Raw genomic sequence first — 283,174 nt, forward strand, 5'->3', positions numbered from 1 at the left:
TTTAACTAATCCATTCGGCTGTTATTTATCCAGTAATTGACCTCTCCGACGAAAGTAAAAAACAAAAGCTTGTCTCGGTGGTGAGACCGTTGAACCAGTAAGCGGCGGCCCACATTTTTAATCGACTAGTACAATGATACCTTACTGGTTAAGATTTCTTATAAAACTAGTCGTTTCATAATGTTAGTGAAAGTGCTGCACGATATAGCAAGAACAACATTTTCCTTTACCAACAGCCGCACCAAGATACGTGAAAACATTCATCAACATACTACTAAATTTGACAGTGTACATGTGAATTCCTCGAGGGGCCGCATAGACCCTCAAAATATCCCCACAAGTATCCTGCAAACCACACCGAAAACGTGCCTTTCTACTAGTGCACGTTTCCTTCCTCTTATAAAAGAACTCCGCCATCCTATTACGCGCCGAGCCGAGTATTTACCGAGCAGTTTTTCCGAAGACCCGTACGACACACCGCTCCCGAGCATATTCCGAGCCTTCTCCGAAAAATCCGTCTGACCTACGCCTTGATCAATTCGAGTTTTGCTCGCCGCATATTCCACAGGTCCTAACATGCAATAACTGTGTGTCTGTATTAAGTGTGCTTCTCGTCTAACTGCTTCTGCAGCAATATTGTGGAAATATTCTCGCGCTCTAGACGATTGTCGAAACCATGTTTGATGAGGTATCAAAACACGCTCGCGTTCATCCTTTACTCAGAATAATAGATATTTTTTCGTTTTTTTGGTGCGTGTTTTGTTATTTTCATAAACCAGCTTAAAAAAAGTTTTCAGTTTTTGATACTCTTATCAAACCTTGGTGTTGTGAAATAACCTCGAGAAGCTCGAAACCACTCCTCTACGTACTCGTCGTGGTTTTCCTCTCTCCTCTCGTTTTCTCTCAACATCCCAGTGGTTTGATCAGAGTATCAAACACGGAAAACTGTTTTGATCTTGTTAAACTAAGCATGCGGATGTAGTTATGTGTGCCATTCCGACCAGGCGCTCCGACCATAACGACCAAGACCAACGTTTTACTAATCATGCTGGTGTTTTGAATAAAGAAAAGATCTATAGACCTATAGACGACCAAATAGAGATAAGGCTAATCAGTAAAAATAAAAATGCGATTGATTAAATATCTCTGTTGATATAAGCCAGCAGGCCGGTTCGAGTCTGTTACATTGTATTTATTCGTCGTGTTTATACACACGTATTGTTAGCTACCTTGGTTGTGAGGTCATCAGCTGTCTAATGACATCATTCCATGCGTGGTGTAAATATCTCATCACCATTTGACAATTGAAAAGTTATGTTGCGATGCGTGTGGTCTCTTTAGGGAAGAACGGGTGACGTAATGCGCTTGTCTCTGCATCTCACTAATGAGACACGGGTCCGACTACCGGATATGGTGTCGTAGGTTAGTAGAGTTGTTTGCTGGTTCTCTCGAGCTCCTGGGCTTGGAGGGTTTTTCGTTTTTCTTCGGGTTCTCCGGTTTGGGAAGCACGGGTGGCGTGCGCTGCTAATGCGCCGCCTCTCACCAATGCGACCCGAGTTCGAGCCCCGCCGTGCTCGGTTTCGTATGTGAGTAGAGTTGTTTGTTGGTTCTCTCCTGTGCTTCGAGGGTTTTTCTCCGGGTTCTACGGTTTTCCTCCCTCCAAAAATCAACTTCTAAAATTCCAATTCGATCTTGGGCTTTCACCTAGCATGGATCTGAGGGTTCCGTTCGTGATTGTCTCACTCTGTGATTACAGACAAAACTGGTAGATTTTTTTTTCTCCCTCAACAAAAATCAACTTTTAAATTCCAATTCGATGTGAATTCGATAACGGAACGAGGCGACAGGTATGTATGTGTCGCCTGGGATGCTTGTCAAGCAGATTATCATAATTGATGTAACTATTGCAAACGCTCAAAAATCTAAAAAAAATCCAAATCACTCACACTATTGCGCGCCAAATAAAGTCATTTTGTTTACAAAGTAGTTAGTGTCCATTCTGTGATTAGTGCGCATGTCCAGCGCAGGGCATTATGGGTAGGATATTACAAATCGCGGCAAAGGCAACGTAAAAGATAGTAGTTTCTCGTTACCTCTCAGATCCACGTCTTTTCTCATTCAAAGTTTTATCTCGGGGTATCGATCTCTTTGATTTGATAGTCTTTTTCTTATAATTTGTCAAATAAGGTTTTAAAAATCTCTTTGCAAAAACGTCTCTCGTGCTTTCGTGTTCTACAGTTGCCAAAGTCGAGACTAAAGAGAAACAAGTTTATTGAACGAGTGAGACTTGATTTAGAGAGGGGCACACTTGAAGGTTGCAACTAAATGTACTGATAAACTGGTAGCCATCATCGCCTAACGTCTTTAAATTTGCGGGTATACTGTTTAACGTAGTCAAAAGAGAATCATTTCTTGGATGAGTAAGATTGTTCTGTTTTCCTGTAGCGCTAGAAAATCGGAAATTGAAACTTAAACTTGAATTATCGAGCACTTTCACACTACACTTAAAAGGAGTGCAGAGAGTAGCAAGAGAAAATTATTGTAGAATTATTTTTAAGTGCTTATCTCGTTACATATCATTGTCTCTGTGTGGTTTTACTTCCTCTATAATGAACCAGCGGAACCTGCTTTTTGTTGGGTACTCTTACTAAGATGCGAAAATCAATCGTATTGTCAATAACTCATCTCTTTATGTAAGTTCGCAAAGCATTCAAAAAAAACAAAACTCTTAAAAATGCCAAGTAATGGGGAGTTTACACGGCTAGTGTGGCATTTCTAAATATTACTTCAAGGCCAACAAAAATATCATGGCTCTAAAGAGCATGTTAAAGTTCATTGTCAATGTGAAGAGTCCAAAGAAAAGGACCCAAGTCAGCAATGACCAAAGATTGCCAACTTAATAAGAATTGTCCATATTAAATGTGCAAACTTTGGACTTCAATGAAGTGGTTTCATCTCGTATTTGCTAAATCTAACAGCTGGATTTTTTAAGGAGTGATTGCACCTATCTTTAGAGTTGTTTAATTAACAATTTTATTGGGTGCAGATATTTTGGTATATCAAAAAGTGAGTGGAATCGATTGGGTACGATTATTCTATTGGTCTAAATGAGTTTTTCTTAATTAGCAGCAACAAACTACTTGATATGACGCTTTGAAGGTGGAGTTAATTTTAATATGTCCGGAAGAAAACTTATTCAATAAGTTGGTGAGATCAATACGCATCCTATGGCTATTTACCAAACACTTGATCAATACCAATAGCGCGAATGGGGAAAATATGATGAAATTAGGACGATTTGAAGCGCTAAAAAAAGTCGGTCAAATTTTTCATTACTGAATCTTGATCAATACCAATAGCGCGAATGGGGAAAATATGATGAAATTAGAACGATTTGAAGCGCTAAAAAAAGTCGATCAAACTTTTCATTAATAAAAAGTTATGGCAAGGAAAGATTTGTTCTATTTTCTAACTTTCGGGATTAATTACTGAGCTTGGGGCGTGCATAAGACCAACTAGTCTCTCAAGCGTTTGAGTCCAATTGGACTGCGCAGCCCACAAAATTACTCGCCTACCACCCTACAAACAGTGTTTTGTGTTATGTTCAACAGATCAATACCTAACTTTTTCTACTTGATTTGAATGTAAAGATCAAGGCATAAAAACTCATATGCCTTCTATTAACTTTTTTAATTTTATATTTTAGTTTTAGGATTAAATCTTGCCTGCATTTCGTTTCTCCTGTGTCTTTTTTAAGTTCCTTAATAAGCTTTGAATTAGTATTTAATAAAAGGAGTTATTATGTTGGCGTTGGACAGTTGGAAGAGAATTGTTGTTTTAGAGTCCTGGAGTTTGAGACTGTTGAATTGAGAACGCCAAGTCTCATACAATTATTTGTTAGCATCCACTTGACGCAACACGCCAGCTGGACACGATAACATTGCGTAATTACAGCAATGAACCTATAAAATAGGGCTCTTTTTTCTTCTTCTTCGCATTCAAACAACTGCAAGTCTCACCTCGAAAACAAGATCCTATGTGTGAAGAGTAAGACCTTACAAACCAACAAGATGAACTCAACTAAGCAAGTATTCGTCCTGGTAGCTTTGCTGCTAGTACTGTCCATGTTTCTTGACGGGAACGAAGCGTCCGTGGCTGTTCCTGGGTCTCCGTTTGGAAAGCGAGGCGGCGCAAGTAAGGTAAAGCAAACAATGTTTCATATTGTGTCTCTTTAGAAGACGCGTGGATGAGTCTATAGACCCACCGGCCACGCCCTTTTCGTGTCATAAGGCAGCAGAACGACTAAGGCACAGATTAAGTTGAACTTAAGCTCCACGCCCTCTTCTCCCGCTTTTATGTAACATCTATTAGTTCCACAATCAGTACTCACTTTGCCTCCGCTAGAGTCAAGTCAATCATGAGTTTATCGTTTCCTGCTTTAATGAGAGCACATTCAATGTTACTCCTTGACCATGGCCATTTTTACTCGTTTTTCCTCATTCGTTTAATGATATCCCTTGGAGTAGTTATACTCTTCAAACTGGCACTTGAAGTCGAATTGTTCCAATGATGGCACACGGTGCCCTGACTGTTAATGTCAGAATATCCCTTAGAGTAATCGTTAGATATACTCTTCAAACTGCCACTTGAAGTCGTATTCTTTCAATGATAAGCACAGGCTGTCGTTTTATCGCACTTGTCTCCGTATGAGGCATTCAGAAATTAAGCGACATTTAGAAGAGCTAAATTATATACACAACAAAAAAACGGCGTGAAAAAGTATAAAGTGGATTTAAAGAGCAAGTGTTGTAGATAATGCGTTTTTAGAGTTTTGTCAAACTTTTATCAGGTCGACCACCACCAGACCATCAGGTAATGTCATTATTGGAATCAGCCAATCAGCAAGCATTTTGTTCGTAGCTCAATATCGCGGTTTTTATAAATCCACGGTTTTCGACTCGGTAACAGTTTATCCTCATAAGCAAATAAAACTCACGCAAGAAAAAAGTGACCAAATACTTTCTACAAATTGTTAATGAGATATGTTTTGTGTGTGTGTGTGTGTTTTATTTTGTTTTGTTTTTTTGTTTGTTTTTGTTTTGTTTTGTTTTGTTGTTTTTTTGTTGTTGTTTTTTTTTTTTTTTGATGATGAAAAAAAAAAATGAAAAATTAGAAGTAGATATTAGGGAATTTCTTTTTGACAATTAACAATGCCATTGCACTCTTAAATTCGAAGTCACCTATTTTGTATATTTTAAGGAGGGTTGGGAGTTCGAGTATAGTTCATGAATTCTATTATTTTGAAATATCGAAAGTGTGCTTTTTTCAATCTGCTCACTCATTCTGAAACGTTAAGTACACCTATTTCAAAAAACATTGTCGGTTTGAGATCTAAAATCACCGATTAACACGCTGCAAATGTAATATATTCACAGTTGAACAACATAGTTTCCTTTTAGATTGGAATATGAAGCATTACCATTGAGTTAGGAATGTGATTTTTCGTATTTTAGCCAGAAAACATAAAAGCACAAAAATTCCGTCTCAGATCGCCCATTTCAGGAACCTCCGACCGACAACGTCTTTAAAAATAGGTGTGTACGGTTCGCAGCGAAATCTATGTTTCGCAGTTGGTAATTTGTATGGTTTATCTATTCATTGTTTCTTATTCCCCTTTCCTCTTCTTTCAGGCAGCTTCTCGTGCACATGCGCACATCTGTGAGGCAGCCAAACTCGTTCAGTGTCAACCAAACGACGAACCTGCCCGAACAGATATCGATTGATAACCTTATCAGGCCCTTGGTTGAGACCTATAAGACACAACACAAGAGAAACTCGGTTAATTGCTGGCGATTAAATAGTTAGCTGGAATCTACTAAGGCTATGTCAGCCATGATAGTTTGTCCAGTGGAGTAGCCTGCTGGTTAAATAAATATTGTCAGAAATGAAAAACGAGTAGTCGTTTGTTGAATCCCTTTAGGACAAACATCTTTTTTACCTACCGGACGGATGGACGGATTGGTGAATGGATGGACGGATAGATGGATGGATGGATGGACGGACGGACGAATAGATGGATGGATGGACGGGTGGGTGGACGGATGGAAGGACGGGTGGACGGATGGATGCCATTAGCAGAGTTTTACTTTCCTAACTTCCCCCCATTTGGTTGTTAAACTCCTGTTATTCTCTTTTTCTTTTCTTCCTTCCGTTTCCTTTACTACTTCTTAATTGCAATTCATAAATGACTCATTCTCCGCGGGCTAGATGACTTTTTAGGGCTTTTTGCGTTCATATTCCTCATATGACCTCGGGCTTGCAGCTTTTTAACTTTAATTCTAACGAAAAGTCCTTAAAAATACGTATTTACGATCTTTTAATTAAAGGGATATTTAAAGTGTAATAATAAAACTGCCTGGAAAGTTTGAGGAATATGTATATTTATAGAATTTTATTTTCGAATATCTTGAGTTCAAAATATTTGTACAGTCCTGCAGAACTGCTTAGGGTTTTTTTTTTTTTTTTTGTTTTTTTGTTTTTTTGTTTTTTTTTTTTAATATATATTTTTAATATTTATCTTAAACTCCTTCCTGAATGGCGGATCGTAAGCTTATTTCCGAGTCAATATAGAATTTAAAAAGTTACAAAGCTAAACAAAATCAGTTTACTTCAAGCTGCTTTAAAGACTTGGACCTTCCTCAAAGGGGCCCATGAATTCTATTGAAAACCCTATCTAGTGTTGATAAAACGTGGGCCAGCACAAGATGAGTAGATCTGGATTTTCGTCTCGTCTCGTAAAGGCTTTTGAAATAAATTATTTGTTCACCTGTTCATTTTAAATTTTTTAACTAGTTTTTGTTTCTATTTCTTTCCTCGTTCTTTTCTGTTATTCTTTTTATATATTTCCACTTAGTCAAAAAACGGGTGATACAATAATAATACAAGCTTTTTCTCGATCGTTGTAGCTTTTTTAAAATCTTTCCTCTACCTATGCTCTTCCTTTCCACTCAATGAAGCTGCTGTACTTTGAGAGAGTCGTAGTTTCGTCCTATTCTGCAAGTTTAGTCTTTGCCGTATTCTGCAGGTTTCAATTTATTCTTTTATTTTTAACTCACTCCACTCCACCCTTACGGATGCTTCTGACGGATGTATAACTACATTCACTCTGAAGCGAAATTACTTAGATAAGTTATAATGGTTTATTGTCAAAATAATGTGAGGAAATGGCCCATTGCACGCCTATAAAGGACAATATAGATGGATCATAAACGGTGCGTTGTGCGAGAAAGCGTGGGGAAATCCTACAACTGGCTTGGCCTTTCTTTCGTCCGCGAAGTAAAGTAGTCGGGAAATCTTCTAAAAGTATATGAAGGACCCACTGAACAATTTGTCTTCGGGCTTTGATACGCCCAGACGTTGTTTTAGGGTTCGATCAATGAAATTTAAAGTGTCCATAGTTCCACAGATATTAAAGTAATACAATTCCTTAAAAGTAACCGTTAAGAAAATGCTCGTAACGTACAAGGAAATAGCCCGTGGTATGAAATGGAAAATTTATCTTTTTTCTTTGGATTCAATATATATCCGCCCCAAACCCTATTGCTCTCTTTCGGTCAGCTTAATTACGGCCCCTACTAAACTGAAATGGCGAAGGGCTGTGTTCTGGGTCTAAAGAATTAGAGATGACAAATATTCATGTGCATTGATTTTGACTTCCAAACTTCCGTGTTTAATTTAGTTCTTTTCTAATAGCGTTCCACACATAGCTTGGTAGATCTGCTCTTATTTACCTAATTAAATACCCAAGTCGTTAAGCTAGTGTTCTCAGTGTTTTGCATTAAATCTATTTTTTCTGCTCTTTAAACGTTTTATGAGTCATAATTCTGAATGACTCTCACTGGCATTGATTACCACGAGAAATGGTATAAAAGTCAGTTCATCTGAAGATCTGAACGCGTTTACCATTAAGTATAACAAGACAGACGAGTAACATGGCCTGTGGCAAGAAAGTTCTCATCTTTGTTACTTTGATAGTTGGATTGTTGGTGTTCGTAGATAAGAGTTCTTCGACTATGCCCGTGCCCGTGCCTGGACCTCCTTATGGTAAAAGAAGCAGCATCAGTAAGGTAAGAGAGAGGAAAGTATAGCAAGCAATGTAATGTATAGGGGAATAAGCTATAGCATTGTTGTAAATGAGGTAAGAGAGAGGAAACTACAGTAAGCAAGGGAATGCATAGTGGAATAACGCATAGCATTAGTGTAAACGAGGTAAGAGAGGAAAGTATAGCAAGCCATGAAGGGAGCGTCGTAGATTAGACGTAATGCAACTACCGAATTCGTACCGGCAACACTTTAAGTCGCAGTTCTCTATTTTTATAATGAGCAATTAAGTATAATATGCATGTATGAGCCATAACAACATAAAGCTGCTCTTTATTTTACGCTGAACTGTTTAGTTCATCTTGGAGCTAACTCAGCTAAGCTGTTCGTTTGTACTGCAGTACTAAAGTTAATCATTTTAAAATCAAAAAGTTAAACTAATGTCATGTCTGATATTCTACTTCGCTTGTAAACTAGATAACCTTAAATTAAGCTTGTTAACTTTACTTCTCAATTTTTTATATCCAGGAAAGTGTAGACTAGAAACTTACGTAAGAAGCAAACGTGTCTTGTCACGCGACTGATCGAAGTCGCATGGGCTTGAGATTATGGGATTGATAAGGCTGTCCAGAGAAACCAGAGCTATTTTTCTTGGATCAATTTATTTAAAAGCATAGGGCTATTCTGTACCTGTAGTCATATAAAAATGGGTAGTTTTGAAGAATAACTTAACTTTTAGGAAATCTTTCAATTTCTTACTTTGGAAAATGTCATTATTCGTTTGATATGAAAAATATATATATATGCAAAACAGACCAAATTAAAATATGTTTCAATTTGCCGGTAAAACTTTAGACTTATTATTTATTTTTGTTTTTATAATTCAGTGTTGTTTTTTTTTTTTTTAATGTATTTTTATAGGAAGTCCGTCTTAACATCTGCAATGCAGCAAGACTCGTGCAATGTTTGGCAAGCGATGGGCTCCGAATGGATATCGATTAGCGATGACACTTCGATCTCCGATCCGATACATCACGATGTTTACCTTAAAAATTACCAGGAGTTGAGAAAAACACTTTCATCGCAACCTATTGGTTATTAGCGATATTGGATAGACATTAAGGATAACAAGGAAACATGTAAAAAATACATTATTAGTTTGTGTTGAGTAACATGGAATCCAATAAAATGTTGAAATACTTATGAATGAGTCTAGATAATGATAATGATTTATGATTTATATAGCGCCCTTTCTATATGGATGTAATCAAAGGCGCTTTACATTGAGTTGTGAATGACAGATTGCTTTTATGCAATTCACAAGCATGAGAGATGGTTAGTATGAAGTGTAGGCACTGAGAGTGGTCACTGCCAGGGTTTCTTTACGTCCTCATTGCTTTACTAAGGAATTAAAACAAAACAGCGATAATTACAGCGACACTAAATGCAATGACAAGAGACAAACTATTTTGGTGGTAGCCAAGAATTTATAATTATTCATGATTTTGTTTGCTTTTTAGGTCTGCAAATTAGCAGCACATCAATCTTCCAATGTCAAAGAAATGGATAGTATAGTGAGCCCCAAACGAATATCGATTAGCGATGACACTACTCCGTATCAAAAGTGCATGGTATCGTGGATAGATAACGATAAGAATAATAAAAAATTAAGAACATGAAATAAACCACTATTTTTAATATTAAGCTCGCGTTTAGTAACCTTGACAAGTACATGATAAATAATAAAATAAGCCTTGCAGGTCTTATGGAAGAAAAAGTTGTATTAATTGGTTAATAAGGAAAAATTTAAAAATTGACTCAAAATCCACCTACTCCTATTATGAGTGATACTCCATGTAGCGTTATATAAATCAGCCAGAAACGACTGGTCAAAAACATGAATTTCACACCAAATCAAATGTTCGATTCTTAGGATTTTTGTTGTTGTTGTTGTTGGTGGTGGTGGTGGTGGTGGTGGTGGTGGTGTGAAATACATGTTATTTAACAGGCTTTCCTCGCTTTCGAAACACTTTGAAAGCGCTTGAAAACAGCCCAGCTAACTATACGCGATAACGCCAACGTCACCTGTAACAGTCACACTTTAAGAGATGCTTTTGTGGAAACAAAAATCGAAAAAAGTAAGGAAGAAGAGAAGAAGAAGAAAAAAGAAGAGAAGAGAAGACGAAAAGAAGAGAGCCAGACGAGAAGAAAAGAGAAGGAAGAGAAAGAAAAGAAAATCAAAAATACCACTTTAATAAAGTGCTATGATCTCCACTGAAATGAAGCTACTTTTCAAAGTTTAAACGGCTAGTCTGGGTGTATATATAGTCGTGTATGGAAAGGTAATGTAATAATATATACTTGTCACGCAACATTAGGTTCTATTATGTAACAAATGTAATATGACTCTCTCTCCCCTCTCTCTACACACATTGTATCAAGTTAAGCACCAGAATAAGTATACCGAATTGATCGTCATTAAAGCAAGCAACCATAATCAAAGCCTCCACTAAATATCATGACATGGTGTCAGAAGTAAAGCACTAAACACACAAGACACTGGAAGGTCAGTAATATTAAGAAATAAGCGTTTTTTCGGCAAGAAACACATCAAGCATGGCGACAGGGTTCACGCCCCCTGTTATGAACTGGCAAGCTGGAGCCGATATCACCGACGAATTTGCTAGATTTAAACAATATTGCCAATTAATATTCACCGGTCCGTTCTCAAAGAAATCAGATGTAGAAAAATCCTCATATATATTACTTTGGATAGGCCGTCAAGGCGTAGATATATACAACAGTTTCACGTGGGCCGACGACGATGACAAAACAAAGCCCGACTTCATTTGGTCCAAATTCGAAAAGCATCTTGCACCTAAAACTAACTTTAGATTAGAAAGATATCAGCTACAACATCTAAAACAAAATAACGATGAGAGCACTGATGATTTCATGACTAGGTGCAGGAATCATGCAAATAAATGCAAGTTTAGAGATCAACAGGAGTTAGAAGAACGCCTGATTGAACAATTGATTATAGGCACTAAGCATGTTAAAGCTCAAGAGCGAATACTAGAGCACGGAAACGACTTAACGCTTGACAAAGCAATCGAATACGCCCGAACTTACGAAGCAACGATGGCGCATATAGCACAGCTATCCAACAAACCGCTTGACAACCAAAGCGTGCACGCCATAGGAAAATCCGGAACCGGGAACATGAGAAAATGTGGAAACTGCGGAAACAATCACGAATACCGAAAATGTCCCGCATATGGCTCTACATGCAATTACTGCTCCAGAGCTAACCACTGGAGTAAAATGTGCCGTCAAAAGAACAGGTCCACACAACAGCCCACAAACCAACATACGACACAAGACAAAAAACCATCATATCAAGACAGCACACAAGACGCACGTCACAAAAACAAGCGCGTCCATGAGATGGTGAACACAAATGATTTACATGAGCATTTTGACTCATTGAATTTTGAATCAATAAGTGTCGATAACGTCAATACTAAACCCAGAGATGAAGTATACGCAACACTAGGCGTTCAATTGGCCAACATGCGAAACGCACAAGCTGCAAACTTGAAGGCCAAGGTAGACACAGGAGCACAAGCCAACATCCTACCAATTCGACTTTTCAAACAGATGTTTCCGGAGAAAATTGGTCCAGACGGAAACCCGCTACCTAAAGCCCTAAAGCCATCAGCAACAAAGCTCACAGCATACGGCGGATCAGAAATCGGTCAACTAGGCATATATGATATAGAATGCACACACAACAAATTGCAAACCAAAGCACCTTTCTACATCACCAACGCGCCAGGCCGTGCAATCATAGGCTTGCCAACAGCACTAGATTTAAGGCTAATTACACTGAACTGTTCTGTGGAAACACAGGATGATGCCAAACAACCACACAGCCAAAGTCAAACAAACCACGCTACGAGCCAGAAGATAGAAAATAAAGCACAGCTATTATCCAAATACCCCACCTGCTTCGACGGCATCGGAAAATTCCAAGGCGAATACCATATTACGCTGAACCCCAACATAGCCCCTGTGATTCACCCACCAAGAAGAGTACCAATCAGCCTTAAGGATGATATCAAGCTAGAGCTAGACGAGATGATGGAACAAGGAATAATCACAAAGGTCCGAGAAGGTGAACCCACCGCATGGGTCAACAGCCTAGTCTATAGACGCAAACCCAACGGTAGAATAAGAATATGTCTGGATCCTAAAGATCTTAATGCCGCCATTCAACGTGACCACCACGTTACGCCAACACTAGAAGAAATTCTTCCCAAACTCAGCGGAGCCAAGCATTTTTCAATTCTAGATGCCAAAAGCGGATACTGGAACGTCGTCCTCGACAAAGAATCAAGTTACCTCACAACTTTCAACTCCCCGTTTGGCAGGTATCGGTTTCTGAGAATGCCATTCGGCCTCCGTATGTCACAAGACGTATTCCAATCCAAAATCGACCAGACCTTCGAAGGCTGTAAAGGAGTCATTGGAATCGTCGACGACATAGTAGTCTATGGCCAAACAGAAGAAGAACATGACCAAAACTTGCACAGCATGATCCAAAGATGTGAGAAGACTGGGTTAAAGCTCAATCCAGACAAATGTCACATAAAGCAAGATAAGATCAAATTCTATGGTATCATCTGTAGCGAAGCTGGAATACAGCCCGACCCTGCGAAGGTGTCCGCCCTGAAGCAGATGAAACAGCCGGGAGACCGCCGAGATCTTCAAACCTTCCTAGGACTAGCAACCTACATGAGTCCTTTCATACCCAACTTAAGCACACTTACAGCACCTTTAAGAGGTCTACTCAAAGATAACCAAGTCTTCACTTGGAACGCCAACTACCAAGCAGCATTTGAGCAAGTAAAGAAGTCAATCACTGATACAACCACTCTAACATATTTCGACGATAGAAAGGAAGTAACCCTACAAGTTGATGCCTCGACCAAGGGTCTTGGAGCATCCTTACTCCAAGATGGCAAACCAGTCGCTTTTGCAAGCAAGTCGCTAACTGAAACCGAAGCAAGGTACGCTAACATCGAAAGGGAACTTCTAGCAGTAGTATACGGTTGTGAGAGATTTCATACTTATCTATTCGGGCGACCATTCACAGTGTTTACCGACCACAAACCTCTAGAAAGTATTCACCTCAAGCATCTGATATCTGCACCACCCAGGTTACAGAGAATGCTACTAAGATTGCAGCCATACGACCTGAAAATCAAGTACATACCCGGCAAAGACATGTTGATAGCAGATGCACTCTCACGTCTATCACCAGAAGATCACCATCCCATTGGAAACATGGAAGTCCAAGTACATGAGGTGTACCCTCAATTTAGCAAGACCATGATTGAGAAGATTCGTGAAAACACCAGCGCAGACCAAGAATTAGCCACCCTCAAGCAAGTCATCTACGAAGGCTGGCCATCAACCATCAAAGAAATCTCAAAGAGCCTAAAGCCTTACTGGTCATTCAGAGACGAATTAGGAATAGATGACGGAATACTAACAAAAGGTCAAAGAATCATCATTCCCGTAACGCTTCAAAATGACATTCTACAAAAGCTTCACGCAGCACACCAAGGAGCTGAAAAGACAAAGCTCAGAGCCAGAACTTCTGTGTACTGGAAGAACCTTAACAACGATATTGATAAGATTACCCAATCATGCCCCATTTGCCAACAACATCAGGCATCTAATGCCAGACAACCGTTGCTGCCAACTGAGATACCTCCTCGGCCATGGCACACCATAGGAACTGATCTGTTCCACTTACACGACTCTGAATACCTTCTGATCTCTGACTTTTACTCCAAATACCCATTCGTCAGGAAGATACCCAAAGGGCAGAGTAATAGCAGAACTGTCATTAATGCGATGAAGCAAATCTTCAGCGAGCAGGGAATCCCAAAAATAGTCCGCTCAGATAACGGCCCTCAGTACGACAGTGTAGCATTCCAAGAATTTGCCAACGAATATGGTTTCCACCACGTAACCAGTTCTCCACACTACCCACAAGGAAATGGATTCATAGAAAATCAAGTTAAAACAGTCAAAGGTGTTCTCATGAAGACACTCGAGAAACGACAGGATCCCAGTATGGCCCTGCTTTGTCTACGCACCACACCCATTGACAATAAACTCCCATCGCCGTCTGAGTTACTTTTCGGAAGAAAGCTACAAGATAACCTACCCCGCACCATCAACAGGAGTGCCAACAGTGATCAAATCACCGACCGGCTAAGGGAGAAACAAGAAATCCAAAGGTTCTACCACGATCGTAATGTCAGACCTCTACCCGAGCTAGCAAGAGGTACCAACATCACCATTCAGAATCCCTCGACCAAGAAGTGGGAGCCTGCAGTCGTCAAGGAAAAGCTTGAAGCACCACGCTCATATTTAGTGACGTCACAAACTGGAAGTGAGCTTCGACGCAACAGGTGTCACATCAGAGAAGCACCCCCAGCGGCAGAGCAACCTACCAGTGAATATCAAGAACTAACAGAGACCAGAGGCAATGCAGAACCTCAGGAAAACAACGGAAGCCACGCACCTGGGACCACAGTTACCCGAAGTGGAAGAATCGTAAGACCGCCCAACAGATACGTTTAAAGACAAACAAAAAAAAAAAAAAAAAAATTAGACACTTGCAAGCATGAGCAAGTAGTATTACTGTTATTACATATGATATTTTTTCTATTAAGATAATTTTTAGCGTTTCATAAAATTAGTTTTTTTCTTTAATGAAAAGGGGGATGTAATAATATATACTTGTCACGCAACATTAGGTTCTATTATGTAACAAATGTAATATGACTCTCTCTCCCCTCTCTCTACACACATTGTATCAAGTTAAGCACCAGAATAAGTATACCGAATTAATCGTCATTAAAGCAAGCAACCATAATCAAAGCCTCCACTAAATATCATGACAGGTAATGCCCTTTTATTCTACTATTCTACGTTGTCTGGCTTAAAAGTAGATAACATCTTATAATTTCTGTCGCTTCAAAACACTTCACATCTATCGTCTACATTTAACCGTGCACTACTACATCATGCAAATATCTAGATGAAGATCTAAGAAAACTTCCCTAATCTCCAAATTAAGATATTCGTTATCAACCAGGCTTAGTTGACGTACTATCTGCATGAGGGTATTTTTGTATTCGCAGTTTTCTTTTGTCTTAGGATTGAATTATCTTCGAAAAGATCATTTTATGGATGGTTTATTTGTTGGCCTCCGAAAAGCTTGTTTGTCAAAGGCGCAACTTTGCGTAGGAAATGCAGTGAGATTTTTTTTCCTTCTTCTTCCAATAAACCTTGAATAGCCATTCATTCATTCATTCATTCATCCATCCATTCATCCATCCATCCATCCATCCATCCATCCATTCATTCATTCATTCATTCATTCATTCATTCGCCATTCATTCATCCATTCGTTGGTTCGTTCATTCGCTCGTTCCTTGTTTTTTCGTTCGTTCGTTCGCAAGTAAATTTTCGACAAAAAATAATATTAAAGAGGCGAAGAGAAGAAGTACTGTTGGGCTTGTTGCTGAAATAGATAAGTCATACTATTAAAAATAGACCTCCTCGGCTAATGTTTTCCCATTTCAGACCACGTGCCATTCCCTTGAGAATAATATTCTTTGTTTGAGTTGTATACATATTCATGTGTCTTCTCATGTGGAATGATACTCTAGGGAATGACACGTGGTCTGAAATGGGAAAGCATTACGTTAGAGCCGAGGAGATCTATTTACTCTTAATTTACCTATTGCGCATGTTCATATATTAATAATAATTCAGTTATAATAATAACTTTATTAATTTTAGAAATTTTGGCTTTGTTTTGTTCTTAATTAAGAAACAGCCGAAGATCCGAGACATGACGAGACAACAAAGAATGTAGATATTGAAGTTGCGCAGAACTGAGTGGATGCTAAAACGGGCCAATAACTTGTGCCACACCTGTGCCGAAAGCAAAGAACTGCGTCACGGACGTTAACTTATCTCGTGAGCTAACAATCGCGTGATTGAATCAGTGTTATATTATTAGTGGTTAAAATCATAGAGAGAGAGAGAGAGAATCTGTAGGAGAAAGTTTTTGGTTACACAAGACTTTTTAGATTTCGTTTGGGTAACTATCTCTTCTCTTCTCTTCTCTTCTCTTCTCTTCTCTTCTCTTCTCTTCTCTTCTTTTTCCTCTTGTTCTGTTCTTTCTTCTTCTTCTTTTTTTTTTTTTGCATGTTTCCGTTTTTCAGACAATGTCATCTCATCAGTAGTAAAGAGCTTTCGATCTTCAAGGTAAGAAAGATTGGAAGCGGATAAAAATGAAATAAAACTTAAACTGATTTAGATGTCAGCTTCAAGTAGCTATCAAACTCACTAAACAGATCACAACACTTTTTCAGGAAATAGAAGTCCATTGTACAATAAACCTTTAAGCATATTAAAGTACTATCGTATCGCTTTTATTCATTTACTATTCTTGTCGGTGAATCACGGGAATTCAAGAAATTCAAGGAAGACGAATGTATTCTTTGCCGACCACGAAACATACAATGACTGTCCAAACTCATCTTGAAATTTTGAAAATATACTAACCAATAAGCTAATTAACTAAGCTTTGGTTTTAGATTTAAAGAATTTGTTTTTTCTTCGACTGGCGAGAGATGTTTGGATGTTAAGAGGAGCATTAAATTAAGGCGAAGGAAAACAACTGTGAAAAATTTAGGCGATTGCGGGGGTCGTCGTTGTAATACACTTTCACCTAACTCTAAAATTTAACAAGTTTTAAAAATAAAATATAGTGTTTCATCTATTTTCATCGTTGTTTTGAACAATGTTTTCTATAGAGGTAGGTAGGTTATTTTGCAGAGAATTATTACAACGTAGGAAGTAAAATGAAGCTGTTAAAAAGTGCTTAACTATAGGCCGCGAATTTGTAAGTGGTCAAAGTTATTAAGTAAAGCCAATTTTGACTTGGTTTAAAATGAAAAACTAAACTAAACTAAACAATTATTCATTGTGATTGTTAAAGAATTAAAAGGACTTCTTTTCATCAAGTTAAATGCATTGCCCTTGATATGCGAAGATTAAGTAAAGTCTGGTCGAGGGGTTGTTTCTCGTCAAGTTGGTCTTCGACAACAATCGTTAGTGTGGGTTTTAAATTTGTAGGCAATATATTTTGATCACTTTGAATGACAATAAAGACTTCAAATATCCGTTTTTACTCTTGATGGTTTAAATACGTTCTTAATAGTTCATTACCGTTGGTCGTTGTTCACTCACCGAAAACCAAAAACGAATACTGGTATCAATTATAGGCGTTTTGTGGCTATAAAAGACCACGCGACAAAAGAAGTCGTTCATATAGTTGTCAGAGAAGTAAAGCAGAACCAAGCTTGAAACATGCAGAAAGCAAGGCTATCTTTTGTGCTTATCTTTGCTTTGGTGCTAGGATGTTTACTGGTGCAAGTGCAAGAGGCAAGCGGTGGAATGCCATCTCCACCGTATGGAAAAAGAAGATATAGAATGGTGAGATATTGAAAATCTATATACGTTATGATATAATATTGAATAGAATAGAACAGAACAGAGCAGAGCATCAGAGCAGAACAGAACAGAACAGAGCAGAGCAGAGCAGAGCAGAGCAGAGCAGAGCAGAGCAGAGCAGAGCAGAGCAGAGCAGAGCAGAGCAGAGCAGAACACCCTTTTAATCGATCAAACAAAACACTCTTTAATATATATATTTGAAAATAAACCAGTTTTATTATCTTTGTAGCTTTTTAATTCTCAAGGCATCAAGCACTAAAAACTTGTTAAAGGCATTTCTAAGTTCTTCTTGTATTGCTTTATTGTTAATTACATTTTTAACTCAATATCTCCGCTATAAAAATGAAATAAAAATATATATTTATATATATTACAAAAATATATTCATCATTATAAAGACACTGCTGTTCAATTGTAGATCATCATTTTGATAAGAGATTGGTCTTTTTATCTTTCTTCAGCGTGATATAGCAACCCTGAATGAACGAAGCATGGAGCAAGTCTGTGACTTAGCAAATCTACTTAATTGTTATCAAGACCACAAATGAATTTAAAATGCATTCAATTTATTCGACATGGTTTAGTATTCAAAGTGACCAAGTGAACAAATTGTAAATTCAATATTTGAGGAAAAAATAAAAGTATAGCAATAAATAAAAGAAAATGTTTTAACGCTTAGAGCTTGTGGTTTTTCTTTCGTTTTCATTTTAGTAACGTAAAATACGTGTGCTTCGCTTGTCACAAACACAAAAGTTTTAGTTCAAGGCTATGTGGGAAGTTAAATTGGATTCATCGTTTTCTCCTTTCACGAATTACTGAGCATGCACGAAGCCTCGCGTTAAAACCTTTGTGCTTGACAAGCGAAGCATACACTTATTTCAATAAAGTTATTTTATTATTTTACACGTTCTACCGCTTGTTAACTGTTCATGGACTTGCGAATCTTTTACCGGTTAGTCTTACCTCTTCTAAGCATCATCGAGCTGCGGTTTGTATTAAAAAAAGCTTTGTATATGTATGCTTTTTTGATATGAAAAGTTTCCCATGATGCTCAGTGATCTCAGCCTTCTAGGTTTATGGTGACTAGCTTTATTGAAATAAGCGTATATCTGAAGTGGGCTATTAAGAGGACCTCCTCCTTTTTGCGCAGGCTCACTCTGAGACACCGCTGACTCTTCCAAAATGTATTTCAAGTCTATAACAAGTGGTTGATCAATCTTACTAGCTAGAAGCTCATGTTAACAAAGCTTATTTTTTCAGTTTCCTTTTCTTTCCCTTATTTTCCCCTTCCCTTTCTTTGTTTACATGACTAAGTTTAAGCCTTTTAGCTTTTTCCTCTGAATTTCCATTTATGACCTTGACAACGTGCTTACTCGTGTGGCGTTACCCCTGACCATTTATCAGTGAACGACATCCTATCCTAATCAGGTTTATTTTTCATCCATTATCATTTTAGGGTGGTTTATTCATTCATTCATTCCATCAATAAAACACATCCTCATATTATCACTATTATCTTACGTACGATCTTCCTCAAATATTTTGAATATGAATATTGTGACTCTTCAAACTTTCCTTCGTCTGAAATATATAACAACATCTCGTGCGCACGTGAAGTGAAGTAAATTTTCGACGGAAAAGAAGGGAGAATATAAAGATTATGACCTTGTTACCAAAATAAATAAGTCATGCTACCGTGAATAATCACTTATATTAATAAAACAGGCGGCAAACGAATCCGTTCTAGTTTGGCTTTGTTCTCAAGAGACAGCCACAGAGCTGAGTCAAGACAAGACAAGACAAGACAAGAAAGAATGTATATATTGAGGTCGATAAAAATAATTTAGTTATAATAATAAAACAGGTGGCGAACGCTTTATTTTAGTTTTGCTCTGTTTTTAAGAAACAACCGAAGATCCGAGACATGACGAGACAACAAAGAATGTATATATTGAGGTTGCGCAGAACTGAATGGATGCTAAAACGGGCCAATATAACTTGTGCCACACCTGCGCCGAAAGCGAAGAACTGCGTGACGGACGTTAACTTATCCATAACTGAGCCATAATCCCATTTTCCAGGAAAAATCGTTCCATAAGTCCTAAGTCTCCAGTGTTTTGCTCAAATCCCATTCCTAGTTTTCTATTGTTAGGTATTTGTGATAAATTCCAAGCCCCAGTGAATGAAATCCCATTTCCCAGCCCTCTGAAAGACAACTTCCAGCTCCCATATTACCCCTTCAGGACCCCGTCAGTTTTTAAAGGAATCTCTAACCTTTTCCTTATCTTTTATTTTACTTCATTTTAATTGCATTTCTTCGTACATGATTGCTCGTATGCTTCAGTCACTCAATATCTCTATCAGCAAAATTGCAAAAAGATATTTAAAAAAAGGAAAAAATATATATCTATATATCTATATATGACGTACTGCAGTTCAAATGTAGTCGGATTGAACGTATTTATTGATTTTGTTTTATTTCCTCAGCGTGAGATTGATCCGCGGAAACCCTGAATAAACGAAGTATGAAGAAATTAAACTTTGCAACTTAGCAAGTCTACACAGTTATAATCAAGACAACAATTGAAATAAAAAAGTATCCAAATTAGTCTAATCATATTTAAACCGAACAAAATAAGAAATAAGAGTATTATCTGGCATAAATTTGTATTTGAGTGACTAATATAATAATGTAAAATATATTTGCTCATCCCGTACGTTTTTCAATATCATTTTGGCCAGGGGGGGGGGGGGGTACTACCCTATATTCGCTATACGGGTACGTGCTGCCAAACAGGGTATGGTTTTCAGCGATTCTACTCTGAAACAGGGTATATGAAATCACGCTCGCTCTGGAACAGGGTATAAATTTCAGCGATTTTTACTCTGGAACAGGGTCAAGGTTCAGAGGGCTCAGCGGCAAATCCCTACCCTAAACGGGCAAGAGTACCCCACTCCCCCCCCCCCCCGGGCATTTTGAGTGGATTTTGACCAAAAAAACATGGACTATAGCATTTGGTATAGATCGATTTTAGTCATTTACACTTTTTCTATCCTTTCCCACTTGTGTATAATTTTCACTAAGTCATACTCAGTGGTTTGGGAAAAAACAATGGTCAATTACAGTCTATTTTCAAACTTTTTTTCTCCATTCCAATGGTGATTTTTACCATTTTCACACCTCCTTCATCCAATCCTAATCAAGAACATTTTCCAAATTTTATCATTTGGGCTAATATCAATACTTAATAAAGGATGTAAAATAGGTCATTTTGGACCATTTTGGGGCAAAAATCATGAACCATAAGACAATGGCTTAGATCGATTTTGTGTCATTTTCACACCTTTTGAAAAAATATCAACAATTAATAAAGGATGCAAAATAGGTCATTTTGGACCATTTTGGGGCAAAAAGCATTGACTATAGCCCATGGTTTTGTTCGTTCTTGGGTCATTTTCACACCTTTTAAAAAATATGAATTATTCATGAAGGATGCAAAATAGGTCATTTTGGACCATTTTGGGGCTAAAAGCATGGACTATAGCCCATGGTTTTGATCGATTTTGGGTCATTTTCACACCTTTTGAAAAAATATCAATTATTTATGAAACTTGAAAAATGGGTGTTTTTGGCCAAAAAGCATGGACTATAGCCCATGGTTTTGATCAATTTTGGGTCATTTTCACACCTTTCGAAAAAATATCAATAATTAATGAAGGATGCAAAATAGGTCCTTTTAGACCATTTTGGGGCAAAAAGCATGGACTATAGCCCATGGTTTTGATCGATTTTGGGTCATTTTCACACCTTTTGAAAAAATATCAATAATTAATAAAGGATGCAAAATAGGTCCTTTTAGACCATTTTGGGGTAAAAAGCATGGACTATAGCCCATGGTTTTGATCGATTTTGGGTCATTTTCAGACCTTTTGAAAAAACATGAATTATTTATGAAACTTGAAAAATGGGTGTTTTTGGCCCAAAAGGATGGACTATAGCCCATGGTTTTGATCGATTTTGGGTCATTTTCATACCTTTTGAAAAAACATGAATTATTTATGAAGGATGTAAAATAGGTCATTTTGGACCATTTTGGGGCTAAAAGCATGGACTATAGCCCATGGTTTTGATCGATTTTGGGTCATTTTCACACCTTTTGAAAAAACATGAATTATTTATGAAGGATGTAAAATAGGTCATTTTGGACCATTTTGGGGCTAAAAGCATGGACTATAGCCCATGGTTTTGATCGATTTTGGGTCATTTTCACACCTTTTGAAAAAACATGAATTATTTATGAAACTGCCCACTAGACATGTAGAGCTTGCGACTCTTGACTCTCATCTGATGTCAGTATTGTTTCCTTATACTCTTTGTTTACTGCTGGTTCATTTTCCATTATCGTCACAAGTATTGTGCAGCTTTCCGCTGAAATTTAATATATATTATAAAGAACTGAGATGTTGGCGCTTGTTTTGACGAAGACTTCCCAGTAGGCATAAAGGCTTATATGTATACTAGAATGTAAATGCCTTGTTGGATTTTTTATGGCGCTCACTGACTCGCGCATGTTACATAATAATAATAATAATAATAATAATAATAATAATAATAATAATAAATAATAATAATAATAATACTTTATTCAAATTCAAGTTCAAAAAAAGAAAGAAAAAGAAAAAAGAAAAAGAAAAAGAGAGAATTGGAAAAGGAAGACCATGAGGCTAGCTCTATAGTAAGGTCCCTAAAATAAATTATATATATAAAATAATAAAATGTACATTAATATAGCTGCCATGTTGGTTGACGATAACAAAGCATTTCTCATTAGATTCTCTTGCTAGATCAACCAACATGGTCACATGGTTGCACGCACTGTATTACTGCATGGCATATTAGTGACCAGTCGTTACACCCAGTCTTTGCTTTATCTTAATGATGGTATGCTTCGTTTGTTTGGGTTTGTTTTTGAAACAGAAGAAAAACTGAATAAAGACAGAATGTAAGTTAGAAGTGTTAAGAAAGAATTTGGCAAATAAACAATGAGATACAGAAAAATTGTTACTCACCACTTTGCCCTTTCGTTATTTGTTGAGACTCTGGTTGAAGTACTAGGAACAAGAGGTTAGGAAGAAAAGAAAAAGAACAAACGAACAACAACAATAACGATAATAATAATAATAATAATGATAATAATAATAATAATATAATAATAATAATAATAATATAATAATAATAATAATAATATAATAATAATAATAATAATATAATAATAATATTATTATAATAATAATAATGATAATAATAATGATAATAATAATAATAATGATAATAATAATAATAATGATGATGATGATAATAATGATAATAATAATAATAATAATAACAATAATAATAGAATGGACTCAAGCTTTGATTATGCTATTATATGATCTTCTCACAACAATTTACGTATTTATGTATGTATTCAGGTAATACACATAAATAGTAAATATAGGTATTATACATATGTATATATATGTGTGTGTGTGTGTATACATATATTTATACATAAGGCTTAAGCAAAGATTTGACCCTTTTATTAACGATAACTGGATTTTAAAAACTCATTAATAATTCATGAAGGAAACACAATAGAAATCATGACCATGAAGGTGATTTTATATCTGATATAGATTCGTCTTCATTTGCATAAACTTTAACTTGGATTTTCTCTATCAAACTAGGTTCATTTCGTAAAGAATTCGGTACAATATGAGAACCTACATCATGAGTTTTTTAAGCCGTTTAATAAACTCGCAGATCGTGTTTTATTGGGTCTAAAACCACTCGGCTACTCGGCTATGTTGAGAAATTATGAGTTTCATGGCATCCGATAATTTTATAACTTTTAGTAAATTTACGAGATTTTTTTCCTCACAAAAGAGCCAAAGCTTTTGCATTATCATATCGTTTTTGCTTGCAATCCCCCAGGCAAGCAAAGTCAAATGTTTGATTGCACATTACGTCATCGCCGCCATGTTGGTGGTATTTTGAAAAAGGCTTCAGTCTCATTAGCACCAATTGTTAATACCCCTAACATGGCCGCCATTTGACAATTTTCTAATTTTCGGTGATCAAACTCTGAGTCTGCGGATTTTACATGATGTTTGCGAGTTATTGTAACCGGCGGCAAGGCGCTCAGCTATGAATCAGATTGCAAGTGGTATTGACAAAAGAATTTATTGAAAAATTCACACAACTTTACAATACATGAAAAAAAAACGGGAACGAGATTACAGGATATCTCTAATGAAAACAAGAAAAATATTTACAATGAGATAAAATAAATTTGTAGCTTATCTAAATAGCTAAAAAGTTATGAATAAAATACAGTTTTGCTAGATATAACTAGAAACGGAAATACGTAAATTACGTCACAGGTAATTTGAATATTGCATACTGATTAGCAGTGTTTACAATACGCGAGTGAAAATTACTAGGTTGCAAAGTTTAATGTACAAGTCGGTAAACCATTTAAAATGAACTAAACCAATGGAAAAAGCAATAGGAAAAATTGACTAGAGGTTAACTATGGCTTTAGGTAAGTATTTTAACCTTTGTTTATGACAAACTAAGAATTACACGGTTTACTGAACACGCGGTCGCGACAATGACCTTGAGTGTAGAGTTTAAGTAGCGAACAAATTAAAGGTTGGAAAGAAAAGGTCTTTTATCCCGCAGTTAAGGCTATTTATCGTAGTAAAAAGGTTAAACAAGCGAGTAAGGCGGTAGCGATCCTATAGTAAACGTCTTAAAGAGTTTAAAAGACAAGATACACTCAGCGTGATTACTAAATTACTACTGCGTGAATAACTTTGTACTAAATTACGCGCTAATGCGACTAGAATTACTACAACATGAAACGAATGCTTAACAAATATGTAGAAAATCTAAACTATAAAATATAACGACTAGTTAACGATATTAACATAGATTTGTCCTAAATCTATCCTAGGTATAAGTGTAAAAGGCTTCAAAGATTCATACCTTTACATCGTAGAGAATTCCTTGTCTTGATATGTGCAACGTCTTCAAGAACTTTTACTACACTGATTTAAGCTTAGTTTGGGCCTATTTTTATGGAAAAACCTGCATTCTTAAGACCTTACACATCCTACGCAATATTGCACGCCCTAGGCGCAAACAGGATGTCCCAACACGAACTTACGTAAGCAAGCGCCAAACCTAGGCATGACTCACTGTAATGTAATTACGTACGGAAATTATTTCTTGCTTACGCATTTTCCACGCAAACAGTTAACTAAAGAATTACATTCCTATGTGTACACGAGGCATTCCTAATTAAAAATATAGATTTATGACTAAATAATTACTGTCCAAAATAGTGTCTTTTGACTCTGTCACATTATGCTGATCTATTTTCGTAACCTTTTAAGCTTGAAAGTATCAAATTGTTTTTTTAATCGCTTTAAGTTACTTTGAAGTTATATAGTAAAGGGTTTATCGTGCCAAAGGCCGGGCAAATCAACTTCGAATCAGTTTTTATCAATTCGCATGTTCGGAGATTATTCGGAGATTTTGCACGGAGCTCGTGCGCCTCGTGCGTGTAGTTTTGCAAATTTGGCAATAAATAAAGATTGTTTGAAAGAAGGTGTAAACAGGAAGGATGGGTCCTAAATATGATGTCAGTGATGGGAATGAACAACATTTGCTTTGGGATGGGGAGGGAGATCTTGAGATGATCGGTTGAGGTTGCCATGGCTTGAAACCCTTCCAATTAGGCACACACGCACCAGAAAAGCAAAATCCTGTCTGAACGTGCAAATGATAACTCAAAGACATTATTCACCTCTACTGCATCCGTACTCATTGTTTGCTTGAAGATTGATCGTTCCACTTTTGCACGTGTCACACTTATTTCCCTCTACGTTCTTCTTACAGCTGGTGCACTTGCCAGTATCGACATCACAAGTATTGTCCATGCTTCCAGATCCATTACAACCACATGACTGACATCTACCACTGATGACAAAAATGATCATCAATCAATATTTAAATCAACGATCACAAAATAAGGTTTTATTTTATTACGATTTTCCCTGGTATTTCTCGGATTTATATTCAACCCATGTGAGACTCCTCAAAGATTTCCTGTTCCAACAAATGGTCAAACATGTGTACTGTCAAAGCAAATCTCAGAGACCCCAAAAAGTGCTTCTAAATCGAACTAAATCACATCCTCAGTGTCAATATAGGTTTTCCTGACAGTACAACCAACACTCTCTATTAATGTTCCATAGACGGCAAATACATTTAAAAAAAAAACAAGTTTATGAACTGCTCCAAACAATGTAAACCAGCTATCGATTGTTTAGCAGTATTTCTCAAAGAAATTAAAACAAGTAGAATGAGTATTATTTTACCTTGAAAACCCGTAATTTCCTGGTAAGCACCTGTCGCACCTTAGTCCTTCGATGTTAGGCTCACACTGACACTGTCCTGACACGTTACAGTTCGTGCCAATCGATCCCCGAGCATCGCAGTTACACAGAACACATCCTTTACCAGATGGATTCCAGTAGTACTCAGAAGCGCAGGCATCACATCGCTTTCCAAGAAAATTGCTGAGACAGTCACATTGTCCATTACTGGTACATTCAAGGATACCTTCAAGACAATATGCAGACAAGACTCATGCTCAGAGATCTATCACATTATCTGTATACTATATAAGATACACCTACTTGCAAGAACGTTGTTATACATAAATAGAACATTAGTGATTTAGTGGGATAGGAATTATATCAAAAGCAAAAGAAGATCACTGAAGCTGAACTTTTTCTTTTGTCTTTTAATGTATTCCTTTCTCACTAAATTACTAATGTTCTAATATCATATGACAACGTTCTTGCAAGTAGGTGTATATACTGCATATGAAAAAACTATCTTTCTCGATTGCAAGTCACCTTGTCTATCAAGTCATTGTCGATATATTTTAAGTCTTTCTGGTCATTAACTACTTTCGATTGCTTTTTACTTGCTTCATAAGAGTATTATGAAAACTAGAATTGTATATAGCTATCTATATACAGGTATTTGTATATATGCAGCTAACGATTTCACTTACCATTAGATTGCAGTTCTTTAGTTCCATTGGGGAAGCAGTTGCAGGGTTGGCAACCAACAGGATTACTAAGACTGATGTTGAAATACCCAGGCTGACACTGGTTACAGTTCTTGCCGATCACATAACGTTTACATGTACAGTTCCCTGACAGTAATTCACACTGACGTGACATACCGACTGTTCCCTTTGGGTCACAAGTACAGGGTGTACAACCATCATCAAGATTAGAGGAGAGGTTAGAATATCCCTTTCGGCAAATATCACATTTCTTCCCCTCGACGTACGTTTTACAGTAACACTGCCCATCGGATTTTTGACAAGTGCTTAGTAAATTGGGTTGTGTTCCTGCTGAGGAACAGTTGCACGATTTACAACCATCTCTTCCTAGACTGTGATAACCATTTGCACACTGATCACAACGACGCCCAGTTGAGCCTGCCTTACAGCTACACTGGCCAGTGGTCGTATCACAAAGGGTGTTTAAAGAGCCGAATGGGTCGCAACCACAAGCTTTACATCCCGTAGGTTCAAAAGAACTCAGTCCAAAGAAACCAGATCGACAGGTGTCACACTTTATTCCTGTGACGTTACTCTTGCAGTGACACTGACCGGTAGTTGCGTGACATGATGTATTACCACTAACAGTACCAGCTGTGTTGCACTGACATGAAACACAACCTGTTACATGGCTACTCTTCAAATCAAAGTAGCCTGGCTTACATTCATCGCATTGCCGTCCTTGTGTGTAGTTTTTGCATCCACACTGTCCTTCTTTAGCCCCAACTATCGAGTCATCCTAGAAAAGAGGATGCGATTATCATTTAAGTGTCATTCCTTTTCGCTATCAGTTAACTATCAAAATCATTTTTTTATTAGAAATTAGAAATCATGTGGAAATTGTATTGCACACTACGTGCACTTCCGATAAACTGAACGTCGTACAGGATCAGAATTAGCTGGAATGCATGTTTCCCACTAATGCGAAAGATGCTCAATGACGTCGTTGTCGTGTATCACATTTTAACTGCAAAGTCTGGCGCGGGCCTTGATTGGTTTATTGAATGTTACCTATACATGTTCAAGATCAAATATTACCTTTTGGTACAGTCAGGTAGACCGGAGCCGGTCGACGACAACACTGATTTTTAAAATTGACTGTATGTATAAATGTATACCTTTACACAGTCATTTTCGTTTGGCAAGACACCAGGCCCAGTGCATCCACATGGTGAACACACATCACGAGCACTCAAACTTTTTCCACTCTCTCTGTAAAAGTTTTCTTTACAAATGTGACAGTAGCGTCCAGTGGTGTTGTGTTGACAGTCATCACACACTCTTCCTCCTCCGTCAGTTCTTGAGTCCGGGTTGGGGTCCAGAGATTCATTGTAGTAGCATCGTGATGCATGGCCATTGCACTGGCATTTAATGCATGGAAAGATGTCTGAATTACTGCCTCTTTGGAATGCCTTGTTGTTGTACAGTGCCTGGCAGCGATCACACTGAAAATAAACAAAATTAGCAAATTAACACTAGCCACGAAATAATGCAATAGATAGACTACATCATTTTCAACTCGATATTTCAAATCGAAGTGAGTGGTAGATATTGCAAGGGATTAGATGTAGGTACAGTCAAGGGGCCGCCTAGTCGCTCCCCTGATGTCTTCAGGCTAGAACATTATTATTATTATTATTATTATTATTATTATTATTATTATTATCATTATTATTATCATTATTATCATCATCATCATCATTATTATCATTATTATTATTATTATTATTATTATTATTATTATTATTATCATATCCGTACTCTAAGGACAAATGGACCTTATTGTCGTCAGGTCCAAAGTCCATACGGTGCCTCAGTTTCTGCAAATGTCTAAGGAGTATGGCATAGTTGGAATCAAATTTTTACAGTTTTGTCATTGACTTGGGTTTTGTCAGTGAATTGGTTCGAAGAGTGAGCCTTATGCAGATGATACTTTCTTATCTAATCATCTTTTTATTTGTAAAAAAAAACCATTCCTGCCAAGGGCTGAACAATCACTGCAAGGGTGGATTTTAAATAAATTATAATTAAACATAATATAACCATGATTCAAGATACCTTTTCGCCTTCAGTGAAAGTCGATGGCTCACAATGGCAAACACATTTTTTGTGTGTTGCATTGTACGTAGCTTCTTTTGCATGACCAAAACACTCGCACCTGTAGGAGGAAAATAGCTTAAGGAATCCTTCTAGCAAATATACGAACACTCTATTTTCTTCAAAAATCTCACGTTTTACAGAGACTACTTTTAGGGCTTTTCTAAATCCTTAGAGAGGAGAAAATTACGTTCTTCAACGGGGCTCAACCTATATACCGATTCGTTTTCTGCTCGTCAGTAAAATAACACAGAAGTAATGGAAAAGAAAATGGAGAAAAACGTACACACATTAGTATCTAACCATGCGCATGGTTGTAACTGATAGCCGATGTGAGATAAATGGCAAGAAAAATTCCAAATACGTACAGGTAAAGTGTTATTTATTTATTACTTGAAAAATCAAATGGGAATTCTTTCCTCTCTAGTTTCGAAAAAGAGACGCATGCATCCTTAATTTAGGAGCATACTGTATGTAGAAGCGAACCCATGAGTTACAGAATGAGGAATCTAATGGAATCTAATGGTATAATCTAATGCGGGGATTTACCACTCTGGATCAGGGGGGGGGGGGGGGCGGTGGGAGAGCCTAACAGGTTTTACAGCCCACTTAATAAGACTATCGATTGATCGAATTTTTAAAGATGTTAAATTTTGTGAACGAAGAAAAAATCGAAGAACCCTCAAAGCACAGAAGAAAACCTATAAATAATTTTATTTAACATACGACAGCGAATCCGGGTCGCATTGGTGAGAGGCGGCACGTTAGCGGCGCACACCTTCCCTGCTTACCTGCCAGCAACAACGATCCTGTTTAAAGCAAAGTATCGGTGCTTTTCATTTTTCACCAACGTATGGTTGTAAAAAGAGAATTTCACGTGTGAAGCTTTCAGGAATTCCAACAGTTTTTTGGAACAGTAGAGATTATCACATGGGGATCCAAATGGCCATATTGGTACGTACGAGCCTGGTGTTGGTGGTTGTTCGGTCTTGAAGGACACTGAAGCACCTGATGATTTCAGAGGCCTAAAAAGTACAGATCGTAATCTGTAGCATTCATGGTTATTATGTGATTCTTCTTGCAAGTTATGGCAATGGTGATGGTCGTGGCGGTGGTGGTGGTGGTGGTGGTGATAGCAAATGCTATTGAAAGTCATATCTGTTGTCAACAGAAAATGTTGAGGTTGTTGTTCGTGATGTTGATGATACAGCATGCGTAAATGCTATTGGAAGTCAGTCATGTCTGTTGTGGCTGATAATGAACGATTATTGGATGATCAGGTTGAGCACGACATCGTAAATTATCAAAACCAAGGCCGTGTTATCTGCCAAAGCCGTTATTATACATTTTGTAAACTAAGAATAAATATTTAATTCTACTTTTAAATAAAATAGCAAACGCATCCCAATATCCATTGTGACCTTGAGTAAACTTGACATAAAAGTATAACCTGCATAAAAACCTAAAGATAATACGTTTATCATGTCAAGTTTGCACGACTTCAGGGATTGGCTGAAGTTAAGGTTCTCGGTCAATCAGAAGCTAATATAGTGTCTGAGTAAAATTGATCGATAACTAATGGTGTTATCACGTAATGCAGGAAAACTGGTCACTCTTGTGAAGATTAGGTTGTTGTTGGCAGTGATGGTGGTGGTAGTGATGATGGTGAGAATACAGCAAATATTATTGTAAATCATATCTGTTGTAGCAGATGATGGTGATTGTACGTTAATGCAGGAATGTTGGTCACTCTAGCTTTTTATGATGAGGGTTGTTGGTGGTGATGGCTATGATAAAGGCTGCATAGTTGATTTGCATTTAATGTTTTGGTGTTGATGATGCTAATGGTGGTATTGATAGTATTAATGCTAGCAATAAAGCTGCAGCATAGAAATTCACTGGTGCTCGTGTCGGTGGTGGAGATGGTGTTAGTGGTAATGGTGGTTGCTGGTAGTAATGACAAGGACACAATTAATACACTCACAGTTCATATTGAATACAGTTAACAGAGTCTGACTCCGCTAGTGGACCATTGTTTGACATATTGAATGATTTGACACAGTTCTCTGCAAAGTACTGCCAAGGCTGAAATGCATACCCATCACGTGACCTCTCTATCTTTATAGCACCTGGTTGAGGCCCATAAAACTCAAGAATGATGTAAAATATCTGTTAAAAAGAACAAATATTAGACTACAACTTTAATATTTACATATATATATTATCATCATGTCAGTATATTAACTGCCCCTTGGCAATATAGAATAGATGGCTAAGTGAATGTTACTATGAATATACCTTCCCTTTCAGGATTACGTAAGGAAGTCACTAATTTACTGACACAAAATTTTACTTCCTGTTTCTTAAACCTACTATACAGAAGATCATTCAAAATTTGATCTTGTAGCAACATACATAGTACAGTATAAACACATTGGGTTGCACATATTTACCTGCAATTCTCCATACTTCAGAGCAAGAGATATTACAGCATCATTTGTTAACTCAGACTGCCAATATGTAGTTGTATCCCCATCAGTAGCAAGTTCTATTGGGTGAGTTGTTACAGCAAGACGTGAGGTACTCTTTCCTACAGAACTAAAATCCCCATTCTTGGTACATTTTGCTCGAGAAGTCTCCATGATCTTGGGATAAGCTGGAGGACAGCGACATTCACTTGTAACATATGCTTTTGGAAGAAGGCCTGAATAGGCTTCAACAACCTCTCTGTGGAATCAATTGGATATAACTGAATTATGCATATTTCAAGGGCGGATCCGGGGGGGAGGGGGGCTGAAGCCCCCCTTTAGGAGAAAAACAAATAAACAAAACTGAATAATTAGATGCTTTTTTTATTGCTTTCCGTTGTGTTGACAGAAGAAACTCAATAAACCCCCCCCCCTTAAACTCAATTAGCCCCCCCCCCCCCCCTAAAATGTTGCCCTTGTATTTATCTTTATAGTATTAATTTGAAATAGTTCATGAATATTAAAATTAAAATTACATATTCAAATAATCAATCAATTACCTGTAATTAGTTTGGGAAATCGCATAATTTTGAGTACAATTTGAAATTTATATGTACAAGTGACGCATTGAAAGTTTTCAAGATTGGACGAGCTTTAAGCGAGCCCAATTTGAGAACTTTCAAATTACTACTGAGTATCTATAATTCCGAATTGTACAATGAGATCATGCGATTTTATGGGATTTAATTGTTCCCTTCTTGTCCAATCAGAAATGAATGAAAGTGCTAAATAGTAGTGCAAAATATTGCATGTTTTAGTGTGTTTGTACTCTAATGTAAATTAATATTGCATGATTAATTAAATATATGGCCACAGTACCTGTTTGTTAGTGAAATGCCATACACGAATATATCTTGCATCAGACCCTCATACTGACTTCCACCTTAAATATACATTAGCATCAAATATTAATCATGCTAATTAAGCTAAATTAATAAATAACATTTATTCCATCATAATAATCTCAGCTTGTATGCTTTCATTGTTTGCTGGAGTATTTTCCCAACCACCTAAAAGCATGCAGTACTAAATGATAACACTAATCATATGAACAATACAAAAAATAGAACTAGCATGATTTGGTCCTTTTAAATATACTATTTAGGTTGCATGTTTTTAGTTTGTGTACTCTCTATTTTAATATTCTTACTATTTTGAAATATTGAATTTCTCATTAATATCAATTATTAATTAAGATTTCTTGTTGAAGATCAACTGTGTTCCACTATGTACAAGAGTTATTTAATAGCTTGCATATATTTATATTCGTCCAATTAAGACCAGGGGAAAATTAGCAATAGTTTTCCCTGTCTAAAAATTTTAAATATCAATGAGATTACTCTAGTTCAATTGATTCAATGACCCTTTCCCGGCCTGTTGATAAAATAGTTTTTAATTGTTTTAATTGTTTTAATTGTTTTAATTGTTTTAATTGTTTTAATTGTTTTAATTGTTTTAATTGTTTTAATTGTTTTAATTGTTTTAATTGTTTAATTGTTTAATTGTTTTAATTGTTTTAATTGTTTTTAATTGTTTTTGATTGTCTAAAAACATTTTTCATTGTTTAAAGTAAACAACTAGAACAACTAAATATTTAAAAAATACTCTGACTTACCTCCATATTTTTGTCCAATTCTAATACGGCCACCAAGATCATTAATGGAGCCATTAAGCAATACAGTCTTAACAAATTGACCATCAATGAAATAGGATATGTCTTTGTCGATGACAGTCACTGTTATAAAGTGCCACTCATCTTCATTCGTATGTTGGCTTTGACTTTGCAGGGGATTGAGCTCAACAACAGATGTGTTTCCACCTCCGTAATGGTAGTGAAACCATATCTTGTAATTCTCAATCTCCAGTTGAAAGATAACGTTGTAAGGACTTGATGACATACTCTTAGAAAAGAGGGTTCTACGAGAAATATGGAAACAATATGCAGAAATCAGTTATGACAGTGTGACCAAGAAACGTCAACAGTGCAGTAACTTATATGTTTCTGACTTCCAACTTCAAAATATTTATCAAACTGTCTGCATGTTGATAACTTGGTCAAAGTGGAAAGAACCTTAATTTATCGAAAAACTGGATTCTCCATTAGCTACTGAAACTCAAGTGTGGCTTCATAACGAAATCTTTATCACAAATAATATACTTACCCCTTATTTTTTGGTTTTTGTTTAACCCAGACACTTAGTGTAAATCCATTGGTCACGTAGTTAACACCAGTGATATTTAACGGATCCATGTGCGAATTTGACGCAGATACAAAAGAAAAAGATGGATCGGATGAGCCGGGTCGTGATTCACCAGACACGATTCCTACTTTAGTAGTAAATTGATGTTTACCCAGATCTGAAGGAGAAGGTTTATCTTTACTGCAAGAAGGACAACAAGCGAATCTGCATGTATCCTCTGTGCATACATCGAGTGAACTGATCTGAGAGCTCGATCGACAGACTGTAAGAGAAGGTGTTCCACACGTCGAACTGCTATTGATCGGTGCATAACTAGCTAGGCCCTCCATTTTTGGAAATAAACCTAAGCTTGTTGTAGGCCTTGGACCATACACGATTAACAAGACGATCCAAATTGTTTGTATTATTTGAGAAAACATGACCAACATGATCTTTACGATCAGCAAGATGTATCTCTTGATTTGGTAGTCCAGCAACTGAAGAATTTTTGAAAGATCGAAGTACCTTAAAATGTATCAAAAGCTTATTCGTCTCTAAAGAATGAAAATTTTACGAAACGACGAATTGATGTCAAAATGACATTAGGAACGCCTTATATACATAAAGATTTTGATTTGGGACGTTCACACGTCATCCTTATTGACTTGGACCGATTATGGAATGTCGTTGCTGCCAAAAGGATTAGAGATTTTTTCAATGGGTTTGAAATTTTTTCGTTGATTCAGATTAACTTTTACATGGTCGAAAAATAAGTATTAGCTGTTCAAATTTTTATATTTTAAATATTATTATTATTATTATTATTCATAAGTCAGTAAGTGTTTTGTTATACCAAGTGTCAAAGAAAAAAAGCCGTTATTTGATTTTTTGATTATTTGATTTCGAAAAACTTAGAAAAACGTACATTTCTGGGAAAATCACTTCCGGTATTGTTATTACTGGTCAACAACATAATTGATCGAATTGTTAGTTTTTTTTTTATTTCAATTTTCGAGAGAATAAAATATCAGTGATTTTTAATAGAGATAATTTTAACAACAACAACAACTTCAATATAATTTTAACAACAAATCTTTCCCCTGGGGGACCTAGTGAAAATGCTAAATTCAACACTACTTGGTTCTGGGGGTGGAGTTTCAATTGACATTCAATATTCTCATACTCCTTAATAATTCATGAGTAAACCATCCAATCAATGGGCTATTTTTGGGTCACATGATGTTACTTGAAACCTGGTAAAGTGCTGTGAAAGGAATGCATTCAGTCTGGAGTAACTGGAACAAAATTAATGAGATGAGAAGTCATTTCAAAGCCTCCAATATCGGACTGGACGTGATTTCAAGTCCGCGCAATTAGTTCCAGTCCTAAGCTGCGCCTCGGACTGGAACTAATTGCTTAGACTTGAAATCCCGTCCAGTCCTCATTGTCGGCTTTGAAATATTACTTCAAATACACACATTTTTGTAACAAAATGACTAAGTTTTTGTGAACGTGAAAGGTTAGATACTTGAAACAAAATGAATGAGGCTGAACAAGAGCGTCACTGATTCTAAAATAGCATTAAAGAGTGCTCATGATGGGGCGCGGGGATTCCGCCTCTTAGTTCATTTTCTCTTGAGCGAAGCGAAAATGTTCGAGAAAGCGACGAAGTCACGTGAGATCGACTTTTTATCGGTTTTTAGAAAGCGAAGGCCAGTAACGGATTGCGGTTTTCGTTTATTTGGCTTTTTAGTTCTATAGCAATGCATGGTTGACAATAATAACTGATGATCTACCGAGCCCAAAGAAAAAATGCCTGGTTAGCCCTTTTCCCAAGATGCATCACGAACAATAGTGAAACCAATAAACTATTAAATATATTCATTTATCATTCATTTATTATTCCAAATCTAATAAAATACTACAATATTATTTAAGAGATTTGAATTCCTAAGAGAATTTTGATGTGAAAATAAGCCTCTTAGCTTCTTCTTTGGAACCGCTGGAGTTGGGATTGTCCGGATTACAACTGACATCCAATGGCTCTTGCTTTTTCACATACATTCTCTATGTCTTGAAACGCCTGTGAGGGTAAAAATGAAAACAAAAAGGAGTAAATCTTAGATTCTCAGCTTTCTAACCAAAAATTAAGAAGAGTCTGGGTACGGGAATGTGATATACATTGATTTAGGAGTAAAAGTGAAACTGGATGAAATGGAAGTAGTCTTTAGGGGACTATTCTTTTTTTGATATTCCGATGGGACGTGGTATTATATTTTTACGAATATATTTTTAACGGAGTTTGTGATGTCATCGATCTAATCAACACTAAACAGATGATTTTGTATTCAAACATATTCGCTGGTTTCATACTCAGTACTTTGAGCTTAATGAAAATATAATGTGTAAAGAAGTTATGTACAAAGAAATGTATGGATATATCTTAAGTTCCTCTCGAGCTAATCTACTGGTGTTGGTCGTCGTACTTAGAGTCTTAGAAGTTGATTCTATAAATAGAGGATATTACATGGGCAAGCGGAGATACGAAATTTATCTTCTCGTGTTGAAAATCTCTCACTCGTTCGCGCGTATCTCCAAGCGCCCATGTAATATTCTGTTTATTATATAATTATCAATGAAGTATGTTTTGGCTTTTTCAGGCAATTCTTTCCGTGTATTTTTGAATAGCCATCACAATGGTGTTATTTTCACGTGTGAAGATATCAATTTTTCGAAATAGAGAAAAATAGATATTTCATTGGTAATTATATAATAAGCGCAGTGTACATAATGAGAAGGCAATATTACATACCGCACTTATATAATATATTAATGAGTATTATATGAAAAGATAATGAATGTAAAGAAGATCAGATTAATTAATTCTGATCTAATGGAAGAATTAATAATTGAGTGAAACTATGCCCTCCTCCGTAAAAATGTTGAAATAAGTAAGGATATGTATAAATAGATGCTACGTCATTCTATGTTTCCAAATTTGAAAAACCGGGAGTGTTAGATGGAAAAAGTCTTGCAATATTTATAACTATTATCAACTTAGTAAAAAAGAACAACATTAACCATAGCTGGAAAGAGCATGTTAAAATCAGTAAAACTGTGAATTTTGAAGAAAATTAGTTCAATACTTAGAAGAGGACTCCAACGAAAAGTGATTTCGTAAAAATTTCGATTTTTGAAAATTCATAACTTTGCAATATTTTTAACTTACTTCGGCTTCAAAATTCACAGTTTTATTAATTTTAAAAGCATTCTCTTTCCAGCTATGTAAATTAAATCGGCTTTAATTTGCTCTGGATTAAAATTGTTTCTAGAAAGTGACGTAGCAGGTATACTCAAGCAAGAAAGCAAAACTTACAAAAAAAACATCGATAACTGAGAAATATATTGAAATAAACAACAAGGCTGAATCCAGAAGAGTTCTTGGGGCATTCTCCCAAGGAAATTCTTAAAATTTCCAGAACTACCATACTTCATTATGGCGATATTTTAGACCAAGAAAAAGGTAATGAAAAAAAAAAAAGAGTTTTCCGCAAAAGTATATGATACTGACAAGATTTCTGGAATCACGGTTAACTCTATATTTAACCAAACCGTGGAACGAAAAAGATTCCATATTCAATTCGCAAGTTTTACAAGGCTGCCTGCTGCCTATTTTTCATACAATAAATATAATGACTTACTTACCCTCTTGCGACCAATTCTAAAAGGATCAGGCTTGGTTGGAGGTCTCTCGAGGTACGAGCGTCGAAACGTATTTTCGTTGTCACGTGTGAGTTCATAGTTGGTGCATTCCGTTTGTTGAACAAGAAGCGTAAAATACAACAAAAATACAACAAAAACGGCTAGGAATTTCAGCTCCATCCTGATCATTAAACACTCTGGTTTGTTGTCAGTAGTATACTGAGAAGTCCAGCCTTGACGCCGGTCCTTTTATAACAAGATCAGAGACGCGTTCAAAGTGCCTTGACAATTATCTTTCTTTTGATATTTTGTCATTGTAATCCCATTAACCACCATCTAATGATTGGCTCTTTGTTGGCCTTAAATTACCTTTTTCCTCCTACAAACTGACGACTTGATGACTGTCACCTGCCCTTGTTCTTCACACCACCCACTATCCATTCATCTTCCATTTATTGACCCAAAATAAATCGCCAGAAACTGCTAAACCTTGTCTCAATTCAACGTCTAAGAAACTAATTTCTTGAGTTCTGAACAAATTTTTGAGAAGTATATTTAACGATCAATAATTGTGCCATCTTTTAGAGTTGATATGTGGTTAACAAAGTAATTAAAGCTAAATCTCATAAAGTTAGTTTTACAAGCGAAGCTCCTCAAAACTAGAACTATAAACTTGTTCAAATTGTAATTAACTCGAGACTCATTTGAAGAGTTCGTTTGTTATTCCCACTTAATCCTCGTCGGCTTTCAAAACTATATTTCACGTTATTAATTCAGGATTCACACCTTCGTGAAATTCAAAGAAGAAACTACCGAAAAAAGGTTCCCAACTGATAGATTACCTCCAAAGTATAATTATTATTACTACCACGACTATAAAAAAAATTCATTATAAATTCGACTTTTCTCTTCGAAACACTCGATGTCAAGCTTAGAAAGGCACTGGAGGGTGCCTCATTAAGGTGCCGTATAAAGCTGACAACCAGTTGGTTTTCTTTTTTAGGCTTGTAAATTTGAATCCAAAGAATTTTATTGGCAATGAATGGCACTGAAAAATGATAACTACTCCTCGAGCGATTCAAATCTAAAAACTGCGAATCGGACAAGAAGATTTCGATCTAAAATTCCCTATTTTCTTACTGTGATGGCTATAGTACTTAACATGTTAACTAGTTTAGTTATTTTATTTCATTAAACGGCTCATTCATATCATTATATTGACATCTATTGGCCGAGAAGTTGATTTACATGTCATTGAAAAAGACCATAAACGATTAAACATTTATAGGACTTCCTCTTTACTAGTGCGCAAAATAAATACAGTACAAACGATCGAAATAAACGGTACACCGTCCCATGGACTTTATTTAGAACATTCTAGGTTTGTATAAACCTCAGGATGTAATTGTCAACGAATGATATGTCCAGCTACCTTAACAACAAGCTTCACGCTTCAAACAGCAACAACTATGTTAAACTACATATAAGTACGATTATTTATTTTATACATACACTTTGCACATCAAATATATATATATATATATATATATATATATAAATTATACAGTATAGAGTAATTCAGAGAAGAACGTTTCACCTGTTTGAGGTAAAGTAGATCCGGTTTGCAGCTGTAAGTGTTTCCCTACCAAGAATTCAGTCAATGCGCGCGCGATGTGATTGGTAATAACATGTTGTTAAGATCAATAATTGCCATGGTGTTAAACATTTGGAAATTATTTTCAAGTATTTTCATCTTGGACTACAGTAAAATGTCTCTCTTTTTCTCTCTTTTTCTCTCTTTTTCTCTCTTTTTCTCTCTTTTTCTCTCTTTTTCTCTCTTTTTCTCTCTCTTTTGCGCTCTCTTCTTTAGGCTGGAAAAGCTTACAAAGAAGAAGAAAGGAGCATAAAGCAATAATGATGTTTAAGACTTTAAATGCACTTGCACCAAAATCTGTAAGGGAACTCTTTTATTTTCAAGAAAATACCTACGATTTTCGTGGTAGAGAGAAGTGCTTAAAGTTACCGAAACCCAGCACTGAGTTTTTAAAAAGAGCTCTCTCTTATGACGGTGCAAAAGTGTGGAACTCGTTACCCCAAAGTGTCAGACTGTCCAATAATTTAAAATCTTTTAAGAGGAATCTTTCGTCTGTTGGTCCTTAACACTTTAATTACTATAATATTTTGGGGGGGTAGATGAGAATTTATTTCATAAATCTGTCTATATATTCTTAACGTTATTATTAATTTTTTATATATATTACCTATGAACTCGGTTTTCATGAAAACCAATTTGTACATTGATGAAATTTCCCGAGATTAAATAAAAGACATCTCTCTCTCTCTCTCTCTCTCTCTCTTTGTAGTTCAGTCAACCTAAGAAGTCCGTCTTTCAGTGAGTTGTGTATTGACCTTAGTGATACCAAAACCAATTCTCAATAAATTATCACATTTAGGGTTGGTAAAATAAGTCAACTAAAAAACGAACTTTTTATGTTCTTAATTAGCTTTGTGACATACAGCGTGAGTATATCTATTCCCTAGAATTTAAGATTATATTTATCAGCATTAAAAACAAAGTTCCAAAAACCGTACAAATTATATATTCCCTCGCCAAGCTCTCGTGAGAGCTGGTCGTGTCGTATCAATACGAAAAAAATATTCATTTGAACTTACTCCATTAAAATGGTTTTTCTGAAAGTTCGGAAAAAAATCGTTGGCTAGACATCTTTGAAAATTAACGTGAATTTTTTAAGGACAATTAAACTATTTGAAAATAAAATAATTGATAAAAGTAAAAAAATGGCATAAACCATTTTATTTTTCATTTTATGAGAAAATTGTACTATGTTTTTCCTTGTTTGTGTAATTAAAATTTACCACTGAAAAGGGAAAAGTGTAAAGAAAGGGTCAGTCTTGACAAAAGATTTTTTTTCGCCTCTACGATCGATCAGTTTACTTCTGACTCGCACTAGCACTGGTCATTTTGTACTTACATTATGCTTACTACACGTTTACGGGCGATAAGATCTTCTAAGGGAAAGCGTGGACTCTTAAAGCGTATAGATTTGATTTTAAAGAACGATTATCTAAAAGTGGTAAACAAGAACTACTTGGGGCTTTAGCACACGCCGCGAGCGTCTCAAAAGCGGTCCTTAACGTCTTAACCATGCAATAGCATCCAAAACGATCGAAGTGAGAATGGAATTGAAGTGTTTTGCTTGGGGGGCTTCAAAGATTCAAAGAAATGAAAATAGAATCCTCTTAACTTCAAACGTTTTGCCGGACTTGTGTGATAGAAATAGCGTTTTCCTTAATTGTTAAACTGCAATATGCGAAAGTTCTTGAAAACCTATATTTTTGAAATATGAAATTGAGCTCGGGGCGTACCGACTTATGAAAAGGTGTTCTTTCGCGAAAATGATTTTTTTCCATGGAACAAAAATAACTGACGACAAACAGAAAATCTTAATATGCAATGTCTGCTAGTCGAATTGAGATCCCAAATGTGAGTAGGTAAAAAAAAACTTCAACAAGAAGTTAAGGAATTCCAACGTCTCAACCGGAAATTGTTTTTCAAGGAAACATGTCTTTGGAAACAAAATAAAATTAGGCACAGAAGCAGTTCTACGAATGAATAATTGACAACGCTTTAATAATTCCCCTGAATGATGAATGAGTTGCATCCTAAACCCAAGAAATGATTAATTGCAGACTTGGAAAAAAATATATCGAATAAATACATAAATAAAAAAGAATAATGAATAATGAAAAAGAAAGTGAAAGTGAAAGTGAGTCATAGTTTTTTGAAAATTTTTGGGAGTAGTAATGAATAATGAAAATGGTTTGATCGCTTCCCATTCTCTAAATTGAACCGCGTTTGCTCACCACGCTCAATCTTACCACTGACCAAACAAGGAAGTGTTTGATTCTCCTGAAGGAAGGTCATCGTCAAACGACATTAAGAAGGAGGAGGCTTTTAAGTAGGCGTTTTACAAACCAATTCGTACATACACGCAAACAATCTTAAAGATTACTGATATAAAGAGCTAATTCTAAATCATCCAAAAAAAAAAAAAGCAGCTGTAAAATTTAAGCATCATTTTAAGCCACAAATTTAGAGCTTGGTGTGCGATGAATGATTAATATCAGTATCTACTTAAGGATTGAGCAAGGCTGGGCCTTGAAGAAAAGAAAAATGAGACGGAAAAGGAGAGAAAGAAGGAAAAATAGAGAAAGGATTTAAGTAAGAAAAGGAATGAAGGAATGAAGGACGGAAGGACGGGAGGACGGGAGGACGGGAGGACGGGAGGACGGGAGGACGGGAGGACGGGAGGACGGGAGGACGGTTGGACGGGAGGACGGGAGGGAGAAGAGAATAAATGAATGAACTATCTGAGCGTACAACAATTGCAACCCTTTTTTACCATTTATCACTCTAAACCTCTCCCTCATTCTGTTATCTTTATTTGAGTTTAACTTTGCATTAGATTATAACTCGACACTTCTAAGCAGGTGAGCTTAAATGAGTTGTCTTTGGCAAACATTCTTTTTTCTCATTTTATTACGTTCTATTGAACGGTAAACAGCGAAGACATTGATACTCTTAGAGCAGGTGAGCCGTTGCTAAGGAGTTAACTTAACGGTGGGTAGAGGAAGCGTTTCTTTAATGCTTCGCTGATGATGGATAATTGAGTCCGAAGCTACTCGAAGCAATTAGATGACTAATTTGAACAAGCACAATTGATGTGTTTGAAATTTATAGCCTCAAACTACAGTCTACGTTAGTCACGGCATTGCTTTTCTTTATTTCATAAACAGTATACTTTTATTCTGTTAAAGAAACGCCTTATTTATCAGCTCTGCTTTGTCTTTTCTTTAGACCGGGCGAGAAAAGACGAAATAACACGAGAATAAATAAAGAAAGTATTTAAAATGAAGGATATCTCCCAGAAAATATTGCTAATTACAGCCATGCAATATTGATTTAAACACGTGTGAAACACTACAGGAAATTGAACTTCAACCAGTTTATATTAAGAAGCCACAGATCACAAGCGAAGTTTTCCACTTTAGACAAAAGTAATCGAGTATCATCCACTCAAATAAACAACTATTATCTGCCCACAATGTGCTCCTGAGAGATCGCCTTATTACGCTATTACAGTTTTTGGAAAAAACTTGTTTTCTTAAAGAATTGTTTATATGGATAATCGTTCGGATATCGATAAAACGGCGTGTTCCATAATGGCCTCATCTATCGAACGATAAAACAGTTTTGAAGAGAAGCAACTTTGAGTTTTTGTAAGCAAAATATCGAAGTAGTTTAAAATGAAAATGTAACTTAGATTGAAAAATATACTGAGAAGACTAATATACATAAGACAAAACGTTGCAATTGGGCTCAGGACTTGAAAATTTAGTGAATATCAGGAAAATAAAGTTGGGAGGACACTCCTTCCCAACGTCACTGCTATCCTAATCGATTTCATAGTTTTAATTATTGAGATTTTATATCTATATTTTTTCAATTTTGAAATTTTATTCGAAAATTCTAATTTTAAATATTTTCAATTTAAATGAAATTTGTGTATAAAGCATACATGAAGTGTTTGGGCTTACACTGCCAGTACAAACTGTAATTCACACAGACAAACGTTTTGACTTAAAGCATGGTTGTTATTATGATTACATATATAGTTGGTATTGTTGTGGAACTGACGACAGAAAACGCCTTTTACAACTCAACAACTTTACTTGAGACGTTGACTTCATTACAAACATGTCAGCACGAAATTCGATTCCTTAAGGGGTTACAATTTATTCCCCACCCGGGGAGGGTACTAATATCCTAGTCTCTTGGGGCTTCGTACCACTCGTCCTCCTTTCGTAACGTATTGGGCTGTAACATCTTCCCCACCTTGTCCACTCTGGGGGACAATATCAGATTCACTCTCACTTGAATTACGAGATTGTTCGCAAGCCGTTTCCCCACCATTCGGAGAAAAGTCCCTTTCCTTGTACTCCTGTTGAAGACTTGATTCAACTTCTAGCTTGTGTAAACGCTGTACTGGTCTGTGTATAATATTCTTCTCTGTTCGCACTGTCGCAGTTCTAACGAGACCATCTCGTCCGGGATGTACTTTTTCCACTCTTCCTAATGGCCACTTTAGACGACTAACGTTATCTTCAGAGACTAGCACTATGTCTCCCACTTGCACGGGGGGCTCTGTAGTCTTCCACTTGACTCTTGTCGTTAAATTATGCAGATACTCCTTCTCCCAACGCTTCCAGTAATGATTAAGCAATCTCTATAAGTACAAATATCTTGTGACTGTTCCTTTTGTTGAACTCTCGAGGTCGTCTTTCGTAGGGCTTGGCAAACTTTCAAGTGCTCTTCCAATGGTTAGATGAGCGGGAGTGATTGGCGATAGATCTCTATGGTCATCACTTACTGCTGTCATTGGCCTGGAATTGATAACTGCCTCTACTTTTATAAGCAGGGTGTTAAGTTCACTGAAGCTAAGAAGTGCTTTACCCAAAACCTTGCGAAGTGGCTCCTTAACAGCTCTGCACATCCTTTCCCACCAACCACCTCTCCATGGCGAACGTTCAGTGATATATTTCCATGTTATTCCTTTGGACGACAATTCTGACTGAATACGGTCTTGGTCGAGCTTGCTCCACATAGCGTTACTCTTCTTTGCAGGATTACCATAGAACTTTTGGATCTCCTTGCTTGCAGCCTTAAATGTCTTTGCATTATCCGACCATATCGTACTGCATAAACCTCGTCGGCTTGTCATACGGCTCAGCGCTTGTAGAAACTCGTCTGTTGTGAGACTGTTCGTCAATTCCAAATGGACCATACGCGAAGACGCACATGTAAACACGCACACGTAGGCTTTCTTGGTGCTTGTACCTTCCTTCACATACAATGGGCCTGCGAAGTCAATGCCGACATTTGTGAACGAGGGCGAGCATTGAACTCTCTCTTTGGGTAGTGGCCCCATCTTCTGTCCACAAGGTCCCACTCTAAGTTTCTGACAAGCAACACACTTTCTAATGATACCTTTCACCTCTCTTCTCCCTTGAGTGATCCAAACTTTGTTTCGTAAAGTCGACAGAACAGTCTCGGGCCCAGCATGCAACAGCTGGACGTGTAAATCTCTTACTAGTCTTTGTACAACGATATGTCCATGAGGTAAGATAATCTGATGCTTGTTCTCTTCAGGAAGGTCCGCAAACTGCAGTCGTCCTCCTACTCGTAAGACTTGATTCTTTTCGTCGTAGTATGGGTCAAGTCGAAGGAGAGGGCTGCTACTTGTCAGCTGTTTGCCTTCTTTCAGTGTCTTGTAGTCTTCTGAATACACTTCCCTTTGAACAGTTCTATAGCAATACATCTCTGCTTGTTTCAACTCCTCGCTAGACAGTTCAGTCACAGTAGAAACAGTTTTTGCTTTGAACAATCTTACAGCCTTAAGAACGTAGGCTGTAACACGAATCAACTTCAACCACGTACTATAAAGGTTTGGATCCACTATCAGTACAGGTTTTGTTAGGACAGATGTACACGAATGTGTCGCTTTTCTCTCTTTCTTGCAGTCATCGGGTTCCTCTTTGGAAAAACTCTGAGCTGGATGCTCCTCTACAGGCGAGGTTAACCACTTGGGCCCGTTCCACCACAGTTCACTAGATTCAAGGTCGCCGCACGATAAACCACGTGTCAACAAGTCTGCCGGGTTCTCCTTACTGGGACAGTACTTCCAGTTCTCGGGGTCCCATGTTGACTGTATCTCTAAGACACGATTGGCAACGAAAGGCTTCCAGCTAGAACTCGGTCCTCTTATCCAATGTAGTGTTACCATGCTATCAGTCCAACATACAACACGGTTGGTCTTCACATCAAGTGATTCTACAACAAACTTCAACAGTCTAGCGTTAACTACTGCAGCTAAGAGTTCGAGTCTTGGTAGTGAAACTGTTTTAATAGGTGCGACTCTTGTCCTTGACATAACAAGATGTGCTGTTGCCTGCTCAGACTCATCCTTTACTACCATGTACACAGCAGCTCCATATGCCTTTGGGGAAGCATCCCCAAATCCATGCAATTCGACAGTTGATCTCGAGTTAAGGCCTTCGCCGAAACATCGAGGTATGGCGATGTTCGTAACTTGCTGTAGCTCGGTTTTCCATGAGGACCACTGGCTTTCAGTGTCTGAGTCTAGAGATTCATCCCATTCTAATCCTTTTCTCCACAGTTCCTGGAAGAGGATCTTAACTCTCACTGTGAACGGTGATATCAATCCAAGAGGATCGAAAATCCTTGAAGCATGGCTAAGCAAAGTTCTTTTCGTAGCGGGGGTGCGAGATGTGGCTACTTCCTTTGGGGGAATGAATCTGAAGCAATCTGACTTTAAGTCCCATGACACGCCAAGTGCTTTGAGGGACTCTTCTGATGCAAGGTCTACCATTGGCAACGGTGCTCTGTGTTCAGGCTGAATGTTGTCCATCACTTGTTGAGAATTGCTTGCCCACTTTGTGAGATTAAAACCACCACTCTTCATGATTTCAGTTAGTTCTTGAGTCAATGTTAGTGCAGCATCATCTGTTTCTGCACCTGTCAAGCAATCATCTACGTACATGTTTTCTAAAAGTTCCTTGGCAGCTCTTGGAACAGTTTCGAGATAGCCCGTAACGTGCGCATGAATTGTTGCGATAGCAAGGAACGGACTACAGTTCACGCCGAACGTAAGTCTATTCATTCTATAGACACGTGGTAATTCATCGGAGTTAAGCTCTCTCCACAAGTAACGATGCACGTCTTGATCTGGTTTTGCAAGTTTGATCTGCAGAAACATCTTTTCTACATCTGCGAGCAGACCAATCTTGTGAGTACGAAAGCGGGTAAGAACTGATGCTAGATTTGGTTGTAAGGCAGGACCAGGAAGTATACAGTCGTTCAGAGATACGCCTTGTTCGTCCTTCGCCGAGGCGTCGAACACGATTCTACATTTGGTTGTTGTTTTATCATTACGAAATACAGCGTGATGCGGTAAGTATCTAACGTTCGTGGACTGTTTCTCTTCGACGGGAACTTCCTCTGCGAATCCTTTCTCCGTATGTTGGTCGATCGCATCAATGTAAGCCTTTGCCTTTACTGGGTCACGTTTCAGTCTTCTTTCAACTCCTTCCAATCGCTGCAGAGCTTGTTTGTAGTTGTCAGTCAGATTTGCATGGCTCGGTTTCCATGGTAGCCGCACTTCGTAGTTGGATCCATCAAACTTTAATTCGCAATTAAAGTCTTCAACTGCACATTCTTCTTCCTTGGAACGAACGGCACTCTCCTCCTTAGAAATTCCAATTGCTTCCAGCTCCCAGAATCTTTTCAAAGTCTGAGTAATTTCATTGTTCTCTAAGACTGCTATCATAGAAGTAGTATTTTTGCTTGTCCCCTCTATTGGGCCTGTAAGCACCCAACCGAAAACTGACTCCACAGCTGTTGGCGAGTATAGTGAATTTCCTCTTTCACAATTTCCAGTTACAAAGCTATAGTAGAAGTCGGCACCAATCAGCACATCTATCTCCACAGAATCACGTGGACAAGAATCTGCAAAGTTCAAGTTTTTCAGATGAACGTTCTCATGAAGATTCAAGTTTACAGGACCCAGTGGATTGCAGATCTTTGGGATCGTAAGAGCCTCCATCGTAACAGCTTCCGACGAATTTCCGTTGACCGCAGAGAGAGAAAACTTTACTCGTTGTAGTCTCTTTGCTTCACTTGTCTCACCACCCAACGTTGTGACACTTACTGACTCTGTTGGACCTTTAAGGCCGACTGCTTCTGCAATGGTCTTACGAACGTATGATCGCTGACTTCCAGAATCTAGGAGTACACGTGCTACTAAACTTTGATCATTTGCATACAACTTGGCAATCGCTGTAGGTAACAAAGTTTCTGTTGGCTTCTTGAAGTCAGTTGTAGCAAATCCATTTAATGTAGCACCTGTAGGTGTCTGTGTTGAAGTACGTTGCTCGTGAAGTAAGTTATGATGACGTCGACCACAATCAGCTACAGAACATTTAGGCTGACGACACACCTTGGAGAAATGTTTAGCATGAGAAGGCTTCAAACAGTTATAGCACAGCTTGCTTGACTTGACTAGCTTCCATCTTTCCTCGACCGATTTTTTCTTAAACTCTGGACAGTCCCCTGACTCATGATTAGATTTGCAGAATACGCAGCAAGGTGTTACACTGGTTGCGTCACTAAACAGGGTAGATGCTGTGGTTAATCTGTCTTGTTTGACGTTTGCAGCAGGTTTTCGTTCAACTTTAACTTTACCTTGACCGTGGATACCTGAAGTAGAAGTTGCTTGCTGGTTTCTTTCACCAGCTTCCTTTGAGACAAGTTGTCGGTTTAGGAACTTGAAGAATAATTCGAGATCAATCTCTTCATCTTTAATGTCTGCGAGCTCTAACTCCCATTTTTCTAGAAGCTGATGCGGAAGTTTACACTCAAACATTGGTAACAAGATACAAGCATGTGCCATTGGTTGTTCACCTAGAGCCTCTAGGGCCCTAGTCCTGTTCTTTAATGTGTCATGCAGGTCACGTAAGGCGCGTGCAGACATACTCGTCGTTGATTCCAAGTTGATAACTGACTTTATAAGCGATGAAATTACAATTCGTTTTCTACCATACCTGTGCTTTAATGCTTCTACTGCGGGCGCATAATTCGCTCCAGTGACTTCGAATCCATCAACGGTTTGCAATGCATTAGCTTTCAGTACTGAGCGTAGATAAGTGAATTTCTGTATGTCCGGTAAGTCGTCGTTGTTATGTACAGCGGCTTCAAACTGATCCCAGAAGTTCTGGAATTTCAACAAATCACCACCGTACGTAGGTAATTCTAATTTGGGTAATTTTAGGTTTTGGCGGGTTTCTTTAGACGATACACTTTCAGCTGATTTACAAATTGCTGTTTCGATATACTCTTGAGCGATATCGATAGCTCTGTCTATTGCATTCAAAATTTCGTTGCAATTACGAAGTTCAACATCATCTTCAGCAGTGAGGGATACGAACTGCTCTCTTAAATCGAGACATGAAATACGACACTCATTCAATCTTTGCAATCTCATTTGCATTTTGATCTTATTTGTTGAACTTTTACTTAATTCGGTGACAGCAAGGGTTAGAGATTCGACATCTCCTTGCAATATCTTCAATTTACGTTTAAGTTGCTCGATTTCTTCTAAATGTGGCTCAACTTTCGTTAGAGCGGCGTTTTGTTTATTTTCTTTATGTGTCGGCAAAGAGTCTGCATCATTAATGTCGAGTGTTTTGTGTTGATACGATTTCAGAGAAAATTCATGTGTTTCTAACCTTTGGATTAAAGTTTTCTTCTTTCCACTCGTCGACAAACCCTTTGATTGCAAAATGGCACGGAGTTTTTCAACAGACATGCGACTAAAATAATCTTCTTCTTGATCGGCCATCATGGCGGCGAACACGTGTGACGACTGATGAATGTTGACCTTGGAATTTCGAACTTTAGTCAACCCACAGCTTTCAATCGCTTTACAAATTACTTCCTTTTAGTTTTACGATGCAAAATCCGGCTCGAAGGACCAAATGTTGTGGAACTGACGACAGAAAACGCCTTTTACAACTCAACAACTTTACTTGAGACGTTGACTTCATTACAAACATGTCAGCACGAAATTCGATTCCTTAAGGGGTTACAATTTATTCCCCACCCGGGGAGGGTACTAATATCCTAGTCTCTTGGGGCTTCGTACCACTCGTCCTCCTTTCGTAACGTATTGGGCTGTAACAGGTATAATGGAATAGATAGATTGATAATCGATCAATCAATCAATCGAAGGCTTACACGAAACAGCACTAATAACTGATAAACTAGTGCTCCTCCAAATAGTTATAAGTTAAGAGATAATTCTTTTCGTATTCAAGCAGTGAGCGCCAAAAATTATTTTCATGAAGAAAGGTTGTTGTACAAGGCTAAAATCTTGTTATTCAGAAATTTAACTTGTTTGGAAGTGGAGATGACTGACCGATAAAAGTGGAATCAAAATGTTAACCCAAAACAAAAATTTTATTCGAAAATTATGTTTAGGCCTTCATTTGTTTATTTCCCATATATTTTCTATAAAAAAGCCTGACAAAGCAACATTCTAACACAAATACATCAAAACATCTTTGTACAATTGAAAATACCCGCTTCAAACAGGCATTTTATCATAGTACATCAGTTTCTAACTGTTTAAAAAAGGTTTTGAGCGTTAACCCAAAACGAAAATTGGAATCAAAACTCATACGAAAGTCTAGTTTTTGGCGCTTTTTGCCATTATTGCTCATTATTGAAAAACATTTCTCTTAATAGCTAATAAATAGTTAGTAACTAAGTCGATTCATAACTATCATTAAACTCTTGTCTAGTCTATAGTGTGCAGCTATCATTCTCGTTTAGTTTGAATATACTGGTCTTTTTGACATTCTATCGACAAATGGCCGAATAAAAACAATTTATGATGATCCAGCACTGAAGTAATTGATACTTAATAATAATCACTATAAACCCTTGTCTAGTCTTTAAAGTGTACAGCTATCATTCTCGTTTAGTTCGAATATATAGAGGATATTACATGGGCGCGCGGAGATACGAATTTTATCTTCGAGTGTTGAAAAGATCTCTCACGAGTGAGCGCAGCGAACTGCATTGATAATTATCAATGAAGTATGTTTTGGCTTTTTCAGGCAACTCTTTACGTGTATTTTTGAATAGCCATCGCAATGGTGTTATCTTCACACGTGAAAATAACATGTTATTTTCACGTGTGAAGATATCAATTTTTTGAAATAGATATTTCATTGGTAATTATATAATAGAATGGTCTATTTGATATCCTGTCGACCAGTAAACATTAAGACAAATGACCGATTAGAATATATATAATGATCCAGCAAGTAATTGATAATTTATTATTATTATTATAAACCCTTGTCTAGTCTATAACGTGCAGCTATCACTTCGCTTAGTTTTATTATGCGTGTCATTTTGATATTCAATATTTTCATGTCAATAGTAATTATTTTGCACGCGATCTTTTATTGCTTTTTTTTCTTTTATTGCATTTTTTTTTTTTTTTTTTTTTTTCTTTTTTTGACGTTACTTATTGTCTTGTCATTCTTTTTTCCTTAGTTCTATTTTTCCATCATGTCTTTCCTTCGTTCCCTCTTTCTTTCTTTTTGTTATGCTCTTTCACAGTTTTCCTTCTTCTATTTTCTCGCGAGGTGGTACGCAACATCCAACAAAGGAGCCGTGAGTAAGTTATTTGCAAGGAAATAATGAATCGTGCATGGTATAAGGTACACATAATCCAATAAGATCGCCATGTAGCTATGAATTTATTTGTGTAGCTATCATCCATCATCTCACTTTTTGAAGAAATGAGATTACGACTCCAATACCTCTATCGCACGCAAACACATCAAGCAATGCGGACTACGTGCTCCGTCGATACGGCGTCCATCTTATGTCGGTGGGCGAAACAAAACAAAGATGACGGAGAATATATAGAGTTTCGTGTGTTTCCTTTCTTTTATGGGTAAAAGTGATCGATATGCCATCCTAATTCATCTTTTCGTTGCATTCTTTTCGACGTTATTACTGTAACAGAGCTTTATTTTCCCCTGGACACCCCACAATGCCTTGCGATCCAAGATGGCCGCCGTATCGTCGAAGTGTCGATTAAAGATACCATGAATGACAAAGATCAGTAATTGCTTGTCTTGTATTTTTTGAAAAACATTGAAATTATATGTACAGATTTAAGATAATTGAAAAAATTATTTTACAAAAAACAGTACAGTATTGAAGTGTACTTTCAAAAAAAAGAAAAAGATTTTAGTTTTCGTTAATTATTTTTTATCGTTGTCTTTAATATTCCCCTTCGTCGAAAAAGCGTTCGAAAACCTTTCCGTTGCTATTCTCCCCAGTACCACAGGCCGAAAATGGTAGTTTTTATCCGCGTGAGGATTTGGTCGAGGGAAAACCAACCGGATGTCATCTTCTGCATTATCCTGGGAAGAAGATGTCACCTCACTTAAAAGACTTGATGCTTTTCTGGGATGATTATAAGAGGGTCTTCTACTTGCTGTGGTTGCAGATAGCGAGGTGATACTAGTGCTTCTTGAGCTATGATTTGCACATCTACTTTCTAGTTCTAGGATAAGTCTCGTGATCTGCAGATCCTCGCTTTGGACATCCATTTCAAGAGATTCCAGAAAAACGTTGATCTTCCTTATGCGTTCGTGCAAGCAAATGACATTCTCTACACTGAAATCTCTAGGAATACTGGGATCTGTGTTTTTGGAGCGTTCCTTTCGTAGTTTTTGGTAACCTGATTTTTGATTCTTTCTCTTTGGGGTGACTTGTAAAATGTCGTTGTTATTAGTTGTTGTTTCAGTGGCCTCTTCAGGGGCTATTTTTATTGTTTCAGCTGCCGCGCGCTCGTTAAGTGAACGCGATTCCTCGACCACCACTTCTGGCATTATTCTACTCGATTTGTGTCCTTCAGCACTCGATATCCTAAAAAGTGACTTGGCTTTCTTCGCAATAAAATCTAGTAGCTGCATCTCTTGCTCTAGTATTCCGAGGTTTTGTTTCTGGCTTGTTTGCACGTCGTTCAGGATTGCTACAAAAATATTCATCATTATCCAACCCATGAATATCATAAATGACATGATATACAACGGGCCTAAAACTCGATTGTTTTGTCGTAGAATCCAGATCTCTGAGTTGCCGCCGATAAACATCTGAAGCTCAGCCACGAGAGCGTTGTAAAACGTCGAGAAGGATTCAAACTCGGGCCCAAATACCAGCATGCCAAGCTGAGCGTACGCCAATAGAATGACGATAAATATTATAGATTGTGGAACGAGGTCTCGTATTGAGATGCGTATACTTGAAGAAATAACTAAGATATTTTTGTCGAGTTTCGCAAGCTTAAGTAACTTAATGGTCGAGAAAAACATTAGAAATGCCATTAATGTGTCCTCTAGATCCGTTGCCAGGACAATGTAGTCAAAGCTCAGGTCCCCGTAAGGATTCTGGTTGATTTTTTGGATGATTTCTGAGGTGTACATTCCCTTTAACAGCTGTAGGATCACTGTAGCGATACTAAAGACGATAATGAATATCTCGACCCCGTTCCATGGGTCTTTGAAGAACGATAACTTCTTTTTGAAGATTTTCACCAAGAGAAGAATAAGGTAAAACAGTACGAAGACTAAAAAGAGCAGCTGAAACGTCAAAAACAGGACGCTTGCAGGATAAAGAGGCATTGAGCTGATTTTATAAGACGCAATTCCATTTCCTGTTGGGAGTTTCTCGTAAAGGAAACTCAAGAAGCTCGCGTATTCTGTATTCACATTAAAAACGCTAAAAACAACCAAAACAGCACTCGATCTTGGCCCGACCCAATTTGAGTTCTGAAGGTCTGTGATAACTCTTTGAGCAATACCAGGTTGGTAGCCAAGATAAGCCATATACCCACCCCCACCGTACACGGTACTCCTGCCCCAGTAGGGGAGGGAGGATATTTCGCTTGCGGTGTGATACCTCCAGGGCTTGGGACAAGTTTCCGGTGTCAAAATGGTTGCATTTGATGATACGTTAACATACTTGACCGCACCCCACCCTGGTAGGTTGACCTTTGTTTTATCTTCTCTTGACATTGTATAGATTGCTACACACGTTGTGATGATGGACGTAACTTTCTCAGGAATGGTGCAATGTCCTGAAAGAGGATTAAAAAGAAAAAAAGAAAAATAGCTCATTTGGGTATTCTCATTGGATGGTTTGTAAAGTATAACGTTGCCGTGTCCTAGGTTCCTGATTGGATAAACAGAATTCCCATTATTTGATTGGCTACGTGTTTTGTCGTTCACAACTCATTTGCGCAGATTTCACATGATCGTAAAAAATGCAACGTTTCCATGTCCTAAGCCTCATTGGGTGAACAGAATCTCCGGTCTCTAATTGCCTCAGCAGATAGCACCGCTGCTGTAATCTTTTTGATTGCCCGGAGTTAACACACAAATCAACTCTCTGTACTCACCTTTTCCCACACGGTTCTGCTTCATCCGTGGCATACCAATGAGTATTGACCGCTTGTCGTTGATATACATCAAGTTATCTTCCTGTTTGTTGTTGTACCACTTCTGCGCGTACAGGTTTGGAACGAGCGTGTTGCTTAGCCATTCAAAAAAAGAGTAGTTGTCTCTGACCTGAGATAAAGGAACATTGTATAATCTTATAATGTGCATACAGTCTAGTCTTCGTCACACTATACATGTTATATTACGTTCATTATATGCAACACGCATTTCTCAACTGACATTTTGAGTTTTAACGAGTTAGGGAAATCAAATAACCCGGAGAAACTGAAACCCTCGTGGTAAGGAGAGAACTCCATAAAAAACATTGCGCTCATACATGTATTTCAAGCAGGAACATAACTCGGACTGAAAACCTCGTGGTGAGGAGGGAACCTCAAAAAAAAAAAAAAAAAAAAAAAAACAACAACAACAACAACAACATTTCGCTCGTTTATAAATCGAGCAGGAACATAACCAGAGCGATGCAAACTCGACCTAGTTGTTTCCTCAACCTCAGAGTAGCTAATATACCGCGTCGCTCGTGCAACTCATGGATGGTATTCAAGTGCGCCTTTGTTTTGTTCATAGAGAGGAATGAGAAGTTACTCAATTGTCTTCACATTTACATGTTTTTATATGGTTTGATTTCTTTGATACTAGTTTCCCTTTCCGCGAATCTTCGCCAGTATATGTACCCTTCTACAGCACATATATGTACGTGCAATACACGTAGAAAGCTGGAGCAAGGAAATTAAAAAACGTCTCCTCGATTGACGAGGTTTCGCGCAAGGAAAGACTGCCAAAGATGTCTATTGTAGCTTTACCTTATCAAATCCAGGAAAGTCGTTTTTTAACGCTGTAGTCAGTAAGTAACCATGCCTCGCTCTTGATCCGTAACACACTACGCACAAAAGAACAAGAAATACTAAGTAGAGAAGAATATCCTTGGCCACGTTGGTGAATCCTTTCTCTTTTGTTCTTAGATCTTTCTGTGTACTTCGTTTTTCTTGTGTTAAAGGCAGAAATTCCTCTGCGTCTTCTCCGACACGGTAGCAACGCGCGGTAGCTGTAATACTAGAAGAATCACTGCTTGAATTTGAACTCTCTTTTTCCTGTTTCTTTTTGTATTTTCTTCGAAGCATTGATAATATAAAAGCAATAAGTACGATTTTGCTTGGTTGTATAATGAATATATCTTGGACGAATGATACAATCATTGAAGTGAGCCACTGATTACTGATATCTGTACCCCACTGCATGGAGTAGAAAATAGTAAACACGGCGGAAACCACGACGCAAGAGAATGCCAAGAAATATGCTAGGACAGTCACAAGGGGAGAACAACGGAACGAACGTTTCCTTTTCTTCCTTAATAAAGTTTCTTGGCTGGAGCTTGTGGAAGGAAAACTGTCAAACTCCATCGTGTCTCTCTCTTCTTCTTTCAATCGTAATTTGCTTGCAACTTTGAAAAGTTGTACGATACAAAGATTTATTGGCGCAACGATAAGGCTACTCTCGATGCCAATAATAATCTGACGGAGACTGACCTGCAAAGGACCGAAGTGGAAAGTTCTTTCTGATTTGCCGCCAAGATTATAAAACATGGCGTTGGTGATCATGGCAGAAAAGAGTAATGACAGACAGCATGTGGCCCGCTGGACTCTGGTAAAGAATGTCCGCGGGCTCTTTGCCACGACTGAGATCCACAGATGGTCCTCGACAAAATCTTTAGTCGTTTGGTCTTTTAGTGAATCACTGAATGTCACAGTTTTGCTCTCACATGCCAGGGTGAGCTCAATTGCGCCGTCATCTTTGACAATGTCGAGCCAGCGGTGACAGGGAAAATTCCACTGCTCATGCGCAGTTGTGTCTCGAATGTTAATCTCGCTTAAGAACCAGGAAGGATTACTTCCGGTAGAGTCATGCCAGACACGTACGTAGAGTAACTGCCCGAAAGAACAGGGCGAGTGAATGACAAACGCGTCGACGTTTCCTCGTCCCAGAATCCTTCTGTCGGGGTAGTTCTCGTGTTTGATGGCTATGACGTCACTGGTGTTTTCCGTGCCGTGGATTGTCAAACCAATGTTAGCTGTTGTACCACTTTGATACCATAGGCCTGTTTCTATGGTTACTTCGTAGGATGAAGTCTGGTGGAATGGTTCTTGATTCAAATCAATTTGGGGACCAACCTAAAAATAAATAAATAAAAGTTTAACATTCACATTTTCAAATCATTTCTTATTGTAAACGTGGCACCTTATAAAGTGAAGCGGGATCCCATGCCCGTAAACGCTCTTTCCTGCGCAAGAATTTCCTCGAAAACGCGGGTAATAGCCAGAATGTATGGGAAAGTGGAGTGTGAAATTTCAGCTATCGCAACTTGCGCAACAGAGCTTTCCTTCTTTTCTAGGGTGAAGACTTTCCAAACTAAAATTCCTTAATCTGCTCCTATACTACTTCCCACTAAGGGGGAACTTAAGGCGCCAAACCTGGGTTTTTAAAGACCTCACGTGCACCGAACTAGGAGTACACACTCGGCACTAATTTTCCCATTCTTGAATTCCATTACAAGTAACATCCAATCTGCTTCGTTTGTTGGAACCCTTAATTATGCAATAGAGAATCTAATAAAGCAAGGGTGACAATGACAAAAGTTTTACTAGGTACATAGATTAATAGGTTGATTTACATAAATTAGATAAAACCTTAAATTAGTACCAGCTAACTGAAATAATCTCAACGGCTAAACTAATCAGTAAACAAAGGTGCTTACCTTGTCTCTATCCTTCTTGTCTGCTCTCCTGCACACGATCAGCACTATCAGATACAAAATGAACAGAGCAGCTACAAAACTAATCACGCCAAAGTTCTTGGTATCAGACAACTGGCTGAATCCGAGGATTACTACATCAAAATCAATGGGGTTTGGAGCGACAAGGAAATCGCCTCCAAATGACGTCAGACGGTTGCATAGGCATTGCAGACTGGTTGGGGAGGACTGGTTGCCAGCCTGGAATATTAATGAAGAAACTGAGATTAGCTAGCGTGTGTCGTCATTACTGAGATCGATTGTTCTATATTTAATAGACCTCTTCAGCTTGGGCGCAATTTTTTCCCATTTCAGAACATACGTCATTTTCTTGAGAATAAGATTCTTTGTTTGAGTTGTATTCATATTCATGTGTCTTCTCGTGCGCAACCGTTAAGCGAAGAAATGATGTTCTAGGAAATGACACGTGGTCTTGAGAATAAGATTCTTTGTTTGAGTTGTATCTATATTCATGTGTCTTCTCGTGCGCAACCGTTAAGCGAAGAAATGATGCTCTTGGGAATAACAAGTGGTCTTGAAATATCCCCATACCAACGCGCGACCTCGACACTTCCTCTTTAAAGCTATTTATTATTTTTGTTATCATACCTGACATCCCTCAGAAGTCCATTTCTCAAGTGTAGGAGACCAGTATAAACAGCTTGTGACGTCAACACTGATTGTTACATTGATGTCAGTCGTCGGATCATATGTGGGTACTATGGTTACATTCTCCGGGGTGGGCGTGGTCGGAGGGTCTTTGATCTCAACACATGACCTCTTTACCCTTCCACCCTGACCCCCACCCCCGCAGGATGAACGTCTAACACGCCTAACTTCGTTTTCTGATCCTTTCCTTTTTTCATATAGCAGTCCTACAATATACGCCCCCTTGTTGCTAAGCACCGAGCCAGGAATGACGACGACGTAAGGATCACGTGTGCAGTCATCTGGTGAGGACTTTAGACAACTTGAGAAATCTGGTGAGCTTGTTTGATAATCAAAAGTCTCCACGGTTGGTCTTCGTCCAAATTTGATGAAAACAGACACAGATATCGAGTCGCCTTGCGGTTTTATTCTCATCTGTAGCGATGAACCTGCGACATTTATCACTATCTTACGGTACTGCATTTGACTTCCGTCACTTGGCTTAAGAAAAGTATTCTCAGCCTCGGGATCTCTCGAAGAGTTTATTTGTTCCCGCGGGATGGTCATTGCGATTGGTGACGTCAGATTGTTAATATCAAGATCTGAACCAGTGACGTCAGTACACGTCAAGCTGATCACAGATGACGTAACGAAGGAGCTTGTGGTGTCCCAGGAGTATGGGTTGTGAGGAGTGGATACGAGCTGGGAAGAAAGAAAAAATGAAGTTATATAGGATTATTATAATCCGCTAATAAGGCAACGGTAGAAGACGTATGCCACCTTATAACACCCACCTGAGTATCAACTGTCGACAGACTGTCAAGCTTGGACCCAAACAACAAGTCAGCAGACGGCAAACTAAAGGTGGTGTTTCCTTCAGATATCTGTGACCCACCCACATCCACCGGCCTGTTCCTGCTCAACACGACTGACATGTAGACTGTTTTGACCACAGCTGGGTTCTCTCCCGCGGTCATACGGGATAATAGAGAGCTGGACACTTGCTTGACCAGGGAAGCTGACCTTTTGGCCAAGGTCTTACTCTGAATAAATAAATATGGAATTTTGGTGTAAGAGTAATGTTAGGTCGGGTGCAAATAGAGAGTGGAGCACTAATATGAATATGGAAAGATAAGAGCAAGTGAGGCGATGCAAGGTAAGAAAGATGTGTAGGGCCCGGGTGATTAGGAGTCTCCGGGTGAGTAGGAACCGGGTGAGTAGGAGCCTCCGGGTGTCATAGACTTTTGGCAAATTTGCTTGAGTGACCACGAAACAATGTCGTATTTGATAGATGTGTTCATACATTCACTGTATTTCATCAAGTCCAGCCTTGACTTGAAGCCATTGTTTTGGGTTACTCAAGCGAATTTGCAAAGGTCTACTGACTAGCGTTTTATCTTGATTCGTCTTATTATCTTTTTTCTTCCTACCTCCTCCGTTACCTCTTGATTGTTCTTTGTCTTATTTCCATCCATATTCTGGTCACTTTTAGATACTTTTGCGCCAATACTCGCGTCTTGTGAGGCAGCCTTCCATATGTTACCAATCCCGTACAACAGATTTTGCGCACCCTTGTTAATCTCGCCTGATTCTTCATCGATATCACGTGACTTAGCGCTCAATACTACAGTCAAGTCACTCAGTATCCCCAGTGAAGAGCTCTGGAAATACAGGCAAAATTCTCTAGTCTGTTTTTTGTGTATTACGCAGCACGACATGCAAAAGCATGACTTGCAATAATGTATTCAGATACTTTTATGTACGTGCTTTTGTACGTTAAAAGCCGCCACACTCTGATGTGAAGCTGGCTGGTTTTGCCAAATAATACGTGTAAAATCTCGTTTGGCAGCAAAAAGCCCATGCACAGAAGTATGTGCATACATTATTGCCGGCGACTTTTGTGCGTCGCACTGTAGGTTAGGTAGAAGCCAAAAAAAAAGTTTCAAGTCTTGCAATTTTATTAATTGTATCCAACAGGAGATTCAGGAATGAGAAGGCAGCCCTCAACGTTCAAAATCTGTAATTTTTGACTGCGTTTGCTTGCTTACAAAACTCTATAGTAAACGTATTTGTTAGTCAAAGTTAGGGTTTCGAACGCGGGGAAAAAAGCTAGTTGACGGCCATTCCAGTCAGATTTTCACGAATAGGTTTTCATCAAATCTTTCATGCTTGCCACACAAGCATATCAAGTGCGCATACCTTTAATGAGCAGTTTGCTGACAACTGAGCCTGCATTTGGTTTCTTAAGCTTACTATTTTGTTATAAGTGTGCGTCAGGCCTTGGAGGACTTCATGCAAAAGTACCCTTTATAGTTTCTGACAGGGAAGAAGGACATGAGACATTTTAATGGCTACCTTACCTGAGTCTTCAAGGACAAGACTTGGCTATTTTTGGTCGCCGAAATGACAACCGAGGAGACTTGAGTCAAAGTCCGGACATTTTGTACTTTGACAGCTGCCATTTGATCAATGATGGATGATACAATCTGTTGATGAAAACACAATAAATAATAGATAAACATCAATGACTGGGTATACTAAACTGATTAACAGATATCCTTCTAGGCTTGGCAGAGGTTTGCCTTGCAAAGAGCAAAGAAAACTTTGAACTGGTGGGGAATCTCTGAGAAACAGGACACTGTTGTCAAGTAGGGCATGGAAAAGCGGGATAAATAATAGGATAATGTCCACAAATGTAATGTAGGATTACTTCAAATATTAAAAATAATTCATTCACACTTTGCATATACTATGTTTGAAAATAATGAAAAGTGACAGTATTTAACGTTACAACCACAAGGGCTAATTAGTGAAAGAAAACCTCAGTACATAATGTCATCTTATTTTCATTTTACCCATCATAAAAGCATACCTTTTCCTGTGAAGAGGTGGACACACCAGTGCTGTCCTGATCATCTTCACCATCCAGCGCATCCAGCACAGCATTCGCCACTTGAGTAGCTCCATCCAAATTACCAGACTTAATGAGGTTCGCCATGCTGCTTGACTGTCCTACGGTCAGGTCTTCTAGGGAAGATTCGACAGTCGTGTTTGCAGAGAGTTGCTGAGGTGTAACCTGTTGGCATGGAGAATAGAATAGATTTTAACTTAGGCCTAGGGCAAATGTCGAACTTTCCATGCACTGAACTTAAAGTGCTTATGAGCCTCTGCACAATATTTTCAGAATTGATTCTTTAGATAGTGGATGGTTGATTGTGAAAATATTTCGTCATTTGAATGTCGGGTCTTTAAGATACGAAGGTTTATATTCCAAATATGTTAATGACTATGATGTAACATAAGGGATCATTTAATATACAACACTGCACTCGTTCTGGAATACAGTATTTTAAAAGCATCACCCTTTTACTAGTGACTCACGTAAAGGTTCTTACGAGTTTGTTTTCAAAAAATGTCCAGCGTTCAATATTAAAAGTTGCCACAAAATAACTCGAATCCCTTATGTTACTTTAATTACATCAAAGAATGCCGCCTCATTATCACCTGATATTCATTGTTTTTAATGAGTTCGGTGAATGGAAAGTTCGACGTTTGCCCTATGCCTTATACAATAAGAAAAGCGTTATGCATTCTGGACTACCTCGGGTGCAACAACCTTTTTGTCAACCATGCCTCATATGGTGTTGTCTATACCAAAGCTAGACCAGAATGCATCTTGCTTCTCGAACTTAGAAGAGGTCCTATAGCTTCTCAAAATTTTGATTTCATTTTCATTTTATGAATGGTTCTAATCTGTTCTGGCGAATCAATGTTGGTGTAGCGATAGTACATCCACCTCTCGCCTCTGGGGTCTCGAATTCGATTCCTGGATACAGCATCACATGTGCTTTAAATTCCTCCCAAAACAAAACCCATCACGCTAAATTCCAAATCGATCATTTGAGTTAGCCGTGCCCTGACTTAAAGATTGACTTCAGGGCATTGTTAAAAAGAAAGGTTTCAAGTGCGCTAAAATATCTTCTTACCTTAACTTGTATAGTAGTGACATTATATGCACCAAATGAATCAGACACCAAGGCTTCAATATTCATGTAGTTGTCTTGAGTTCTTGGGCCCGCGGGTAGCTGACAAGTGGTCGCACCCTCTGCGCCATGGTACAGCACCGCAAAAGCACCATCTGCCTTGCGAAACCTGAACTGGTACTTGAGTGGGGTCTCAGCATCATTCCAACCAGTACAGCTCAAACTAAACGAAGTGACCAATGCCTCGCCAATGAGTGGGAATATCGAGCACTGACCCCCTTCTGGGGGCGAGTTTGTGGTGAAGGTGTACTCGCTATAGCTGGAGGAGAACCGGGCGTACTGACAGTGACGGTGCATCGGTATGTGGTTCCTCCTTCAAGCTGATTGGCTCGCACCACGAAGCCAGGGGAGGAACGTTTACTCAATAACAGAGATTTTACGTCTTCATTTTTTTTCCAAATTGAATCACCTTTCGATCTAAATCCTGTCTGTTTGTAAAAATTCCATGTATATGTGGTGTCCAATCGGCAGCCATTTCCTTGACACGAGACCTCTAGGCCAAGTTTTGAGGAGGGATTTACGGATGTGCCACAGTTGGTATTGCACCTGACGAGAAAGTTAACAAGCTAATTATTACTTTGAAGTGTTCGTAGAAAAAGCATTCTTGGGATTCGAACAGACTTGACAGATATGATATTCTGGTATAGCTGGTGTACACAAATCAGCCATGTTGCGGTGTAGATGGTAATATAAAAAAAGAAAAAGGAAGAAAATTTGTTGTTAACTGTACAGCAATTGATGGCCCTCATGACGTCAGGTCGGCTCGACTTTGAATAGAGGAGATACAGTATGGATGTAAAATGGTGTCGATCTTTGTCTGTTCGTCTCAAACTATACCGCCAGCACCCCTCCCCTAGATCCGCCCCAAACAACTATTGTGATATTTACCTTAGAAGAATGTTTGGAGGATCCCCAGGTACAATGCCTATCATTTGAACTGCTGTAGTTGTCCTGTCATCTTTACTAACCAACACTAAAAACTGGTATTTTCGATTCACGGTAAGAACTCTAGCCCTAACTGTCAATACCATCTGGTTATCTTGTGGCCTAAGCCTACCAATCCCAGTCCCAAAGCAACCAGCTCCGCTACTAGGAGTCTGGGACACGACTGGAAGGCTGGTTAAATTATCTGAAGGCCAGTTTTCTCCTTGGACGCGGCACAGCCATGTAAACGTCATTCTGTAGTTTGAACGTCCTACATCCGGGTCATATGATCTTGACGCGTCGATTCTGATTGACTGGGAGAATCCTTTCCGCACCAGGTTCCCGCCAACGATTCTTGCAACCAACGGCGTTGCTACTATCTTAATCAACCCATAATCTGACGTCGTTAGATTAGCAGCGACATCGTCAATAGATACACCTAATCGTACGATATATACCCCATAATCTAAAGAGTTTTTTGAGAAGGTGACTCGACTTGATTGGTTATTGACAATCATATCTGAACCAATAGCGTTTCCTTGAGCGTCAGTTGGTGTGACAGTCCATTTAAAGCCGTAGATGGCGTCTTTACTAATACAGCTGATGCCTGACACTTTACCTTTGATAGAATACGAGCGAGAACGTTGAACAGAAACTAAAGTTGATATACTTTTCGTTAGTCCTGGGATTTGTACTGACGGAACGGAACAGTTTTTGTTGACATCTGAAACTTTAGAGATGAAACCACAATGAGTTTGAAGCAAAAACAACAACAAAAGCAACCTTTAACAAGTTGTAGTTCTCCTAATATTTTGGAAGGAGTACATTCCTATTGGTGAGTGTAGTGTGACGTCATTTGTTGTCTTGGCAACCAGAGTCTGATTGCTTTATTGCAGAGGTCACGTGGACATTTCCCGTCATTTTGGATCAGTGAGAACTGATGAAAATTTGGAAGGACGTTGTTTTTTTCAACAAAACAAAAAGAAAACGACACACATGGAAAATTAATCAAGTTACAATGCAAAGATAATCCAAGTTTAAGTGTTAAACAAATTGTTAGTATTTTTATATCGGTTAAATTAACTACTGGCCATAGGTATATATGTAGTGACTGTACCTTCTTTGATGACAATGAAAGATGGATCAACAGTAAAGTTACCAAGTGTGCCATTCTTGATAGTGTTGGTAAATATTTGTTTAGCTTGTTCTTTGATAGATACTTCTACCTGACCGGACACGTGGGTAATCACACTACCGGGCCTGAAATACACAGAATTACGTCATCCCATGGGTGATTACGTCATACCATGGGTGATTACGTCATACCATTGGTGATCACGTCGTACTAGAGCAGTTTTCGTATGACTGTGAGATGCTCACGGCACGAACACGGTCGTAACACGGCAAGACATACCCCAGCCCAATCATATTGCACGAGAATTTACTCTCCATCCAATCTAATGCCCGAAACACGGCTTGTGGTGGACACGGTCACGCCAATGTCACGGAACTTCCAGACCAAAAAAATCCCCAAATCAAAATTCTAGAAAACATCACGGTCGCGGCAAGGCACGCATAAGGCACCGACCTTTTCACAGTCATACAATGCAGTAGCGATGAAACTGCTCTATTGGTAATTACGTCATACCTTTGGTGATTACTTTATATCACTGGTTACTATTATTGTAACATGGTTACCAACCACTGTTTTGTACTTACTCGAATAGCTGCACTTTGAAGTTTGTTGGGCTCTGTACTTGATGCTTTTCGAATACTGAATACATCTGAAACAGTTCAATAAGAAAAAAGAAAAGAATTTACTAGAATAGTCTCCTTCATAGTTCCCTGCATCATCTTTAAAGGTTACGGTGCCTGTGCATCGAAGCGAGACGAACGGTGAGCTTGCAATGATAGAGACCTTTTATTAACGCCTTGGACAATTATTCACATGCCTATATCATTGCAAGGTCGCCACCATTCTTGCTTCGATGTACAGGCATGGTGCTAAAATATATCATAATTCATTGAAGAAACGTCTATGTAATATAACTACCTCTGTTACAACTTGTTTAGACAGAGACCGGAATTCTTCTGAGCTTTCATTCGTCAAACTTAAACTAAATTTTACAGACGTCAGCTTGAATGTACTGATAAACCGAATCTTCGGTGGCTCGTCTGGAATAATCTTGACTATCTGACTCGCAAAGCTTGTCTTCTCGCCTTTGATTATCTCAAGTCGAAATTCATAGCTTCTGTTTACAGCTAGAATACCACCGCTGATAGTCAAGACCTTTTGGTCTTTCTGTGGTGCAAGTCTACCGATCCCAGTTCCAAAGCAACCGTCTCCGCTTCCGTTAGATTGAACTACTATTGGTGCACTGCTCGCGTTAAATTCCGGCCAGCTTTCCCCTGACTTACGACAAGACCATGTAAAGTTCATTCCATCGTAATTCCTGGGCCCTACCTCCGGGTCATATGACTGAGAGGCGTCGAGTCTGATTGGCTGAGAGAATTGACTAGTTACCAGTCTCCCCCCAACTATACGAGCAACTATTTGTGGTTTTGTTATCTTGATGATTCCAAAATCTGAAACAGTTAGATTCCTGTCATCATTAGATATAGAAACTCTCAACAAAACCATGTAATATCCGTAGTCCAAGGTACCATTGCGCAAAATAAGCTGATTTGATTGGCTAGTGACATCAATCTTAGACCCAGTAATATTCCCTTGAATGTTCAATGGTGTAACGGTCCATCTAAAGGTGACGTTTCTTACTTGGCTCGTACAATTTGTCACCAATAGTTTTCCTTCGATAGTGTGTGAGTAGATTCGTTCGAAAGTTGTTGCAGTAGGAAATGTCTTGCCAAGTCCTGGGATTTGTACGGACGGCGATGAACAGTTGTTATGCTCTGAAACTGTAAGAAAGGTCTAGTTATTAAATATTTATTATGTTGTGACTGTGCAGTGGCACGGTAGCAAATAGTCTCAGATTTGGAAGCCACGCGCGCGCGTTTTGGCGCGAAAGTTCCTGCGAAATACACAGGAATTCCAATCAATTTAGTCTTACTATCCATCTTTATCTACAGGGAATTTCATGATGTAAATGCTATGGTAGTTTGATTCTCTAGCTCTTTCAGTCATTTCAAGGATATTAATATATTTTTAAACTTTGAATTTAAAAGATAAAGAAATAATATTCAAGAGAATAGCATGCTGCCTGAAATGGGAAGGTGAAATGCTCGCCTAATTGAGTATGAATGCGTCGACTCTTGCTTTGCATAAAACCCAATCTTACCGTTGGTGGTAATGGAGTATGATGATGGATCCAGAGTAAAGTTGCCAAGGCTTCCATTTTTGATGGTGTTCATGAAAATCTCTTTGGCTTGCCCAACAAGAGAAGATTGTACCTCACCAGACAAATGGGTTATAACGCTACCAGGCCTGGAATACGTGAAGCAGATAATCAATAATATTAGTTAATAATTTAGCACTCTCGTCTGTACAATGGCGCTAATAAAATGTGTGTCGTTACTTACTCAAACTTTTCAACTTCTAGATTTTTTGGAGCTCGCTGATCGCTTGTTTTGAACACTGAATACATCTATAAATATTTGAAAAGAAAAATATAACGAGTTTGGTGCATTGGTTAAGGACGAGGACAAGGACAAGGATCAATTTCCATACCTCTGCCACTACTTGTCTAGACAACGACTGAAATGCTTCTGACTTCTGGTCAGTCAAATCAAAGCTGAACTCGACTGAGGTCAACTTGAAAGTGCACATCATTTGAACGCCCGGGTCCTCATCTGCATCCATAATAACAATCATAGAGTCATCTTATTCTAATAGATTCCAATTCGATCTATGATTTAGCCCTCACCTGACTTATTCATTGTTTAAGGATTCGTTGAAATGTGAATTTGAAATTTGAAAGTAGTTTTTAAAACTTGTTGATTCATCTCTTTTACCTGGTCGTACTTCTGCACTTGATAATGATGACATGATTGTTGCAGTCGGACTCGACATGAATGTCGACGATTGCGTTACTTCCATTGCTGTTGTCACGTTGGGCGTGGTGGTCGTCTGCAGAAGCTGTGTTGATGCAGTTTGCATAGGCTGAGGTACTGACGTCGGTGAAGCTCGTAAACTAATCATACCGAAGCGAATGTTAGTAACGTTACACTAAATTATACGGCCCCTACATCGAACACCTGTTTAAAGCGACCTTTTGACCAATGATCAATACATTTGCTCTCAGAGTACAGTACGGTACAGTTACGGAAAAAGTACGGCAGAGTGGATTTGACGGGAACTTTCGTGCGCGCACGCTCGCCCTTTAGCTACCCAGAGGCTTTGCACCATCATGTGATAGATGCCATGACAGTAAACACAACAATAAAGTCTTTTTCCTCTGGGAAAACATTAATTATTTTTCATGTCAATCAGATTACACCAGATTAAATTGCTCCTACCTCGTATCATTGCTGCCAGCTGGCTGCCATCACTTGATTGTGCAAAGCCTTTATTTAGCTCTAAGACTAGTGTTACGCCGCTGCTCTTGGATTTATCTATATTCAAGATCTTCAAACATACTACTTTGATGTACTTTTCCCTGACTTAAATCAGCCCCGCCAGAGGTTATTTCAGGTACGTATATCAATAACATTTGAATGCTTGATGGTTTTAAAGGCACCTACCTTGAAATAGATGTCACATTTTTGGCTCCATGGCCAAGGTACAACTTCACGGTCTTATATATCTTTACACCATTGACGTTTGTCAGAATATCAATAAAAATGTCCTCGTTGCTTGGTAATCTGCCGCCCTCGAGGAAAATTCTAGGATCTGTGGTGTTTAGCAGTCCTGGGCCTGAACCAAAACACCCTGGAGAAGAGGCGTTGTGCGCGGGCTGCCTGGGGATAGCTAACGGTAAGTTACTTATATCCTTTTTGTAAATAAGCACAGGATCACGTGACAATCGGCAGTACCAATAGTATTTCTCCACCTCACTCGAGCTTTCTTCAGCACAGCCTTTGGGATAGTCGAGAAAACCCTTAAGCTGCAAAGTGAGATTATAGTTCCATTCTAAGCCAATCAAACTTGACGGATTGGACGATACACCAATGGATGGGTTTACGCGCTCAATCTTGAAAAACCCGTAGGAAAAGCTAACGGCACCTCGCACTTCTTTCAAGCTAGTATTGAGCTGTACCATGTAGAGGCCATAAGCTAGCATTCCTGGCTGGATCCATGGTCTAGATGAATCCCCCAAGGATCTTACGGGTCCATTGACACGATGGATTGTAGTGTTAAGAGGATAGACACTCCACCGATACAGTGTTTGATTAGAGATTGCTGGACAGGAGAGCGTGACAACTGATGTGATGGGATACGACTTGGAGCAGAGCATCGCGTTTGGTAACGTGACAGACTGAGAAAGAAATACTGACGTGATTGGAGGAAAACACGTGATGTCAGCAACTACAAATAAAAAGGGAGGTCGTTACCTTACGTTAGGAAATAAATAAAGTTCAGAAAGTCACGTCAATGTAGGGGCGTAACCAGGGATCTTGCAGGGGAGGTACACAGGCAATGAATTGCAGAACCAAAGAAAAAAAATGGTAACCAAAAAAATTTACAGAACCAAAAAAAAAAAAAAAAAGGAGAAGAAGTAGAAATAATAGAGGAGAGTGATTCTTAAGAATGCTACCATATGCAGACGGACAGAAGTGGTCTTCATTTAATCAAAAAACATTTACATGCAATTTTAAAGCAAATGGAGATAGATGAGCGGACCTTAAGCTTTTATGGGGGGGATGCACGTGCACCTTGTGCTCCCCCTGGTTACGGCCCTGCAATGATGGCAAAATCCAAATATCACTGTCATCGGATGTTGTGGTTGTAATGTCAATCCTGTTGTCACACAGTTTCTAATGCCAACTTTGAGATCACGTACATAATGTAACGCAATATATCCGTGATATCACACCCTTACTGTCACAGTAATACCTACTCTTCCCTACTTACCAACTACTTCCAAGAAACTGGCTGTAGACTGAAATATGGAGGTGGTAACATGTTGTAACGCTCTTTTCACATTAGACATTGTGTCAGTGCCATTGATATTCAGCAAAGACACTTGTGACACTACACTATAATCTCCTGAAGGCCTAACACAACAACGATCGATGTTATAGATTTGTTATGGCAAAACGAAAAAGGAAAGGGCAGGATATGGGGACAAGGTTGATAAAGCGGAAAGGAAGGAAGGAAGGAAGGAAGGAAGGAAGGAAGGAAGGAAGGAAGGAAGGAAGGAAGGAAGGAACGAACGAACGAACGAACGAACGAACGAAAGAACGAAGGAAGGAAGGAAGGAAGGAAGGAAGGAAGGAACGAACGAACGAACGAACGAACGAACGAAGGAAGGAAGGAAGGAAGGAAGGAAGGAAGGAAGGAAGGAAGGAAGGAAGGAAGGAAGGAAGGAAGGAAGGAACGAACGAACGAACGAACGAACGAACGAACGAACGAACGAACGAACGAACGAACGAACGAACGAACGAACGAAAGAGTGAAGCCAAGGAAGGAACGAAGAAGTGAAGCCAAGGAAGGAAGGAAGGAAGAAAGGAAGCTAACCTGAAGTAAACATCTTTAATCTTCCATATTCCTGTCAGGTCAGTCGTTACATTATAGATCTGCGGAAAGATATTAAAAGTTACCTGAGCTTCACCTTAGTGTTCCACACATGACGCATGTAACTCGTTTAAACCCTCCCCTACCCCCCCCCCCCCGAAAATCTGCTCAGTAAAATAACTCCTTGCGCCACGTCCCAATCAGTACGTCTCGCATTTGCAGTGCGTCTTGCAGTCGTTTTATAATCTTATCTCCTTACCCTTGTGTCGATGATGTCAGACCACGATTTGTACATGTCAGACGATTTGGACAGCAAGGCAGCATCCAATGGTTGGTTGATAACAATCGATAGGTTAAAGTTGAGTTCTGAAGAAGAAGGTAAGTAATATTGAGTGAAATGTAGCTTCTATGTAGCTCTGGGAAGTAAGATACGTTTTTATATAACTCATCTGGCCATAGACCACTTTTTAAATTTTCTTGGATGATACAAGTTTAACAGGAAACTACAGAATACTAACTTTATTTATTTCTATATCATATTTATTAATACTGTATTATGTATCTGTAAATTTGATGTGTATTTCACCAAATGTAATAAAGACTTAAAGGTTTGCCAAAAATACTCTGTGACTCGTAAAAATACACAGCCGTATCAGATGCTGGCCGACTGATAACCTCTATATACAAACACATTTACATACACACACACATATATAAGATTCCAAGATATTTAATGAGGAACAAGACGCATATCTGAGTGAACTCGGGCTTCCTAGCAGTAAATCGAAAGAATTCTTCGTGAACATTGTCACCCTTTTAGATGGTGCAAAGTCTGTGCAAAATCACGCGTGCTAAAAATGTTGAGGGTGTTAGACTCCATATTATTCATTACTGGAAACAGTGACGAGTCCTTCCTCATATCCGCCATTACTCAAGCATGTGCTCATGGCTGATTCTACGCATGCGCATAGACTTTGATTTGACGCATGCTTCTCAGGGCTTCGACAGCGATTTGTGACTGAAGAAAGAAAACAACGAAGCCCAATTTATACCTCGGGCATTTCTTGGAAATCCCGAGTAATAAAGGATGACATAGCCTCGTATTTTGTTAAACACGTACCAACAATGTAATAAATATCTTGCGCAAAATTTCCACCAGTCCCATTAGTACATTTGTTAGATGGTCCGTATTTGTTATAATTAGTAAGGGCCCCATGCCCAGAGAAGCAATAGACTCGTGAGAAGAAGATCTGTAGACCAAAAGCACGATATCCCTTAAGGCTGCTTCGATGAGCGCATCTTCGTACAGGATTAACCGGGTTGGTGTAGGATTCCAGATCTTTTTCCAAGGCGCGTATTAACTGGTCCTTGTAACATCCAAGATGACGTAATGGAATCTCTGAATGGGAAGAAATAGCACAGCCACTGATAAAGAGTTTGGTTGACAAATATAAAGAACGGTTGATGATGGTATTTTAATGTGTATGATAGTAAAATGACATGGAATATAGTGAGTATATGGAATACACGAAATATATGGGATACACTACCAAAGGTACATAAATGTATATAACGGCACTATTAGGCATAATGTGATGCACAACATATAGCTTATATGGGATGCAGTCGTCTAATGGAAGAGTGCTTGCAATAAGTTGCCTGTCGGTTCGTCTGTCTGTCCATGACATATTTTTCTACGCTCATTCCGAGTAATACCTTCAGAATTGTACGATTTGCCGTCACGACACTGACTGACGAAGGTTTCGGTATATGTCAATCAAGGCGTTTCCATGGCATTACATAGGCACGTGCTCTTGAAAACTTTGTGTTTTTCCTTTTTAATAGACCATTTCACGGATCCCGTTACTCAACCTCAGCTTCGTCAGTGTGTAATATATTCTTTAGAAATTGCCTACAACCTGTGAAATTTTTAAGTGTTTCAATTGTTCGTTGATGTGTAAATTCCTTTCATTACTGCAGACTGTAGTCAAATTCTAAAGAATAATTACGCGCTGAGATGAGGCTGAGGTTGAGTAACGGGATCCGTGAAATGGCCTATTCCCTAACGACGTCATGGAAACATTTTGATTGACGGATGGTAACGAGAACGAGCTGTCAATGAAAGTACAAACCCCCTCATTTTGAAGTCGTTTTAACAAAAAACTGAACTGAATTGAAACAGTAATTTCAACCCCCTCCTGTCATTAGATTATTGATTGCCAATTCTGCTCAGTGATAATCCTCTTTAAAGCCACTTCAATCAGGGCTCCCCGCCTCCATTTATCACTTATTTTAGTAATTCACCGTCACTATCTCATTAGGCAAGTTAGTGCAGCCCCGAAGCTCACACGTTGTCCACCTGTTTCATTCTAACAAGGTTTATATAATTGGATAAATAATTCATCATGAAATGTTCTTTTTACGTCGTTATCGGCAATCATGTGAAAGGCCACTTGACAAGCACAAAATTCTTAATAATTACTTAAAGAAAAATAATCCAAAAAATCTCCAATTGTTAGTATAGATAAATAAAAGAATAGATATCTTTGGTGAGAAGGTTTGCAAAAAGTAAAGTGAAATGCTGGGAAACGATGCAAACGTGGTCATGTCTGTCGATTACGGAAAAATAACGCGATGCTTAATCTGTCTTAAAAGATTACGTCTTAAACCATAAATGACTTTTCTACTAATCAGTATACTTATTTTTTTAATGTCAGCATTTTTTTTGAAATATTGGTGGAGGAAACTTTGTGTTTTCTTTCTATAAAAGTGATCTCATTTCATACAAGTTTTTTATTTAATTTATTTTTTTATATACAAGTTTTATTGTTAAATTTAACTTTCGTGGATTGAATTCCATGTTAGGACGAAGTGGTTGGATAGTACATCTATGCACATGACTTTCCGCTAATGTTTAACCACTTTATTAATGACCTTTTTGCTGTGCGATAGATGTCTATTGTTGTGCAACAGAACGGTTAGTAAAAAGGAGCTTAAGTTGAATAGTCATACGGAACCGTCTCTTGTGAGAGAACTAGAACTAGAACTAAAACAAAACTTACCTTCAGCAAGGCTGGAAAGCATCAAGGTCTATAAATATCGAAAACAAAAAACAAAAAAATAAGTGCAAAATAAATGAACTTTCTTTTAGTTCTAAGCGATATAGTTATAGCGCTCTATATAGTTATAGAGCGATATAGTTATAGATACTTTCTCGTTGTTCCTCGATTAAACCAGTGTTTTATTTATCCGATAGCGTTTGCAAAAACACGAAAAAGTTCGTAAAGAGAAAATACAAGCTTCAATTCCTACCTTAATGACGTAAAAACTAAAGAAAAGTGTGAGTAAACTCGACCAACACTGGCTTGCATTTGTCACATGGCTGAACTTCATGACGAAACAGGGCGAACTTGACAAACTCTTTCTCTTTTTTAGGACATTTTTTTGCTGCTCTTCGCCATTGTTTTTAAAGATTAGTCTTTAAGTCTTTGCTTTTCACGAGCAATTGGGTTATACTGATCTCTCTCTAACCGAATGGAATCTTGAAGTTTGTGTTGTTCTTGTAGCTGGACAGCCAAGCAGCTTTAATGCATATTAAACTTTTATGATCTATTTAATTCATATCTTGGAGATTATCTATTATAAAAATAACAATTGCTTTAATCGCCTCATTACAATTAAAAAGATTTGAATTTGTATTCAGGTATTTGCCATAAAAGAACAACCTCAATCAACACCACCAACAACAAAAGGGACTAAAAACAACGATTTCTTGGATGTGACAACGTCAAACATGAGGTCATTGTCGGAACTTTTTCTCGCTTGGATAAGTTCTTTAATAAAGTTTTAAGTCAATGAATTATAAATCGGTCATGGAATGTTATGGCTGATATACACTGATAATAGATCGACACCCCAGTCACATCAAAGACCATGAACCCTGAACCGACGATTGCTTTTTTTCATTTGATTTTCATATGACGTCATAGCTTGCTAATTTTCACAGTCGCCATGTTGGATGAATTTAACAAGACTTGCTATTAGTCGGTTTTGTTATATCATCCAACATGGCCGTCATATCGTTTTTTATATCATCCAACATGGCCGCCCTATCTTTTAGTTATATCATCCAACATGGTCGCCTTGTCTTTCGTTATATCAACCAACATGGCCGGCTTGTCTTTCGTTATATCAACCAAAATGGCCGTCTTGTCTTTTGTTAAATCAACCAACATGGCCGTCTTGTCTTTTGTTATATCAACCAACATGGCCGCAGTATCTTTTGTTATTTAAAGCGCTTCTCAATCACACGCGTGAAATCGTACAATAGACCTATCCCGAATTCGCTTGACTACTGACCACGAAACAATGGTTTGAAGTCGAGACTGGACTTGATTCTTTTATTCATCAAGTCCAACCTCGACTTCAAACCATTGTTTCGTTACCAGTCAAGCGAATTCGGGATAGGTCTATTTGCCATACATCGTGACGAAGTAGGTTTTGGTGGACGTCAATCAATGCGTTTCCATGACATTCCATAGGCACGTGACCTTAAAAGCTTTGTGTTCTCCGACAATGCTGGGAAACACTTTGATTGGCGTACACCAAAATTCTGTTATGTCTCAAAACTTTTTTTCACGATTTCGCGCGTGTGATGGAGAAGCGCTGTAATTTTCTCGACTGAAAATTGAACCAGCAATATATATTTTCTTGAAAAAAATTTCCAGGTGGGTTCTAGGTTTTCCAGGCGGGATATAAACAAATTTAATTTATACACTCAAATACTCACTTGTAGTTTGTTAGTTCCACCAACGGGTGGACGATACCACGCTCATTCCACGATAGGTACTCATGCCGTTTTCGTATGATCGAGTGGTAAAGATTCGAATTCGTGGTTGTAATGTAGCCGTATCTTATCTTTATAGCTTAGTCGTAGATATACGCGTTGGTTGCATTAATTACTGGGAGACGATGAAACGATTTCGAAGTTACGGCATGTCGTACTGTGCCTGTCTCACGTCTGAACCGAAAACCACCAGTCTTAGTCTTATACGGAAATATGAAAATATTTACTCCAACCGTTTGTTCTAAAAAAAGCTGGGGAATGGGGGAAGGGGAAGGGGGGAGGGGGGTAAGGCAGGAGGGGAGGGGGAGGCAAAAAAACAACAACAACATTTGAGTCGCACAGGACTTTTACATTAAACAGAAACAAACATTGGAGGGGTTAATTCTTATACGACAACGGACAGGGGGGGGGAAGAGGGGGTGGGAAGAGGGGGGGGGGGAGAGGGTTATTTAGTGCTTCCTAGCTATTTTGTCTGTGGCAACATTGCCCTTCTATCTTCTCGTACATGTATTTTGCTACAATTTTTTGGATTTTGTTATTCGGGTTGATAAGATCGAAAATGGAATTTATCATTTTCACTTAAGAGTTCAAATTGTTTGTTCGTAATCGTAAATGTGTTAATTTTAAAGCGAACCCCACCATCCCTCCTCCTCCTCCCCTTCCACCCCTTCCAATTAAAAAATGAACGGACTCCTTAAAGGGTTATCACCAGCAGATGCGAAAAGAGTTTTAAAATCCTATTGCAACGAGAGGGACTGGAACATTCGTGAATCGAATTTTAAGATATTCAAAAGTGGCGTCAGACTATATTTGACCTTCAGGACAAACTACAAAGCATGATGTCATTGGAGCCAAACAATTAGATGACGTACATAAAAATACTATCCGTTTACAGTTGGACGCCATTTGCTTGGCCGATAGTGGTCTGGGTAAAACGACATACGCACGTAAACGGTCCAGCAGGTTTATTGCGCATGCGTTTAAGGAAACTGATGTCACTGAAGTAACCTGTGGTTTAAGCGTTTTCTTTCCTTGCTATTATGCATCCCACATGTAAAAATCAGTTTGGCTTTCCTCATATAAATATTCGTTCAAGGCTATAGTATATTGTAGTGAGGTCCGGACTTGTGAGGGTTACCCCCTGATTTCCCCTCCATCCAATTTGACCTCCTACACTTTTATCAAAATTTTCTTTCAATTTCTAATATTAATTGAAAGGTCTCGATAAAATTGGAGTTTTTCTCCGTATATAGAGGACAACAAAGCACAGTTTTCATGTTAAACAAGAAGAGAATCAGATCGTAAGAAGAGAATAATGCTATTATTTTACTGTAAGTACGAGCAAAATGTAGTCTCGTACAAACATTATACAATCAAAATTAAGAAAAAACACAACGAATACTACGCTCCATTTTGGTACTGCCAGAATGAAAAAGAAAGCATATGTATTTGAAGACGCGATCCGGCAGCTACTGGTACACACTAAGACAAACACAAAGGGTTTTTCAAATGCAAACGTGGCGAAGGTAGAAGATACAAACTACATTAAAATATGAAGGCGAAATATAATTTTTTTATTCGTATATTCATTTCAGTGACAATCGACTTCGTTTTCTTTCCAGTTTTAGGAGCTTGACAAGGATCGATTATTAAGCTAGTGCGTTTGTTTTAGGTTTATGAACTGTAATGATATGCATAGACGCGGACTCGGGGAACCCCCTTTCAATCGTATCTGTCGACTCATAAACAACGTCACGCAATACTAATTGCTTGGCTAATATCGTCATTCTACTGTTGAAACCTCTAATTTAAATACTAACATCACAATATATATATATATATATATATATACGAGATCTTTTTTACTGTTTTATTCATCTTTTAGAAGAAATATAGTACAGTATAGAGAGCACCATGGCATCATGAAAATGACATATGATCGGCTTTACAAGGAATTCGCTGCAAAAGCACTTTATTGGCTTTTCGTCAATATCCATTGAAATACTAAAATCACAAATACGAGATCTTTTTTAACGTTTAGTTCATTTTTCCGGAGAGAAAAAAGATGCTATAAAGAGCTTTAATAACAGCGACATTTGAATGGCTTTATCTAAAGGAATTCACTGCAAAAGCACTTTATTGGCTTTTCACCACAATATCATCAACTTGAATATTATTACCGATTTATATTATGCTGATATGGCAGATTGTAGAGTGACGTAAAGTATGCGGAATTTTTCCTTCATTGGAAAACCTTATTTCCGGTTAAAATTTGTATCGAAACCTCTGATTTCAGTACAATTCTTCGTATAACATGAGGAAACTAGAAGTTGGTGATAATAGTGAATACATCTTCTTACTTCTCATAATAATTACACTTCAGTGGTATTGCTCAGTGACGTCATAACGGATAACAGAGTACATGCGCAAATATGAATTAACTCATGTAAGGAGGAAAAAGCACCCCACACGGAAGAATACGGTTCGGTTTTCCTTATATAAATAGTTTAACAGACCTTATATATTAGAGGTCCGGATAGGAGAGGGTTATCCATTGAGCCCTTAACCCCTCTCCTAACCATCACGACCTCATCATTACTTTTCTTTGCTTTTTCATTTTTGCTTTTTATTTTTATTTTTTCGTTAATAAGGAAATTGAGTAAACTTTGACATACCGATTTCAATAAAGGATAAATAACAAAAATAAACAAACAAAAACAAAATATCAAAAAAACAAAAAAATCAATTGAAAAACTATAAAACATTAAAAGAAAGAAAGAAAGAAATAAAAATAAATAAGTAAATAAACGAACGAACGAACGAACGAACGAAAAAATAAATAGATAAATAAATTTAAAAAAAGATAAATAAATAAATAGATAAATAAATAAATCGAGAAATAAATAAATAGATAAATAAATAAATCGAGAAATAAATAAATCGAGAAATAAATAAATCGAGAAATAAATAAATCGAGAAATAAATAAATCGAGAAATAAATAAATCGAGAAATAAATAAATAGATAAATAAATAAATCGAGAAATAAATAAATAAATAGATAAATAAATAAATCGAGAAATAAATAAATCGAGAAATAAATAAATCGAGAAATAAATAAATCGAGAAATAAATAAATCGAGAAATAAATAAATCGAGAAATAAATAAATAAATAGATAAATAAATAGATAAATAAATAAATCGAGAAATAAATAAATCGAGAAATAAATAAATCGAGAAATAAATAAATCGAGAAATAAATAAATCGAGAAATAAATAAATAAATAAATGAATAAATAAAACAGAACTCATGATCTAATGGAGAATTCCCTTCAAGAAAGAAGCTTCAACAGTGCTATTTAGTACTCAGCAGTGCTAGTTATGGATTGATTTTTTAAAATCTTATTATATACACGACAGTCGTAAAGCAAAACTTTTATAAGTTTACCAAATGACCAGCATGATTGCCGTGATTGAACGACAATTAGGGCCAAGTGACAAGTTTAAAATTTCATTAGTTTTGTGTCTATAATAGAGAGTATGCCACGGCTGTTTCAATTCAAATAAAAAGCGACATTAGGTTCCAGGAGCACGATTGACCGAAATTACGCGGTCAGCTGCACCGTAACGAGGCTTTTAAAATGGCGCCGAGAAGGATCGTTACTTATGAAAGAAAGTGGTTGTTTGCGTACCCTGGTCCCAGAGCTTTCTCGTTTTTTTTTTTTCTCTGTAAAAAGCGGCAACAACGAGCTGCGAAGCAGCGAGCCGCGAGAAACCTCTGGTCACGACCGTTGAGAATCTCACTTTCATGCCATCAACTTATGATCGTCGAATTCTGATTGGATGGCTATTTTAATCAGTGTACGAGAAATATGATTGGCTGGATTAGATATCTATGGGGGTAGGGGCTGAATGATTTTGTCACGTCAATATTTTTGTTTGGGGAGAGGGGTCAGACTTTTCGTGCCATCGGACTATATCGTCATTATAGCGTCTTGTCAGCCTGAAGTTTGATCTTTAAAATAAATCTTACAATCTTATCTAAAGTCTATAGTTTATAAATATTGCTGGTTTATAGTTTCAATGACGGTTTTGATATCCAGAGAACTATTCGAGAGTATCTTGAAGTCAATTCTCGAAAGTCGTTTTCCCGAAATAGAACAGCTATCGGCTGAGCAAAGCAACGCTTTGTTTGGTCTGTTAAACCGAGAAGATGTCTTCGCCGTTTTGCCAACCGGTCATGGCAAGTCAATCATATTCCAACTACTGGTCGACTTCTGTAAGGAACTTAATCTCAGAGGCTTTCCTTACCCAAGGAACGCCATCGTCTTGGTGATTTGTCCGCTAAATTCGCTGGTGGAGTCTCATATCCGAGTTGAATTCCCGAGGCATGACAGCAAGCAGTTTAACAGGAGATATTGATGAATCGAAAATACTGCGTGGTCAATATTCTTATCTCTTCGCAAGCCCCGAGTCTGTCCTCCAAAATGAAAAATGGAGGAAAATGCTTGAAAGTGAGGTCTATCAAAGAAATGTGTTCGCTGTTGTCACCGATGAAGCGCACGTGGTGCCAAAATGGTAAGCTCAACTGATATGACCCATCTTCGTGATGATAAACTTTGACAATCGATTACATGTAACTGTGACATTAGTACTTAGGGACCTAAAATTACGGCTTTCGTATATTTAATCTTGAGAACACAGGGGAGGATAGTTCTGATCATAGAGTAACAGTCACAAAGAAGAAGCAATGATTCGATAAAAGGTTTCTTGGCGTAAACCTTGTAAAAGATAGAGCTAAAATATTCCTACATGACGTTGTAACCACAGTTCCGAAACATTTGTGAATTATAAAAATTGAAAAAAGCTTTAGATCCCAACAAGAAATCAGCTCAAACTGAAGTGTTTTTAGATCGGTCACTTGTTGCACAAATTGTAAATGTCTGCATTTATGCTCAATCATTGGTTATATTTTTTCCAGGGGATTCAGCAGCCAAAAACAGAAATCGAGTAAAAAGGAGTATGTTGCTGCTTTCCGTGAGTGTTTCTCAAGACTTGGGGAACTTAGATCTCTGCTCAGCCAGAAGCCACTGGTCCCCGTCCTTGCGCTGACAGCCACAGCAAACACAAAGACAAGGAAGGACATAAAAGAATCCCTCTGTATTCGAAAAAATTGCATTGAAATTTTTCTTAGTCCAAATAGAGAGAATATCTACCTCAACATTGCTAAGGTGAATTCAAACATTGGAAATTCTTTCGAATTGCTTCTAAAGGAGATTCATGAGAAAAATGTAACACTGGACAAAACTATTGTTTACTGCAAATCGATAAAGGACTGTGGCCGCTTGTTCATGCATTTTAAACAGGAACTTGGAAAGGATGCTTACGCTCATGATTGTGAAGCTTTGCCACAACATTTGATTATTTCCATGTTTCACCATTCTACACTGGCAAAGAACCAGATAAGAACATTAGAGTCCTTCCATGATGAGAATGGCACATGTAGACTGGTGTTTGCTACTAATGCCCTTGGGATGGGAGTCAACTTTCCCAACATAAGGAGAATAATTCATTATGGCCCACCAAGGGAAATGGAGGAACTCGTTCAGCAGATTGGTCGTGGAGGTAGAGATGGTAAGCCTGCTGTTGCTTTAATTATGTACACTGGGCATCATCTGAAAAACTGTGATCAGTCAGTTAAAGACATGTGCAAATCCACATCAGGATGTTTGAGGAAACTTTTACTGGCTGATTTTGGGGTTGAAGAGTTCCCCAACTACCAAAGCCATGAATGCTGTATCAACTGTCACAAAACATGTTTATGTTTAGAGGAATTGTGTAGTATCCCTTTGCCTGAAGTGTCACTTCCAGATTGTAAATCCAAAGCACCACAGAAGACCAGGAACATTACAGCACAACAAGAAGAGCTGTTGCGAGAACTCCTAAAAGACAATGTCTTGGAACTTTCTTTGGGTCTCATTGACTTCTTAGGCATAGATGGCACTGCTTTATTCACCGATATATTGGTGAAGAAAGTTCTAAAACATGCAAAATTTATTTTCAATAAAGCCTACATACTTGAAAATCTTCCTGTGTTCAAGAACCAACATGCCATGGACATATTATGTATGGTGAATGATGTGTTTGAAGACATCAATGAACAGGAAATTGATATTAGCCAGTGTTCTTCATCAGAGGTTGACTTTACCTGTTCTGATGTGGAACTTTACATCTGTGAAGAGTTACTTGAAGAATACAGTGAAAGTGAGGCTGATTGTACAGATGATGAAGAACTGTCTAGCAACTGGTGAGCGATAATAAACACATGTAAGCATTTAAAAGTATGTATGTACTGAGACTGGTACCTGTTCCACCAAAAAATGGAATAAATGATGTGCAATGAGCCCTGATCACATAATATTGTTTTTGACACAACAGCATGTTTGACTGTTTATTGGATTTTTCACATTTGTTTTTATATTTTGAACATGTACTAGTAACTACCGGTAATAATATTGATGTATAGTTCCTCCACCTTTAGAGACCTTTGACATTCGATCTAAAGGTGGAGGGACCATACATCAATATTATTAACTATTGGTTATGCATTCCTTTCTTTTCATGTTGGTATATCTTTTCTGATATTTCCCCCACAAATATCAAAAAGCTGCTTGCTTAAAATAATGGCTAGACATCAGACAATACTCAGCAGTGGAATTTGTCTGGTCAGATCTTTGCCTTGCGAATTATCTTGAGCAGTAAAGAAACAAGGCGACATACTAGCCATTATTTTATGCCCTAAGTGAAAAAAAGAATTTTGCAAATGTTTACCAAGAAAATTAAAGGTACTTTGCAGTATTTTGAACTTAACACAAATGTCATTTGACATATTTAACTAAAACCTAGCTTTATAAAGTTTTCTTTGACACTTTGCTGCACAAAGTAAAAGTTAAAGTTCACATATCAAATTTATTCAACCAAAAATTTATCAATTGAAAGTAAACTGCTATCTTGTATGTCTGGATTCTCTTTAGTCCTTTTTCTTTGGGAAGGGGGGTGGGGGGTTGAGATTGCATAAATATTGAGTCATGAAAAATATGCAAAAAAGTGAAACCAGACTCCCCTGAAAATTTTCGAATAATTCCTCAAAAAAATAACAAGCAAGACTGCTATTTTCATTTTTCCTGCATTAAAGCTGGAGTTTAGAATCCTTGTTTGGCCCATTTTTTCTTGTGCTGATTAAACCATGAATTCAGCTTGTCATATTCCAAAGTTGAGAGTATACTTCTTTTAAAGTGCGGAAAGGCTGCATGTTGTCTTCCTTCTTCAGCTTTATCAACAAAGACCTCTGCTCTTGTGTGCAACTCATTCACAATTGTTTGAAAGTCTGATTGAGAGCGTGTCACAGTGTGCTTCCCAGATGGTCTTCTAACAGTTAGCTCTGCATCTATAGAAGACAGCAAATCCTCAACAGGCTTAACTGCTCTGCTGCAGCGTAAGGCAGGAGTTTGGTTGAGGTTGGCACCAAGATTACTCAGCATTTCTTTCTGGAGATGTACAATATGTTCCATCCTCAGATCCATAGAAATATTGTTACCAGCTCCACCTTTGTTGTTCACAGTCCTATTCCATATAAGACTGTGTGCCTTTTCTGAAGATAGCAGAGATTTAGTATTTGCAATCAGTTGTAATGCTGCCAAAGCATACTTTGTGTGGCCATGACCTTTATACAACAGCAACATGTACTTCCAACATCTCACTATTCTTGCACCATCTCCTTCTTTTACTGCATCATTGAAATTAAAAATTAGCATTCCAAGACTTAAACGCACACAAGCATAGTTGTATACATAATCTTCTTTGACTTCTACTTGCTTAGGAGATTCAGCTATTGTCTCAGCAATGTCCACTCCATGTTTGAGTTTCAAATGACTATCTCTTGCTTTCTTATAAACATATGTCTTCCCGCACTTACTGCATGGGAACACTGTTCTTTGTTTTGGCTGGTTTAAAGTGTTTACATGATCAACAATTTTGCTGTATTCTTCTGATTGTTTCTTCATCACATATTTCTCAAGTATGGTTTTTACATGATTGTAGAACCAAAGTTGTTTGTCTTTCGTAGATGCTGTTCTTACAGAATGTGGAACAGCTTCGTCATGTATTGACTTCATGCCAAAGTGAGACATTGTTGCTGCAACTATGTAAGCATTTGTTTCATTGTGAACAAAGTCTTTACAGTAATTAAAGTTATCTTCCACATTATTTGTCTTTGCATTAACATTGTTGGTCACATTCATGTTAGAGCACATTGTTCCTTGATCACTTGCTGATGATTGCTTGTAAAGGATGTCATACAAAATCTGAAAATATAATAACAATTATTGTAATTCTAATTACTGTGATACTAAAACAGACTATTGTTTAAGCCCTAAAGAAAAATAAGATTGGATTTACAAAATGGAGACGGGGGAATGTTAACAATACCATTACCACTCCTTTAACTTTCACGCGCCCATCAAAACAACAGTAGCAAAGGGGAAATAGGGCAATACGCTGCCTCCACCAATCAGAGAATATAAAGGTACCGACCAATTTATTTGATTGACGCAAGTGTATTGCCTAATTTTCTGCTGTTCAATGAGCAAAAAGTTATATAGTTTGAACAATTTTTCTAGAAAGTCAAAGTTTATACTTGCCATGTGCTAATGACTGTGATGTCAAGTCTTAGCGTGAATATTTTTAGTTAAATTATGCATTTAATTTTACTTAGTATTTTAGAAGTAATGGATAAAAAACATACCTGGTATATTAAACGAATCCCATGCCAATCTTCGTGTTTAGTTTCAACACCTTCAAGTCTGTCGTAATTTGTGTCTCCATCCCCTCTAGCATCCTTAGCATTTCTTCCTCTCTCTTCTGTAAGTTGATCTCCTCCAAAGAATATACTTTCAATGGCTTCAGTCACTTGTTCTCCACTTTCTGTTGTTGTTACCATGGTAGGTACATATTTCGATTGTATATGTTCCAAGATTTCAATCATCTCATCATTCAGATTTTCATTCTTGAATAAGATTCCAAGAGGAACCTGAAATGCATCAATTATTGTTAAGTATGTATTAATCATGTCATATAACACAGGAATTTCAATCTTGGAAAATACTTGGTATCTTGAAATTACCTAATTAAACCAATAATTTACCAATCTGAATTGTCAAGATATTGGGAGTGCTCTATTTTATTACCAACAATGTGATTTTGTTGATAAAATCAAGCAACAAGATCCTAACCATTGTTATTCTGTTCTATCAATTAAAACCCCAACTAAATGTATTGGAATTTAGTGATTTTTCCTGTGTCATGTGTATGGAAATGTATATGCTTTGGTTGGTTTGGTTTGCAGCCTCTGTATCCCCACTGTAAATGTATTTTTCATATGAAATAATTTGTACTTTATAGCTATTTACTAACCTGGACTGACTTCTTCTTCATCTCCTGTGAAAACTGATGTGGAATGTGTTTGATGATAGTTCCACTGAAGCACTTGAAGTCAGGGACTTTATCAACTAGTACTCTTGCAGCCAATGGGATGAAATCTTGTAGTAGTTTATTGTTGTCTTCAGGTGAGGGAAGGAACTCTGAATTTTCAACCTCTAAAATAGGTTTAATCTGTGTGGCATTGTCAGGGCACTTGGAAGACACCCGATCTTGAATGGCATTCATGGCAAACCAATGTATGCTTCTGTTCTGTTTATCACTAGACATATGTTTCACCTTAACATACATATCTAAATTGTCACCTATAATTTGGTATTTTGGAGGCTCATTGGAATTCTGATGAGATTTGAGAATGCCGACATCTATTTTGTCCAATTTGTTTAATTCATCCACAGTTTCATGATCAAAGACAAAGTCATTGAATGTCTTTAGATCACCTTCAGAAAATCCACTTGTTATCAGATGGTCAGAGACAGGGCAATTCCCAGCATTAGATAGTGCTTTAATGCTCTCACTTTGGCTGTATTGCTTGTAATCATCAAGGAAGTCTTCCATATTTGCTAGATCACTGTTTGTTGATTGGCTGTTCTCATTACAACATCCTATCGATGAATCAGCTGTAGGGAATGATAGATCCAGACTACTAATATTTATTGTCTGAAACCCCTCTGGAATTTGCTCTTGCTTTTGAACTTCTTGTGTAGTTAAATACTCATCGACATGGTCAAGCATCTCATTTATCAGGTGATGGTCCTCTAGCTCACGTTTCCAGGTCTTTACCTCAGAATCAAAATTCTTTCCCATTTCATCTAGTTTCTTTAAGGTGCTGTTATGGCTTACAGATATCCCCCAACGGTTTGCACGAACAAAACCCTAAGATTAAAAAAATGAATTTAACCTAAGTAATCCTATGAGCAACGTGAAGTTAAGGTATATATCCTTTATCATTCCCTCCCCACTCCACATTCCCAACGTTTTGGATTGCATCCTTTTTCTTGAACTCCGTTAATTAATAGCACTCTGTTACATAGTATCTGTTACATTACAAGCACAACTGGAATATAGACATTACACATGTAAAGGAAAAATATATTTGACTGTGTGCCAAACTTTAAATGTACCTGTTTTTTAGCTCCACCATGCCATAAGACACCCAATGAAAACCTGAAAGCAAGAGCAGACATCTGGGGACATCTCTGCTTCAAAAGAATAGAAGCTGCAAAGACGATAGGTGCTGCACTGCCACTCATCTCATCACCATTTCCATCTCCTTTTGTTTTCCTCTTTTTTCTAAGGCTTAAACTGGAACTGCACATGCATCCATACAATGTAGGTGCTCTTGTTGCTAATTCTTCTTCGCATTTTCTTTCAGAAAATGCGACCAAATCTTCTGCCTTCGTTTTTTTCAAAATGGATGGTTGTTTGTCGCTGCATAAGGAGTTGCATTCTTTATCGATATCACAGTATAGCTTCTGTAATATTTCATCTTTTAGGGATGAGTGTTTCCAAAGAGAATTTGCTACTCCACGGTATTCTTGGTGAGCAACCTGTCTTATAATGGTGGCATCTAACTCTTCTTTAATAACGTTTTTTACTCTGCCGGATGGGTAATCAATGTGGACCTAGTTAATGAATTCAAAAGAGGATATGTCAATACTTTAAATTGAGCCTCCTTTTGTTATGATTGTGGAAACGATCGAGACAACAATCGACAAAAAACTTATCGCGAATAGGAATTTATCGCTAATTTCCCTATTCTTTCTTTCGAAAATATATTCTTTAAATAAATCTTAGAGAGAGGTAAAACGTAACCATAGAAAAAAATATTAAAGAACAATCTAAGATATTAAAATATCTCACCTCCGTGCGAGCATTGCCTTTAGCTTTCCGGTCTCTCGGGTCCAACAAAACTTCACTGTCCAAACCTTGGAAAGGGTTATCCGCAAAAGAGTCTCGATGATCTGAAAGTAGTTTTCTTTTGCTTCTTAACTGGCTGTTAGCGCAGGCCTTTTTCCGGACATGGCAGTCGTTAAATTTCTGTGAATGAGGATCAGCTGTTGTAGTGGGGGAATCCTTAGCACATCTCTTCTTGCGAACTAAATCCAAGCGGTTTATTGTTTCCTTGTAGTTTTCCCTAAATGTTAGTATATCATTTTCTTGTTCTAAAATCTTGTGGTATTTCAAAACAGTCCTGTAGCATTTTTGGCACAAAACTTGCGATATACCATCGATGTCCACCACTTTCGCGCCAGCGACTGTCTCAAAACGGCGAAGAAATTCTCGATTATTTGCTCCAAAAATATTAATTTGCGAGCGCCCACTGATTTTTAAACTTTCTCTGCAAGCTCTACAAAAGTTGTTTGGACGCTGTATAAATACCTTTACCGGTGTATTATAATCTTTCTGCATAATCCCATAACTATTGAGTCGAAGTAAGAAGAGTCGCACGTGTAGTACACTATTTTGACAGCTCGTAAATATACAAAGTCTCCTCTCCCACCCCTACTTGAAAAAAATAGTGTTGGTATATAGCATTAAGCCTCCACACCCTAATGACAATTTGTAACGCGATCATCCTTTTGTGATTGGTCGACTAGAAGTGATGGATTTGACAGCTATGATGGCATGAAAGTGAGATTCTCAACGGTCGTGACCAGAGGTTTCTCGCGGCTCGCTGCTTCGCAGCTCGTTGTTGCCGCTTTTTACAGAGAGAAAAAAAAACGAGAAAGCTCTGGGACCAGGGTATTGTTTGCGGCGTTTTTATTTATTTCATGGTTAAGAAATAATAATTTTGCTTTAAGTAGCTTCAGAAAAAGAACATTATCTCTTAGCTGAGAGTCGTTCAAGTTACGAGGATACGCCGAAGACTTTGTTTTTTGATGTTTACCTTCCATCTGGGGAATGATCGAGAAATCGTGCACGTGCAGTTTATCGCAGAGTTGTGGTATTTTCGAGGAGTGTTTCTCAATACAGGAGCAATTGATGACTCAGGTAAGCAAATAATTTGATGTATAAGCAATGTATTTATTGTCATATCGTGTTTTCTTTTTATGAATTATTTTTTGTGGATGCAAAGTGGACCATGTTTTCGCGTTGGTTTCGATGTTGGAATACTTGATCAATCGATTGCTTTCATCGTTTACTCGACTTCCGGTGTAATTTCCCGCTTTTTTTTACACGCGTCTAAAAGTGTTACCCCCAAAATCAAGTGTGGCTTCTTGTCCAGGTTGTTTACTTTCTTGGAGCCAATGATGGGGACATTTTAATTTTAGTTTCATGTAAATTCATTTCTATTTTTATATACAATCTATTTACATGTAAATCTGATATTGTGTAAACCTTATTATTATGTTTATCCTCAGATTGATATATTATAATTATAGTATCTCTCGATCAATTTACAGTAGCTTTTGAAACTTGGTAAAGCAAAAATATAAATTTTTCTTTATTCTTCGCAGACTTTTCGCTTCTTTACTTTTGGTGTTTTTGTCATGTTTGCTGGATAGCAACGTCTGTGATGCTCCAACATGACTTTTTCAAGCTTGTCGCAGCCTCGTCTTATGCAGGAGTGGGAGCGTAAGAGGTCATTAATCTCATGATGAATTGATTCGACCCCTTGCTCACCAAGCAGCCCCATACCAGTTCCATACCTACAAAGTTATTACATGTAGTTAAATTGGTCAATAAGGATCACAAGTTTATTATTTCATGACACTCTTTACAATCAACTTCATCATCATTGTTATTACCATTATTGTTATATTACTACTGTATATTATTATTATGACAGTTATAGTTATTATTTTATAATAGTTACTACATAACTGATACCTCTTAACCCATGTGATCATGTGATCCTCTAAGAAATGCATTTTTGGCAAAACAGTTGCACGAGGAAAGTTTTGCCTGTACACTTTCATGAAACTTTCAATTTCTTTCTCTGAAAGGGAAGACAACCTTATCAAGGGGATCTGGCATGACTCAAAGCGATCTGGCGTAACAAATCACGCCATATCTCTTTGTTCACAACTCAAGCCTCACATCAGTGCAAGTTTTGAATTTGGTCTATAATATATATTTTGAATGTACTGTAGATCTGTTTATTTATGTGTCTGTCCTCTTTTGCCACGAATCGTCATTAATTAATACTGGTACTTTAAAAAATGTCAAAATAACTTAAATTTTTTGCCATTAAGAGGACAGACAATATAGACCTGATGTAAATGTGCTTTTTTATCTTTTTGGAGTGACAATACTTATGAAAAATTCTTATTTTTATTTATCAAAGCAACCAATGGGAATAGCACATACTCTTTGAAAACATTCCTTTGCCCTCACTGTTTCTGAAAATTAGTTAACCAGTGTGTATAAAATGTTATTATTGTTAAATATACATATCTTACCAAGGATTATGATTTGGCTATTGCATAGCTTTTCTTTCGTAGTATATATCCTGTGGTATTTCCCAAATGATTCCAGTGTTTCTTTAAATTTCTGCTTCATATCATTGGCCTCTTGTATTAAATTGGGCATTACTTTACTAGAGACAACAACTGGTACCTCAACTAACAACTTGATATTTGTTTCCTACAGGTAATGAATAAGGGATAAGAGAAGGAACAAAACCATCTATTTATTAAAAAAACCTATATTTAATTTTTTTTTCTTTTCCCACTTAGATTATATGTAGCTTACAATTATTTATAGTATTATATAGAGGAAATGAAAGCCTCCAAAAACATAATTTAATACCTTAAGGCATTTGTGTGTGTGGTTGCCATTGAATGTCCCACCATGATAAGCCTGGCGTTCAGCACCAATCTGCTTTAATTGCTTGTCAAGTTCTTCCTTACATGGCCCTTTTCCACACCACGACTTTGACCGAATGTCTTGAACTTTCTTTTCCTGACACAAATGAAGATGTGGTTATTCCACTGCCTATAGGATAGATACTTGTAAGGGCTGCAAAGAATAAAGTTGCGCCCTCTACGAAAATGGTTTTAACTCATACCATTAAGCAAACGCTATCAAACTGATATGCCAACGCTGCAAGTGATTGTTTTCTTTAACCTTTCAAATGATGTTTAAGACTCATGGCCGTTGCAAAGGGAGAGGCTGGGCTGGCAGTGTGGGGAAGGAGGGAGGCTTGGGTGCGTACAGTTTTCGGCCACAAAAAAGTACAATCTATGGAATGTATTTAATTTATGAAGTGACTCCCCCCCCCCCCCCCCCATCATTTTTCGAGGCTTGCTTCATCCACTCACGTCATTGCGTGCAGCAAAACTCGGTGTTTAGCTTTCAAAATCTATTCGCTACTGAGATTCTAATCATATACTTTACTATACTTACAGTTCCGCCAGTTCGTAAAACAACGGTAGGGGAATCGGAAGCGGTCAACTTTCGTTTCATTAAATGAGTTGTCAGGGACTCTTCTACCTGCGACAATGGAGCCGATAACGGGGTTTTCAGAACTTCGCTAACAAGCGTGGTGCATCGACCAGTCGTGTAAGAGGTGCAGCTAGACTCGTGTTGTGCAAGCTGTTCGAGTTTTACAAGGGACTTACAGATAGCACATTCTAGACAGGATGCTGACAGGAGGTTTAATAGTAGTCTGGGCGGCTTTCGAAGCTCTTGAATCTTAATTATCCTCTTGCATACGGGACACCCAGCACCGTCTCCGACGTAATGAATCCAATTCTCGATGCAAGAGTAACAAAAAAAAATGGTCGCAACTTGCTTGTAATGGCCTGTCCAGTACTTCACGACAAATAGGGCAGATCAGCTCCTTACTAATATTGGAAAATCTCTCGATGCTTGGCATGGGATTCATAAGCGCCGCCGGAACTATTTCTGAAGGAATATATATTGCCTTTTGAGAAGGGTTAATGCCATCGCTTCTTAAACCTTGTTTGGGGCGTCCTCTTCCCTTTCTCGCCTTTGGTTTTTTGCCTCCCCGGTTTCTTCTTGCAAAACTCTCGCATGTTTCACAGTCTTCTTTTTCATGCGGGTGCCAAACAACTGGTTGAGTGCTGCACTTGTAATTCAAATTTTTGCATGCGTTAAAGCTTTTCACGTAACAGTTGACACACACATTTTGTGGATGAACATTTTCGTCGTCGTCTTGGACAGAAACCATATGCGACTTGTAATTTGTCTGCAACATGGTTTGTAGACGTTTTGTAAACATATCCTTGCGAGTTTCCCGCCTTAAATCCACAAACACGACAAGATACCTTCAGTTCACGCAAGTGAAACTCCATTACTAAATGAGAATCGAAAATATGTTTTAGTTGTCGATGTTATTTAGTTGTAGTTCACGTAAGTGAAACTCCATTACTATAAACTTGCTACGCTTTCAGGGAAGCCATTCATCTGTCAATAAAAAAGCTTTTAGACTAAACCAAAAAAAACTTCATTAACCTGTATTCTAAATTTTAAGATGCGTATCAAATGAGAATCGAAAATTTGTTTTAGTTGTCGATGTTGTTTGCTCGTGGAAGCCGTAAACACGTATTGAATATCTTTATTTTTCAGGATTACGTGCTCAGCCACGAAACTTAACTCGGTAGAAAAACCCTGATTTTTGCGAAGAAAAACGTTTTTACTTCCATAAATAAAATGAATTTCGATAAAAGATTAGATTAACTTACCTGTATTTCGTGTTTGGAATCTTAACTTGAAAGAAAAGGTTTTTTAAACCGGTTTTAATTTTGCTGAATGAGGAAAACAAAGTTTCAAAATTGCCGCCATTTTCGTTGTCAAGGAAGAGAAGCAGCTTAGCAACGCGATTTGGCCGCGCGCGCGCCTGGAACCTAATGTCGTAATTCAAACAGCCGTGATGCGTACATGGGGTGTAGGACGTTTGTCTGTCTTTGATTCTAGTTTGACTTGACTTTCAGCTTGGCGCCAGTATCTCCGTCGTCTTTCAGTATGTTGACTTGATGTTTGACTGGGCTGAGTGTGTTCGTGGAGAAGGAACTTAGAAATCGTCTTCGTTGTTGCTTTATGAGAGTTGCTAATAAGCCTGTGGCCCTTGTTCCATGATTGAATTGCAATTTGAGAAGTTGTTATTTTTTTCTTCTGAGAAGGGAGAAGACTTTTGCTTCCCCTTGGGATTCCCCTTTTTACAGAGTGAATAACTCTACCGAGATTCCATATCTGTCAAGCGAACACAGCTCAAAACTTGACTTCGAACTCTCAAGACTTCAACTGCTTGTACGCGAAACTTGCGATACAACAGTATATAGATAAGTGGATTCATGGCATGAGTGACGAAGTAAAGACCAGCGAAGACAGAAAACAACCAAGGCCACTCGATGTAAAGACTGAGCCAATACTGATAGAAAAAGACCCGGATAAGCTGCAAGAAATGGACAGGAAAGACGCAGAGCGCAAATACGACTACAATCACCACAAAGACACTAGCGATCTTCAGGACGCTGGTTCAGGACGTTTCTCCTGATTGCCCTGCGCAGCATGGAAATAATTTTGACATAGAGTACAGCGATGAATACTAAAGGACATAGGTAAAAGACTGCGAACTCGATGGGGTGGAGAAGCCTTTCGTATGACGGGTCGGGCCATACGATCTCGCACACATAGACAGGACTAGAGCCTTCTTCACTATCACCTTCTATTTCCAGAAGTTGTAAGTAAATCATCTGGGGGATGACGAGGATCAAGGCGGTTGCCCACACAAAAATAGTACCAATTACTTCCAAGGTCTTCGATACATGCAAATGGTATGTCACACGGTATCTTTCTACAGCGATCGCTACCATACTGCCGAGCGACGCGTAAACGCACAAATGCGTAAAGCTGAACACGAACTTGCACATCACCAAACCAAACGGCCATACCGACCCTAACAAATCGTAGACCATATAAAATGGAATGTAAAATAAAAGACTTCCTAAATCTGCTGTTGCCAGGCTAAGTACTAAACAGTTTGCCACATTGAAAGGGTTCTCAACGGTATTACGACTGCGACCAAACAACACTAGCACTAAAATATTTCCAGGAATTCCCGTAAGGAACAACACCGCGTAAGTAACTGCCAGGAATGTCAAGGTACCTGTACCGTAATTAGCGGTGTCCTCCATTACGTCCCAGTTACTGTGGTTCCAATCATCGAATCCATCACTCGAATTCTCGTCAGAAAACATCTGGAAATTAAGTTCTTGTTAACACCTCTAAGCTTCGCCGGAATCGTTTGTTTTCTCCGGATTCTCTTGGTCGAAATCTTCCTTACTGACAACTTTCGTCAACCAGGGTTACGTATTTGCACTCACTCATAGGACAAGCGCTTGGAAGCACATGCTGAAACGACGTTGAAAGATGACTCTTTATATTTCGTGTCACTGTGTTTTCGTTGATGGTATGTGTGTAGGAGGCTTTTATTTCCAAGGACTCAACAAAACGTGGATTTATAGCTGATAATATGAAAGCTGATAATTTGAAAGCATTTTACAATAGAGCCATTATTGCTAACCAAATGATTCTTAATTTATCCTACATTAGAATAAATTACACAATTAGACTAGGTTATTCGCTTTACTGCACCTAAGGAAAAAATGAAAGAAATAAATTAAAAAAAAAAAAAAAAAAAAGAAAGAAAAAAGAAAAAGAAAAAAACCTGAACGAAGTGAATAACCTATGGCCCTACCAAACGTGCTAATATTCCAGATATATACAAACCAGATATATATAGTTTCCATAATATACAGGAGACAGGAATGGATTTTGCAGCTGTAAAACTAGATTATGAACCGCCTCGTAAAGACTGATTTTTAATCGTTTTATTTAGAGGTATTAACACCTTAACATAACGGAACTGGATTCACAATCATCTACAATAGATAACTTAATAGAATTCGCTTTTCCAGACTATCATAATCCTCGGTTTCCTTCAGAGCCTAATGATTTGAATGATGGAGAAAGAAGCACGTACATCAAGAAAAAGCATGCAACGATAGATATAAAGGTTTGCGTAGATTGATTTAAAAAGTCGTAGTTTTCGCTTCTTTGCGTGGGATCCAGAGTCGACAAATGAGCGCGAAAACACCGACTTATTGAATCAGTCTAATTTTACAGCTGTAAAACGAGATTATGAACAGCCTCGTAAAGGCTGTTTTTTATTCCTTTTTATTTAAAGGTATTAAAACCTTAACATAAAGGAACTGGGCACACAATCTATACCATTGACAACATTAAACAACTACTTTTGCCAGACTATCGTTAATCCTCCATTTCCTCCAGAGCTGAAGCTTTAGATGATTTGAATGATGGAAAAAGAAGCACGTATTTCAAGAAAAATCATGCAATGAAGGAAATAACATATATTAAAATATGCGGTATTTGTAACGTAATTTCGGTTGTGACGAGAGGTAGTGATCTCATTTTTTCGCTGTTTTTTTTTATAATTTTATTTTTTTATTATCCCGCTGCCATAATTAAGATTTCTGTTTAAAAGACATTTCATTGAAGCATTTTTAAATACACGAATCATTTTCTAAACATAACAAAATTTTGCTTCGTGTTTTTGATACAAAAGACGCATTTTATTAAGACATTTTCCCGTTTTAATAGTGGGTACCGTCTTCAATGAATAAAGTTTAAAATGAAAGAAAAATCCTTCTCATTTCCGACATCTTTGGACGTGGTTATTCTAATAAAGACAAACAATCAAACCTTCAATCTCGAAAAGTCTATGCGGAAATATGTAGAAATTTTTGCATTTCTAGAAAAAAGTTCAAACTCACGCACGTTTTTTCCTAGTAATATCACTTACGATCTTTCAAGCCGTCATATTTTTGCAATGTTTGGCTGAGATAGAAATAGTGAAATTTAATCTTTACAAAAGATATATACAAAGATATGCAGTCAATGTCATTAATGTTGTCCACCGAAAAAAGATATTTACACATTTAGACTAAAAGATATATCGCGTGTTTCATTATGTACTCTTTGGCTTGTATGCGTCAGCCTGAACTTTAAATGTAAAATTCAACTCGTGAATCGAAAATCCAGAATGCCCTGACCATTTAGTGAGGATTTAAGATGGAGAATGGTATTTCAGCGTTTGTTTTATGCCAGAACCTTCGAGGAAACACGTGATATTTCTTTTAGTCTAAATGTATAAATGTGTAAATGTCTTTTTTTGGTGGACAACGTTAATGACATCGACTGTATATCGGTTCAAGTAGACAAATCAGAAAACATTTTAACGTTCATTTTCTAAACGAGGACTAGTCAGCGACTTACGTTTTTTAAACGAATATTCCAATTTCCATAGTAAATGAAAGGAAAAAAACTTAACCCAAATTAAAAATAAATATCAATCATCCGCTTTATTTGAAAACCAGGTGAACTCACGCTGTAAACAATTCAAGACTAGAAGGTGGGAAAAACATTCCGGGCAACGAAAAACGATGAGTCAATATTTTCCTTCAAGTTTTCAACCTCATATAATGAATGATTCATGATTCAACAAAGTATATCCCTTCTATGGTATTGGTTGGGATGCGTGATACTTTTAATGTCTTGCTTTGTTTTTCTTCGAGAAGTAATGAAGGAGTATCATCCTCGATCCGAAACAAATCGAAGTTGGTTAAGAGTACTTAACAACGCCTCGTTTTTTCAACTCGCTTCACTGGCCGGTTCTTGACTACAGCGCCTCACTACTATTGTACTTTTATCTCTAAACTATCTACTTCCAGGGAATAACGATGATGGCTGATTTTGAGGTTTCACAGTTTATTTGCTAATGAGCTTCAGCCCACGGGCTTAACATAGTTGGGATTTCTCCTTTCTGATGTGGTTTTGTTCAAACCCACATCCCTCCCCCTGTCGGGAAGCGATCAAGGAAAGTCTTGTGTACATTTACATACATAGTATGGCTATTTATATCTACAATATATGGATTGGATGACAGATGTAATCATTTGGCTTTTTTCCCCCTTTGAGAAACGAAAGAAACTTGTAAAAACCCATGACAGACAACCATGGAGTTAATAGAAGTCGTTTCTCAAGTAAAACATTTCTAGTCGATCTACCACGAAGTTCGTAGTCAGTATTTTTATCAGTCAATCTTTTATTTTGGGGTGAAATGAAATCTTTACGCTAGTCAAAATGTTTTCCCATTTCAAATCTAATGAGAATACTAGTAAGATTCGTTGTTAGCGTAACATCAATATTGATGTATATTCCCGGGTGATTCTGGAAACAAATGATCTTATTGTTTGAGAGAATGACGGGGTCTACACTAGATCGCTTTACCTTGGGTGTAAGGTTTTCCCATTCCACGCCACGCGTCATTCCCTAGAGTATCATTTCTTTGTTTAACGGCTGAGCATCAGAAGACATATGAATATGGATACAACTCTAACAAAGAATATTATTCTCAAAAGAATGACACTAGATCTAAAATGGGAAAAGATTACACACGCGGTAAAGAGATCTATAGGACAACCTCAAACCCAAAGTAAAAGGGAATATTATTTCAGATGGAATAGTGAGACTGAATGTAGGGATATGCATTGAGTCTCGTGGTATGTCAGGTTTGTTATAAGGTACAACCTCCCTCTAATATTCAGAAGAATGGATGTAGCTTTTGAATAAATTATGGTTAGTGTGAGGCCGACAAGAAAAGACAGACAGAGATAGAAACAGAGAGACAACCACATAGCTGGACAGACAGACAAGTATATAGAGACAGACACTGAGACAGATAGAAAAACAAGCCAACAAACAAAAAGTCTTACAAAAGAAAAACATTCTCACTTTTGCTTTTCCCATTTGCCTCCTTTTCAAAATAACTTATTATTTCAAAGTTGCCACCGAGTTTGGAAAATTCTACACCACAAATAGATTGTCCCATTTTTTTAAATATGACATAATATCGGTGATACTATCGAGTGAAATGATCTCTCATTTCTCATATTCATTGCAGATGATTTTAGGACATTAGCCTCTAAAGATGTCAACAGGAAATAATAACGAATTATTACAAGGACCAGTAATATTCTGCTATTTGGTGAAACTATTCGTACCTACCCTCCCCTCCCTTGGTAATTTAAGAATCTGTCCCATCCAATTTAATTAACCCATGAAAACAACAAATATGACAAAGAATATGATCAGAACAAGGAAGATCTTAATAATGAGCCAGCGATTGGAACTAACTGACTGGAAGTACTTGAGGATTTCTCCATGTGCTGCTTCAACGTTCATCTCTGTTGTTTCCACATTTGCATCAATTCTAGTTAAAACACAAATGAATGAATGAACAAATGGGGGAATTTTCTCCTGTCATGAAATCACTTAGAATTAGAATTTGCGTGTGAAAAGCAAAGCACATCTCTGAAATCTCTATTAAAAGAATATAATATATTGTGAGAAAATCAGTCCTCACCTTTGTATCTGTTCTTCTTGTTCTTTGACCATGTTAGCAAGTTGAGAGAATATACTTCCAAGTTCAACAATGGTTGATTCTATACTTTGCATAGCATTTGCTCTACTGCTTATGTAAGTATCCTGTTAAATGATGGTGACATTATACAATTTAACTTGAAGTACACTTGCCCCTTATCTCTGGGGTCTTGGATTTTATTTGTGGATTCATCAGGTATGTAAAGTTTGTTAATCTCTCCCTTAGTGTTTTTCTCTGGGTTATCTGGCTAACAAACTTGTAGCCCTCATGACAGTATTTGGAATTTAAAAGTTGATTATTGCAGGAGGAAAACTGTTGAACCCAGAGAAAAACCCTTGAATCAAGGGAGAGACCTAACAAACTCTACTCACATTTAATACAGAGTCTGGGAATCCAACCTGGGTTGCATTGGTAAGAGATACCCATACTTTGCTATTTGTGAGTTAGCCATACCCTTTCAACTCCCAGAGCTTGTTTCAATACAATTTGGGTATCAATACAATTTGAGTGTTAAATAGAAAGAAGGATTCAAGGTTAACATCATAGTACATGCAACCACCACTCCCTGTAGTAACTGGCCCATCTGTGGGGTTTGATCCATGCACACTACTACTACAATCACTATTTACAATGCTCAACTCACATTTTAATAAAACAATTTTAATAAAATATTATATAAAGCTGTATAGATGACAGACAAGACCAACCTGTTCTTCAAAAGCTTGCATCTGGTTCATTTCATTCATTAGTGGGGAGTGTTCACTGCCACCCATGTCAATTGCTACATGATCTGCCCCTCCCTTCATAACTCCATTGCCTCGTGCATTGGATCGTTGTAGAACTAAAAATATGAAATTTTGAAATATTCATTGGCTTAGTAGTACAAAAGTCAGCATAATCTTTTGAGATTCGATGTACAGTATGCATTGGTAGATGGAAATGTGGATGGAGGAATGGGCAGATAGATAGGTGTATAAATGGGTGGATGGAGCATCTAATTGGTGTATAGGTATGACAGCTTATTGGTTGATGGATGAATGAATGGATGGATGAATGAATGGGTGGATAAGAGGATGAATGGAAGAATGGATGGATGCATGAATGGATGAAAGGATGGATACATGAATGGATGGATGGATGGATGGATGAAGGTAAGAATGGAGGGAAAGATGAATGGGATGGTAGATAGATGGGTTGGTGGATGGATGGATGGATGGGTGGGTGGTGGATAAATGGGATGGTAGATAGTGGGTTGGTAGATAGATGGGTTGGTGGATGGATGGATGGATGGGTGGTGGATAAATGGGATGGTAGATAGTGGGTTGGTAGATAGATGGGTTGGTGGATGGATGGATGGATGGGTGGTGGATAAATGGGATGGTAGATAGTGGGTTGGTAGATAGATGGGTTGGTGGATGGATGGATGGATAGATGAAGGTAAGAGCGGAGGGATAGATGTATAGATAGATATATGGATGGGTGAATGTATAGGTGGGTAAATGGACAAATGTACAAATGAAGTGATGTATTACTAACCTGATGTGCCTGGCATTGATGCCGTTGTAATGCTCTCTGATACTCCACCTTGTGAGAACTGGTCCCTTCTTTCTTTCTGTTGCTTAAGATTCTAGTTTGAAAAGGAACGCATTATAAAAATATGCCAATATAACAGTAGCCATGAAAATTTTCTGAGAGTGTAAGAGGCTGCACTCCATTGCCCTATTTCACTATGACGTCACTGCTTGTTTATGTGAGGGATAGAATTGCCAAATCCAATAGAAAATTCAACAAAACTTGTCTTAGTGAAACAGTTTAATCTATTATAGTACACTCAACAAAATTACTCGACTCTGATTGGTCGAGAGGAGTACAATTATAGCGTTAATTGTACTCCATAGGAGTACCGAATTAAGTCGCTATGGCAACACGGCCAAAACAATGTCAAAACAATTATTTTCTATCATTTTGTACTTAAAAAGCATAAATAAAATTTTAAAGCCGTAAGAACTAATCTTTTTTATGCATTTCAGTTGCACGATGGACTGGAAATCGGCTGCCAAATAGACAAAGATGAACAGCGTCACTTCGCATTTGTTACTGAAATTTTGTTGAGTGAACTATAAACAAAAAATCGCACGATCGTCTCGTACAATTTGGAATTAATAGACACTCGTAATGTTTTGAAAGTTCTTTAATTGTACTCGCCTAAAGGCTCGTGCAATTACAAGAACTTTCAAAACATTACTCGCGACTATTAATTTCCAAATTGTACTCAAGATCGTGCGATTTCCTATACAAATGGCCTGATTTTCAGATATAATATGTGTTAATATGTACTAAAAATGTTCTCAGCATTTGCTGGCTATTCTACTTCTCTTCGTGGATTGATATGGGTTTTAGAACAGCTTTAGGTGAATTTGCGTTGATTTGGCCCCGTCCGACAACCATGATCCTTTGCATTTAGACCATAGATTGTTTTGATGTGACGTCATAGTGAAATAGGGCAATTGATCTCCAACCTCCGGAGGCAAGGATTCATTATGCTTATGGCCTCTACCAATGACTATCCAGTTGAGAAAAGGTGACTTACTGGGACAACTGCGCTTCAACAACAAGTGATCCAGCATTAAAACATTATATTGTATTTACCTCTGTCCTGACTTCTAAAACTGACTTAAAATCTTTTGACATTGTTGCCAGTTTTGACTGAAAAAAGAAAAAAAAGAGTTAATAAAAAAATATTGATGCAGAGTGGAATGAGTGTGGAGTAAACTGTTACATGTTAGTAAAGATGTCTATTTTTATTTAAATAGCAGTGTCATATCATAGCAGCCCCCACTCCCAAAGTTTCATTAACATGTGAATATAACTGAAAAAACTCTAAAGATGAAATGCATAGTATTGGTTAAAAAAATGGTATATTGCCCCCTCCCCTAGGACTGAGACTTTGTTACTGTATGCCCCTGTTCAAGAATACTCAACAATAAAGATTTGAATTGTGTTTCGTCAAGCAATTTTTTCTCAGAAAAAATAATGTATTACCTGTAGGGTAAGTACCACAGTATTAGAATGTGTCTGTTGGTGTTTTCCTTCTGTGTGACTTTTAGACTTGACAAGCTATAAAAAGACAATTTAAATCAGTCTATATGTGACATATACAATAGCAGTCATGGTCGTTCATGATTCATGGTCTTCCCGTTAACCAATCAGGGATGAAAAGTAGAAAACTTAACAAGCAAGATTAACACTTCTCTTGTGCTCTGTAGCTCCCAGCATGTTTGTACGCATGCAATATTAACGTATATGACCCAAATCCACCGTTTTCCATTTCAGACCATGTGCCATTTCCTAGAGTATCGTTTCTTTGTTTAATGTTTATGCATCAGAAGGCACATTTTTATGAATACAACTCAAACACAGAATTATATTTTCAAGAGACTGGCGTTATATAAAATTACGCAGGAATCCAAGGAAGACAAGTTACAGTACCTCTTGGAGCTGTGCAATTTGCTGGTTTAATCCATTGATATCCTGTTTTATTATGTAAGTTAGTTCTTGTATTTCCATTGGCCTATCATCAAATAAGGACTTCTTCTTTGCCACTAAACAACAATGACAACCAAAAGGTGAGTATATTGTTCAATTACTCAATAAGCAATGCAAATATGGCTAGAGGATTTATAATTACTGCCAGGCTTTACACATGCTTTGGAATCTAATGGGTTATATATATAAGCTTAAGAATGACTAAATATATGGTATGGACCATTCTCGTGTGACAGCAATGTTGACTAGAGCAATCGTTCCCCCCTCCCTCTCTCCCCAGTGTAGCCTCTGATTCAAGTGCTTTAGAATGAGGTTATGAAGGGTTAAACTAAGGTTTTTATTTTCATGAGAATAAACATTGTGCTGTGCGATCATGGTCTGTACAAGTGGTATAGTGAATTGACATGGGCATTCTTGTCTCCTCACCCTCCCCTCCCTACACTTGTATTACACCAATTTTTGTTTTTGACTGCAAGACATATTTATGGAAATTTTAATAATAATAATAATAATGGTTTAATCAATAGAATCTACGAGGTGGCTCTTCACCTTGATAAACTATCTAATATACAATAACACACACACGAGATAAACTTACAATAATAAACTATGAAACTATAAAACAGACAAATTTTAGACAAAGATAAAAAATAAGATTGAAAATTATTGGAAATTTCTTATTGATTAATTCTAAAGCGATGTTATAATTATATATGAAAGAAAAGGATGAAATATTTGCAGATATTGGGGGTACGCTCCAACTGCCCCTAAGCAACCACCTCAGGCCGAGATATCCGGGGCAGCAGACAAAAGAAACTGACCCCAATTCATGATATACAATTTATATGCATGATATATAATTCCATGATATACTTACAAATGGCTAGTTTTTCCAACTTGTGGAATGTATTACTTATGTCTTTGCCAATGTGCCTGGAGTAAAAATCAATCAAAGAACTGTGAATAAACATGTACATGCAACATAAAATTATGTAGCATTAATTATGGTAATTATAGTGAGAAAACAGTATAGTGCATGGAAAGATGAGAATATGTGGACCTTGTAGCACTTATGAAATACATGAAGATATAGAAATATATCATTCGTTTCCCAGCAAGGTCGGAAATTATTTTTTTCAAATTTAATTCTAAGGGCTTTTGCCCAGAATAACCTCGTTCCCAAGCACTTTAACTTCTCTATATTCCTATATCTTCATATGATGCATGGATATGAATATAAAATAGATAATCCAATAATCCATATTATAATATTATAATAAGAACTAATTTATATTTGATGTGAATTTTTTTGTATGTTCTTTAAACAATATTAACAGGTGAATATGTATTAATATTCAAAAGAAAAAGCATTATCAATAGACAAACAAATGACACTGGACTATGTTAGATTGTTTTGCTACCTAATGAAAAAACATGCTGTAATAATAATAGCTTTAAAATTATACCAGTTCTTTCTGGTCTGATTGGAAACTGGTTTATTAACCAATAGGCATTCAGAATTTCAATAACATAAACGATGTCTTAGAGCTGTACTTTGAAAAGTGAAACAACCGTTTCTTCATCATTTACAAACATTCTCTCTCTCTGGGTGACTGAGTACAATATATTTAAAGTTTTAGTCCTGAATTCAAAGGAAACTTTATACTGGACATATCAGCTGTTTATATTTTGATGTAAACAAAAATCAATGCAACCAAATTTAAAGATTAAAACTTCCAAATTGATCAGGGGAGATTGAGGGGGAGATTGAGGGGGAGAATGAGGGCCAAAGGTTTTTGCCACAGCTAATGTAGATCATCAGTAATACAGTGCCCACAAAAAAAAAAACAAGGATATTATTTTAATATATATTTTTTAAGGAGGAATGGAACTTTGATCACCGAGCAGCATGGTAAAGGCCAGTAATATATAGGTACAGTTGTACCTGTTGATCAAATGATGGCATACCAGAACACATCGGGCATGACCGCAATGGTAGGGTAAGTATTGAATGAATGAGTAAAAATTAAAATAGGGTTTACGTACACCTTTGGCTTTTCCTACAGTAGGTTTAAATAGCCTATCAGTTGCTATTAACACATAAAAATCGAATATTTTCAGAGTAGAAAATCAACAAATACCGCTCAAAAACCATCGATATATATGTAGATGGTGTAACTTTGGTAAACATGCCTTCTAGCATATTGTATTAAGTGTTTGTTTGCGACACAAAACAAACAAACAAATACTCACTTGGCAATAACGAAGAACTGGCTCTTTTGATGGTGAACTCCATTCATTCCTTGAAGCTTCTGGTTGGTAAACGGGGATCCCTGTAGTACATCGTAATGGAATTAGAAATTCTTGTTTTATAAATTCATGTTTACATATGATGGTATTCATGTATGTATTTACATATTTGTTTTTAACGTCTAAAAACTACTTATACGTGTCTAATTTCCATTAAAATGCAGTTTTTAAACAATAAATGTCTGATAAATCTTATAGGAGATATATTTTGATACAGGGAGTCGCTAAAAAAACATATTTGGGAATCAACTTCATCCACGTAGTCAGACATCCTTCCCCGACGACCTTAGACGTCCAAAATTATTCAAAATTTTCTAAATCTGTATGAACCAACCTGACGAGTCTTTATAGACTTTACAGCGGAGAGAAACTCCGGTGTCCTTTCCCTGCATGATGTCATGTCCAAAGCTGAGTTATCAGCGTTTCTTGTGGAAGAAAAAGTGACGGTTGTCGAGTTGTGTTCTTGGTCTTCTCCACTAGACCTGGTTCGTCGGCGTCGTGTAGTCATTGGAGCAATTGCCCATTTTTAACAGCAAAAATCGGATAAGAAGTGACTCATGTCAAATGGTTTGGTTAAGACGAGATCCTTTTAGGCTTTGATAAGTTTTTTATAGTAATTTCGAGTTGTTATAATGGAGAAATTAGCCTTGAAAGTCAAGCAATTATTATTTCGACATACGAAACTCATAGAGGCAAATATTGAGAGGAAGTCTTGATGACGATGACGTAGTCCTTACGCGCATTTCCGCTGTACACATGACATAAAGGCTCCTATTACACAGGAATACCAACAAGGTCGAATATCAATAACATGCGCTTGTTGCTTGCCTCACTTCAAATAGACTAATTTATCAAAGAAAATTCTATCTTATCCCTTTTTATGTGTCATCTAACTCTTCTTCATACTTTGATATAACTTTTTCAATTTTGGTCATTCATATGTCTAACCTTTTTACGGCGCAATTTTATGTTAAAATAAAGTATAGAAAGATACATTGTTAACATCATACTTTGCATGAATAAGAAAGAAAAATAAAAAGAAGGAAAGAGAGAGGAAAAAATAAAGAAAAAGAAAACGAAAATGACGTTTTTGGGTCGTGCCAGTCCCCCTCGTCCTTCAAGATATTGCTCACTTCGATTGATAAACAATGGTCAATGTCCAACATTCTCTGTTATTTTGGAACAAAAATTGTCCTTAAATCACACGAGTTTTCACAGTAACCTAAAGAAGCTTTATATGGAAGGACTGGCTACCTTGGAGGGAGTTTTCATTCCTTTTTGCTACGTAGATATGACCGCTGTCGTCGTTTCTTGATATATTCTAGGACCAAAACTTGACAACTTCAAAATGATTAACGTTCTCAAATCTTTGCTCAGTCTTCCTCGAGTTCATCCAACCACTATTCCTGCTACTAATGTCGAGCCACCATTACCTGTTGGAGTTCTTCTGATTGTTACTATCGTATTCATGTCGATCTACGCCATCTTATTTATCTTTACCATATCACAACTTGTACTGATTTTGGTTTACAAACACAGGAGATTGTCTTACCAGACCTTCTTTCTCTTTACATGCCTGATCTGGGCAGGAATAAGAACTACACTTTTTTCGTTTTACTTTAGTGACTGTAAAGTTGTAAACAATCTGCAGGCATTTCCGAGGTGGTTCTTGTTTGCATTTCCTATATATCTTCAGTTCGTAATGCTTGGTCTTCTTACTTTATACTTGGTCAAGGTACTGTTTGTATTTCCGGCTTCCATTTAATATTCTTGTTTCGTTTACTCTATTTGTATTGGCTCAGGCAATGCTATTGTTGGATAACATATGATTATCCTTCTTAGACGGGGTTTGAATTACCTCCAAGAGCTTCAGCGTTGTTTATTTTTAAAACCGAAAATTTTTCAAATGAAAGTGTAATTTCAAAACTAAGTTTAGTTAAAAGAACACTAAATTTGATATTTGTTTTAGACAAAATTCAAAAATTTCAAATCTTATTTCAGCATTTTTAATTTCCTGTGGCAAGAGTATAGTGTGAAATGAATTCTCTGAGAGGGTCCTGGAGAATGTAATATGGAGTATGAGTAGGTTTTGTTGTTGAGCCCTTAAACCCACATGTAACTTATTGATTCCTATCTGATATTCACTGCAATTTGTTTTTTTTTGTTTAACTATTTTCAGCTGTTAGTGAAATCAGGAAGAACATCTATTGAACCTGCAAAACACAAGTAAGAAAAAATTAATGAGTGTTTAGCCATCATGCAATTCGTTTTGAGGGGGGTGAACTTGGGAAAGGGACTAATGCCAGAGACATCAGATAGATGGTGGGGTATCAATGACATCTATTCCTACCAGTGACATTTCTCTCTACATATTCAGTATATCCTCTACTGTAACTATCAAAAGTTGCCAAATTTGTAATATTGGATTTTATAGGATTTAAGAATATGCATAATGCACTAGAGTGCATACCATATATCTGTGAAAAAATTTGTAAGAAATTGCACAAATTAGTAAAGCTCAGTAGAACTCAGTGAACTGTAGACCTACAAAACTTTGCACTAATTTGTGACAGTGACCCTAATTTAAAGGAAACTGTACTGGATAGAAAGCTCTTTAATTCATTCAGCACATATACCTATTCAAATGCAGTTTTTAACCAATGGAGGTTTTGCACCATTCTGTGCTCAAGCCCATAATACAGCTTGGGCTGCCTGTGGTTAGATGGCAGAACAATAAAGTCCCTTTGCTCTCGGGAATTGAATTCTTTCTCATGTAAAACGATCGTATTGTTCCTGCCATCTAACATGGCTGCAGTCACGTGATGGTGCAAAACCTCTATTAAAATTTTTTATTTATTTTTTCTTTTTCTCAGAAATGTGCCAAATATCGTATTTGTCATATGCAATGTCATCTTTCTGGCCTTGAACATCAGTAGTTCCATACTGTGTCCTGAACAGAGCTACACTCAGAAACTTGTAATTGTTAGAGTTGTGGTTAATGAATTGCTGTTTATACTGGTGGGAATACTTCTGTGCATATCTATGAGAAAGGTGATGGTTATTGTGTACAATAGTTACAAAACATATTAATGCCTTTTCAGTTGCCAATCCAGGGGGGTTTAAAATTTTAAACCAAACCAAAGGGGTGCTATGGTTTGGCAAGCCATAAAAAAGCTTAAAGCTTTTAATTAGGGGGTTTCTACTCGTCCTTTAGGGGGTTCGATAAAATCAAGATAATTTAAGTAGGGAGTTTGTAGTTTTCATTTAAGTGGTTCGGTCAGAGGTTTGGACGAATCCCCCTAGATCAGCCCCTGCCTTTTAAAGAGAGAGTGAATATTGCGATACTCTTTTCTGAGGAAATCACATAAAGATTCCTAGAACTGGAATTAAGTACATGCATGATGTATTTAGCTCCTTAGGTCTTGGGTATTCCTCTTTCATTAGCTAAATTCCTTCATGCATGGGCAGGAATGAGATAGTAGTTTTAGTGAAGTTCCTTAAGCTAGTACGTAGGTGTGGTTTGCAATCTAGGGAGTGAATGTTGCACCATGGCTTTATCCCCTCCCTCTGTGCTACATGTTAAGGGAATGCAACACAGATTAGACAGAAGTTCAAATATCAGTATTCCAATGTCTTGTTCTTTTGTTAAATTTAGCTCACCAAAACACCCAACTCCAACCTCTTCTTGGAAGGACAGGTATAATTGCATTACTTGCATTTTGCATGATATTATTTGTTAGTGCAATGTATCCTTTATATCATTTGCTGTCTGTCTGCAAGTCATCATGTCTCTTGGTCTGTCCGTCTGTTTGTGTTGGTCATTCTATCAATATTATCGTAGAAGTTCAGAAAAATGCTTAAAAATCAATATGGTAATATTCCTCTTCCTACATTTGCATTTTGTTGCCTGAAGGCTTGGTGCATCATGGTATATTACATGATACATTACATGGTATATGCCACGTAAAACTATCATATACTATGTGCTTGGGTCATTTATTCAATCCTTTATTAACTGCTCATGTAATTGGTTCGTAGGGCACTACGACCTGTCAAGCTACAGCAATATGCATCATTGTTGTGCTGTTATACATGTCAAGAGCTGTTTACAACATGATAGCAGTGACTGTGCAGCATGACTTATCAAACTTTGGATTTGGATGGATTAATGTCTCTGATGAGGTCTCTCTCTTTCACCTTCCCAAGGGCGGATCCAAGGGGAGGGTCGGGGGGGGGGGGCGCGACCCCCCTGTCATTCCTGAGGTCAAATGGGCTTCCTGTGGTAAAAATGCGACTGTGATTCCTTTGCCCACAAAATTTACCCCTGAGACCCCCCCCCCCCCTTCAAAAAACCCTGGATCTGCCCTTGCTTCCATAGATAAATAATGTATTAATTATTTATTAAATTAGCATTCAATTACAGTTCTCCTAATGCTGGCGAGCACATGAAAATGAGGTCACCCAGTCGTCTTGCAAGGCTGAGCAAGGCAGCTCAATTTCTATACTTTTCTTCTATAAACACATTTCATGTTCTTTTATATCTTTTATTGTAAAATAATGACTGAGTGACCTCGTTTTTGTGCACTTGTCAGTCATTATGAGAAGGGTGTATAAACTTGGCTACTTTTTAGTTCCCTTAGAGATGGGAGATTGGGTCTGAGTGGGACTTTGTCCCTATATTTTGAGAAAAATCCATATTTAAATGTAGCATACTTTTAGGGGCAATAGACATTGAGCATTTGACATTGGGCACATTCTCTCTTCAGGCGATGTGCCATTATTTTGAGTATTATTTCGTTTTGCTGCAAGTGCTTGAGATGATACATACATGGAGTTTCGGGACTGGGATTCAAAAAAAAGAAAAAGGAAAAAAAACAATCAAAAATCGGGAATGGGATTGAGTTTTGATCAAAACATAGGCTAGGACTGTGGGATTTAATCAAAATGGGGGCTGTGAAATGGGCGGATTAGGACCCTCTTCAGGACCCTTGTAGTTGGATGACGGAAGCGCTTTTTCGATTTAAGACCCACCAAGCATTTGAAATCCAATTCATTTGCAAATATTTTGTTCTAAAGGGAGAGATTGAACACAACCACAAACTACAGATGAACGTCAATAATCACAGATTCCTCTCGTTTGGTATCGTCCTGATCGTCTGGGAAGTTCTCCCAACCTTCATGGTCATCTGGTTTTTCAGGGTACGCCGTCCTCAAGCGGCTAACTTGGTAAGTACATATCTTGCAATCATTGCATTAGCTTTCTTATGATATGAAAGTTTCGCGAGGCTTTAACTTCGCGATTGCGACAATTTAAGCGGAAAGTGCCGAGAAAATGTAATGATCCTTTTCAGTCTTTTTGTCTTAGAGCACGATCTTTGGGAATGGAAAAATCCAAGTCAAATTGTTCTCTCCGACAAGAAGGCATTTTGGATTCTCATCAAACCTCGCAAAAAAAGAAAAGAAAAAAAAAAAAGAAAAGAAAAACAACTCACGCCACTTCCCTTTAAAATAGGCTTGGAACCTTGAGAACGTTTTTGGCTAAGAAATATATACGTTTTCACGTGTATATTTTCTTGAGTTATGAGAGACGTGGGTGGCAAGGTGCTTGAATTAAAAGTATATGTAAGCTTATGATAAGGAATGAAGATGAACACCATCACCATCATGATCATCAGCGTGGATGGTAGAATAATGCTTGTGTTCTTGTTTACCTTAGTTACAGGGACCAAGTATCATAGCGTCAAATAGTTTTGACCAGAGGTCGTATTTCTTCGATAATCCACGGCGCTATGATTCTGATGAGGATATCCACACTGCTGGGTCTGGTAAAAGGTAATGAATTCAGTGATCATCGAAATTATGACCATCATGGTCATCATCATTATCATCATCATCACCACCATCGTTATCATCATCACATCATCGCGGCAGAAGCCTCATTTGATTTGCCTGTACTGCTCCAACTCGTGCTTTCCTCATGTTTTGTCCACTGTTCAACATATCCTTGCATCACCACCATCATCATCATCATGTAGAGTCATCATGTTTTGATGCAACATCATCATCTCTGCTATTAACAATGTTGTCGTCATTATCAAAATGCATCACTATCATAAATATTTACATCATCAGATGCATCATCATCATGGTCATCATCAGAATCATGTCATTGTATTGATGCATCATCATCATCTCTTCCACCAACGACGTCTTCATCAAAGTGTATCACTATCACTAATCATCATTATCATCCATGCATCATCATCATCATCATCGGTATCATGTCATCATTGTTTTGATGCAACATCGTCATCTCTGCCACCAACGTTGTCATCATAATCATAATGTATCACTTTCATAATTATCATCATCATCATCATCATCTGATCATCATCATCAACTGAGTTCCAGAATCCCACCATTAAATTCAAACTAACTATACCCCCCTTTGAATTCATCACAGTAATTATGACATCCCTGGAGTACTCAGTCCCTCGTCCAACTCCAACTCCATCAACACAGGCCACCCAAAGTCATACGGGTCGATACCTGTTAGCAAGAGTGGAAGCTTCAACCGCAGTAGTAGCTACCCCAGTGCTTACATCCCAGGTACCACCCCTCCCATGCTCTTTACGTCTGGCAACCAGGGAGGGTATCAGAGAAGCCAATTAGAACCAGTCAAGGATAAGGATTAGTATCTCACTAGGATAGTTTTAATAGGAATATTCATGGTGTATTTTACCATGAACCGAGTTTCTACAAGGTAGTGAACTTGCGTCGCCACAGGTAGCCCGAGCTCTGCTTTTGTGCCGTTATATTACAGACCAATTATATTGTGACGATTCATATCTGTCCCTGTTCCACCGAGCTTTTGCGTCATTTTCTTGTTATTTTCGCTAAATTAGCAAAGAACAATGCCCAAAAATTGAGCTTGGGCTGGTCGATCAGCTACCTTCGAGAATATAAAACAAAACGCAGGGATTATAATGAATTTTAGCAGGAAAAATCTGCTCGTACTAAGTTCAAATCTACTCGTACTAAGTTCAAATCTAGCGCGGCTTGTGTTAACTGCGTAGTCCTATTCTATTGGATGAAATTTCAAAGTACATCGAGACAACGTAACACCTTAAGGTTTTGCTTCTTTTAGTTTTACTCGAGTTTGTCTGAATTTGTTGCTGCATCTTTTGAGTACGATTGTACTGGTCGTGTTATAGATATATTGGAAGATATAGGTTTGATATCCAAGTTAGCTAGACTTTCATCTAAATATTTCTAAAGAAAAATAGTACGGTAAATAATGGCCTTAACGCAAAGCTACAGAGTTAGAATTAATCAGAAAGAAGAAATATGACCAATGATTGGTCGAACCGCGACACTCCTGATCCGATCTAAGTTAGGCAATCTCTCTTCGTTTAATAAGTTGCGGTATACGACAACAAATACTTTTTGCGTAGCAAATTTTAGAAAAATAGTTGCTCGTATTTTAAAATACTTCGCGCGCAACAAATTTTCGTAGAGGCCATCAGAAAAATACTTCCACGAGGCATGTAGCGAGATGTTGTCGCGTATAACAGATTTACCCGAAGAATACTCGACGTTTTACCGAACATGCTGCGCGAATGCCGAGGGGCGGTCTAACCTGGTTTTCGTTCTCCAGGCTCTTTTGCTGACCCACGACCACTATAAGGAAAAGGGCCTGGAAACAGGATTTGCTGTGTAGATGTGTTTGTCACATGGCGTTAGTTTCAAGGAGAGCTTAATTCTTTAGTTAGTTTTCACAAGACCTTCTTGTAAATCACTATTGTGAAGAGACATCCCGTTGAAATATTATTGTTAATGAAACATTTTGTAATAAATCAGTGTAAAAATAGTCCAAACACGCGGAAATTCCAGCAGTTGGTCATTCCCAGGCGTTAGGAATTAAACTGCTAGATTTTGGAGCTCGTTAGTCAAGACAAATCGAAAAATAAAAAGGAAATAGCAAAAAGATATATCGTCAAAGGAAATTTAAAAAATAGTTTATAGAGAAGATTTTAAATGAACAAAGAGATTTAGTAAAAAAATAAAGATTACATATGAAAAAGAAACTGCTTTAGATTTGTACGAACTTTTCACGTAGATATTTATGAAAATAGACCTCTTTACCTAGGCGTAATGTTTCACACAACTCAAAGAACCTTATTCACAAGAGAATGACACGTGGTGTGAAATGGAAAATTATTACGCCCAAAAGTAAAGATTGTATTTTCTTGGATGCGAAGCTTACAGGAAAATAAGAAAGAAATCCTACTTTTTTTGAGAAAAACGTTGGTGAAGGTTTTGTTACAATTGCATGCATACCAATTCCAAAATGCGCTATGTGTGATGTGAATGAAATTTAGCGAACGGTCACAACAATAAGTCGTTATCAATATAACTTTGTCTGCACATTTTTTCCTGCAGTTTTTTTTCAAGTTTGATATGCAACGAAACCTTCACTAACCTTTTTTGAAATAGCCGTTTTTTTTTCGTAAGCTCTCTCCATTCGCCTTGTTTTTTTCTGCACGACTTGTGCGTACTGTACCTATGACGAGTCCAGTTATACCTCGCCTGTATAAGGAAACATCATTTAACAACAACAACAGTTACTAAATAAATAAATAAATAATAATAAAAACAACATTAAAAAAAGAAAAAAGAAGAAAAAAAAAAAAAAAAAAAAAACGATTCTACTCCTTTACTTTATCAATCATGGTATTTTTTTATTTCCATGCCGTTCAGAATTATTAATTATTATTCTTTTATGTACAATTTTTAATTTTCTTGTCTGCGTCGTAGTTGTGTGCTTGTATTGCAGAGGAGAAGTTTGAAGTTTCGAAGATTTTAAAAAGTCGTTTTAAAAATCGGCGCGCGGAATCGTAGGTTTTGATGGACGTCAATCAAGGCGTTTCCAAGGCATTCCATAGGTACGTGCTCTTGAAAACTTTGTATTTTCCAACAATGTCGTGGAAACAATATTGATTGTCTTCCACCAAAAATCCTATTATTTTGCTTTGACGACAAATTGACAATTTCGCGCGTGCGATGAAATGTTTCTCAATGTTATTTTCCATAAAACTGCTGAAGGCGAAGGTGTTGAAGTGCATTAGAAGGCATGAAAGAGAAAACTTCCTGAAGATGTTGAGCACGCGAGCACAAAATGATGTCTTACGCGCGCCACTTTACGTCTGAGGATCATGTCTAAGCACCACCTACTGAAGATTTTTCAGTTTGAGATTGATGCCTGTGAAAACAAAGAGAGGAAAGAAACTTGCTTAGTAGAATGCATACCATATATCCATGAAAACCTTTGTAAGAAATTGCACATATTTGCACAAATTAGTAAGTTAAGTAGACCTCAGTAGACCGTAGACCTACAAAACTTTGCACTAATTTGTACTATTTTGTTAGTTAACTTTTTCATGGTTATATGGTATGCACTCTAGCTTATATGTCTGTGGAAGTCTTCGCGATATACCTACTGCCACTAACGAAATGTTCTGTCAAGGTAAATCTGTATTGTACGATGGTATGCACTCTAGCTTATATGTCTGTGGAAGTCTTCGCGATATACCTACTGCCACTAACGAAATGTTATGTCAAGGTAAATCTGTATTGTACGATGGTATGCACTCTAGCTTATATGTCTGTGGAAGTCTTCGCGATATACCTACTGCCATTAACGAAATGTTCTGTCAAGGTATATCTGTATTGTACAATTTTCAGGATTTTTTATCGGACATTTTTAAGACCCTAAAACAGAGGTTAGTTTTCTCCGCAGATTTAACCTATGATCTCCTGCACGCTCACAGGCATGTGGAACACTAATCTTATCTTTGTAGTCATTGATGTATGCTTGCAAGTCGTGCCTTGAACACAACTTACCCGTGGTCCATATTCTTGAACTTCGTCAAGTAGTTAATACTGCTTGATAACCTGTGCGAATAAATCAATGACAAATTATTAAATATTGAAGTATTCATAGATAACTATAACGAAACTCGAGTTCTGATTGCTTGGGGGCGCGTGCTTTCCTCATTTTCTGCCAAGATCCCGAGTGCCTTATCTGCACACGGCATGTGCGCGTTTTCTTCTATAGCGCATGAGGCGCAACCAATCAGAAAGCACGATTTTCGGCCTTTCTTTCTTTCTCCAATTTTTAAATTTTTATATTGTAGTTTTTTCTTGGCGAGGTTAGACAGTGAGATTCTGAAGATAATTGGCATTTTTCTTACCTTGCAAACCCATTAAATAAAGAAACGATTTCAGTTCTCTTTAGGTTAAAACTTTGTGATTTTAAAACATTGTCTCCTTCAAATTCATGTCCAGAAAACAGGATTTTCAAGGCGGTACCAAGACCTTGTGTCTGTAGAACAGAAAGATGGTTGAAGTTAGATCATGCTTTTGTACAGGAATGTGAAATTTTCTGCTTCATGAGTATCTGAATAAAGCTTTACATTGACAAAACGCGAACCGTTAATACTTCGAAGTTTTTTGCAACCTTTTTTAAATGCATACTTTAAACCATTCCTTGAGCCAACCGATTGAAAATAAGATTTATTTTGAGCACTCGGTGTATTTGAACTTAATGCTTCATTATAGAGGGCACTAGCGTAGAGAGGGGGCACGCCCCAAAAGTTTGCTTTAATTCGGCACCAACATTTGATTAAATCATGCGGAATTCCTGTGGAATTGGCGGGAAAATGGTACATTGTCCCCCCCCCCCCTCCCCCCTCTCCGCGAGACGTCGTTACGCCCTGATAGAGGGTTTGAAACAGTAGGAAGTTAAGAAAACACTGAATAACCTAAAAAAAACGTCCAGGGTTCGAGTGTCTCAACTGAGCTGGTCAATATTTTACCTGTAGTTTTCCCCAAAGTCTACATTTTTCACAACCAACGCAGTCCATTATACGAGATACATTTAAGAAATGCTGCCTGAATTCCTCCTACAAAGAACAGAAATACTTTCAGTATGTCTAAACCAAAGTTAGGGTTAGTCCAGATCATAGTGCCTATTATATAGATAGTGGAATGATTATATAGATACGTCTGTGTGTAGCTTAGGCATCTCCTGTCGTGGTTTTTGTACACACACTGTTTTCCCGAAGCAATTGTACTTAAACTAACCCGTGAAATAGATGGTGAATCTCCTTTCTATCGTTTCTATCGTTTTCTTTTGCGTATATTTGACTATTACAAGCAATCTCTTGGTAAAGTAAAATCCCTCTTTTCGAGAGGCGAACATTACCTTGAGGATTTTAGCAGTTGCTGGGTTTTTAAACATGACCTTTTCATCAAACGTACTGGGACAAGTCCTGAAAAAAAAACACATCAGAACTAATTTCAAACATACTTCAGCGATGCTACTAGTAACAATAGCGTTGACCATTACGATGATGAAGCATTTAGGTATAGACGAGAATCGAGAACAGTGTTGCAGTGCGTATTTTGATATTGGAATCAAGCAAAGTTAATGTCGATGCAGACCAAGCATGCGCATAGCGTTTTTCTCTCTGGTGCCAAAAGTAGCTACATCTTGGAACACTAGCTTCTCACCTACCTCTGGGAACTAGGGTTCGATACCTGGACTCGCATCACGTGCTTAGAGTTTGTTATGTCGTTCCCTTAATGGGAGGTTTTTCTCCGGCTTCTCCCATTTTTCTTCCTCTACATTCCGACCACGCTAAATTTCTGTAAGCTAGCCGTGCTCTGACTTTGATCCGTCCAGAGGTTGTTTCCGGGAGTTAGCAGGGAGTTAGTTTCAGAGTTCAATCTGTGATTTTGCCATGCCCTGACTTTGTATTGGTCCAGAGATTGTTTCAGGATTCGATTTGTGAGTTAGCTTCGCCCTAACTTTGAGTTAGCCGTACCCTGACTTTAAACAGTCCAGAGGTTGTTTCAGGGATCTATCTGTGAGTTAGCCGTGCCCTGACTTAGATCGGCTCAGAGGTTGTTTCAGGGTAGCGATAAAGGGTTTTTTCTTACCTAGAGTGCGCAATTAGTTTCTGCACCAATTCGTGCACGTATTCATCTTCTTCATAGTCGCCGGTATAAAACTGTTCGGATTCCCAGAACGAGGCGGCTTTTGTTACTGCCCTAAGTACCATAGTATAGGTGAAATATAGATTCTTGAGCCAAACTGGACCTAAAAAGAAAGAAAAGTGGTTAAGCCTTCGTCGAAAATAGAGAGAAAATTTATTATGTTTATTTATGGCGCATGGCACGGTCATGGCACAAAAATGAACCAATCACAGCGATTGAAATAATTACTTATGCGATTGTACAATGCTTTGATAATAAGCCACCAGTTTAGGCTCGATCACAATTGTTTTTCATTTCAGACCACGTGACATTCTCTTGAGAACAATATTCTTTGTTTGAGTTGCATCTGTATTCATGTGTCTTCTAATGAGCAACCATTAAACAAAGAAATTATATTCTAAAGAATGATACGTGGTCTGAAATGGGAAAACATTACGCCCAAGGTAAAGAGGTCTATTCATAGAAATATGCCATCATATGGAGAGCCATCATAGCTAGGAATGATGCCAATACTCTCTCACCAATATGGTCGCGGGTTCGATGCAGCATGATGCAGTGCCAAATAAAGCTGAATTAGCAAATATTCTTCCCTTCTCGGAGAGGTTTTGTCGCTTTTTCCCAACCCTCAAAATCCGAACCCTGTTCTCCTTCTGCGTCAATGAAGAACGATAAGCTGCAACTAATATTTTGAATTCTTATACCTTGAGGCTGAATTAGCAAATATTCTTTAATTCTTGGAGAGGATTAGTCGCTTTTTCCCAACCCTCAAAATCCGAACCCTGTTCTCCTTCTGCGTCAATGAAGAACGATTAGCTTTAACTAATATTTTGAATTCTTATACCTCGATCATCAGTAAGTTCAGAGCTGAACCTCTTTGTAAACTCTTCTAAGTTCATTCCCCATTGGGGCTTCTGTAATCCAACTCCTAACGGAAAAGAAAGAAAAAACAAAATTGCATGAGAATTGCAGTTCTAGTTATGGAATTCTGCTAAAAACCATGGTTAAATAGATTAAGAGAGCAGAAGGTCGGTTCTACTTACCTGGAAATAAATAAAGTGCTGATAAATGGATATTAATGCTTGCATGTAGTCCTGATATAGCTCTGTAAAACACTCTTTTTTCAAGACACATACCTGGAATAATAAAATACCACAACAATATTAAGTGCTTAAAGTAACATCCCTTGTTCTACTTATTCTTTTTCCCACTCAATTTACCTCTTTTTATCATTTTCTCTTCCCTTCTCTACCCTGCTTACTTCTTGCCCTTCTCTCGTCACTCATGCATCGAGCTATTTGTTCCTTACCCTACGCCTTTCCCTTCTTGCCCTAATTATCCATGTTTCCCCTCCGATCCCCCTTCCACAGCTAATTTCCCGTCTGACCCTCCCCCCTTCGGTTTTAAGCCCAGCTGTCTATAAGCCTGTCTATAAGCCCACCCAAAATCCTCTGTGAAGTTGTACAAGCCCAGGGCTAATAACTGGGATTATACGGTACTTACTATCAAAATTCTTTGTCATGAGTTTTCTGTAGCCTTTTCCTTTAGGTTTTTCTGGCCTGTGGACCAAATTTCCAGCATACATATAAGTCAATATTGATACAATAACTTCTTAAATTTGATGTAGATTAATGTTATACCCTAGTGACCACTAGCTGGGTGATCTCATGCCTCAACACTGAACAACAGTGAGTACAACAGAGGCATTAATAGACCTCATCCATTTGAACACAGTATTTTCCAATTTCAGATCATGTGTCATCCCATTGGAAAAAGATTTGTTGAACAAGTTTCTTTGATAATACTAACTTATCTGGTATTAATGGTAAATAATACTCAAGGGAATGACAGATGACCTAAAATGAAAGTCTATTAGGTAGACCTATGATATAAATTTAATGTCCTTTTATAAAACTGGTAGGTCCTTTCTTTTCAAACTTAATGTCTAGAAATATTCATGCATGAAAAACATTTGGCCGCTGTTAAAATGCTTACTTAAAACAGTTTTCTTGATAAATACTATTCCATATTCTATGGGCAGAAGGACCTTTGTAGCCAGTATATCTCTCTGGGTTCCTTAGAAGATCTACATAAGCCATTCCTTCTGTTGATTCATCTAGGAATTAAAGAAAAATAATAAGAAAGAAGGAATGGAAGGAAGGAATAGGGAAGAAAGTAATAAAAGAAGAAAGAAAAAATGGAAGTAAAAAATGGAAGAACAGCAGGAACATAGGAAACAAGGAAGAAAGGAAGGAAGGAAGGAAGGAAGGAAGGAAGGAAGGATGGATGGATGGATGGAAGGAAGGAAGGAAGGAAGGAAGGAAGGAAGGAAGGATGGATGGATGGATGGATGGAAGGAAGGATGGAAGGAAGGAAGGAAGGATGGAAGGAAGGAAAGAAGGAAGGAAAGAAGGAATGAAGGAAGGAAAGAAGGAATGAAGGAAACTCAAAGAGAAAGAAAGAACAAATGAATGAGTGAATGAAAAAAGAAAGAAAAGAGACAGAATGGAAAGGAATGACAGAATGTTTGTTCTTGTTATTCTAAATAAGTTCCAGCCAAGACATTTCATACTTACCATCCAGTTGACAGAATTCTTCTTCATCTTCATCATGCTCATCCCATGACTCCAGAGCAAGTTTATCTTGGTAACTGAAATAATAGAGACACTGGTCTAAGTAGAGCAGTTTTCATATCCCTGTGAAAAACTTGGTGCTGCATGCGTGCATTGCTACCAACTTCATGTTCTCTAGAATTTTGATTGGCTTGTCTAATATGATTGGTCTAGCAGTGCAGTGACTTCAACGTGCCTAGGTTTGCACCATGCTCATGCAGTGTTTCAAGTACATGATTGAATTAACAGATCAAAAACAGTTTTCCGTGTTTGATTTGTTTTATAAAATAACAAACGCGCGAAAAGATCGAAAAAAAGCAAAGTCTAAGTAAATTCTCCCTACGTGCTGTCTTATTCAAACTGACCAATGAGCGCGCGCGATAGATTAAAAATGACGATAATGTGTTTTGATACTCTCATCAAACATGGTTTTCGACCAATCATAGTGCGCATTGTATCCCAATTATTTTATAATTGACATTAAACTCTTGACATATTGTGATTGGTCTGGCATATTCCTTGCCATGCCAGGACAACATTTTTACTGTGAGGTTTTCACAGTCATACAACTGCTCTAACAGAAAAGATACCATGCACCATTAAAAAAATCAAAGTATGCTATGAGACGAATTTTAAGAAAAAAATACCTTATTGTGTTGTCAATGTTGCCAAGAGTTGTGTTATCTGGTTCAGAGCATCTTTCATTTTCTTTTTCTCCCTGGAATGATTAATATAAACATAAATAAAAAATATAGGAATGAAGGTAAGAAGACAGGGAGGGAGGGGTGGTAAGGTGAATGAATGAATGGATGGATGGACGGACAGACGGACAGATGGAGCGATGGATGGTGGTTAGACAAATGGATGGATGGATAGATGGATGGATGGATGGATGAAGAAGTGAATGGATGGATAAATGAATGGATGGATAAATGAATGGATGGATAGATGAATGGATGGATGGGTGAATGGATGAACGAATGGACAAACGGATGGATGGATAAATAGAGCTATCAATCACTTACACTTTGGAAACCAACCTTTAATTTAGTATGTGAATTTCTTGATTTACTGTATTTACTAAAACTCTTAGAACTTCTACTTTGATGTCGCTTGGACTGTAAGAAGAAGAGATGGTATTACTGCCGTCATTCAGCATGTTAGTTTACCACAGGCTATTGAATGCCACCAATACCCTTGGGCATGTGGTTCTATTTCAGACCATGTGTCATTCACTAGAGCGTCATTTCTTTGTTCAATGGTTGCGCATGAGAAATCACAATATGGATACATCTAATATGGAGAAAATATTATGCCCAAGCCGAAGAGGTCTACTGAGCAACTGGTAGCTTGCTAATTATCATAATATGTATAATATAAAATTTTTAATTTACCTCAGACTTCACTCCTTCAGGAATGTCGTCCTGCAAAGGAAATGTTAAGAGAACTGTTTTTAAGCATTTCCCTTGTTAGGGGCTGTTAATAATGTAGTCAATAGACCGTTTTCTCAAGATTGCATGAGCATCCAACTTGATGGGCCACAAAAATGAAAAATGCAAATTCAATTAAATTGAGAAGCCAGTTTTATATTTAAAGAGGAGAATAATCAATTTATGAATTCTTAGCGAAAAAAATTCATAGAAATGTATGATAATTCTCATTATGAGCTCCTGTTCTGGTGTCGTGGCCCGTCAAGTTCCTTAAATTTGGATGTGCACGCAATCTTAAAAAAGAAGTCTACTGAGGAATGTAGTGCATCTGATAATTCCTTGTGCCGCTGAGGGGGCCTGCTATGGCAAAATTGACATGGCCATCATTTACAGTAGTTAAGTATGCTTAGCTTTCAGAAATGCATGGGTGTTACTATGACTGCAGTTCTTTATTGTCATAACTATTAATGTTGTAATATGTTGTTACCACAGAACACTTTTCCTCAGTTGAGTGAGATCTCTGGCAATCATAGAGCTAACATATACTAAAATATAAAGTACATGTGGTCTAACTATAATGGTTTGTAATATAAGTTATTTATTGCTTTACCTCTTTGCATGGAGACACGCTACAATGTTTCATTGTGCATTGCCCATCACTGGCCCAGAATGGGCATGGTCTGTCTAGCTTTACCTTTGATAAAAAATAAAAATAAAAATATTTACCAATTTATTTAAAGTTAGGATTTTTGATGTCGAAATCATCTACAACAATGTTATGTGTAATAGTCCAGAAATTATTATACCCCTCCTCCCTCCCCAACAGAGGAAATTAGAATTTCTGAGGGGTAGGGAGGTCAGAGAAAGAACAAAATTACAGAGTCTGCATGGAAGAAAATTGGAAATTGTATGAAAATTTCTGGGGATAGGGGTAGGGTTTTTTTAAAAATATTCCTCCATGGGAAGTAGCCAGGTATGAGTAATAATTTCTGGAACTTCACAATAATATTACAATATTAACTAGTGTGCCAATTTAGTACTTACCCTGAAGAATTTGAAATAATTTCTTTGTACAATTTCATTGATGATAGGATAAATATCTTTGTTAATTTTGTCCACTGTTTCTATGTCACAACAACATTCTTCAACTTTCCCTTTCAACTGCATAAAAAAAAAGAAAAAGTGAAATGAAATTATCAAAAAATATTGTTGTATGTGGAAGAAAATTTATTCCAAGTAGGCTGAGGAGCACTTCCTTCATATATATTTATACTCCTGAAGAAAACAGGAAAAAACCTTTATCGTTGAGAGATGTACTATATTAGCCACTCTGAGGTTGAAGAAAACACTGGATTCAGTTGGCATGGCAGTGCTTTACAGGACTGGTTTTTTCTTTACAATGCATTGCCATGCCAACTATGGCCAGTCTTTCCTTAGATTTGGAAGTGCTGATAACTTGGATTCATTATCACTGCAAGGAAGTTCTACTTCTACATTACTGTAACCTATCCTTGCTCCAATACATCAATCACCTTGGAAAAGCAATCCAAAAGTGTTTTCCACATACAGTTAAATAAAAAAACACATAAAAGTGTTTATTCACACAACTTTATCATCTATTTATTTCCCTCTTTAAATCCGTTTTCCACATACAGTTAAATAAAAAAACACATAAAAGTGTTTATTCACACAACTTTCTCATCTATTTATTTCCCCTTTTTAAATCCCTTTAAGATCCCTCTTTAGGAGTATAATAAAAAACACATTAATTTGAAAAGAATGCCTGTTCACATTTAGAGTCCAAATCCATTACCAGACTTAGATCAGCCCAGAGGCTTTTTTGGGGGGTTGGATACATTTTGAAGGTTTTTTTGTCGTTGAGACAACAAATTGTCTTTTAGCCTAGCTTTGCATAAACAATGCCATAAAAGGCAACAAAGTAGCTTGTTTGGTTAAAGTTAAACCAATAGGCTGACATGAATTAAGATAATGTCTAGCCCTCAGTATATAACACAAGAAAGCAATTATCTATCTTATGGCAAATTCCACACTCTGCAATGAATAAAATCTTCAAAAATACTGAAAATTACGGCAGGTGGGCTTTAGAGAGTCAGTGCAGTCTGTCAAAAATGAACTGAATAAATTTACAGCCAATTTTCAAAATTTCTAATTCATTTTTTATAGTCAAAATGAAATACATGGTCTTCACAGGTTTTACAATGTTATCTAACTAATGTTATTTCTAATGCTGAGTGGAAATTTGTTTTTTGTTATTATATGAGATGTTTTTTTTTAAATTAGAAAAAATTTTTTTTTAATTTTTAAGAATAAAAATGGCAAGAATACCATCTGCTGCTTGTAAGTACCCTGAAGTCAAAATAAAAAGGATTATTAATGTAAAAATATATAGAGAATAATATTATTTCATTTCTCATACCTATTATTATTTTCGATGCAAGCAAAAAAATTTATTTCTAGTGTAGAACATGTTTTACAAGATGGTAATATTTTGTGCAAGTTTTTGAAGTTTATTTTATTTATTTTTCATTCCTCTCAGCTTGAGGCTAGAAGGGTCGATAATATGTAAAACTACATGCATAATAGCTGGTTAAATGTAGAAGTCACCAGCTGGAGAAAAAACATTGAATATTCTCAAAATTATACCCATAACTTTTTGAAACATTTAAGTTAAAACCATGAACCGTTCTAGGAATTTTAGTTAGAGTATTTCATACATGGGTTTTATCGAAAACTTAAATTTTCTGATGTGTCCAATTAAGTTTATAGTTATACTCGATGTGTGAATCATCACTTTTAGCTTATATTATTTTAAGCTTTTAGAACGAAGTTTGATCTAAAAAATACACTTAAAGCTTTATTTAGATTTAAGTTAAACTGATATTTACCTGGAAAACAATTTTATTAACAACGAATGAGGCTGATAATATTTTTGGTACCTGAGAAGGCGAACCTCTTCGATGTCATAACAGCTGACAGCTACAATATTACATCTTGTACAAAGATAAAAAGCAAATGACGAATTCGTACATCGAATCAGATTTTTTTAAAGGAAAAATATCTTGGTTTCAATATTTGGTCACTTTTTCTTATCTTGAATATACTTTACAGTCAAAACATTTGAACGATCCAATGGTATGACGCTGGTAAAATTACTAGTATCTGATATCAATCGACAGTAACAAGACGAAAGAGTGTAAAAAACACGTCAACATACAATAAAAACCTAAGATCCCACTTATACAATAAATAATATACTGTCAAGCATCAGGTGAATACTTTGACAATGTTTATAATTTCATTCAAAAAATATTTTTACCAAAACAAGTTCGAACGACGTACCTGACAGAAACACTGATCTTTGAACGATAAAACTCTACTACCAAATACACACACGAAGTAGATAAGCTCTGGAGCTATTCGTATCCTCATATTGGGATTCAAAACTCTCAGCAGTCCTTAAATGAAGGCTAATCGCTGACAAATAACTCTAGTAGTTCATTTCACATACTTATGGCCCGGTGAAATAAACATTAGTTGTACGCATGTGTAATGTGATTTACCGCTGGCCAAGGGTCGTGGACTAGTTTGATTGGATACGAAGTTTGAAAGTAGTCTCTTCTTGGCACTTGTCCCGAGAGCCCCGGGAAAAATAATGATGCAACGATTATGCTTTGCTGCACGATTTCATTGATATTGGTGAAGTTTTTTAAGTGATAATTAGCTTACACTGATGCGAGCAGGAACAAAGGAACTTCCGGTTTTTCCTTCGGAAGGGTTCATGTGGGGGCGTTTCGGCAGTTTCCGTTGTTTCATCTTGAAGAAATTTCAATCGTACGCTACCAAAGCCTTTTTTGTTAATTTTTTAGCGCTTCAAAAGAACAGTAGGGTTGCTGACTAACAAAATTTGCAGTTGATTTGGCAAGTTTTGTACAAAACGGAAAGGCGTTGCCTTGACAACGGAATTACCCCTGTTGCTTGAAGAGGCGTCCATTCAATCAGACTGAAGACGCTAGATATATTTTTGGCTTTTTGGAAAGTGGGCTGTTTAAATATCAATAGTGTCTAAATTGAATAGAATTGGCCAACTTGGCAATAGTTCTAAATTAATCTGATCTGTCAACTGCAAAAGTTGTTTCATTTAAAATTGGCATGCATTGCTGCAATATTACCTCTTTTTTTGGTAATCCAAGAAACTTGAGAGAAGAATATAATTGTCAACTTTTGACACTTTCCATGACAATATATTTTTACCTTCTCTTTCGTGTCTTTGCAAACCGAATTAAGTCCGTGCCACGCATTTGAATAACTGACTTAAAAAACAAAAAGCCCGACAACTTTTGGATATAAATTAGTCGCCTGAGGGCCGGGTTGTTCAAAGCTGGATTAGCGCTTATAGGTCTTATTAAGAGTCAACCCAGGATTAGCAATAATCGGGCTTTGAACAACTGGGCCCTGTTTAGAAAAGAATTTAGGATAATTTGCACAATAATTTTGCACCAAGAGAAAATAAACAAAGAAAAGGAATAGCTGCGCCCCATTACGAGCACTCTTTGGTGCTATTTCTAGTTCATTTCTCAGTTAGTACCCCTTTGTCAGGTTTGGTGTGTTCCTTCAGGTTTGGATCCACACCTTACCAGATCCACAGGGAACCCAATTTGAATAAAAATAAAAATGCCTTTTTTGAATCATGTATTCAAGAAAGAGATAACCGCGTTCTCCTTAGCAAAAGCAATCAAGAAAATTAAGTTAGAAGTGCAGCGAAAGTAGATACAGCGTATTTTCTCGCGCTTTGTTTTTCCCATGGTCCTCGTTAACTATCTTGCCTTGAAGTAAACAAATTCATGAAATAAAATAAAAAAGTTTTTATCTTCACTTTACAATTTTATTTAAACTAGTCGCCCTGTACACAGCAGGAAAATCTACGTCTACAGGGAAAATGTTACATCCTTGAAGTGTGAAACTAAGGCAAAAGTACCTGTTTCAGCGATCCAATCGTAGACAGGTGACCATGTAATGTCAATCAGAACTGATAGACCTCAATATCCTGATAGTAATAGCAAAATGAACGATAATGTAAAGTAAAATGACTCAAATTAACAAATATATGGAAAAAATTTTTTTTAAAATTATAATAAATTACAGATTTACTTGGCATATTTTGCCATAACTGGAAAACATATTTTTGATAGAAATACGTACTTTTATATCACAGTTACGTCCACCTACTAATATAGATCTGATGATCTGCAAGACACTGAATAACCTTTCACAGATCACGGTAAATATAAAGGCCTGACGGACGGAAAAACAAACAGCGAGATGGCCAAAGAAGGACAGTGATCTCATGGGCTCGAGCTGGGCTTCTTTGACCTTGAAGTTTGAGAAGAAGAAAAATGCAATACTATTTCTTTTAATGAGGAATTTTCGTCAATTGGAATAAAAGTATGCGTGAAGTACTGCGAAGGCTTTCACATAAACGCCAACTACGCTTTGGAAAATAATTCAGGACTTCTAAGAAGGCGAAAAGATTTCAAATTGGATCTTTCGCACTGTGTTTCTTCTATACTCAGCCAACTTTTCTTCGTGAGATACATTTACTTTTTTGAAGAGTGAATAATTTTTTCTACATGCTGGAAGTGGAGAAGAAAGGAAACGATGTACAGATGGCTTCTGAGGACAAAAACAGAAAGACAGATGTAGATAAACAAGAATCGACGTCTGGAGATGAAAGTAAAAGCAGATCGCTGTACAGTTTGGTGATACCGTGGAAACCCAGCAATGGCGACCTCACCGGGACACACATCGTTTATCTCGTAGTACTTTTATTTTGTGTAACCTCAGCTAGTCTTCTATCGATACCTGTTATAGAAAACATACTAGTGGACAAATCCTTTGTATGTAATGATGGAAAAGCAGATTGCCTTGTGAAGTTGTCGCATCTTGTAACATTCAGGATTGGTATCGGATCTGCGGATTTCTTCTTTATCATGATGGTCGTGCTATTCAAGGCTGGCTTAACATCATGTCGTAGTGGCCTCCACACTGGAGTATGGATTCCAAAGAGTATTTTATTCATTCTTATTGGATATATTATGTATATGGTGCCACACAACATCATAGATACGATCTGGGGATATCAGGTTATTGCTGCGTGGTTCATCTTCTCTATCATCCAACTTGCCTTCCTAGTCGACTTTTCGCGCGCATTTAGTAAAGTTCTCAGACTTCAAAACTCATCAGAAAACCCCAGTTTTATCCTACTCAAAGTATTTACAGCGTCTTTGATTGCTCTTCTCTTCTCCGTGGTGGGATTAATTTATATTCTCTTTGGATTCAAAAACAATTGTAGAACAAATTGGATCCTGACAACTATAAATGTCATTATTTGTATCACCCTATTTGTGATTTCATTCGTTATATCCAAGAACAAAGGAACATCAAATATTTACCAAAGCCTTGCCCAGACAGGTCTAGTTGCTGGATATGTATTGTTCCTGACGTACTCGGCTGTGTCCCACGAGCATAGTCTGTGCACTCCTGATATCTTTCGGTTTTTCGATAGTGCATCAAGACTTGGCCAGTACATTCATTCACTGATTGGAACACTTGTGACGTGCATGTTGCTAAGTTACGTTACATTAAGGAGCAGTGAGCCCAATCATTTTAAGTTCAACAGAATAACTATAACAAACCAATTAGAGAGTGACCCACAACTGGACGATTTAGAAAAACCAAAAGAGTTGTACAGTTTTTCATTCTTTCACTTTGTTTTGATGTTGGCTTCTCTTCATGCAAGTTCGACGTTCATCGCTCCACATGAAGTTGATACCGTTACTAAGGCAACAATGTCCTGGATATTTCTCGTTGCTAAGAGCCTCGCGAGTGTTCTGGTCGCGTTGATTTACTTATGGATTCTTGTAGCTCCGACAGTGTACCCCGAAGAAAACACCGCCGAATTTTTCACTCTTTTAAAATCGCTTTTCAAATTCATCGGGAAATCTTTGTATACGCTTTTCTTCAACGGGTGCTCGGGAATCAACCGATCGATATCCACTCGCTTCATCTACACATTTTTCTTCATCTGTGGAACAATAACATGTACCTTAATGTACCTCCCTGGAGTCAGGCATTCTTTACAAACGAACTCATTCTTCTGTAAGAAGATCAGCAAGCTAGGTAACTGCATGAGTCATGATCCAGGATACCTTGCTGTCTACCGAATCTGCTTCTCCATGGCAACATTCTACCTGTTGTTCGCTATTGTACTATACGCCGTTAGGACGTACGCTGACCCGCGAGCTATGATTCACAACGGCTTATGGTTCGTTAAGTTTGTTTTATTTTTCGGTCTACTCGTTTGTACTTTCTTCATTCCACTCGAGTTCAGCCGGGTGTGGACCTACACTTGTCCTATAGGAACGTTCTTCTTTATTGTTGTCCAAATGATCCTTACTGTAGACTTCACACGTTTCCTAAACACTGTTATGTCGAATAGATTCGAAGCCACTGGTAACAAGGTGTGGTTTAGATCCATACTCGTAGCTACTATCAGTCTATACGTCGTTTCCTTTGTCTCTGTCGTGTGCTTCTATATCTATTTTGTTGGAGATGCAGGACATTGTAAAACGAATAAAACTTTCATCACCATGAACTTTATTCTTTGTGGTATCGCTTCGGTAATATCAATCCACCCGGTTATTACAGACACTGGTTTGTTCCAAGCAGCTGCTGTCACCTTTTTCACCATGTACCTGACTCTCTCAGGCCTGTCATACAACCCTAATGAAAGATGTAATCCACTGGCTTCATATGTTTCCGAAGTTGACATGCGACCAAGTATCAACGTGCAGGCAATCATAGATCTGGTTCTCACTGTATTATTACTGGTATATTTTACCCTTCGAATCGTTCCTATATCAAGCAATCTCCGTAAGATAGCAGTTATGTCTTTACATCTTATATGTGGACAAAGAGGACAGTTAAAAACGAATGACTCGGAGAAAAATGACGAAATGAAACCACAGGCTTCCCATAACAGGAATGCAGATGACGAGAGATTTTCGGAGAATGAAGCAGGTGATCCTGTGCCTTACAGTTATTCCTTCTACCACTTCGTCTATTTCTTAGCCAGTCTTCACGTTACCATGGTGCTAACGAATTGGTACACTCCCAAGAATGGCACGCAGTTCAAGCTGTATATTAACTGGGCTGCAATGTGTATTAAGATGACTGCCAGTTCCTTGTGTATTTTATTGTACATCTGGAGTCTTGTGGTACCAATATTAGCATCCCATAAATCCGAGCCTACAACAAACGAGACATAACAACACAACTACGTCTTGCTTTGAAATAGCATACACTTGGCTACCACGCATTTCACGAATACCGCGCGAGAGAGATGGGACTCTAATACACGTATCCCAAACTATCTAATATTTTACGAAATTTGTAACAACATATAACAAAGTTTTACGTTTAATTTTTGGCGGGAAATGATGTTTCACTATTTTGCAGTCCCTTTAGTCCCATCCCTTAGCGGTAATGACCAGAGGCAATGTCCCAAGTTGCTATAGAATTCAATATTCAAATATTAACAATAAACAAAGAATCCGTAACCAGTGATGATTGATAACTGGAATCCATTACCAGTATTTTGGTAAGAGGTATTGGAATTCTTTCCACAAATGGAGATGGAACTCAATAAAACAACTTGATACTGATTGGACAAGAGGAGTACAATTAAATCCCAAATTGTACTCTGTAGAGTCCCAATTACGTTGCTCAATTTTGTTTAAGTGTATTATAAACAAAACGAATTGCACGATCTTCTCGTACAGTTTGAATTTTATAGATGCTCGTGTTGTTTTGAAAGTTATCAAATTAGACTCGCCTAAAAGCTCGTCCAATTTTTAAAAAATTCAAAACATCACTCGTACTTATAAATTCCGAATTGTACTCGAGATCGTGCGATTTCCTATACAAATCAAATTAAGTCACAATCGTCCAACGCAACGCCCCCCCCCCCAAAAAAAACCCCCCCAAAAAAACCCCGTGTAATGAAAAAAAGGAATATTCACTTATAATCACAGTGAAGATGACGTGACGCACACGTCGAAACATGTATGTGTAGCGAACATTAAAATTATCGCAATCATCAAAAAATAGTACTTATATACTTATATAGCTTATCTCATTCTATTGCTATTTCGCGTAGCTTTAGTTAGTTGATCGAGTGTCAATCCCCCAATCTACGTCCTGTCAAAACTTGTGGACGTCAATAATTGTGGTCGTAAATGCGGCCTTACAGATACGACGTCCAAGCTAAAATGTCCCTTCGTTCTGTCTACCGAGACAACTGACACATCCACGATGTCCCCTATGGACATTTCGCTGTGGTTTCGTAGCCGTGATTGGTGTATAAGACCGTCACGCCCAACACCACAGTCAACAAAGGCGCCAAATGTGGTGACATTGCAGACGCGTCCTGTCAGCTGCGTTCCCGTATGAAGGTCTTCGAACAGCATGATACCTTTGCGGAATAGAGGCTTCTCGAAAGCTGAAAAAGAAGGTTGCGCGCAATTTTGAATACCTTCAATCTCTGTTATGATTGTCCCACGCTGTGAAAAAGCTCTTAAACATTAAATAAATAGAAAACGCGCGCGTGTGCTGTGTGCAGTTATAAAGCACGCAGGGGTCGGTAAAGCACGAGAGAAGTCTAACGGAGTGCTCCTGGAAAGGGCTCTACTGAAAGTGCGCACGCTTGCTGTGTGGTTTCATAAAGCACGCACTCCTAACTAATCAGAACGCGAGATTTACAAAAGTTATTTCATAAAAAAATTTAAAACTTACTTGCTCGTATATCGTGGTCTGTTGGTTGTCTGAGGCCATCGATTATGAGGTGTAGGGTGGGTTCACCGACACCAAAACTTTCAGCCAAGTTTCTAACAGCTATTTAACAAGAACAATAGAGCTGATAAAAATGGAACTATATCACATCGCGGCCATCTTTATAGAGGCTTTGCACCATCACGTGATGGCAGCCATAACAGGAGGCAGGAATAACTGATCAGGTTTTATCTGATTTACATGAGAAAGAATTAATTTTCCCCCAGGAGAACGACTTCTATTGCTGTGCCTCCTGTCATGGCTGCCATCACGTGATGGTGCAAAGCCAATATTCCGTATGAATTAATTTTTCAGCAAGTACTTGAATGCAAGATGACGCGTGGTGGAATCTGTTGTTCAAACCAATATGGCTGCAGGATGAGAAAGACCCATAAACCTTTGTCAAGTGTCTGAGGTATAGTAGGGGTTTGTCAACTTGTTTTCAGTTATATTATCAACACCAGCGGTGGGACTATTTATCCAATGTACTTACTTCGTTTGGTAAGAAGTGCATCGATAGCAGTCTTCATACTTGGCTTGCCGATGTCCTTTCCTTGAGTTTTTGCAAGAGTCATTAACCTGGAAATGAAGCAAAGTATGAAGTTAGTGTTGTTAAAAAAAGAACAAACCAAAGACAGAGTGAATGAATGAATGAACAAGTAAATAGAAGGAACAAATAGACTGATGAAGGCAAGAAGGGGCACAAAGACAGGAAGACACGAAGGTGCAAAGGCATGAAGGCACGAATGGATGGATGGATGGAGGGAGGGAGGGAGGGAGGGAGGGAGGGAGGGATGGATGGATGGAAGAATGAATGGATGGATGGATGGATGAAAAAATGAATAATTAATAGAACGGTTGCCAAGTTACCAACAATATAATAACCTTACCTCTCGGCAACACCATACGATTCTGGATGAATGAACGTCATGTCAAGAGGGTTGTACTCTGCTCCACCATCTTTGCTCGATCTTCTCGCTTTTTTTCTTTTGCTATCTTTTGTTTTACTATTTTTACGTTTCTTCCCTACTTCTTCCACTTCATTATCGCTCTCTGTCACCTCAATCACCTCGACAGGTCTCTCGTAACCACCACTGCCATCACTTTGGTCAGCGGATGGTAAAACCCGCAGAAACCCAACACACTGTTCATAGGACTTTTTACCAATCCCCTTACACTGCAAGATTTCTTCACGATTTTGGAATCTCTTATTTCGGTTCCGCCATTCAATGATACTTTTAGCCTTGTTTTTGTTAAGTCCCGCCAGACGCCTGTCGACCGATAGAAATAACACTCAATACATCCGGTATTTGGATATGTAAAAGTAAGTTAATGTTTTCTTTTGAAAACACAATATACTTTCCGATGCCTTTTGGTCCTGCGTCCATACTAAACGATTAAAAACGCATACATTTCATAACGCTCTCCAGAGGGACATTTAAAAACGGAGGCCTATCGTATTTTTTTGCGCATACACAGATGATGATATTTCATCCTTCCCAATCGTATCTGCGTTTTGGATAATGTGGATGCTATGACAATGCTAATGTAGACGAGAAGCTTTTGTTGCGTTTTTCGGTGAAACGAAAACGGAGCGTTTTGAAAACGTATTACAGTGTAGACGTGGCCTGATTTTTTGGGTCGTTTAGTAAACATTTCACACCACAGGGATCCCATTTAACCTACTTTAGAGTATTGACACCTGCAGCATTGATATCAACTCCCACGAAGCTAACACAGTCCGTCAGAACACCTTCCACCGCACCTCGTAATAAACTCTCGGGAATATCGTGCTGTCGCGTAACAAACAAACAAACGTTTAAACATTTGGCTCCTTGAAAGAAAGCCGGTATGCGCAAGAAGAATAGCGCAGCGCAGCCGTGACGTCATAAAAACGAAGACAAAGACGAAATTCGGACAAACAAACTTACAAGTTTACTTTCAGCAAATAATTTTCACAGCCGATCGCAGTTGATCTTAGTTTACATAGGTTATTATTGTAACTTTGAGTAAAAATAATAAAATCGGTTCGTATAATCCTCGTAGCGGCTAAACAGAATGCAATGTTTGTCCGAATCTTTAAGCTATTTTTAGAATCAGCGCGCTGCGCTATTGTTCTGGGGGACAAAACAATAGGCCGTCTTTTCGTGTGCTATCGTCTTGTCCTCCAGAATAATTTCTCTCGGGACTCAGTGCAAGGAGCCATTTAGTTGTTTGTGTACCATTAAAAAGAGTGCGTGAACAGAATAAAGGTTTAATACGTGGAATACTGACCTGATACATTCCAATCCCAAGATGTTTGGGTTCTATTTTGACCAGCTCTAAAAGCGGATCTTGGAATCTCCTCCCTATGGATACTGACATAAAATACAAGAAGGTTCAAATGAGCATGGATAAGCAAATAAAAATAGCTCAGTAGAGAAGACGATATTATGGAAATGTTATTCACAATTCATGGTTCCGAATCAGAAACAAACGAACCATGCAGTGACCGTGGTTGAGCTAGCATGCGTGCAGTCGGACTTTTTCTCGTATAGTACAAAGACCACTTGCAGCACTTCGGAATGCTGCTCAATTTAGAGGACAAAACAATAGGTTTCCAATTCTCATGAGATTGAAGTTCTATTTTTTTTGTCTTCTAAATTGAGCTGCTTTGACGTCACACTATGCAAGGGCTCTATACGAAACTATACGAGAGAAAAGTCCGGCTGTACGCCGGCTACGGTTGAGGTTGTCCCAGTGAAATTAAAACGTTGTCTCACAAACAACTAGAAAAATATCAGTCCTCAAGGATACTATGAAAGACACTATTGTTAAATTCATAAGAAACTTCCGTCTTGTTTTCTCCTAGGAAAGTAAACCTTGTTTTCTCCTAGGAAAGTAAACCTATATTTCAGCAATCAGAGTTTTAAATTCTGAGATGTTCTCTAGATATAATCTTAAGCTTGTGGGACATAGCAACGGTAACTAAGGGAGACAGGACCATGAATGATCGAATAACAAGAAAATGTTATAAAGTTAAAGAAAACAAGGTCTAGTTACCAGCTCCTCTCATGCTAACGTCAAGGTCTGGCAGCTCAGCCTTTGCTTCTTCAGAGGCGCTATAAATAGACGCACCGTTCTCACTAACAATACTGCAACCAAAAGAAAAAGGAATAAATAACTCCCTTATCTTTTATCGAAATCACTTCTGGGCTAATCTAAGTCAGGGCACGGCTAACTCACAGATCGATCCCTGAAACAACCTCTGGGCTGATCTAAGTCAGGGCACGGCTAACTCACAGATCCAACCCTAGCCTGAAACAACCTCTGGGCTAATCTAAGTCAGGGCACGGCTAACTCACAGATCGATCCCTGAAACAACCTCTGGGCTGATCTAAGTCAGGGCACGGCTAACTCACAGATCCAACCCTAGCCTGAAACAACCTCTGGGCTAATCTAAGTCAGGGCACGGCTAACTCACAGATCGATCCCTGAAACAACCTCTGGGCTGATCTAAGTCAGGGCACGGCTAACTCACAGATCCAACCCTAGCCTGAAACAACCTCTGGGCTGATCTAAGTCAGGGCACGGCTAACTCACAGATCCAACCCTAGCCTGAAACAACCTCTGGGCTGATCTAAGTCAGGGCACGGCTAACTCACAGATCCAACCCTAGCCTGAAACAACCTCTGGGCTGATCTAAGTCAGGGCATGGCTAACTCACAGATCCAACCCTAGCCTGAAACAACCTCTGGGCTGATCTAAGTCAGGGCATGGCTAACTCACAGATAGAACCCTGAAACACCTTCTGGGCTGATCTTACAGGTAGAAGGGAAAGACCCAACAAAATATATGATACATTCAGTGTCTAGCTCACTCAACATTGGTTGTCACGTGGGATCAAATCCCTTACAAAACGTTACTGAATGTTATCAACTAACCAGTAAACAAGATCCAAAGGCTGAAACGCTTCTTTACGGATGAGCCTTGCGACAAATTGTTCAGTCTCCCGACACGCAGTTCCGTTACCAATAGCAATTGTCTCGCAGCTGAAAATAGGATAACAATTGACAGTAATTCAAATGATAAACTCGTGGTCCTCTTTTAATGTCTCTAGTGGATAAGGGACGGAACCGACATTATTAACGCGGTCATCCAAGCCACGTGAAGGTCTTAAGAACCATTTGCTGATGAAATGCAGAACCTAGAAAGTGACCATTTTCGAGTGTAGGTGCGGCCGGGATTCAAACCCCGCCCTCCCGCACTACATACTAACACTCTTACTAAATCAGCTAACCGGGCGTTAAAACCGTTGGTACACGCACATTTCAAATGACATTGTAAAATTTGAGATACGGACGTGGCGTGCCGTGACCTTAAAGTTTCCCATAATTTTTATTGGATAAGCAGTGATCTTGCGCCTTGTGATTGGCTCATAGGATGTCGTCCGTGACAGCTATACCGCGTGAAATCACGCTCCGAGTCCGAGTTTGTTGCATATAAAAAAACAGTAAGATCTGTGTCTATTTTCAGCTCACTACTTTCACCCGCTATCTTGTTGTCTTTCAAACTTTCAAAAATACATATTGTTAATCAAATCAAAATAAAATAGCCACATTTCATATATGAACGACGTTGGAGCACTGGGGTTCATTCACACAGGGTAAGTGAGCGCGAAAACTCTGAGGGGCCGGCAAGCGCGTTTTGGCGCCTAAAAACTTCACGGAGGTATATTGAGATCTACCTGTATTTTTTGATCAAAGAAACAATTTTTTCTGCTGCATCTCTAGAATTGGCTCTTCTTCCAGTGGGGAAAATCAATGATGTTTCCAACACTAAACCTGTAAAGAGAAAAGACGAAATCACTGAGTTGGGATGGATTGAGGGTTTCTTACATCCTTCAATCTTAAACTTTTATTAAACCCTCAAACAACCTCTGGGCTGATCTAAGTCGGGGTTGCTCAAGTACCTGTTGGGCTCAGCATAGCCATCTTACAGCCATGAGTATATCCTGGATCCAATGCGAGGACAACCTTGCCTTTCACTGGAGGGCTGAGCAGTAAATTGTACAGGTTCTGTTCAAAGACATCTGTGCTTTCTTTGTCTGCTTGTTGCTTGAGAGCAGCCCTGAAATCATCATCATCATCACCATCATCATCATCACTATCATCATAATAATCATCACAATCAGGTTCACCATCATTGTAGTCGTTATCCTCACCCATCACCATCACAATCATAATCATCACAAATCATCACAATCATCAAAATCATCAACTTCAACACTATCACCACCATCATCATCATCATCACCACCATCATCATCCCCACCATCATCATGTTTACCTCGCACGTCTTGCTATCATTTGTTCCATCAGCCTATTGTATGCATCCTCCAGTGAGGGCAATAGTAACTTTTTGTTATCAGCTGTTTGGTATAAGGCAAAAATGCACAAATGAATTAACCAAGGATAAATAAGTTGTGTGCATCCTTCAGTGTGGACAATACTAACTTCTTGTTATCAGCGTTATATATGAAGGAAGAATGCACAAATGAATTAACCAAGGATAAATAAGTTGTGTGCATTCTTCAGTGTGGACAATAGTAACTTCTTGTTATCAGTGTTATATATAAGGGTAGAATGCACAAATGAATTGTGCATTTGAAGTACACATATACATACCTGTGGCATTTCCAGGTATCCAATAACTCTTTGCAAAGCTGAAAAACTTGTCTTTCGCCAGAGGATTAATTGCAACTTTCACAGTCAGAATCTTTAACTGCTCTGCACGGTTTATTGCTAAAGTCTAAAAAAATGATAATAATACAACGCATATCATTAGTAAGTTAAGATTGGCTGTAAACTATGTTTTCATATATTAGAAGTACCGTAAATCCCGGGGGGCTTATTTATTTCAGGCACGTTTGAGGGGGGGCTTATTGGAGAGGGGGGGGCTAAATTGAGAGGGGGGGCTTATTGATTTAGTCGAAACACAGTAAATTGTACGCTGTCAGGATGTAATATGATTCAGGATTAAACGGAAGCATTACTATTGACCGTCTCGCATAATCTGTAGTTCTTCACAAAGAACTAGAGCGCAGAGTAGAAAAACTTAAGCATATGAATTGGAGGTCATACAACTGAAAATGAGGAACAAACTGTTGCGATTATGTTAGTGAACTACCGCATCATGACTAATAAATCACCTTTAATTAGTACATGTGATTCTTTAGTTGTGAAAGGGGGAAGGGGGTAGACTAAAAAGAGAGGGGGGCTTAACAAATTTCTTCCTTTAAAAAGGGGGGGCTTATTTGAGAGAGGGGGGCTAAATAGAGGATTTACGGTATATTCCAAAAAGGTCCATGATAGGTTCATTTTGATGGAAGAATTTGGGATGCAAGCTAAAGACAGAGCGGCAATTGGGATTCTCAATTATGAGTGGACGTTCATGTTTTTGATGTGTCAGGATTCTGTGAGGGATTGCAGTTGGATATGGAATTACCCTTTCATCATTTAAATTTCTAAAATGCTGAAATACTGCAATCTCCTTAACAGTGTATTTGATATCGACTTGCCTTGCAAATGGTCTCTAGTTTGTGAATGTCCATGTTATAGATAATAGTATATTTACTTATTTCAATTTATTTTATTTTATCTCAAGGCGCATTCTCAAGGGAAGTGCCTAGCATGGGACTTAGAGTCCCATTCATGCTCTCCCTATTGGGTAGTCTTTCACATTTATTTTTCTAATTATTTATACTTGTACCTTAGTTATAGCTATTACCCAATAAAGTTGTAAAATAAAAGTATATTTACCTGATGTGCCTTAAATTCCCTGACACTCTTGTGTAAATTCTGATATATTTCATACTTTTTTTCTTCACCATTAGGAATTGCTTTTCTTTTTTTTGTTGTTGTGAGGTACGGTGGGTATTGCTCACACCTCAAAACAGAACAAAGGAAAGGTATGAATCCCAAATTGGGATGAGCTTCTGGCAGCTTTATTCAGTGCATCAACATTTTGCAACAACTAATAGTTGGCAGAATGACAGTTTAAACATTACTTTTTATGGATTAAGTGATTTGACTCAAACAAAGAATATAGTTTTGTTGTGGCTTATAGGGATGCTACATTGATTGTTTAAGTTTTTTGATGTTAACGCAGTCCTTAGGCCAACTTCTTCAGGCTGGTTTTCTTTGTGCATGGTGAACATTTTGCACAGGGAACAAGGAAACCAGCCTCAAACCTCAAACCAGTTTGTATCAAGAAGCTTTACTCAAGTTGGATATAAAATGTTCCCTATGATATTCTTACAATGACTTCAGGCTCTCCACAGTCTTGGGATCTTTAGAGATTATATCAGCCAGAATATGCTGAACTCCAAGGGACACTTCTTTTACATTTCTTAACCCTAAAATGAATAATGCTAATATACATTCAAGAAAAAAATAATATATGACATAATACAATATGCGAAAGGCCTTATTGGACTCATGGTGTTGTGAGAACTGATTATGATAGAGCAGTCTTCATGACTGTGAAAAGCTCACGGAGCGAACATTGCTCAAGAGTTTAGTCTCAGTCCAATCAAATATCCAGAACATGGCATAAACATGGTGCAGACAAGGTCACTCCAAGGTAACCAAACTGCCAGACCAATCATATTGCATGTAAAAAAAAAAAACAAATAAAATTCTAGGAAGCATCACAGTCATGGAACGGCAGGCGTATATGGCACTAAGCTTTTCACAGTCATGTGAAAACTGATCTAATGAAGATTACCACTGTTTTCATTGCAATGCACTGATGGAGACAACAGTCCTGACAGGGAAATTGGGCAATACACTGCCGTCAATCAGAGAATGTAAAGGTACCAAACAATTTACTTGATTGACGGAACTGTGTTGCTCAATTTCCCTGTTGTGACTGTTGTCTCGATCAGCACATGGCAATGAAAACAGTGGTAATGTAGGATCAGAAATAGTAGTAATAAATTATGCGTTCGGTGTATACATAATGAAGTAGAGAGAATAAGAGAAAAATATCAAATGCCCTTGGCAGGATTCGAACCCATGTCTTCGGTATTCTAGTCCGATGTGTTAATCACTACACTACAAAAAATATGCTTGCTTAAAAAAAAATTGTATACCTTCAGTGCTATAGTCAATATATTGGAATAAATTTGTGTCTTTTCCAATTTGGTTGAGAATTGACTCTGCAACTTTTTCAAGCCCCAGCTCTCTTGCTCTTTCTGCTAAGGAACCTTTGTGTCCCTTTTTGAATGGAGCATACTAAAATAAAACAAAAGACAATATTAGAAACAGTTAATTTTTCATGAGGAAGGGGCATTGTTGGGATTCACTTGCTATCCCATACCACAAATTTGACACCCTCTTCGTTGTTGCATGAAAAAATCCAAATGTGTTAGTTTAATGTACAAAAGTATATATGGAATTACATTATCGCCAGTCATACTTCTGCACATCGTGCTGTAATTAGAACAATACTGTTATTCGTTTCCATAAATATACAAAAATAAAGCAATGCCCTTCCTTCAGTACAACTTTAGAATACCCCACAAATCATATGCACATACTTAATGACCATGACTTCTATTGTCGTATGCCTTGTTCTTCAAAGAGTTCCGACAATTGCATATCATTTGTGGGGTATTCTAAAATTACTCCGTGCCCTTCATATGACATACTATTTCATCCACTTCTTCTAGTGACCGTGAATCATCTAAAGATTTCTTTATCTTGTTGGTAAGTTTGTCACCTATCTTCTTCTTAACTGTTTCTGCTTTGTTTCTGACTGTCCTGGAAGAGTTTTATTAAGTCACATTAAATACAATATAATATAATACATATATATTCAATCCATTCCCAAAAGAGTAATTAAATGACAATGATATATGGTGGCCATGTTGATAGTATTTATAAACAAAATGAATAGCTGCGATGATGTAAGGTCCTGCAACCAAAGAACATATATAGTACTTGTATGTGATATTTGAACTTTAAAACCTGCAAATCATACTGCAATTTCAACTTATACTGCAAATTTCAATATTTTACACCTATATTTTTTGCTCTGCTTATAATTATCAAAACATTGAAATTTATCTTTGTTTGAGTATTTGTTTTCCCATCTCAGAGACCGTCAAAATTTTCTAAGTTGATGTGTATGCAGATGTATTCTAGCCACTGTATAAAGCTAGCTTCAATACGTTATACCTTTGTTGGTGAAGTAAACTTTCAATACTTCTAAGTTTGGTACTATCAAGTCCTTTCGTATCCTCTTTCCTATAACGTGCTATAAACGGTACTGTATTGTCATTATCTAGCAAATCTATAACTTTTTCCACTACTTGTAGGTCGATAAGCAGGTTTTCTGATATTACACAAGCAAGTCTTCCCTGACCATGGTCAGCCATGGTCGCGCGCCGCCGCTGATCAAATTTAGCGCTCGAAGGATTGTGCCCGGTAGCAAGGCCTGGGTTCTAGAATACTAATGACTTCCGCTTTTTTGATTTCCTTCAGTCTTTTCTCGTGGGATTTATTTAATTTGCTCTTTGAGATTTTGCGAGAAGGAAGATGATTAGAGAATAAGGCCGTGTTTTGGTGGCAGTGGTCGCCCTTTAACTGCCATCTTTGTTGTTGGGAAGAACACAGGGAGCCCGCGCTCGAAAGTCCAACCAAACATCCAAAATTAACCGGATGTCTCGATCATATATTTTTTCTAAGTTCACTTTTCGTTCCTTTAGTTTTTTTCCTTTTCATATCATTTAGTGTTCTCCACGAACAGCTAGCAGTTGTATTTTAAAATTTGCTTCCCAAATAAATAGCTCAATAGCATCTTCATGTAGTAGACAACCATACATCTATCTTATTTTATTATTAACAAATAAATATTAGTTAAATTCCATTAAACGTGATGTGTATGTACAATTTTGGTTTACTGTGCAAATAACAAACCCATTGTTTTTCCATGGACACTTCAGACCTCGTATAATTCCCTAGAGTGTTATTTCTTTGTTTACCGGTTGAACATCAGAAAACAGATAAATATGGATATGAATCAAACAAAAAATCTTATTCTCGAGAGAATGACATGTGGTCTGAAAAGGGAAAACATTACACTCAAGTGGATTTTGTACGTTACGGAGAAATTCAATAAACTTTTAGGATCTCAGCTTTAATCCCTGTGTACCATGTTTTGGAAGATGCACTTCCGGAGTTTTTATTTCTTCATTTACCCAAAGCGTACGTCTTTTACGACTCTAGTTTGACAACCTCTTCAATGTTTTCATAATTCCAGAACTAATGAAATGTTCTCTAGAATTTTCTAGGTTATGAAACGCAACGCTGAGTTATTTCCGTAGCACTTTCCTTGCCCCACCCCTATCAGAAAACATTTTGTTTGATAAATACAATAAATCTTAATAATAATTAGCCCTGAACCACAGGTATCCCGCCAAAGGTATAGACCAAGTCTTAACAGGATTAATAGCAAAAGCCATGCTCCCATAAGCCTTCCATATACCATAACAAGATGATGATTGGAAGATTATTATGCCAATGAATACCACGTGGGTAAAATATCGAATGCAACTGGCAGTACAAAAGGAGGAGGGAGGGATGGAAGGTGACGATCGACCAGAGCTGGGCCTTGACCGAGGTGGGTTTCTCCTAAGACCAATGTAGTTCGTCAGACATACGGTAAGGGGAAGGTTAAAGGTCAGAAACTGGAAAAAAAGGATGAAAATTAGTGTCTCTGTTCTGGAGTGCAATGTTTTTACATTGTTGCAATAAACTGTTACCAGTGAAGAGAAAAAGTAAAAGATGGCACTAGGCTCAGATTTCTCAGCAAGAGAGGAGAGTATCGCGGGCGCACGAGATCCCGACGGTTTGAAATTTGAGCCTAAGATGGTACCCATGCACGCCTCTAACGCTGACATTTGACATTCATGATAATTTCTCGCCAGGAGATGTTCACACAACGACGGTCAAATGCAAATGAAGCGTAATGCAACGTTTAACCCACAATGCTTCATGCGACTTGATCACCCTCCTCTGGGTTCAATCAGATCCCTAGATCCACAGTCACTTTGAGTAAAGCTTAGATTTCTTTAGCAGCAGTCATTGGGGTCGAAGGAACTTCTACCGACACTAACGAGGGCTGCAAAGTAGACTAGGCTTACCTGTACAATACCATAATAGAACGTCAAGCTGCCTGGAATAAATTGTCCATTGACGTATAACCCAAAGACAAACACGCATCCCACGTGATCAGTGATGAGCTCCCCAACATACCAAGGACCTGTAGAAAGAAACAGCCATCTTGGAAAACTACGATAATTTACGTAACCTATGTGCGCAGAAGCGTTTCTCGATCCTGCAACCTTTGTAACCGGGTAGCGGGAAAGAAAGTGCAGTCTTATTTTACATCTTAAGGTCGTAAAAATTGTGAAATTGTAACGTCTCCTCTGCAACAGTTGCGCTCAACGTTACAATAAAGCTGCAGATGCAGAGTAAAGTTATATTTCTGCAACAATGCGCGCAACAAACTTCGATATGTAAGCACGACTGCAACTACTGTTGGAAATGATTTGATTTTCTCTGTCAAAACGCGGCACCTTTTCAGGGTAATGTTACTTGATTTATAGTTGTGTTGCAGTAAAAGTTGCTAGACGTGATATCCTTAGGGAACTCTGTCGCCCGAACAACAATGAGCCGTGTGCATGTCCGAGTCTTTGCATCTTCATATAGTGACATCGAAGGTGGATTATCATAATGTATTTAGTGTCTCTGTTCCAAATCGTGGCAAGTATAAGCCTGGCATGTAGTAAAAACGGGTAAAGGAGATTTTTAAACCAACACTCATTCACTACCCCATCACATGTACAAGCCAATATTTGATCGTATATCGCGTTTAAACAAAAGTTATCTATCTAATGATATATCTACTCATAAAAATGCAGCAGTGAAGGCACGAAGACAAGACCAGTTGTTGAAGCTTACCTACAACTACGTAGACGCCATAAACAAAGAGAGGATAATACAAGTGATTGTTCTTGGTGAGCTTGCTGAGATTGTAAAACCATCTATTAATCAATCCTCGTAGATATCCTAGAAAATAGAGAAAATTATATGATTGGTTGGCTGTCAGAGCATAAAACAATGTTTCACTTTTTCCCCGATTTTACTGACTTTGAAGTTTCGAGGTGGTGTAACGCTAGAGCTTCCACAAAAGAAACAAGAGTTTTTTCAAAAGTCTACAGCATAATGCTTAAAGAAGTGTAAACTAAAATGCTGTGAAGGAGTCGCTATTTACAAAAAACAACAACAACAAAAAACAAACAAAACAAAAACGAAACAACATACGCAATCCATGGCACGGTCACGGAGCACTCAGCATGACCAATCACAGCATAGCGCGCAACATTACAGTGTTGTTTTCCATACCTGAGGAATCAGATTCATTACTTGAACACTGGCGTATCGCCCAAAGACCTAATACGATGATGATGGCTGATAAATAGAATGAAACTCGACCCTGAAACACAAAGGACAACACAGAGGTCTAGATAACTATTGGATAGAATAGTTGCTCAAACCCTGGATTAAATTGTACTTGGAGACTTTGGTTGTCTGGGAAACCATGTCTAAGTCAATTGAAACCAGATTCATTCCAATCCTACAAAGAAAAGATCCATGGCAGCTATGTTTTGAAACAGGAATAATGCAATACTTTTGCATGACAAGAGGTTTAATTTCCTAAAGAAGAAAATTTTCAATTGTTTTTCTCTACGACATGGCTGCCGCACAAGGATACATCCAGAGGTATTGGCGTACTTGTTCCCGGTGTAAACACACTGTAAACAACGATGTTTAGCCATAGTACAAAATTGTTCAAATATTTATACAATTTACCAGTGTACAAAAATCTGTGAGTAAAATAATTGCTGGAAGAAGATCAAGAAGAGGTCGAGTGCCATCGATCGAAAATTGCTGGCTTTGAGTACTCTGTTTTCCTTCAGCATCCTGTATAATAAAAAATAGAAGAACGATATAAAGAAAAAGGGCGGTTTTCTATCAAAATTAAATGCAATACTTGCAACTAATACACATTACTGCATGCTGTAACATTGAAATGGCTTACACAAATATTCAAGTAAATCATCCTATTATAACACAGTTCAGATTAAGATAAGATACGGCATGGCCAAGTTCTTCACTATTTTTTCCACAGTCATACACACAGTGATTTTTTCAATGCTCAATATCATATGTCCCATTCTTAAGATGATTACCTTAGCTTTCACAGTCAGAGTGTGAACACCATTGAAGTACTTTTGAGGATCCCACTTGCAGACATGTAGAGGTCCCTTCACATGTTGTACAGAAGATTCCAAGGGAACTCCATCAATGGATACAGTGACTAACTCAATGGGTGAGGTTGAAAATATTAACATCCTATAAAGGAATAATAGGACAGTTAGTCAGTCAGATGGTCTGGTCAGTCCTTCAGTTAGTCAGTTAGTCTGTCTGTCAGTGAGTAAGTAAGTTGGTCGGTCAGTTGGTCAGTCGCAGTAACTTGGTCTGCTACAGTCAGTCAGTCGGTTGTTTAATTAGCTGGTTATAATTAGTTGGTCAGTCAGTCGGTCAGTCAGTCAGTCTTTTGGTCAGTCAGTCGTTCGGTCAGTTGATCAGTCAGTCAGTTGGTTTGGTCTGTCAGTCAGTCGGTCAGTTATTTAGTCTGTCAGTGAGTCAGTCAGTTGGTCGTTCAGTTGGTCAGTCACAGTCACTTGGTCTGCCACAGTCAGTCAGCCGGTTGTTTAATAATCTGGTCAGTCGGTCAGTCAGTCATTCGGTCAGTCAGTTGGTGTGGCAGTCTTACCTAATGTGAGTTGATTTATTTATTCTTCCAATAGGTTCAAATGCTGGCATCAAGTAATGAGAATCTTTAGGGTTGGTAATAAGAATGATTGGCCACTTATCCAGTCGTACATCAACAAAAGAGAATATATCATGGTCAACTGCTGCAACTCTAAAGCTGTTGAGGAAACCAAGAAAAAAAAATTAAGCAAAGTAAAGTACAAATTACATAACAAAAAGTGAATAAATAGAGCATTTGAGGTGTTAGAGAATCCCAGTGCAAGTGCTATTTAGCAATATAACATGTTCGAATATTATGCTTTAGTTGGCTGACAAGGAGCCACTCTGTGGAAATGCCACTGTTAAATCCCAATTGATATTTTATTTTTATATCATGTAATATCAGGGCAAACTTCAAGGTAAAGAAAGCATGCTGTTTAGTCTAATATGTCCCAGAAGGTTTTAAAAGTGCATGTCACAGGAAAGCGTCCCATTTCCTTTTATATTGCTTGTACAATTTTTTTGACAACTTTAGCATAAGCATGTCACTATCGAGGACTACACATGGCAGCCAGCCAATTAGAGCATCCCTCATATCTCCATATGCCTCAAATATTTCATAACACAGTTTACATGGTTTATAAACCTGAACTCACTTTCGATACCACTTCCAGTCACCAAGTTCCAGCTCAAGATGTCCATTTCTATGTACAGCATGCATTACAGGAACAACTTCTCCAAGCGTGTGTAGATGTCCGCAGAGATAGACTGTACCATGCCTTCAAGGATTTGATATAAAATTGGTCTTAAATTTCTTAAATTAAAAATCAAGAGTTCTTCTAATCGATAGCCTCTTTAAGGGTAGAGCAAGAACAGAGGTCTACTAGTATTTTTGAAATTCCATATTATTTTGATAACAGAAAAGCATACTTAAAAAAAGATTTATTCCTTGCTCTGGAGACATATTATTAATATATAAATTCTAGGACTCATCTAAGTCTTCATCAGTCGATGAGTGTGGATTCCACTTATCATCAAATAATTTATTATAAGATTGTTGTAAACCCTAAAGCCTGTAAACGTTTATTATCATTTTTGCTCTGAGTCCCATAATTTATATATTGATAACAGAAGCACTTTTCTTCTTCTAGCCATTTCTATTTATTTCCTATTATTTCTATTATTTCTAACTTTACTATCACCCTTATTATGTCTTCCCTTTATTATAATCGTTGTTATTATTATTTCCCAAGTTTTTCCATGTATTTTAATTTTGTTAGCAACAATTAAATATTGCTTTGTAAATATTTTAGTTGCTCAGCTAGATTAGTTCATACCACTCTGAGTGACTATGCCACCATCATTATTACTATTAATCAAGGGCATAACTAGGGGGGCCAAGGGGGCCCTGCATGGCTAATCCTGGGTCCGGTTGTATGAAGGGTGGATAGCGCTATCCAATGGATAAATCCTTATTCAGTGGATAAAGTTGATGCTGTTATCCAATAAATTTATCCACTGAATAAGAATTATCCGTGGGATAGCACTATTCACCCTTTGTACAACCAGGCCCTGATGGCCAGAATTCTGTGAATATGGCAGAATAGTTTTAACCAAAAACTTGATCCCCCCCCCCCCCCCCCACCCCTCAACAACTCTTTGACAGCCAATAGTGGGTTTAATAAGTTGTCTTCTCCTACCTAAGAATCTGTCGCAAGGAGCTTGAAGTTAAAACAGAGAAAGGATAGTGACCAAACCAGAATGTCATATTTACTGTTTTGCTCTTCTCAGCAAGTTGGTTCATTTCATTAATACGAGACTAGAAATGTAAAGAACAGCATGACAATGTATGATTTAGCAATATAATACGTACTATACAGATAAATGAGTATGTGGATGTATGGACAGATGAATGAATAGATGGAATGGATGGATAAATGGATGGATAAATGGAGCTATCAATCATGGATTGATGGATGGATGGGTAGGTGGATGAGATGAATAGGATGGATGTGTGATAGAATGAGATGAATGGATAGATGGACAGATTGGATTGATGGATGGATGGGATGAATGGATGAGATGAATAGGATGGATGTGTGATAGAATGGGATGAATGGATAGATGGACAGATTGGATTTGATGGATGGATGGGATGAATGGATGAGATGAATAGGATGGATGTGTGATAGAATGGGATGAATGGATAGATGGACAGATTGGATTTGATGGATGGATGGGATGAATGGATGAGATGAATAGGATAGATGTGTGATAGAATGGGATGAATGGATAGATGGACAGATTGGATTTGATGGATGGATGGGATGAATGGATGAGATGAATAGGATGGATGTGTGATAGAATGGGATGAATGGATAGATAGACAGATTGGATTGATGGATGGATGGGATGAATGGATGAGATGAATAGGATGGATGTATGATAGAATGGGATGAATGGATAGATGGACAGATTGGATTTGATGGATGGATGGGATGAATGGATGAGATGAATAGGATGGATGTGTTATAGAATGGGATAAATGGATAGATGGACACACTGTATTTTATAGATGGATAGGATGAATAGATGTGATGAAAGGATGGGATGAATAAATTGACTGATTGGATGGAATACATGGACAGTATAGATGACTTAATGTACATATATGGTCGGACGTCATAATACATAAACTAATTATTAATACATAGCAAACATCACTGGATTCACCTTTGATATGTATCCAAAGAAGTTAAATGGCCTTTTTGGTCCTGGATCAGGGCAGCTATCTATTGCATTAAATAAATATTTGCCATAGCTGGTCTGATGGACATACTGATAAGAAGTAGCACCTCTTGTAATGTCCTTCCCACTAGATGAATAATATCTATAAAATAATGGTTCATATTAACTTCTTTTACTATCAAACCTGGTGTAGCTCTTTAGGTTTCTGCTGTCTGTTTTCCTAACCAGGGCTAAACATAACAGCTTATCATCACTACAATGTCTAGCCAGAATTGAAACTTGTCCCATCAAATCTTGGCCGTTTTGAGCCAGATCGAGAAACAAGGAGATTGAGCTTATAAAATTAATTTGGCTGGTCATTATGATTGGCAATTAACTAGCCATTCAGTTGATGACTGTCTGTCTTTTGCTGACTGTGTGGGTATATGTCTGTCTGTCTGGGTGTGCATCTGTCTGTATAACACAAACCTGTAGTAGTTTCTTTTACTGTGCACTGAATTGACATCAAAAGCATCTGAAAAATCAATATATTTTTATATCATAAAACATTCCTGCATATATAAAATATGATGATGATGATTCAGTATATCTATCCATCACATTGGTAGTCTTAGGGTCATCACAACACATTTGCAGGATGATGACACTAGGGACATCTAAATAGAGGCTTTAACAATATGATGGCTATAACAATGATTTTTATAGGATTCTTAGACACCCAACTCAAAATCTACATATATGGACATCCTTAGTACCATCACACAAGGCTTCAAGCGTTGCAGATACCAAGGGTTTCAGGGGGAGGGGGTTCTAGGATGCCTGTGACCCCCCTTGTAGAAATAAAGGGAAAAATAACAAAGGCTGTAACCAGTTTTTAATCCTTCTGATGTATCATACCTTTGCTCCCCACTATCGAATAAGTATTTGTTGAGCATCCTATATGGTGAAGCGTATGTAAAAAGTTTGGCTTTCGTATGTTAAACCAACTCATTTTGATGCAAACCTGCTTAGTAGAAGCTCATTTGGGCCCCGCCCACACTATGCCGGATTAAATTTGAATCCGATATTTTATTTATTCGGTTCCATTTCGGAAATTCGTTTTCAGTGAAGAATTGTTCTGGATTTGCCCGGACTAGTATGGACAGTAGGCCTAACCAAATAAATAAAAATCCGGAATCAAATTTGTCGGGCATAGTGAGGACGGGGCCTTGGTAGCCAAACGCCCATGCATAGGAGTACACAATTACATTAAATGTGGTCATACGGTTTCTTTTAGTCACTTTCACTATACTGACAAACAATGAAAATTCCTTAGAACCATGGATTTTTCATACCATGATTGCCTCTGAGATCCAGCCACTTTGTCTTGAACTCAACACCAGTCTCTCTCAACACAGAGGCATAGGTTTCCCATTCCTCTTCAAACTGTTCTGATCCTAGATGATTTGAGTGTTTAGCATCTGTCAGATCTCCTAAAAAATACATTATCTAATTGAGATTGAATAACATTAGTTGGTGTTAACAAAAGTTAGCATTGTGCATGTTCATTTGCCAACCATTATCACAACAGACAACAGATCTCTGTTTGGCATAGTGATGACACACAGATCGATGAAAGACACACCTTTTGAGCAATGCTACCATGTAGATTGAGATGTATATACATGCATTAATTCATGTAGGATGCCAATTAGTACTTACCTGTTGCTAAAACAACAGCTGGTCTTATAGAATCAATAACATCTTTACAAAAGTATTTCAAATCCTTTGCACGGCTTGGTTGATAAAATTTACTTATATGCAAATCAGATATCTGAAATACAAACAGAAAAATAGAATACTGAGTTTTAATTCAAATATTTCATAAACACATGCATTGAGATTACAGGCAGCCAGCTGTTTCACTCAACAATTTGCTTTCAAACTTGCTTCAGTCGTTTCTTGTACCTTGCTAATTGCTGTGGCAAATCGTTGAGTGAAAGATTTTATTGCCATATCTTCATCATAACTCCCATACATTCCCTTATAAACCATGCATGTGGTACCTATGTATGCATAAGCTTACATAACTGGAGAAAACTTCAGGTTTGAACCTTATATTTTCTCTGCATTTTCGCGATTTTGCATGCGACTTAAGTCAGGGAAGCACTTTCGCCTGTCTTTTCATACCTATGATAGCGTAAGTAATATAAACTATACAAAAAATAAATTGGAATTCTTTGTGATGATCGATCGTCCTATACCTGAATAAACCAAAATATATTTTCCATTTTGCTTCCAGGATAAGGCCCCGAGTCTGAGTTCTTATGGAGAGATAATTCTTTTCCTTTCCCAGCGTAATAATCAATCAAAATAGCGATTAACCAAGAGCTAGCTAGAATTAATACGATGATACAAATGGACACCAAACCCTTCACTGCGGCCGCCATTTTGAAATGATGATCAAATGGACTACAGCGCACTTCCGGTCTAACGTGAATAGAATAATAACTCGTTCTGCAAGATTGTTTCACTTCCGGTAACATAGTCTTCAGTATTCCCATTTTTCTTTCTTTCTTTCTTTCTTTCTTTCTTTCTTTCTTTCTTTCTTTCTTTCTTTCTTTCTTTCTTTCTTTCTTTCTTTCTTTCTTTCATTCTTTCTTTCTTTCTCTCTTTCTGTTTTTTTCTTCAGATTTCCCTTCAGCTAGTGAAATATGTAAAATCACCCTATACTTCCTTCCTAGCTTATAAACATAATCTTATTCTTAATTTATCAAGATTAATATTTTTTAATTTATCAAAATTAATATTTTTCTATTAATAAAAAGAATTTTATACGGAAACAAAACAAAAATGCTAACAAAAAAGTATATAATCTAGATACGGTGGGATTTCAACCAAACCTCCAAAAGAAATTTCAAAAATCGATCCCACTGTGCCATACCCCCGAGACATCCGCAGAGCTGAGGCGGCGTATGGACTTCGGACCTGACGGCAATTAAATCCTTCTGCCCTTGGGTGTACGAATTACGCAAGAAAATGTTCTAGCCGGAGCTTCAGGGGAGAGACCAGCCGGCCCCCAGACCATATCGGCTAATCCCTTGCATCTCTGCCACGCACGGAATCGGTTGTAAATATAATGTTAAAAAGTCTAGTCTTTCTGGTGCTTTGTTTCCACGTTGATTATAATGCTAATTTTCTTGAAACCATAGTCCAGTGGATAAAAACTTGGGCATTTAAGATTCTGAGTCAAGCCCGTCTTAGGAGGGTTATCACCTGGATGGGTGGCTGAAATGTTATACCTACTCGAGCGTTTACTCCTATTGTTTTTCTACGTTTGTCTTTTTCTTTCTTTCTTTCTTTCTTTTTTTTTTTCTTTTTTTTTTTTTTTTGAAATTTCTTTTTTTCTTTCTTTTTGAAATTTCTTTCTTTCTTTTTGAAATTTCTTTATCGCACTGGGACTGTATATAACTGTAATTTTTGCAGGTTTGCAGAACTCCACCGAGATTCAATCATAACAACTTTACGTATTTTCTATTTTTACATTTGCTTTCGCGCCATTCCCTTTAATTGTTCACGTGGCTTTTATTGCATTTTCTTCACGAAACCTTGCACGATGTACGTCGTCGACATCGATAGATAACTGGAGATTTTCATTCCCAAGAGGTTTGGAATAGTAAAACATCATCACGCCCAATGATAGATTGTAAAATGATCTATATGATTATCTGTACGTGGAATTCCTGCATAATGGTTGGCATGGAAGGGGATATTGTTCAGGAACTGGGTAATCTATTCAATAGCCTTTTAATATGCGCAGACCTTCTTTATATGGGGTCGTTAAGTTGTTATGAAATGTTTCGTGTAGTGACGACTCCAGGAACGTCTGTGTAGGAAGCTATCTTCGTAAACTAGGTGAACAGTACAGTACTTTGTCATGCGGTATTTTCCCATTCTATCGATACCCTGAAAGAAACCTCTGTGCTGAAAGTCAGGGCATGGCTAACTGAAAAATCGGCCTGGAATTTAGCGTGCCGGTTCATGAGTCTTGTGAAGCGAGGAAAAAACGCGGAGAACCCGAAAAAGAAAATCTCAAATCGATGGAAAGACCTAACCAGCTCAGTCTACCCGCATGTGGTACTGAGTCCAGGAATCAAACCCGAAGGCCAGAGGTGAGAGACACGGGCCGACTATCGCACGCCACCCTTAATTGATTCATTTTCTCGCAGTTTAGCATGAACCTGCTGCAGTCGTGTAATTTATATTCCAAAGATACCACATGATTTTGTTCATGATCTTCTTGAGAGATCGCGCAACTAAGCGTTCAGCTGTAACAACTAGATTATTGATTGAGGCATAACTAGCCAGTGGAACTTGGGCATGACCGTAGTAGTTCCTTCTGGTGTTCAGTTAGATAGCGACCGTAATCGCTCTCACTATCTAACTGAACACCAGAGGGAACTAATTTCCAAAGGATCGCTTTCGTAGCCAAAACCGTAGTGTAGCATATAGCTTGGGTAATCAGTTTTGGTTTCTTGGAATAAAGAGGTTGTGCATTTCTTTTATTAATTATAAATTTATAACCGACTTAACTCTTCTAATTTCATCACGGTAAAGCCAAGACTATTAACTATGATTTTATGCAGCAGGTGTTTTGTTTCTTGTTGTTGTTGTTCTAGGTGTTTGTTTGTTTGTTTGTTTTTCTCGTAGATATCACTGATAGATATCAGTACTTTGCCATACGACGGCAGCTTCCCTCCCACTCAACAAAAAAAGTGTTGTAGATGAGTAATCTCTTTGGCACTCCCAAACCAATTTCTACTATAAATTACATAAAGAGAAATTTAAGCGTTTATTGGTGCATCGTACAGCTTAGCCGTACCTTTAAAATTTGTCTGATTAAGTGTTCGGCAACTTTTTCTTCTTTTCTTATTCCTAGATATCGCCCATTTGTGTTACCGGTAATTGAACTCTGAGACTCCTCATCTGATTAGTCGGTTGAGTTCTCTTTCTAACTTTCATTATACATACTGTTTACATAGCGGGAAATGTTTCTGACTCATTGTTCGATTGATTTGATTGCGTTATAGACTCAAATCGTTGACCGAATTTGACTCAAACATTGCGAAAATTTCAGGAGGAAACTATGTCAGAGACGTCGTTTCCGTTTCGCTCAATAAAACGCGCCGCTCATGGTATCCGTACCTATGGTCACTCAACCAGAATTTATTCAAATCAAATTGCGTTACACTTTGATGTACGCGTGAACGAACTGTGAACGAATGCGCTAATTTTTCCACTGATACGTGTGTTATAACGACATGAGGTCATGATTCCATCTTCTTTTACCGCGCGCTAACTACGTTTTCATACACCCTTTTTCCGTTGGTTCAAAACAGTATACCCTCAAAACCATCTAACGACAACCACGCTATCCTGCCAACAGGCGGCAACATCTGACTCATCAAAATTTTAATAACAATTTCTTTTCAGTTAATCGGTAATATAAATATGTCTGAGATAATTTTGTGTAAGGGAGAGGGGATTTTAGTTGGTCTTTCATCGAGATGAGAAGGCGTCTGTGATTGGTCAATCCGTAACCGGAAGCGGCTTATGGCTAATAAAGAGTGACAGCACGTGATTTGAGAAGGCAGCAAGCGTTCTATCGATCAGTACCTTGGCTTGAGATCTTCCATGGTGGTGTGAAAGAGTCTTTAATTTTTACACCAATTTACCAGCGATTGCACTCTACTTGAAAGCATCAATTGACATGGAATCGGTGGCGTTATCTCGGCTTTGGCCGCAACAAATCTCTATTTTCTTCTTCTGCTTTTGTTTAGTTTTGTTAGGTGAGTATAACATAGCTCTTCTTATCATTGCCCGGCATTTTTTGTTTTCCGTCTCTTTGAAAAATTCAGACCGTTTTGTCCCTTTTAAAATATTAACCCTATTTAGAAAACTGTTCTTCCCTTAAACTCATCCTTAAAGTTGATGAATGTGCCCTATTTTGATGGTAGATACTGCGAGATGACAGAATAAATTCTGTATGTTGTTGTTGTGTGGTTAAAAAAACAAGAGGCTGGTAGCTTGTCTTTATCAAGCCTTCGAAGTGCAGGGCTTTGACCAAACTCCCTCACTTTAACCTCAAATCTCGTTTCTGATCGAACTGATTACTCTATTTACTATACTCGATTCCTCTTCTGATTAAACACTTTATATTTTTATTTATCTTTAACGTTCTGTATATTTTCTTCGGCGATTGTGTTGCCGTGATACCTGTTGACTGGGTATTCCTGTCTTCTTCGCAGGCTCACTAAAGGAATCTCAAGCTCAAATATCATTTACCGAAGAACCCAAAGCCACGAAAGCTATTGCTGGAAAACCAGTAGATCTAAACTGTAAAGCTACAGCTCCCAGGAAAATAAGATACGTTTGGTTTTTCGAAGGCAGTAAAATTGCTCCCGATGGTTCACGACTGATCATACGAGCCGATGGGACTTTGCATATAGCTAATGTCGACATAGCAGACGCCGGGAATTACCAATGTAGGGCATCATATCGCGATTTGACCGCCGGTAAAAGAATAACCAAAAAAAGCCAGATTGTCGACTTAACAGTATACGGTAAGTAAATCCATGAAGATGTTATATTATACTTTGGATTCAATGTTATTTAGCTTGGTGTCATGCATTGTTGAGGGTGCAGTTTTATTCTTTTGAAGTACGTATCGAGCTTGCCTGACCCTAGAGCAAACCAAGGCAGACTTGTGTTTGCTCACTAGCCCACCAAAAGAAATTTAATCACAAAGTGTTCTTTTTAAGCATTGCGCAGCCGATGATTGTGTATGCCGCGATCTAGAAACATCATAAATTATGTTACAATTCAATTAATTTGAAAGGTATTTTTTGGTATACATGAAGTTTTGATTATTCTTTTCACGGGTCATGCTCGTCGAATTATTCCATTCTTACCAAAGAACTCGGCTTAAAAGACACTTAAGTAAAGACCCTAGGTTCTGATTCATCCTCACACGATTAGAAGATAATAGAAGGAAAGCGCTAATCATAAAGTTGCGGTGAAGCTTTCTTAGTTACGCCCTAGCAGGCTCCGCTCGTGTGTTAAATCAGAAGTGCTTCGATATTACAATTTGGCTACCGTCTCAATATCATCGTTTCTTAACATTTAACCTTATTTATTTATACAAAGCTATGAGAATTTATTGTCTTGCGATTTATGGCCTAAATTAACTCAGTGAAAGCTTTTTGGGATTTTTGTTACAGCTGATAAATATATAACAGTGTGATCCTTTAGCAACGTTAACTAAAGCTCAATTATTCAAAACCTCCCTTCCTGGAGTTTTGTCTGTTAGGGCTTTTTTAAATGCATATGGCCATAAGCTTTGTCTAGCCAGCTTGGTTTGTTTGATATTCACAGTTCACAGTTTTTTTTTTTCTTTTGAAGATTTAGTCATAAAGAATATCTTTTTGATGGCACCTTTAGGGTTTTGTGAAATAGATTGATCATGCTGTGGTTACTATGCTGTGATTTCACATTGTTCATATGTTAATTAAATAAAAGTTTTATGGCTATTGAGTCTGAGACAGCAAGACCAGTCTTTATCTAAGGTTCATTAGCATTGCAAAATAAATGAAATCACATGTTTAGGTACAATGTTATCAGCTGACACCAATTCACATTTGGTCATAAAATAATGGTCTGTTCGTGAATGGAAAATTGCTCTCTCAAATGTTAGGCTATTCCTCGTGCCAAGACGCAAACAGTATTATCGAGAAAACCTACTTATCATTTTGGTCGGGAATCGAATTTGAGTTATATTAGCCCCATTTTTCATTCATAACCTGATTTTCTTGGCCATGATTCCAAGGGCTAGTAATCTATTTAGCGGTAATATAATAATTAGTGACATTAGGTATTGACAAACAAGGATAAAATTAACTGTTTTGTGAAGTATTTCATTTTGAAATAACTATACTTGATTTCTTGAAGCAAAGATATCAATTACAATCTGTGTGGAAAAAGTTTCCAAGAAGAGTTTGTGGATTTTTAAATTGAAACATAGGATATTTAAATAAAGACCTTGTTTGCCAATCAAGTAACTCTGTTGGCTACTAGGTACATCTATGGGCTTAAAACACATCTGCCCAAGGACATCATATGTCTGTATAAACAAAGTGGTCTATGAAAGGAAACATCAACTGTCTTACTTTCTGATTTGCTTTTATTTAATAGAAGAAGGCTGACACTTTGGTTTTATTTCAAAACAATCTTTTTTATTTATATCAATATAGATTCGATTTTTATGATTTAAGAACAAAAATTACAAGTATTAAAAATAGAGATTAGGGAAAACAAGAAAAATAACTTTATGTGTTGCAAATTCTAAATGCTTTTTGGTGAGAAACGTTTGCACTAGAACTCTGAAAAGCTGTTACTTATTGAAAAGTATGGCTTCTACGTAACACTCTAGCTAGTACTGAACTTCACATATTGGATATTTACAGTATCTTTTAATCTATCTCAAGGTAGCAAGAAGCATATTGTACATGAAAAAAATATGAATTTTTCAATTTAGTTACCTCAAAATAATTAATGATAAAAATAAAATCATGCAAAACAGATATTATAATGAATTATATTCTCAAACGCTCTATTACAAAGGTTTTTTGTTATTGCTATTATTGCTTGTTAGTGAAATATTCAGACCTCTTGGATTGCTTGTTGTATTATTCATGCTGGGAAGGGATTTGTGAGTCATGACTTTTGAAATTTTTTTGCTTTAGAGAAAAATGACTCCAAAGAGGTCACTTATCAAATGACATAGTTTAAGTGTTTTGTGGTGGGATTAATACCAACACTTATCAAAAACCAAAAAAACCTTAAGTTAATTCTGGAACAAAGTGCAAGTTCATGCAATCTTAATGATTTTCTTATGAATGTTTATCCAGCTTTTTTGGCTCTTAGTAATCATTTTTCATGGACACTCCAAGACTCCACATAATACCTTAACTTGTTTTGAGATCAAATAAGTGTATTTTCTGAGACTATACAATCACCGAGCTTTAGAGACTGAAATTCCATTGATAACTTTTCACCCTTGCAGGGTATCAATAATCTATAGACATAAATTTGTCTTTATTAATCAGATTATTGCTCTAGGTAGATTGAAACCTTTTGAAATGAAAAATATATATCTGTCAGTTTTTCTTGGTTGTTATCCTATGCTTATACTCCTTACCCTTGACCTGAGTTTGTTGATTCGTGGAGAATGCTTGAGCTAAGCTGGTAATGATGACAAACAGCCTTGCCAAGTATGCAACTCAAGGACTACCAAGAAATTAGATATAGCAATATTTCTACCACAGTGGGCCACTCTTCGAGATGCGTTACCATGATTAGGTAACCTTTAGTGGTATCTCAGGCATTTAATCCTTGAATGAATTCTCCATTCTCCATTCTCCATTCTCCATTCTCCATTCTCCTTGATTTGAGATGTATGGTATTCTTTTTTATTTCTTTGATCAGAATTTGTCCCTCAAAGCATTTTGACCTGACAGCTAGCTATATTTCAAATTAAATTTTCGTAACAATGCTGTATATAAACTGAAAACTAGTTTTTGTCAACTTAGATTATATAATGTTTCCTCGGCCAACAGGAGTCCCTTGAATACAAATCTAAAATTGACCTTTATTTTACACACTTCTAAAATTTAAAATTTATTTTCATTGTGGGATTATAATAAATGATAGCTGTTATTAATTTGTCACGCCATTGAGGTAGAAGGATCTTGTCATTTCGACTGCAATTTGCTTGTCTCTATCAATGGCATAGACTGGATGGTCCTGGTTAAATAAAAGTTATGTTACACACTTGTATATAAAATGATACTAGCAGCAGCATACAGTAACCTTTATAATATTTGACCAAAAGAGAAATGCATGGATCATTAACTATTTGAAGCCATGTTATATGAATTAATAAATGATATCTTAACTCTAATTAAAAGTGTAAAATGATATGGCATTCTTTTCATATATTTTTTGTTATATTGTGTTTCGAACTTGTGCAAAAACATGACTTTTAAGAATGAGGAAATGTATAAGGACATCGATCATAAGGATATTGTCTTGGTTATTTAAGAATTATGTCAATAAAAACTAAATCTTGAATACTTGTGCTGGGTCATAAACTTAAACTGCTGTGTTAAGTTAATGTGGAATTAGCATACAGTTTAAATTCATTTTCAAATTAAGAACTGGCTCCTAAAGTTTATTGCTTATAGCTAGAGTTCTAGCTTTGTTTTGAATAGAAGCAATATATTTCTTGTAATTGGCCTTGATTAGAATCTCTTCAGCTTATCAACTTGAAAGTATTAATTTGCTCCTTTGTAAGGTCTGCTTGTAGAGTTGCAGCAACACTTTCACTTATCTAGAGACATTATACTTTATATTGGCTGCATTCAATAGCTACAGTTTGAATACATTAATTGTCAAATCATGGGGCTAAAACCGTTAGACTTGATAACATTTATAGAGTAAATTCATGTGTAAAAATTTGTTACATTGATTGCTGACTTCTTGCAATAAATTGACGTAGTATACAAACAAAAAGAAAAGAAATTAAAAGCAGTTATATTGAATTGAGAGCAAACGAGATAAATTTATGTAATAATATATTTATATTTCATGGTCAAAGTGCAACTTGCAAGAGTAAGACCACATTTAGGTATTTGTGTACTTCTGTGCACTGCTTTTTTGTTGCCAAACAAGCTTTAAAAATTAACACATCTTTGGTAAAACCAGCCAGCTTTGCATTGGAGTTTAATAGTTAAGCATACAAAAGCTTGTGCATAAAAGTACATGTGAATACTTTATCGTCGGAAATACGTTAGGATCTTTTTTCTGTAATATAAAGTTGGCAGGGTGAATGTTACATATAGGTCAGCCATGTTGGTTGAAGATAACAAAGAATTCTTCTTATCTTTGCTTGTTAGGTAAACCAACATGACGGCACTGTTTCATGAATCGTTATTTATATCTCATGGGATATTTGATTGATGTAGTTGCTCCCTAAAAATGGATAATCAAGCGGTTAACGTTCTCCTTGTTTTTTTCCTTTAGATTTATGTTCCTCCATAATGTTAACAAGTTCTCCATCAGGGCCAGTATTTCCCACTGGATCTACTTTTACCCTCAAATGTAAATGTCCCTCAACTCCCAGTGCTACAACTGTGTGGACTAAAGACAGCACTCCAGTAACATCCGGAGGCCAAATTACTTTAAATGGCAACAAACTCATTATAAAAAATCCAACCACTTCAGATTCAGGAAAATATGAATGCAGTGTTTCTAATAATGCTGGGACGAGAAACAGTTCTGCAATTGATGTACAATTTATGAGTAAGTATTGAGTAATTGCGAAATTAATTTTATGAAGGTAAAGAAAGGAGCCAGCTGTACAATGCCTCAATAAGTTAGTAATACACCAGGGCCCAGTTAGACAAAGGGTGGGCAGAGCTATCTGATGGATAAATCTTATCCAGTGGATAAATTTATTGGATAATAGCATCACTTTATCCACTGAATAAGGATTGATCAATAGGATAGCACTATCCAACATATTAACCGTTATCCAGTGGATAAGTTGATGCTGTTATACAATAAATTTATCCACTGGATAAGAGTTATCCGTTGAATAGCATTATGTTGGCTAGCCACCCCATTCAATTCACGTCCTGGATTTGCCCCTGGGTTATTATATCAAATAAAGTACTGAAAATATTTTTGTTCAATTTTCAGAACTGGTGGAACCGACATTTGATGTAAAGCCTAAAGGCGTTACTGAAGCAGTAGATCAGTCTGTGTTACTAGACTGCAAAGCATCTGGGAAACCACAGCCTACTATACAGTGGTACTTTGAAACCCAAAACACAGCTCTGTCCAACACTTCAATATACACTGTCTTTAGTAATGGCTCCTTATTAATCAAGAAGATTGGAAATGATGAATTTGGGAATTATAAGTGTGAAGCTAAGAACATAGCTAACAGTAAAACAGTTGTTGCAGCTGTTTTAAAAGCATGTAAGTATCAGAGTAATACATTTGTATTAGTATTCAAGAGTAGATTTTGAATGACTGCAACAAAGGCAAACACAAAGCACTTTCCTTGCAGAATTGATGACATTATTTAAACTACAGTAGCAATGGTTCATGCATTCACCATATTATTTTACACAAGAGAGGACCAATATTCAATGTATCTACTAATATTCTTCTAACATAAATTGATTGGCAAAAAAGAAACAATGCTCAGGGGAATGACATGTACATGTGGTGTAAGATGTCTAAAAGTTTGACTATAAAATTCCCTGTACTGTTTGATTGACAAGATTTCAATTTTCTATCACTTCTAGACATCAAGAACATTCGTTTCCGAAGAGATATAGAGTATGCCGAAGTAGGCAAAGAGTTCCTATTGGATTGCAAGGCACCTGGTGACCCTAAGCCATCAGTGACATGGCTAAATGCAGATGGAGGACCACTTCCAGCAAGTTATGATGTCAAAGATGCTATGACTTTAAGAAATAAGATGGTTAAGGTGACTGATAGTGCAAACTTTACTTGTACTGCTAAGAATGTGGCTGGCAATCGATCTTCTGATGTGCAAGTGATTGCCTCAGGTAAGATTAATTAATTGCTCACACTCAGTGGGAGGCCAAACCTTGATACAGCCAAACAGCAGATGGATTCTACCGAAATGCTCTCAAGGGGAGGATTTAAGATATGATCACTTGGGGATTTGTAATATATATATATATACATACATGTATACGTATATATGTGTGTATATATAGATCTCCATATGTATATATATATATGTATGTGTATAATTTATAATTATTATTATTTATTATCATATATATATACATATAGGGGCTTTTTTGTGATAGAAGGTAAGTAAACGCACTAAATAATGATAAAAATCCCTTTTTCTTGCAAGAAATATATTCTTAGTAGATATCTAAAGTAGATTTCTGCTATTAACTAGCCAAGAAGAGAAAAAATATGGTATTTTTTTGCACAACGATGTGAAGACCTACGAAGTGTTTGGTCTTGTTTTGCTGTCTTCATGACCTCAAAACATACAATATTTTTCCTCTTCCTGGTGAATGAATAGCAAAAATCTACTTAAAATATCTTCTTTTTAAAGTATAGTTCTTGCAAGAAAAATGCACTTTTAAAGAATGAAGTTGAAAAATACTTGAAAAGTTTTGAAAAAAAAGTCGTCTTGAGGGCATGACGCATATAGGCGCATAGTCATTTTAGAATAAATCAAATTCTTTTTAGTTTAGTTTAGTTTAGTTTAGTTTAGTTTAGTTTAGTTTATTTGTCACAATATAAACATATACATTTTATAAAACTTGAGACATACAAATTTTGTGACTGGCGAAGAAAACAGAACTTTCGTCCCAATTGATATTCCCTCTCCATACAATTTACATACAGTACAAACATGATTAACATTAAAATTGATGAGGAAAAACACAATAATAAAAGAAAAACATAAAAATTTATCAAAATTCAAATTCAAAAGACTTTAAGGTGGTAAGTAATGTTTCATTTTGGAAGCAAAATGGGTGGTCCCAAGTTCCCTTAATTAATGTAATTCCTGTTTGCAGTGTACCCAAAATTTACCACAAATCCCCAAGACATGTTAGTGGAAGAGAATAAAAAAGTGGTACTCAAGTGTGCTGCAAAGAGTCGACCCCCATCACGTATTTCTTGGAGAAAATATAATGAGAGAGTTCTAGCTGATGGAAGTAATACCATTATTAACGAGGGAACGCTGACTATCAACAAAGTAGAACACATGGACTCTGGAATGTACCAGTGTGTGGCAAGACATCCTAGCTCCAAGTCAGAGAGTAGTCGTAGAGCAAACTTAACAGTTTTAGGTAAGATTTCAACTACTGTATCAGTAGAGCTCTTTACCTTGGGTGTAATATTTTCCCATTTCAGACCACTTGTCATTCCTTAGATTATTATTTTTTTGTTTAACGGTTGCGCTACCTTGGGTTCCAGAGGGATTTTTCCCACGGATTTATTGAGATCGGCGAAGCCGCGAATCGGAGTGCAATTCAAACGAATAATCTTATGTATACCCGAAGCAAAACCAAGACCTTCTCACTTTTTTTGTTATTTTTTATCTTTTTCGCCAGCTGCTGTAAGATTAGCAGATTTTCACAAAATTGATCACAAATTTAAAATGGGAACAAACGACTCCAAGATCTACTGTTTCTTCACGGGACATCCACCCATCTCGGTCACCTGGAAGAAAATCGGCTCCAAAAAGTTCCCCAAGACAACCGTTCCTAATGGAGAACAGATATCATTTAAAGATATGAAGATGTCTGATGGAGGAATCTATTCGTGTACTGGCTCCAATGCGTTTAGTAGCGTCACGGCGCTAGTTAACGTCTCAGTATACAGTAAGTAACAATGCAATGATTTGTTTATCTATTTCTAACGTCTCAGTATACAGTAAGTAAGAATGCAATGATCTATTTATGTTTCCGATCAAAGTCCGTGTTTGATCCATCTGCCTGCAGGTTAGACATGATAGAATGTTTGTTTATTGATTAGCGTTTTTATCAGGTACTGTATGTTTAGTCTTGAGAAACCGAGTCAAACAAATCCCAGGCGCGAGCTCCACAAACGTGATACGAGATTCTTTTGGGTTTATTTCAGTTTACCCTGAATTCGTGCTTAAACCCAAGAACACCACTGCCATCATCGAAGAATCCGTCTGGCTTCACTGCAACGCGTCCGGTTACCCCAAACCAAAGATCAGCTGGGGAAGAGAAAAACATGGTGGAGACAAGCTAAACAAAGAGCGATTCCATAAGTTCGAGAATGGTACCCTCCACATCGAGAATATACAGCCCGGTGATCAAGGCAGATATTATTGTATAGCAGCCAATAAAGCAAGCTTCAGGCAGATAACTATCTCACTTTGGGTGATCAAACCTCCTGCTGCTGTGGCTTATACGACGAATACGATGGGCCGTACGATTGGGATAGCTGTTGGTTGTGCTGTTGCTTATATAGTACTGGTTGTTGGGCTTATGATATACTGTAAGAGTCGCCGAGCGAGGCAACAGAAGAGAGAACAACGTAAGTAATTGTCTCATGGTAATAAAACAAACTGAGAATGCCGTGTCCCGTGGCCTCGTCTCTCACCTCTGGGGGATCCCCTCCGTAGGAGTTTTCTCCTGTTTTACTCCCTCCTCAAAAGACATGCTGAATTTTAAATCAAGCTGAGCTGGTTAGCCGTGCCCTCACATAGATCAGTCCAGAGGTTGTTTCAGGGTTTGATCTGTGAGATAGCCATGCTCTGACTTAGATCAGCCCAGAGGTTGTTTCAGGGTTCAATCTGTGAGTTAGCCTTGCCCTGACTTAGATCAGCCCAGAGGTTGTTTCATGGTTCGTCTGAGAGTTAACCGTGCCCTGACTTAGATCAGTCCAGGGATTGTTTCAGGGTTTGATAAAATGTTTTCTTGTGCCAAAATCAAATGATTGTAATATCTTATTGTACATAATATCTTATATATCTTTTCTTATATTTTTCTTATGGTTTGGTTTTCCAGTGACTGTAGTTGCAGCTCACGATCTTGAAAACTGCGATGAAAATCCAGAGATGGCTCTCCAGCCAATCAACGGCAAACTTGGCAGCTACCATAAAATGGAATTCCCGCGTCACGATCTGGAAGCGCTGCGCACCCTGGGTAACGGTTCGTACGGGCGCGCATTCCTGGCACGAGCCAGTGGAATCAAAGACGGTGAAAGAGAGACCATGGTTGTGGTCAAGTCTTTGATAGCGAAGGATGATATCATCAAGGAAGACTTTCGGCGAGAGATGAGTGCGTTGGTAGATATGGACAACCCACATGTTCTGTCGTTATTGGGTGTGTGTAGGGAGATGGATCCGCTGTATATGATCTTTGAATCCTTGGAAAAGGTATGTGTCTTATTTATTTATTCATTCATTCATTCATTCATTCATCCATTCATTCATTTATTTTATTTATTTGTTTATTTATTTATGTATTTGTTTATTTATTTATTTATTTTTTGCAAAATCAATTTCGGGTTTCAAAAACAGAACATAGAAGCTGAGAGCGAAATGGTACACAGGAATAGTACGTTAACGAGAGATATCAATAGGGATAGAAATGAAAAAACAAAATAAAATGACTGTGTATCTCATTAAATCAATACATCAATAGTTATCATGTGGTTAAGACATGCAAAATGTATCTACCCATAATCCCTGCCGGTCTTAGTTATGTTTGGGATTTTTAAGTGACTATGATATAAACCGCTATGCGCTATACTTTTCTTCTTTCATGCCGACCTGTATTTACCTAACCGCACTTTGTGCTTATCTGCGTTTTCGTTCTCACCACAGGGTGACCTTAAGCAGTATCTTCTCTCATGTTACGACAATGGTCGCAGTACCATCAACTCAAGCCAGAAACTCTCCATGTGTTCAGACATCGTCTCCGGCATGGCATACCTCGCCGCAAACAACTTCATCCACAAAGATGTTGCTGCAAGAAACTGTATGGTCACTAAAGACTTGCAAGTCAAGATCGGATTCCTGAGCCTTAGCTACGACCTGTACAGCAGCGAGTATTACAGATTTAATAATATTCTTATTCCTTTGCGGTGGATGGCACCTGAAGCCATCTTCAACGACGACTTCACAGAGAAAAGCGATGTCTGGTCATTTGGGGTAGTTTCCTGGGAAATTTACACGTTGGGACGGACACCATACGAAAACCGTTCGGATGAGGAAGTTCTTAAATGCGTCAAAGGTGACCTTCGCCTCTCTAAGCCGGATAATTGTCCTGACAGCGTCGCCAGTGTTATGACCAAATGCTGGGAAGATGATCCTGATAATAGACCGACATTCGAGAAAATATACGCTGAAATATCTGAAGTAGCAGTCGACAGCCACGTATGATTACCAAGCTAAAACCAAACAATTTATGTGGACTCCAAATATATAGAAGATAACAAGTCCTGGCCTGGTTATATTCTTAGTATTTGACTATACGTAACAGAGGTGTGGACGATTGCTAAAAGCTGCATCTCGTGAGATAACAACGCGAGAGATTGGCAAGATAATCCACTTACAAACTTTGCAGTCAGTACACTTGAAGTGTAAGAGGGGTTTAGATATAGCTCGGAAGTTGTAAAGCTAAACCTCAGATTCCAGTACTCCGGTACCAAGTCAAGTCGACTAGATGACATGGGTTGGTAAACAAGGAGAAAAAGAACTCGTAATAAGGACAGAAACAAAACAAGATGGTCTGTTCTAGTATTATTATTATTATTTTATTTTTGAATCAATGCTTTTAACTATATATTTTTTAGTGGGTTCTACTGGTTTTGACCTTGCACACTTAGCGTAACATTCAATTCCTATTCACTTCTTTCGCATACCCATAATACTTTGCGGCTTGGGGGAGGGGACTGGGAAAACTGAAGGCTGATCAGACAATGTTGAAAATACCTCGTTTGATATCCAAATATTAAACAAGAAACAGAAAGAGATAGAAGGAGTTTAAATATTTCTAGGTAAGATAATACACTTTTTGTAACACCATGGCTTTTGATGTACTGGACGCTTAAGATTAACTCAGAATGAAATGCTAATCAATATTGTACAGACAAAAGCAGGAATAGTGTGCATTCAGTGGAAAAGCGTTTCATTTTGGGACACTGTTTTGATAGGTTACCCCAAGCCGCAAAGCATTGTGTGCATGTGAGAGATGCGCATGCGCGAAAAGTTAACTTAACACCACAACAAATTACCACGAAAAATTTGCTACGGAGTACACCTGTAGCCCTTTTTAGTTTTAGATTAAAGATTTGTTTTATATGTTTATTCTTAGTTGTAGTTTTTTGCGCTCCTTAACATGCCTTGGATTTAGAAGCTTATGAAGAGGCCTACGCATAGATTGAAGGATGTAGCGAAGATATTTTCTTTAATTATGAATATTTTAATAGCAGAATAAAATAACATTAAGTGAAATTTCATTCTTAGATAGCCAAAATTAGAATAAATCATTCAATGCTTAGTGAGTCGAGAAGTGAAAATGTTAGTACTGTACAAACTGCCGTTCTATGGCTCTCAGATGATTAACTGGCTTCCGTTTTCTAGTGAATTTGATTGGCTGAGATCGAATACCATTTGAAAGTCAAAGAACCGCACGTTTCCCGCTCGAAAAAAATGCTGTTGTCAATGTATTGTTATCCTACACTGGCTGGTGTCTGAAACAACCCCAAGGGTCTGTCTGTCTGTCTGTATATTTAGTGAAGTTCGTGGCTAGTCATGTGTAGAACAAGGTTCGACTTTTTGATTAATTACCTTACTTTTGAATGTGCCTGCTCTTGGTCGAAATAGAGGCTACGCTCCGTAACGTGGTGGCAATCATGTGGGGAGGCACGGCAGTGGAGCCTTTTTCCCTGGATTCCTGGATCTTTCGTAAATCAGAGTATACCAGACTGATTCTATATTGTTCCTGCTCCCTGTCATGGCTGCCATCACGTGACGGTGCAAAGCCTCTGTGGATACTAATAAATAATACTAAAGAAGGTCGACTGGGGTGCCTGTGTCATTGGCAATCTAATTGTTAAGTGTATGTTAGGGGAGGGGAGGGATGATTTGTAAATATTGGTAGGAATTAAAGTGTGCTACCATTTGGCATTTCTAGAGACCACACCCATGTCATTAGAGTGCGTTGACTTGGAAACTAAATATTAACGGCATGTTTAAGTTTTTATTCACTGAATAAAGTAGATCAAAATTCCGGCTGTCGGTGCATGAAATATTGAAGTCTAATTATGGCCTTAAAATAACTAAAAAGATCTTTATTTTTTTGCTCTTACATGTATTTAACTTGAGTCTTATTATTATAAACTGCAGTTTTTATCTAGTATCGATTCCAAAATATCAGGAATTCTTGTGTACATCGTTGGCGGAGATACGTGTAGAAAACTCACTGCGCATGCCCGGAAGTTCGGCGGGGAAACTCGTACGAAAAATGGAAAATTTTTCTAGTTTCCTTGGGGGGTGGAAAGTATGCGAAAAAGGAGCGGCTAATATAACTTACTACTGTTCATCTGTGCTCTCATTCTTGAACTAGGTTCAAATTATTGATCTTATTTTGAATATTACTCTGGACGCTCACTTCGAACTTTTAAGATCACTTCAAATACAAAGCTAAAGATTATCATTTAAGGAATTTAAAACTATATAGGTTAATATATCTTTTCTATCACTAATACGCCGGTATACAGCTAAATATTCTACTACTTCTACTGAGAAATAAGTGGGAGTTAAGTTCATAGGGATTGCGTTGTTAAGTTTATGGGAGAATTCGGTCTTAACAATGTTAGAAGAAGAAAAGAGTTTTATCAGAAAGCGCAATAGCTTCTTATTGTATAATTAGCTTGAAAAAGAGGTTTTAAGGATTCCACTAACAGCCTAGTTTTCAAGCTAGATCCAGTATTCACGTCCTAGGATAGGTGCGCAAAAGGTCTGGGGCGCTAATCCATCTTGTATATAAAGTGCATGTTAGTTAATGATTTAGTTTTGTACCAAACTAATCCGATCAAACGAACTGTAAAATTCTTCACTATGAATAGTCCCTTTCACAGATTCCAGCACCATCTTGAAAGGTAGTCGTGCCTTTGCACCCACGTGATACGAACGGTGAGCTCCCAATGATAGTAGAGACTTCTTTCTATTAACACCTTGAACAATTATTCACGTCTCTATCATTGCAAGCAGACCGTTCGTCTCGCTTCGATGCAAGGCACGGCTACCTTTCAAGATGGCGCAGGGAACTGTGAAGGGAACTATTAAAATGATATATATCGAATTAAAGGCTTTAGGACTCATTAAATTCGCCCAAAGGCGCTTTTTACCGTGGAACCTTTGCTGAACCTTGTGCGCAGCGCGCGGCTCGCGAGAGGTGATGCACGGTACAACGTAGTTGCTTCCAGATTCACGATGCCGCTCCACATAAATTTCAGCAATATGTTTCGCTGTGTTGCAGACTCTTAAAGATACTAGCTAGCCGAAGTCGGTGTAGTTTCATCGTTGGGACATGCCATCATCGTTCAAATAGAAATACTATATCTAGTTTTGTAAAAGATATGTATGATACTTAGGACTAAAAGAATTTAGAAGTGCATGCGTGGTAATGCTAATAAAAATATTCCACACAGCTGTTGAAATTGTCTTGATCTTTTTTCTTTTGATATATCAAGATAATTCTTATATTTGCGCATCCGAGTGCTGAATCGTGGCGGCCATGTTGACTCGAAGTCAATAGGTTTTTCTAGACGAGTTGCTGCATTTTAGCAGAATGCTCCAGTTTCGAGTTCTCTTTGCTCAGCCTTAGTATCGGTTGTGTGTTAAAATATTCAGCTATTCAACTAAAGTATTGTGACATAGAACACATTTGTACACAATCGAGGCTAATATTGAGCCAAGGCGCACTCGAAATGAGAGTATTGGCTTGCAAATAAATAACAAGTTGCTGCATGTTAGGCAAATGTATTCTTTCTTTTTTTCCCCGCGCACATTTTTAAAGTTCCTAACCCCCACTCGTTTCTGTTCACCGTATTCCTCGACATTCAATACAAACGGCGTCACTCCGTGGCGCAGTTTTTAATTTTTTCAACCGAATTGTAATCGTTTTAGAGTATTCGATTTTTGAATCCGACACTGACTAAAAGGACAGCACTGGATGCTTTGGGATGAAGTGAACCGCATGTAGGAGACGGCGCAGATGAATTACAATATAATGAAGATGAAAGATTTGCACCTGGAAATTCAGTATTGGACTAAAACCAATAAGTTTCGTTTACTTTGGGTTTAAATACTGATAACCCTTCGTTTCTAACGTTTGCTGTTTTATACAACATTTATATTGTTATCTAAAAGAGAATAGTTCAAGTTTCTTAAAGTACGCTTGTTTAAAACCGGTTTGTAACCGAGTTTTTCTATAACATGTGCGCAGTGCTGGTCTATCATAGCTACAACTCTCATGTCCATCGCAAGTCTCCAACTGCTATCATCATCATTATTAATACCAGGTTTTTGACGTTTAACATACTCATTCACCTCTGCGGTTCTATCAATGCCAGCAAATTTGAAGGCAATGTCTGCTGTTTTAACGAGATTTCTACCAACATCTTCGTATCTTATAATCTGGTATTGTTGTGCCAGATCGCTAGGTAGTGATCGAAGGAAATCAGAATCCGTGTTCAACTGGACACAGCGCTTCATGATTTTATTCTCGAGCGTGGTGAGTTGGTGTGAGTTTTTCTCCGAGTGCCTGTCTTTGGAGACCATTTCCCAGACAACTGCTCGAGGATCCCGCACAAAGTGTAAAACCCTGGTAGCCATAGACTGCGACGTCATTAGAGGGAGCAATCCCGCGAGTACCCCTCCAGGAGCTCTCTTGGCATATAATGATAAAACAATATGCATTTTTCTTGCGCAAACGATAGAAACCCACTTGGCGTTCAGCAACGGACAGTCCTTCAAGAAATCACTCTCGTTTGTGTAAGTGCTCACCTCTTTTCTACACAAGGGAGGAGAGGATAGGGCTTTGCTTGACAATCGAAAACGAGGCGACGAAAGCCTTGGATGCGACAGAAACGTCAGGTAATCCCTATATCCATTTAATCTACAGTGAAATAAGTTGTCCAGGAATGCTCTGACTTGACCATTATATTCGCTTTTGCGCGTGTAGTTTAGATTCTTGAACATCTCAAATGGATAAAGAGGCTGTTCAACGTAGAAGACTTTTGGGTGTTGGTTGAACAGATCTCCAATGATGTTGGGATCATTAGGTGAGTCAGTGACTATTATAACATTCCTATGATCAGCTCTGTCCCATTGAAAAGTAGGTGGTCGTAGATAGACAACCCGAGGTCGACCCAGTAGAGGGGAAAATCGCAGAACGGTCACGTAGAAATACATGGAAAAGCTTCCAATGACTGCGAGAATCATCATGGCCCGTGCCACGAACATGGCCAACAGCGGCATGGTGATCTACTACGTTATCAAGGGGCGGAAAGCGTCAGTGAAGAAGTAAACTGTAAAAAACCGTTTAGTCGTGTAATTTCATTGTCTAATTGCCTGGAAATAAAAAAACAATTTGATGCTGTCATTAATTCTCTATCAGTTACCTCTCCTCACGGTCAACTTCGTTAGTAGAATTGCGTCTCAAAGAAAGGGATTTTTATAATTTCGTCGTCTGTCTTGAGACTAGCTACTGGTTAAAAACAAAAACACTTATTTAAAGTCTTTTCATAGTCTGTTGATTTACTCAGTCCAGCCACCAGACACGTGTTGATCAAGTAGTACAAAGCGGCAGTCAAACAAAAAATTTACTTCAGACCGACGACCCAAAACCTCAAAGCCGCAGAGCGCGAACAAAATCAAGTTGTCAACGAATCGTGAGGAGGAGCTTCGAATACAAGAAGCAATGAACTGGTGAAATATTTTGCTTCAAGAATAAATTCATCTTACACATTTTACATACTGTTCTCTTCTTTTCGAAAAATAATAACAGTTTTAAAATGAAAAATATTTATTATCTTACCGTTGTATTTTATCTATCGACAACCAAGCTCTCTGGCGTCTTTAATTTCTTTTAAATTAGACGTCTCAGATCATACCTCCTCAGCTAATTTCGTCTTCAAAAAGGTTTTTTTAAATAATCACCTTTAGTTTTTTGAGAAGTCTCCTCTTGATGTCTGTGTATTTGACCAGGGTTGTTGATTTGTAAGCAATTTCATAAGTAAAAGCGATTAAGTCGGCAGCAGCAGGTTGATTAAACTTAATAAGAAAGAGCAGTCACTCAGTCGCGGGTACCAGCTTGGTTCAATGAGGTGTGACTACCAGAAATAGTGCGTCCATGACTGATCATCAGACATGAAGCGTAAAAACGATCCAGGTATAACATAAAATCGATAGGTTATGATGTCTCAAGACAAAAGATACTGACGACCGATTACTGGACCTGTAAAAGGATACTTCTGGGAATTTACTCACGTATGAAATACTCCATTTTACAGTCCCGTTCAGTGACCACAAATAATAGTTCCAAGTCGAGACTGGAGTTTCCGCACATAGAAAAACTATACTTTTTATCATGCCCGGTAACGTAACTCCAACCTCAGCTTGAGAGTATTATTCGTGGTCACTGAACGGAACTGTAAAACGGAGTATTGGATACACCCTGCATGGGTGCAACGTACTCCAAGCTCGTTCGCCGCTAGCTGATGATTTGGGTACTTTTAAATCTCCTTAAGATCGCAAATGGCATTCCATTCGGCATAGGTTTACGTACTCAACTCACTTATCTTTATTTTGAGTTAGACTCGGGGACAATAGACTTTCGAGTTTAAGTGAGAGTTAAAACCGGGACTGGCCTGCCCAATGCACCGGCGGGAAAATTAAAATGAGGTACGTGATCGGACAGCTTGTCTAGTGATGATATGTCTAATAATTCTGTCATAGATTTCCTATACTATGTTGCTTTAGAACTATTCAATTGCCTACATAACTTTTAATTAAGTAAAGTGTGATATATAAGTGAAGGGTTTTTAACTGGTTTAGATTATATCTAAAGTGCAAACATCTAATTCAATAAACGTTGCCATCGCCCAAGGCGAAAAGGAATATATTAGTGAAGGGTTAGAGTCAATCAAATGGACACAGTAGAAGGCAAGGGAAGACAGCTTGTCAACGAGATGCAAGAAGTGATCTCACCATGGTACTTTATCTTTAATCAGGTCAGCACTAGTCTGATATAATTAAAGATTATACCAGTATGAGGAAAATGAATTTAATTTTTGCACGACTTTTGCTCTAAGGATCACACCTGTCTGGGTGACGACCTTAAAATTTTCTCGGGAAATGGGAAGAGCTAGCCAGAAAAACGGAGAGAGTCTACAAAAACACTGAGAATAGACTGTGAAAGAAACACTAAATACCAGAGAGAATTTTTGGTAGTTCTCTTGATCGCGTAATTAAAAAAAAAAACTGCTTACTGTGTCCCGCTTCTGACACCAAAAGTACTTCTCGAGCCGAGTCTTTCCTTCCCTCGTCCCGATTAAAGCACTGGTACTTCATGTGCTTTACAGGTAGCCCATGCTGTAACATTCTCATAATATGAACTAATTTGGATAAAACTAAGAAAAACAAACTTACCTTGGGTTGAATAGCCAAGATAAAAAGGTGAAAATCTAACCCATTGAGCCTTTTTTCGATGGCCTTATTCTGCCTAGTTCACATATTTTCCTCCAAAAGCTACTCAGACGGTTTACTTTGGGTTGGGCTGCCTGTGGCTTTTATTCAAGATGGCGGCTCGTGGAGTGGCAGTACGAGAATCTAAACAACCAAAGTAGGTATTATTTAGCCTTCTTTCCATCAAGAAACACTCAGAAATAAACTAAGAATTATTAATTCTCTTTACATTTATCTCTTCAGGGAAATTTATCAAGATGCTTTAGACAACGTCTCTGCTTTCAATGCACGTCTTTGTTTCGAGCGCAAGATGCGAGCTCCCTTTCTGGACGCCCAGACTGGAATAGCCATGAATAACTGTAGTTTGTGGCTTAGTAGATTCATGAGGAGAGAGCCCAAGACACCTCAGTATATTTATACATACCCAGAGAAACGCTGGAGGAAGAGAAAACGAATCTACCATCCCGAGAATGATGAAGAAGAGGGCAGCCATGTTGAAAATGAAGGTGGGTTTAGCCTCGTTTAAGAGCAAATCATTTGCAAAAGTCAACTGTAATGTAAAGAATGTGCAAGTTGAACAATACCAATGTTTTGAAATCCCACGGACTTTTTATGGTATCTGTGAATAGCTGACTTATAAATGAGGCTAAGCCTATGCTATTGAGTCTGTGGTCTTCAAAAACAGCGGTATGCATCGAATGCGAAACAAGTTTATTTTCGCGAAACGCGAAGTGATTATCGGTGAATATTGATTATTAAATATTCACCATATTCACTGAGGGGAATGATTGTTTAATTTAAAAATTTGAAAAATAAAATAGAATAAAAATTCCTATTTTTCCACTTTTTTTTCAATCTAACTTTCTTTTGCTACAATAATGCTGTTACCTTCCAGTAGAGGGTAGTTCTTGCCCAGGTGAGCCAGACAGTGAACAGACAAGTGAAGTCCCAGAAAGTTCTGCCCAAGATGTCGTTAAAGATGATGTAATAGAGCAAGAAGTTGTGCCATTAGATTCTAGTGATCTGGAAGAAGACATTGAAGAGTCAACTGTGGTTTCTGATGACGAAGAATATGAAGCATACAAGAGAAAAAAACCTGGAAGACCAGGAAGAAAAAAGGGAGTAGCTGTTGGTGCCTCTGCCATTAAACATTTTCCAGTAAGCTTTACAAGAAGCATTCATTCATTCATTCATTCAATCATTTGCTCTTTCTCTTATGTATTTATTTGCTCATTCATTCCTAAATTTGTTCAATCCTTTATTCATTTATTTATTTCTTTAATTCATTTACCCATTCATTCATTTTTCAATTCCCTCATTCATTTATTTAATAAATCATTCATACCTTTATATTCACATGTTACTTTTGTTAGCGTGCTGCAATGATGTCTAGTTCAGGATCCTTGACTGTCAGAAATATAACCAAGGAAGAACTGGCCAGAATGAACCCAGATGATCGCAAGAAACCTTATGTTTGTGAAAGTATGTTGCAGGAGCTTGAGTCTCGTGTTCTAGTTTTCTTCTTGCATTGTATTGAGTATTAAATATTAGCCATTTGGAAGTTGAGGGAAAAATAGATTTGAGTATTGCAGTGCTTTATGAGGCTTTTTCAGCAGACATACTTCCAAGATCAAGGGCGGATCCAGGGGGGTGCAAAGGGGGGCAAGCCCCCCTTCAGCAGAAAAACAAAACAAAACAAAACTGAAGGATTAGATGCTTTTTTTTATTGTTTTCTGTTGTGTTGACGGAAGAAACTCAATTAGCCCCCCCCATAAACTCAATTAGTCCCTCCCCTAAAATTTTGGCTGGATCTGCCCTTGAAGATGGCATCCATTTTGTCCCCTAAACAGTCACACAATACACTCTTTCACTCACTATTTATTTTTAAATTCATGCACTCATTATATTTTTCCAGTATGTGGAAGACGTTACAAGAATGGCCCAGGCCTCAAGTATCACTACACCCATTATAACCATGATCTTGATAACAACCCCTCGCAAGAGGAATCTCACCCCTCCATGCCGACAACTCCAGCTTCAAGCATGATTGCGGTGGAGTCACCAAATCCCCCTTCACCTGCAGTAAAGGTGGCACGCAAGATGGATGGACCACGACTGCATACTGCCACACCTAATAGTTACTGTGACTTCTGTTTGGGCGATAGACTTCACAACAAGAAGACAGGAGCATCAGAGGAACTGCTGTCATGTGCTGACTGTGGTAGATCAGGTAGGACATTTATAGAATTGTATTGGATAATCTGGCAGCCAGAGGGGAGAATATCAGTGACCAAAGTGCAGTCAAATGTTTATCACATGGTGTAAAAAACCTGTCCATGTGGTACAATATTGGCATCATGTGGACGATTTGAAATGCACTTGCAGTTAAAGGACAACTGACCCCAAAAATTGCCGTTTTTCATATAAAACTACAACGTACATAGATCACATAAATTCAACTTTGAACTCTGATACAGCTTCTATGTCGCCGAAAAGAAATAATCAATTCGCGAAAAATAGCAATAGAAGAGCGCCATATTTGAGCCCGCAATAAATTACCGCATTAATGCCGTGACGTCACAACGTGAAGCTTGCATTCCAAACTTGTTGAGTTTGTATATTTCGAGTGCTAGTCGATCTTTTAATAGTCTAAGTTAGAGTAAGTTTCTTAATCCAGATGGTCCATTGTTGTGTGCCAGAATGCACCAACCATTCTTCCAAAACTGAGTCTGTTAGCTACCACAAAATTCCTAACAAAATAGCTCTTCAGAAGGCATGGATAGCGCGGATAAAGAGAGAGAACCTGCCGCCTTTGAAGAACTGCTACGTTTGCAGCGATCACTTCGAGGATTCATGCTTTGAAGTGGATCTGATGGAGCAGTTAACCGGGATAAAAAGGAAGAGGAGATTAAAGAGCGATGCTGTTCCGTCAGTATTCAATTTTTGCAAGCCAGCTAAAAGAAGAGCTACATCAGAGAACCGGCTCAAACGCAAACAAAACGAAGAGGTGAGATAACATGTCATTTATACATAACATAGTTTACATTGTTTTTCGAAATAATCACTCATGAAAAAGACTTATTAATGCATACCGAAGCGAGTCATCAATCATTAGCTATTTATGCTTTCATAGATGAAATGTTGCTTAAAATCATAAGTATAGCTAGTAATATTTGATCGATACTTGAAATTTTCAAAATGGTTATTTGCACGTGTTTAGTTTACATTTGATATCTATTCGTAAACCATAACAATGTTGCCGTAATATTCCAAATTTGCTTGGATAAATGACCACGGAAGAATAATTTATAGCATTGTTGGTTAATATGTTTATTTTGTATTATTTAAGGTAAAGTAGGCCTCGAAGAATGGTTTATAGTATTGTTGAAAACATTGTTTATTTTTGTATTTTCAAAGAATGTGGAGCAGCTATGTGCCACAATAAATCCCTCGTGTGAAGATCCACCAAGTATGGAAACACCAGAGTTCTCTCCTGAACCACTTTGTAAGGAGATTGGTGTTCAGTGTTGCCTTGGTTGTAGATATGTTGTAACATCCACTGTATCAACTCAGACAGAGCCTGGATACTATAAAGATGCCGACACAACAACAGTTTACAATCCCTCCCCTTCACCAAACATCAGTAGAGATGAAATACTCAGTGTGAGCTTCCACGACCACAGCTACAGTACTAGCTATCACCCCTCACCAGTAAAGTCAATGCCAACAGTGTCTCCACAAAAGTCAGAAAAGTCTTTGTTTTCAGAGGAAGAGGGACTCCCACTAAGTGACGATGATCATGGTTTCATTGTTTCATCGCAAGAGACAGTTTCAACAGCGGACAGTGAATTAGAGCCAGAAAACAAAGACTGCAATAAAACTCTTGAAAACCATATCAAAGAACCTAAATATTTGGTATTTAACTCTTGTTTGCAGCAGTTATTCAAGTTTTGTAGAAGCTGTGGAGCACCTGTCGCTGATGTCAACTTTGTATGTCAAGGCAGCCTACTTATTGTGACAACTATATGTATGAAACATCATGCTTTGACATGGTACTCACAGCCAATGTTAAATCGCTTAGCTATTGGGAACTTGTTGATTTCCTCATCAATATTATTTACTGGTAATACTTTTACCAGACTTCAAAACTTTGCATCCTGTCTTGGCCTAAAATTTCTGAGTGAGAGGGTCTTTTACAGACATCAGGAACGTTACCTATTTCCTGTTGTTAATGATGCTTGGAAGAGAGAGGAGGCTGCTGTAATTGAAGAGCTGTCAAATAAGGACATAGTAAATCTCAATGGTGATGGCCGAAGTGACAGTCCTGGCCATAGTGCTAAATATGGCACATATACTATGATGGAGACAAGCACAGGGAAAATTGCCACCTTCAGCATTGTTCAAGTCTCTGAAGTAACCAGCTCCAATGCTATGGAGAAAGAGGGGTTTCTAAGGTGTTTGAACACTTTAGAAGACACGGTCAGTATAAAATGTATCACAACTGACAGACACACATCCATCACCAGCACTATGGCAAAAGATTTTAGCCACATCAAACACCAGTATGATATGTGGCATCTTTCCAAGTCAATTGTAAAAAAGCTGAACAAGAAAGCAAAATTGAAGAAAAACCAAGAGCTGGCACCCTGGATACAATCCATTTCAAACCATCTTTGGTGGTGTGCTGCTACATGTAATGGGGATGTACAACTTTTGAGAGAGTAGTGGAAATCTGTTGTTCACCATTGCGTGAACAAGCATTCCTGGAAGGATGCAGAGGTATTCAAAAAGTGTGCCCATCCTCCCCTAACCCGCAGACAAGTGCGCACCACACACTGGATCAAGCCGGGGTCACCAGCTCATGTGGCCCTAGAAGAGGTTGTCCTTCAACCAAAGTTACTTAATGACTTGGCAAGATTGACCGACTTTTGTCACACAGGAGGGCTTGAAGTTTATCATTCGATGATGCTGAAGTATTGCTCAAAAAGAGAGCACTTCTCTTACAAGGGAATGGTTGCTCGTACTCAACTTGCTGCCATTGACAACAATTTCAATACAGCTAGAATTCAAGCAATTGTTCAAAAAGGCCCAAGGAGTGGAGAAGCTCGTTATCGCAAGTGCTTCCCTAAGATGCACAAGCGCTGGGTTGTTAAGCCAGTCTTACAAAGAAAAAGCTATGCTTTCCTCCCTGAGCTACAACTGAAAGTACTTGAAATTTGTGAGGGTGGCATGGAGGCTGCAGGGGTTGACCCAATTGAAGAGGTTGAATTACCAAGAAACATTGCTAGTGTTCCTGCCCCAGACAAACAGGAATTGATTGAACGACACCGGTCAAGATTTTCTAGGTAATTAATTTAAATGGAATGTAGTAGAGACTAAAAACACTAAAATGTGTAGTGTTAAGTGATGCTAATTCTAACCATTTCCTATTTTTAATTAACACTATTTAGTAGAAAATAATGCAAAGCATCATTGGCACTCTTTTAGTGATTGTACTCTAGTGAATAGCTGTTTTGAAAGAACTGTCAAGTAAGCCTGTCGTCCCAATCCCCCTCATCTTTGAACAGTTGTGTTCATTACTGGTAATAATTACAATGCTTCTACAAATGGGAAGGTACATGACAGACCCAAGTAAAACTGCTATAAACAAAATATGTAATTAATGTGAAGGGGACCTGATTAAAGTGGTAGATAAGTTTGCAGTTTTTAGATGTTCAGATGGAAATTTTATTAAAATATCATTACCACTTAGGAAACGATTGACTTTTAAATGAAATCTTAAAAGAGGTCTTTTCTTTAACTATCTACGCTCCATTATATATGGGGTCTCTCCCAGTATGAATGTAGTATAGAAAAAATTCCAGCTGAATAGTGACTTTCGCTTTCACTCATGGGAATCAAGATGTTCATTCATTTGCTCTCAGTGAATTAATCAGCACATGATTACTGAGCTGCAAAGGGCCTATTTGCCTGGAAAAAAAATATATGAGCCATAAATGGCTGACAAGCCCGGATGCCAAGATTTCCTAGTGCCAATTTGTCTGACAATGAGACTAGTCAGTACCGAGATTCTAAGATGGGGTGGGATTCTATCACCAAGAGAATATTTTTTTCATTTAGCACAATTTTTGAATCCATTATAGCATGCTACTTCAAGGCAAATTCTTTATAAACAATACTGACTAGCCTTGTTTTCAGACAAATTGGTGCCCAGGAAATATTGGTTATCCATGTCTAGTATAACTGCAAAATTTGCTTGGTTAGCTCATGATTTTGTCCACTAGTGCTTTGTACACTAGGTTCTCTATTCAGCTGGATATTTTGTCTAGGTGTAGTTGTTTTTAAATAATAAAATATGCAAAACCTAGAAAACATTTATATAAACAACTTTCTATATGTACTTCATCTAAAAATAAATTCATGACTAATCTTATACATTTTGGTCTCAGCCTTTCCATGTTTTCCTTTTCAATTTATCAATTCAGAAATCCTGATAGAAAAAAATCCACTCTGTGTATATGAAATGAAGTAAGGAATAAATAAAATGTATATAATAACTCCATGTAACTTTAGGCCAAGCTAATCATCTGCATAGTGAAAACCTTCAAATTCAAAGTCCTCCTCTAGTCCAGGGGGAGGGAAGTGTGCTCTGATGCACATGACAGCACAAGAGGGCAGAACAACCCGAACTTCCTTTCCAAGAACTCCCCAGCACCATCTTGCTAGTTGCCTATATGCAATGTGTCTGTACTGCTTGTGCTCTGGGCCTTCATACGCATTACTGTACTGCTGTTTGTACTGAGCCCATGCGGTTCGAAGAACATACTTATTGGCACAAACAGGTAAGAATCCAGGATGTTGAGTAATGCATGGTGGTGGTTCATCAGCATCTCCATCTTCAACAACAGACTGGCATGTTGCAACCACTTTTTCGATTTCTTGGCAACAAATGCATTCAGATATTGAATCCATAATTTGGCAGCTACCACAGGTACACCTATTTAACAGAAATAAAACAATTCTTAGTATCTTTGAACATTATCAACGATTGTCCCAAGTGAGAATATACATACACAACTTGTGACACAACTATATCCCTGTATCTATATCCTGCAGTATATGACTTATTGACTATCAAGCGATGTTTTTAAACATGTTTTTAATTAAAATTGTGAAAGTTGGTATTGCTTTTGGTCGCAAACTGGATTCATGCATACCAATATCTAAAGAACATATTGCAAGAACACGAGTGGCAAGATACGATTTTATATAAAATGGATATGTAGTTCAGTTTTGTGATAAGACAGAAGTACGACTTACCAATCTGAATTTGTAAGTCGATTGTTCTCTTGTTCATCGTCTTCAATAATGTCACTGTCAGATCCTTCTCTGAACTCTTCATCTGAGGAGATTTCTATTTCTGGTTCAAACTGATATGGCCGTAAACCAAATTCGTCGTCCATTCCGAAAAATTCTTGAGCGAAATCGTCTCCCGAGCTGTCCGAGCCTTCGGAAGAAGAATTAGATTCTGACATGCCTTTAATTTGATGACCAAGTTGTATTTTTTCGCAAAATATTGAGTAAAACGTATAAGAAACTGAGGAAGAAGTCAGGCAAACAACTGGAAGCTTGAACTCTTGTGACGTTGTGACGTCATTACGCTATTTTTCTGAGCCCGCGATAAAAGCGCAAGATGGCGGCCACCAGAGCGATATATGCGATGTTTTCAAAAAATTGTTTTAGAAAAATGGATGCTCTATCCCCTTTAAAAACTGGATTTTTGGACTTCTCAAATGATGTAGTTCCTCTTAAAAATGGGTCATTTTGGAGGGTCAGTTGTCCTTTAACATAGCAGTAACTACAAAAGGGATAAAAAATCAAGGCTGCCTTGGTTTACTGGGAAGAATAATATTCTCATTACAAAAATTAAAAATTGTACAAGAAATAACATTTATAAAGCATTCTGGTAGTAGTAGTAAAATAGTGCACTTATTATTTAGTTGATGAAAGGCAAAACATTATGGGTGGCGTAGTGGTTTGCCGCTAGCCTCTCACCACTATGGTTCAGGTTCAAGCCCCAGCTCAGACTGGTTTATATGTGAGTTGAGTTTGTTTGATGTGTTGTTCTCTCCTGTGCCACGAGGGTTTTCTCCGGGTTCTCCAGTTTTCTCCCTTTGTAAAAATCAACGACGTGCAAGTTGAGTGTTGTATGTTGTAAAATGTAGAATGTAGTGGTAGTGCGTGTGGAGGGAACCTCACGGAAGAGCCCTGTGCGGGGAGCAGTGGTTGTAAAAATGTTTGTTTTTTAAACATCTTGCTAGAACTGTAGATGCTTTTCTAACTATAATTATGTTTTCCACACAGGGCATCCATCCTGTCTGCAGTTTACTGCAAGACTAACTGAAAATGTCAAGAAATATCATTGGCAGTGCATAGAGTGCAAGTCATGTAGCCTTTGTGGCACTTCTGACAATGATGTAAGCATGATTAGTAAATTCTCAAAAACATCCATTCCATGTTGGAACAAATTTGTCATGCCTCTAGAAATGGAAAGTAGGTGTTAGCCATTCAGAGTTTGAGGGGGAAAACTGGGTCAAGTTGAGATTGAAATGCATTGTGGGACTGTTTGAGGGGATGAAATAGACAACATCTTGGAGATGTGTCGTATTTTACTCACAGAGGAGTATTGGAATTTCCAAGGTGGAATGGTCTGTGGGTGGCTTTATTTTCATCCGCATGGGGTCTCTGGAAGACTGGTTGCTTTCTGGTGGCAGCAGAATTTCCCTGTGTAGGGAGATGTGAATACATCTATAGTTGCTTGGTCAGATGGTACTTTTAATGTTTCATGGCCAGCACTTTGTATGCTACATATATATAGCTTTTTTTTCATTCTTCAAGATCCTTATTTCATGTTTCGATTTCTTCCTCAGGATCAGCTGTTGTTCTGTGATGACTGTGATAGAGGGTACCATATGTATTGCTTAAAACCACCAATGTCCAAACCCCCAGAAGGTACAGAAAATACTATACCTGTCTTCTAACATTTTGTCCATCTGTTGTTTTTCTTTCTTTTTCTCTCTTTCTATATGTTAGTCTACTCCTACGCAGCCCCTGTTAGTCGTGTGACGACACTAAAAACAACTGTGTGGGAGAATATATATATTAATGCCTCAGCATTTGTCAAGCTGGCCGTTTTGCTGGCTCAGTTATATACTACCTGTTTATAAACTGAATTTCTAACTGATCAACCTTTTAGTTACCAAAAGAGGCTTTCATATCTTAAAAAGCACTGACCAACAATTATTTATGTATTTATTGATGTATGTTTTAGGTCACTGGATGTGTAACCTATGCAGAGCATCTCTGGTTATTCAACCAATGGCTACCGTTCAACTTCAACAACCATCTTAAAGGGCAGTGGTGTTGTAGGGACACACTCAAAAGGCATGACACGCTCCTCCTCTAGAAGTGTTGTATGGATATTATATAGTAGATTTCTAGTACCCAGTGACATCATGAACAATCTCTCTCTCCTTAGCCTGCATACAGCCACTTACCACCCCACCCCCCTTTTCCCCATAGGCTATTCCTCCTGCTCTTGACCCCTATTAAAATATCATTATACCCATATCTTACTGTAATCCATCACTAACATACTAACATATATTCCAAGATGGGTGCAATGTAGGTAAAGAAAACATCCATGATTACAATGGGGAGGGGAGGGTGGGGAAATCAAAATTTTCCTTTAATCAATAGTTAGTATTGTAAAAAGTTCTTGTATAGGAAGTAATATAATACACTATGTTTTCAAGTTTCCAGGCAGCTGAAATCTTAAATTTGGAATTACTAGTACTAAATCCTTTCTTATAGTAGAGTGACCACAGTAAATCCGTAAAACTTTAGTAATACTAAATAGCACAATTTCATGCAAATTCCATTGTTTTCTATCGTTTAACTAGTACTATTTTGTACTATTTAGTCATTAGTGTTTCATGGATTTACTGTGGTCACTATGATTTTAGTATGATACAAAAATGTAATAAAAAACACACACAGGTAAATAAAGAAAATCTTATTAATGTAGTGATTGATGTTAGTGTTTGAGTAACCTATCTAAACAGCTACTGATTATATGGATACTTGCTTCGTTGTTGGATTAGGTCATGAATCAGTTGTTTACATGCAAAGTGCACACAAAACTGAAAGCATATATAAATATTGGTGCTAAACACTACTATTTAAACAACAGAAAACAAAGGTTCCAATATTCACTAAATTTCATACATACTTTTTCATTGTTTTATCATGTATACTATATACGAAACTTATTTGACAAAATTGAATTGAATCAGAAGGAACTATGTCAACTTGGTTGACAGATTGGCTGTGAATGTGAAGAAAATAGACTGGAAAAGGTTTTTGAAATTAGGCAGGATGAAAACAATTCTATTAATTTGAATCCATCAGAATAATTGCAATTACTTGAAACCATTATAAATTAGCATTTTAATAGTAAAAGAAGAGATGACAGTTGAGTTTAGTTTCAGTATGAAGCTGTTTATTCAAATTAGTTTGTTAAAAATATAATTCAAATTTAAAATAAATGTGTTACATCTTATTCAAACAACTTGAAAAGCAGTTACTTGTTTGTTAAACGAGAAAAGAAGGAAACAAAATAACACTGAGCTTTCTTTTGTTAATGATGGACTCCAGTAAAAATAAAAAATAAATATATATTGAGTGTTTTTCTATAATTATCACGTTAGACTTTTTACCACTACCAAAATCTCTTTTTTTTCTTTTAATTTTTTCATAATATATTCGACACATCCTTGACAAAACCTGATGGTTTAAAATATAAATCTCTTAACTAACAATCTTAGTTGCGATTTCAAAACAAAAGACATCTTGTTTTTTCGGGTCTTGCATCTCCCACTTGACAGCGACCTTGATCTGCAAGAGTAACAGCAGCAACACAGGTTGTCATTTTCGTTGTTCGTTAGTCTTTCTTCAAATTTTATTGATATCCTGGAACAACTTCTGGGCAGCTGATTAAAGTCAGCGCATGACTACTTCACAGATTGAACAATGAAACATAATCAGGGCTGCCATAAGTCAGGGCATGCTTAACTCACAGATTGAACCATGAAACAACCTATAGATTGGCTGCATAAAGTCCTGCTAATATAAGAACATGACTAATTTACAGGCAGAACCCTGAAACAACCTCAAGCCTTCTGTTGATCTGAGTTATTACAGTTGGTTTCAAAAAAATTTGGCCACTTGTTGTGTCTTATTACTTGGCTGAGTTTGAAGACATTTGGACCCATTTTCACTGGGTTATCGAATTTCCCCCCCTCTACTATAAATAATCGATAACCCAGTGAAAATGCGTCCAAATGTCTTCAAACTCGGCCAAGTAATAAAAGACACAACAAGTTATCAAGTTATGTCATTTTTATTCAAATAAACTGCAATTTAAATGATTCGAATTTTGACCGTTAATCGCTCACATTCAAAGCTTGTTATAAGCACTTTATTGCAGTGCTTGGGCTGCCTGTGCTTTAATTCTGAAGATTAAGTTCCCAAGTTCTCCAAGTTGGTCTCGAACTTGCGAATTTTTTGTAGAATTGGTTCAATCAACCATGACTTGTTTATGTCTAGAATTCAAATATTTACTGGGATTGCTTCTTTAAACCATATACTTTTTGAAAATCATATTCCAGACAACGTACGGAGTCAAATTCCTTTTGTCGCAATAAAATTTACTTTGAAAATTGAATTTGAACGGTAGATTTGATGAGTTTTAGAAGCTACTGTATTATCAGTTTGAAAGGTCGCCGACAACTGTCGGAACTTCATAGTGAAATTGATTACAAAGTTGTGAATTTGCGAACGACCATGCTTGTAACCAACTGGTTTGCCTCCTTGCCAGTCGGGATTCTTAAAACACTTTATGTTTCTTTGATCATTTCATTTCAGGTTATTAATAGTAGGAGGGCCATAATGGAAACTACTGGGTTATCAGTAATGTATGTCACCCTCGTTAAATAAAGTCAATTTATTTATTTATGACACATAGATATACTTACAGCTGGGTATGCAGATTTGATTTCCAGGGCACTTGAGTATACATATTTCTGACCAGCCTTCAATGGACATTTCAGTCCACTATCCTTACAGCAATCAGGATTCGGCAATGGGAAAGGAACTGGGAAGCCTCCAATTTCTCCATGGACAACAGATACTGCACTCGTCAGGTCTTCATCTATCATAAACAAGTTTAATTTAAAAATCAGTTCAAAGATAAACATGTATAGAATGAATAGCATGTATTGAATATACTATACAGCATATATGTCCCACATACTGCATATATCAATTACCATGAAAATTACTATTCAATATACCATTGTCTAAATGTCCAACCACACCTTGAGAGCGGCATACATCAGCATAAAAAACCATATACTAACATCCTGTACATTGTATGTTGTCAACCATACCATAGCCTAACTCACCCTATACCACTCACCCGTATTCTGCAAGTGACATACTGGTACATCAAAATGTAAAATACCACATATTTACTGCAACATACATACATACATGCATACCAATACTAATACCAATCCAATGGATACCAAATGTATTACTCAACATACCATATATAGCCTTATACCCACTGCTTCAACTCACACATTTATTTGCAAAGGATACATTACCTACATCAGAGCTTCCATTTTCATAGAAAAATAAGACTACTTTAGGTCAAAAATATGTATCAAGCTTACGTGGTACAAAAGTGACCTTGACTTGGACTTTAGTGCCCTTCTTGAGTTCACAAGGTTGTTTTGGGCATGGAATAACCTCAAGCTGGGTGATTTCTCCCTTGCCTTCACCTCCAGCTAATAAAAAGCAAAACGAAAGCATAGAGTCTATATCAAAACATGTGAAAATAATACAGTCAAATTTATAGTCTCTCGTAATATCTGCTTATCTATCAGGAGTTAGAGTGCTCAAATGCACTCCTAAAGAGTGATTTTACTTGGCAGAGAAAGAAATGATATTAAAGTACAGCGTATAGTAATGTTTTACAGAAAAAAGTAGTGTTCAAAGTACAATTAATTCATTTTCAGTCTTAATAAAGTGCCTTTTCAAAATCTTTTATATTTATCAATCTCAAGAATTTGTAATGTTCAACTACATATTGCAGAAAAAGAAATTTGTAAGAGTTTTAAAAGATTAAGTTTTAGATTGTTTCTTCCTCTGAACTGGGCTGCGTTAGGAATAAGGGGAGGAAAAACAGCCACATCCTGCTTCAGCTACACCAGCATGTTCCTAATATGAAAATCTATCTAGTAAGTAGCGTGTTACTTGTGATATAGGTTTACGAGGAAAGTAATTCCAATCTTGAAACCAGAAAATTTTATTGAAATCACATGATTGTCAAGAAGAAAAGTTTCTTGACATCACATGATTGTCAAGAAGAAAACTTTGATATTCTATGCTTACGGTATATTAAATCAGATTACTTACTACAGTCATCAAATTTGACCACTTCGGCGTTGGCAAGATACAAAACGTACAGGATACAAGCGATGAGGAAAACTTTAGCCATTATTCCAGAGAAGCTTGATCAAGTTCTCTCTTCAGCTGAGTTCGGTTTGAAAGATGAACGCAATTTATATGCAGTGATGTGAAATGCAAAATAACAGATGATCAAGACTTCTGATTGGTTGTTTGATCATGATATACCACGTGCGCTTGGCGCATGACATCGTATGATTCCCAAGCTGTGTGAACCAAATCGCGAGAGGGGTGCAGGCTTGACCTTTGTAACAATATATAACTTAGTGTAATAGAAGATTTCGTGAAAAGAACTTATTGTTCTGGAAAAAAGTAATTGAATCTTTTGTTAGTGGTGAATTGTAGCAGCTGAAACCTGTGAAAATATTAGCACAGTTGAAAGTAATAATGAGAAATCGGCATTGCGCGGTATCCACGTTTTCGCAATGCCGATGAGAAATGGGATTATAAAAAGTTGAAGTCCATGGATTAGTGCCTGTCGTATTTCACTCAACTTATTACTAAAACTTCAAATGTCATATCTATTTTTAGCACTCATAGTATAGATTTTGTTTCTTTGGGTGATTTTGCTTCGTAGAATATCAACACCAAAATGGTGTTACTTAATTTTTATCATAAGATTTTTCCCAAAAAAAATGTGTCTGAACACATGAGCTGGGCTTGACGCTGTTCTTAGATATATTGCCCGTCAGGTGATAAACCAAAGCACACGGACAATGAACTAGTATTATCCAAGGATCAAATCATAAACTATTATGTAAGATGGTCATATACAATGTGTCCAGAAGCAGGAGAGAGGGAAGAGCTCTTTCTTTTGTTGCAGGGCACCTGAGCCATGAAGAAAAGAAAACAATAGCTGAGAACAATGCGTTTGCAGCTAAACAATATCCTACAATACAAAAACCCGAACGTAACCCAGAATACAATAAAGCTTGCTACACCAAGAAAGACCCGATAAGTAATGGGAGTGTTGCCATGTAACATACTTCATGTTAAACTGTAAGAAACTAGAAAGAGCTAGTCTGGCCAACATCAAACTTTGACATCTAAAAACAAAGATTGATAGATCCAGGAGTAGTAGATATGAAAATTAAAAAAAGAAGAAACAAAAAGAAAAAATGGAAAAGGAAGGGAGAAAGGGAAGGGGAGAATGTTCTCTTTTTCCACGAGAAACCTGTTCACACTGGTGCTAAAGTTGATATATATAAATAACAATGGACTTATTAAATAACTAAAAATTGGGATCAAAATGCCCAAAATATTTTCCTAGAAGGCCGAGTGCGACAAGGGAGGGGTGCCGTGGGATGAACACTTGAAAAGTACACATGCGCAGTTTGCTCAATATTTATAACCACAACAAAAATGGCGACCAGCAGTAAAGTAGCAACGGATACACAGAAAAAACAATCAAATAAAGACAGAGATTCGTCCTCAGAGGAAGATGACGAGGATGGATTAGATCTAGGGACGTCTTCCATACCTTCTGTTGGCATGAAAAGCCCAAACAAAGAATTTGAAATGATAAATCTGGACGCTGACGAGGAAGACGAAGAAGAAGATGACTTAAGTCAACGTTCAGACGACCGTCGAAAAAAACGCTACAGAAAAAAGAAAAGAAAGAAAGAGGAGATAAGTGAGAGCAGCTCTGAAGATGAATCCAGTAAACTAACTTCTAAAAAGGATGACATAAACCCGGTAAAGAAAAACTAGAGTTATATCTTTTGAAATAAGCTTATATTGAAATCGTCTAAACTTTTTTGTACAAAGCTTTTGAAAAGCTTTAGAAATTTCTAATCCCAATCGATAGTTGTGTCAATGAAGCTGCTATTCTTATTTTAAGACTATCTTATTTCAACTTATCTTTATTTTTCTATTGACTTATTTCCTTTAAATGACACTATGTACTTTTATAACGTCAACAAGCAAGTCAGATAACAAGGCAGGCATGACCTTTAATAAGTTGAATACTTTCACTTCTGTCATTAATCTAATTATAAGTACCAAAAATTATGGACTGCCGTGCTTTAGAGCAGATTTACTTCGCCATTAGCTTAGCCTCCCTCGCAAATCTTTTGAGAGGTTAGAGAGGGAGGAAAAACCTCCAAAAAATGATCTGTGAGGGAGACTACTATTAGCTGTGCTCTGAATAATAAGGTGGCTTCTCGCTAAGATCATGGGTACGAGAGTGTTTCCACTAAAGGAGTAAATATATTTGTGACGAAATTAATACTGAACTACATAGACTTATTTTTGTCTGATAATGTCAAATCATTTCTGTACTTGTATTTGACACAGTCAAAACTTCTTTCATTTTGCAGCTAGGCTCAAACACCAGACATCAAATCATGTTCTAACTAGCTCCTTAAACTCATATGATTGTCACCTTAACCTAGAAGTTTCAGCTAACAAACATTCAAGTTTCAGCATGGATGATGTTTTAGAAGCCAGTTAGAACATGTCTTGATCTCTGGTACTTGCACCTAGATGTAAATAATGGTATACCTTGGAAAGATATAAGTTTGTTTTTTTGGTTAATTTTATCCTGTGCACTTAGGATTTTTCTCCAGCTTTTTTTTTTGTCTTCCCTCTAAGATCACATGTAATGCCAGGCTGGTCCTTGAATCAAACCTATGACACACCACCCATGCTTCCCATTATTCTGGTCCCAAAGGCTTGATGAATTTTTCCCTGCCTAGTATTTCAAGGTATGAAGCATTCATCCAGCCTCTGGGACCAGGGTAGCTCCCTATTTAACATGAGGGTAAAACTATTGTTTCTTTTTCAGTCTGATCTGAACTGGCCACTATACTTTTGGTATTATATTGTAGCTGTATCAACTGGGGCTTTGAGAGGTAGAGTACTTCTAGCAACATGATTGGACAAATTATCGATGTATTAAAGACTATTATTATGGCAGTTGTATACTTAAGGATGCCTAGGCATAATTATATTCAGTCGGGCAGGTTAGCTGTGACCGACTAAACAAAACCTATCTAGATATATTTACAATATTAAAACTGTAAATTAAACTCTATCTACATTCATTAATAATAATTGTCGCTTAGAACTATTTACTATTGTCACTATTTATTATTATTATTAATATTATTATTATCATCATCGTTATCATTACTAGAAACTATGAAATGCCATTTCAACAACATGTCATACCGTGCTGTAAGTCAGTACCATGTTTCAAATTCATATTTTCAATTCAATTTTTTTAATTCAATTTTTTAACATTTTGGTTTACCTTTGTTTTTTTTTAACCACAGGCATCCCATTTATAATTGTCTTGACTTGATATGGACATTCTTTTTTTCAACATATTCTTGAAGATATTTTTAATGCCATGATGTTGATTGCAGTTGCAGAATGCTTAGGAGAAAAACTTGCATATGTTTTTGGCATAACGTCACCCAAGTATCAATATGTCATTGATGAATACTACAGATTAAAGGAAATTGTAAGTTATGCCTCTGTAGTTATTGGGTATTAAATATAAATTCTATTCCATCCATTTATAAATATCATTCATTCGTCCATTCATTGGTCTCATTGAACCATCCATTCATCCTGCCAGCCAACACATTCATTCAAAAGCTTCTGTTCTTGATTATTTATCTGTTCATTTCATTTCTTTGTTAATCTTTTTCAAAGGAAGAAGAAGAAGAAGAAAGAGAAAAAAGAGAGAGAGAATATGTAGAGAAAAAGCAAGCAGAGAGAATCGCACAGCTGGAGGGTGGTGAAAAAGCTTCTGAAATCTTAACCATACCAGAGGAGGATGTTAGCAATACTGCCAAATAGACCAGCAAACTTAAACAATTGAAAACAAAAAATGGCAAGAGAAATGCGTAGGTATTTTTCTTGGTCAAATGGTGTTCTCGGTAAAAGGGGACCAAAGATTCTACTGGTTCTACACCCATGCATTTTTGTAATATATAGACACAGACTCAGACCTTTGGGGTTTTGATATCTGTCAATCAAAAAACATCCCAGACAATTGGAAATTTGATTGACAAAAGCCAAAAACCCAGACATCTATGGCTGTGTAAGTCATGTTATTGTGAAAACAGGCATTATTGACCTGTGTGCAGATTTGCCCCACCCCCTTGGGAAAAATGGGGTGAGGAAAGTTCTTTTCAGCCTTTACCCCAAGGGGGGAGGGGATAGTAACCAGGTTTTAAAATAATGGCCAGTCATTGCACAATGTCTGTTGGGGGGTACTCCCCTACATTCGCTATACGGGTACATGCCACCAAACAGGGTATGGTTTTCAGCGATTCTACTCTGGAACAGGGTATATAAAATCACGCTTGCTCTGAGACAGGGTATATGAAAAATCACGCTCTCTCCCCTCTGGAACAGGGTATCTATTTTCACAATACCAGAACAGGGTAAGGTTTTCAGCAATCTTGTTCTGGAATAGGGTATGAATTTCAGCAATTTTATCTGGAACAGGGTCAGGGTTCAGAGGGCTCAGCGGCACATCCCTACCTTAAAGAGTAAGAGTACCCCCCTCCCCCCCGAAATGTCTGGTCAGAATTGAAACTGGTCTGGTCAAATCTTTGTCTTACAGGTTATTTTGACCAGTAAAGTTGAGCCAGAAATGAGGTGTGACTGAGCTAAAACTAATTTGGCCAGTCAAAATGACCTGCAACTGACCAGCCCTCATTTTTAGCCGTTGTGGATAAAACAAACAGGAATCGTGATGTTCCTTCATTTCTATTCAAATACATTAACAATCATTGCTTGAGTGATTTGTTTCACCCTATAGTAATCTTCCTGCTTCATACATAATGTACAATTCTAAAAACAATTTGCAATCAGTACCTTTGAGGTTACTGAATTTGGCAATTTTTGTAAAAGTCTTACTCTATAGAATAGAAGATTTTTTGTTTGACACTGTGAAACACTTGCAGATTGTATATAATCCATGCATGAAATAGATTCTGTTTTTCATTGAAAAACTAGAGTGTTGTTGATGTTAGACTTCCCTCAATAACCTCCCCTCCCCACTTAGTGGGATTGATCTTTCCAACATAAAGATAACAGTATATATTATCTCGATATGCACTCTATTCCTTGGAATTCCTTGTTATTTAATTTCTAATAACTAGGAAATAATTATTGAAGATGAAGACTTTTTTTTAAAAACCTTAATTAAAAAAGTCTAAAACCCTAGACGTCTTGGACTTTGACTTATTCACCACCTTACATACATGTCTTCTCTGGTCAAACACAAAGCATTCAACCAAGGTGGAACTAGGGGAGGGGGGCAGGGTTTGTCCAAACCCCCAAAATAAGAAAGGCAAGCCCCCTTTTTAGGCCATCTTGATCATACAGACCTCTTAGCTTCGTTGTTTGTTGTGCACATTTCAGACCATGTGATGCCACTCTTGGGAGTTGATTTTTTCATGTGTAAATATTTTTAACAATTTCGTCATAAAAGAACAATTCTCAAGGGAATGTCATGTGATCTGAAATGGGCAATTTGCATACTATGGTAAATGGATCTATCGAAGCCCCTAAAAGGCAATAACAGGACGTCCCCTGGCAATATTGAATTATGTGTCTGAGAAAGAAGATAGGAAAGCCAATCCATAGAGTTTTTTTTTTTGGTTGGTCAAATCTGTTTTCTGAACCTCCTTCCCCAAAATCCTTGATCCACCCCTGAATGGCTAGTATTTGCATTTAGATGTAATTCGTTTTTGTAAAAACCCTTAAAGTAATAAAGTATTTGTAGCAAATGTGGTTAAGCAATGTATGGTATTGCACTGTGCCCACCACTACGACTATTGTGCACTGTAGCAAAATTATCCCAAGTAGCTTACCAAACAAAAAATCGTTTGCAATCTTTTATAGTATTTATTCTCTTTGCAAATGACATATCTACATTGTTTAGCAGTGGGAAAAGCAAAGGTTTTTTTCAAACTTAAAAAGTCAAAATCACTTTTACAAAGAGATGCATTAATCCATCAAACAAAAATAGGTTTCTGTGTTCAATTTTCAACGACCAACACACTTGATTCCTCTCTGATGAATGCTTGCCATGAAAACTGAATGATATCGATCTGTTCCTTGGTCTTTACTGGCTAATGGTTCTTTCTTCCCATCGTGTCCAATCGAAATATTCCTCTCCTTTGTTTGTAGTAGGACTCTATGATTGTTCTACATTCTGCTTCACTCATATCTGATGCACATAGCTTCCGAGCCAGTAGGGTTGCCTAAAGGAAAAAGAATCGCTACTGAGTTTTTTGCTTTAATAATATAAGTTTAACTTATAACGTACCAAGGAAATTTTATGACAGGGGGGGAGATCACGATTGGGTGCATATTCCTTTTCCCTTAAAATCCCACCCATTTTTGCTATCTTTCTTCTCTCTCTCTCTCTCTCTCTCTCTCTCTCTCTCTCTCTCTCTCTCTCTCTCTCTCTCTCTCTCTCTCTCTCTCTCTCTCTCTCTCTCTCTCTCTCTCTCTCTGCCTTTCTTTCTTTTTTCTCTTTCTTTCTTTTTCTTTCTTTCTTTCATTCATTCTTCCTTTCTTTCTCTCTTTCTTTGACCTATGATCTATGATAATTGTCTTTACTAAGAAAATGCTGATTGCTAGTCCTCCCTTATAGAATTGAGTAAATGTGTTATATCAGCGTCCTTACATATGTTACGCACTTGAGAATTTAAAAAAATGAACCATGAAACAACCTCTGGGCTGATCTAAGTCAGGGCATGGCTAACTCACAGACCAAACCCTGAAACAACCTCTGGCCTGATCTAAGTCAGGGCATGGCTAACTCACAGATCGAACCCTGAAACAACTTCTGGGCTGATCTAAGTCAGGGCATGGCTAACTCACAGATCGAACCCTGAAACAACCTCTGGACTAATCTAATTAAGTCAGGGTATGGCTAAGTCACTATGTGATCTGAGATCAAAATGGGATTTAGCTTGTTAAGTTTTGCGGAGGGAGGAAAACTGGAGAACCCGGAGAAAACCCCTCGAAACAGAACAGTCTATGATAGCTCTAAGTCGTGAAACACTAGGCGTTTTCATATTCATTACCTACCTACAGAGAAAAGTTTATCGTTTTTGATTAATAGGGCCATCGAGGACGGATGGTTTTCACCCTTAATATTTAATAATTCGATGCAAAATAACTTGCTCGCGTGCGCGCTACAGCAGATTGGAATTTTGATAAAGAGAAGTTTCCTCCCTACGTGATAAATTAAAGAGTAATTCTATTATTCGTTACAAAGTATTCAAAAATAAAAATAAACTTAACTCATTCGGCGCAGGTTGTTTTACGAAAGATAAGAATAGAATTTACGCCAGAGGTTTTCCGTTGTCAATCCCTGAAAAAAGTTGCATCTGTTCTACTATTAAGAAAACCTCGTTTACATAACTAACCCTCAGATCAAAGGAAAATTGTAGGTGACAATAATCCTCTTAAAAAATCATAAAATTCCTAATGACATTATTGAGATCTACAAAAGTGCTAAAATATACTCCATTATATAATCAAAAAAACTTATGGCCGTCTCAATAATGTAGTTTTAATTTGAGAAATCTCCTGCTAACATCGACACTAGGGCTAGCGCTGTTTCTTAGCGTCAGTTGTTCTGAATACCGATAACAGAAACATGGTGTGATAGTATAGCCGGGAGTCGTGTTTAAATACTTCCTAATAAACAGCCCCTTTTCTCATTCGGTAATCACGCTGTGCTGGATTAATTTATAATAACTTTATTTGCAAACAAATAATAATTAATAGAAAATAGTTGCAAAAAGGGAGCTGCCAAGGAAGAATTGAATCCTCTTATACGGATTGACTGACCTAAATACTTGTTATCATCTAAGATAGTAAAGCTAACTGGCCTAGTATAGCCCACATAGGTTAATTCCAGTTAGCTTGCACCTAAATATATGGCAATTTATCTCTTTGTCCTAACTTATCTTATGTGATATTTATGGTGCTAAATAAGAGATTGTCATTGTCATTGACTGAAGACTCATCTTCCTTTTTTTTTTTTTTTTTTTTTTTTTTTTTCATTACTTTTTTCCAAGAAAGAATAAAGCTTTTCATGTAGTGTGTCACACCATGTCATACCGAGTTGATCATATTTGCTCATGCGCTGATCAAACTCCTAGCTCATGTACATGATTTGTTGCTACAAACGAACAAGGTTAACTACATCAAGAATGATTCATTTATCGCGATCGTAAAAACTTAAAACGCATGCAGTATTAAAAGATCAGAGTTAGGATTTTTAACAAATTAAGATGTGAAAAAACTTGTTCTAATCCCAATCGTTGAGCATGGTTCTCTAGTGGGTGGACCTATCACCTAGCTTGTCTTATCTTTCGTCCCGTAATCAGCCATCTTGTAGTTGCAAGCAAATCAATCAAAAATCTACAATTTTGACATAGTGACACCAACGAATATCTTTCCTTAAGGTTTGAGTTTTGATGGAACATTTGTGGGGAATTCCGAGGGCGGCTTTCGAAATTTGATTCAATTCAGTTAAGACACGCCGTCACCGATATCGCTGCTCAAAACGCTACATAGTTGCTGCGCATTTTCACGAAAGCAGTGGCCAGAAATCCCTACCAAACGTGTTAGTGACCGTTCTTTTACCTTGGCTCTTTTTGCGAGGCTTCGCTTACCACTTTTTCCTTGGAGCTGCCAAATAGCACAACCCATCTGAGCCATGCACAGCCCAACGATCACGATTACAACAAGAGTAGACGTTTTCATTGCGATCGCGGTTAGCTTTAGTATAATAAAGACCTCAACATTCTCCAATACTCTTTATAAGGGTACGTTATAACTCATTTCCAGCGCTAAAAAATCGTTAGCTACAATTTGCTTTGTTCTTACGCAGCGAGAGGTCTCGCGTTAGTCATAGAACCCACAGGAAAAAAGAAATACGTACAAAACAGCGGAAATAAAGCCTACGAGAAAATGAGACGATACCAAGACGAGTAATCGGGGAAAATATACCTATGTGCATCAGTTATGTGCTACAGCAATTTGCAGCCCCAAAACAGCACGAATCATTCGTTACCTGAGTGTTTGTACATACTATGTCCTCTCGCTTGCCGATTCCTGCTCCCATACCCACAATACCGCTTCTAACACAACCTACAAGAAGTAGGACTACAAACGCCAACAGAAGGCTACACAGCTCGAATTTCATCGAAGGATTTTGGTGTACGCCGCCGGGTAGAAAAGCAAGGGAAATCAATTCTAGATAAAAAGTGGAGCGGCCTTATGTATACAACCGGTGAAGTCGAACAGTTTTCGTAGTAAAAAACGAACTAAAGTAGTCATTATCTAAATGGAAAATAAAAAGGGAATATTGACCTAAGTACATCATTCGATGTTGGCGGTAGAGCAGTTCAATCTGTACCGCAGTTATTTCGATTAAATATTTACCTTGATATTTTGTGTGAAGGTTCTTTTCCCGCTGGCGCCATCTAAACCCCATATGGCATGGGTCTGTCCGACTAATTGTAGAGTTAAAACTAACCCAATACACACTACAACTCTCAGATGGTTCATTCTGATCAAACTTCTTCTTACAAAATGCTCAGAAATACGGGATTTTCACCTCTTTATACTTGTACGTTGTGATTGTTAAGTTGATGGAAAGCCTATCAGGATAAATAGACTATGGTTATCACAGCAAGGAACTGGATTTGCAAGACCATCTGTTTCTATAAGCCTGCTAATTCCAGATCAGATGCAACTGTATTTTTTATTGATTTTCAATATTATTTTACAACACTAGAAACATTTGGCGGTTAATGGCAAATAACTCCTGAATGCTAATCAAGTCACTTGCTCTTTTCATTTTTCATTGCCCAGTGGGGCACTTGGTTAATTTGTCAGGCTGTTGTTAAGTGGTTTGCTACAAGGATGATGACTGAGCGCAATTTTAATCTTACACGTTTTTATGAGTCTTAATCAGTTGGTAAAAAAGTCAGATATCCATCCAGTTGATATATTTATAAAATATTGTCTGTAAATGAGCCTCTCAAAAACACGAGAAAAATATTTATGGGAGCTTTTTAGTGGGTCTTTGAGCTTAACAAATTGCTCAGTCGCACAAATTGGTAGGCAACAAAATAACTATATTGAACTATATTGATAGCAGTACCGTTTGATCAAACACATGAAAACAAGCACCAGTTGAACGTACGTTCAGATCAGGTGATTTTGAGTTACAAAACGTATCCTCTAAACAAAATCTTGAAATTAAACAAGTTGAATAAGGCAATAAGCTCTAGTTTTTAAGGTTGGTTTGACGTTAGGGGGGGAAAAGCGTAGGAGTTAGAGAAACATGATGTGAAATGGCTTGGATATTTTATGATGAAAATGAGTTGGGGGTGTGAGAGGGAGGCTTGCTGAGATGCGGTACATATCATGATTCTATATATTTCGCCCAATATGCTACAGTAGAAACGAAGATTCTCTTGTGCAGGAAATAATAACGAGTATTTTAGCATGTTTTAACATGCTTTACCTACTGCAACCAATACAAAGAATGACTTATTGAACATGGCAACCCACGAAAGGGGAGCGACCACCCTTCCAAAAAACGTTTGAAAAAAAAGACTAAAAATTGTATACTTTTTTTTATGAAAGAAAGATTATAATTTTAATTTCTATTTATTCGATAGTTTTCTTTGGATATCATGAAAAGTAACTGTTTTGCACCTTGTGTGATCTCAATCGGCACCTATCGAAGTTTTAATAATTCATGCGGGATTCCTGTGGATATGGCGGGAAACTTGAAACCTTCTTCCCTCCTCCTCCCCCTTTGTGTTCAAGACTTCCTCACCGATATTCACTATGCTATATTTTCAGTTTATAGAAACAGCCTTTTGACATTGTTGTAATATTGAGCGCGAGTTTACTAAGGTTCTTTTTATTAGCAATTTACTGATACATTTGGTGGTTAACGACTTGAAAAGATGTTTGTTAAGGAAGCGGCGAATGACGCTTAACTAGTCTGATACTGTCTACTATTAGTAATATCCCTTCATTTGAAACTGGGCTAGAAAACTATTCACGGAAACTGCTCACGAATCGATAGGATGTTGAGTTAAGACTAAAGATAGATTGCAGTCCGCGTTGTTTAGTTATACAAAACTAGATAGTTACTTCGCTAGATTATTTAGAGCAGGATACTAGCAAGTTTAATTGCTCCAAATTTCAAAGTATGCCAGAATCTGCTTCCGAAGGAACGAGGGAAAATATTTATAAATAGAAGAGAAATATTTTGGAAGTGAATATTTTATCGTTTTTTATTAGCCGCCATCTTGTTTTTTCTCTTTCTTTCGTTTGATTACTTTATCGACTCAACAAACATGGCGGTCATGTTTACTCTTCGCTGTTTCATTTTCTTGGAAATTTTCAAACTCTGTAGAAACCTATGATGAAATACCGAATGTCTTGCCTACGATAGCTTTATTTGTAAAGCTTGGTTTCATTTCGTCTTATAATCAACTTCTAAATTCCAATTGGAATCTAAATGGGAGAAGAGCCATTCTATGGAATCCACTGTTAATCCCAATATTTACTTATTATAAAGGTTTTGTTATATTTTACTGCGAAGATACTGTAGCTTATAGAGGAATGGGATTCTTTTGGTGATTCTGAGATATTGATAATCAATAAAAAAAAAGAAATGACTAAAGAAATGGGAATAACTTCTGTTCATAGTATTGAACCTCCTTTACTCGTTAACTACACTATGCCTCTCGAGCCTGAACAAGGAAGTTACAGAGAGCATAACAGTGCGAGCGCATTGAATGCAAAGAAACGCTTGAAAAAAGTCGAGCACTTATTAGTCGTGCAGGAGTGAGTAAGTAAGTGAGTAAAGCGTTTGAGTGGGGACAATAATAATAATACAACACATCAATAGAGACAAATTGAATTGAATCAGTACAGCTAAACCGAGTAGTGCTTTTACCGCATTTCAAACACAATTCGATTTTTGATGAAATTAAAACCGGATTATGAATTTAAAAGTAGTATGAATTGATGACGCGATCGTTATCCTCAAGAATCTCACGACTTCTTGTCCCCGCTGCTGTGGAATCAAGCTGATCAACCCTGCCAGCTATAAATTGTAACATAACCTTTTCTAATTAGGGACGCTTTCTTTTTGTATTTCGTTAGCCGCACGGCTATTAAGTTGCCAACAAGTTGGCTTGTCAATAATTCAAGGCATCCATCAATGCAAAGCCACTAAGGCACCTCCCAGGGATTTCAGTGAATTCGCAAAAATAAAAGGGAGTAAGAAAAAAATGAGGAAAAGCTATAGCCTGAGAGAAATAACGGAATGACTTTTCGTTATGAGTGCAGGAAGCTAGTAATAGTTTATTCTACCATCCATGGGGTCATGATGAAGGCGTTCGACACCAAATCCAATTGGAATTTAGAAGTTAATTTTAATGAGAACATAAAGAAAAAGCAAAGAACTAGGCCCAGAAAAACCGAAGCATAAGACATATTATAAAATATGGGTGATATTACCATTAGTTAATAAAAAAATAATTTTATTTCAAAATAAACTGACTTTTTCATTTTCTTGAATTTAGATTAAAAAGGTTGTAAAATCTACCTTAATGGAAGTCAAGCAGTAACAAATATATTTAAAAAAGAGCTAAAAAATCATTGTCTCCTAAGTCGTTCTCTTTTCTTGGTTAAAAAAACGCATCTTAGAATTTGTAATTAAATTTGTATTTGGATTAAATAAAATAAAGGGAGTCGAATTTTGTATAACCAAACGAGTTGTCAGTAAGATTGAGGAAGTATTATCCAGCTTAAAAGTAACCTGCTCAAAGTTAATGGCTCGAATACTCGCCAATTAACGTTTAAAATAGATAGTCCATACTGTGTAGTATAGACTTGGACTAATAATATGAAGTGGTATATGAATCATATATTTTGTCGTTTATCAATCATATTAATTGGTCGTGTACAAGAAGCTGTTGGCAGATACGAATGAAGTGAGGCTTAAACGTTGAGGTAAAACATTCCTTCGTTTCAAAAGAAAGTCATTTCATTAAATAAATTATTCGGTCAACTGAAAATGTTTTACGATAAGAACGACGTGGTTTGAAGAAACATTGCATAATTCGTAGATAAAAATGCATAAGAAGTAGAATTTTGCCGTGTGCGACACATAAAAATAATGCCCGAATCTCAGCCTTTTTGGCGCGAAAGTTCCCCGTTTTTGGCGCGAAAGTTCCCGGTCTAAAATGTGAAGAGAACCATTTAAGGTATTGTCATACGTGCTAGTCTTCGTTACGATTGAATGAATTTTAATTTAAAAAAATAAAATAAAAAACATCGATCGTTAAAGCAATAAGCCAGTTCGTAGTTTAAGAATTGTAATTAAACGAAAGAAGGTGAAAAATTCGGGATAAAATTGCATGCGCACTGGATTAAACGATCCCTAAACTAAGAACTTGCTTATTGAAGGCAGCATAAAGGGTAGAGAAACAAACGTATGAAGCAAACTGAAACAGCGAAGGGAAAAATGCAAGGAAAAACAGGTTTCCGAAACGGTATAAGTCTTGGCATGAGTCAGTAAATGTTAGCAAACGAGCGCGGGGTTGCCTAAACGTGTCATACAGCGTATGATATTCAGAACAAAACAAAGGAATTAATTCAGTGCCTTTCAGCTTTAAGCAGGGGCGGATCCAGGGGTAATATAGGTGACTAGTCTCCCCCCTCTTGCTCAACTTTTTCTCGGTATATCGTTAGTAACAGTCACCCCCCCTTTTTCTCGAATTCCTTGTAAAACCTTTGCAATGGTCTTGGGTTTGGCACCCGAAACGTGTTTGTTAGGTCTCTCCTTTGAATGGGGGCTTATTCTCCGGGTTTTCCGGTTTTCCCCTCTCTCTCTTTAAATTCCAATTTGATTTTTGAGTTAGCCGTGCCCTGACTTAGATCAGCCCAGAGGTTGTTTCAGGGATCAATCTGTGAGTTAGTCGTGCCCTGACTTAGATCAGCCCAGAGGTTGTTTCAGGGATCGATCTGTGAATTAGCCGTGCCCTGACTTAGATCATCCATGAAGCTGTTTCAGGGTATGTGTGAAATTTGATCACGAAGTTTCAATCGATACTTTCGCGCTATATGCATTTACCTTACCTTAAATCCGAAAAATTTTTTTTTTAACACTAAACATTTACAGCCTGCTGTGTTTTACAACATAACTCTCTGTGAACATTTCTTTTGCTATCTCAAAAACCAGTAATAACATTTAAGACCTATCGTGTTTCTGAATACCGGGCAATTACTTGGCGTTAATGGCGTCTAAACGTCTCTTGGTATAGGAGTAAAGGCTATTGATTCTATAGGTAATTAAATTTGAATGAGAAAGAGATGCTTCTGCAGTGTTAGTATTTTGATGTTCATACCCTCGTGTGAATCAATAGATTTTTAACAACAAGAAAGAGCACTGTTTACTTTCTTCACAAAGATGAAGAATATACTTGTAAAACACGAGGGTTTTCATTAATATATTCAATGTTATATTTTTCTTCCTTCTTTTGTTACGTTACTTTTTTTCCTTCTTCCTTTTCTTCGTTCCTTTTTCTTCCTTCTCACGCTTCCTTCCTTGCTCGTTACGTTTGCATCCGTCCGTCTGTCATTTTTCTTTCCTTCTCTTTAATACAGAAGCCAATCCGAAAAATCCTAGATTCGAGGGAGTGACCATCTCAAGCAGGCACAGTCATTTGTAAAACAATTTTGACCAAACAAAGCCCCTCACTAAGTTTCAATGTTCTTTCACTGGTAAAGTCTAAATCCTTCACAGGCAACGAGCCTATCAGCGTGAAGTGAACATCACACAACTTGTTAGCGTTACCCCGTGGGGAAAAAATTAGCGCCTCACAGCTGGTCTGACTGGCGTAGGATAGTGTCTGTTTTTTCTATCCAAAAAAATAAAAACTTATAATAATAATATGTGGAACAAGTCTTTTAGAAATAATTTGGCATTGAATATGACTTCAAACTTAATTAAAAGATTTGATGGCTACAATATATATATAGTTTTTTAAAACTTCAAGTGAGGCTTAAACACAAGTAAGTATAAAATTTAAGGTACCCACCCCTCCCTGTTACAATTTTTGTTCAAATAGGGGATGATGTGGGGTTTACTTTGCCGAGTTAAGTCTCTCGTTATCATTTTTACAGTGACTCCGTTCTTTCGAAGTTAGCTTTCGCCTCTCCTAGAAGTGCAATTGGAGCAATTTGAGCTGCTCTGACAAGTTTGGGGTGTTTTATATTCAGAAACCACTTGCCTGGATTTGCTTTGGTTTTGGTTGACGTGATGGGTAGCTAGGTTTTAGATCGCGCTTTAGAGCTTGGTGTCTTTGCAGAACCGACTCAAATGAGACAGAATGTGATTTAGGATTTAGTTTAAAACTGGAATAACAATTGGGATTTTAAATTCAGGCTTGTTTGCATGGCATTGGACATTAGTTGAAGAAGATATGCAAAACTGTTATTCCCGTGAATATTGGTCTTTAAGCTTACCATCACATGCAGTACATTCACATGTGAAGTTATCACCTTTTATTTTCCCCTCGTGAATCCTATAGTTTGATTGCGAAAATTTCCATACTCCCTTTAGGCCCCGTCCGCACGTATCCGGAAATTTTTGTATCCGCAAATAATTGTTTGCGGATACGAAAATGTTTGCGTCCACACGCAGCGTATTCGAATCGTTTTCACCGTCCACACGTATCCGTTTTCATAAAATTTGCGGATACGGACACAAAAATTTGCGGATACGTGTGGACGGGGCCTTTGCCAAATGCAAGGTTTTCTCTACAGTCTGTTTATATTTTCGTGCGACGCCGCATTGCAGATATGCACGGGCTCAATGCTAACAAGTTCTGAGCTTTGTCCATGCAAGCCTGGTTACAAAAAAATAGCTAGGAAAACATGCACGCGCATAACATATTCGTCTATTAAGAGACACTTGTCCCTTTTGACCAATCAGATCGCGCGTAACATCTGTTTTATAATCCCATGATATGCCATCATTTGACTTACATGCAACCATTTCACAACTCTTTATGTGGAATTTACGTACTTTCGCTTTAAGATCAACAAACTCTAGCTTCAAAACGCAACGTCCTAAAAATTCGAGCCAACGACTAAGAAATGAATATCCGGCGCAGGGTTTCATGCCGGGTACGGCATAAAACAGACCAAATACCCGGTAATCCAATATTTTACAAGAATATAAATGACATTATGGGAGTTACGGGTAACTAGCTACAGGGAAGTATGCCGGATACTGTTGCATGTCGTTTTGATATACACTCAAATGAAAAATCATTATCACGTTCAAAACATAGATGCTGAGACTGAAAGGTATTCAGGGAAATAACATGATTATCCTCTGATGTATTCATTTGAGATACACAGTAGATATGAAAAGTGTTAAAAGCCTTCATGTTATCTGTCAGTGAAACAATATATGAACATTCCACGAGGTGTATCACTAGATATCTCTCGTTAACGTACTTCCCATGTACCGTTTTGAAGTTTTTCAAACTCTAAAATAAGATCTTGCAATTGAGTGTATACAAATATGATTATATTTTCTAGACTTATTCAATCCTACTCATTTTGCTGGGTAGCAATTATTTCTTGTAAATGAAAGATATTAAATAGTAACTAGTATTCCACTTACCCGATGATAAAATAATATATATAGCATGCTGCATCTATGAAAAGCCAGCGAGCTCTCACACGGTTCTTACTGATTTATCCTGGTTTGCCAATGTTTTAGGAACTACATTTCTTCATATTCATCAATGAATGCATTCCTTCAAACGATACTAAAATTTGTCTGGTTCTGTATTCAGAAAAGAGGTTCAAAATACGATAAATTTAACTGTTAGCTGCCCAACATTTATCTCCATCTTTTCGTCTTCACATCAACTAATTATGCTAATCAAGTATATGTCTAAATATAGCAGTTTGAAACTGGCGCCTGTGCTATGTGACATTCTCGTACCCAGAGCTCCTCGGTATCAAGGTGATTGTTATCCCTAGGGGGGTCACCTGGGGATTATTTCGTCTGAGAAGGAGAGAGGGGCTGGAGATTGTTCTTCTATTGTTCTAAGAACCCTTTGAAGAAGTAAAAGGTATAAAATCGGGGATATAAAACATAAATTTCTTATAATAATCAGATAAATTGCTATTTTTATGCGTATTTGAAAGAAATGTTCCGGCCACTAAGTCAAGTGAATTTGGTTTATAAATATTTGGACAGTACGGGATACTTTCCAAGTGTAATTAGTAAACAAAGAAATAATACTCAATGAGAAGTCATGCACATGATGAAAAAGTGACGGGAAAAAGATCTGGCACTAACGTGGTTTTGACGTCATAATAGGAATATGAAGCTCACATGAAGACATATTTCACAGCCAGTGTTAATTCATGTACTAAGAAGCCGTGAAACTCGCAAAACAAAAGCCAACTTCTTAAGAGTTTATAAAAGGGAGCTCGTGGTCCTAGCCTCCGATTCCCATTATGACGTCACTCGACCCAATCTATCAATCCGCGGTACTGACAAAATGCGCGTTTTCATGACCAAATGGCATGTAAAATAATCGGGTACAAACCCAAATGCTCAAAATTAAAAAGTGGTGCTCCAAACTCGAAAAAGTACTCAAAACTTGCACAGCGCAATGGGGACAGGCCTACCAGTGCTCACTTTCACATTCTTGTGTAACTATTCGAATTTCTTTTACATAATGTACTTGCAAACATAACGCTCCAAGTTATGACAGCCAAAGTCATACCACGCCCCACCCGCTATTCCAAAATCAACACAGTTTTCTGTTGCGCCGGGGTCGTTCGGCTGACCTTCCATCCAGCTTGAAAAAATGAATGCCGAGCCATCAACCCACGTGTACTTTCCTTCCTGGTCAATATCGTTAAGTCCAATCCAAACAAACTTATCCGTTATAGCATTCTTGACCAGAGTTATCAAGAAGTTGGTCTCCTCGAGGCTTGTGACCGAGGTGAGGTGGGAACCTTGTGCTTTGCAAGTCGATACAGCATCGTTCCATTTCATGGCAACAGGGAATACTTTGTAGCATTTTCCATGCAATTCTGTCCATTCTGGCTTACAGACTGAAATTTGAGAATAGAAGTGCATGCTACATTATTCGCGAGGCTATGAGGGACTGTGCAATAATTATCGGGGGGGGGGGGGGGGGGGGTTGGGGCTCTAAAATTAATAGGGGGGTTAAAAAATAAATTGCAGTGGAGGGTAGGGGGTGTTAGAAGCTAATTGCTTAAATATGGAGAGGGGAGATCATAAGTCAATTTGGGATTTTGTTCACTATGAAATTGAAAAGACGCATATGAATAAATTTAAAATAAACATTCATTGTTATATATTTTTTATTGTATAAAGAACACAACTTGTCACAGGTGCAACCTCAAAACCAAGAGAGTTGCTGGAATAAGGTCAAAATATATATTGACATCTTATAGGAGTCGATTTAGGGAGGGGAGGGGTGAGGTTTACCGGTACCCACCGTACCTCTGGAGGTAAAATATACTAGAATTTTCCTCAAATATCTGCAAAACTAAAAGTCAAATTGTTGAAATGAATGTAGTTTTTTATTTGAAGTATACTAAGCAACTTACTTTTGAGTATAGTAAAACTGAAAAGTCACTACAGAAATTCAGTATATCGAGCATTCTAAACTCACCCATGAGAGGGGATGGGGACATTAATCAATAAAACCGTATACCAACCAGGAACCAATCTTTTACTTTGTCCCTTAATGGACCTCTTTACCTTTGATATTTTGCCATTTCAAACCACGTATCATTCCCTAGAGTATTACTTCTTTGTTTAACGCTTTAGAGACACAGGAATGACGACTCTTAATTATTGACGACTCCAGTGTATTCGCACTTAGACTCGAATAGCGCAGCGCGATGATTCTAAAAATAGCTTAAAGATTCGGACAAACATTGCATTCTGTTTAACCGCTACGAGGATTATACCAACCGATTTTATTATTTTTACTTCAAGTTACAATAATAACCCATGTAAACTAAGATCAACTGCGATCGACTGTGAAAATCATCTGCTGAAAGTAAACTTAAAAGTTTGTTTGTCCGAATTTCGCTGCGCTATCCAGGAGTTTCGTATTTCGTTATTCTAATTTCTGGTTATTTACAGACCTCAGTGAAGCTAAGCCCGCTTACACTGGAGTTTTAAGAGTCGTCAAAATGAATACAACTGAAACAAAGAATCCTTATTCTCAAGAGAATGACACGTGGAGTCTGAAAAGGGAAAAAAACATGTCCAAGGTAGAGGTCCAGTTTATCCAGTGTACTTTGCTGAAATAATTATAACATTACCTTTAGTCTCGCATCTGACCCCTGCGTACTCCACCGCACAACTGCATGAGAATCCCCCATGTTGGTTAACGCACGTACCGTGGTTAAGACAAGGGTTGCTGGAACAATGATCTGGAACAAATAAATAATAGAAAATTGCTTCAAACTTTACAAAACCCTGATTTCCAAATACGGGAAGGTATTATAAAACACGTGAGGGAAGCGTAGGAAACCACGCCGACGCTATCTATTATTCTTAAAAAATCAACCACACCCTAAATCCATTGTTTGATGTAGGTTCTTAAATTCGGCGTAAAACCCAGATTCGTAAAGCCGGGAGCGGAATGGATATCAACAGGGGAGAGCGGGGCTGAATTATAAACCCGAGATAGGCTTTTAATTACTTTTCCTTATACTTGTCCGAGAGAACGCAAGGTATAAAAACAGTACTATCTTTATTTTTATCGGAACAATAGAGTGCAAACGCGGATATATTGTACTCTATTTCCAAAAGAACAAAGCAACAGTAATCTATCTCTCTGAATTCATTATAATTTAGTATTTCGTGTTTTGCATCGAAACAATGGAATTTAGGGCTTAGTTGATATTTTAAACCAGTTCAAACGCACGTGCTTGGTTTTGCATTAGAATTCAAGACAGAGGGCCTGCGGCCCTCTGTCTTGAATTCTAATGCAAACCCTCGTCCTAGCGTTTGAACCTTTATTTAAAGTACTACTCCATCGAATCTCCTGTTTTTTGCTGTTCAGCCTTAACCTCGATTTTGTCTAGTATGTTCACGAGTTCCATTGAAGGTCCGTGGACGTTCAAAGTTGTTGTATTGTTGAAGCTGTGCGTTCAACACTTTACCATTGGTATTTAGGAATATTTAATAATGATAATAATATCTTTATTTATCCTGATTTAAAACAATCGATCAGCTGGACACGATAGAAAAGCTCTTATGAACCAGTGATCAGCAGGAATATAAAATCTATGAAAATCTAAATAAAATCTATACTAAAATCTGCGATTAAGAACCTAAAAGAATAAATATAAGAAATGAGAAAATTAAGTATAATTTATACATATATACACAGAAACACACACACACAAAAAACGCGCCCACAAAACATATATATCCATTGTATATACGGGACGCTGACATTTAGACACTGATAAAAGGCTAATAACATGCTGAATAACATGATGATTCCATGATCAAGGAACACAGCGGTAAGTCCGACTAAAAAGGTCTATTCTCTTCCACTAGATACATTGTTGTGTTATTGTTATTACCTTTCATCTCGCACGTATTCCCAACATACTCAGCCGTACAGTTACACAAGAAACTTCCATGCAAGTTGACGCAGGTACCATTGTTAAGACAAGGGTTACTGACGCATTCATCAATGTCTATGGATTAAAAAACATGCACTATTACAAGTTTTATAAGTTGTTTAGTTTCAGGGGAAACTGTGTAATACATAGCATTCCTTATCAAAGCCACTCAGATTGATCAAATTCAGTTGAGTTTACAGTGTCGAGGTTTGGAAGAGACCCAACAAACGAGGTCAACGCCAATTTAAAAAAATCGTCTTACTTTCTCTCATTTTCTTCCCTCCTCTCCTCACCTCTCCTCTCCCTTCCCTCCCCTCCCTCCCTTTCCTTCCCTTCCCTTTTCTTCCCTTCCCTTTTCTTCCCTTTCCTTCCCTTTCCTTCCCTACTTCCCTTCATAGGCAGCTGCGATTATATTTTGAGTTTGGAGGTATAAAAGAGCAAGAAGTTGTTTACGAGAGACATGATCTGTACCTTTTTACATGGTGATGAAATTGTGCAACATGAAATTTGAACAACACAATTATGCTATCAAATTCCATCTGTCCCTTTTGAAACATTTTCTCTTTTCAATAATTCAACGCACGTACTTGGGTTTTACCTTGATGTGGTATGCTTCCTCTAACTTCTCTTTTTTTCTATGCTTTCTGATGTGCACTGAATTATTTAACCATAGCGTTCCCTTCCCTTCCCTTCCCTTCCCTTCTCTTCTCTCCCCTTGCCTATTCGTTCCCTCATTCTTTTCTTGTTATTTTTGAGTTGTTTCCATCCCGTACGACGAATATCGTCAAACAAGTAACATTTCCACTTTACCCTTTTCACAGTTCTTTCCTTCTAATCCACTGCCACAGTTACATTTGTAATCGTCGCTTGTGTATAGAGCCACACAAGACCCGCCATTTAGACAAGGATTTTTCGCACACAGAGACTTGAAAAGTCATGGGGGAAAAAGAAAAATTAATACTATAAGTTACTGGACCAGAATTTTTTTTGAATGAATAAATCACACACATTTTAGAAAGAAATATCATTATAACTTATTAATGCGTTAGGGACCGATCAAAAAGTCGCCCTAGCAACTTCGATCATAATTCGTCAGCAGAATTACGTATGTTTTTCAAAAGTTTATTCAACTTTTCTTTTGGTAAGTTCGTGTTACATCGGCGTCGCTATGTTACCCTGCGATGGGCTGGCCAATGTGATCATGATTACGTACACATTATTTTAAACATCTCTATTCGACTCATAAAATGCTGCGATAATTGATGATGCTATTTTTGATATAAACTTGTGATGACGTCAGGTCGTGGAACATGTTGAACAGCTGGATTTGAATCAGCCAAATTTCGCTATTGAAGTATGGCTGTTCCTTATCAATTTGAGTCGGAAATTGCTTTATAGGGAGAAGAATTATTATGCACCAGATGAAAGCGTGAGCGAGGAAAGTGAGCTAGAAGAACTACTGGCGAACGAGGAAAGGCTCCAAGGAATCGATATTAAGTGGTGCACGGTCAGCAATGTGTCGTGATGGAAACAGTTGATGTGTTTTTATGATGTAATGAGCTTGAAACACGAAAATAAGTAATTAAATTCAACATTTTATTTCACGCAGGATTTCAATATTTCCTGTCGTTGAACTTAACTTGACACGACATGTACCATCCTTAAATTAAACGTAATTAGATAATACCGAAAAAAACTCACTTATTTGGAATATTTGTTGGAGTTGGAAGAGATGAGCCTTCTCTGTCATGAAGAGAAACTATTTAAATGCAGTCCAAAGCACATCTCGACTCAGACACACATACTGGAAGCATGTCGTGTCTATAAACTTAAAATAAAACTCAAAATCTATTTAGTTTAAACTAAGTTAAACATGTTTAGAAAAACATACCCCAATACTGTAGTGATTGTACGCCGAGTTGTTCGTCGTCAGTTTGTCTGTGTTGTTGAACAAATCCGTGTCCAGTAATTCACATTGATGCAGACCGTGTACATTGGGATGGACAGCAAAGTTGAATGAAAAGGCTGAATGATGCATTGCTGTCAAAACCACACACTCTTTAACGTTATTCACGAATACAGCACATATTGGAGTGACGATCAGGTAGCTATGTTCGTGTTTTTTAAAAGCGGCAAAGCCAACTCCACGTTCCTTGTCCCGCAGAAGCACTGAACTGTTAAGTTTGATCTTAATTTCCTGTGCACCACTAGAAATTATCACGAAAAATTGAAAAATGGCGAAAAAGGTAAAGCACGAAGTTGGTAGATTCATTATCAATTCTTGATTCACACTCTCCGTAATTAAAAATGCGATCAATATAATGCGATGAACATCTCTACGAATGGGAGAAACTTCAGCTCGCATCGTATTTCTAAAGATTATTTGCCTGTGGAGATCAAACACAAAGGTCACTAAGGTCGGTAATGAAGTGGTTTAGACAAAAATAAAATGTTTTCAAATGTCGACAGAAAAGGAAAATTTCTAGAAAAAGCTTAATCAAAATAACCGAGGAAGACCTGTGGTTAAAAACCTTGGACTCGAAAAATATTTTTAAAGTTTCATGTCCGAGAGATAATCGTAAAAAAAATCCTGACTCGAAAAATAAACGCAGTTCCATAACAAAAAACACAAGTTTCAAGAGTAAAGTTAACAAAAGTTTCAAGTTAAAGTTTCAAGTCAGAGATTATCGTAACTTATAGTACACTCAACAAAATTACTCGACTCTGATTGGTCGAGAGGAGTACAATTATAGCGTTAATTGTACTCCGTAGGAGTACCGAATTAAGAGGGCGTCTCTGTAACAGCGTGCCACTCGATCTGTACCCTGGTCCCAGAGATTTCTCGTATTTTTTTTTCTCTGTAAAATCGCCGCGAAGCGGCATCAACGAGCTGCGAAGCAGCGAGCCGCGAGAAACCTCTGGTCACGACCGTTGAGAACCTCACTTTCATGCCATCATAGCTGTCAAATCCATCATTTCTAGTCGACCAATCACAAAAGGATGATCGTGTTACAAATTATAATTAGGGTGTGGAGGCTTAATGCTATATACCAACACTATTTTTTTCAAGTAGGGGTGGGAGAAGAGACTTTGTATATTTACGAGCTGTCAAAATAGTATGCTACACGTGCGACTCTTCTTACTTCGACTCAATAGTTATGTTATGCAGAAAGATTATAATACACCGGTAAAGGTATTTATACAGTGTCCAAACGACTTCTGTAGAGCTTGCAGAGAAAGTATAAAAATCAGTGGGCGCTCGCAAATTAATATTTTTGGAGCAAATAAACAAGAATTTCTTCGCCGTATTTTCGATTCATCAATATCTCCTGTTAAACTGCTTGCTGTCATGCCTCGGGAATTCAACTCTCGGATATGAGACTCCACCAGCGAATTTAGCGGACAAATCACCAAGACGATGGCGTTCCTTGGGTAAGGAAAGCCTCTGAGATTAAGTTCCTTACAGAAGTCGACCAGTAGTTGGAATATGATTGACTTGCCATGACCGGTTGGCAAAACGGCGAAGACATCTTCTCGGTTTAACAGACCAAACAAAGCGTTGTTTTGCTCAGCCGATAGCTGTTCTATTTCGGGAAAACGACTTTCGAGACTTGATTTCAAGATACTCTCGAATAGTTCTCTGGATATCAAAACCATGATTGAAACTATAAACTAGCAATATTTATAAACTATAGACTTTAGATAAGATTGTAAGATGTGTTAAAGATCAAACTTCAGGCTGACAAGACGCTATAATGACAATATAGTCCGATGGCACGAAAAGCCTGACCCCTCCCCCCAAACAAAAATATTGACGTGACAAGCTCATTCAGCCCCTACCCCCATAGATATCTAATCCAGCCAATCATATTTCTCGTACAGTGATTAAAATAGCCATCCAATCAGAATTCGACGATCATAAGTTGATGGCATGAAAGTGAGGTTCTCAACGGTCGTGACCAGAGGTTTCTCGCGGCTCGCTGCTTCGCAGCTCGTTGTTGCCGCTTCGCGGCGATTTTACAGAGAAAAAAAAATACGAGAAAGCTCTGGGACCAGGGTACTCGATCTGGGCTCGAAAAATAGATTTCTTTTATATTCCTACCATCGAAAGTACTATCTATCCTCACTACAAAATTGCAGTTAGAATTGTTCTAAATTCTTTTTTCCACCCGCTATGCGAATTTTTGTCCATCGACCCCAAATCAGTGAAAGACGCCGATTTTCGAGGTCGGCCGAGGGCTACTTTCAAAGTCTGTTTTCTCGGGTTTCTCTGCACATGAAAGCTAATTTTTCTATCCAGAACTTTAGTCTAGTGTAACTTCTGCATAAAAACAGTAATAGTTTTTTTTGGAATGCTCGAATTCTGAAAAATAATCCTAACTAATCGAGACTACTGAAAGCGTGACGTGGAAAGCTAAGATTATGAGACCTCGAATATTGCAAATTTCTCATTTGTGGCACCTAACCCAGCCCTAAAATATCATTCAACCTTGAGATAAGAAGCTATTTTATAGATGTGTGCAATAAAATTTGCGGCACATTGCGTTTCTACGAAATAAGCTAAGTTTCAAATTGTTCTATTTTCAGTTATTTCCTTGCGTGACACGACAGGCCGTTGGGTCTGTGACAGCTACTTCTTTGCTCATTATCCTCAATACCATTACCTAAAATATAATATGATGAATTAAACCTTAACTTTACAATATTTGTTCCAATATAAAAGATTTAAATGATCTACGGCTTCATTTAATAGTGTTTCTATAAGCTGTCTTGAAATTTCACCGCACAGTAATTTTTTTTATTTGAATATCTCGAGGTCGGGAGGTCAATCGCTATTTGTTTATTTAATTGCAGTAAAGAAATCCTCGCTTTATCTCGAAACATACTAAAGAGATCTAAAAATGAGAAGTGTTCTTGTTTGTAGAGCTGAATATTTCTAGTTTTTTTAGTTGAGGGTAACATATTATTTATATCATTGTAAGTGAAGGATGTACTCGCCCGCGTTAGCAGCGTTATTGATCAACTCTATACTTATATTAGTAGTACTTGAAATACTGAATCTATATGTCTTTGTACTGAATACTAGTGAGTTAGACTAGGACGTCTAAATTGAAGACTCTTGCAAAAAAATAAAATAATATAAAACAATATAGCAATGCATGATATATTTTTTTAAATATACATCTTTAATATAATACAAATAACCTTAATTACAAATACGAATATATATCTAAGAGCTAAATTATCAGAGAGAAATGAAACTTTATACGATGGGCTCCGCCGAGAACCAGACGAAGCTTCTTATACAGTATATCACTTGTTCAAGAGACATCCTCAACACTTAGCATGGGCTGGGCTCTAAAACCAAGAGCCGGAGCTGCTCTACAGAAAATGTGCGGTCGTATTTGACAGTGAAGTTTGACCTGGGTGAGAGGACTGGTTGAAAAGCAGACCCTGAACAAGTTGCCGCGGAAATGCGGTGCGCGAAAAATGAGAACAATGAAAGGCGCTTTGAAAGAGTAGAATCGGGCTATCGAAGACCCAGATTGCAGGATTCTTTTCGCGTCTTTCCACTTCGCGGAAAAAATCCACAGTACGAGATATTTCCGTGACCAGTCCTCAACAAAATGTACGATCTTTGGTAGACGAGGAAGACATTCAGGATGTAATACGAGAGTCAGAACGTAAATCTGTTACAAGAAATTGAGGATAGCATTGGCCTGCAACACCCCATTATGCACTAGTCAATTGAAACCCCCACCCCCGACCCCCGCGAAAGAAGGATAATAAGAACCTATAAGGCTACAATTTTAAGAAAGGTTCCGATCTGTGGAGTTCATTGTAAAAGTGTATAGGTAGAAACTACTAAGTTTGTTTGAGCATGTGTTTTGTGTAGAACATACTGCTATGCACTAGGCTACGGGCTGCCTGTGCTTGGAATCACAACGCCCTCTTTAGTATTTTTCAAGATGGCCGACCTCTTGTTTCCAGGCTATTACATATTCAAACGAGCGTTAAAATCCCCGCTCGATTCCCCGCTGAGAAAACCATTCGTTAAATCCCCGAGCCCCGGGTGCAATCATGCTCTTAAAAGCACATCAAAAACGCGTCACGCCCCCGTTTAGTGCCCGGCTAGCCGCGGGGGTTTCAATTGACTAGTGCATTATGACACGTACGATCTATGCGACTACTATATCAAAGAAACAAGATCTCTGCCTTCGATGGCGGAAGCTGAACATTAGAGAGTTTTAGATTGACTTTTTTCCCCCGCAAACGGCAAACGCGACCACGTTTTCATAGTTTCCCTGTATTTTGCTTTACCTTTTGCAAACCTTCTCACCAGGCGCAAATATTATTTTGATGATCGATGATAATGACACTGACACTGACACTGACACTGACACTGACACTGACACTGACACTGACACTGACACTGACACTGACACTGACACTGACACTGACACTGACACTGACACTGACACTGACAATGACAATGATAATGATTGTAGCTGCATACCGCGACAGTCGTGACGTCATCACCGGCGGACGGCGTGGTTAGAAGCCAACGTCGTTCGACGGTGAGAAACACGGTTTTTCTCATCTGTAGTTTAGAACGAAGTTTGGCTCTAATAAAGAACAATGTAAAACGTAAAACGCTTGAATTCAATTATTACAATAATGATAATGATAATGATAATGATAATGATAATGATAATGATAATGATAATGATAATGATAATGAAAATGAAAATGAAAATGATAATGATAATGATAATGATAATGATAATGATAATGATAATGATAATGATAATGATAATGATAATGATAATAATAATAATAATAATAATAATAATAATACAGCAAAACAACAATAAAAGAAAAGGCCGTCCAATAAAAACATCAATAAGAACAATCTACCAAAGATTTCAGGAATATCAACCATCACAGATTTTGAAAGAATGCTTTAGACGCAACCATAATAGCTTGGCTTCAAAGTAGTTGAACTTACTCGGGTAGAGTGAGAGCTGAATGTTTCTCTAAGAAAAATGAGCAATTTACAGAGTAGCTCTATATCTTCAAAATTATTAAATTGGAGGAGCCAGTACCCGCAACCTCCACTTCCGAACCGCCGCCCCTATATGATCATAATTTTCACAATCACTCGTTCTGTAGTTATAAATGAATTCATAGGTTTGTTTGCACCTGTTGCAAAAATCGTCGTCTCAGCCGAAGAACAGTCAAGACTGCAAAGTATTTTTTCGAAAACATGATAGTATATGGAGTTCGAAAATATCGGAAGGACGAAATACCTTTTCACAATAAAAAATGATGGATAACTTATAAAGGAAATAAACGTTGAGAATGTTAAATGACTAGTGACAAAGATATCAATGATATATTACCTTCAACTAAAAAAACTAGAAATATTCAGCTCTACAAACAAGAACACTTCTCAGTTTTGGATCTATTTAGGATGTTTCGACATATTACTAAGCGAGTATTTCTTTACTAAATTTACTATAATTAATTAGAAAACTCATTAATAATTCATGAAGAAAACACAATAGAAATCATGACCATGAAGGTGATTTTAAATCTGATAAAGATTCGTCTTCATTTGCATAAACTTTAACTTGGATTTTCTCTATCAAACTTGGTTCATTTCGTAAAAAAATCGGTACACAATGAGAACAAACATCATAAGTTTTCTAAGCCGTTCAATAATCTCGCAGATCGTGTTTTATCGGGTCTAAAACCACTCGGCTGCGCCTCGTGTTTTATACCCGATAAAACACTCCTGCTCGTTTATTAAACATTACATAAACAAATAACGATTGACCTCCCGCGGAGCTCGAAATAAAAAAAATACTGTGCGGTGAAATTTCAAAACAGCTTATAGAAACACTATTAAATGAAGCCGTAGATCATTTAAATCTTTTATATTGGAACAAATATTGTAAAGTTAAGGTTTAATTCATCATATTATATTTTAGGTAATGGTATTGAGGATAATGAGCAAAGAAGTAGCTGTCACAGACCCAACGGCCTGTCGTGTCACGCAAGGAAATAACTGAAAATAGAACAATTTGAAACTTAGCTTATTTCGTAGAAACGCAATGTGCCGCAAATTTTATTGCACACATCTATAAAATAGCTTCTTATCTCAAGGTTGAATGATATTTTAGGGCTGGGTTAGGTGCCACAAATGAGAAATTTGCAATATTCGAGGTCTCATAATCTTAGCTTTCCACGTCACGCTTTCAGTAGTCTCGATTAGTTAGGATTATTTTTCAGAATTCGAGCATTCCAAAAAAAACTATTACTGTTTTTATGCAGAAGTTACACTAGACTAAAGTTCTGGATAGAAAAATTAGCTTTCATGTGCAGAGAAACCCGAGAAAACAGACTTTGAAAGTAGCCCTCGGCCGACCTCGAAAATCGGCGTCTTTCACTGATTTGGGGTCGATGGACAAAAATTCGCATAGCGGGTGGAAAAAAGAATTTAGAATAATTCTAACTGCAATTTTGTAGTGAGGATAGATAGTACTTTCGATGGTAGGAATATAAAAGAAATCTATTTTTCGAGCCCAGATCGAGTGGCACGCTGTTACAGAGACGCCCTCTTAAGTCGCTATAGCAACACGGCCAAAACAATGTCAAAACAATTATTTTCTATCATTTTGTACTTAAAAAGCATAAATAAAATTTTAAAGCCGTAAGAACTAATCTTTTTTATGCATTTCAGTTGCGCGATGGACTGAAAATCGGCCGCCAAATAGACAAAGATGAACGGCGTCGCTTTGCATTTTTTACTGAAATTTTGTTGAGTGAACTATAAACAAAAAATCACACGATCTTCTCGTACAATTTCTCGTACATGAACTTTCAAAACATTACTCGTGTCTATTAATTTCCAAATTGTACTCGAGATCGTGCGATTTCCTATACAAATTTTGACTCGAAAAATAAACGCAGTTCCATAACAAAAACATATCATTAAAACTTTCGAGTGGGATACAACAAGTATCGTAAAAAATCTGTAGTTAAAATTTTGATTTTGTTGAGCCAACATCGAAAACATGCGATATAATTGATAGGCGTTTGAGTGGTTTGTTCTCGCCTGCTGGCATCCTTGTGTTCGGATTACAATTTGGCGACGCAGTGATTTGAAAATGGAATCCTAAAGGCCCCGTTTAATTAAACGACTACGTTTTCATTAGCTCCTTCGACGAGAAATCAAAAATTATCAGGAATAAAAGAATTGTCGCCTTTCGTTTAGGGCGAACGAAAGAAAAATTCAACCACAATATTTCAAAAGCACGGATTTTACGTCTTTGCGTAGAACTTTTATAACAGTCCTTGATAGGAAAGGATAATAACTTAACGTCATGGCTATTTTTATTGGCACTCGACCCTATGCTGGGATCCAGAAGTTATTTGTTCACGCTCCGGCGTTAGCTGTTTTGAAGACAATTCGCGAAGAGAAATAAACCTCAGAAACTTTTCGCTCCCTCGCTGGTTATAACAAGCGAAATAGAACCTCTGAAGCCAAGGGTAACACGACCCAGACAACTAGGTGAGATTTAGGGGAAAACTGGGTCGTTAGAATTAAAGTGAATTGTGGAAATGCTTTGGGGGAGTATTTCAGTTATAATTTATGTCCAAGTGAAATACAACACATTAATTAGCATTGCAGTGTTGTTCTATTTGTAAAGCCGATAATAATAAAGCCTCACATTAGCTTTATATTTCCGTCCTGGACGCCCTATTATGCATTGCAATCCAAGCTGGCCGCTGAATGATCGAAGTAGATGACTGGATTTTTGGCTTCCGTCAATCAAATTCCCAACGGTTTAATTTTAGTATTTCTGGCTGATTTTTCGACGGAAGACAAAGACCCAGAAGTCTGGGGTTGCGTTGGTCACGTGATTATGGAAATGGGTGTAAAATACAGTGAAGAGAACAACATATCATCTATTTGTGTCTTTTTTTCAGATGCTGGTAGATTATTATACAAACTGGATGGATGGATGGGAATAAATAAGAATCCCACACGAGTATTAACATTTGCCTGTATTAAGAACGATCCTAGTTCCCCTCATACCTTACATTATTAGTTATATTTTAATTACTGTCCATAAGAAAAGTTGGCTTGAAGTTTATCAATCCCAGACTGCCCCAGGCTCTCGGTGGCAGCAATGCATTACTGGGAACATTCGACCGAGTTTCCTTCGTCATTAAATCACCCCGAGAGCCTGGGTCAGGCAAGTTTAATGAACCAGGTGGCAGTGGTATTCGCATAGGATATTTTAGCCACCATTTTTTGTCTCATCGAACGGTTTCTTAATCAACTAGATTCTAATTTACTTATCGAGTAAAAATGTGCCTTAATTCATTAAAAAGGTGATGATTACATTAAAACTAAATTTTTTCTTTACAACTTAAAGCTGTGAATGATGATCACAATTCATTTGGATTGGCAATGCATTGCTTCAAAGGTCTAGATTAAGTCTGTCTATGTTCCTATTCTCCTCTTCCTATAACCATTCCCATACCCCAGGCCGTGGGGCTGGCAACTCTCATTGCATGGGCGTACGACGGATTACGTGGACGCAGCCTTGTAATGTAATCCATTCTAAAAAGCGTTGCAGAAAAATAATAGTTTATAAAACAAAGTAGGGTGCAGAATTTATATTGACTTTAATTGGCAAAGCGCTATTAATGGAATTACATCATCAAGACTACATCCACCTATAAGAGTTACTAATAACCCATTTCTTTCAATTTTGGCCTGCCAAAAAATTCTGTTTTATGATTCCAACGAACGAAAAAAAAAATTTTTTTAATCTTAACTCCTGCTGGCGTTGTTTCACTGTGGTCGCAAGTAAAACCAACACTCGCAAGTCTTGAATCAGAGAGTTTTGGCATACTACTGACTTATGCCTCAGCTACAGTCGCCAGATATTCTGACTTCGAAATATTTACTTCCACAATTATGGTGGTTGTTAGGTTATCAAAGGATATTGAATACTAACATTATGCATGAACATTAGATATTTGATGTCGTACGCCTATACAGGTGTATACTTCATGTGTCATACACAAAATTTCCCTTGAAATAATAATCATTAAGCCCCCTGTAATATTAAATCATGTACAAGCGAAGGAACATAGAATATACGACAAATGAAGTATACACGTATACAAGTCAATAGAGGTACCACCCCTAGGCCTGACCCCATAACCCCTCCCCATAAAGCCACTTAAGTGGTGTACTATCTAGTCATCCCTATAAAACTAAAATCTGTAGAGAGTAAAGATATCGTGGGGTAGCTCCTACCCATTAAAAGAGGAATGATGTGCAATACCGAGTTGGTCTGGTTGTCGAAACAAGACAGCGACATCTGACTGGCTCTTGGCTCGACAGTAAAGCCCATAGATAGAACGCCAATAAAAATTAAATAATAGTTCCTAAAGCTATGTACACTTATACACTGTACAGAGAGATAAAGCACGGGCATTGATCCACCATATGTTTGCGAAGACGTTCGCATTAAGTCACGTGACATCTTCCATGGCTTCTCGTGTTTGTCGATGCACATGCGTGAAATTCATAATCCGTAGAGTGAGAGATGTGACCCTGGTTTTGGCACATCAACGTGATATCTTTGACTTTGGTTCCATATGATTTTTTTCTCTTTCGGCCACAAATAATAATCTGACGCGTTCGTGTCACGATTGAAGTAACGCAATACTGTAACATCCTGAACGTCACGCAGAAAAACAGTCCTTGGCTGTTGCATAGTAATCCCTTACTTGAATATTGAGTTGTTTGCATCACAGTTTCAATTCATTGGCAACTTTAGATGCGATGTTCTTGAAGTTGATGGCTGTGCCGGAAATCCTCTTGAAGCGGACGCCGTTGAGTGACAGGCGAGGTAGTTTACACACCTCCATCTCCCACTGCACATGGTTATTCTCAGGCGGGCTGCCATGACAACAAAGCATGAGATATTTTTCTTTTTGTTCATAGTTACAGTCATTGGCCTCCAGGACCTTGACTATTTCTTTCATCATGTCATAAGGGTCCAAAGTGCTTGTAGTCTTCATGCTCCAGGTAAATCGAAGCGAGCGTGGTTTATCGTTCGAGTCTCCAACGGACCTGAGTACGAGAAACGGTACATTTACATGACTCAGTGCTCGTACACAACTAGCCAACCAAATCAAGAGACAACCTCACACATGCTCAGACAATCGCCGGCCAAAAGGTGGAATTTTACACCTGAATTTTACACCTGCCTTTTTCTCTGCTTTCTGAATGAGAGTCTAGCAAGCGTTCCTCGAAGAGACCTAGACCTCGTCCGCCCACTGGCCCCTGGATCGGGTGAGGACTTTGAGCCTGTTCCCCCGCTTCCACGCGCCCTTGAATGCAAAAAATCAGCGCGTCAAACCCCTGTTGGCCGCGCCTCAAGACCTCTGACATATTGGTCGAAGGTCAAGTGGTTTGGCGGCGGCACACACGGGTACCTCCTTGCAACACATGCACAATCATGAACACATTAACACATTTTATAAACAAACAAGGTACAAAGTCTGAATAATAAAAAAAGACTAAAAATACAAGAGCCGTGGAGAGAAGGGGAGTGGCCGTCGATCACCCCTAAAAACAAATGCGCCATACACTAGAGTCTTATCATTAGGGTTTATAAGTCAGTGCAAAAAGAAATCCTAACCAGTGCAAAGCTAAGAGAGGTGCCTCGCATACATGAACCTGCTGCAGTGATTACCTACAGAGATAGGTGTGGTTTAAGTGACTTGACTCGAGCTACCTTGCTCTATTTTACCGTTATTAACTTTAAGTGCTTTTATAAGGTGGTTTAAATGTTTAAGTACTTTATAATGATGATCGAGAAAGTGGGTTGTACCACTGCTTTTATTGCTACGCACTATTCGGGACAAACGTCGCGATAGGTAAATCGCCAGTAGACTTCTGTCAATCAAACATATAAGTCGAGTTGGATTCTAACGAGTTATTGAATCACTGTCTTTTTAACAGTGTTCCCTGCGCCATCTTGAAAGGCAACGTTGCAATGATAGAGACATTGAATAATTGTCCAAGGTGCGAAAAAAGATCTCTATCATCGTAAGCTCATCGTCGTTCTCGCTTCGATGCATAGGCACCTTTCAAGATGGCTTAGGGAACTCTGAAGGAGACTATTGGCAGTAGTCCACTGCCTATAAACCTGTTGCGACATTTATCTCGATCAGCGAGTAGCAATAAACTGAACAGTGATAATAGACCTGGTTACCTTTGTATATGTATTGCCCATTGCAAACCATGTGATGTTTACATGAGGTTCTCTGGAGAAATGTTTCTGTCAAATGTTTCATATCCACATGAATATGAATGAATAAATTTCATTAAGATAACGAAACAATTATCAAGAGAACATCATGTAATCATGGTTTGAATTGGGCCATTAACTTAGGACGATAATTAGGTTAATTGGTTGAAAGTTTACTAGATAAGTGAGAGTGACGATTAATTAGTTCAACACCATTAATTATAAACAAACACAGAAGTGGCGTTGCAAAAACAATGACTTAGTTAACTTTAGCTCGTTATAATGAAAGATCAGACTGGGAGTTAACGGGTAAGGCACGTGGTCGGACAGGTCATGCACGCGAGTCTACTCTCTTGGCTGGTTTGTTTTGAGCAGGCAGTGAAATATTCCGCTGTTTGACCGGCTTTTTGCAGTCCGAGGAAGGACAACGAGTTTTCAACGATACCTAAAAAGATGCCAGGTGGTCGGCCGAGGTCTGATGACCACTCCCGCTATCATCTCTTCCTATTTAGACAAAGGAAACATTCAAACACGCCGCTCCACACAGGGCATGTGTGTGTTTGATATTTTAAGAATGGTGATGATGGTAAAGATCTGACGGCATGCAGATGGTCGTGCGTGTTTACTGTTGAGTATATCTCTACAAGAATTATGCTACTGGCAAAGATAAAGAACATGAGCAACACGGACACACGGACGGACAGACAGACAGACGAGTACAGAAATAAATAAGAGTTTGGAATCATGATTGCTCTTTTCTTCATGAAGGGCAAATGAGAACAAAACTCCCTTTCTCGTTGTTCCTTGAGCATTAAGCAATAACTGAAGTAGCTGATTCTATAGGTAAGTATCTGTCTCAAGTTTACAACTACCAGCAAGTCAAATCATGACAAAAAGACCTGCAATCCCAAACTAGTACACACTACAAAGATGACTAATACACCACGTACAGATACAAATAGACAATCACCACTGGGCGACTCTGCCACCGTTAGGGATGAAATGTTTTCGTTCCGTGACCAGGGGTGTGGCAGAGACACCAAGAGGTAGGAGGACCCCGTGTGTGTATAAAGCAACACATAACATTACAGCTAGTCAGTTTCAAAAATGATAGATGGATAAACATTACTAGGATATTTATAATAGTGTTTGGTCTAAAATACATTGGTGTCTGTGTGGATTTGTCTGTAGGGATGTCTACTGAATGCACGTGGGTGTCCAAACATACAAGTGTGTAAGCACAGGAAACCCAATTCAGATAAAATCGAGGGGAAAAAAACAAAAACATAATATGTATAAATAAAAATACAAGACCAAGATAGAGTGCTATATATTACAAGTGAAACCACAAGATATCTATTTTCAAGCACCTATGTGTTGCTGTGTATACTTTTTCCTATATAATTTCTCTATTCTTTTGCTCAATGCTATGTAGGAATAGATCTCTTTACCTTAGGCGTAATGTTTACCATTTCAGACCATGTCACTTTTTTTTGAGATCCAGATTTTTTGTTTGAGTTGTATCCATATTCATGTGTCTTTACAGTAAAAGCACAGACGTTTGTCTTTTTAAACAAAGAAATGATACTCTAGGGAATGACACGTGGTCTGAAATGGGAAAATATTACGCTAAATAGTAAAGAGGTCCATTCTTTCGTTTTTATCTAAAGTGGGATCCTTGTTCGTTTTGTTTGTGTGTTAACAATGCACTACATGTGGTCAAGATGTGCACTGAACGTGTCCTCATATTTGTTACATACACGTGGATTAATTATATTGTGTGAGTTGTAGCATATTAATGTAGGTAAGGTGCGTTGTGTGTATAAGAGTGATTGCCCACATACTATAAGTGAATGATCACTGACAATCAGAACAGAAAGAAGGGGTAAATCGTCTCCATACTTGATTCAATCTTATGTTGTCATTCCTCAACACAAATATCAATGAGGGCGTTAAGATTGTAAATAAAAAAAAAAAGATTTTCCAGTACAAAAGTAATGATGTTCAAGCATGCGTACAACACGTTAAAGAGAGAGAAAAAGAAACAATGTCTTGTTAGCGGGTTAGCTGGATGGACGGACAGACGAGTACGGAGTTACAGCCCTATATAAACAAGTGAGTATCAAGACAATATCATTCAACTATTACCACATTACGTGTAAAATAGGAAAATACATTAAACATACTATACAAACACCACTATGACAATGAACCTAACAACATGACTGTATATGCTGCAAGGAAGTATGGCACGTTGATTGGTCAAGATCTGTCCAATCAGCATTGAAAATTCAGATCGTGGGACACTGATGGATTGGAAATCTGTCCAATCAGCAGCGAGAATGTTATATTGACGGCCATGATCAATGTCAGAGCGGTTTTGTAGCTTGTGCAAGTGTCAAAAACAAACCGAAGAAGCGTGCAGAGAACGCTGTGGTTAAATAATTCAGTGCACATCAGAAAGCATAGAAAAAAAGAGGAGTTAGAGGAAGCATACCACATCAAGGTAAAACCCAAGTACGTGCGTTGAATTATTGAAAAGAGAAAATGTTTCAAAAGGGACAGATGGAATTTGATAGCATAATTGTGTTGTTCAAATTTCATGTTGCACAATTTCATCACACTTTAATAAGGTACAGATCATGTCTCTCGTAAACAACTTCTTGCTCTTTTATACCCTCAAACTCAAAATATAATCGCAGCTGCCTATGAAGGGAAGTAGGGAAGGAAAGGGAAGGAAAGGGAAGGAAAGGGGAGGAAAGGGAAGGAAAGCGAAGCCAAGGGAAGGGGGAGTTCTGTTAACGCAGGCACTGAAGTTTTGTCCTTGAAGTGGCGTTATACACTGGTGCGGTGAACTCAAAACGTCTCTTTAGAATAACATTCAAGGAAGAGTAACACTAAATTACGAAGTGAAAGACTAGTAACACCAATAATTATCAGTTCCATTATCAATAACAGCAGTAGGATTTCTCTTTACCTTCATCACTTGAACTCAACTAGGTTAATTTAACGTTAAGTGGGTTATCATTATTTCATAGTTGGTTAAATAATATAATGCTAATATCGAGGCAGATTTGAGAGTTACCACACGTTTGCACACGGGCAAGTGTGCTATACATAATAAGCATGGGAAGCCTGTGTCGAAAATCCTAATAAGGGAAAGAAAAACCCATTTGGGATCACTTGGTATCTCGAGTTGGCGCAGACGTTTGGTTACTTCTTAAAATAGCCCCCTCGCTAATATGATTACAAAATAAAAAATAAAATAACAAAAATTATAAAGATTGAGTAAGAAATTAAAAAAATGAACTGGTGTTCGTATATTGAGAATTATGGAATAAAAGATCAAAGATGTGGAAATAGATTTGTTTATGCATGCATGCTTGTGCAGTGATGATGAAAGACGTTAAATGCAACAATTATAAGTGCAGATCAGATACCAAGTGGAGAAACGTACTGCGCATGTCAATTCTTCGGCATAAGACACCAATGGCTTGTATTAGCCGATTACTTCCGTTTATCCCAAGATCCCTTCGTGTGAAAAATTTGTAGGAAAAATTAACCTAGACTTCCGTTAAGGCATGTCCAGTACGTTTGTCCGCTGTGCAGATGTGATACAACCTGCATAGCGTTGGTCTGTAGCTCTCCTACCTCTTACTGAACCGAGATGTCAGTTTACTAAGTATAGAAGGTCTACCAGCCGATACACCAGCACTGTTGGTGTCATGTGCTCGAGACATCCCATCATCTCGTTGCCGCTCTCTCTGGGTACCACTGTGAAATGTACTACGTGCAGGCATGTTACGAGTGCCTAATCTTGAAGGGACAGGGATGTTGGAGTTTGGAGTAGAACTGTAAAAAGCGACAATATTAATGTTATCTGCCGAGTTAAAACTCTCTAAGGTCATAATAATAATAATAATAATAATAATAATTACAGTAATAAAAGAAGAATCTAGAGATTGACTGTGGTTGTCGATATTCTGCGAACTTGGTAGTTACAAGCTGCTTGCTAAAATATGTTTTCTTTTCGTTGCCGTTAATCAAAAATAATATCAGTCGGTACCTTTTATGTTCTTAACTAGCAGCCTTAAAAAAACAATTTCACAACAAGCCGATGAATGTCTGAGTTCGCAGATTATCGAAAATCTCACTAAATGCAGCGCACGAGAACCTCGTTTGGTGTACCATATTCTATTGCAATATGCATTATCTTTTTATGAAATGATCACGTTAGTACCACATAGGATAAGGTGCAAAGAATAGTTAATGAAGAAGAATGGTTCGAAAATTCCATAGAACAAAGCTATTGTTTTGCGTTTGAGGTTGAGCCGTACAATCAGTAGTCTCCCCCACAGCCGCTTTCAGTGTCGTCACGCAACGCTTTCTCCCCTGACTAGCTAGTCAGGGGAGAAAGCGTTGCGTGACGACACTGAAAGCGGCTGTGGGGGAGACTATACAATCAGGTGATACTGACCGTGCACAACGAACAAAAGCGAGTGTGGCTAAAAATACTGATTTACTTATCATTTTCATGTGTGAACATTTCGAAAGTGAAAACTTTCATTTGATGACCAAAAACCATGCGGAGAAATATTTCCGCGCAGATAAGTTGTTACTAGATGATAAACAAGAAAAATAATAACTATTTTAGGACGATTTTTTAGGGGGAAAATTTCTATATTCCGTAATACTATGAACAAACGGAACGACTTTTCCTTCTCTGTACACGGTCAACGTCATATATCAATGGATAAAGTCAAACAAAAACCTAGAACAATAGGTTTCCCAACTATTCTGCTCCATTATTTATGTGCAAAGTCATGCCTGCCATCAATATCTTCCCATTTCAGACCACCTGTTATTCTCTTGAGAATAAGATTCTTCGTTTGAGTCGTATTCATATTCATTTGTCTTTTCATGCGCAACCGTTAATCAAAGAAATTATACTCTAGGAGATTACACGTGGTTTAAAATGGGGAAAACATTACACCTTAGCTAAAGAGGTGGATTTAATATTGCCCACTCAGGATCTATGAAGTGGCTTAATACCCATCAAGTCAAACTCTATGGAGGTAATTCTCCATAATCAGTACTTTGGTCATAGAGTTGCAGCTTTCATAAATGAGTAAATTGCAAAAAAACGTAATAAAATATGCCGGTTGTGCAAAAAGAAAGTCAAAAAAAAGTATAAACCAAATATATTCAAAGAAATTAAAGAAAATACAATAAAGGTAGCAATAGTTTTTATTTTACATTACAAATTTATCATATTATGACCTTAAACAAATCTTTATAAATGTTAAAAATTTAATAAAAGTTTATTTAAGATTACAACAGCAAACATTATCCATTAGAAATTGCTGATTCTAATTTATATTAACGCACAATATTGTGCATTGTGCATTTTGATTATTTATTTAATATTTGAAGAAATCTTACTGCCAACATAAAGTGATAAGTCTGGTATTAAAGTGCTTTATTTATCAGCTTCGAAAGTAGAAATTTGACTAGAGTTTGATTTAGAGAACATATGGTGAGTAAAGGAAGCCTGCGAGATTTAAAAAGAAAGTTGAAAAAAATTTAAAGGAAGCCTGCGAGATTTAAAAAGAAAGTTGAAAAAAATTTTAAAGGAAGACTGCGAGATTTAAAAAGAAAGTTGAAAAAAACATTAAGGTGAGAATTTAACTGTTTTAGGTTTTCTGATTTGAAGAGTTAGCTTTGGTATATTATTAAAATGAAAAAACAATAAAGGCGTGATTACAATGAGCAATTTTCTCTGCAACTTGTCTCACAACAGTGTTGTGACAAAGTTGCCGGAGTGTTTACACGGTGCAATGGAGACGCAATCATTGCCAAAAGTAGAAACCAATTCTACTTTTCACAACAATTGCCTCAACATTTTTTCAAACTGAGCTGTAGGTTACACCATTGTGAGACAAGTTGAAGAGAAAATTGCTCCATGTCATTATGCCTTAAGTGCAGACAGTTTTTTCCCAAACTTAATAATTGGAATAATCTGCCCATATTCCAATACTTTTCTGAGGATTGATACTGTATTGTTTGTTCTCAAAACTGAGCTACTTTGGCAATTAATGCAAGTGTTGAAAAGAGAATAGTATGCAAATGGCAAAAGTTTCCCCATGGCCTTGACTTTGATCGTTTTGTGCTGAATCCGATTACCCGGACAGCAAAACTTGGCTATTAAAACAGTTCCAACAGCTAACTCTTAACAACACAGGGAACCTAAAACTCTTCTTAACATGCAGTTTAAAACAGTTATAAGGGAGGGGCATGCCGACACTCACCCTGGTCTATATCTATCTTCCTGATGTGAAGATACAGGGGGTAGGGATCTACGGACTGGTTCTAGACGATTTGTTAGGCCCGCTTTAGATGATGGTGGAGGTCTAGGCTTTACACTACTTGGTCCAGCCTCCGGGGGCGTGGAGCTATGAAAACCAGAAATATATTATACAACAATCACAACCTGATCAAATGGAATGTTAGCATATTATTTAAAACAGATTAATTACTTGTCTCATAATGAATGGAACTGTTGAAGGTTAAAACGATTATACATGAGAATCATATTTATGCCAAATATAAAAGAAAACTTTAAAAAACTTTTTGAAAAAGAATAGCCAATTTCTGAGAAGTTGTGCCCAAGTGCAACATAGAATATGTGCAAGATACGCTTGTAAAGCAAATTATAAGAGTCTGTGAGAAGTTTTGTCTTTGATATTTTGTTTATAAAATGGTGTATTGTCCTGTCTGACACATGTCAAGTACAACTTTATCTTTTCAATAACGTTTTTATATTTCTCACCACCAAATGTACCTTCACACGTATTCACTTAATTCAAAAACGTTTATAACTGCCAAAGGCAAAGGCAAAAGAAAATAGGCAAAAAGCAATAGGAGATAGGTCATTCTAAGATCCAAGAATAGCTGGAATGTCTTGTGTTTCTGCTTCTTATTCTCGTCAAGAACATAGACCTTAGTGTTGATATTGATTTAATGTTCTTTGTATTCAACAAAACCATTTCCATGTAGGAATGACCGATAACCTATTGCCTTTGGTGATGACCATGTTGTTTGAATTAGGTGTATGTAGTTCTGCTATGAGGCACTTGTCAGGACATCGCACAAATAGGCTATTCTTTTTTGGGTCCAGCCCCCTTAAATAACAAAGATTCAGAAAGCACATTCTGAGCAGGTTCACAACCTCTCCTGTGTGTCCAAAAGACAATAGCTGGTTTGCCAAATTTCCTTCATCACTTACCGAATAATCTTTTAAAACAGCTTGTTTAACACCAGTATTACAGAGCACTTATTGTTATTTTATCTATTTTAACCTGCTTTACTTTAAGGTAGCGTTATTTTCCCCAAAATCTTACTGTTTCTAGGAACATAATTTTGGGCTTAGTTTTTATCTAGGTAATTTTAACTATTATCAAATTTTAATTTTTACTTTTTCAATTACTTTTTGAAATGAAATAATTATTGTTACGATGAGAATTATTCTCCAAGAAAATCACTGGATTAAAACTTCTAGATATCCAGATTACTTTTACAAGTCATTTCGTTAGCATTTTTTGGAGTAAAATATAAGTTTTTTATTTTTAAGGAAGGGCATACAAATTTAAAGTCAGAGTGATATGCAAAAAAAGTAAGAATGCCAAAAACATCAAGAATGCCAAAAACATCAGGCACGTAGTAATGTCAATATATGTTGCATAATGAACATTTTTGAGTTCAAATTACCACTGTGTTCCTTGATCACAGACTCATTTACTCAGGCTTGGCCTCATTGGAGAGGAAACTGGAGTATTGTAAACTGCCCCTCCCCCTGCTACTGGCCCTTGATGACTTTACTTTCTACCTAGTAACAAAGCATCAATAAAAATGGGAGGGGTACCCCTTCACCCACCCCACCATACACCCTAAGAATTGTAATACCTTGCATCAATACAACTTGACCATGATAATAATAATCATTAGCAATATTTGTTAACTTATTATAAATCTGAAGACCTTACCTTGGTTCTTTACCATCTATTTGGGTTGAACCAGTTTGTGTTGAATTATTTTTTTCATCTCCTTTCCCTTCTGCTCGTCGATCACATACAAATGTGTTGCGACGAGACATCCCAGGTGGCATACTATGTTGCTGCAAATAAAATAACGGGGGAAACATCAATCAGTTGTAACGTGACATAAAGATAAATACAATTTATTACAGTGCTATAGATCTTGTAATAAACAAGGGATATTCTTACAATACCAAATTATCACTGTCATGGTATTGATGGTGTTTTAGGAAAGGCAGGCAGAGCTAGAGAGCATAGCTCTTTGCCCACTCTCCCACCCTCACGCTATAATGTCAAAAATTTTCGGTGACCATAACACAATCTAACATTATTCATACCACATGACACCTAGCGTCAAAAAATTGAATTGATAGGCAAAATAAGGTCACTATAAGATATATGGAGTGTCCAACATACCCGTTGTGCTCTTCCTCTACTTCTTGTATTATCCTCCCGTTCAGGGATTTCAGCTTTGTTAGGATTCGCAGCTCTTCCTACTGTAGTTGGGAGACGTTCCTCTTGTGCTGGTCCTGTCTGTCTGTCTGCTCCTGGTCTTGTTGATGTCCGAACTTGAGGTGTCGGAATACTGCTATCAGCAGTGGCACTTGGTCTGGAAGGATACAATATATTTAGTGAGATTAATTATGGAATTGCACCAGTTAGTTCATCAATGAAGGAGGTTTAGGATCAGAAACCATGGAACAGAGGTATGATGGGAAGAGTTGGGTGACATGTCATGGCAGGTCTTGACATAATATTCAAATATCAGTGGCCTAAAGTCAATACAGTCACGTCCCCTGGGGTCCCTAGCCATGCGTAATTGTCTGACTAAGCTATCACTGTTGTAACCAAAGAGCCCAAAGCTCAAGTTCAATTTTTTAGTATGGTCAACTCTTGTTACAGTGGATACCCTCAGGACCTTCACTTGGTGTCTATAATAGTGAGTGATAATAGCGAAGGTTATTATGGCCAATTCTTTGTCAGTATTCTTCACCGCAGATTTTGCTCCTGTCTGTAATAGTGTAATAGTGGTCCTCAAAGCAAGAGTTGACTGTATAACATGATTGTAATAATAACAATAACATACATTTCCCCTTATTGCAAATCCATGGATACATACCTGTGTGCTCTTTGAGTTGGTTGTCTTCCCTCCCCAGCTGTTCTACCAGCCCGTTCATGAGGACCGTGTGAATACCTTCTGGGTATTTCCCTATCACCACGCTCCCGTGCTCTTGAGCTAGTTGTTCTGGCTGGTCGTACAGGTCTTGAACTTGACCCAGATGATGAGTCAGATTGTCTTACTGATGCCGTACTATTCATTAGTGGATCATTTGGACCATTAACCTATTGGTGTGCACAAAAAAGTAAAGCACTTACAATGTGATAGATTTAAGGAAATCTCAGCAATTGGCTTGCGTAAATAGACCCTTTTCACACTAGCATGGCATTATGAGATATTTGATTAATTGGAAAAAGTAGTTTACAAGTAAATTTGTCTCACTGATACCATGATAGTAAAAATGGTAAGTTTCATTGTGATTGCTCTTACATTGATAAAGATATGAATTTTTGAATCCATTTTTGTGAAATTTTTGTGAAATACATGAAAACAAGGCACGCCGGGCATGAAACACCTGCTAGCATAAATTTGTTGGTTTCAAAAATTCATATATTTGTCTATTTATGGGCAATCTCTACGAAACTTGTTACTTACATTTCGTAATGAAAGAGACTGGCTTCTTTCATCCAGTAATAAGTATGTTGCCATGACTTCGTCATATCGATTATTTGTTAGACTATCGTGGATTTCGTCTTTTGAGAAACCCATTTGAAGCATAATATCTAGAGAGAAACAACAAACCAAGAAAGAATTAACTTCCAAACCCTTCACACAACAAATAATAGTGAAATAAGGGTTTATATGAATGAAAGAATCAGAGATGTAGTAAAAAATATTTTTTTAAAACCTTCAAATTTGACCGACTCCCTGAAACAGCCTTTTTGCTGATCAAAGTCAGGGCACAGTTAACTCACAGCTCAAACCCATCAGACTGTGCCTAGACATTGTTTCAGGGTATCCATAAAACTGAATATAAAGTAATAAGCTAGAATCTTGAAGACTTACCCATTCGTTTTTCATCCTTAAAATCAGGAAGAGGCTCTAAGTAAGGTTTCAACTCATTTAATTCACATCCTATATTCATCCATTTGTCTGACATTATTTGCTGATAAAAGAAGCAATACAATACTTATTAAATTATTATCAAATTTGGACACATTTTTCAATGACTAATAATCAGTAAAAATTTGAAGAACTGATTCATGTTATATCAAACATAATTAAAACAAAAATTAATCGGCAATTATCATGACCCTTATCTGCCTGGGCGCAGCTCTTAAAAACACCTTTGGGTAAATGGCATGAGCAAGCAGGGCTGTACGAATCCGTATGGCCCTGCTTGAAGCCTGTGACTGTATTTACATAATTTGCAACTTTTTAAATATATTTTTTTTGGTCATGATAAAATGCTTATTGACTGAGTTAGGTCGGGCCGTATGGGAAAATATTTGGCTTTCGGTTATTTGTACAGATATTTTCCCATACAGCCCTCCCACTCAGTCAATAAGTACATGTTATTAGTCTCTACATGTGTGAATACAGGCAAGAGTCTGCTAAAAACAAGAGTGCATGAATCATGAGGTGAAGCCATCGAGTTAGAAACAGCTCTGATATTCATGCGCAACTATTCTTAGCTGTATTAAGATGTTGTAGGCCAGGGAACAGAAATTTTTTTCTTCTCTTTTCCTGCCTGCAACACAGCTGATACGAAACTATTTATTTGTTTGCTTTTCTGTTATTGATGTTTTTGTGTGGATGGATGAAACACTGTTTAAATACGCAAAAATTAATGGATGTTTTCACAGTTCAGGCTACAGTTTTAAAATCATCTTAAGCAAAACCAAAAAGTGAGGGCCATGTTTTAGGAAACTGTAAATGGTATATTTATATCAACCCAATAAAGTATTAATAAAGATAAATATATAATATAAATAAAGTTATCGCATTGTAAGTTCAAACAATGTAAGGTTATCTGATATTCTTACCTCTAATTTAGCTCTTTTTGTTGGGTTAATTATTAAAAATCTTTTAAGGAGATTTTCACAATCTGTTAATGAAAAAAAGGCTAATTTTTATTCTCAATTCAATACATGCAATGACTGTGTAAATAAGATTATGCAATACTATAAAAATAAATATTAAGGTGTTTTTGTGCTTGGATAGTTATTAAAGTAATGAAAATTGCAGTAAGTGATGTTGCTCATACCTGTAGACATGTAAAATGGTATTCTATATTTTCCTCTAAGTACTCTTTCTCGTAATTCCTGAAACAAAGAAAATTTGGGAAACAATCAGTACACCATGTTCTATAACGAGTAGCTCAAAATATACTCAAGATTTTTATGCAAGTGCTTTCTTATTTAAGAAGTTAAGGGTGAGAGGCTGTATTACATTGTACAGTAAGATCAATGACTAAATTTATCTTATGAGAATTACTATCAAATTAATCTTTATAAGAGCATTATGCTATACTGTGTCTGTAACAGTGCCAGGACTAGTCACTCTAACCCCTTACCCCATTCTACTGGGCCGGGTTGTTCAAAGCTAGATTAGTGTTAATCCAGGATTAACTCTATAGGTCTTATTAAGAGTTAACCCAGGATTAGCACTAATCGGGCTTTGAACAACTGGGCCCTGGGTTTTACAGCCCAAGATTACAAATCCAGATTGTGAAAACTAGATGTGTGCCACTTCTTTAGCTTTCTAGTAAAAGAAGCATGAAAAAAGCTGTAGTTTTGAAGCTGAACCTTAGGGAACCCAGCTTCCTAGCATGAATATTGTACATAAAGTAACAATCTTTCCTGAAGCCAGTTTCTGTGTGTGAATCACTTTATATTAATTACAAGTCACGCCCTAGCAAGTAATGCTCAAAAAACACATACCTTTAAATTCTGGCCATCAAAAGGTAGAGAACCACTAACTAGTGTGTAAAGGATGACTCCCAAACTCCAGACGTCAACTTCCGGACCATCATACTTTTTGCCCTGGAAGAGCTCTGGAGCAGCATATGGTGGACTGCCACAGAATGTATCCAATTTATTCCCTGGCGTGAACTCATTACTAAAACCAAAATCTGCTATCTTGATGTTCATATCAGAATCCAGTAAAAGATTCTCAGCCTAAGGAAATGTTGAATTTGAAATTAATAAAGTTCAAAATTAAAATTAATTAAGTTTGATTGGGTTACCTTTAAGTCCCTATGAATGACATGTTTTTGATGACAATATTGGACGGCAGACACAATCTGAAAGAGAAAAAAAGTTCAAGAGAAGATGACAAAAGGCTCAAACATTGATGAAATAGCTTTGGTATGACTTTGTACCCAGGTCTGACCACAATGCATCCTGTTTTTCAAATTCAGAAAAGGCTTATATCATTATAGGCGTTATTTACTGCACAAAAATAATGCCAACTACTCGTAGATATTAGATCTAAACTTGTAGCAAGAAATAGCTTCAAACAAAATGAAAGCTCATGCATGAGATAAAGCCACATATTCTGATTTAAGAATATGTATGACCACATACTTGTCACTTGTAAAAATCTGTTTTGTCTAGTACAAGTAGAATATGTAAATAGAGGTATGTAACAACCATAACACCACTAAATACTCATTACATATTAAAATAGGACCTGTAAATTATAAATACCTATTATACCTATATAAACTAATAATATAAATACCTATTACTTTTTAGACTCAATTCAATGGAGCCAGCCTGTACTGCTCAGAATGAGTTACATTCAATGAAGAGACCTTTTTAACTTGAACTTAATACATTCTCATTGAGAATAAGATTGTTTGTTTGAGTTGCATCTGTATTCATATGTCTTCTTATGTGCAACCATTAAACAAAGAAATAATACTCATGGGAATGCAGTGGCCTAAAGAGGTTTTCTCTAAAGCTTGCATGGAGGGATTTTATAAAATCAAAAATTCCTTCTCTTTTATTATGCTTCAAACATTCTTTTTACTGTATTCAGCTGTCATAGAGATACCACATGTACCTTATGACAAATGACAATGTCTTGCAATTACCTGTCTGAACTTAGCCCTAGCTTCCTTCTCCTTCATTCTGCCGTGGGCTACGAGGTAGTCAAAGACCTCACCTAAAACAATAGAAGATATTAATCAAATTAGAAACAAACAGATCTAAATTCACTAATGAATTACTATTTTTAAACTCTATGCTAATGCAATTTTATTTTATTTTATCTTATCTTTTTTAAAAATATAAAGGTTGTTAACAGTAGCTATTGCACTGGTGTGTAAATTAATTATCTTTACACCAGCGATGGATGAGAATAAAAATAAAACCAAGATTGAAAGGTATTTTTTAAATCTCATGGTTCAAATTCTACAAGTTTCAACTAGATTTTACATCTCTTATAATTCAAAAATTTGATCAAGAGTTTTATACTAAATGAATCTATATGTCACCAACCTCCACTTGCATATTCCATTATTAGGTACAGCGTTTTATCAGTCTCTATCACTTCATAAAGTTTAACTATAAGAAAAAAAGCAATATTGTAGAATTAAATGTAGGTGCTTCCAAAATTCTGTAGTAAATTATTCTTAGATTAGAAAACACAGTGCCTGATATAAATGATGGATTTAACAGAACATCTTTTTATCTATTGGATAAATGAAGAGAACTTAGAGAAAAAGAGAAACCATTAGGGGAATATATAATGGGCGGATCCAGGAATCAAAAAAGGGGTGTGTCAGACCGTAAGCAAAGACCATATGCAAATACTATTTATTATATATTGTTTCCAAAAGAGATGGGGCTGACCCTGTTGGTCCAACCCTAAATCCACCCCTGGATATTGTTAATGTCTAAATGTTGACGATGGTATTGATGTTTAAGTCAAATGACAATGATAATGATGAAGTTGATAATGATAATATTGAAGATAATGGTCATTATGATGATGACACAGATGGTAATAAGAATGGTGTTAATAATGAAAAATGTCATAATGAGGATTCTTATGATAATTAAAACAATTTTTGGCTTCATTTTCATTAAGGATTTAGAACTCAAAAAACAACTGAAAAATATTGACAAAAATCACAAATGCACTTACCTATATTTGGATGATCAAGAAACTTCATTATTCGAACTTCTCTAAACAACTGAAAAATACAGACATACAGTGGTAAGTAAGAAAAGATAAAAACAGAACAAAAAAAGAAAGAAAAGAAAAGGGGAAGACAAGTAAAGTAATAAATTTACAAATTTGAAATCTCTAGCATAATGGTCCTATCAAATGAATAACAAAATTCATAAAACTGCTAGAAGAAATAATAGTCATAATGTAAATTATTTCAATATACAAGTTCAGTATTTATGTGGTACTTTTAAATGAAAAAGGAAATATTGTTATACCAAGATTATGAGATAAAGTTGCTATAATCAATAATCTGAAAACAGTAGATACACAAAGTGGTGAAACATGGTAGAATTTAATAGCCATTTTTTAAAGTGAAACGTAAGCTTTTTCATTACTAATATTAGAAAAATTACTTCAATATAATGCTAATGGATTAATAAAGTTCACTATTTCAATATCCTGATATTCAATATATACACAAATATTAGCCAATCACTGTATATTTATGAAAACACAATTAACAGCTAACCCAAATAACTTAACTGAGGGTTTTATACAGAATAAAATTTCATGCTAAATTTTTAAGCTCCTTTTGATAAAATCTAAGTGAATGAAAACTATTTCTGGTGTCACCTCTGATATTACTTTCACAAATCCTGCAATCCTATTAAGCATGTAAAATCTTCGTTAAGCACTCATAGAACATGCTAGAAGTTAGATATTAGAAAAGCCTACACTCTTCACAGATCTTTACCAAAGATCTTTAATTGATAAAAACATGCTGTGAATTGAAGACCTTAACTCACAGAACAAAACCAAGGACAGCACTAATGACAACAGACAAAATACTCAAGGCAATTTGTGTAGTTTTTGTTGCCTTGTCAGAGATATGAGAAGAGCCTACACTCTTTACAGATCTTTACCAAAGATCTTAAAATAATAAAAACATGATGTGAAGATCTTAACGCACAGAGTAAGCCAAGGATAGCACTAATAATGACAGACACAATACTCAAGGCATCTGTCATCACTTCTGTGGTCTTTTCAGGGGCTATTGGGAATGAACAATGAAAACTTTTTAAGTGACTTGTTCTTCGTAATTTTCAGATCATTTGATTTAGTAAAGAACAATGAGTTGTCATGGCCTGTTTGACTTGCCTTCATAATTCAAATCACTCAAGCAATTTATTTGCTTATAGATAAAGGGACATTAAACGTTAAAATTAAGCTAGCCTTAAACAAATCCTTATTTTTAGAGAAAAGATAGTACTCTTACTTCAGTACTAGATTCCAAATTAATAATTATGAGAAATTTATTTTTTTGAAACAAATTGTTTTCTACCAACTTAGTCAAATTTCATTGGCAATCAAGAACAGTAGATCATGGCTTGAAATACCATACCCAACTGGATGGCAAAAATGTAAAGCTTGTCAAATTTTACTACTGGCATGCTAAATTAATTTTGAACTGTCAAATGAAAAATAAAGCGACAGGGGTAATTTTGCTCCACCAAAAGTTTTTTACCTATCTTACAAATATAAAAATAAACTGTCCGGTTTTTTAGTTTGCATTTTGAGTCCTGGTAGAAGTACGCTGTATTAATGATTCACACTGCAAACAAACTTTGCAATTTGTGATTCAAAGTTCAGCTGGGAGAATCATTATTTTTTCTTGTCTGAATGAGTTAATCAAGCATTTTTTGAGTGAACTGCAAGAGGTGTGACATAAATTTCCCTGCTGAGACTAAACAAAACCATCCTTTGGGAATATACAAGCTAGAAGTTGAAAGTATAAAATTATATTTAATTAAATGCTTAACCGAGAAATTAGGAACTGAATAAAAGATAAGAGCAATAATGGCAGTCGATATTTTGTCTAACATTTGATACATTCAGCATAATAAATGAGTTTGTTAATTCAAGCTATGCTTTTATAATAAAAAAAAGCTGCTTATTTTAAGAAAGGTTGTTCTATTGGATACCGACAATTTGCACAGAAAAGCTGTTTTCAAATTGTACACTAAGAAATTTTAAGGCTACAATATAAAATAACTAATTTTATTAAATTCTGAACCATCCTTACGTGCTGATCTAATCATTCAGTTAAAAAAAAGAACAGTAATTTCACTTTGCATTAAATAACTCAGAAATCTGGAAATACCCAGTTAAATCCAGTAATTATTTAATTTCCATTTTAGTATTCATTTATTATCAATTAGAGAAAGACATTGTTTGGTTTGTAAATCATTGACAACAGTATCAAGACTGTAAAGCAGATGAAAAATAGCAAGAACGAAACTGCACATGGTCATAGATACAAGATAACAATGTCCAGATAATGCCTGATCAAACAAACAAGCTTTTTAGATAACAAATACAGGGGTCAGATTTCCTGGAAAAATGCATTCAAGTTTGAAACATGTTTATGTTTGCTATATCAATAAAATGATAAAGGAAAATAATTTGTTCCAAAACACTTTGTTAGAGAAACAGAAGCAATGATAATGAATCATTGAATGTATTATTCAACGTATCTAATATGTGCATGTAAGATAATACAGAATACGAATTACAGTCAGGATACTGGAATCCTGAGCAGTTTGAGTTTTTCCAGCTTGTAGTATTTCCTGAACTTTTTACTATTTCAATTAACCCTCCAAAATGAAGCATTGAGTTTAAATACAATGGTTGATAAAAATAAATCTTATTTCCAATCAATTGGCTTTATAAACATGCGAACTCTGTGTTTCCAAGTTGCATGCTGAAATTTGGTTTTTTGCTGCCGTCAATCAAACCTAATCAGTCAGTATTTTTCATATTTCTGACTGGCGGCAGCAAAAAACCAAATTGCAGTGTGCAACTAAAAAAAAAATGTTTGCATGTTCATGAAAATCACAGTAAAATAAATGACAAAAAAACTCATTGTAAAGTGAAGGTAAACATAATGTTCAAAATATCTGTTAAGACAAGAGTAGATTCTTAAAACTATTTAATTGATAAATAAGGTAAAATTTTTCAAGTATTTGAAAAGTAAAGTGTGCAATTAAGTTTATTGATTGATGAGTACTTTTTGTCTAGTACACTGCTCTCAAAATTACATAATAGAGAAAATATGTCACTGACCACTTCCTGCTATAAGAACAATAATTGCAAAAATCATTAGGCCGTAAACCCTACAAGAGGATATACAGAATGGTCACAGTTTGTAAAACTGTACCCTCAATTAAAAAAAAAACATTGTCATGTTCGAAACATAGAACATAGCACGTAAGAGAGAAAGGTATGCTGGGGAATAACATAATTATCCTCTGATGTATCCATTGGAGATACACAGTCGATATTAAACGTGTTGAAAGCCTCCATGTTATCTGTCAGGGAAACAATTTATGAACATTCCACGAGGTGTATCACTAGATACATCTAATTAACGTACTTTCCATGTACCATTTTTGTCTCAGCTTCTACTGTATGTTCTAATTTTCACATCCAATAATGGTTTTGCAATTGATTTTGTACTGAAATTGTGATCCACGATGATACTGAGGTGTTTTGTGGATAACTTACACAGGTACATACACCACAGTTTTAAGATAACTAAATTTTAATGAGTACAAAATGGTTAATACTTTATTTATAATCTCTAAGATGTCTTATCTATCCTATAAAATAAATGATACATTTGTAAACATTCTTAGTCGTTTTGTACACATATTTTATGTTATTATAAAATGAAGATAATATTATACAGCATCTAAAATGATACTGTTATATCACATGACATTGACACCTCTACAGGTGGGTGTATATACATGCATATATATGCTAATGAAAGATATAGTTTAAAAAATATGTTATATTTATATGATATATTCAAAAATCTCATTCTAGAAGAAACAGAAGAGAATGAAGGAATAAAACTACGAAATTACACCACTGTATCAGATCTTACTAGATAGATTATATTTTCACAGGAAGAAATTATATAACTAGCCAAATAAAATATTTCATAAAATTAATTCAATAATTTGTCCGAGACAGCATTAAAATTAACAAAATGCAAGAATTAAGATCTCATTAAAATCTGGATAGCTGTGGAAGCACTGAAAATTTATAAAAATGTTTTAGAGTTGGGTATTAAAAGAATATCATAAACTAAAAGTCAAAACGCAGTAATTTTGAATTGATTACTTTCACAGGAATCATTAACTGTACTAAATAAAATTGTTTTTTTGGGGCTGCGATTCCTCTATACACACTCTTTACTTCATTCAAATATCCTATCAACTCAAATATAATATAGTATAATAATTATCAGACAACAGATGATGCAATAATGATATTCGTTTGCAAATAAAAAAGAAATTAGAAAGCGTTTATGACAGTTTGTAAGCTCGACAATAAAAAGGCTGTTTGCTGATTGACTTATAAGATGTTGTACAAGACAAAATTTATGCCATGGTATTGAAATATCTAGGTGACATTGTCAGTAACAAATGTCAATAGATGTTGTAGAACCAACATATCAATTTTTGTCCCATATTCTCAATTATAATTCATGAAATTCTTATCTTGGAAGGCTATGCTACTAACCTTCAAGGTGCTCAATTCTATCTTAAAACACTGCGTATAGTTTCTGAATATGCAATCAAGCATACGAATTGTAGATAAATTTTGTATCCCTTTGATTTGTGTACATCAGTTCATGATTTACTGTACTCCATCATATGACAAAAGCATTAAATCCAAATTTATAAAGCACTAAAAACCTTAATAATAATATTCAGAATCTTATAATACTTAGAAAACAATGGTTTAGGGCACAATCTAAACAGAAGAGTGACTACATGCTGAAGTAACAATTTCTAAATTCTTATTGTTCAAGCGCATGACATTATTAGGAATGGACAGGGGATAGATAGGTTAGTTCTGAAGCTAGTGTGTGGGAAAAATGAGCTTGGCATTTCAGGTTGTTCTATACAGTATTTGAGCTGTGGATGGGACTCTAGAGGGTTGTACGAGGAACACAACCTGTCACTAGCAGGTCTAGTGGCTGAACCTAACTAACCACCAACCAAAGCTTTGCTTACATAAAAACAAAAGCCTTCAAAACCAAAGCACATTTAAACATGTATTTTATGGAGCTCAAAAACATATAACAACAGGAGAAGACTGTTTGAAAATCAAATGCATGAAATTCCTAAGAATTTACAGCGTCCAGCTAAACAAAAACTTCAATCAATTTTATTGGCATGGCATATTTGATTTTCTTCGTCTTGCAGGAGAAAAAAATCAACATGAATTATAAAATTAATTGAAGAAAAAGGTGTTTATTAGAAATATAGATGGATTTTCTTTTAATCAAAGTGAATTTTACTTAGTGAAATAGGGTAAAAATATAGCATTTTGGATATTAATAAATTACTAGTTGTGTGCCCTAGGACATCATCAAATCATATACATATACAAAAATTCTCAAATTGATCTCAACAACAACGATCCAAGGATTGAAAATAACTCCCGAAAACTTGTTCAAAACCTATTACATTATATTTAATAGGGAGAAACATAAGATTAAAGCCCTGTCCATGTTGAGATTCTTCGAGAGCATACAACTCGTGTTGTGGAAGTTTTAGTAAAATATTTATTTGACTAAGATTTATGATCTCGCTGGAATTTTTTGCATTACTTTTTGTGTTCTTACATGTAATGTTCGATATCTGCAACGCTATATATATAATACTCTGAGGTTAATGAAGAAAATAGAGAAAATAAAATAAAATAAATGTTGCTAACATAATTTTCCAAGAATGGAAAAGAAATGTCCATCATTGACGTACACAATGTTTCGAAATTCCGGAAGCTAGAGCAAACATTTCCTTCGAATTATCGGGTTCTATCCAAAAACAAGGCGAAAACAAGGCACTGGCTTTCTTCCTCGTTATAAAAGGAATATTACTGAAGGCAGGAATTGGTTTGACGACAGAGATTATTAAAAACATATGAAAATCTTTCAAGCATGTAGGACAAGCGATGGTTTAGGAATATATAATGCGCCAGTAAAAAACACCAACGCTAGCGATTCGAACAGAGTTCGCTAGAATTATTATTATCGCTTTTATGAAGCATGGCCTACCTTTTGCAAGCTGCTTGGATTAAGCTGGGTTTTGTCGATGATTTTGATGGCGACCTAAAAAAGACAAGAAAAACGAGGTTTTTAGTGAGTAGAATTTTGTGGAAGCAACCCGGCGTGATGCTCTGGTTTTGATGCTAATCAAATCGTAAACGTTTTCATTTTTGGGAAGTCGTGTATTGAGATTCTTTCGTTCTCGGACAAGTCAACTAACCTCCTTTCCAGTGGGAATATGTTTGGCCAGTTTTACTTTAGCAAAGTTGCCCTTTCCGATAGTTTTCATGAGTCTATATCGGCCGATGTGGACCTCTTCAGAGTTGCCCGAGGAACGACTTCGCGAGGTCCTCGAGCTGGAAGAGTTGTGCCCATCTTGGACCTAGAAAGCAAAAACGTCGGTCAAAATTCCCTTATTTACAAACACATACATTCAATGTACTGTGGTGATCTTCAAGGAAGGATCTTTAGCAATATGTCGATGAAAAATAAAACGAAATCGCGCTGTAGGTTCGGGAGTTGGCTCCCAAAATGGTGGACATTGAACATCAAAAACGCTCAGATGAATTGTTCCCTTCAAATTCGCTCGAGCTGCCTGTTTTGAAGGTCTGAATCGCTCCACAAATCGATCTTGATACCCTATTCCATCAAAAACTACTTGAATTATCATTGGGTTAGCCTCTTAAATCCAACGACGACGTGAAAAAAAGTCGAATTTAAAAAACAGGGCAAACGATCCCTAAACGTCTTGTACATACAGCGTCCCCATTAACAAAGCATAAAAATCCAGCCATTCACCTTGGCTGCCCTCGTCCTACTACGTTCTTGGCCACTGCTATCCATGGGCAGAAGTTGGGTACAGCCCGTTCGTAGCCGTGTTTACTTCTAGTCAAAACAGAACGAAATTTTTTGCTCCAACTAACAGAACTCAAATGCTGGTCTTGGATTAAAAATGGAGGCCAGTGTGAACTGCCACTGCCACTGCCTCGATCCAACGCAGTCCCAGCTCACCACACGCCCCACGGACACACCACACGGAACGCCTGGCTAATACAACAGCCCAGCAGTAAACCTCAGTATTGTCCACTAAAAATACCCCATTTTCCTAGATTCCATAAATCACTACTGAACGATCCGGGATTGAGTCGAGATTCATTATTCTAGGGTGAAAAATGGCCTATGAGAGGTGTGATGTTAAATTTACTTGTTCATGCTGGGCACCAGTCTCTAACGCGTTCGCTTACCGGCGAATGAAATGTATAATTGTATTATCGGGTGAAAAATAAAGTCCCTTAATGCCTGCTTTCCGGTATCAATTGTGGTTCGACAGAGTATATGACGACAATGAATTATTGGAATATTCTTTTAATTGTGAATTTTATTGCTAGTAATATCTTAGAGGGGTTTCTTGAGAGCGAATTTCGCGGGAAATTGAACGCCCCGTTTTTTGTTTTTTTTTGGACGACCTTCTAAAAATATAGATTTAAAAAAACCCCAAAAATAATATCTTAAAAAGGCATATTTTGATTAGGAGGTAGCCTTTCTGTGCAAAGAAAAAGCAGCTATTTATAAATACAAGATGGGATACCACGAATATTTAAAACTTGATTCAATTTATCATATTAATAAACAAATAATATAATAATATGATACCCATGGAACACACGCCGCGCAAGGTTTAAAACGCATGTGCAAGACGGAAAGCTTTAAGATTGGGATCTCAAAAGACTGCTTATTTGAAGTGACCAGGCCACGTAAAGGAGAGGTTGCCGCCGGACGCTTAGAGCCTTACGTGTGTATTAAGTGTTCGGAAGGAAGTCCCGTGTGGGAGTCATTGACCACATCGCCAGCTAACAATAACATTCGGGTAGAAAATTAAGAATTAACCGAAAAAATAAATTAGCATTTTTCGAAAAAAAAGTTAATTAAGGATCATCCATAATTATCTGAGGTTTAAGGTTCGTTTAAATTGTAGTTTTTGGTACCAACAGTGGCTCACTGTCAGTCATTAACCCCTTTTGTTAATCCATTTAATGTTTGGAATTTCTTTCGCCGAACGTCGGACCGTTTTTTTTTTTTTTTTGGAGAGTGCAGGAAAACGGACGCGCTTTTCAATGACGTTGAAATGACCTTCTTCCTAACGAGGAAGAAGGCAAGGAAGACGGCAAGGAAAACTGGAAGCTGGTAGTCCAGGATGTCTGGAGTCGTCACGTGACTACAACAATAAATTGTGGAGTGTTTTTGTTGGGCAGTTATGGGGGTGGGTCTGGGGGACGGGGGCGTTGGCCTCCACTTGACATCCATTCCGTCAACTGGGAACCAAAGACTTCAAAATAAGGGGCACTTCACCCTCTTGGAATGAGCAAGATAGAGAACACTGATGTTTTAATGGCATCAATGATAATAGCCAGATTCGACCCACTGACTTAAAAAAAACATGCGGCCGTTGATTGTAAAACCACAACTCGTGTACCACAGTAATGCTGATAGGCAACTGAAAGTCAAACAAAAAACGTTTTCTTTGTTCCGACCTAAAAATTCGCCGGAAACTCGTAATTATCTATATTTGTGTCTATTATCTAATATCGAGAGGAAAAGTTCTGAACCCTTTAAATTGATATATCTGCGGACCAACTGATTCCGCAAATTTCCGGCAGCAAAGCAAATTAACATCCCTGTAAAAACTAAAAGTTAATGATAAAAACTTGGGAAACGTCATTAAGAGTATCGAGATATTAACGCAAGTTGTGATTGGCTGGCTGGGGGACTAGCTTTGTTGACGAAGACGTTGCTAGTGCAGTTTTTGGCGAGTAAGAATGTTAGCACACTGTTACATAAAAGCCCAGTGACAAGTTATGAGACAGCGTGATTATTAGAAATTATGTTACGTCGATTGGCGGGAAAAACCGGTTCAGCGCGAGCAAAAAAACGTGGTCGGGCTTAAAAAACATCAGAAATGTCACTCAAAGGAAAGCTCAGAAAGAGAAAATGGTGAAGAAGGGAAGGGATACTTAGTAGGAAAAGTATTAAAAGAAAAAGATGGTTAAGATACATTAAGATCGAATTGAATGGGAGAGCCGTCAGATTGAAAATTCCCAAAGATCCGTGGCGTTAGTTGTCAGTGTTTGGTCATTCGTTTTAGATAAAACTGAAAGTAATTATCATGACAATTACACTCTTGAGTCTTAGAAAAGGTATGGCAGATCATCTAGATACACTATCTTTACATATAACGTACAAATTTGCGTCAATGAACTTCGGCACGACTGAGTTAACCGGGTTGGGTTTTGCCGATCTCAAGTTTGATAGCTAGATAACAAAAAACATTCCTACAGGCATATCACTGGGGAAAAACGTGCTTTTGCTCCAGATATACTGGTTTTTCTTTGAAGTATTTTCTGATAAAACGTAATCTAGTTCCTGAATATTAATCGTACACCAACGCGACAAAAAGCAGCTCCCTCCCTTAGGAGTGATCCTCATACCAGTCAGTTGATCTCTGAGCCATTAAAAACGAACTGAACATGACAATCTGCAAACGTTGTCACTGACCTTTGAGGGTGTGCAAGAGGTGTGCAAGTTGTCACAGCCGAGAACAAACAATAGCCAAACATATATTATTCTCCCAAGTAAATATTTACTAGATTTGATGAATGGGTAGTGAAAGGGGAGAACGATGTTGGAGTGGCAGACTTTGTTGCATAGCAACGAAGTATGTGACGACATACTTTGTAAAGCAAGAGAATATGATAAACTTCATTTTTCTGGGGGGATTACGTTGTAACAAATTTTGACAATTCATTAGATATGCATCATGAAAAGAAACGTGGATTTATAAAGATGAAAATAATAAATAATTCGTCAAAGTGTCTAGGCATCGATGCCCCCTTCTAAGTCCAAGGCAAAGCCTAACGTTTACAAACGAAATGCAAATATACTTCATAATTAATCGTATCAATTAATGGCCACATGGGCATTAAGCCTACTGTGGTCACCCTTTTTGATCCGAAAAATCATCAAAAGGCTCTTAAAAGCGGTTTCATGGTCTGGTAGGTTCTACTGTTTGAATTTCACGCAAGAATCGGTTGTTTTGTGCCCTTAGTTGGTCGAGGTCAAACACGCGAAGAATAAGCCAGGAGATCAGGTGATCGGATGATGAATCAATGTCTGTTATGACTATCACAATGACGAATGACCTTAGAATAGTTTTAATCGCTCAAAACCAACTCGTGTGTATAATTATATTAACGAGTATCGGTCTGTCACTGCTACAGGATCCACCTATTTTTCTCACCATTTCATTTTCAAGTTCAGTTTAGAAAATCAGGGAGGCGGGAGGGGAAAATGCAAAGCGTTTATACAAGCGCGAGGGAGTGTTCGTTCCTTCAGCGCTCGATACCAAGACAAAAATATAGTAATAGCTGATTTGAATGCATTGGAATAATATTTTCGACTGATTCAATGGAAAAAAGCAACGGACAACAGAAAAGAAAGAAAGAAAAGATAGATACTTATATGGCAATAATATGATGACAGATTTGTGCATGGATAGACAACAATTTCGACTCGGCATGAATTTAACAAAGGCACATATTGATAATATTTAATTCCTTACAATTTTGAAATATTTATGGATTTAAAAGAGAAAACTAGTAATGAATTTGAAATTGTTCGTGTGGTGCTTTCGAAACGACTTGAGTCAGAAAACCCAGGCAGTCATAAAGGTGTTCCAAAAAAGTATCATAGCACTTTGCTTGAGTTTACTTCTAAACAAGTAAGGGTTAACTGGTACAATATAGGTCATTTTGTGAATCAGAAAATACCTTGTATCTTGTGTAGTTTTCGCGTTTGGGGTCGGTAGCTGCTCTGTAACTGCTTCGTGTGGTCGTTCGTCGAGATCCTGCGCCATCCTGAGCCGATGAAGTCCGGGTATTTTGACGAAAATTGTCGTTTTCGCCGAGCGCCATAACTAAATGTTCGCGTGAATACACGCTTCACTTCTCAAACCTTGTCATCACTGACCAACACACTACATTTCGTAACGCAACGGGCACGATCACGCCTCCACTAGCATATAATACCTAACCCTCCCCTCCCATACTTTTTTGAAATGACCTCATATGGCTTCTCGTGGGATGATCAAACGGGCGGCGAAACAGCGTGATAAAGATGAGTAAAGTTTGTGAAAACTACTCGATGCGAGAGATCAATTTGTTTAATTTTCAACTGTGTTTGATGCGAGACAAAATAAGCAGACGGCCAAAGCAAAAGAAAAAAGAAAACACGCATCATTTCTATGAACTGAGATCATCGGCTTCTTCCCGTTAATTGTTATCGCCAATAAGTAATCATTCTGGTTATCAGATCTAGAAAAATATATTTCCTCCTATTTCTTTAATTTTTCTCCTCTCCAATGTTTTCATAGAATTGCCACAAATCAATCATCCACCATTATTTTAACGAGAAAGCAACAAGTCAATGCAAATTATTTTTAGTGATTAACAGGGTCGCAGGTACTCAGTCCCACCAGCACATAAAAATCATGACGGATATCAGTTCTAAGGTGATGGTAGTTCTTCTTTTTGTAAAGCCTGTATTATTGTTACTTACAGCATTTTTTCTGTTCTGTTCTTATATCGTTTTTAATCCAAATTGTACTCGAGATCGTGCGATTTCCTATACAAATTCTCGCGGGTTTAGGCCAAGTGACTCTTAAAATTCGAACCTTTGCGCAAAGGTGGATCATGATCACATGAATGGCTAATTTGGTTCCAATAACCGAGAGGTTTAAGATTAGTAGAAGAACATTTCACCAACCAGCAAAATTCAGAAGTCCAGCCTTGGGGCTGATCCAAGCCGTAGGCGAGAGTAATGCAGGGAAAATATATCATAATAAATTTTAAATACGATCGCTGTCTTATTAGCGTTCGCAGCAAGTCTTAATACAAACTGAGACAGTGTATGCGTCACTAAAAACGATAATTTGCGAGGGAGACTAGTGTATGCGCAAATTATTGTTATTTAAACACGATCAAGCGACGTAGTAAAATGCGCACTGAAAGATTTGACGTCAAACGCTGACAATAAGGCAGCATGCACTGTGGAATCTATTATGAGGGTCTATAGCTAGTATTGTTATGAAATATTACGAAATACCGTATTTTTGTGCTAGGTAAATTATCATTGAGATCAGTAAATTATTGTCAAGCTAATTTTTTTTTCTCGGGAAAAAAGAGCTCCAATGTCGGGGTATGGAATAGACGCTATCTCTCGAGTCAATCAGTGCGTAGCGCGCAATATTACTCTAATCATTAATATTTCTAATATTACACACACAAAGTACACGTTACCCCAAGACATGTCCGGATGGCTTCACAGCTATGAGCCGTGTTTTGGTTTGTCTGAGTCACTTAGTTTTTGTTCTCGTCTACCGGACCGGTGCGGTGCTATCCGTCACTGACCGATCTTCTAGCGGCGAACAGGTTTAATCTCAAGTAAATATCCGTTTACTGGGCAGCTTGCCCCCGCAGAATCTTTTGTCGAGGTTGGCGCGCAATGCGTGAGAAAAGTGCGTTGGTATCATGAGCGAATGTGGTGTCCCAAATATTCCCAGATGAACTGAACAAAAGAAAAACAAATTGAATGAGGATTACCTTCGTAGGAGAGAAGAACAAAGTCCGGTTATAGGTCTGTAAAGAGGCGATTCTTTATTTGCTGTTGAACTAACTAGGTACTACATTTCCCGGGATGCAATAACGACCGAATTACACTTTATAGAGGCTTTGCACCATCACGTGATGGTAGCCATGACAGGAGGCAGGAACAATTGAATCTGGTCGAATCTGATTTAAGTAAGAAAGATTTTGATTTCCCAGGAGGAAAAGACTATTGCTGTGTCTCCTGTTTAATATTTCCAATTTTTCGCGAGAGAAATTATATTATGCTTTACAACATGGCTGTCGTAAAACAGCAAACCCGTTCCGCATAAAATGAAAGTCTTCAAGTACTACATCCTCCAGGATGCACTGCGAACCGCACTTGGTACTACAGTAAAAAAGGTAACTATTATTAACGTCGGTGGTTCCTTTTAATACTGGAGGTAATAATAAGCCTAAATTGGTTGGTCATTATTTATATGTGTCGAAAAGAGAGCAAACATGGAGCATTACAACGCAGCTGAAAAGTTAAGCTACAGTTTTTTTGGGAAATTCTTTGTTGTTGTTGAAAGTACGACCTAGCTTTTCTTGAGGACTTTTTTGTATGCATTTGGGAATGAATGTGGTCTTTTTGATTGATTTACTGTTTCTTTTCGAAGCTGGTCCAATAGCGTGTTGTTTAATAACAATTGATAAGTTAGCAAAGTGCAGATTACACGACTAGTGTCTGTGCATTAGATTAGCGTCTAGATAAAGATATCATCCTAGCACGCACATGTAACAGTATGACCTAACGTTTAAATGGCTTTGCTTTCTTTTCATTTACCCAATGACAACATGCAGATAATGAAAATTAAGTTACGGCATCCCAGCACGCACATGTAACATGCAGTATGACCTAACGCTTAAATGGCTTTGCTTTCTTTTCATTTACCCAATGACAACATGCAGATAATGAAAATTAAGTTACGGCATCCCAGCACGCACATGTTACAATATGACCCAACACTGAAATCGCTTTTACTTCTTCAGAAGGGTGGGATCCATGTTAGAGTGACGTCATTATCACCGTGACGTCATACAATACTCCTTACATAGTTTGTGGGACCTTCGCCAGAAAATCAATATTGGTGACTTAGACATAATTGTACACACTTTTATTGAAGCTAACATATACATCTTGTTATAATATTTCCAAGAAACCTTTACGTCCCGAGCCCTCACGTTCAATAACGAAGGACCGGGTGGAACTATCACCAAATCATTAGCTTATTTGTGATTGGATTACCAATTAAAAACCCTTTAAAAAATCTACCTTAGTACTGAGCGGTAGACTGGGGTGCATACCATTTACATCCAACCATCCGGTTGGAAATTCATTTGCCAACAGTAAAAAAAAGAGCGCGAAACTTTGACTTTCGAAAGATGGTACACGCGTCTACCGAAAAAAACGAAGAGCGGGAAAAGTGAGTTACTTCTTTCGGAAAACCGATTTTTCCGGAACTTTCCAATGGGAAAGATACATAACATTGGTCTTACCGTCTTAGCGTCTACCGAAAGGACCAAAAAGAGCGGGAAAAATGAATTACTTCTTTCGGAAGACCGAGTTTTCCGGAACTTTCCAATGGGAAAGATACATAACGTTTGTCTTTCCAACCGGAATTTGCGGGTAAATGGTGAGTGCCCCCTGGTCTCCCCCTACCTAAAGGAATAACGGATGGCAGAAAATGAACCTCTGCAAGCAGGGTAGCCATTCTATTACAAAGTTATTTATTCTTGTTTCTTTTCGACAAGGAAAGAAATAACACTCATTACAAATTTAAAACAAAGCAGCTCTAACGAACCTCGTGCATCCTAACAGGTGAGTCCACAAGTGAGTGAGTTACATAGCACTAGCATGCATCATTAAAGACACAGAACCTGCAAGCACACAAATACAGACACACCTCCAGTTAGATTAGAAAGAAAATAACAGTTTGAGTCAGACAAGAAGCAATGCTAGTTTAAGACTACGGGGGCGGCAGCATCTAGGGGAGGGGTGCAGGGATGCATAACCCACCGAGATGAAATTTTTACTGGGTTATTGATGCTTGAGTTTGTGAATGTCAGGAGTGGAGGGGAATTCATACACCACCTAGATGAAATGATGTCTACTGTATTACTGTTGCTTTAGTTTGTGAATGTCAGGGGTGAGGGGTTGTGAACCACACCTAGATGAAATGATGTCTACTGTATTACTGTTGCTTTAGTTTGTGAATGTCAGGGGTGAGGGGTTGTGAGCCACACCTAGATGAAATGATGTCTACTGTATTACTGTTGCTTTAGTTTGTGAATGTCAGGGGTGAGGGGTTGTGAGCCACACCTAGATGAAATGATATCTACTGTATTACTGTTGCTTTAGTTTGTGAATGTCAGGGGTGAGGGGTTGTGATCCACACCTAGATGAAATGATGTCTACTGTATTACTGTTGCTTTAGTTTGTGAATGTCAGGGGTGAGGGGTTGTGAACCACACCTAGATGAAATGATATCTACTGTATTACTGTTGCTTTAGTTTGTGAATGTCAGGGGTGAGGGGTTGTGAACCACACCTAGATGAAATGATGTCTACTGTATTACTGTTGCTTTAGTTTGTGAATGTCAGGGGTGAGGGGTTGTGAACCACACCTAGATGAAATGATATCTACTGTATTACTGTTGCTTTAGTTTGTGAATGTCAGGGGTGAGGGGTTGTGAACCACACCTAGATGAAATGATATCTACTGTATTACTGTTGCTTTAGTTTGTGAATGTCAGGGGTACAGGGATTGTGAACCACACCTAGATGAAATGATATCTACTGTATTACTGTTGCTTTAGTTTGTGAATGTCAGGGGTGAGGGGTTGTGAACCACACCTAGATGAAATGATATCTACCGAATTATTGTTGCTTTAGTTGGGAAAGCCGGTCCTGTTCATGAATGGTGCACCCCTCTAAAGAATCCTGGATCGGCCACATCTTTACTGCAATTTCTCATACTCATGACACATGAACAGTAGAAATACGTTGAATTACGGGGCATTGTAAAAGAAGAGTATTGGGTTAGGTACATTCAGCTATGTATTGTCATCCCACTCATTCTAATGATACTATAGCCGAGTTGTGGAAATGCATTTGATTTAGGGGCTATTAGGAGGGACACTTCATCTGCCAGTTGAAGCTTCAGCGCTTCTAGACTAATGTTTATCAACAATGAAAGAACAAAACCTCTAACATCATAGTCAAAATTCATTCATGAAGCATGGCAAGAATTTTTTTATGGAAGGTGATACCATTTATTAGGATGGTTTTTTGTCTTATTATCTTATTATAACTTAGTCTAGAGCGAGAACTGTTATTGTGCATTAACAAGTGATTAAAGAGTATATGACTAGACGAATAAGCACATGTTTTAAAGGTTTTAACGTGTTGGCAAAGTGGTAAGATCAAAGTGATTAAAGCACGTGTTTAAAGAGACGTACAGTGAGCCGTCAGAGCTTTTGATTTATGAAAATTAAAGTTCTACTTTAAAAAAATATATATATATATATTCTTAAACTCATTAATAATTCATGAAGGAAACACAAGGAATTATGGCCATGAAGTAGGTTTTGTATCTGATATAGATTCGTCTTCATTTGCATAAACTTTAACTTGGATTTTCTCTATCAAACTTGGTTCATTTCGTAAAGAATTCTGTACCATATGAGAACCTACATCATGAGTTTTTTAAGCCGTTTAATAAACGAGCAGGAGTGTTTTATTGGGTCTAAAACCACTCGGCTGCGCCGATAAAACACTCCTGCTCGTTGGCCTCGTTTATTAAACATTACATATATACAGCCATTTCCAAAGTTATGGCCGTTTCAAATATAGATACAAGTATATCAATAGTATAACAGACACGGTAGGATATATTTCTTGATACTTCTTTCAGAAAGCCCTAGTGATAGGCAACCCGAAAAAAATATCAGGGATGATATACAATAATTTTTGATATGCTTTTGATATACTTGTTTATATATTGGTAGCGGCCATAATTTTTGCATATATGTATCGCTACCACAATCACAAACAAACATCGGCACACATAAAAAAGCCACATTAAAAGAAAAATATATACGTCGACCGCGAACACAAACAAAAATTGCATACATAGTAAAACGATAAGCAAAAAGCGTGCTTCCTCTCCATCTTCTCGTTGTTTTAAGTAAAAAACTATTATTTTTAAAACTCGTGGCAGAGTTGATTTGTTTCATCTGCTACGTGGTTTCCCCACGTTAATTCATTGGTAGCTTTCTTTGTGGCTTAGTTTCGTGTCACTATAGATTTGCATCTTAAAGGGTCACGTGATTGTTTCCCGCCATTTTAGGTCGACGTGTTCGCCTAAACACTTTCAGTCAGTTTTGCTACATTTGTTACACGACACCACGTGACCTGCCAACTGTTCCCAGTTCTTTGTTCAAATTGTGTCTAACACTCTACGTGCTAAAACTAAAACAATTCTCCCACTAAAATTGGCAAAACATCTTACAGGTTATAATGTATAACCTTGACCGTGGAAGCGACTCGGATCAATTATGATCAATAGAAAAACATCTCAGCATATTTTATACTCAAAACGATTTGTAATCACTGCGCATGACTGTAGAAGCGAGAATGGTCAACTATGGTCGCTAGAAACACATCTAAACGTGTGGCGAGATATCAGTACAGACGAAAGACACAATGGATGGTCAAGTGATAATGTTTCACGCAAAAGTTTGACGCTTCTTTTAACCTGGTGGTGAAAAGTGATGTTGAAGTATTATTAATTACGTATTATTAGAAGAATGGGGTTTTAGCATGGTATTGGCTGGCTTGTCAGGCATGCATGTCGTAAAATATTACTAGGTATAGTTATTAACATACCGTAAGTAGGATAAAGTCATATGTAGTATAGTATTGGTTAGGTATCCATTATTAGTAGGATAGAGTATGATATTAACTGGCTTGTTAGTGGTATAGTATTGGTGAGGTATGGTTAGCAATCTACTATTAGTAGGATAGAGTATGATATTAACTGGCTTGTTATGTCGTATAGTATTGGTTAGGTATAGTAGCATTCTACTATTAGTAGGATAGAGTATGATATTAACTGGCTTGTTATGTCGTATAGTATTAGTGAGGTATGGTTAGCAATCTACTATTAGTAGGATAGAGTATGATATTTTAATATCATAAAACTGGCTTGTTATGTCGTATAGTATTAGTAAGGTATGGTTAGCAATCTACTATTAGTAGGATAGAGTATGATATTAACTGAGTATGATATTAACTGGCTTGTTATGTCGTATAGTATTAGTGAGGTATGGTTAGCAATCTACTATTAGTAGGATAGAGTATGATATTGTGGTATTAAGTGTTTGCTATGTAAAGTATTTTGATTGCTATTAGTCACTGATTTAGTGAATTGCACGTTACACACTACCACTATACCAAAAACACAGACAAAAAAGAAGCGCACACAGGACTGGACACCTAAGAGGCATCCTTACAAAATTAAACAATCACGAAGAACAATGAAAATTAGAGCCAATCAGGAAGGAACCATAATAATTAGCATTCTAACCTCATCCAATCAGATCATTTCCCACCCTGCCAGTCAATTCATTTCAATCCCCATTTTCACCTTTCATCACGAAGTACAATGAAAATTAGAGCCAATCAGGAAGGAACCATAATAATTAGCATTCTAACCCCATCCAATCAGATCATTTCCCCCCCTGCCAATCAAATCATTTCAATCCCGAGGCTGTCCTTGGCCAATCAAATTATTTTACCATTTTGTCCTTTTAGTCTACAGCAATATAGGGGTATCATCTTCACGTGGTACCAAGCCATCTATAAAACAATTAAAACAATACTAAACACAGTCACAAACATACATTTTACAATAACTTACAAATTTCTCGCGCGCTACGCCTCGTGGATCCACACTACTTTGACAATGTGATGACGTAATTTATTAATTTGTCAATTTGTTGATTTTAAATTTTTTTATAATTATTCATGCATTACTGAATGATGTATTGAACAAAGTAATGAATTACCTGTGTTACATTGATATAAACAACTTACTAGAACATAAAAAAATACAAAGAATTTATGACAAATATAAAAAATTTAAATATGAGCCAAATATTATTAAAATACAAAAAACTTTAAATCAATGTTAGGTGTATCATAGTTACATTATGTAAAATGTCTTTTAAAATATTATTATTACTTTACAGGTCATCTTAATGATACTACTATTTACTACTATTTATTTACTATTATTTACTATTACTACTATCATTTATTTGTATGCTTTGGTTCTAAATTATAAAGTTTAATATTATGGGTAAGATATTTATAAGCGACGATAGTGAATCAGCAGTTTATGCGAGCTTTACTTCGTTACTTTAAGACCATTTCAGGATAACAGACCTCTTCACCTTCGTATGCAAATTACCCATTTCAGACCACGTGACATTCCCCTGAGAATTGTGAGAATTTTATGACGAACTTGTTGAAATATTTACACATGAAAGAATCAACTCCCAAGAGTGGCATCACATGGTCTGAAATTTGCACAACAAACAACGAATGTAAAGAAGTTTTTTCAATTTGCTAATTCAGTATATATTAATGTTCCGATCACGTTTAACTGTCTTGGCGGCAAGCACACTATACGAGAGATTCCACTCTAGAATGCTTTCTTGAAGTTCGTTTACTGAAATTATCGCGAACTGTGCTGGTTTGGTTGTCTTTCCTTAGGCTAATCTTACCTTCGTCCGCTGCAGGCGGTGCGCCATTCTCAGAACGCCGATCATCCATCTCGATGTTTTCACGCCCTTCCATGTCCAGGGACCGAGTGCTCACATTTTGGTTGACTGTGATTTTACTCTGGTCTTTCATCTTGTTGTACCAGTAATTGGCATCTACCCAGAAGTACCTCTCCACGCTCCTGGTGATGTAGATCAGCAAGAAGGCGCTCATGAGAAGAGCCACAGAGGACAACATGTGCCAGATGTCATGGTAATCGAAGAATTCCCACAAAGCGCACTCGTCGTTGTGGGTGCGGGATTCGCTAGGCGACGCTGTCTTCTTTGCGGTAGGCTTCAGCTTGAAGAAATACATAGCAAAGACCCAGAAAAGAAAAAGAACCACGATGAAAAAAATGCGGTGAAGGTTTCTGACGAGCGCAAGACACATTCCTTTAATATCGCACAAGGGCTGAGCAGAGTTGTTGAGAGAGTGGTAGGTAGACTGGTACTTGAGATGCCTTAACGAGATGACCAAATTAAAAGAGATCAGACCACCGATGGTAAGGACTACTGCTGCCACACATGAGAACAAGAAGAACTGTGACCAGTCACTCCACTTGGAAATCCCAATAATGAGCAAGCAGATTGGTACCAAGATCATCCATAACCACTTTACTCTGTCTTCAGCGGTGGCACAACCTAACCGGTTCATCAAACCTGGACCACTCGTACAAGATATCCCCACTTTTCTAAAGGCCCACAAGTAGATGACAACCAACCAAATTACCAGGACAAGCCAGTAACACACTTCGACAAACTTAGGAAGGCCCTCAGTGTCGCGAATGGAGCCAATGTAGTTCAGGACTAACAAAGGCGCAACGAAGAAGAGGAAGTACTTCGGTGCTTGGACAATGGTTTCGCTTGGATCTCGTTCTTTGTTGCTGCAGATCTTGTCGATCCGCGCGTTGAACAGCGCAATGACCACGAGGCCTGAAATGATAAACATGAAGGCAGAATCGAACTGGAATGTCAACCTGGAGGGACATATGTGGTAGGTTGCAGAGAAAAGCCCTTGGAAGACCAAGGCCCACGCTAATGCATAAGCCAGGGAGAAGTCGTACGGTACGAACAGGTTGCCTTGGCTATTGAAGCTTGCTTGGTTATTCCGGTAGTTAAGGTTCACGGCTTCGCGGAATGAAAACGAAAGTGCAAGGATGACACCGTGCAAGCAGTAAGGTACGTTACTGATAAGAAAATTAGAAGGCAGGTCGGCCACCGCGATAGGGCGATAACAAAGCTCGTTGTAGTAACATTTGTCGCGGTCGCCTGTCTCGATCATGTTTGCCCAGCGACCAATAACAAACTGAGCTGATCCAACCAGAAAGCTTACAGCCAATACGACCGTTAAGTAGGAATAGGTCTTGGTGCCTCGCCCAAACCAATGAACAACGACTACCTTGACCCAAGTCTTAAAAGGAAAGCTCCCGCGGGGAATAGGCGGAGGAATGAAATTCAGTATTGTCTTGTCTGGAAACTTGCGTAAATTAGAGGAAGTCTCCTTATCGTGCTCTAACACCTCGTCTTCCACGTAAAACGGACGCGACATTTCCTCAAAGTCAGAATTCAAGAAAAAATGCGCGAACACGGCGACTAGCAGTCCAAGGATTCCAGTGATTAAACACATGTAAAGGACTGGCAAACCTTTGCCAATTGTATCATAACTGTAGGTTTGAGTGATACTGACATTAACTGCCTTCTCCTCGATGGCATCGACAGAGCCCTCTTTCACCACTACGCCAATATACCAACGACCCTTCTCGATTTTGGGCGAGGAATACTGCGATAGAGTTATTCTACCAGACTTGGTGAACGACAACTTCAGATCTTTCCTCGTCATCATGGACTGTGTAGTGATCCCTAGGCCGACTTGCTGGACGTCGGAGCAGCTTTTCGACACGAGGAGATACGATACAGTATCATCGTCCGAAGTTACAGTGATTTGAAACAGTTTGAACAAGTCTTTCTCCAAAACATCGAACGCCAAAACCTCGCTTAGACCATTCTTTAGCAAATTAATGGATTTGGTCTCCCCGGGGCTCATATAAGTGTTGTCTAAATTAACTTCCAACTTAAAGGTCACATTTTGAGGAGCACCGAACATTAACAGGTCCAATTCAGTGTTTCGTATTTGTACCCGGTCGGTTCTCAGTTCCGGGCAGGAATGGAAATGATAGCCTTGGCCAAGCATCAGGTCGACGTAGCGGGCAGTACCTACGAACGTTATCTCCTTCTTCTCCATCACCATAGCGTATATCACGCTGATATTTTGGTTGTGTCTGGACAATCGCACACGTAGAATGCCCGAAGAAGCATCATGTTCAATGTGACAACTCCGAGCATCACCAAAATGAGACGTCAAGTTACCGATAGCTGTGTAACTTAGGTTATCCTGGCTTGCCGAGCCGAAGTCACAGTCGACTTGAAAGCTTCCTTGAACCATCCCTTTAGTAGCTATCATTACTATGATAGTTAGGACTATCACTGTAAGACATGTGCGCTTCATGGCGAAAAGGAAACTTTATGAACCTCACCTGATGGGAAAACATGAAGGAATTTAATTTACAGAATAACTGACACGTTTATTAATCACACCAAAATCCCTAAAGCCATCTGAATCTCAAATGCATATTTTAGACTGAAAGGTTGAAAGGTTATCACCAAGTTTTTAATCTTTTTGATATTTCTTATAATTGTATGAATACATAGTGTTAAAACATGCCAACCGCCTGTCATAAACCTGTCTTATAATGTCATCGATACAAGTTTCCGGTAATGTTCTAACCACACTGTGTTGATGAGGGTGTTCAGTGATGATGATATTGCTATTTGGTGCGATGCCCCAAGTATCTTGTTATTTTTCAAAATTATAATTATCATAAATAACAATAATAATAATTAATAATAATAATAATTATTATTATTATTCAATTCAATTATTTTCTTAATTGGACAGGTCTTGTTGATGTGGGACTAATTAGGCAGCTATATAATTAATAGTTAATGGGATTTCATGCTCCCCAATCAAGAAACAATTAGACTTGAAAAATTCCTCTGACTGCCAAATTGGACTCGGCCTACGGCCTCATCCAATTTTGGAAGTCCTCGGAATTTTCCTCGTCCAATTATTTCTTAATTGGACAGCATGGAGTCCTATTACATATACTAATAATAATAATAATAAGTATAATAAGTATAGTAATAGTAATAATAATGATAATAATAAATAATAATAATAATAAAAGTAATAGTAATAACGCTATATGACCATATGTCTTGATGGCACAAAAAGTCTAACCCCTACCCCCGAATAAAAATGTTGATGTGACAAAATCATTCAGCCCCTACCCCCATAGATATCTAATCCAGCCAATCATATTCCTCCTACAGTGATTGAAATATCCATCCAATCAGAATTCGACGATCATAAGTTGATGGCATGAAAGTGAAGTTCTCAACGGTCGTGACCAGAGGTTTCTCTCCGTGACCATTCCAATTACGAATGCCAATTTATATTATACAAAATTTACTTCAGCTTATGGATTTTAAAAAACAATATCCAAAAAAAAAAAACAACCTCAAAAAGAGGTTTTTTTTACCTGTCACTGCTGGTTAAATTTTTAAGGTATATTTGAGTATACTGAGCTAACGTAGATGCCAAAATTCATGTATATATACTTAAAATAGCATTGAATTAAACCAGAAAATAAAGTCATGTATTTCAATACATTGTATATATACATTTTCAAGAAAAATCTAATGTAATGATGCAATCAAAATAAAAGCCAATTCCAGAAGCCTACATGGTATTGTCATGGCTTTCTTGATTAATGATAAATAGCACCCAATTTGTTTTGTTTTCTTTCAAGATGTACAGTATTTTGATTCAAGTTAATTAAGTTTGAAAGGTTCATTACAGTTAAAGTTGAAAACAATAAAAGAAAGAACAAATATCTTGGTTGTGCATGGAAGTCCAGGAACATATTCATATATATATCTTCTAAAATGTATTAATAATTCATGCGAAAATCACTAGACAAGTGTGAAGGTGGTTTGTAAATGTGATCATAGTTAGCATAACATTTGGGCAACTTAAGCTTTGAATTTCTCCAAGAGTTATTAATAGTTTGAGAAGCCATATCAAGCACTTGAAAGAGTGTTTCATCCTCTATCCAAAGTTGGTGAAAAAACTTGGCTCAACCTCATTTTTTCAGCTCAATTCTTGGTGTTTGGAAATCAGATTAGACACTCTTTCACGTGTTTGAGATATTACTTAAATGGGATTGCAAAAGTTACGGCTTGCAGTATATAAGTTGGCATCTGACTCTCCTCATTTTCCATTAAAATAGACTTTATCACCCTTGCATGTAAATTGCCCATTTCAAACCATGTGATGTTGACACAATGTTCTCTGGAGAAATGTTTCTTTATGTTTTCATATTCACATGAATTTGAATGAATACATTTCAGAAAGATAACAAAACATTTCTCCAGGAAACATCACGTGGCTTGAAATGGGCAATTTACTTACGGGGGCAACATTTCACATTACATTACATATATGGGATCAAATAAAAAGGTAGTGAATAAGAAGGAGGTGGCCTCTAAAATAAATATTTGGTTTTTATCAATACCTTTTTACATGTTTAGTGTAAGTGTTAATTACTGGTATCTGGACTTATATTCAATAATTCAATTATTATATTCAATTCATGTCTATATTCGTGTTCAAGGATGGCGCTTTTAGAAATATTAGACTAAGATACACAACACTTCTCCTCAAAAAAATATGATACTAAGAAGCTGAGGCTATATTGCCTACCCTATCCCTATCCTAACCATCTGCTTTATCTCGCTTTACCATGAGGGATTTTGCTGGAAAAACATCATTTTTTAAAAAACTTTTGACATGTTCTTCCAATGAGCACAATAATAATTAAACACTATATTGTTTTTTGTAACAAAAGCATTTTGCATTGCAATTTTCCACCTTGTTCATTTTTTCAGTATAGTTACACCAAGAAAAAATACTTATACATTTCTACAGGGTTGCACATGCAGGAGCTACACATGATGCATCATTCTGGCTAAAATTGTTGTGTGATATGTGAAAAAAGCAAAATGTAGAGTGTGACTCATGAATAGATGACTTGCTTTAAAAGGTCACATGACCCCATCCCCCTTAAAATGAGCAAATTAGTCAAAATGAACTCCAGAAATGAAAAGATTACCTCAAATTTAGTGAAAGGGCCAAGTTTCAGCTCAAAATGTTGACTAATAGAAGAAATGACATCAAATATAAAATCAAATATTTTACAAGGATTCATATGGAAAAAGGGTCGGCTGGCAAGCTTTTGTCATCCAGTGCATCTTACCATACAAATCCTCATAAAACACCCAATTCCTTATCTGTCATTTCTCCTGTTTCACTTATTATGTGCTGAAACTCTACCTCCCTACTAATGCCGAAATGCTCTTTTTATTTCTGTTTCTAATTTGTAGGTGTGATTCTTCTCTTGAAATGTGCGAGAATATTGTGAATGATTGATTTTTGTGTCCTCATTGAACTCCACTGTCTAATAACCCAGGCCCAGTTGTAAGTTGCTCAAACAATTACAATCACTTAAAAAAATAAACTAAAGCAAATTATTTATTTTAATACAATATGTTAGGTTTTGGGCAAATATAAGTAAGTCTTTCTTGAGTACTTAATTTGGGATGGGTGGCTTATTTATTTATAGTTTTAATGCAAGGGCAGTGACAAGCCTGTTAGCTTGTGCTATGGAGACTTCAGTTTACTTGTGAATGAGGTTGTAAACGAAATGTTTGAAGCTATTTGGTTCAGCTTTTGTCACAAAAGAATAGGACCTGATATACAAACAGCATAAATAAGCTCTGTAATAACATTTAGACAAAAGCTTAGCTAGTGAAGACAAGTGAGTCGCTGCATCGCGGCAATTTTACTTATTAGGACGCCAATTTTGTATTAATCAAACTCAATTGAATTTCTATCGATGGTATCGAGATTCTTAATCAAGAATATACCTTATTGTGCAGCTTAAATGAATAGTTTTAAGACCTACCTTGGATTTCTAGCAGTAAATAATCCTGCTGGAGTTTGACTCGATCGAAATATCAAGTGCAGACACACAGGTGAATTACTCTTCAAAATGCTTATTAATAATTCAACATTTCTGCATGACTGCTGCGGCCAATGAAGTTGATTGATTTTTAACAATGGTCTAGGTAAGCTCGGATAAACTGAACTCACGCGATCGAGATAATAACTATAACTTTCAGGACAACTTTCAGGACAACTTTCAGGACAACTTTCAGGAGGATAAAATTTGAATTTCTTAGAAAAGTGAATTCTGTTAAACGCTCGCGTTGGTATAGCCTGGGTCCAGTTATAAAAATCGCAGGCGCAGACGTGGAAACGAGGCATTTTCGGGCATACTCAGTGTGGGGAGCGTCTAAAAAAGATTTTTACTGAAAACATCCTTTTTTTCAAAAGTCATAATCCTGCTCCCAAACTAAAAGAAGCCTCAAATTATTCCTTTATTAACATGATTTCAAAATTTTGTATCTGTTTGTCAAAGTGCGCGTAAAATCTTGCCCGAAAATGCCTCGTCTTCATCTTTTGTCCGCGCTCGCGCATCTCGGAAAATATCTATTATCGTGTGTTTAATTAACGCGTGAGGGGTACCGCGTTAACTGAAAGGTGCTGTCTTGAATCTTTTAAGTAAAATTGTTAGTACAACAAGTGAATAAAGCGATTGGTAAAAAAGAGTAGTGCAACGTAAAGATAAAGAAGCTACAGATTCTCCTCCGTTTTCATTGCTACGAGCCCACGACAAACAGAAGTCAAATGTTTCACGCTGACAATAGTACATCTTCAATCATAGATATCGAACATACCAAACGCCGCGTCTTTGATGTATGAAAACAAGTACAAAATGCAAGACGGGCGCGTTAAAGCGCGCTAAGGCTCAGGTCAATCGTCGAACTTCACATGTGCCATTGGGTTCGGTTCATATGAAGCTCGACGTTTGAATATTAGTCTAACTTGATCATCTATGGCCATGGATGTTCGATTTACAAAAATGTATAAAAGGATATCAAACTAAATGACACATTTATATAGAATCGCTACCCTTTATTTCAAGGGAAAAAATAAAGCGAAATTAAAAACATAAACGGGTAGCGAAAGAGAGATTTTGTTTAAAAGCTTTGATTTTCAAAGATCATGTCTCAGAAGAGCCCACTCCATTTCAGGTTTAACTCGATAACCACTCGTTTCTTAGAAACTATTTACTAGTAAACTCGCCTGTTTAAATCATTAAGTCTTTCAAGTGGTGATAGTGCTTTAAGGGGTTCAGTCTATACTCTAATTTACAGATTACTAAGTGGAGCGATAGAGAAGGTTTGTACGAGTAGCCAGGAAACGTACCACTCTTTACTCTCAAATGGATTTTCGTGGATTAAAGTTCTGTGATTGGACAGTGGTAATCTTCGTGGAGTTGTCTGATTGGTTAAGGTGACTGCCTACTTTTGGAAATTGATTTAAGCTTTTTTTAAAACTTCGATTTTCCAAATTGAAATTTAATGCTGATTCCAAATCTGGAAAGAAAAATAGGGTGTCCCGAGCTCGTTTTCGAGACAATCAGTATTTAATGGAAGCCTACGCACGAGCTTTTGGAGTAAAAATTGCGCCACCGGAAGTGTTTAGAAAAAAATTAAGATTAATAAGATAATAGTTATTTGCAGACTATATGATTGCACGAACGAAGGCTAGTCAATCCTTCTACAATAATACATGGATATTTTCGACAAAAAGACAGAGAGATACATTGATTTGTCATATTTTGTAGTTTCGGTGTTCTTAATAAATCTCATAAAGTCGAACAAAAATCCCTACAAAAATCTATTTTTTCACGTGTTCCTGATTTCAACTTTTCCTAAAATGTTGATATAACCTAGATTTTTAGGAGTTTTTTCGAATGAGCTATTAAAAAATATAGAGTCCTGTGCAAAATTCGAGGGTTTTGCCCTGTTGAAGCTCAAAACGCGTATGGTTCTTCAATAAAATCTTGTAGATTTTTCAGCGGTTTTTGAGCACGCGCACATCGTGGGCTCAAATCGAACGTTCAAAAGTACGCAGCCACCTTAAGGAAGGCATTTAATTGTAGTTTGCTGTTCGAAAAGATATATATCGATTGGCTTATCTGTTTCTCAATAAGAACCTCTTGCTGTAGATTATTGGTTGGTACGCACGTAGTATATATAGTTCTAGGCTACTCGAGATAATGACACACATAACCCAGGTAGATGAACTGAGATTTTTGGGTTGAAGAAGATTCAACGTAAATGCGATTGAGATTTGAGCAAAACATACAGGCTAAGACTATGGGATTTGGTCAAAAAGGAGGGGGGTGGTGCTGGGAAACGATGGGATCAGGGCCCGCCCTCAGGACCCTCTAAACGATAAAACATAATAGTAGCCAACTGAAGGTGTAAATGGACGGAGTCTTGAAGGAAAGATAAGACAAGAAGGACAAGGAATAGCAGAAGGAGGCAGGACAGGAATGCCGGGGTGTAATTATTACGATATTTTTTTAGAGCCAGATAAAGTTGTGCCTAACTTAGATCAGTGGCAGAGGTTGTTTCAGGGTTAGATTTAATGTGAGTAAGGCGTGCCCTGTTCAATACAGGTTAAATCTGCGAGTTAGACGTGCCTTGAATTAGATCAGCTCAGAGGTTGTTTCAGGGTTCAATCTGTGAGTTAGCCGTGCCCTAACTTAGATCAGAGGTTGTTTCAGGGATCTATCTGTGAGCTAGCCGTGCCCTGACTTACATCAGCCCAGAGGTTGTTTCAGGGTTCTATCCTGTGAGTTAGCCGTGCCCTGACTTAGATCAGCCCAGAGGTTGTTTCAGGGATCTATCTGTGAGTTAGCCGTGTCCTGACTTAGATCAGCCCAGAGGTTGTTTCAGGGATCTATCTGTGAGTTAGCCATGCCCTGACTTAGATCAGCCCAGAGGTTGTTTCAGGGTTCAATCTGTGAGTTAGCCGTGCCCTGATTTAGATCAGCCCAGAGGTTGTTTCAGGGTTACTGAGTAAAACGGAAAGGTTTTTAGTTAAGTATTATCAGATTGTATTCTGAGTAAAAAGAAGCATTAAAAAATAGCGATAAAAATTTCTTTCTTGGCTCGTTTACTTCCTTATCAAAAAATCGTATTTATAAAGATTGATAATGGGCCATTCTGGTAACTCAAACCAAATATATCCGCTTTCTGTATAGTTCCGTTTTAATTCCAGCTATTATTTTCCCCATCACAAACAGCATCTAAAGTAAGAGAAGCTAGTCTTGTTCCTCCCTCGTTGATCATGGAATCCGTATTAGTTTTTATGATTTTCCCCCAAAAATCTTCCATACTTAAAATCAATTATTTTTGGAAACTAAGAAACATCACGATGAATTAAAACGACAAATAAAGCGGGCTTGAGAAAACTGGCTAGCGAGGAAACCAAAGGAAAACATCTGTAAACTCAGGCAATAAGAAAATTAAGCGGGGAGTGCATTGCGATTTGTTGGTCCAATTTGTCGGCTCGACAAAATCGAGAGGCAAATCTGCGGTAGTTTTAGAGACAGACTGAAGCCCGATTCCAAAAAAATTGAATCGGCCCGATCCCCAAAGTATTTAGCACTTTCGCAGATTTTCTAACGGCCCGATTTTTTAATCGGGCTCCAGTAAAACGGAAACGAATCGGATGATACATTCTGGCGAAAAGTCGCGCAGACAAATCGCAGCGTGTAGACTGGCCTTTAACAGCAAGAAAAGGAATGTTTTTTTCCGAGGAAATAGCACACGATCAAAAGAAGAAGGAAAAAGTATTTAGAAAGTCACATTTACAGCCATTCTAAATCACACGCGCCACTCTAGCGATTGTTTCTGTCGCGACGAAGAAGCTTTTGTGGATGTCAATCAAGGCGTTTCCATGACACTCTGTAGTCACGTTCCCTTTTAGCTTGGTTTTTTCCGACAATGTTATGGAAACACCTTGTGATTGACGTCCACCAAAACCTTCTTCGTCGCGACAGAAACAATCGCTAGAGGGTGCGTGTAATTGAGAATGGCTGTAAAGCAAGCAATTCATTAGTTTTATTTCGTCAAAATGATTCAAACATACCCCATTCAAGACGAAGTTTTTTATTTCAAAACATTTCAAATTTCAAATTTGAAATAAGTTTTTAGTTAATAGTTGTGCCCTATTTTGAAGGTCGGCACGATTCCCAAATAGCTCAATCAGGTAATAATCGACACACAAAATCCACTTTACGTATACAGTCCACTGTGATACCTTATCTCTTTAGTATGATAATTCGAATAATTTAAGGCACTCAAAGTATATAGAGAGATATTCTTGTCTGACTCAGCTTCAACAAGAGTGGATAATGAAAAGCTGATGAGTGGGATAGAGCTGGAAGGAAGCGTGATAACGTAACGAAATAAGAGGGATACTCCTTTCTCAATTTTTCTATTCTTAAATCTTTAATACGTGTTCTGAGCCGGCAACCCTATTCTGTACTCAATGTCCTACGTGTTATCTCGGCTCATAGTCTTTATGTATTAACAAACTTAGTGCGATTATGAAATTTCCAAACTTCAAGACTGAATTGAGACCTTAGTTAACTTTGATAAACAGCTTAATTAGAGAGCATGAAGCACAACTTGAGATTTTTATCTATAATTGCTGGAAAGGGGGAAATCAGAAAGATACGGAGCTTGGCAAACCGTCGTTGTAACATAGCAACCTTTTTTGCCGTTATAATAAAACCAACTCCAAGACTAAACGGATCAGATTTTGATGAAGAACCCTGTGACAGTTTAGTTTTTCTCGGCTTTCGTTCACTGGTTTTGCTAAAAGAGTAAAACGACGATAGTGTTGTCCTGGTGTTTTTCTAATCCAATTCAGTGCTTCAAAGACTCGACTCTTTACGCACAACTGTCCCTTGAAACAAAAAGATAAGTCTTCCTACCGTTTGAGATTAAGGACCAAAACTGCTAAGTGACTCTTGATTGGTTCACCTTAAGCCTCGCTTTCCATATATGTGAATTTACCTGTTCAAAACCAAAAGATCAAGCACTGTTGACGAAAAATGAAGGCAAAAAACACAGGAAGAAAAAATGGAAAGGAGTACAAAGCAAAAAAAAAAGCAAGAAGAAAGTCTTTTTTTCTTTAAACAAAGTAGTAAATCAACTTAAGCCCGCAATATGGAAGCAGGGAATTAGAGAGTTATCCCTCTTGACCAATGGTGAGTAGAATTAATCGAGCGCTCTAAAAAAACCGACAAAAAAGTATTTAAGGCCACTCTGTAGAGAGGTTTTTCACACACACCAAGTTCCGTCAATCTTTAATTTTTCTACGAGTGGTGAAGCTGCTAGACCGACAATGAACAACAAATCTGCCATTCTTGTTTTCTGTTTCGTTGTTTTCATGGCACTGGCTAGCCAAAGTGATGCAGCATTCGGATATATTCCTTCGGGAAACGGAAAGAAGAGAGATGTGAAGGAACTAAGTGATTCGGCCAAGTTTCAAGTAAGTGGTCATAGATCAGTAAAACACACGCTTGAGTTTTAAATCAAGGCTGACGTTGCATTTATGTACTTGCCTCTCGCCTCTGGAGGTCTATAGGGTTAGATTTTCGATTTCTAGACATCACATGCGAGATAGGGTTTGTTAGTTCTCTCTCCCTTGATCCAAGGGTTTTTCTCCGGGGTAATTTGGTTTTCCTCCTTCACTGAGTTCGCAAACAAACCTAAGCTTACCTACATGATAGCATGTTTCAAATTCGATCTGCGAGTTAGTTTCAGCGTTCGATAGAAAAATAAAGGTTATTGCATGATTTTTTAAAGATATTCATCCAATATTTCAGTAATGATCTTTCTCAAAGGCAATAAATTGCTTATGTGCCAATCTTCTTTGAGAAGAGTACACGGTGAATTTTAGAGCTAGTCTTGGCCGGTTAGTTAGAATCGAGCGGCGATCATGATAATTCGAATAAGTGCAGTCATTGTTCGAACTATAGGAAGAACTTCATTTTCCATTATGTTCAGCTTCACTCTTTCTTCTCAGATTTTGTCGAAGCCATGTATTCTCGAACCTAGCTGTTGTACATCCTCAGGACTTTATCTTTCAATATGAAACCTAATCTCTATAAGATTATGGACTTCTCTTATATATAGTTGTATTTTTTCCATCTGTTTTACAGGAAGACTATGCAAGATACATTTGTACCGCAGCGAGAAACATCGGCTGCTGCAGCAAGCGAGCGACGAACGATGAAGCATAGGGAAATGACATGCACTAGAAATTGAATTTGGCCTTCATGTTAAATGCTATGATAGAAAAATATCATTTTAATAGGATGCAATTAATAAACCTAATTTAAACGTGTTTTGTACGTGGTTTTTTTTTTTGTATTTCATCTTTCCATTTCCCGCCTTGAACCGAAGTTCAAAGAAAAGCTCATATCAGTGGTAGTGCTTGACGTGAAATGGAAGAACATTTGTTCTTGTTCCAATAACATTCATCTCTACAATTCTAGACGTGAATGCACGAGGCCGTTACCGGCCTTACCCGCTTTAACCGTTAGAAAGGTTTAGAAAGTACTGTTGAACCTGCTACCCCCTATCTAGCGGCCAGTTGTCAAAGTCCCAAAGTGGATTTTTGTATTAGTTTATGTTTCATAAGCAGCTGCTAACCTCTATTTAGCGGTCACTTCACAATTCCCCGAGCGGTTGGTGCTTGCGTATTGACCCCCTGCATCTCAATAACAGTTCGTAATCACTAGCTACAAACCCATGCATTTACAAATTACACTTGCAAAGACGAGTCACGAGAGATGGGGAAACATCTGACAGACAGGAACATCCTGAATATATTAAATAAAAAAAATAAAAAATGATTTTAAAAAAACACATGCCACGTTCCGCCTCTGATATTACATTTCAAAGGTTCAAGCATTCACTACGCTCCGTCGCTTAGCTAGATATTATATAATGCATCTACCTCAGAAAAAAGCACGAGAGACGTGTTAGGAGAAGCACGACACGTAGTGTTCTGCCAATCCCCAAGTGCTTTATAACTCCACACAGCACAGCAAAGAAGTTTTTTATTTCTTTCATAAAATACAAATGACAATAACCGTCATTTTGGATAGGAATGACGCTACTTAACGTGTGCGCGTGCTGTGTATTCTCATAAAGCACACGCTCCCAACCAATCAGAACGCGAGATTTATAACAGTTATTTTATATAATGCTTTTTTTTTTGAAATACCAATACATCAATTATGTGTGTCAGTTTTAGATGTCGTAGTGATTTTTAGGTAACAGAAAATTCAACCATATTTTGATTTGTTTGTTTTTGTACACCACTACCAGTATCACGACAGTCATGCATGGTACATGAAGAAATAACATTAAGATTATCAAAGATCATCAAACAAGCCCCATAAGACAAGCCAGAAATAAATGCAACTTGATTGTCGAACTAAGAATAGATCTACTAAGCTTACCTGATAGTATCATGGCGGTCCTGAATTCTTCACGAAGCATCTCCAGTACTTTCAGCACACCTTCTTCTCCCTGACAACAAAACAAATGAGAAGCACAAACAAAGTTCATTAAAAGACAACACAGCAAAACCAAAGACAATTCACCAACTGACCTGATAGGCAAGTCCCCATACCACAGGACGACCAACGAATACAGCACGTGCACCCAATGCTAATGCTTTCAGTACATCAGCACCAAGCCTTACTCCACCATCCATATACACTTCAATTTGTCCATTGACAGCTGACACAACTTCTGGTAGAGCATCAATCTGTCACAAACAGTAAAGTACACAATTACATCTCAATACAGGCACAGTGGTAGTTGACATGGATCAAGGGGTTACCGACTCACCCCTGCCAAGACTCCATCCAACTGTCTTCCTCCATGATTAGACACAATAATGGCATCAGCACCATGCTGGACAGCAAGTTTAGCATCTTCTGCTGTTAGAATGCCTTTTAATATTACTGGAAGCTTGGTGATGGACTTGATCCATACAACCATGTCCCATGTAATGGCCTTTTCACACAGTTTGTCAGGCCAAACTTTCCTGCAACATTTAAATATCTTTTTTACTTGCCGAGAAAGGGAGGTCTGCACTTCAAATTATCTACTGATGACTTCCTCGTTTATCTCTTTGATCTACTGGATCCTATCAGGAATTTTCGCCTCGTTCTGTACTTTTTTTTATTAATAATGCCATCACAAAGTCGGGTTGTCGTTGGCTCCCTGTGTTGTGTGACAGAGTCAAAAGACACTATTTTGGACAGTAATTATTTAGTCATAAATCTATATTTTTAATTAGGAATGCCTCGTGTACACATAGGAATGTAATTCTTTAGTTAACTGTTTGCGTGGAAAATGCGTAAGCAAGAAATAATTTCCGTACGTAATTACATTACAGTGAGTCATGCCTAGGTTTGGCGCTTGTTTACGTAAGTTCGTGTTTGGGACATCCTGTTTGCGCCTAGGGCGTGCAACATTGCGTAGGATGTGTAAGGTCTTAAGAATGCAGGTTTTTCCATAAAAATAGGCCCAAACTAAGCTTAAATCAGTGTAGTAAAAGTTCTTGAAGACGTTGCACATATCAAGACAAGGAATTCTCTACGATGTAAAGGTATGAATCTTTGAAGCCTTTTACACTTATACCTAGGATAAATGTTAATATCGTTAACTAGTCGTTATATTTTATAGCTTAGATTTTCTACATATTTGTTAAGCATTCGTTTCATGTTGTAGTAATTCTAGTCGCATTAGCGCGTAATTTAGTACAAAGTTATTCACGCAGTAGTAATTTAGTAATCACGCTGAGTGTATCTTGTCTTTTAAACTCTTTAAAACGTTTACTATAGGATCGCTACCGCCTTACTCGCTTGTTTAACCTTTTTACTACGATAAATAGCCTTAACTGCGGGATAAAAGACCTTTTCTTTCCAACCTTTAATTTGTTCGCTACTTAAACTCTACACTCAAGGTCATTGTCGCGACCGCGTGTTCAGTAAACCGTGTAATTCTTAGTTTGTCATAAACAAAGGTTAAAATACTTACCTAAAGCCATAGTTAACCTCTAGTCAATTTTTCCTATTGCTTTTTCCATTGGTTTAGTTCATTTTAAACGGTTTACCGACTTGTACATTAAACTTTGCAACCTAGTAATTTTCACTCGCGTATTGTAAACACTGCTAATCAGTATGCAATATTCAAATTACCTGAGACGTAATTTACGTATTTCCATTTCTAGTTATATCTAGCAAAACTGTATTTTATTCATGACTTTTTAGCTATTTAGATAAGCTACAAATTTATTTTATCTCATTGTAAATATTTTTCTTGTTTTCATTAGAGATATCCTGTAATCTCGTTCCCGTTTTTTTTCCATGTATTGTAAAGTTGTGTGAATTTTTCAATAAATTCTTTTGTCAAAACCACTTGCAATCTGATTCATAGCTGAGCGCCTTGCCGCCGGTTACATTTTTGGTGTCAGAAGTGGGATTGCAAGAAAGTTGACATTAGTAGTTACTGATTATTTACCAACGGGAACGAGACTGAAATCATGGCAGAAGAAGCTGTGGCTGCACTCACAGAGCAATTGGCTGCACTCAAGGCACAGCTGGATGGCATGCAGGCTGAAGGAGGACCCCCTGCCCAACCTGTTCCTGCACCAGTGGTACAAGTGACAGTGCCAAGGGAGAAGAAGCTGAGAAAGTATGCTGGTGGCAGAGACGACAAGGTGCTTGAAGACTGGATAGCGGATGCACAGAGGTCTGTGGCTGCCCAGAAGTTAACTGATCAAGAGGCGGTGGATTTCCTGTACCATAGCTTAGAAGGAGTGGCTCGAGATGAAGTTCGACTAAGGCCTGCGGATGACTGGACAGACCCGGAGGGTTTCTTCAGGATTCTGAGAGACGTCTTCGGAGAGAAGCTCACCAAGACCCAGCTTCTCCAGAGGTTTTTCGCCAGAAAACAAGGTGACAGGGAGCCCATCCAGGACTTTGCCCATGCCCTGATGTCGATGGCGGAGCACATAACCAGAGTACACGTAGGAGCCCTGGAAAACAAGGACCAGAACCTCAGAGACACATTCGTTGAGAACTTGCGTGACAACCTGTTGCGCAGGGATCTCAAGCGCTATATCAGAGAACATCCCGAGAAGACCTTCAACGAGGTGAGGCAAGAGGCCTATCGTAGCTCGGAAGACACAGATAGAGGAGCACATCGCCATGCAGCAGCCAAGGAGGTGTTGGTGGAGAGCAACCAAGTAAATGCCATCCAAGAGCTTACAGCAGGACAGAAGGCCCTGGTGGAGAGGCTCATGCAGCAACAAAAATTGCTGGATGAGCAGCAGAAGCTGCTAACCCAACTTACCATGAAGTTAGCAAGCCCATCACCACCACGAAGTCCCCCACGTGGTCCGAGGAGATGTTACAACTGCCACGAGCTTGGACATCTTCGGCCGAACTGCCCAAAGCCCCTGAAAGACAAGGCACCAGCAGCACCACAGAAGGAGTCAAACTCCAGCTCTCCACGGCAGTGAGCCACGCCGTGGAGAGGAACTGTAGTGGCTCTAATTCTCTTTTTCAGAACGAAAAGTTTGTCGGGACAAGTCCCACAGTGGTGGCGAGGATTGGCGGAGTACCTGTGAAAAGCTTAGTGGATACGGGCTCCATGGTTACCCTCATCACCGAGTCGTTCTACAGGGAAAAGCTACAGCCAACCCTAGGGGACCTACACCCTGAAACAAGATTACTGCAGCTGCGAGGAGCTAACGGTTTGGACATCCCTTACATTGGATATATCGTCGCTGCAGTAGAGATCGGAGGAGTGGTGGTCCCTGGGTGCGGCATCTTCATCACGAAGGACACAGCAGCCACTACAGTCATGCAGAGGAGGGTACCTGGCCTACTGGGAACCAACGTTCTTGGGCAGGTGCCCCAATACCAACAGATCCTGCAAGATGAAGAGAAGAAGAGTAAACGTAAAACTGGGTTCGTGAAAGTAGCCGGCTCAGACAAAGTCTGGGTCCCTGCTTTCACAGAATCTGATATCTTGGTCACAGGCCCATCATGGGGCACTGATGCTGTGATCGAACCCCTTGGTGTACCAGTAGAAGGAAACCTCACCGTGGCCAGTACTCTCGTGGATACTACCAAGACGTGTTACTATGTCAGAGTTGCCAACCAGACGGCAAAGGACATATGGCTAAAGCCGAGGACGCGGATTGGAATTGTGCGAGAGGGAGAGATGGTCAAGAGAGGAGAGCAGTTGGAGTTCCTACACGAGAATAACATGGTGACAGTGTGCTGTAACCTTAGTGCTGACCCTCAGATGCCACCCCAACGGGAAGCTGTGGGCAAAGTACGTTGGCAAAGGATACAGACACCCCCTCACGGGATTACCCTGGAACATTTCCCCGGAACGGAACTTCAGAGGGAGAAAGCTCTCCAGATGTTCGAAAGAAATGAAGAGGTGTTCGCTTCATGTAAGGAGGACCTTGGCTGTACAAAGACAACATATCATCGCATCTACACAGACGATGATGTGCCTGTCACAGAGCGTTACAGAAGGATTCCTCCAAACCAATACCAGGAGGTGCAACAGCATCTACAAGACTTGCTAGAAAAAGGAGTGATATGTCCAAGTGAGAGTAACTATGCCTCCCCAATAGTGCTTGTACGAAAGAAGTCTGGAGCCTTGAGGATGTGCGTCGACTACCGGAAGCTGAACCAGAAAACCAAGCGTGATCAGTACCCCCTACCAAGGATAGAGGAATCACTGGAGGCACTGCGTGGCGCAAAGTACTTTTCCACCATAGATCTGGCATCAGCCTACAATCAAGTTGAAGTCCATCCTGATGATCAGCACAAGACTGCGTTCACAACGCCCATGGGTTTGTTTCAGTACACTCGGATGCCGTTTGGACTACAGAATGCCCCAGCGACCTTCCAAAGGTTGATGCAAGGAGTCTTCCGAGAGGACATACTTCGCACCCTGATGGTCTACCTGGACGACATCATAGTCTTCTCATCCACCATTGAAGAACATCTTGAGCGGTTGGAAACGGTATTCAGTAAGCTGAAGCATCATGGATTAAAGGTTGAACCAACCAAGTGTCAACTCTTCAGAGATCGGGTGTCCTACCTGGGGCACGTGGTCTCTGCTGACGGTGTCGAGACAGACCCTGAAAAGACAAAGGCAGTTAACGAGTGGCCAGTCCCCCAGACAGTGCGCGATCTGCGATCATTCCTTGGTTTCGCGTCATACTACAGAAGATTTGTCCCCAAGTTCGCTCAAATGGCAGGCCCGCTGCACAAGTTAGTTGCTGAGCTCGGGAGCGGAGGAAGTAACAAGACCACCCGGAAGCAGATTGGCGTACTGTGGACAGAAGAGTGCCAAAAGAGCTTCAACAAGTTAAAGAATCTACTAACCTCAGCACCAGTGCTGGCCTACCCGGACTACACCAAGCCCTTCATCCTAGAGACGGATGCGTCCAACGAAGGATTGGGAGCCGTGCTGTCCCAAGAACAGGACGGAAGAGTCAAAGTGATCGCTTATGCCAGCCGAGGCCTGAGAGGTGGAGAGCGAAACATGGAGAACTACTCATCGAGGAAGCTGGAACTACTAGCCTTGAAGTGGGCTGTATGTGAGAAGTTCAGGGAGTACCTGCTGGGATCGAAGTTTGTCGTCTACACAGACAACAACCCGCTGACATACCTACAGTCAAAGAGTAAGCTGAAAGCTGTGGAGCAGAGGTGGGCTGCAGAGTTAGCAAACTTCAACTTCACCATCAAGTATCGCCCTGGACGTCACAATCAGAATGCAGATGCTCTAAGTCGCATCAACCGAGATGAAGAACCAACCACAGTTGAAGTAAGAAGCACCCTAGCCTACTCTACCAATACTACAGACCTACCAGAAGAGGTACGTCAACATTTGATGGTATCAGCAGCGTTCATAAGCAACACAGAGACAAGTGCGCTGGAGGAGCAAGCAACCTCATTCCCAACCACACCTCTCACAGAGATCCAACGACTACAGCAGGAGGACCCATGTATCAGTCGTCTCCTCCACTACCGAAACCTTGGACGTCGGCCAAGTAAAAGGCAAAGCCAACAAGAGACAAGGGATACAAGGAAGTTGCTTAGTCACTGGAACAGGATTGAGGAAAGCCATGGAGTTCTCTACCGCCGTACAGGAGTCGGACAGGGAAGTGAGCTTCGGTTACTGCTACTCCCCACATCAATGAAATCACAAGTACTGAAGGGTGCGCACGATCAATGTGGACATCAAGGACAAGACAGGACAGAACAGCTCTTGAGGAAAAGATGTTGGTGGCCCGGTATGCAAGGAGATGTGAAGCAATGGATCTCAAATTGTGAAAGATGTGTCATTGCCAAAGGATCCTACCTTCCAGTCAAGACACCGATGGGCAGCCTACTAGCTACTAGGCCATTGGAAGTGCTAGCGATGGATTTTACCTTGCTTGAGCCTGCAACAGATGGAAGAGAAAATGTCCTCGTGTTAACAGACGTGTTCACAAAGTTTACAATTGCTGTACCTACCCGTGATCAGAAAGCTACAACCGTAGTCAAGACCCTGATTAAAGAATGGTTCCTTGTGTATGGAATCCCCCAAAGAATACACTCTGACCAAGGCAAGTCATTTGAGGCAGAACTAGTCAAGGAGTTGTGTGCAGTGTATGGAATTAAGAAGTCAAGGACAACCCCCTATCATCCTCAAGGAAATGGGCAGTGCGAAAGATTCAACCGTACACTACATGAGCTTCTAAGAACTCTACCAGCAGAAAAGAAAAGAAGGTGGCCTGAACACCTGAAAGAGTTATGTTACGCCTATAATGCTACGCCTCATGCAATGACTAGATACTCACCCTTCTACCTGATGTTTGGTAGAGATGCAAAGCTATCTTTGGACATTCTACTTCCTGATGATGACAGACAAGTGACAGTAGACAACCAGCAATGGATTACCAAGCACCAGACTCGTCTACGAGAAGCTTATACCACTGTGACACAAAACTTGAAGGAAGCTGCTACCATCAGAAAGAAGATCCATGACCAGAAGAGCAGAGCACTGGCCGAACCACTACAAGTTGGAGAGCGAGTACTCCTTCGCAACCGTAAAGTCAGAGGAAGAAACAAGATTCAAGATAAATGGGACAACCAAGTGTACAAAATCGTCGAACGAAGAGACAACAATACATATGTCGTTGAAAGAGCTGATGGACATGGAGGAGATAAAGTTGTTAGTCAAGGAGAAATGCAAGTGTGTCCAAGACCAATGCTGGAGATACGAGGACGACACAAGCAAGCTGACAGGTCTAGACAAACATGTACTGCATCGCCAGAATCATCAGATGAAGAAGATGACATTGGAGGAATGACAATCGCCTTTCAACCAGTGACAGAACCAGCTGAACCTGATGATGATGATGATAGTGATGATGCGTCTGAGGAAGAACTGGCTGCACCTGTACTCCGACGTTCCACAAGGACAACGGCAGGCCAACACAGCAACCTCTATAACCTTCCAAGATCCGCACTTCAGCACTGACGAGTCCACCTGCGTATCATTGTTCCTGAATTTGCTCGAGGACGAAGCAAACAAAAAGGAGGGGCAAGTGTGACAGAGTCAAAAGACACTATTTTGGACAGTAATTATTTAGTCATAAATCTATATTTTTAATTAGGAATGCCTCGTGTACACATAGGAATGTAATTCTTTAGTTAACTGTTTGCGTGGAAAATGCGTAAGCAAGAAATAATTTCCGTACGTAATTACATTACAGTGAGTCATGCCTAGGTTTGGCGCTTGTTTACGTAAGTTCGTGTTTGGGACATCCTGTTTGCGCCTAGGGCGTGCAACATTGCGTAGGATGTGTAAGGTCTTAAGAATGCAGGTTTTTCCATAAAAATAGGCCCAAACTAAGCTTAAATCAGTGTAGTAAAAGTTCTTGAAGACGTTGCACATATCAAGACAAGGAATTCTCTACGATGTAAAGGTATGAATCTTTGAAGCCTTTTACACTTATACCTAGGATAAATGTTAATATCGTTAACTAGTCGTTATATTTTATAGCTTAGATTTTCTACATATTTGTTAAGCATTCGTTTCATGTTGTAGTAATTCTAGTCGCATTAGCGCGTAATTTAGTACAAAGTTATTCACGCAGTAGTAATTTAGTAATCACGCTGAGTGTATCTTGTCTTTTAAACTCTTTAAAACGTTTACTATAGGATCGCTACCGCCTTACTCGCTTGTTTAACCTTTTTACTACGATAAATAGCCTTAACTGCGGGATAAAAGACCTTTTCTTTCCAACCTTTAATTTGTTCGCTACTTAAACTCTACACTCAAGGTCATTGTCGCGACCGCGTGTTCAGTAAACCGTGTAATTCTTAGTTTGTCATAAACAAAGGTTAAAATACTTACCTAAAGCCATAGTTAACCTCTAGTCAATTTTTCCTATTGCTTTTTCCATTGGTTTAGTTCATTTTAAACGGTTTACCGACTTGTACATTAAACTTTGCAACCTAGTAATTTTCACTCGCGTATTGTAAACACTGCTAATCAGTATGCAATATTCAAATTACCTGAGACGTAATTTACGTATTTCCATTTCTAGTTATATCTAGCAAAACTGTATTTTATTCATGACTTTTTAGCTATTTAGATAAGCTACAAATTTATTTTATCTCATTGTAAATATTTTTCTTGTTTTCATTAGAGATATCCTGTAATCTCGTTCCCGTTTTTTTTCCATGTATTGTAAAGTTGTGTGAATTTTTCAATAAATTCTTTTGTCAAAACCACTTGCAATCTGATTCATAGCTGAGCGCCTTGCCGCCGGTTACAGTTGCTTAAACTGAAGGGCATTCTTTGCATCAAAAAGATTACCCCGGACCACAAAATCCGACAAGCTTTGATATTCACGGAAACCTGCACTATCAACCTAAAAAAAAACCCTAATTCATTGTTTATCGAAGAGCAAGACTTAATTGCGAAGGTCTCGTGTTTAAGTTTTTCACGTCAGATGGAACACTCCATTTTACAGCTCCATTCAGTGACCACGAATAATAGCTCCACTGAGTCGATGTTGGAGTTTCCGCGCATGATAAACTATAGTTTTGCTATGCGCGGAAACTCAAACCTTGACTTGACTATTATTTGTGGTCAATGAACGGAACTGTTAAAATAGAGTATTGCTGGTTTTCAATCATTCCCACGAGAATAAAATAAAAAAAGACATGGCAACCATGTTGGATGACATAAAAGAGACTAATGACGAATCTTTTGCTAAATTCATCCAACATGGCGGCTGTGAAAACCAACACTTGGAATTTCAGTTAGAAGTCATATCAGAAGTAAATCTAAGTTGCAGAGACGAAAATTGGAGAATCTGAAGAAAATCCTCAAAGTACAGCTGAGAAACAACTAGCATCTCTACTCATATGATAGCGTGTCTAAGAATAGAACTCATGACCACAGCGATGAGAGATGGTGCATTAGCAGAGCAAACAGAAACTATCAGGAGCTTCCAAGGACAAAGTGCATGGTAAAATAAAGTGATGATAACAGTGACATAAATGTATAAAAAAATTGTAAAAAAAAAAGTACAATACCCATCCTTAGATTTAAAATGAACAGCTACAACCCCAGGATCATTGTAAGTTCCCGATTTTAAGAAAGAACGCCGTTTCGCAATAACAGTTGCATCGACTGTTAAGACCAAAGCCTTGTATCCTGCCTGCTCTGCTCGGCAAATTAGTTCCTTGGTAAGTTCTCTATCTTTGAGTATGTAGAACTGAAACCATCTGAGTCCAGCAGGTGCAGCAAGTGTTACATCTTCCATCTTGGTGGTGGATATCATACTAAGGATCATGCAGGTCATGGCACTAGCTGCAGCTGCAAGTTGAAGGGTTGAGGTAGATAAGTATAACATCCTGTTTATAATCATACAATCGCACCACAACTACCATGCAATGTCACACTATGTCACACCACAACTACCATGCAATGTCACACTATGCCACACCACAACTACCATGCAATGTCACACTATGCCACACCACAACTACCATGCAATGTCACACTATATCACACCACAACTACCATGCAATGTCACACTAAGCCACACCACAACACCCATGCAAAGTCACACTATGTCACACCATCAATACCATACACTTTGATTACTATTATGGGTTTCTCTGGGAAAATGCTACAACATACCCTTTGCAGTAGCTTGTTCACCATCTGCATGTGCAAGCTTTTGATACCCAGATGGTGCAACACATATCGGCATGCTGACCCTCTGTCCCAGCAGAGTGGTAGACATGTCTACTTCTGATATCCCAGAAAGCATTCTGGGTCTCAGTCGTAATCTTCATTCATACAATACACACAATATGCAAGTCATATTTCATGATCTTTGACAATCAATTTTTGAATTTGCTTATTAAATTGTTTCAACACCTCAAGGAATTTTGGGGGAAGTGGGTGTGGAAGTATGGGAAAGGACAGGAAAATGTTAAAAAAAGGATGAGAAAATGTATTCATCATGCAGTCGTACTCTTTATAGTGAATGGCATGTCAGGAAACAAAGAGTTCTTCAATTTTGAATATAGTTTACCCTAATATTATAAGCAACAATATATGTCTTGGGTGTCCTAATTTATAAATAAGGTTGTTTGCAGGTCTTTCATGATATAGCAAGCAATGTTTAGGGCATGAAACAAATTAGTTCTTTGTAGATCGCCATTTATCCAAAGTTTTACATAATATCAAACCATAAGGACCCTTCATGGTGAATAGCTGAAGGACTGCCTCATGCCACACAATAAAATTCCCAATGTAAGGGGCTGTTCACACTAGACATCTAGATCGAATTGAGATCATTCTAAAGACAAACTGGCCAAATCTGAATGTTTCGAATAAATTTGTTTGAGACTTATTTAAACTAGATGACCTTGAGAAGTGATCTCGGATCGATCCAAAGTAGCTTGCATGTAAGTGTGAGTGCTAATCTTAAAGGCACTTCCATCAAGAATAGACACAAATAGACACTAGACAGTTAATAGACACCTATTGTGACCTATCTATAGACAATAGACACAATAGAGGCTTGCATCTATGTTTTTTTGGTCCATAGAAAGAACACAATATTAAACTTATTATTAATATATATTCTAATATAATATATTTTCCAATCTCAATTCTCCACTTTTCCCTTTTGCATACTACTCTCTCATTATTTTCAATCTAAATCCTCCATTTTTCGCTTTTGCATACTACTCTCTCATAATTTCAAATCCAAATCTTCCACTTTTCGCTTTTGCAATATACTAGTCTACTCTATAAAGTTCACTTTTGCATACTATTCTCTTATATTTTTCAATCTAAGAACCCCACTTTTTTTAGTTTTAGGGTGCTTTCGGTCCTTGAAGCAGCTTTTTTACATGCAAATATTCAAAGTTAAACATACATGTCCCTGAACTCACCTTCTGAATGAATCAATGTTGTCTTTGAGCGTCTGTTCTTCGTCTGCTCCTCCTTCAAAATAGCTCAAAATCTTCCCAGATACATTCTTTTTCGCCTCTTCCTCGATGTCTGCCAAGCAAACAGGCTCTGGACGAGGAGAAGAGTCTTTAGACATGGCTGTTTTTCGAGATGTTTAAACGAAAATTCAAATTGCTAGTTTGTGATACAATTTTATTTGGCATCTTCTGTGGAAAAACATTGGAACTCCACAGGGACCCCGCTTCGGAAGAAAATAATCAACAAAGCTAAAAATCAAGAAAATCGATCTTTTATTGAATGTATTAAAAAAAAAATTTTTATATTAGATTAAAACCCAGATAAATAAAGAAAATCAACCTCTTTTATTATTTATTTTGACGGTATAATTTTTTTCTAAAATGGGGTTCCTTTGTTATTTTGGAAATCGGCTGCATTCTTTCGCAACTTATATAGGGATTTAAAAAATGTCTAAGAACGATTTAACACATTCAAAGCCTGTTTGCTTGGCAGATATTGAACATGAAGGTAAAAAGAAGCTATGTAGGATGTCATTGAACTACTACGAAGGAGGAGCAGATGAAGAAGTTAGTTTGAAAGACAATATTGATGCTTTCAGAAGGTGATTATATAGCAATGGAGCAATGTTTAAGCTTACTTATCATCGCTCATAAAGGTATAATTCCATGGATTCTAGCCATAAAGGAGAAAGCATTTTATTGTTCTCTTGGTGTGTTGATGCAGGTTAAGACTTAGGCCCAGAATGCTTCGTGGGATATCAGAAGTAGACATGTCTACCACTCTGCTGGGACAGACAGTCAGTATGCCAATATGCATTGCACCAACTGGGTACTCCATACTTGCACATCCAGAGAGCGAACGAGCCATTGCAAAGGGTGAGGGATGTGTATATTGAAGTGTAATAAATCAGTTTTTGTTTGTTTGTCCATCAATCCATTCACCATCCTTCAACAGACTGCTTTACCTTGGGTATGTTTTCCCATTTCAGACCATGTGTCATTTCCTAGAGTATCATTTCTTTGTTTAACAATTGTAAACGAGAAGGTACATGAATATGGATGCAAAAGATCTTAATTGCAAGAGAAATGGGAAAGAAATGGGAAAATATTAATACAACCAAGAATAAGAGGTGATTGTTTAACTGTCAATCCCTCTATCCACCCATCTACACATCCATCCATCCTTCCATCCATCAGCCCATCCATCCATCTGCCCATCCATCCATCTGCCCATCCATTCATCTGCCCATCTATCCATCCATCCACCTTTTATTCCATACTTTCATTCTTCCTTTCTTTTATTGATTCTTGGATTGATCCCTTCATCTATCAAACCATTCTCCTGTCCAACTATCCATCCAGTACCATTTATCCATTTTTCATAATTTCATACATTTATATAACTTAATTGATATATATATATATATTCCTTCATTCCTTATAATTACCATGTAAATGAGTCAATACCCATCATCAACTTTGCATATTGAATCAAGTAGTGCCAAATCATATAGTGCCAAATCACAGAAATTAATGGACTGTGTGTCTGCATGTATGCTAGAAAACGTATTTGTGAATAGAAATTGCCACTACAGACCCCCAGTATCGAGCATTTGAAGAGGCCTCTGAGGGGGAGGGGGTATGTACCGCTACCCACCACCTTAATTCATAAAATCGGGTCCCTATCTTGGAACATTGTTTTGATTTCGCCCCTTACAGGGTTTTTTCTCAGGGTTCTCTGGCTTTTCCTCCTTTCACAAAAATAAAACTCCTAAATCCTAATTTGATCTATCGGTAGCCTTATGACCAATTAGATCGAAATTAGAGTGATTTAGAGAATATATGTTTGCATCTTTTACCAAACAGCGGCAGCTAGTGCTAAGACATGCATGATCCTTAGCATGATTAACACAAGCAGAAACGAAGATATAGCACTTGCAGCACCAAGTGGTCTTCGATGGTTTCATCTGTACATCTTAAAAGATAGAAAGCAAATGAAGTCAAGAATCCAAAAAGCAGAAGAAACAGGATTCAAAGCCTTAGTTTTTACAGTTGATGCAACAGTTCTTGGAATAAGACGTGGTATTAGGAGATCAGGCTTCTCTCTTCCTCCTGGTGTTCAAGTTGCAAATCTTGGAGACAAATTGTATGTATTTGAATAAATTGATTGTTCACGGTATATAGAATCCCTTATGTTCTTTATACAAGACATTTTCCTTTATTTCTGTAGTTATAGGGAAATATAATGAGTATAATGAGTGTAATAAACAACAACCAAGGGATGCATGCATCCTTCTATTTTACTTATTTAGGTAATATACTTGTATATTAAGTGACTGATTTACTTACTTTTTATTAGAACTATTTGGCAGGTTGAAGCAATCTTTGACAAAACAATTTCATGGGACACCATAAAATGGATCAAGTCCATCACCAAGCTTCCAGTAATATTAAAAGGCATTCTAACAGCAGAAGATGCTAAGCTTGCTGTCCAGCACGGTGCTGATGCCATTATCGTGTCTAATCATGGAGGAAGACAGTTGGATGGGGTCTTGGCAGGGGTGAGTCGGTAACCCCTTGATCCATGTCGACTACCGCTGTGACTGCATTGAGCTGTAACTGTGTACTTTACTGTTTGTGACAGATTGATGCTCTACCAGAAGTTGTATCAGCTGTCAATGGACAAATTGAAGTGTATATGGATGGTGGAGTAAGGCTTGGTACTGATGTACTAAAGGCATTAGCATTGGGTGCACGTGCTGTATTCATTGGTCGTCCTGTGGTATGGGGACTTGCCTATCAGGTCAGTTGGTGAATTGTCTTTGGTTTTGCTGTGCTGTCTTTTTATGAACTTTGTTTGTGCTTCTCATTTGTTTGTTGTCAGGGAGAAGAAGGTGTGCTGAAAGTACTGGAGATGCTTCGTGAAGAATTCAGGACCGCCATGATACTATCAGGTAGGGAAGTGTGAATGGTCTTTTCTCAGTTTGACAATCAAAATGCATTTTATATGCCAATAACTGCATTGACAAAGATTGTATACCAGAACTGTTGTAGGACATTTTGTACGGGATTTCTCAATAATATCGTATCAAAAGGAAACCACTGCCATAGTTGAGTACGCAAATCCTTTTTATTCTTGCACTATTGAATCTGGTAATGATCTGGTCAACAACGTTGGCGGGTCAGTTAAAACAATTACATAAAGATATTAATCCCGAAAGTTCGTCTTACTTCAAACGAGTGTTACACTATACTGAATTAAAAGGGGTAGAACGCTAAGAGATTAAGTTAATCTCTTGTCAATCAAATAATTGCTGAATACGCTGATTACTATGGAAACAGCTACATGGCTCCCCTAAATTGGTAACAATTTACAAAAATACCTAAATCATCAAAGTTCTTTAAACATATAAACCGTAACCAATTATAATATGTAAATGAAAGAAAGAAAAGAAAAGAAAACATGAGTCCTCTATGAAGTCCCTATCCTATACTATGATGTCGGCTTTGTGGACACCACCGTGGCTTGCGCTGGTTACTTGGTTGGCTCCTCGACGGGATTCCCGGTCTGCTGTTTTCTTGTTTCTGAAGCAATAGCACTAACTTCTGGATAGGTCTTTCCAAGACAGATAGCTGTCCATTTCTTTTGCCGCGTGGTGATAGGTTGGGGCTACCAACGAGCAGCTTCACCTTTCTCACAAGCCCGTCGTCGTCACGGATTACTTCTGTTATTCTGGATAGGCGCCATTGGTTGCGGGGACTATCGTCGTCCTTGATCAGAACGATGTCATCAGGTTCCATGTTGCGTCGTTGACGCGTCCACTTTTGCCGTTCCTGGAGAGACAGTAAATATTCTTTCCTCCATCGAGTCCAGAATTCGTTGGTTAGATGCTGGACTCGTCGCCACCACTTCCTGGAGTAGAGGTCAGCCTCTTGGAAATTCCCTGGGGGTGGTAGTATGACCTTGCTCTTCATCGTTAGGAAGTGGTTCGGTGTGAGTAAGCTTCTATCGGCGTGGTTCTACCGTCTACCGTCAGGGGCCGTCCGTTGACTACGGGCTTCGGCCTCACACATGAATGTGCGAAGAGCTTCATCATTTTAGCTGACTGCCACAGTTGGAGAGTAAGGCTGATAGAACCGCTTCGCACCGTTCTTATCTGACGTTCCCAGACGCCGCCCATGTGGCTTGCGGATGGGACATTGAACTTCATTTCAATCCAATCGCAATTGGACTTCAGCAGTTCTTTCTTCACAGCCTCATGATCCATCTCAGTCAAGGTTTCTTGTAGCTCTCTGCGCGCGCCAATAAAATTAGTCCCTCTATCACTGCGGAGTTGTCGGACTGGACCACGGCGGCATATAAATCGTCTTAGAGCGTTGATGAATGAGCTGGTGTCTAGACTGTTGGCTGTCTCGAGGTGGATCGCTCTGGAGAAAAGACAGGTAAACAGTACGCCGTAACGCTTAAGTTCTTTGCGGCCCTTCTTTAATGATCCAGGGACCAAAATAGTCCACAGCACAATAGGTGAATGGGGGGTGTCGGCTCCAGTCTATCGCTCGGCAGGTTAGCCATCTTCTGTTCTTGCCCTGATGCTCTCAGCTTTCTGCAGGTAACGCAATCGTGGATCAGCTTTGAGACCATCGGGCCACCAGTGACTATCCAGTAGCCGGAGGAACGTATCTCGTTCAGGGTTAGGCCTCTTCCTTGGTGTTTGGTTGACTCGTGGCAGTTCTTAGCGATAAGGTATGAAATATGATTGTCCTTGGGAACTATAACAGGATGTTGAGCCCGAAGTCGATACTCGCGTTTTTGATTCTGCCACCGACTCTCAGAATGCCATGTTGATCGATAAAGGGATCGAGGCGATACAGGTCTGACTTTCTTTTCAGTTCGCGCTGTCAGCTCTGCTGCCGTTGGTGGGGTTCTCCCTACCAGTTGATAGCTCTTTCATCTCTGTGACATAGGCATCCTGCTGAACTTCTCTCAAGATAATACGCTCTGCTTCCTGGAGCTCTACAATTGTAGGGGTTGTGCCTATTGGTTGCATAGTACTCGTTGGAGTGGACTTCTTCTGAACTCGGTACCTCAGAATCCTCAAGTATTTCAGGCAGTTGGCCACGGCTCGTTTGGCTCGAAACCAGTCCGAGAAGTAGCCAAGTCTCTTCGTTAGTGTTGAACAGTCCTTCACGACTGTGGAAAATTGCGGGACGACTTCTTAACCTCTTTATCATCTTGCTGATATCTCGTACGTGTCGTTGGTGAAGTCTTGCCATTTCTCTTGGAGCTCCCATAGAAAGGAAGGTCCTTGCAACCGATCTTGAAGTCCGTAAAAGACTCTTGGACTCAGGCCGCGGGAGGCTGTCGTCCGCTGGGTTGTGCTCCTACCTTCCACGTACTTCCATTGGGTAGGGTCTGTGTGGTCTCTTATTTGCTGCACGCGGTTCGCTACGTACGTGTGGAAACGACGCGCTTCGTTATTAATGTAGGCCTTGACTACTTGGCTGTCTGTCCAAATACCTCCTTGTCGACTGGTAACGGTCAGTTCCTTGTGAAGCATTTGGCTGACCTTTACGACGTTACTACTGCTAGCAGCAAGCTCCATACGAGGTATCGTTACTGGTTTTTTCAGAGTGGCGATACGCGAGCTTTCCCCACGACGAATGAACAATGAACTTCGTCCTTCTCGTTCACCAGACGTTAAGTAGGAACACTGGCCCCGTAGCCGTCAACGCTGGCCGTCAGAGAAGTGGTGCAGCTCAACTATCTTGGAGATTCAAATCCATCCGACTTGTGGCATCGGGGATATTCATCTTCTCTAGTAAGGGCAGTTCTCTTCCCTCCACAGCTGCCATTCATGTCGCAACGAGCCTGGTATGTCATCGTCCCATCCCACGCCTTCCTTGCACAATAACTGGAGTATCTTCTTCTTGCCTCGAAGCATGAATGGCCGGCGGCGAAACCTAGAGGGTCGTAGATGGGAACTAACGTAGACAGGATTCCTCTTCTTGGTTAGGGTCTTATCCTTCAATGAACTCTAAACTGAAAAGTGTCATTTTCTACGCACCATTCCACACCAAGTACTCTCTCGATGGGTATAGCATCTTGATCCAAGTTGAGTTCTTAACTCCTTTCGCCCTGTCATCGACTGGCACGACTCTAGAACTTCTTTACTATTGGATACAAACTTGTGAAGTTTGAAGCCTCCCTTTGCGCACATCTCACGGGCATCTTTGATGAACGTGACACGGCTTCGGCGGCCGTTTCTAGCGGTGGACATGAGTCCGTCATCTACATAGAAGTTTGTCTTCAACTTAGCGGCGTTCTCGTTGCCTTGTGCATTGGTCGTCAGCTGTCTTCTTTAAGGCTAGGTTGGCACTCCAGGCGAAGACTTCCGTCACCGAAGAGATGGACTCTCATGCTTTACTGGTACTACTCCTTCGGAGTGGAACTCGTGGTTTTTCCCTTATCCCAGAATAGGAATCGAAGGAGGTTCGCGCTGTTCTTCATTTACGCGAACTTGACAGAACATACCTTCGATTATCGCAGGCGAAGCATACTGACTCTTGACGGAACCGACGATGTACGCCCGCAAGAGTGTTCGTTAAGTCGGGGCCTTGGAGTAGATGTTGATTCAGAGAGTGGCCCTCGTACCTGGGAGCAGGGGGGAGAACGGTAGTGGGTGAGGAGGGTGAACGGGAGAGGGGGGGGAGGGGGGGCGGGGGGGGGGGAGTTTGAGAGAGGTTAATGGGGGAGAGGTGGGTCGAAACGACTCTTATTTTGTCTGGCTTCTTCGCATTGTAGACACACCGTGATGAGGTACGTACCATACCCTTTCGTAGTGGTTCGGTTGCCTCTTCTGCATAGCCCTTTGCTAACATGTCCTCGACGAAAGGTGACGTAATCTGCTTATGACTTTGATCCTTGTCGAAACGGGTCAGCAGTTGATTCAAGCGTACCTCTGCGAGCCTTTCCGGTTGCAGGGAAGACTCAGGCCGTCTTCTAGTAATGGTAGCGGCATCTCATAGTGGCCGTCCTCGGTTTTGTGGATCTGCATCGGTCCATCATCTTCATAAACCTTATATCTTCTGTGATAATGACTTGTCGGAGCATTGCATTTTCAGGGAACTCGTGCTCGAACATTCCTTTTCACGGCAAGAGGGGTCATAACCTCCTTGTGAGATGGGGGCTGCGGGATCCGGAAAGACGTCCCGTGGTCCGTATCCATCCTCTTAGTCGCGCGACATAGTGGACATCTAACGCTGCCATTCTCTTCGCAATCACTTCCTACACCACCTCTGCGCCGTTATGACCCCCAGCCGAACTGTGCGCATAGCGTACGTGTCATTGCATTCCAGGGACAACTTGTCTTGGCTTTATAGCGCGAACACAGTTGTTGCCAACAGGGAGGCCGATCTTTTAGTTCTTCGTTCTCTGTATGGTTGTATCTGTTTCCCGCTATTGGTTCGAGGGGTTTCCCACCCCCCTTTGAGATCTCCGGCTTGGTATCTGTCGCGTCTAACAATGGTATCGTGGATCCTGAGTACGCTCGTGGAAGAGGTATGGTAACTTCTCACCCACCCCCCCACCACCCCCACCCCCCCCCCCCCCCACACCCCACCCCACCCACCACCCCACACAACTTCTCCCCCCCCCCACCACACCCACCGCCCCGCACCCCCCCCCCCCCCCACCGACTCTTCTACGTTCTCCCCCCCCCCCCCCCAACCCCCCCCCCCCCCACCCCACCCTCCCCGAACACACCCCACCCCAACCCCCCCTGGGGGCTCCTGGCCGAGATACAACCAGTCCTTCGCTTTTTCTTGTGTCAAGAATTTTCGGACGGAATCGCATTGGTTCCTAGCCCAATGTTTATTTCCGGACAACGGAAGTTTAGAGCAGGCGTCCGTCTGTGATGAAACATGTGTGCTCCTGGTCCATCCAAAACGTCATACATTTCTACTTACGATCCTCGTTATCTGGGTGATATACCCAAACGGGGATTCAGGAGGTCCTGCGTTGTTGCAAAGTCCATTCATGTGACAGACCTTTAATACAGTGGTTGGTTGCTTTAATCGCTAGCTGCCTCTTGAGCTAGGTTTAACTTTCATCAACTTTAGTGACAAGTGGATCAGGTTTGCCAGGTGTGAGTTCTTCGCAAACACCTGCATTCGGCCTTCTTCCTGCATCGTCTTGCCATGTGTCCCTTTCGTGTAAGCATGCGAACAACGCTTTCGACTTTCGACCTCCACTCTTTCCTTTGGCGGACTTTCAAGAAAGATTTTTAACAAGCCTCGAGTTCGTGAGGCTTAATCGCAGAGGGGGCACATGCGCACATACTAGTTGTCGATGAGGTTGTTTGCCCTTTGCTTTTGTGATCTCGTGTCTGAAACGGAAGTCGCGAAAGTCCATCCTTGTGAACGTTTGGTTTCATTCCTTTAGGGCATGGGGCGTTTTCTTCCTGCTAGGTAACCGCCCCTGCGTCCTTTTCGCGTTCGGAGTGTCTGTTTTCTCTCATCAACTGCCTCGGGTTCGGAGCTGCATAGTAGTCTAAAGAGAACGCGGGTTGTTGCATCCGAGGCTGCATCCTGAACGAACTCTCCACAAGGTCTTGATGTA

General features: G+C 37.9%; 24 protein-coding genes, 7 long non-coding RNA genes and 1 pseudogene across 40 annotated transcripts in view; 13 read left to right on the forward strand and 19 right to left on the reverse strand.

The window, feature by feature from the left end:
* The window catches only part of LOC116295004 (usherin-like), a 64,563-nt gene extending 30,292 nt beyond the window's left edge, over positions 1–34,271 (reverse strand). The window contains exons 1-9 of the mRNA XM_089024274.1: positions 33,685–34,271; positions 33,138–33,439; positions 32,342–32,405; positions 31,448–31,721; positions 30,979–31,163; positions 29,786–30,019; positions 28,956–29,055; positions 28,016–28,342; positions 26,841–27,636 (exon numbers count right to left, since the gene is read on the reverse strand). Coding sequence (XP_088880400.1) covers positions 26,841–27,636; positions 28,016–28,342; positions 28,956–29,055; positions 29,786–30,019; positions 30,979–31,163; positions 31,448–31,721; positions 32,342–32,405; positions 33,138–33,439; positions 33,685–34,151 — 2,749 coding nt within the window. The 5' untranslated portion in view covers positions 34,152–34,271. The remainder of the gene's footprint in view (positions 1–26,840; positions 27,637–28,015; positions 28,343–28,955; positions 29,056–29,785; positions 30,020–30,978; positions 31,164–31,447; positions 31,722–32,341; positions 32,406–33,137; positions 33,440–33,684) is intronic.
* On the forward strand, positions 3,983–5,952 carry LOC116295023 (uncharacterized). Its single transcript, XR_004196975.2, has 2 exons — positions 3,983–4,199; positions 5,691–5,952. It is a non-coding gene; the product is annotated as an uncharacterized LOC116295023 (long non-coding RNA).
* On the forward strand, positions 7,939–9,307 carry LOC148905066 (uncharacterized). The gene is made up of 2 exons (XR_016118737.1): positions 7,939–8,126; positions 9,022–9,307. It is a non-coding gene; the product is annotated as an uncharacterized LOC148905066 (long non-coding RNA).
* Positions 17,474–18,387, forward strand: LOC148905067 (uncharacterized). Its single transcript, XR_016118738.1, has 2 exons — positions 17,474–17,691; positions 18,171–18,387. It is a non-coding gene; the product is annotated as an uncharacterized LOC148905067 (long non-coding RNA).
* Positions 34,272–35,582: 1,311 nt separating the features above from the next.
* LOC116295020 (uncharacterized) lies at positions 35,583–37,845 on the reverse strand. Its single transcript, XM_089024026.1, has 3 exons — positions 37,774–37,845; positions 37,408–37,650; positions 35,583–35,785 (listed from the first exon to the last, which is right to left on the reverse strand). The coding sequence occupies exons 1-3, from the start codon at positions 37,843–37,845 to the stop codon at positions 35,726–35,728; spliced, it is 375 nt and encodes a 124-aa protein (XP_088880152.1). The 3' UTR covers positions 35,583–35,725.
* Positions 37,846–43,136: 5,291 nt separating this feature from the next.
* Positions 43,137–49,237, reverse strand: LOC148905068 (uncharacterized). The gene has a single exon (XM_089024276.1). The coding sequence runs from the start codon at positions 48,903–48,905 to the stop codon at positions 43,713–43,715; it is 5,193 nt and encodes a 1,730-aa protein (XP_088880402.1). The 5' UTR covers positions 48,906–49,237; the 3' UTR covers positions 43,137–43,712.
* Positions 49,238–51,345: 2,108 nt separating this feature from the next.
* On the reverse strand, positions 51,346–60,041 carry LOC116295006 (polycystin-1-like protein 2). The gene is made up of 9 exons (XM_031702704.2): positions 59,916–60,041; positions 59,404–59,529; positions 58,474–58,704; positions 57,838–58,086; positions 57,005–57,745; positions 56,360–56,596; positions 54,411–55,775; positions 53,547–53,715; positions 51,346–53,225 (listed from the first exon to the last, which is right to left on the reverse strand). The coding sequence occupies exons 1-9, from the start codon at positions 60,039–60,041 to the stop codon at positions 51,346–51,348; spliced, it is 5,124 nt and encodes a 1,707-aa protein (XP_031558564.2).
* Positions 60,042–77,797: 17,756 nt separating this feature from the next.
* LOC148905069 (uncharacterized) lies at positions 77,798–80,502 on the forward strand. Its single transcript, XM_089024283.1, has 2 exons — positions 77,798–78,064; positions 78,468–80,502. Exons 1-2 carry the CDS (start codon positions 77,877–77,879, stop codon positions 79,795–79,797), a joined length of 1,518 nt encoding a protein of 505 aa, XP_088880409.1. The 5' UTR covers positions 77,798–77,876; the 3' UTR covers positions 79,798–80,502.
* LOC116295548 (uncharacterized) lies at positions 80,490–85,393 on the reverse strand. The gene is made up of 5 exons (XM_089024027.1): positions 84,845–85,393; positions 84,106–84,606; positions 82,958–83,857; positions 82,290–82,574; positions 80,490–81,849 (listed from the first exon to the last, which is right to left on the reverse strand). Exons 1-5 carry the CDS (start codon positions 85,391–85,393, stop codon positions 80,689–80,691), a joined length of 3,396 nt encoding a protein of 1,131 aa, XP_088880153.1. The 3' UTR covers positions 80,490–80,688.
* Positions 85,394–85,559: 166 nt separating this feature from the next.
* LOC148905070 (uncharacterized) lies at positions 85,560–87,393 on the forward strand. The gene is made up of 2 exons (XR_016118740.1): positions 85,560–85,975; positions 86,443–87,393. It is a non-coding gene; the product is annotated as an uncharacterized LOC148905070 (long non-coding RNA).
* LOC148905071 (uncharacterized) lies at positions 85,988–87,549 on the reverse strand. The gene is made up of 2 exons (XR_016118741.1): positions 87,388–87,549; positions 85,988–86,634 (listed from the first exon to the last, which is right to left on the reverse strand). It is a non-coding gene; the product is annotated as an uncharacterized LOC148905071 (long non-coding RNA).
* An 89-nt stretch (positions 87,550–87,638) lies between these two features.
* On the reverse strand, positions 87,639–91,576 carry LOC116295024 (substance-K receptor-like; annotated as a pseudogene). Its single transcript, XR_016118734.1, has 2 exons — positions 88,334–91,576; positions 87,639–87,889 (listed from the first exon to the last, which is right to left on the reverse strand). The product of XR_016118734.1 is annotated as a substance-K receptor-like (transcript).
* Positions 91,577–93,722: 2,146 nt separating this feature from the next.
* Positions 93,723–101,982, reverse strand: LOC116295014 (syntaxin-5). Its single transcript, XM_089024300.1, has 10 exons — positions 101,605–101,982; positions 101,214–101,293; positions 99,838–99,893; positions 98,904–99,016; positions 98,457–98,531; positions 98,064–98,120; positions 96,951–97,041; positions 96,122–96,255; positions 95,397–95,518; positions 93,723–95,243 (listed from the first exon to the last, which is right to left on the reverse strand). The coding sequence occupies exons 1-10, from the start codon at positions 101,776–101,778 to the stop codon at positions 95,084–95,086; spliced, it is 1,062 nt and encodes a 353-aa protein (XP_088880426.1). The 5' UTR covers positions 101,779–101,982; the 3' UTR covers positions 93,723–95,083.
* Positions 101,983–102,385: 403 nt separating this feature from the next.
* Positions 102,386–111,755, forward strand: LOC116295013 (G protein-coupled receptor 137Ba). The gene is made up of 8 exons (XM_031702711.2): positions 102,386–103,005; positions 103,450–103,496; positions 104,144–104,321; positions 104,926–104,967; positions 105,309–105,452; positions 106,347–106,496; positions 106,987–107,102; positions 107,734–111,755. Exons 1-8 carry the CDS (start codon positions 102,619–102,621, stop codon positions 107,963–107,965), a joined length of 1,296 nt encoding a protein of 431 aa, XP_031558571.1. The 5' UTR covers positions 102,386–102,618; the 3' UTR covers positions 107,966–111,755.
* LOC116295012 (ERO1-like protein beta) lies at positions 109,986–122,522 on the reverse strand. 2 transcript variants are annotated; one of them, XM_089024288.1, is made up of 17 exons: positions 122,366–122,522; positions 118,414–118,530; positions 117,980–118,063; positions 117,334–117,363; positions 116,980–117,057; positions 116,587–116,657; positions 115,904–115,977; positions 115,323–115,443; positions 114,831–114,886; positions 114,371–114,463; positions 114,172–114,255; positions 113,274–113,433; positions 112,537–112,603; positions 112,148–112,234; positions 111,524–111,654; positions 111,174–111,224; positions 109,986–110,532 (listed from the first exon to the last, which is right to left on the reverse strand). In XM_089024288.1, the coding sequence occupies exons 3-17, from the start codon at positions 118,010–118,012 to the stop codon at positions 110,490–110,492; spliced, it is 1,179 nt and encodes a 392-aa protein (XP_088880414.1). In that variant the 5' UTR covers positions 118,013–118,063; positions 118,414–118,530; positions 122,366–122,522; the 3' UTR covers positions 109,986–110,489. The 2 variants fall into 2 exon arrangements, with proteins under 2 accessions (XP_088880414.1, XP_031558570.1); XM_031702710.2 differs by lacking the exon at positions 122,366–122,522 and adding an exon at positions 120,730–120,922.
* Positions 122,523–122,747: 225 nt separating this feature from the next.
* On the forward strand, positions 122,748–126,420 carry LOC116295007 (uncharacterized). The gene has a single exon (XM_031702705.2). The coding sequence runs from the start codon at positions 123,018–123,020 to the stop codon at positions 125,712–125,714; it is 2,697 nt and encodes an 898-aa protein (XP_031558565.2). The 5' UTR covers positions 122,748–123,017; the 3' UTR covers positions 125,715–126,420.
* Positions 126,421–126,429: 9 nt separating this feature from the next.
* LOC116295011 (S1 RNA-binding domain-containing protein 1) lies at positions 126,430–136,705 on the reverse strand. The gene is made up of 17 exons (XM_089024279.1): positions 136,497–136,705; positions 135,968–136,079; positions 135,410–135,551; positions 134,575–134,671; positions 134,076–134,202; positions 132,942–133,065; positions 132,604–132,685; positions 132,227–132,384; positions 132,002–132,098; positions 131,199–131,306; positions 130,318–130,409; positions 129,550–129,632; positions 128,962–129,068; positions 128,166–128,546; positions 127,769–127,854; positions 127,240–127,338; positions 126,430–126,946 (listed from the first exon to the last, which is right to left on the reverse strand). Exons 1-17 carry the CDS (start codon positions 136,694–136,696, stop codon positions 126,639–126,641), a joined length of 2,403 nt encoding a protein of 800 aa, XP_088880405.1. The 5' UTR covers positions 136,697–136,705; the 3' UTR covers positions 126,430–126,638.
* A 433-nt stretch (positions 136,706–137,138) lies between these two features.
* On the reverse strand, positions 137,139–146,401 carry LOC116295016 (transmembrane protein 62). The gene is made up of 14 exons (XM_031702714.2): positions 146,132–146,401; positions 145,590–145,701; positions 145,223–145,360; positions 144,357–144,402; positions 143,874–144,030; positions 142,841–142,959; positions 141,797–141,919; positions 141,163–141,318; positions 140,576–140,738; positions 140,196–140,306; positions 139,728–139,818; positions 139,284–139,391; positions 138,464–138,582; positions 137,139–138,007 (listed from the first exon to the last, which is right to left on the reverse strand). Exons 1-14 carry the CDS (start codon positions 146,315–146,317, stop codon positions 137,702–137,704), a joined length of 1,935 nt encoding a protein of 644 aa, XP_031558574.2. The 5' UTR covers positions 146,318–146,401; the 3' UTR covers positions 137,139–137,701.
* A 3,108-nt stretch (positions 146,402–149,509) lies between these two features.
* LOC116295015 (inactive tyrosine-protein kinase 7) lies at positions 149,510–164,185 on the forward strand. The gene is made up of 10 exons (XM_031702713.2): positions 149,510–149,716; positions 150,176–150,490; positions 155,007–155,285; positions 155,685–155,966; positions 156,299–156,565; positions 157,565–157,840; positions 158,105–158,374; positions 158,634–159,059; positions 159,533–159,903; positions 160,354–164,185. The coding sequence occupies exons 1-10, from the start codon at positions 149,638–149,640 to the stop codon at positions 160,909–160,911; spliced, it is 3,123 nt and encodes a 1,040-aa protein (XP_031558573.2). The 5' UTR covers positions 149,510–149,637; the 3' UTR covers positions 160,912–164,185.
* Positions 164,186–164,191: 6 nt separating this feature from the next.
* On the reverse strand, positions 164,192–168,317 carry LOC116295018 (carbohydrate sulfotransferase 1). Its single transcript, XM_089024292.1, has 2 exons — positions 168,190–168,317; positions 164,192–166,110 (listed from the first exon to the last, which is right to left on the reverse strand). Exon 2 carries the CDS (start codon positions 166,015–166,017, stop codon positions 164,878–164,880), a length of 1,140 nt encoding a protein of 379 aa, XP_088880418.1. The 5' UTR covers positions 166,018–166,110; positions 168,190–168,317; the 3' UTR covers positions 164,192–164,877.
* Positions 168,300–178,184, forward strand: LOC116295017 (zinc finger protein ubi-d4 B). 3 transcript variants are annotated; one of them, XR_004196973.2, is made up of 8 exons: positions 168,300–168,382; positions 168,469–168,731; positions 169,121–169,383; positions 169,599–169,707; positions 170,141–170,455; positions 176,226–176,323; positions 176,590–176,702; positions 177,156–177,174. XR_004196973.2 is itself a non-coding variant. In XM_031702715.2 (8 exons), exons 1-8 carry the CDS (start codon positions 168,339–168,341, stop codon positions 177,634–177,636), a joined length of 1,269 nt encoding a protein of 422 aa, XP_031558575.1. In that variant the 5' UTR covers positions 168,300–168,338; the 3' UTR covers positions 177,637–178,184. The 3 variants fall into 3 exon arrangements, 2 of the variants coding, with proteins under 2 accessions (XP_031558575.1, XP_031558576.1); XM_031702715.2 differs by lacking the exon at positions 176,226–176,323 and adding an exon at positions 177,557–178,184 and having other exon boundaries at positions 177,156–177,237; XM_031702716.2 differs by lacking the exon at positions 176,226–176,323 and adding an exon at positions 177,557–178,184 and having other exon boundaries at positions 169,124–169,383; positions 177,156–177,237.
* On the forward strand, positions 170,514–174,660 carry LOC148905072 (uncharacterized). Its single transcript, XM_089024282.1, has 2 exons — positions 170,514–171,232; positions 171,643–174,660. The coding sequence occupies exons 1-2, from the start codon at positions 170,903–170,905 to the stop codon at positions 172,948–172,950; spliced, it is 1,638 nt and encodes a 545-aa protein (XP_088880408.1). The 5' UTR covers positions 170,514–170,902; the 3' UTR covers positions 172,951–174,660.
* LOC148905073 (uncharacterized) lies at positions 173,559–176,036 on the reverse strand. The gene is made up of 2 exons (XM_089024309.1): positions 175,546–176,036; positions 173,559–175,222 (listed from the first exon to the last, which is right to left on the reverse strand). The coding sequence occupies exons 1-2, from the start codon at positions 175,758–175,760 to the stop codon at positions 174,805–174,807; spliced, it is 633 nt and encodes a 210-aa protein (XP_088880435.1). The 5' UTR covers positions 175,761–176,036; the 3' UTR covers positions 173,559–174,804.
* Positions 178,185–178,996: 812 nt separating the features above from the next.
* Positions 178,997–181,929, reverse strand: LOC116295019 (NPC intracellular cholesterol transporter 2). Its single transcript, XM_031702719.2, has 4 exons — positions 181,768–181,929; positions 181,023–181,136; positions 180,321–180,496; positions 178,997–179,181 (listed from the first exon to the last, which is right to left on the reverse strand). The coding sequence occupies exons 1-4, from the start codon at positions 181,847–181,849 to the stop codon at positions 179,095–179,097; spliced, it is 459 nt and encodes a 152-aa protein (XP_031558579.1). The 5' UTR covers positions 181,850–181,929; the 3' UTR covers positions 178,997–179,094.
* A 1,239-nt stretch (positions 181,930–183,168) lies between these two features.
* Positions 183,169–187,002, forward strand: LOC116295022 (uncharacterized). Its single transcript, XM_031702721.2, has 4 exons — positions 183,169–183,513; positions 184,604–184,670; positions 185,187–185,284; positions 185,479–187,002. Exons 1-4 carry the CDS (start codon positions 183,181–183,183, stop codon positions 185,623–185,625), a joined length of 645 nt encoding a protein of 214 aa, XP_031558581.1. The 5' UTR covers positions 183,169–183,180; the 3' UTR covers positions 185,626–187,002.
* A 664-nt stretch (positions 187,003–187,666) lies between these two features.
* LOC116295025 (uncharacterized) lies at positions 187,667–191,551 on the reverse strand. The gene is made up of 2 exons (XR_004196976.2): positions 191,251–191,551; positions 187,667–188,045 (listed from the first exon to the last, which is right to left on the reverse strand). It is a non-coding gene; the product is annotated as an uncharacterized LOC116295025 (long non-coding RNA).
* A 5,684-nt stretch (positions 191,552–197,235) lies between these two features.
* Positions 197,236–204,883, reverse strand: LOC116295002 (versican core protein). Its single transcript, XM_031702701.1, has 5 exons — positions 204,449–204,883; positions 203,368–203,482; positions 202,516–202,632; positions 201,241–201,351; positions 197,236–199,992 (listed from the first exon to the last, which is right to left on the reverse strand). Exons 1-5 carry the CDS (start codon positions 204,827–204,829, stop codon positions 199,604–199,606), a joined length of 1,113 nt encoding a protein of 370 aa, XP_031558561.1. The 5' UTR covers positions 204,830–204,883; the 3' UTR covers positions 197,236–199,603.
* Positions 204,884–212,528: 7,645 nt separating this feature from the next.
* LOC116299598 (serine/threonine-protein kinase MARK2) lies at positions 212,529–241,740 on the reverse strand. Of its 5 annotated transcripts, none has more exons than XM_031708268.2 (19): positions 241,185–241,738; positions 236,582–236,743; positions 236,371–236,424; positions 230,211–230,259; positions 229,562–229,627; positions 229,156–229,226; positions 228,304–228,360; positions 227,999–228,235; positions 227,323–227,380; positions 227,102–227,163; positions 226,122–226,221; positions 225,711–225,838; positions 225,117–225,340; positions 224,414–224,606; positions 223,946–224,076; positions 222,212–222,355; positions 219,555–219,755; positions 214,858–214,980; positions 212,529–214,720 (listed from the first exon to the last, which is right to left on the reverse strand). In XM_031708268.2, the coding sequence occupies exons 1-19, from the start codon at positions 241,326–241,328 to the stop codon at positions 214,396–214,398; spliced, it is 2,529 nt and encodes an 842-aa protein (XP_031564128.2). In that variant the 5' UTR covers positions 241,329–241,738; the 3' UTR covers positions 212,529–214,395. The 5 variants fall into 5 exon arrangements, with proteins under 5 accessions (XP_031564128.2, XP_031564129.1, XP_031564130.2 ...); XM_031708269.2 differs by lacking the exon at positions 241,185–241,738 and adding an exon at positions 237,160–237,737; XM_031708273.2 differs by lacking the exon at positions 214,858–214,980 and adding an exon at positions 216,349–216,407 and having other exon boundaries at positions 214,630–214,720; positions 241,185–241,740.
* A 2,419-nt stretch (positions 241,741–244,159) lies between these two features.
* Positions 244,160–256,253, reverse strand: LOC116299586 (uncharacterized). 2 transcript variants are annotated; one of them, XM_031708258.2, is made up of 4 exons: positions 255,967–256,253; positions 249,848–252,417; positions 248,858–248,918; positions 244,160–244,937 (listed from the first exon to the last, which is right to left on the reverse strand). In XM_031708258.2, exons 2-3 carry the CDS (start codon positions 252,387–252,389, stop codon positions 248,875–248,877), a joined length of 2,586 nt encoding a protein of 861 aa, XP_031564118.2. In that variant the 5' UTR covers positions 252,390–252,417; positions 255,967–256,253; the 3' UTR covers positions 244,160–244,937; positions 248,858–248,874. The 2 variants fall into 2 exon arrangements, with proteins under 2 accessions (XP_031564118.2, XP_031564119.2); XM_031708259.2 differs by lacking the exon at positions 248,858–248,918.
* A 3,823-nt stretch (positions 256,254–260,076) lies between these two features.
* LOC148905074 (2-Hydroxyacid oxidase 1-like) lies at positions 260,077–274,746 on the reverse strand. Its single transcript, XM_089024299.1, has 7 exons — positions 274,522–274,746; positions 273,254–273,405; positions 272,644–272,926; positions 263,858–264,056; positions 263,616–263,774; positions 263,464–263,533; positions 260,077–262,818 (listed from the first exon to the last, which is right to left on the reverse strand). Exons 1-7 carry the CDS (start codon positions 274,674–274,676, stop codon positions 262,754–262,756), a joined length of 1,083 nt encoding a protein of 360 aa, XP_088880425.1. The 5' UTR covers positions 274,677–274,746; the 3' UTR covers positions 260,077–262,753.
* Positions 261,336–262,340, forward strand: LOC116299583 (uncharacterized). Its single transcript, XR_004197481.2, has 2 exons — positions 261,336–261,482; positions 262,156–262,340. It is a non-coding gene; the product is annotated as an uncharacterized LOC116299583 (long non-coding RNA).
* Positions 274,747–274,980: 234 nt separating the features above from the next.
* Positions 274,981–277,525, forward strand: LOC148905075 (2-Hydroxyacid oxidase 1-like). The gene is made up of 6 exons (XM_089024028.1): positions 274,981–275,159; positions 275,282–275,433; positions 276,424–276,703; positions 276,917–277,118; positions 277,202–277,360; positions 277,442–277,525. Exons 1-6 carry the CDS (start codon positions 275,005–275,007, stop codon positions 277,523–277,525), a joined length of 1,032 nt encoding a protein of 343 aa, XP_088880154.1. The 5' UTR covers positions 274,981–275,004.
* Positions 277,526–283,174: the final 5,649 nt, after the last annotated feature.

Source organism: Actinia tenebrosa, unplaced genomic scaffold, assembly GCF_029948245.1.
Source record: "Actinia tenebrosa isolate PJP-AT-01 unplaced genomic scaffold, QUT_ActTen_1.0 PGA_scaffold8__29_contigs__length_14323225, whole genome shotgun sequence".
Lineage (NCBI taxonomy): Eukaryota > Metazoa > Cnidaria > Anthozoa > Actiniaria > Actiniidae > Actinia > Actinia tenebrosa.

Excerpts from the sequence above, each read along its gene's own strand:
- LOC116295013 (XM_031702711.2), top strand. The coding sequence starts at position 102,619 with ATGATTAACGTTCTCAAATCTTTGCTCAGTCTTCCTCGAGTTCATCCA. Across the intron at positions 103,006-103,449 it reads TTACTTTATACTTGGTCAAG|CTGTTAGTGAAATCAGGAAG; the intron begins GTACTGTTTGTA and ends AACTATTTTCAG. Across the intron at positions 103,497-104,143 it reads ATTGAACCTGCAAAACACAA|AAATGTGCCAAATATCGTAT; the intron begins GTAAGAAAAAAT and ends TCTTTTTCTCAG.
- LOC116299598 (XM_031708268.2), bottom strand. The coding sequence starts at position 241,328 with ATGGCGCTCGGCGAAAACGACAATTTTCGTCAAAATACCCGGACTTCA. Across the intron at positions 236,425-236,581 it reads ATATTCCCACTGGAAAGGAG|GTCGCCATCAAAATCATCGA; the intron begins GTTAGTTGACTT and ends TGTCTTTTTTAG. Across the intron at positions 222,356-223,945 it reads ATAGATGGTAAAGAACCAAG|CTCCACGCCCCCGGAGGCTG; the intron begins GTAAGGTCTTCA and ends TGGTTTTCATAG.
- LOC116295016 (XM_031702714.2), bottom strand. The coding sequence starts at position 146,317 with ATGGCGGCCGCAGTGAAGGGTTTGGTGTCCATTTGTATCATCGTATTA. Across the intron at positions 142,960-143,873 it reads TCTTTGGATACATATCAAAG|TCTCGTATTAATGAAATGAA; the intron begins GTGAATCCAGTG and ends TTACATTTCTAG. Across the intron at positions 138,583-139,283 it reads TGGCGTCTACGTAGTTGTAG|GTCCTTGGTATGTTGGGGAG; the intron begins GTAAGCTTCAAC and ends TTCTTTCTACAG.
- LOC116295017 (XM_031702715.2), top strand. The coding sequence starts at position 168,339 with ATGGCGGCTCGTGGAGTGGCAGTACGAGAATCTAAACAACCAAA. Across the intron at positions 169,384-169,598 it reads CTGCCATTAAACATTTTCCA|CGTGCTGCAATGATGTCTAG; the intron begins GTAAGCTTTACA and ends TACTTTTGTTAG. Across the intron at positions 176,703-177,155 it reads GTGGCACTTCTGACAATGAT|GATCAGCTGTTGTTCTGTGA; the intron begins GTAAGCATGATT and ends TTTCTTCCTCAG.
- LOC148905068 (XM_089024276.1), bottom strand. The coding sequence starts at position 48,905 with ATGATGGCCGATCAAGAAGAAGATTATTTTAGTCGCATGTCTGTTGAA.
- LOC116295007 (XM_031702705.2), top strand. The coding sequence starts at position 123,018 with ATGCTGGAAGTGGAGAAGAAAGGAAACGATGTACAGATGGCTTCTGAG.
- LOC116295022 (XM_031702721.2), top strand. The coding sequence starts at position 183,181 with ATGGCGACCAGCAGTAAAGTAGCAACGGATACACAGAAAAAACAATCA. Across the intron at positions 184,671-185,186 it reads ATCAACTGGGGCTTTGAGAG|TTGCAGAATGCTTAGGAGAA; the intron begins GTAGAGTACTTC and ends TGTTGATTGCAG. Across the intron at positions 185,285-185,478 it reads ACTACAGATTAAAGGAAATT|GAAGAAGAAGAAGAAGAAAG; the intron begins GTAAGTTATGCC and ends TCTTTTTCAAAG.
- LOC116295012 (XM_031702710.2), bottom strand. The coding sequence starts at position 120,819 with ATGAGGATACGAATAGCTCCAGAGCTTATCTACTTCGTGTGTGTATTT. Across the intron at positions 117,364-117,979 it reads GCGTGTCTCCATGCAAAGAG|GACGACATTCCTGAAGGAGT; the intron begins GTAAAGCAATAA and ends TTTCCTTTGCAG. Across the intron at positions 116,658-116,979 it reads ATTCACATACTAAATTAAAG|GGAGAAAAAGAAAATGAAAG; the intron begins GTTGGTTTCCAA and ends TAATCATTCCAG.
- LOC116295006 (XM_031702704.2), bottom strand. The coding sequence starts at position 60,041 with ATGGCGAACCTCATTAAGTCTGGTAATTTGGATGGAGCTACTCAAGTG. Across the intron at positions 57,746-57,837 it reads TGTCGACAGTTGATACTCAG|CTCGTATCCACTCCTCACAA; the intron begins GTGGGTGTTATA and ends CTTTCTTCCCAG. Across the intron at positions 56,597-57,004 it reads GGACTTCTGAGGGATGTCAG|GCTGGCAACCAGTCCTCCCC; the intron begins GTATGATAACAA and ends TTAATATTCCAG.
- LOC148905073 (XM_089024309.1), bottom strand. The coding sequence starts at position 175,760 with ATGTCAGAATCTAATTCTTCTTCCGAAGGCTCGGACAGCTCGGGAGAC. Across the intron at positions 175,223-175,545 it reads CGACTTACAAATTCAGATTG|GTGTACCTGTGGTAGCTGCC; the intron begins GTAAGTCGTACT and ends TCTGTTAAATAG.
- LOC116295002 (XM_031702701.1), bottom strand. The coding sequence starts at position 204,829 with ATGAATCTACCAACTTCGTGCTTTACCTTTTTCGCCATTTTTCAATTT. Across the intron at positions 201,352-202,515 it reads GAATACGTGCGAGATGAAAG|ATCATTGTTCCAGCAACCCT; the intron begins GTAATAACAATA and ends TATTTGTTCCAG. Across the intron at positions 199,993-201,240 it reads GGTCAGATGCGAGACTAAAG|TCTGTAAGCCAGAATGGACA; the intron begins GTAATGTTATAA and ends CTCAAATTTCAG.
- LOC116295015 (XM_031702713.2), top strand. The coding sequence starts at position 149,638 with ATGGAATCGGTGGCGTTATCTCGGCTTTGGCCGCAACAAATCTCTATT. Across the intron at positions 155,967-156,298 it reads TGCAGCTGTTTTAAAAGCAT|ACATCAAGAACATTCGTTTC; the intron begins GTAAGTATCAGA and ends TATCACTTCTAG. Across the intron at positions 159,060-159,532 it reads GCAACAGAAGAGAGAACAAC|TGACTGTAGTTGCAGCTCAC; the intron begins GTAAGTAATTGT and ends TTGGTTTTCCAG.
- LOC148905074 (XM_089024299.1), bottom strand. The coding sequence starts at position 274,676 with ATGTCTAAAGACTCTTCTCCTCGTCCAGAGCCTGTTTGCTTGGCAGAC. Across the intron at positions 264,057-272,643 it reads CATTTTAAATCTAAGGATGG|GAAAGTTTGGCCTGACAAAC; the intron begins GTATTGTACTTT and ends TAAATGTTGCAG. Across the intron at positions 262,819-263,463 it reads GACCGCCATGATACTATCAG|GATGTTCCTGTCTGTCAGAT; the intron begins GTAAGCTTAGTA and ends TAATATATTCAG.
- LOC116295020 (XM_089024026.1), bottom strand. The coding sequence starts at position 37,845 with ATGGATAGTGGGTGGTGTGAAGAACAAGGGCAGGTGACAGTCATCAAG. Across the intron at positions 37,651-37,773 it reads CAGTTTGTAGGAGGAAAAAG|GACCGGCGTCAAGGCTGGAC; the intron begins GTAATTTAAGGC and ends TTGTTATAAAAG. Across the intron at positions 35,786-37,407 it reads TTAGAATTGGTCGCAAGAGG|GCGTTTCAAGACATAGAGAA; the intron begins GTAAGTAAGTCA and ends TTACCCTCACAG.
- LOC148905075 (XM_089024028.1), top strand. The coding sequence starts at position 275,005 with ATGTCTAAGAACGATTTAACACATTCAAAGCCTGTTTGCTTGGCAGAT. Across the intron at positions 275,160-275,281 it reads AATATTGATGCTTTCAGAAG|GTTAAGACTTAGGCCCAGAA; the intron begins GTGATTATATAG and ends GTGTTGATGCAG. Across the intron at positions 277,119-277,201 it reads TGGATGGGGTCTTGGCAGGG|ATTGATGCTCTACCAGAAGT; the intron begins GTGAGTCGGTAA and ends TGTTTGTGACAG.
- LOC116299586 (XM_031708258.2), bottom strand. The coding sequence starts at position 252,389 with ATGAAGCGCACATGTCTTACAGTGATAGTCCTAACTATCATAGTAATG. Across the intron at positions 248,919-249,847 it reads ACCGCCTGCAGCGGACGAAG|ATGGCTTGGTACCACGTGAA; the intron begins GTAAGATTAGCC and ends ATTGTTTTATAG.
- LOC116295018 (XM_089024292.1), bottom strand. The coding sequence starts at position 166,017 with ATGCCGCTGTTGGCCATGTTCGTGGCACGGGCCATGATGATTCTCGCA.
- LOC116295019 (XM_031702719.2), bottom strand. The coding sequence starts at position 181,849 with ATGGCTAAAGTTTTCCTCATCGCTTGTATCCTGTACGTTTTGTATCTT. Across the intron at positions 181,137-181,767 it reads GGTCAAATTTGATGACTGTA|CTGGAGGTGAAGGCAAGGGA; the intron begins GTAAGTAATCTG and ends GCTTTTTATTAG. Across the intron at positions 180,497-181,022 it reads CAAGGTCACTTTTGTACCAC|ATGAAGACCTGACGAGTGCA; the intron begins GTAAGCTTGATA and ends TGTTTATGATAG.
- LOC148905069 (XM_089024283.1), top strand. The coding sequence starts at position 77,877 with ATGACAGCAAGCAGTTTAACAGGAGATATTGATGAATCGAAAATACTG. Across the intron at positions 78,065-78,467 it reads GCGCACGTGGTGCCAAAATG|GGGATTCAGCAGCCAAAAAC; the intron begins GTAAGCTCAACT and ends TATTTTTTCCAG.
- LOC116295014 (XM_089024300.1), bottom strand. The coding sequence starts at position 101,778 with ATGACTACACGACGCCGACGAACCAGGTCTAGTGGAGAAGACCAAGAA. Across the intron at positions 98,121-98,456 it reads CTGTGGTACTTACCCTACAG|TCAAAACTGGCAACAATGTC; the intron begins GTAATACATTAT and ends TTCTTTTTTCAG. Across the intron at positions 97,042-98,063 it reads TTTTAGAAGTCAGGACAGAG|AATCTTAAGCAACAGAAAGA; the intron begins GTAAATACAATA and ends TTTTCAAACTAG.
- LOC148905072 (XM_089024282.1), top strand. The coding sequence starts at position 170,903 with ATGGTCCATTGTTGTGTGCCAGAATGCACCAACCATTCTTCCAAAACT. Across the intron at positions 171,233-171,642 it reads AACGCAAACAAAACGAAGAG|AATGTGGAGCAGCTATGTGC; the intron begins GTGAGATAACAT and ends GTATTTTCAAAG.
- LOC116295011 (XM_089024279.1), bottom strand. The coding sequence starts at position 136,696 with ATGGCTGACCATGGTCAGGGAAGACTTGCTTGTGTAATATCAGAAAAC. Across the intron at positions 134,672-135,409 it reads TATTGACTATAGCACTGAAG|GGTTAAGAAATGTAAAAGAA; the intron begins GTATACAATTTT and ends TATTCATTTTAG. Across the intron at positions 132,099-132,226 it reads GGCTATGCTGAGCCCAACAG|GTTTAGTGTTGGAAACATCA; the intron begins GTACTTGAGCAA and ends TTCTCTTTACAG.
- LOC116295548 (XM_089024027.1), bottom strand. The coding sequence starts at position 85,393 with ATGCAGAAAGATTATAATACACCGGTAAAGGTATTTATACAGCGTCCA. Across the intron at positions 82,575-82,957 it reads TGAAGAAGAAGTCAGTCCAG|GTTCCTCTTGGAATCTTATT; the intron begins GTTAGTAAATAG and ends GATGCATTTCAG. Across the intron at positions 81,850-82,289 it reads GGATTCGTTTAATATACCAG|ATTTTGTATGACATCCTTTA; the intron begins GTATGTTTTTTA and ends TTATATTTTCAG.